General features: G+C 42.0%; 1 protein-coding gene across 1 annotated transcript; it reads left to right on the forward strand.

Annotated features, from left to right (window-relative positions):
* Positions 1 to 2,275: 2,275 nt before the first annotated feature.
* On the forward strand, positions 2,276 to 154,704 carry LOC126253449 (tuftelin-interacting protein 11). The gene is made up of 14 exons (XM_049954795.1): positions 2,276 to 2,423; positions 19,541 to 19,668; positions 47,247 to 47,520; positions 49,535 to 49,718; positions 56,874 to 56,967; positions 81,565 to 81,775; positions 82,284 to 82,473; positions 89,860 to 90,069; positions 112,074 to 112,315; positions 137,622 to 137,818; positions 138,093 to 138,314; positions 142,554 to 142,760; positions 142,865 to 143,013; positions 153,150 to 154,704. The coding sequence occupies exons 2-14, from the start codon at positions 19,560 to 19,562 to the stop codon at positions 153,396 to 153,398; spliced, it is 2,538 nt and encodes an 845-aa protein (XP_049810752.1). The 5' UTR covers positions 2,276 to 2,423; positions 19,541 to 19,559; the 3' UTR covers positions 153,399 to 154,704.
* The last annotated feature ends 133,654 nt before the right edge of the window (positions 154,705 to 288,358 follow it).

Raw genomic sequence — 288,358 nt, forward strand, 5'->3', positions numbered from 1 at the left:
CATTTGCACATTCATCCTTGTTGGTGCGTAACAGCTGCAAAAAAAAAAAAAAATGAAATCACTGTGCTGCCTCATCCTCCATGCTCTCCGGACCTGGTCCCTGCTGCGGTCTTTTTTTTTATTTCGAAAGTTGAAAACCCCATTGAAAGGACGAAGATTTGCAACGATAGACGAGACAGAAGAAAATTCGCAGACAGCGTTTTGGGCGATCCAGCGAGAGGCTAACAAGACTGCTTCTGGAATTGGAAACTGTGTTGGGATCGGTGTATCAGCTGTGGAGGAGAGTATTTCCAAGGAGATTTTCAGAATAAGTAAACGGTAAGCATGAAAAAATTTTGTGGACATAGTTCCCGATTTTTTTGAACAGACCTCGTACAATATGTCCACCGAACACCTTATCCTTATCCTCTTTTTGCAGTCCTGTGCCGCCAGCTACATCTGACCTAATCACCCCATTTCGTATTATACGTAGATCATATCTTTACCACCTACATTATTGCCACTGACCTCAACATCCAGAACTCTTGTACATCTGCTATTTTTGTCTCCTGCTACGTAGAAAAAGCCTATGAACATGTATGGCATTCTGGTCTTCTTTTCAAATTCCAGACATTCACTCTTACAATTAACTATGTCCACCTTATTGCATCCTCCTATCTAATCGCCCATCATTTGTCCCTATTAACAATATCAGGTTCCATACCTTCCATGCCCCTGCAGGAGTGCTCCAAGGCACCATTCTCTCTCCTCTCCTTTATCTCCCATACACTGCTGATATGCCCAAACGACCCCTACCAGTCCACCTCCTTCAGTATGCTGACGACAGCATTTTCCTTGCCCTCTGCCCTACACTGCAGAAATGCCAAAGAGCTCTCCAAATCCACCTCAATCAGTTTGCTTCCTGGTGTAACCACTGGCTCCTCAAGATTAGCCACTCCAAAATTCAGGCAATAATTATAGGATGAACCACCTGCACCTACTGCCTCCATGCGTTCTACCTTAACATTTACAACCATCCTACCCAGTTAACTAAACCACTAGAATATCTTGTACTACCCCTTAACCGGCACCTAATGTCGAAACCTCATCTATTAAACAACCAACTGAAAGCTCACAATAGACTAAAACCACTAAAACGTCTAACAGGCCAAACTTGAGGATTACATCCCAACACTATTCTCCACACCTACAAACCCTTATCTGACATGTCCTCTGCTATGCAAACATTGCAGCGATCTCCATCCCACCAAAGTTCTGTAAGTCCCTACAAAACTTCAAATGCCTTGCACTTCATCTCGCTTTCTGATCTGTTTACCTACTTCCACATGGATCTTCTAACATGTCATCAAATTGCCACCCTTCCTTACCCACATTGAACATCTCCACATCTCCTATACTACCTGGAAACTAGATTCCATTAACTGCATTGTCTCTCCTCTGTTCACGAATCCTAGTATGCTGGTACGCCTTCGTCCATATACCTACACACACACACTCCATATCCTATCCCAACACAACTTCAATCAGCTCTCTCTGCCAGACAATGAGATCTGCCCTGATACTGATCCCTCCTAGATACTTTGACTCTTCCCACCTATCTTTTCCACATTAGGGCTCCTCTTTCCTTTTCCCTCTCCATCCCTTTTCTTTTGTAACTACTACTCTACCCACACAACACACTACTTATCACCCTCAGTCTTTCCCACCGATTGCATTTCCCACAATCCACCTCAAGTCGTACCTGTCGTCTCCATAATTTTCCTATCTGATACATCTCTATCTTTTTATCCACTCCCATCAACCCTATATGGAACACAATCTCTCCACCAATAATATTTCTCACACAGTGAAGGCCCTTCAGATTTTAAGATAGACTAAGTGAAAGTGCATTGCTTTAATGTGCTTTTTAATCAGAAGAGTTTCAATTTACAAAAGTGTGTTTTTAACTTGTATAAATTTTCGTTTTTTAACTGTCCGTTTTTGATTTTAACTTACAATTAAAAAACAGACTCAAATTTTGTTTCTAATTACAAATTTTCTAATTCCCTTGGCTGAAGAGCCGAATATTATACCGCTGACAACCTCTCCCCACCTTCCCCACCCATGTGCATCGAAGGGGATGAAATGACAATAAAAGCGTGCTTTGGCTTGTTTAGTTAGATATGCTCTTACTCATTGATTACATTCGCAAGTGCGTAACAATCGAAATTATTGTATCGATTGAGACGATAGTTACGTATGAATCTCTGGTTGCAATTATTATGCGTATCAAGTCTTTGGTTTGTGTGACTCCGGTAGACAAGATTTTGTTAAAAAGTGAAAAATATATATGATCGTATAAGTTTTCATGAGTGAAAATAATTAAAACATGCTTTTAATGTGTATAATATGATGCGCATCATACATTGTAGCATGCTTTAGAGGTAAGGAGAAATATATTTTAGCAAAAAAGTGAAGTAGCGATTGCTTCCTTATTACCACCGTACTTTTGCAATGTAAGAATTACCTTCCTACAGTAAGTCAGTGTAACTGTCAGTAAAGACTGGTCCAACCATACAGTATTGTAAACTTGCAGAGATCTGTACTTTGACCGAAATTTATGATTAAAATTAACCACCACTTCTTAACTCCGGTTGTCCTTTTCTTACGCCAGAGGCCAATGTATCACCACAGATTTTATGTGACATTCACAATCGTTGATTCGTTAACTTTCAATCAAATTGTCACCATCCAGCCTACCAAGACCTTGGTGTACGCTACCGATCATTGTCACAACAACCAAAATTTTGTGGTGCATGGGGGATCCAATATCGTACTGTAGCCCATAACTCGTTTCCAAATAAAGAAACAATGCGTACTATATAATTATTTTGTGACATGTATTAGTAGTGTTGATAGAAAAAAAGTTCAGATGAAATTGATTTTTTATACCACCAACAAAGCCAAGTGAAAAGTAAGTGCATGAATTCTAAGATCTTTAAAAGAGGGTCTGCACTAAACCCACTTCTCAACTTCCAAATGCAAATGATGCGGAACTAAACTTCTTGTTTGCAATATTATGAAAAGGGGAATTGCTACTTGACAGATTCCATAGTCATGAGTGTGACGCTTGAACTATAGAAATGGACTGTATAATAATTTTAAAATGCCCCATATTAAAGATTCCTCTTTCAATATATATCATCTAAAAGGAAATTGATTACTTTACTAAGTCTGAATATAATTTTCTTTTTGTAATTGATGGAAACCTATTTTAAAAATCATATGTCACGGGTGTGACAAAATTCAGAGGTGCAATTTAGCACATTGACCATTACAGGGAAAAATCTGTGAATTTGTGATTATGTGTAAACAAATTAATAACTGTATAATACTGAAAACTTACTGCATTAGCCATGAAAGTATCAGAAAGAAACTTACATTATTTTCAAAGTAATAACATAATTTTTGCTGTTGTGGGTGTGACATAATTATGTCATGGATGTGACAAATTTCTCTCAATATTTAAGAGAATTAAAGGGTGATGATGTATTTATTACAAGTTTTGCAGTACAAAAAAATCGCATTGCTCAATGAAACTGGTATTGGTGTTAAATTAATAAAAAAGATGCAGTTCTTCAAAGAGACTAACAGGCAGCTCATCTTCAGCTGACACTCTCTCTTAGCTCAACATAATACACAATATGGAGATTGAAGCATTGTCATGCTGAAATAAATTAAGGAATGAATACCCAACTAGCTAACTAAAGAAATATACACAGAAATACAGTCTTAAATAGTTTCACGAAAGTAATAAAAAACTTTATTTCCTTTCATTTGAATCACAGGAGAATTCAAAATTTAACAACATTCTTTTGTAGAGAAACAGTTGAAATGTTGTTTTCATTAGCAGAAAAGAGTTTGTTTTCTTTCTCACATGGTTTTAAAAACATAACCTTGATTGCATTAGCCACACACACTGGTTGGCAAACAGCAACGAAATGCTGTCCATTTCCCCCTCTTGATGATTAAAAAGGTTCCAGCTTTAATTTTCTTAGTTTCATTTATGGTTGCCAGTACTTCATTTTCTGATGTTGCTTGGTTATCTTGAACATTAGACTCTTCGGAATCTGAATAAACACAAAATTTTTCTTGGATTTAGAGATATCCTGAAAGATTTCATATCTTGTCATTTCACTGCCAGATGTTTCCACAGCTAAAATATGGTGACCGTGATAGTTTCTATAATAATGGTTAGAATGCTCTTTAGGAATAGGAATGACATCTTCTCAAAGCCTTGACTGCCATTCCTTTATCTTGTCTACACCACTGCTTGAAACGAAGAGAATGTGAACTTCATTCAATTTACCACTAGCATAATCTGAAAATAACTTTGCATTATTCACCACCACTGTCCGACTTCTGATTCTTCTCCAAACAGTTCTCTTCACTGTTCCTCCTATCCCATCAACATCCCATTTGCCGTGTGAAGCAGCAAAGAAGTTCCACTCAATTTCAACTCCCAAACAGGATTTAGTGCAGCAGAGGTAGAACAATATAAATTTATTTTTAAACTGTGCAGTGCAGTTGTCAGGAAAAATATGAACTTCTTGTAAATTTCGATTCTGCTGTTTTCGATGTGCACCAAATTGCAAATTTGTCATGTGAAAAATAACCACTTGCAATTGCATAAGAAGAACAGTCTTTAGACTGTCCCATACATAGCACATAAATAATGTTATTTGTGTATAGCTCCAATGTGCAGCCTAAATTTCATCTTGTGACATTAAAGAAAAGTTCTTGGCTAAGTCAACTTGCATGGCAACATAGTTCTTTGTAAGCTCTTCCTTACAAGATTCAAAATATTTGGCTTGTTTTTCTCGTATCCAGAAATGCCTTTTAAATGTTGACATCTGGTCCTCTAACTCTTCAGTGGCTGCTTTCAATGTTGATGTATTTTCCACCAACTTTGGCACTCCATCATAGTCCTTCCACTGCTTCCAGGACAGAATTTTGTCTTTATTTTCATCAGTCAACCACAATGAGAGGTCACATTTGCACTTACTGCATTTTTGTGTCATGCAATCCTCATTTTCTACATCACAAGTAACTTTCTGAAGCAACTGGAACCACATGTGAACTGCTTTCAGGTAGAAATTTAAAATTTGCATGGTATTTGCATACACACACATTATGAGGTGTTTCTGAAACTGGTGGTACATGACTTGGCCTTAGTTTCATAAAATGTTGACTTTCCTAATGGATATAAGGGTTTGAATTCTTAAATTCCTCATAGGCCTCACCAACAGTCATAATCATATACCACTTCTGAACATGTTCTCGTTTTCTACTTCTACAGTCTTTAACAGATTTTACATCATGAATACCAGGAGTAGCTCGACTATCATCATCTTGACTCAAATACTCAACTACTTTATTTCTTGTTTCAGTTGACAAACTTCTTGAACCTTTTGGGGATATCTTAACATTTCTTTTAATGTCAGCAAGATCCAGCTCCTTAACCAGTTTCCTGACAACAGCAGTCCATTTCCTTGGATTGTTTGGAAGTGATTTTTTTGCCTTATGTACAGCTTTGCCTAATGTCGGGGAACATTTGTAAGATCCTAGTTCACTGGTATGGTTTGTTTCTGCCATATTTTTATGTTTCCTTTCTCTACACAACCTGTGTCTAGTTTTATCATTCTCTCTCTTAGTAGACTGTGTTGGTTCATCAGCAGTTGCTCTCTGTTCTTCATTCTTCTCATTTTGTCCTATGTGCACTGTCAGTGACTCAACAACACATAAAACCCCATCGAACATCATAACACGTGAACAATAGACCCAAAAAAAAAGACTACTTACCACAAAAAAGTTCTGCACTACACACTAGGTCACTCACTCCAATCACACACACACACACACAAACCAACCCTCATAATCTGCTTGCATACGCTGCATTTCACGATCTCCGCCATGGGCCCAAAAAGTTGCGGGAACTTAATGACGGACAACATGTCGTGCCCCATTTCAGCCCACAGATGTGCACTATTAAACTTAGAAGTCATATCCATACCTAACAAAAGAAGCCACAAATTGGCTTAAACGACTTACCACGCGACAAACAACAAGCCAATAACATCAAACGACACCACAATGACATAAACACAACAGAAACTTAATTCTTAACTCACTGAAACTAATTTCCATTCTTCTGTAACAGTCATGACTGACAAATGCACACTTCAAGCACCAGCACCCAAATGAACCCAATACACCACATAATACGCACACTATACACACACCACCAGAGGACATCACAAACTGCAACAAGATGACATCTGCAAACACAACACACTCATAAACTAAACTCCGCACCGCCATGACATCTCACAACACAACACCCTTACATCATGGTTCAAAGCTGACGGGTGGGGTCAGATGCTGCCGTTGACCCCAGTATTTTTGTAGTATGCAAGTAATGATGGGTACTGACTTGTTCTTGCCTTTCCCTCTTCCTCTTACATGAGATTTTAAATCTCTTTATCATAGCTTACTTGTTTTTTAATGCTTCCGGATAACTGTTCAGGAAGGCAGCTTTCAAATATTGACAGAAGTTTACTATGGAATAAACTGAATTGACATTAGCATCTCTTTCTATACATAGCTCACCCCCTACCACTTTTTTCAACATACTCCTGTTCCCAGTAAAAAGCCTTATTGCTTTGTATGAATCAGCCTCAGGGCTGTAAGGTGTTATATTGTGCATCATGATCAGAGACGCAATTAATAATCGAGTACACACTAATTGTTCCAGCCTAAGCTCTACATTATAAATGTTACCAATCAGTGTCTTACTGTCTCTCTGTGCACAAGTTGGCAAACTGTTTGCTGAAATTATGTTGGAACACCCAAATAATGATTCCAGTCCCTTTTTCCGTTTGTATCTTTTCCCGAGGGCATGCAGCTTTACTGTATGATTAAATGATGATGGTGTCCTCTTGGGTAAAATATTCCAGAGGTAAAATAGTCCCCCATTCGGATCTCTGGGCGGGGACTACCCAAGAGGACGTCATTATCAGGAGAAAGAAAACTGGCGTTCTACAGATCGGAGCGTGGAATGTCAGATCCCCTAATCGGGCAGGTAGGTTAGAAAATTTAAAAAGGGAAATGGATAGGTTAAAGTTAGATATAGTGGGAATTAGTGAAGTTTGGTGGCAGGACGAACAAGAATTCTGCTCAGGTGAATACAGGGTTATAAATACAAAATCAAATAGGGGTAATGCAGGAGTAGGTTTAATAATGAATAAAAAAATAGGTGTACGGGTAAGCTACTACAAACAGCATAGTGAACGCATTATTGTGGCCGAGATAGACATGAAGCCCACGCCTACTACAGTAGTACAAGTTTATATGCCAACTAGCTCTGCAGATGATGAAGAAATTGATGAAATGTATGATGAGATAAAAGAAATTATTCAGGTAGTGAAGGGAGACGATAATTTAATAGTCATGGGTGACTGGAATTCGTCAGTAGGAAAAGGGAGAGAAGGAAACATAGTAAGTGAATATGGATTGGGGGGAAGAAATGAAAGAGGAAGCCGCCTTGTAGAATTTTGCACAGAGCATAACATAATCATAGCTAACACTTGGTTCAAGAATCATAAAAGAAGGTTGTATACCTGGAAGAATCCTGGAGATACTAAAAGGTCTCAAATAGATTATATAATGGTAAGACAGAGATTTAGGAACCAGGTTTTAAATTGTAAGACATTTCCAGGGGCAGATGTGGACTCGGACCACAATCTATTAGTTATGAACTGTAGATTAAAACTGAAGAAACTGCAAAAAGGTGGGAATTTAAGGAGATGGGACCTGGATAAACTGAAAGAACCAGAGATTGTACAGTGTTTCAGGGAGAGCATAAGGGAACAATTGACAGGAATGGGGGAAAGAAATACAGTAGAAGAAGAATGGGTAGCTTTGAGGGATGAAGTAGTGAAGGCAGCAGAGGATCAAATAGGTAAAAAGACGAGGGCTAGTAGAAACCCTTGGGTAACAGTAGAAATATTGAATTTAATTGATGAAAGGAGAAAATATAAAAATGCAGTAAATGAAGCAGGCAAAAAGGGATACAAACGTCTCAAAAAGGAGATCAACAGGAAGTGCAAATGACTAAGCAGGGATGGCTAGAGGACAAATGTAAGGATGTAGAGGCTTATCTCACTAGGGGTAAGATTGATACTGCCTACAGGAAAATTAAAGAGACCTTTGGAGAAAGAAGAACCACTTGCATAAATATTAAGAGCTCAAATGGAAACCCAGTTCTAAGCAAAGAAGGGAAAGCAGAAAGGTGGAAGGAGTATATAGAGGGCCTGTACAAGGGCGATGTACTTGAGGACAATATTATGGAAATGGAAGAGGATGAAGATGAAATGGGAGATAAGATATTGCGTGAAGATTTTGACAGAGCAGTGAAATACCTGAGTCGAAAGAAGGCCCCCGGAATAGACAACATTCCATTAGAACTACTGACAACCTTGGGAGAGCCAGTCCTGACAAAACTGTACCATCTGGTGAGCAAGATGTATGAGACAGGCAAAATACCCTCAGACTTCAAGAAGAATATAATAATCCCAATCCCAAAGAAAGCAGGTGTTGACAGATGTGAAAATTACCGAACTATCTATCAGTTTAATAAGTCACAGCTGCGAAATACTAACGCGAATTCTTTACAGACGAATGGAAAAACTGATAGAAGCCGACATCGGGGAAGATCAGTTTGGATTCCGTAGAAATGTTGGAACACGTGAGGCAATACTGACCTTACGACTTAGAAGAAAGATTAAGGAAAGGCAAACCTACATTTCTAGCGTTTGTAGACTTAGAGAAAGCTTTTGACAATGTTGATTGGAATACTCTCTTTCAAATTCTGAAGGTGGCAGGGGTAAAATACAGAGATCGAAAGGCTATTTACAATTTGTACAGAAACCAGATGGCAGTTATAAGAGTCGAGGGATATGAAAGGGAAGCAGTGGTTGAGAAGGGAGTGAGACAGGGTTGTAGCCTATCCCCAATGTTATTCAATCTGTATATTGAGCAAGCAATAAAGGAAACAAAAGAAAAGTTTGGAGTAGGTATTAAAATCCATGGAGAAGAAGTAAAAACGTTGAGGTTCGCCGATGACATTGTAATTCTGCCAGAGACAGCAAAGGACTTGGAAGAGCAGTTGAATGGAATGGACAGTGTCTTGAAAGGAGGGTATAAGATGAACATCAACAAAAGCAAAACGAGGATAATGAAATGTAGTCGAATTAAGCCGGGTGATGCTGAGGGAATTAGATTAGGAAATGAGACACTTAAAGTAGTAAAGGAGTTTTGCTATTTGGGGAGCAAAATAACTGATGATGGTCGAAGTAGAGAGGATATAAAATGTAGACTGGCAATGGCAAGGAAATCGTTTCTGAAGAAGAGAAATTTGTTAACATCGAGTATTGTTTTAAGTGTCATGAAGTTGTTTCTCAAAGTATTTGTAATGAGTGTAGCTATGTATGGAGGTGAAACGTGGACGATAAATAGCTTAGACAAGAAGAGAATAGAAGCTTTCGAAAGGTGGTGCTACAGAAGAATGCTGAAGATTAGATGGGTTGATCACATAACTAATGAGGAGGTATTGAATAGAATTGGGGAGAGGAGGAGCTTGTTGCACAACTTGACTAGAAGAAGGGATCGGTTGGTAGGAAATATTCTGAGACATTGAGGGATCACCAATTTAGTATTGGAGGGCAGCGTGGGGGGTAAAAATCGTAGAGGGAGACCAAGAGATGAATACACTAAGCAGATTCAGAAGGATGTAGGTTGCAGTAGGTACTGGGAGATGATGAAGCTTGCACAGGATAGAGTAGCATGGAGAGCTGCATCAAACCAGTCTCAGGACTGAAGACCACAACAACAACAACATCTTTTAAGAAGTCTACATTGAAATCTTAGACTACTAACTGTTTCTTCTTGTCTGACATGTAGCTCGATAATGCATTTGTATTTCTCATAAGTAGCTGAAAGCTTCGCAAAGGTAATTTTACAATTACCAGAAAAGTATTCTGCAATAACAATTCACAAGCACATACTTCTACATTCTGATCCACCCAAGAACTATTTGGTTCAACATATTTCTGACTTTATGTCCAATTTTTACATATGTTTGGAAGTCGTCCTTTTTCCATGTCAACTGTACACAAAAATGATGCAAGTCTAAAATCCCTGGTATTCAACTTCTTCATCCATACTTTAATGTGATGTTCAGAGAAGCAAAGACCATGTATCACCTCAGATTTTCCCCATATGCTAGGCATATAAGAAGCCCATCTACCTTATTATTCAACTCTCTAAAGTTCTGATGAAACAAATTGATTTTATTTTTCTGGAAGCTGCTACAGATACTATATTCATATTTTGCTCTGATTTCTTTCAACATCTATGCTCCATAAGCTACCATATGGTGTGTGGTGGAGGGTACTTCATGTACCATTGCCCTTCCCTTTTTTGTGTTCTAGTCGCATATGGCTCGCAGGAATGGTGATTGCCAGTAAGCCTTCATGTGGTCTCGAAACTCTGTAAGTTTCTGTTGATTGTCTTTTTGTGTGATATATGTAGGAGAAAGCAAAATATTAGTTGAGTCTTCTAGGAACACATGCTCTCGGAATAATAAATGACCAAGTGGTATCTGCCACTGGAGTTGGCTGAGCATCTCCATGATGCTTTTGCACATAATAAGTGAACTGGTAATGAAATGTGCTTATCTTCCCTAATTCCTGTAGCACCCTGTCTTTTACGGATCCCATACTGAAAAGCAGTATTCAAGAATTGATGAAATGAGAGTTTTGTAAGTTACTTCCTTTGTTGAGGGGCAACATTTCCAAAGGATTCTTCCAATTTCAGTCTGGCATCTGCCTTACTCGCATTTTGTTTAATATTGTTGTTTCACTACAAATTGCTCCATACACATACTCCCAGGCATTTTGCTCCAAATGCTTACTCCTAATAGTTTATGGAGTAACTGCTTCCATTGATTGTTCTTCAATTTTGTACTCATACAGTGAAGGGTCTATCTGTGGATTCGCTATACTATCCGACTCTAACCTAAAAAGAAGTGCTCCTTCGACTCCAGTAATCGCAGGAATTTTCTCTTGTGTGCCTGTGGCTCCCCTTACATTTTCTGCAAGATTTTCAGCTAATTTGCCCTTCCCCTTCCTATTCAGGTGCAGGCGATGATTTGTGTATTCCAATTGTAGCAAGAGGCTCGCAAAGATATGTTTTATATGATTAAAGTGATACATAAATTGTGCAGCCATGTAAATGAGTTTTCCTCAACTTTTGTTTTCAAATTGATAAAGAAAATATTATGCAAAAGATGCAGTAAAATGTTGCTGAAACTGCAAAATGGTATTGACCTTGACTTCACTACTTCAGCGGGCTTTTTTATTTATTTTTAATTTTTTTCCCAAATACTGTGAAAATTAAAAAATTCTTTCTCCATTACATTCACAGAAGTTATTTTCCTCAGAGAACGTAGAAAGTGTCTTTTTGTTTCATTTGTCATTGGTAGTCAGAAAAGTTGAAGAAGACATTAATTTTTTGGAGATTAGTAAACAGAGTGACACCAGTGACATCGTGGAAATACAAAACTCAAGAAATGACAAATCAGTGATACCACTAAAAACCCAAAAATGTTTACAAAGCAATAAATGACAAAATAACATATCTCCACAGAGTAGTGATTTTTGGATATGGATGTTCTTGTTAGTAACATGAAATCACCAGATAATAGTTTAAATATAGAGGTTTTTGCCAGGGATGTAATTGTAACTAATATGCAGTGTGGTGAGAGGTGGCATAGTCACTTCAAGATAGTAGTGACCCACAGTTTAACAATACGTCTATTTAGCGAGGCATGGATTCTATATCAGAACAAGAGATTAGATGCCAAAGGGGGAATATTCATTGCAGTCAATAAGAATATTGTCTCTATCAAGGTCAAAAATGAGTCTGTGTAACATGTCTCTCGGAACACAAGTTAATTGTTGGATATCTTTACTGGCCACCTGATTCTGCTGTAAAGTTCTACAGTCATTCAAAGAAAACCTCTGTGAAATAGCACAGCAATATCCACATCATGCTATACAAGGTGGAGGCGACTTTAACCTACTGCGTGTAGTCTGGTACATCTATGAATTTGTTGGAAGTGGTACGTACAGGCAGTCTTCTGAAGTACTTTTGAACATGTTTTCCAAAAACTGTCTTGAGCCGCTACTTTGGCAGCCCATGTGCAGTGGAAATATTTTAGACCCCCCCATGAACCATGGACCTTGCCGTTGGTGGGGAGGCTTGCGTGCCTCAGCGATACAGATGGCCGTACCGTAGGTGCAACCACAACGGAGGGGTATCTGTTGAGAGGCCAGACAAACGTGTGGTTCCTGAAGAGGGGCAGCAGCCTTTTCAGTAGTTGCAGGGGCAACAGTCTGGATGATTGACTGATCTGGCCTTGTAACATTAACCAAAATGGCCTTGCTGTGCTGGTACTGCGAACGGCTGAAAGCAAGGGGAAACTACAGCCGTAATTTTTCCCGAGGACATGCAGCTTTACTGTATGACTAAATGATGATGGTGTCCTCTTGGGTAAAATATTCCGGAGGTAAAATAGTCCCCCATTCGGATCTCCGGGCGGGGACTACCCAACAGGACGTCGTAATCAGGAGAAAGAAAACTGGCATTCTATGGATCGGAGCGTGGAATGTCAGATCCCTTAAACGGGCAGGTAGGTTAGAAAATTTAAAAAGGGAAATGGATAGGTTAAAGTTAGATATAGTGGGAATTAGTGAAGTTCGGTGGCAGGAGGAACAAGACTTTTGGTCAGGTGATTACAGGGTTATAAATACAAAATCAAATAGGGGTAATGCAGGAGTAGGTTTAATAATGAATAAAAAAATAGGTGTGCGGGTTAGCTACTACAAACAGCATAGTGAACGCACTATTGTGGCCAAGATAGACACAAAGCCCATGCCTACTACAGTAGTACAAGTTTATATGCCAACTAGCTCTGCAGATGATGAAGAAATAGATGAAATGTATGACGAGATAAAAGAAATTATTCAGGTAGTGAAGGGAGACGAAAATTTAATAGTCATGGGTGACTGGAATTCGTCAGTAGGAAAAGGGAGAGAAGGAAACATAGTAGGTGAATATGGATTGGGGGGAAGAAATGAAAGAGGAAGCCGCCTTGTAGAATTTTGCACAGAGCATAACTTAATCATAGCTAACACTTGGTTCAAGAATCATAAAAGAAGGTTGTATACCTGGAAGAATCCTGGAGTTACTAAAAGGTATCAGGTAGATTATATAATGGTAAGACAGAGATTTAGGAACCAGGTTTTAAATTGTAGGACATTTCCAGGGACAGATGTGGATTCTGACCACAATCTATTGGTTATGAACTGTAGATTAAAACTGAAGAAACTGCAAAAGGGTGGTAATTTAAGGAGATGGGACCTGGATAAACTGAAAGAACCAGAGGTTGTAGAGAGTTTCAGGGAGAGAATAAGGGAACAATTGACAGGAATGGGGGAAAGAAATACAGTAGAAGAAGAATGGGTAGCTCTGAGGGATGAAGTAGTGAAGGCAGCAGAGGATCAAGTAGGTAAAAAGACGAGGGCTAATAGAAATCCTTGGGTAACAGAAGAAATATTGAATTTGATTGATCAAAGGAGAAAATATAAAAATGCAGTAAATGAAGCAGGCAAAAAGGAATACAAACGTCTCAAAAATGAGATCGACAGGAAGTGCAAAATGGCTAAGCAGGGATGGCTAGAGGACAAATGTAAGGATGTAGAGGCTTATCTCACTAGGGGTAAGATAGATACTGCCTACAGGAAAATTAAAGAGACCTTTGGAGAGAAGAGAACTACTTGTATGAATATCAAGAGCTCAGATGGCAACCCAGTTCTAAGCAAAGAAGGGAAGGCAGAAAGGTGGAAGGAGTATATAGAGGGTTTATACAAGGGCGATGTACTTGAGGATAATATTATGGAAATGGAAGAGGATGTAGATGAAGATGAAATGGGAGATAAGATACTGCGGGAAGAGTTTGACAGAGCACTGAAAGACCTGAGTCGAAACAAGGCTGCGGGAGTAGACAACATCGCATTAGAACTGCTGATGGCCTTGGGAGAGCCAGTCATGACAAAACTCTTCCATCTGGTGAGCAAGATGTATGAGACAGGCGAAATACCCACAGACTTCAAGAAGAATATAATAATTCCAATCCCAAAGAAAGCAGGTGTTGACAGATGTGAAAATTACTGAACTATCAGTTTAATAAGTCACAGCTGCAAAATACTAACGCGAGTTCTTTACAGACGAATGGAAAAACTGGTAGAAGCGGACCTCGGGGAAGATCAGTATGGATTCCGTAGAAATGTTAGAACATGTGAGGCAATACTAACCTTACGACTTATCTTAGAAGAAAGATTAAGAAAAGGCAAACCTACGTTTCTAGCATTTGTAGACTTAGAGAAAGCTTTTGACAATGTTGATTGGAATACTCTCTTTCAAATTCTGAAGGTGGCAGGGGTAAAATACAGGGAGCAAAAGGCTATTTACAATTTGTACAGAAACCAGATGGCAGTTATAAAGAGTCGAGGGGTATGAAAGGGAAGCAGTGGTTGGGAAAGGAGTGAGACAGGGTTGTAGCCTCTCCCCGATGTTATTCAATCTGTATATTGAGCAAGCAGTAAAGGAAACAAAAGAAAAATTCGGAGTAGGTATTAAAATTCATGGAGAAGAAGTAAAAACTTTGACGTTCGCTGATGACATTGTAATTCTGTCAGAGACAGCAAAGGACTTGGAAGAGCAGTTGAACGGAATGGACAGTGTCTTGAAAGGAGGATATAAGATGAACATCAACAAAAGCAAAACGAGGATAATGGAATGTAGTCAAATTAAATCGGGTGATGCTGAGGGAATTAGAATAGGAAATGAGACACTTAAAGTAGTAAAGGAGTTTTGCTATTTAGGGAGTAAAATAACTGATGATGGTCGAAGTAGAGAGGATATAAAATGTAGACTGGCAATGGCAAGGAAATCGTTTCTGAAGAAGAGAAATTTGTTAACATCGAGTATAGATTTAAGTGTCAGGAAGTCGTTTCTGAAAGTATTTGTATGGAGTGTAGCCATGTATGGAAGTGAAACATGGACGATAACCAGTTTGGACAGGAAGAGAATAGAAGCGTTCGAAATGTGGTGCTACAGAAGAATGCTGAAGTTAAGGTGGGTAGATCACGTAACTTATGAGGAGGTATTGAATAGGATTGGGGAGAAGAGAAGTTTGTGGCACAACTTGACTAGAAGAAGGGATCGGTTGGTAGGACATGTTTTGAGGCATCAAGGGATCACAAATTTAGCATTGTGTGGAGGGTAAAAATCGTAGAGGGAGACCAAGAGATGAATACACTAAGCAGATTCAGAAGGATGTAGGTTGCAGTAGGTACTGGGAGATGAAGAAGCTTGCACAGGATAGAGTAGCATGGGGAGCTGCATCAAACCAGTCTCAGGACTGAAGACCACAACAACAACAACAGCTACAAATAGGCCTGACCTTATTGACGGAGTCATTTTAGAGATAGGAATTAGTGATCATATCATCATAGTGACAATGATTACTAAAGTTAATAAATCTATCAAGAATGCTAGAAGACCGTTTATGCTAGAAAGAGCAGATATGCAGTTCATACCATCCCACTTAGATAATGAGTTGACATCTTTTAGGCTCAGTGTAATGAACGAAGAGAGATTATGGCAAATTTTAAATGGATTGTAAATACGCTCAGGAGAAGTATGTGCTGAGTATAAATGAATTAACGACAGAAAAGGTCCCCCTCCCCCTGTGGTTTAAAGCACCTGATGCCCCTCATCAAACTGTTAGCAAAGGTACAAGCATAAGGAATAGGTTCCCAGGTACGTGAGTAGTTTGAAGACTTCGTCAGTAATAGAGCCCACTACATTGTCCTTGATGGTGAGTATTCATCAGAGAAAGAGTATCATTAGAAATGCCTCATGGAAGAGTGATGGACTGCGTTTATTCTATGTATACGTAATTGATCGCCATAGACAGAGTGACCAGCAGCCTGCGGCTGTTTGCTGATGACTCTGTGGTATCGTCATTCACTGGCTGTATGAGGAGACAAGCTGACTTAGATAAAATATGTAATTGGTGTGGTGAATGGCAGCTTGCTCTAAATGTAGAAAAAATGTAAGTTAATGCAAATGAGTATGAAAAACAATTGCGTAGCATTTGACTACAGCGGTAGTAGTGTCCTGTTTGGCATAGTCATGTTGATTAAATATCTTTGTGTGACATTGGAAAGTAATACGAAATGGAATGTGCAAGTAAGGACGATGATAGGGAAGCCTAATAGTCGACTTCGATTTATAGAAAGAGTTTTAGATTTTAGGAAAATGTGGTTAATCTGTAAAGGCAAGAGCATATAGAACACTAATGTGACCATTTCTTGAGTACTGCTTGAGTGTCCGGGATCCTGAGCAGGTTGGATTAAAGAAAGACATCAAAAAAATAGAGGTGGGCTGCTTGTAGGTTCGATCAGCACACAAGTATTATGGAGACACATTGTGAACTTAAATGGGAGTCCCTGGAGGGAAGAAACTGTTCTTTTTGTGGAACATTATTGAGAAAATTTAGACAACAGGCATTGAAGTTGGCAGCAGAACAGTTCTGCTGCTTCTAACATATATTTTGCAGAAAGACCAAGAATTTAAGTCAAATTAGGGCTCATATATAGACAATAGTTCTTCCCTCATTCTGTTTTGTGAAGGAAAAAGGAAATGACTGGTAGTGATACAAGGTGCCTACTGCCAAGCACTATACCGTGGGTGGCAGATGGTGTATATAGGTGCATAAGGGTTATCCGGAAATTACGGTTGCAAGGCATGTAGCCTTAGCCTGGAATGTCTGTGGGGGAAGTTGGTACCACTGCTGTGTAGTGGGAATCCAGTGGAAGGATAGAGCATTCCCAACGATCAGTAGCTTGTTGGTTAGTGTTTGGTGACTGTTAGAAATGAGCGTTCTCATTCTGGCTCCTGCCAAGTGTGAAATGCACACTGTAATTTGCTACCTAAATGCTAAGGGCATGAACGTTGCTGCGATTCATCATAAAATTGTTTCAGTTTATGGAGAGGATGTATGTGACAAAATTGGTACGGAATTTCAATTCTGAAAGGACTGAAGTTCACGATGAAAGCAGAAGTGGAAGTTCATCTGTTGTGACTGATCATGTGGTGAAGAAAATTGAACATCTTCTCTCTGATGATCGCCATTCAACAATTGACAACCTGCTTGCAGTTTGTCCAAGCATTTCACGAACTATTGTTCATGAAATTGTAACTAATAAACTAAATTATCAGAAGTTGTGTGCATGATGGGTGCTCAAGATGCTTACCAAAGTACACAAAATGAACAGAATCAGTGCTAGTACTGCATTTCTTGACTGTTTTGAGACTGAACGCGAAACTTTTCTTGGAATATCATGGTGCCAGTATTTTGGGACAGAAAAGAGGTTGCGATCTTTGATTTTTTGGAAAGAGGTGAAACGGTAAATGCTGCAAGATATTGTGAGACCATGAAGATACTTCACAGAGCTATACAAAACAAACTACGTGGTATGCTGATAATGGGAGTCTGTCTCCTTCATGACAACACGGTTCCGCACACCACTCATGTAACACAGGAGTTGTAGACTTCTTTTGGTTAGGATGTTTTAAGCCACCCCTCTCACAACCCCAATCTTGCACCTAGTGACTATCACCTGTTCACTAAATAGAAGGAACATCTTCATGAAAATACTTTTCTGACAGTGACGAGATGAAAATCTAAGTGAAGAACTGGCTGAAAAAGGCTGTGGGAGATGTCTATGACACAGGAATCATAAAACTCATCCCATGGATGACAAAATGTATTGAGGTAAATGATGATTATGTGGAAAAACAATTCAAGACTTATACTACAGTGCATGTAAATTTTACTAAAATAAATTCATTTTTTCTATTTCAAAAAAATCTCGTAACCATACTTCCCAGATTAGCCTTGTGGAAAAAATGTATGATCGCAAGTAGAAGTACTTGTGATCATGGACTATTTGGTTTTTTACATAATACACAATGTGTTAAAAAAAGAAAAACAAATCAGTTCACATTTGTTGGGTTCACCAGATCACAAAATATCTCCCTCCCTCTCTCTCCTGTCCCTGTCACCTCCCACTTCCTCCTCCTCTCTGTACGTCTTTTGTGAAACACAATCTGTGCCACTGCCCCCCTAGTAACTAAATGACATGCTGTAAAGAACATGAATGACATACAAATAAAAACATCACAAACACCAATTATGTAAAATATGTCGTGAAACTTCAGGGAATACACTGATGGCTTGCATTGTTTGCTGGACACTATTTTTGCATAGAATTAATATGTAGTCATTATTGGTAGAACTGTTGGCAGAGGCATGAAGAGCAAGGTATTTTTGTTCACTAGAGACAGGAAAGACTAAATTTTTTTATTAGTCCAGGTGGTATGAACTTTGATGAGTCTAGATTAGAGCCAGTGGGAGGTCCTGTTGAGGAAAATCTGTGAACTGGTGCAGCGGGTCAGTATGACACATTTTGGTATCACTGTGTGCTGAAAGCATATATAAGGATTCCCTTACTTTTATATTATTTTTTGCAATGAAGATAATGGTGACTTATGCGTAGTGTAGCACGATGTGTGTTAGCTTGAAAAATGTCAGCTTGATTGTGAATTGCTGAAGCCAACAGATGCCACCCAGATTTGGAATGTTTTGATGATTTCCGTAAAATCTCTTAATGAATGCTGGGATTGTTCCTTTGAAATCACGAAGTTAAACCATGTACTTCATTTACCTTTGTTTGTTTCATGAATATGAAAAATTCATAACTTTGCTTCTGTTGATTGCATAACTTTGTGTACTTCTGCCAATAATTCTATCATTATGATATGGAAGGAATTTGTTAGTCAATGTGTATTTGTTTTGAGGCTTTTATTTATAGGTATGATAAAGCAGAGCCTACGTTGTTAAGACAAATTATGCAAAGTCTGTCCGAAGGAACATTGCACTGTTCTTAACAGCACAAGCACTGCAGTGTTGTATTTATCTGCCGATACCAGGCAGCGACCTGCAATTAAAATGTCATCCGCAGTACAGGAATTACATAATGCATGGATGAGTACTGGTTGTGATGCAGGAACAATGGCATATGGAAGTTTGGGTCTGTCCGTGAGTGTTGTGCAAGGATGGCCAAAGCGGTTAAGGTGACTGCTCATGTAAAGCAGGAAATCTGGATTTGAGTCATCGTCTGGCACAAATTTTCATTGTTGTCATTACCTTATGCAGCTGATGGGTGTTCGCATTCGCAACTGTGAAGTATGTTTCATGTACTTATTTATAGCTTGTGATTTTTTTTATTGTTATTCTGTTTAATTGCAGCTGTGGGTTATTACAAACAATGTCAGACGATGAGGTAGAGAAATTTGAGATAACTGATTATGACTTGGAGCATGAGTTCAATATTAATAGACCTACCAGGAGGCTAACAAAGCATCAGCAGATATATGGTAAGTAGCTCATGGCATAAGAGTAATAACTTTCCTATGATCATGATACTAAACTATATCAAGGAAACGGGGGTCATGAACCAACAGCTGTATGCCAATTTCATAAATGCATGATCTGAATCCTAAACATGCCATGATGGTACCTGAAAAAAGTGTACTGCCAATTCCTTCATGATCACCGTGATCACTATAACATAACACTAATCTTTGTATATCACTACTTTATTTCATTGTGTATGGCTTCTAAAATTCACCCACTATAACAAAGTATACACTTCATTATTATGGGACAGTTGCTGAGGTATGAATAAAATTAATTATTTAACATTCATTTGCAGTAATAGACTTTATGTGCAATTTGAACGTGCCTTGTGGGGTGATCCAAGATTTCCACCCTCAGCTGCCCCTTACTTTTGCTTTGTACGTGTGCATCCATGTAAATGACTTTAATATTGGAGTAACTGAATGTGGAAAATATGAGAGAAGTAACATAACAAAATTGCCAGACTTGTTACATTTAGAAGTTTCTTATTTGCTTCCAGTTTTATATTTGCAGTTGTATTTGTACTAATAAATAAGTAAATATTTTGTCACATGTTTAGAACATATCATTTTTGTCTTTTAAGTTACATTGTTCTATGGCACAACTTGACTAGGAGAAGGGATCGGTTGGTAGGACACGTTCTGAGGCATCAAGGGATCACCAATTTAGTAATGGAGGGTAAAAATCGTAGAGGGAGACCAAGAGATGAATACACTAAGCAGATTCAGAAGGATGTAGGCTGCAGTAGGTACTGGGAGATGAAGAAGCTTGCACAGGATAGAGTAGCATGGAGAGCTGCATCAAACCAGTCTCAGGACTGAAGACCACAACAGCGACAACATGTTTAATCTGGACTAAAAGAAGCACTGTATATTATTTTAAGCATTGTTACCAAGAGTGCCTTCAACAAGAGGCATTTTTCTGTACTGTGATTGTGGTCATCATAATATTAACTTTTTCTCCCATTACTGAAGTCTTACACTTACAACTTCCCATGCTACTTGTCATATATGAGGCATTCTGAGCAAAAGGGAATCAAGTCACAATAAAAAAGTTTTTAGGAAAGTAGACAAAGTTTTTGCTGAATAATTAGTTACAGGAAAAAGTTTACACCATTTTAAAATGTTTAAATGATAGAATATATTTTGTATAGTGAATTTTCATATATTATATTTTCATACATTATATTTTCATATATTATCTTTAAATGTTATTACATACTACCTTGAATAAGAAAATAAAATTATGCACTTTATTCTTTTGTGGACTGAATGTATTGTATTTACATCTACCTGTGTATTCTGATCTTTAGTTTTTATTTAGGAAACAAAGAAGAAAATGTTCCATGTGTCTGCTTGTATGAAATATTTCCAAATAAGAAGTTATGTTATTCAGATTCAAAGAAAAGTGTAATGACTTTTGTCTACTTGCTCTCAGGGACTCACCATTGATTTGTAGGGTACGGGCTTGGTGACCCCATGGTTCCTGAGCTGGGAACTGGTAAGCACCACCAATCCCGTCACCGTAAGCTCTGGGCATGCTTCAGTGACCACCATGCGGCGTGGCGGTTGAATGTTGTGTGTCTCAGGGAACGGGGATATTAGCTTGACCACCCAGATTGCGAGGATGGGATAAACATCTATTAAAAAAAAAAAAAAAAGAACCTCAGTCTCTAGGTGTGCTGCGCACTGATGGGATGCATGGCGATTGAGGTGGAACAGTCATTAGCGGGTAACCTCTGGGGAACCTACCGCAGCTTAGTTGTATAAGGCTTACTCCGGCAGGCAGGGCTCTGTCTGAGTGGACCCTTATTTCCCTAGTTGCTCGTGGGACTGAGAAGGAACCCTTGAAATCATCATCTCCTTCTCCCAGGGGGAAGGGTGTACTGCCTGCGATTATTCATACCCATTCATCCAAAAGAATGAAAGGTTAGTCCTCCTGATAATAAGAATACTTTGGACTGCAGTAACAGGGCCCATGGAGTTACGAATAACAATGTGCTCCTGGTGATAAAGAGGAAGGAGGGGACATTTGAAAAATTCTCCCCTTTTTATATCCATAAGGGTTTTGGAAGGCCTTGCTGGAACATTAAAATGTATAATATGATTCAGCAATGGCTCATTGTTGGCTGAAATTAACAGGTCAAAGCAGGTAGACCTTCTTAAGAAATCACAGAAACTGGGTGACTATGATATCATTGTTGAGATGCACACCTCACTCAACTCCAGTAAGGCCATTGTCACATGCCAAGATTTTATGGACATGGACGTAGCAGAAGTGAAGCAAGAATGGGCATCCCAGGGAATAGTCAATGTGTAGCAATGAACATGCAGGAATAATGAAGCAACTGAAAAGACTGCCACTTTCATTGTCACATTCAATTCTTTGAGACTGCCTGAACAACTTATAGCGGGCTTAATGTTCGGCTTTACGTTCCAAATCCTCTGCGGTGCTATAAATGCCAGCGTTTTGGCAATACAATCATCAGTTGTGGAGGTGAAGCGATCTGCAGGAACTGCGGAAAAGCCGTTCATGACGCTGGCACTGAATGCCCATCTCCGGTGATCTCCATCAACTGCTCTGGTAACCACCCAGTCTAGAGCCAAGACTGTCCTGTTTTTGCTGAAGAACGCAAGATACAGTAGATAAAAGTGTATCCACAACAAGCACCTGTACTTGCATATGTACATGTCAAGGGAAAAAGAATAAGGACAAAGCAATCCAGGCAGCTGCACCAGAAAAGAAAAACAACAATTCCGCAGCAAGCATCCAGAGTGTCTCTCAATGCCCCTTTCCCCTGCATTCTCGTAGGGACAAAGTGCAGGGAAAGGCTCATGATGTTCGGGTCAAAAGCTGTCCCAAGTGCCGTCAGACTTCATTCTGGCTGTTTTCAAACAGTGCAACAGCGTCCAAGGATGGGTCGACCATGTCACAAGAGTGTTCCATCATTCCACTGACCTCTCCATCCCACAGTCCTCAGGTCTTCTTAGGAGGTGACCAGTACATTGGTGGACATATGAGTTCTATTCCACAATCCGGAAAGGCGTACGGCTCTTCGACATTTTAAGTATGGGAAGCCATCTGAAGGATTTCCAGTAAACACAGCTGTTTACCGATAGCAGCAGTGCTGAAACAGGGGTGCCTCCAAACAACACTTAGAGACATTGCTCAGACGCTGGTTGAACATTTTGCACAGACTAAAGCCCATGCAAGCCAGGATCCGACATTTCATCGCTATCATGCAGCAATAGAGAGGGAAAAGTTGGACTTCAGGTCTAACAGTTCTGAGGTCTACATCTCCCCTTTCGCCATGTTGGAGCTCGAATTGGCACTGATTGAGATCCGTGACACCGCACCCGGTCATGACCAAATCCGGTACTGCATGCTTCGACATTTGCCAGCAGCATCAAAGGAAATACTCCTCAAATGTTTTAATCTGATATGGCAAACAGGCAACTTCAACAACATGTGGGGGGAGGCAATTCTGAACCCTCTCCTCAGACCAGGAAAGGACTGCACATGTCCCAGTAGTTATCAGAGTATCGCCTTAATGACCTGTGTAGGAAAGACCCTGGCGCGAATGGTTGACCATTGTCTGGTCTGGTTGTTAGAGAGCAGGCAACTCCTTAGCTGCTCCCAGTGTGGATTCCGAAGATTTCGGTCCACCATTGACAATCTGATCCCCCAAGAGGCGGCTATTTAGCAGGCTTTCCTCCGTAAGCATCACTGTATCGGCATATTCTTTGATATAAGTAAGGCATATGATACTACTTGGAGACACTGTATTCTCACACAACTGTAGCAGGGGCTTTCGTGGCCATTTCCCCATCTTCATAAGGTCTTTCCTGTCTCAACGGTTTTTTAGGGTCCAAGTTGGTGGCACGCTGTCTGATCTATTTGATCAGGAGAATGGTGTTTCTCACGGCAGTGTTTTAAGTGTTACCCTCTTTGCCATAGCCATCAACAGTATCACATCCATGGTAAGGAGTCCTGTACAGTTTTCCTTATTTGTAGATTATTTTGCTGTTGTCTGTTCCTCCTCCAGTGTTGCAGTCCGTTGCTCTTGGTCTAGTGGCTCGCATTGTTACCTTTGGATCACGGGGTTCTGGGTTTGATTCCCGGCCAGGTTGGGGATTTTCTCTGCCTGGGGACTGGGTGTTTGTGTTGTCCTCACATTCGTGAAAGTGGCTTGATTGGACTGTATAAAGATTGGGAATCTGTATGGTCGCTGATTACTGCGCAGTTGAGTGCCCCACAAACCAATCATCATCATCATCATCATCATCATCATCCAGTTTTGCAATGATGAGCCATCACTTGCGGCTTACAGTGCAGAGGTTAGAGGAGTGGGCTCCAAAGATGGGTTACCTGTTTTCTACAGATATGTATGTGTATGTTCATTTTAATCATTCTTGTCGTCTTTTTAATTTGCCTGCCCTGAAAATGGGGGACACCATCCTACATTTTAGAGACACATTGTGGTTTCTGGGCCTCATTTTTTTTTATTTTCAATTGTCGTGCTTACCACACCTGATAGACCTGGCAGCCAGAACCCTGAAGGCACTGAACTTCATCAAGTGCCTCAGTCACAGGTCTTGGGGAGTGCACAGGGCATGTCTCCTTCAATTTATTGGGCTTTTGTGCATTCGCGGCTGGAGTACGGTTGCAAGGTGTATAGGTCAGGGAGGCCCTCTTACTTGTGGACCATTGATGTTGTCCATCATAAGGGGATTTGGCTGACCACAGGTGCTTATCGGACCATCTGTACTGAGGAGGGGGAATCGCCACTTACCACCTGGCGCCAGCTCCTCATGGTGCGTCAGGCGTGTAAGCCCCTCGCAGCTTCAACTTCACCCTTACACCATACTGTTGCTCGTCCACCTCTGGAATGCGTTTTTTCCAACCGTCCTCAAGCCATGATGACATTTGAGATCCACATGCAGCGTGTGGTGGAGTCACTCGTTATGGAGCCAGTGCGAACCCAAATACAGGGTTTTAACTGTCTGCCACCCTTGTTACTGGAGAGACTCGGAGTGATTTCAGATTTGGTGTGGTACAGGAAAGATAACACTCCTGCTTCCGTTTTTAATGCAATATTCTCTGATTTTTTATCTGAGTATCACGACCATGTAGTTGATTTTACAGATGGGTGTAAGCAGGAGATATCTTTTGGTTGCTCTGTTGTTTACCCGGAGCGTGTCCTCAAGGTCAGACTGCCTCCAGAATTTACTATCTTTGATGCAGCATTATATGCGATTTTGCGACCACTGGAGCAGATGAGATGTTCTCCCGGTGTTAGATTACTCGTCTGCTCAAATTCTCTGAGCGCCCTGTACTCTCTCCAACATTTGTATCCAGCAGATACCTGTACAGTAACCCAGAATATCCAGGATGCCCTCTGACAACTACAACGACTGGGGAAGGAGGTATCTTTCTGTTGGGAACCGGGGAACATTGGAATTAGGGGGAATGGGAGGACAGATCGAGCAGCCAAGGAGGCGTATCGTGATCCTCTGGTATTTTGGTGTGCTATCCTCCTGCATGCTATCACCTCACTGTTGAGGTACAAAGTCAAGATGAGTGGCTGGCAATAACTGTTAACAAGCTCCACGTCATCAAGCGCACAACTTGGCTGTGGAGTACTTCCTTCCAGCCACATTGCCGGGGCGAGATCCTTCTTACTCATCTTCGCATAGGACACAGCCCTATGACACATGATTCTTACTTTGGCGGAGGATCCTACAGTGTGTGCTGCTTTCACCGCGTAGATCACAGTGAGCCACATTTTATTGGACTGCATTTTATTTGCCGACCAGCGGACTGCCGCGGATTTGCCATCTATTTTATGTAATGATCAAACGAATGTGGTTACAGTTTTAGTTTCGTGAACTGTCCAACGTTTTAACAGGATTTTAGGGAGATGTTCTTAATGTGTGAAAGGGTGGCTGGCTTGCCTTTGTTTTTTCTGAGTGCTTTTATTTCTTCTGTGTTTTTTTCCTCTCTGTTTTAATTTCTTGATTAGCTCTCGTCCCTCCTGTTTGGTTTTAGTGCATGTGAGAGTGCATGTGATACAGAGTGACTGTGTGGTCATTTTGAGTACATGTGTGTACAACACTTTTAGTTCATCTCCACATTTGTTTGTTTTCATAAGTGTAAGGGCACTGATCACCTCACTGTTGGGCGCCCATCAGATCCAAAAAGACACACACACACACACACACACACACACACACACACACACTCACTCACTTTCATTTGTCTACTTGTTCTTGCAAAGCTGAAGTGGCTCTCTTGTGGCAGTGTCACATTCTAGGCTCTTGAAGAAATGGTGATGTGCAGGCAGGATGTACAGCAATAAATCCTCCAGGTACTCTTTCTTTGCTTTTGTTACTCATCAATGATTGCTAACATTGAACAGCATCCTCTTTATACCAAAGTATGTTATGGATTGCTTGGGCTTTTTGCTTGTCACCTTCTTCATATTACCAGGCTGTATACGACCTGGGAGATCAGGGAAAAACCCGGGAATTTTTTCATCCGGGAGAAAACGGATAAACCTGGGAATTTTTCATTGTTTTTGTTTTCAGTTAAATTTTTGTAATTTTGACCGGCAAGAACCGATACTCTAACAAAGGATATTATTGTATACCGCTATTTCAGAATAATACTGCAACAATAAAACATGAACGAGAGAAAAAACAAAAATAAAACTTAAATTGCAATGGAAATGCGCCATATACAGCAACAAAACACAGTGCTCATACAAGTGTCTGCCAACAGCAAAATGTATCAAAGGCTTTAGGAAGACTATGCAATGTTCCGTAACAACACATTGCCTCCGATGAACGTGTCGTCATAACTGTTTACATTAGATTCGTTTTAGCAGTTACGGGCGGGATCGTGCGCATCCGCAGTTGAGTAGTACCTTTTCCCGCTTCTGGCTACAGAAATGTGGCTGTTGGCTGTGTAATAAGCAGTCGCAGCAAGCAGCTAGATGCTACCGGGAAAAATTTTACTGGAGCACCCAAGCTGCTAGATTCTTGCATGCGCAGCAGGCCCAGTTCTAGGAGGGGGGTGGGGGGCAAATTCATACTATTGAGGGAAAAAACCTTGTTTCACAAAGCGACTAGCATCCAGCGCACGTTAATCCATCAATTATTCATATGACTTTGAAACGCATCCCTGTCAGTGTTTGAACATTTTTGAACACATTCTAAGTTAATTTCTGAATCAATTGTAAGTTGATTTGTGAATGTGTGCATAGTGTACATGATGTCTCTGTCAGGGTAATCCTCGTCCCATGTAGAAACCAAGTTTCCTACAGACAAAAGGGGCTATACGAGCTGAGCAAAGTAAGGCCGAACGGATGAATGGCAACCGCTGTCTGATTGTGCGGTTGATTGGGTTTGCGAATGATGAGCGTTGTTATAATTACTAGCTAAATCCATATTCAGACTACAGGAGTGGAAATAAACGAATAACAGGTAAGATTCTCGGTGTATCCAAGAAAATGAAAGTTTGACAGAAAATTTTTGGGCAGATCGCTATACTAGTAAGGGCCAATTGTACAATCCCCGGCTAGCAGCCGCTTTAAATTCTATTCTGGAAGAAGCTCGGAATATGCGTTGTACAAACATGTAGCAATGCCTTACCGGAGAATAATCGCGGGATAACTAAACCGGTGATTCTGTCAGAATTAGTGGAGTTAACCTGCGAATAAGCTTTGACATTGGCAGGAACAGTTACAGAACTAGTGCTAACAAGACAGTTTGTTAGAACGAGGAAGGAGAAGAAACGGGGACATGATATAAATTATGGAACAATATGACGATTCCAAGTTTGTATAAAAATTTCGTACTACTACTTTTCGATCTCATACTTGAGAAACTGCAGCGTATGAATGAAGTGTGAAACTACTTCCTAATGTAAGGCTTTTTGCTTGTAGTAGGCCTGATAGGCATTTGATATTGGTACTTTGTGAATTATATTCTGTCGTTACAAAAAAGACCGTTTGTGCCAAAACAGTCTCGTTTATTTGGTGTGTATTACAATTGTTGCAGTATTAGAAAGGCCTATTTCATTTTATCTAGCAGAGAGTGACAAAATAGACGTAATCAGATCAGGAAACCACACCAGTCTTGGGTCCTATTTGCATTAACAGCTTTTTCAGTATTAGACAACGACATTTCGACTTTTCATGTAGCAAAATATTTCACGAACTTTGATGAGGTAATAGATTCTTTCGTAGAAAGGAAAGTACGCCATGTAAAGCTGTAGCAAGATTAAAGAGAAAAAAATTCTAGGAGCTAAGGATTGAAGAAGTTTGTATTGTCTTGCTTGTCTCATGTCTTTACTGGGTTTATGTATCCTAAATTTAACTTTGTCACACAGGGCAGCAAGTTGTTAGCTGATAGGGAATAAAGAGTGCAAATTTTCTGAAGAGGGACCAGATTTCAAACAGGCCAATTGTAAGCAGGAGAGGCACCACAGGACATTTTAATTTCCACTGTCCTGAATATGGTTTGATGGCATTCATTACAAAATATACAATTCCACAGAGCGAAGCACACTGATGTATGACAGAAGAATGCTGTGTGAGGAGGCGAGGCACTGCCCTTTGGCACATTTACGACCAAATAACATGTCTTACATTTCCTCGAACACACGTTTTATGCATCAGACTCTTCAGAAAGATGTGCGCTACCAAATGCACATATTTTTGAAAATTCGATTTTTTTTTTTTAAATTTTTGACGTCCTATCTCAAACACTCAAGGGAGTGGCGGGGTATTGCACCGGTTCGGAAATATTGTAGATCCGGGGCTGATGCGCAGAGCAGTCTTACAGTGGGGTAGTGGGTAGTCTCCACGTGACCCGTGTTTACATTTAGTGATTTTGATTTTTTCGTTTACTGCTCTCACGCCGAATGAAAACAAAACAGATTTCTGATTTCCACCTTTCTGACAGTCAAGCATTAATTGCCTTGCAGAACAATGAAGTTATTTTTGTCGGTTTGCTAAAGAAATTTTCTTTTTAATTCCACACACTGTTCGGTGCATTTCAAGTGCACGTTTTCAACTTCTAGCACATATGACATAATGCCATAATAAAGAACCAAACATGAGATAACACAGTACTGGTACTCCAAGAAAATTTACATCCCGAAAACTACATTGAAAAGCTTAATGTCAGGTCATGGCCTACTTAACTGGGAATATGGACATACAAATGTGCACTTTAAATGTGGACATTTTAGTATGGGTCTCGAAATTCCGATGCTCTTGGAGTATCCTGTGATGTCTTGTTTCTTCTATAACATAATGTACGATCTTTTAATGCTTTGCATGTACGAACATACGGGCTCCCTGTGACATCGTAGCTGCGCAAGCGCGGTGATGCCTGTCATCTGGCGCTCTCTGGTAACTGCGGAAACGACCCTATTTCTAACAGGTCACGGGAAAATATTCCGAATGGTGGTTTGAAAAGCGTTACCATCAAGGTACCATTCTGGCAGTTACAACGGAGCTATGTGTGATAATGTACGATGAATTTCTTAAATCACAGAGCGTTTGACTCTCATTTAAAAATCAACTCTGATGACGAGCCATTTAGATGAATTTCGAGCCCAGATCATCAGACATTTAAGTCGTTATTAAAAATTTTACGATCTCATTTGTGTGATATATCTTAAATTGTAATACGCGCATAAAAGACCAACATTGTATGTGAAAGCTTAGCTTCTCTTGCAGCATATTAATCTTACAGACCAATATTATATGTGAAAGCTCTGCGTTTCGTCTAGCAACACCCATTTAGTCCTGAATTATTTGTTTTTCAAAAATTGATTTATATCTTATCTACATTCATTCACAAGGTTGTAAGGAAGAAAGTGAAAACAATTTTGGGTATTTATTTTTATTTAGTATTTCCAAAAATGGGCGTCCTTCCAGAAGGACGTCAGGACAATAAGGGACCATGTTTTTAAAGTAGATGACATTGCACAATTAACTTGTTTTGGTTTTTATACTTTCAAATAAACATAAATAAATTTGAATTATGGGCTAAAACAGCTAATAAATACAAAAAACAAAGAAAATAACCTATACACATATTTTATGCACTAGTATGATAAGACAAAAAACAACAAACATGAAGTGGTTCGTCACATTTTACACACATAGTAGTAGTTTTTTTTGTGGCAACTTTGACATTTCAGCTGCTGCTTCTTTTTTGTTATCTCGTCCGTTGGTAATTCAGCAACATAATGTTCTCTTCCATCAAATCTAGAGTCTAGTTTCGCCCTCTTTCTAGGACATCCTCTGCTGGTAGTGACTCTTTTGTTACTTTCAAGAATTGCAGTGACAATTCGACGAGGAAATGTCAGATGATCTATGGGTTATTTGTTGTGCTTGTAAAGATCCCAGGCATTTTGCTCTGCAATGTCTATAAAATGTGCAGTGATTGGGAAATACCACTTTTTCCCTCTTATAGAGCATCTATACAGGGATTCATTTTGGTCAGTTCGATCTATGCCTCCAAAGTTAGATTGAAGCACGCTAATCCTTTTCTTTTGTTCCCTGGAAAATCTTGCTACAAAGCGTAGTGTTTGCACTCTGTCAAAGTTGGTGGCTACAGTAACAACATTGTTGTCATTCCAACGTACAATGGAAATCCCGGATGCTGAGTCAGAACAAATTTCATATGATTCTCTATTTTCTTTTATCATTTTATCTACAAATGATAGAGTACAATTTTTAACTCTGTTTCCTCTTATTGTTCCTGTTGCTTCCACGCCCCTCTCTTTTAGGTCATGTAGCGCAGTAGCATTGAGCTGACTTGCTGGTAATTTATCTACACTTGGATTTTCTTCAGCACCCGAATCTTCATCTGTTACGTCATCAGTTGAATTTAGAGGAGGGTGTAATGTTAACATTCACACCAGTATTAGGTATTTCCTCAGCTTTTGATTCTAACATGTCCAAAAGTTCCATAAGTGTACATCGTTTTCTGTGAGTACAAAATGACAACATATTACCCTGACTTCCTTCTGGCAGGACGGTTGAAAACATTATTGAATTACAACTGACAAAAACTTTCAATCGTAATATGAGCCCATAAATAATATAGGTTAATTCTTTAAGATATTATATGACAAGTTTCAGAATTATTGACACAATATGAAAGAAAATATACATACCCATCGATGACAAGGTCGGTCAGTTCATCCACGGCAAAATCGGCCCTATTTTCAGGACACAATTTCTCACTCACTATAAACGACATCGTCAAACTGACTGTCGCAGCGCGCAACTGATTGCCTACTTCATATAACAATGCGTCACAGTCCGTTGCAACAATGCGTTATTCGCAAAAATAAATAATTTCAACAGTGAGTTATGTCGTCCTTCCAGAAGGACGTCAGGGTTATCTGGGTTAATTTAAACCATTAACTTTTTCTGTTTGTGTGTTCGCGCTAATTAACAGTGATGTTGCTGTTGGCTGACTACATCACGTGTCCTAAGCTCTGAATACCCGCTGTCATCGGCTGGTGAGATCACGTGACATGAGCTATGACTGGCTTACAAAAGCGCATCGCTATCTTGATTTCAGTGCTCGGAAAGTAACACGCGGTGTTTGGTGGAATTCGAATTTATACTTTCGTAATACGAAAATATGCAGCGTATATGTTGCTGCACATCAAAGATCCTTCCAAAACGCGTTTTTTCCCTGTGTTTAGTTTTATAAAGTGCCGGGAAATTCTACTCCCGTGTATAAAACCACAATCATTCAAAGGACTTATAGAGTTCCAAGAGAAAATATACTGTCAGTTAACAGGGAAAAAGTATGTTTTCATCTGGGAGAAAGTGTATTTTTAACCAGGAAATCCGGGAAATCTTTTTCCTTGTCCACGTATACACCCTGTATTACACATCAGGTTTCAGAGTCTGCTTAAACATCACAGTAAAAGAAGATTCTGTTTCATAATATAACCATTTCTGTCGGCCAGTTGATGTCATAACCATCATTATTTTCCTGTTTGTTACTGAAACTCTGAATTTCTGGTGAATATGGGGTCTGAGAATTTAATTTCATTTACCTCAAATTTGGTTGATGCTTTCTTTGCTTTGCTTATCTAATGATGTCCCTCCAGTCATTTGGAGTGTAAATATATGAAATTTTCTTACTGGCTATTTCTACAAACAAAAATCACTATCACTAAGTAAGTAGGAATGCCCAGATACCAAGAATTTGTGATCATGCTCGAATCGTGACATAAGTTCATGAGAGACAATGACATTTTATGGTTGCTATAATATGGTACAAGAATCTGAATATAAGGTTATTTTACTGTGTGTCGAGGTATGTGCTTTAAGAGGATGCACTAATCATGAAGTAGCTCTTGAAATCCCCTTCCTATCTATAGCTTTTATTTTTCAGTGCGATTTCATGTTAGTCTTCACAGTGTTTTACATACAACTCGTACATTTTATCGCATCGTTACACTTGGTAGAGATATTTCCTTTCCGGATTCTTCCCTTGAATATAATGGATCTGGAAAGATGCTATATGTTCAAAATTTTAGTGTCATCAATTTTATTTGGTGCTCACTTCCTAAACTGGACATCCAATACACCAAAAAATTCATTTTCATTTATGCTTTTATATTGCCTTGCGACAGTACCTAATGGTTATTACTACTGCAGTTGCTCTTCTAAACAGCAACCAGTTGTGTGTTTGCTGTGGCTGCTTTAGGTACTTGGGCTATGCACGGCTCTGTTTACAAGGAATAGCTCGATGTAGTCATAGGGTCGAGTCACACGTCTGCTTTCATGCCTCGCGTATGGTCTTCAGTCCGAAGACTGGTTTGATAACAGCTCTCCATGTTACTCTATCCTGTGCAAGCCTCTTCATCTCCAAATAATTACTGCAACCTACAGCTTTCTGAATCTGTTTACTGTATTCATCTCTTGGTCTCCCTTTATGGTTTTCATCCCTCGCAGTTCCCTCATCTACTAAATTGGTGACCCATTAAGGTTTCAGAATGTGTCCTATCAACTGATCCCGTATTTTGATCAAGTTGTGCCACAAATCTCTTGTCACCTCAATTCTATTCAGTACTGCATCGTTAGTTATGTGATCAACCCATCTAATCTCCAACATTCTTCCATAGCACCACATTTCAAAAGCTTCTATTCTCTTCTTGTCTAAACTGTTTATCATCCATGTTTCACTTCCATACACGGCTCCACTCCAGACAAATACCTTATGTTAACATATTTCTCTTCTTCTCTTTTCTTGTTATTGCCAGTCTACATTTTGTATCCTCTCTACTCCGGCCATCATCAGTTATTTTGCTACCCAAATAGCAAAACTTATCTACTACTTGAAGTGTCTTGTTTCTTAATTTCATTCCCTTAGCATCACCTGATTCAGTCCGACTACATTCCATTATCTTTGTTTTGCTTTTGTTGATGTTCATCTTATATGCTGCTTTCAAAACACTGACCATTCTGTTCAACTGCTCTTCCAGGGACTTTGCTCTGTCAGACAGATTTATGTCATTTGCAAACCTCAACATTTTTATTTCTTCTTCCTGAACTTGAATTCCTACTCCAACTTTTTCTTTGTTTTCCTTTACTGCTTGTTCAATATACATTTTGAGTAACATTGGGGATAGGCTACAAAGTCTCACCCCCACTTCAACCACTGTCATGCTTTCATGCCCCTCAACTCTTATAAATTCCGTCTGGATTCTCTATAAGTTATAAACAGCTTTTCAATATCTATAAATGCTATAAATGTAGGTTTGCCTTCCCTTAACCTATCTGCAGTTAGATAAGTCATGAGGTCAGTATTGCTTCCCATTCTACATTTCTCGGGAATCCAAACTGATCTTCCCTGAGGTCTGCTTTTCTACTAGTTTTTTAATTCTTCTGTAAAGAATTTGTGTTAGTGTTTTACAACCAGGAGATTTATAAAACTGATATTTGGTGATTTTCACACCTGTGAAGCAACTGTTTTCTTTGAAATTAGAATTATTACATTATTCTCGGAGGGTATTTCACCTGTCTCATACATCCTGCACACCAGATGGAAGAGTTTTGTCATGGACGGCTCTCCCAAGGTTATCAGTAGTTCTGACGGAATATCGTCTACTCCCAAGGCCCTGTTTCAACTTAGGTCTTTCAGGGCTTTGTTAAATTTTTCTCACAGTATCATATTCCCACCTCATCTTCATCTACATCCACTTCCCTTTCTATATTGCTTTCAGGTACATCTCCCTTGTCATCTCAAGCTACCCATTCATCTTTTAGTGTGTTCCTTTCCAAGCATCTGTTGCCTGGTGCTCCCTCTGAAGCTCTCAACAACATTCTTTCAACTTATCCAGTTCCCACTCCCATTAGTACCTACCTTTTCCCAATTTTTTCAGCTTTAATCCACAGTTCACAACCAATTAATTGTGGTCAGAGTCCGCATTCCCCTGTGAATGTCTTACAATTTAAAATCTGGTTCCTTGAAACCTTCTGGTGTCACCAGGTGTCTTCCACAAATACAACCCTCTGTAATGTTCCTTAAAATAAGTGTTAGTGATGATTAAATTATGCTCTACCAGGCAGCTGCTTCTTTCACTCCTTTCCCCCAGTCCATATTCACCTACTGTTTTTCCTTCTCTTCCGTTTCCTACTAACAAATCCCAGTCCCCAGTCACAATTAAATTTTCATCTCCTACAACTATTTGAATAATTTATTTTGTCTCATCATAAATTTCCTCAGTCTCTTCATCATCTGTGCAGCTAGTTGGTAAGTAAACTTGTCCTGTTGTGGTGGGTGTGGGGTTTATGTCTATCTTGGCTATGATAATGCATTTACTATGCTGTACCAGCACAACAAGGCCATTTTGGTTGATGCTACAAGACCAGAACAGTCAATCATCCAGATTGTTGGCCTTGCAACTACTGAAAATGCTGCTGCCTCTCTTTAGTAACCACATTTGTCTGGCTTCTCAACATATAACCTTCTGTTGTGGTTGTACCTTTGGTGTGGCTATCTGTAATGCTGAGGCACGCAAGCCACCCCATCAACAGCAAGGCCCATGGTCCATGGGGGAGGGAGGGGGACAGAGAATTAATTTGAATAATTTTTATTCAAGAAAGGACATCTCAAATAAACAGAAAGTGGTCCTAGGATATTTATTTGAAATATAGGCAGAAAATACTGTTATCAAATGCAGTAAAGTCATATTAAGAGCATTACGAGAATGGTGGCAAAATCCCCAGACTAAATAGTAATCAAAGATACGCGAAAACTACATCCAGTTCGCAATCACAATACATTTAACATTCACCCACTCAAAACAGTTAAAGAGTTCAACTTGATGATATAAAAATTATCACATGTGATACAAGGAATATTAACTTGTACTTTGTCTATCCTCATTTCCATGATACAAGTGGAAAAATTTGAGAGTCCCACTCTCGAGCACATTCATGCCTCTCAAAATATAAAGTCCTTCAGAAGTTTAAGTATAGTAGTGGCCATTCAGCACCCAGTATCAGATACCTCCATGATCAAATACTACTCATTACCACATACAGGTCAGTTTCCCTCCAGAATTCACTTAAAAGTGCCCAGAACTGCTCCCTTGAGCTCTTCACTTAGAAAGCTCTAGTCTCCTCTTGACTCCCATAGTGTTCTGCTGTTGTCTGCTTTTCCGTTGGCTGAAGGCCATCCCCACCAAAAATACATTGTCGTTGTGTTCTACAGACATCATTTGACTCAACTTGACCGCTTACCAGATGAACCTATTACATTACAACAATATTTAAATAAAGAGGTCTTATAAATATTTGTTCACATTCAGACCATTCACAATAAATATAAATAAATGTTTGTCCAATAATAAATAAGCCAGTATTCTTGCAAAAGTGTGCTCACAATAAATAACAACAGATTATCACTAAACATTGTTTAAACAGTAATTTAGACCTGCTTGTCAGAAGCACCTTTTGGCACTCTTTTACAAAGGAGGTGTCAGCTAATACACGTAACTGACCACTTCTTAAATTACTGTGCTTTTGTATTGTCAGTTGTAATTAATATTTAAATGAAGTTACTGGCAAAATAGTAAACTGTTCATTAAGTAAATATGCAAGTATGACAAAATGTGTGATATTCATGCTGTATTCATTTGCTCTGTAGTTATGGAGGAGACAATGTTCTGACAAACATTTGCATTATGAAAAGTTTTTAAAAACATAGTAAATCAAGAAACAAGATAAACACAATACTTAGCTTTCAGAGAAGTCAGCTATAGAGCAATGCTATCATCCGAAATACTGTATGTTGAAATCACATGAAGTGTTTAAAAGTTATTAATTCAGAGGTTCATTGTGAAAATTTTTATTCACTATGAAATATTAACTTCTGTGGTTTTCAAGGTATTGAAATATTGTTGTGTCACTGGATGCACCTCATTTTATTTTAGATTGCAGATGTATTCAGACATGCTTTAATACTTAGCTGTTAATTATTATAGGTTCTTGAAGAGCTGTAAGAAGCTCTCTTTCACCTTGCCTGACACGCCACCTTTTCTTGTAGCATTGTCTCCTGCACAAATACCATGTAAGCAACAGCTGTCAAAATTTTGAGCTCTGGGATTTACACATTTCCGGCGACACTGCTCACTTTTGTAATTGGCCTTGGCTGTACCGGTCACCTAGCCGGACCTGCTGCAACCCATCCTGAGCTCTGGGCCCTCTAGTGTTCTGCCATACAACAATTTCACCTTCCTCATATCACTTTCAGGCAGCCAAATCGCTTGCCTATGTATGCGTAATGTTATAGCTTTTTCCCGCTAATTTGAAAGGTATTCAGAAAATATTTCTGATGCACCCTTACATATCTTATTTCAGTCCCAAGAAATATTTGAAAGTAACACTTTTAGGATATCTGGAACCACCTCTTTTCCAAGACCTCATAATCGGACATGGCTCAAAAAGCCTCTGAAGATACATATTGTGCTAGCTATAGTCACTAAGTTTCCAGGAGGAATGAAATATGTTTTCTGTATCTTCTTCAAGTTGTTCATGGTGTTGCATTTTGTTGCAGGGGTGTTTGCAGGAAGTCTTATAACTAGAACTCTTATAACTAGAACTCTTATGCCCTTCCTTGTAGTATACTCTTGCCCTCAGTTCCACTGCCATTGCCTAATACTTCTCTGCCACTTCCCAGAATGTTGCGACTTGTCTGCTCTCTGTTTCACCTTGATTGCAGACATTGTTGTCACCTGCTGCAGAAGTACCACTTTTCTCAGCAGCTGTCTCGTGTCCTGCATCAAAAGAAAAATGTGACAATATAACAAATAGTGACTCTGAAGCTATGATGTAATATTATGTATGTATCTTATATTTTAGGTATAAAATGATGTAAAATATAAAAATACTGTTATCCTGCATTTAACCTCTGCATGCAAGTCTGATTATTAATGTTCTAACCCTAGAACACTGTAATTTATTGCTTGAACAGTACACACACATGGAAGACAAGGCACAGCAAAGTTAGCAATTCATAAGTAGCCAGCAGAGCCTTATGCTGCGGCCCATATAATCGTCAGTTGTAACGGGTCACAACAGGCAGGCTGCGCGCACAACTGCTGTCATATTAGCAGGCCAGGTGGCCTCTAGTGGCCAAATCAAGCAAAACTTTACACGCGAACTATGAAGTGGTGCGCACACAAAATTGGTAGTTGTAGCACTCCTTTTCCTTTGCGAAGAATTGAGCACTATGCTCATGTCCATTTCTTCTGTAGTCGACATAGGTTGTTGGGTCATGTAACGAGTTGCCATTGGTGCTTAGGGTCGGAAGTGGTGCGAGTGGGGAAGGTGCGGTGCCCCACTCCCCTGTGAGAGGCCATATAGTATGACACGCAAAGCTTGTGCAGCGTTCATTTCCTCACCTGAGTCCAACCCCAGGGAAGGAGGTTGTGGCAAAGGTGGCGGAGCAGGTGGCACCAACTGCAGTGGAGGCAACAGCAGCAGCAGCAGCAGAGGTGTTGGCTGCAACAGTGCAGGAGCCAGGGTCACCCAGGGTCCGCTGACAGCTGAAGGGGGCATCCACAGCACAGAAGAAACTTATGGAAATGTTAGGAATGACGACGGAACCAGCCACAATGTAGGATGTGGTGACACAGTTGGAGGATTCTGGGGACAGCGGAGGTACACTCGGTGCGCAGCCGCCATGCGAAGTGAAAGCTGGTCAGTGCGTTGTGACATCCTCCCCTTATCCATGTGAATGACACAAGAGTCATCGGCCACAGGTACTCTTGATTACCACCGACACCCTTTTCAGCTGATGGCCAAACCTGTGAGCTCAAAGGGTGGCGGTGCCGGTGGATGGCCTGGCATTGACTGAGGCAGATGCAGCAGAATTGGGGGCTGACGACTGTGCCACAGGTTTGCCGAACTCTTACTGCCAATAGTGATGAACTTATACAAGCTGAGGAGCCAGTCAAGAGCTACTTCCGGTGACACATCTAAAACATATTTTTTCATCTGAGTATTAAATGTGTGCACTAGTTTTTCTGCTTCCCCATTCAATTGAGGGTGAAAAGGGGTAGCCGTGACATGGTGAACAACACACTTTTTTTTACAATTATCTTCTAATTCTTGAGATATGAACGGGGGCCCATTGTTGGTAACTAAAGCATACGAAGACCTTCCATTTGCCAAAATTTTTGACAAAGCATAAATTGTTGCCGTCACAGAAGTGGACAGGCAGCGCACCCGAAACGGAAACTTAGAACCATAAATTACAATGAGCCAGCAGAAATTCAGAAAAGGTCCTGCAAAATTTACATGAATTTGTTCGCAAGGCTGCTGTGGATCCAGCCACAGTGCTGAAGAAGCACGGAGAGCTGCCTGAGAGGTGGCACACTGTGAGCAGGCTGCAACAACTTGGGCTATTTCTCCATCAGCACCTGGCCAAAAATCGAGAGCTGACACTTTTGTACGTGACGCATCCCAATGGTCCACAAGTAATAAACGCATAACCTCACACTGAAGGGCAGATGAGACTACAACTCAGAGAGCAGTGCCCTCTGTACCTAACAGCAGCACTCCGTCCCAAACAGAAAGATGATTTTGTAATGCAAAACAATTTCTCAAAGAATCGGAAGCAAGGCTCAAAGGTTTGTTCGGCCAGCCATGTTTCACAAAAGAAATAACTTTACTTGGGACCAGGTTCTCATTCAAATGAGCACAAAATAGGCAAAGTTTGGAATTTTTTTGAGACAGTGAAAAGACATAAAAAGGATCTGCTTGGGGATTGTGATTGATTATTTTATTTTAGGAAAAAAAAATAATAAAATGGTGCTTGCAATTGAATAGCTGCCCAGAACAAGGTTGTAACCAACAAGAGTAACTTTTTTCAGGAAGAAGGAAAACATTATATTGCATAAACGTTTATACTTCGCAAGCCAAAATTACAATGAAACAAGTGTACTGACTTCATTATTTGACTAACAACCACTTGTAAAGGTCACATGTAAATAAAAAACGAAGTAATGGAAAAAATACCATCTTGACACAGAACAAGGTCGTAAACTTCTACAGAAGGACAAGGTTGTAACCAACAACAGTATATAAATGATTGTATTTAACCACAATATTCAACAAAATATTCATACAAAACATTGTTAATACTAAATTTCTATAGATCTGTCAATATTTTATGTGTAGTGCAGAGGAAATAATCTCACTGAAGTTGTTTATTGTAGTATGCATTCCTTTGTTGGCAACAGCTGAGAATAAAGAAGAGGAATTTCGGTTAGTGGTGCACTGTAAGGCTTAGAGTATGTATTGCGAACCCCTTGTGACACCTTTAAGATGGAATATGCATACCAGGGTTGTAATACATTTTGGTTGATTCTCATACGAACTGTTCCTGGATCATCTGCTGATATCTGCAGCCAATGTGATGATGTTATTTTGAGGCTCGGAATCCTGCTCAGCGGATGTTCCAAGTCACTCAAATCTTTGAAGTCCTCAGGCTGCATATCATATGCAAGTAAAGGTTTCATTGGCCTTAGTGAAGCAATAACCTCTATTGAATGTTTAGGAACATGCGCAGTATGACGTTTCTTTTGGCCCTCATCAGGACAAAGTCTCAGTCACACTCCAGAAAACTTTGACCTGATACCAAGAACTTTAGATTGACTGTTGTAAAATATCCCAGAGTTTTTAAGTATTGCCAAAGTGACAACATAAGGCAATTATTGTTTTGCCCTATGCATCTGTCAGACCAAATAATTCGTCTTTTCTTCTCCCCGAGCAAGGGGCTGATAGTTTGAGGTGATGCACTTTAATATACGAAGAACTTTTGGTTGATCCTTGCCTGCCCACACTTTCATGCCAAAAGCACATTGTTGCATCATTAGTTCCAGCATTGTGTGTGGCTTGATTATAACATGAATACTGCCGTAGATATAATTCTGAGGAGTGGGACAATACAGGACAGAAAAGCACTTGCTGTAAATCCATGTAAAGTACAATGTAGTTAGGACTTTGTTTGGCTTTGTTTTCATCTTCCTTCATTGCTTTACAAGCTACTTCAGCCACGGAATGATGTAATTTACTGTGAGCTTCAGTAGTTAATCTCTCTCATCTGCTTGTGCTGACATAATACCCAAGTACACCTGTCACAACATGAGCAGGAATCTGCTCTGGGGAGACCACATTGCAGATTGAAATCTGAGTGAAAAATCTCTCTGTATGGTGAAAAATCTCTCTGTATGTGTGTTGCATTTATATTCAGGATGTTGTTCTCTAAAATATCAAACATATTTTTTTAAATGTAGATCAGCAGACAAGCAACTCTTTTTCGGATTTGTGGCAATGATAATGAGTTTCTTGTTTTGACAACGATCATATGTGATTTCGCATAGCTTTTTTACATGGTCAGGTATAGCATAAGGCTGATTTTTGTCTTTGCTCCTCTTGTCACAGAATGACTCTGAACTTTTTATTATCTCTTGCAATTTCTGTATTTGATGAGAAGCTGTGTTATAAGCATGACGTAATGTCTTTTGACAAATCTGGTAAGTGCCACCTGACGGCACTGTTAAGAAATGAGAAAAACTGCAATGTCTATGTGCTCAAGTTTTACACAGTTTTGTACTAACAGTGCTGACTGTTGATCATAACTAAAAGTATAGAAGTCTTGTTGTGTCTTTTGTATACATTGGAATTTGTTTTCATTGGTAGGTTTACCTGCAGCTGAATGCCTGAAATCACAAAAAATGATTATCACATTTTGAAGCAGTGTTTGGATGACTATATAGTATTTTTATAAACTCACTGTAATTCGTAATTATTTATACAGTTGAAGACAATGATTAAAGTCTAATGCTGTCTGAATGTGTAAGTCAAGTGCTCTGTTATGTTAGGTTATTATGCATTGTGTTACATAACCTTTTCATTGTGCAACCATTGATTATGTTGTGATATGGTTTGAACAACTTTGTGATGTTTCACAATAAAAGCTAGACAGAATTTTGCTTCACTAGTCACAAGCTAGGCTACTTATTTAAGGTTATGGAATCATAATATTACAGTTAAAAATAGCCGTGTGTAAAGTTGGGTTACAACCTTATCTGGTGGAGATTTTGTCACTATTAACTTACCCTCGTTGATATATATTGTTTTTCAGCATCCCTGAGTTGCTTATGTTTCACATCATGCCACTCACTCACATATTGTTTGCACTTTTTGCCTCCATTCATGTGTTTTTTAGCACTGACTGTAAGAGGTACACTTGATGCGTCTGCCACCTTATTTACAGATACAACCTTGTTCCGTGCAACCCGAACTTGTTACCAATCTAACACAAACAGAAGATTGTGTAAAGCAGTTACGATATCCTTACCTTGTGACAAGTACTGTTAACAACCTTTTTCCATGTAAAAACCAACTTTTGTAAAAGTAAGGGTTACAAAATTGTTCTGGGCAGTTATTAAATTATGGTTTGATCAAGGACCTGCGAGTTTGAAGTATGCAGACTGTGTGTAGTGTAGCCACTCTGGAGTTATCTTAAATAAAAAATGGATAACATCAGTCGATAGTATATTAAATTTACGTTAGCTCATACATAGCCACAATGAAATAACCTTAAATTTAATGTTATAGTGATAACTTGAACTTTGATTTTGATTTTTGTGGGTTTTTGTCACTCTTTATGGTTTTACAAAAAATAGTTAATGTAAACAAATTTCATACATTACGGGTACAGGCTCCCAAGAAAAGTGTTTACTTTTCAGGGGTCAAAGGTAGAAGTTAATAGGTTGAACTGTTGTTATTTTATGCTGCACACAGTTTTGAAAAATCATTTCTCGAGAAATACCTGTTTAAAGTTTAGGGAAAACTTTGAAATGTATTATTAGTTCAATTTGCATAAAAACTACATGTTGTTATATATTTTTGATGTCACTGAATACAAATCTGAAGATAGATTTTCAAAATTCAAAATGGCTAATCCAATATAGCAGACCAAAAATTATATTTTGGCTAAAACGTGACCAAAAAGAGTGTTTCTGTTACTTATGTTTTGTCTGAAGTTCCATATGTCAACCCTTCCTCTAACTTGAATCATTTCTAAAGAGCAATTCCCTCATTTTGTGAGAAAAGATGATCCAGCTGAACTGGATATCCTGCATTTGGCAACCTGCACACATTGTTCGTCAGCTTTTGCAGCTAATATGTTTGTTTGCATACTGCAATATAAACCATTTTGTGAACATGCATCACAGTATGACAAGTTTTCTATCTGAGCCATGCGTCTCTGGCTGAGAGCCCCAGGGTGGCCGCGACACTGAATTGAACAATGCACTGTAGAAACTTCTTTGTCCCAAGATTCTAGGCACATATACGTTTCAAAACCGCAATTAAAAAAAATTGAATTTTCGACCATTTTGAATGAGAACCTGCCCTTAAAACAGGATCTGTTGCTACCGTGGCTGGAACTTTAGTGCTAGTAATAGGAAAACTGTCATCATTTAGAACTTCCACTTCTAAATAAAAACAAAGCAATTCCTCATTATTAAGTTCTGGATCCAGATCTGTTTTTGAATATATCATGCATTGCGATGCGATTTTGTAATCCTTGTTTACAGCAATGTTTGACCCTTTCTTCCGAATGTATTACTGCTGCTCTCTCATTGGCGGCATAATACAAACAGCTGACACACCTTCTTTGTGCCACTCGTACCTCATGGCAAGCGCTGACAACATTCCTGCACGAAACATGGAAGTACGCCACTGTCCCTGGTCTAGATTTTTTCCCTGCATCTTAAGGACTGCTTCACTTCGTGCTTAACAGTATTCCCAATCCTGTAACAGTTATTTACAGCATATGGACATGGTTTTTGTGTGTTCTAGAGGAGCTTCATAAATGGTTCTTAAAAGCGAATTAGTCCAAAATGACCAAAAATTTACTTGTTTGTCTTGTTCTCTGAATGCCCTGTACACTGTACAGCATCAGTTTATGTACTTATGCGTCACAAGTTGGTGAATGTATTATAAAATTATTCTAGGCTATTGTGGGTTACATCCACAAATTTAATTTCATTATTGCCAGTCTCACTTCCTCCTGGGCAAATGTAACCACATTCATGTGCTCCTTTAGCAATTCAGAATGAAGATGTTGATACTACTCTGTCTCTTCCATTGTTCTGTTCTCTGATGCAAAAAGGTGTTGACAGTTGGGAAAAACACACAAAAGGAATTGGAGCGAAGCTATTGTTGCAGGTCTTCTTCCTATTATATTTAAAACAAATTTAATTTTCTGTTCATTGTATTAGTAGTTGCTGTTAATAGTTTATTGATCCTGTTACTGCACAAAAGGTCTCTCGCTGCCATCTTCCTGCTCCCTCTCCTCTTCTCTAACCATCAACCTCACCCCCACACCCAGCAACACAGTTTGAGCACTTAACTTGTGGAGAACAGTTAGTTGTACACTAGGCAATCTCACTCTCACTCACTCACTAACTCTACTCTACTGGACCTAGTGTTAATTATTTCCTCTAAGTAGAATGATATCTCCCAGTCTGTTGTCATTGTGCTGTCGGATCGTCTCAGGGTTGATAATACAGTAGTGACTGAACATTGTTTTTTGCAAGTTTGTATGGATAACCCCAAACATCTGATTCCATTTGGTCCTTAATGTACACCTCCCATTTTTGTACTCTTCTTTCTTTATATTGATGTTTGATAGAAACTCAACCTTTTTTGTCCTTCTGTTTCCCTTAAAGATCTTGCGTTGTGTCTCCTTGCATGACATGCTCTGCATCTTAAGGACTGCTTCCCTACATTCTCAGCAGTGTTACCAGTCATGTAACAGTTATTTACAATATGTGGACATGAATATTTTATGCTCTGTAAGGTAGCTTCCTGAATGGTACTTAAAAATGGGATTAGTCCAAAATGGCCAAAAATGCACTTTTTGATTTCCTTGTTGTTGAAATGCCCCATATACTGTAATGACAGCACCAGTTTATGGTACTCATGTGTCACAAATTGGTGAGTGTATTATAAAAAATTCTAGGCTCTGCTAAAGTGTGGATTACATACAAAAATTAATATATGAATGACTTGTACAGGTAGAATATCATACCATAATTGTGTAGTTAATCATTTTTTATTTTAATTTTTTTTTTTTAGTGGAGTTAGACCACAGTAGGAACCACTTACAAATAACCAATAAAGTTCCACACAATGCTTATGCATAAAAAACAACTTGAACTACTATATTTAAATGGAAAAGGTGTAAAGTATTTGATGGCTACTTCATTTGTGAGAAGAGTTTTTTAATTGGAATTAGCAGAAGACCTGCAAAGGTACAGAGATGAGGTGCATGCGAGACATAAACTGTTTGTTTAGTTAGGATGAGTGTGACAGATATACTCAACAAATATCAGTAGGGGATGTTGGGTGCATTAGAAGAAAAGGTAATATTGTGTAAATATTTATTCTTAATATGCCAATCACCTACCTTCTGAGAGAGGACAAACATTAATACCTCGCATTTGCATAAAACCAGTCCGCGGCTAGTGATCTAGTGGTTAGTGTTGCTGTCTGCAGTTTGGGGGCTTCTATGTCAGATTTCCTGACAGGTCAGGTATTTTCTTTGCTCGTGGAGTGGGTATTTGTGTTGTCCTAACCATTTCAACTCATCTTCATCAATGTAAAAGACACCAAAGTGGTGTAAAATAGAAAGACTTACACCAGGTGGCTGACACAACCCCTGACAGTCTCTCCTCGCCAGAGTCCATATGACCATTTCATTTCAATGTATAAAATCAGAGAAATGTGAATCTGATTTGCAGTTGTGTTAGGGGAGGAGAGAATAAAGTTAACGACACTTTTCACCACATAGTATTAAGTGGTTTGCAAAGTAAAAGTGTAAATTTAGACAGAAATTGCTATATAGATTCATATAAATACAAGTATTACTTTCAAGCATGCATAACGGTTTCAATAAAGCAAATAAGATGAAATGGGAAGAGAGAACAATGTCAGTAGTTTATCTTGTTACAAAATTCATGAATTCCAACTAAACTTTGTCATGAAAAAGACTTGCCCCTCCCCCTTCCCCTATAATCAAGAAATGGAGCGAACAGTGGATGATGAAAGATAAAAAGAGAATGGTGGAGAAGGAAATGCACAAATTGATGCTTACGTATGTCTATTTGTTTCCTGTGCTGTACTATCACTTTCAATCACAGTTATTTTGTTGTGGTATCCTTTGAACTTTAAAAATAATTTGTAAATTTGTCATGATTACATGACACAAAAGATATTTCTTTTTTATGGCATTAAGAAGACTGAACAGTTGCCATTTATGTAGTCATTTTGATATAAAGTATTTCAATGTCATAATCATCTCACTGTTTCTGGAATTTGACTGGGGCAGCGAGAAACACAAGCCTCTACATTCCAGTTACTTCCCTTCCAATCCACATTTTCCTTCACTCTTTTTGAGTCATTTGTCACTTGCTCTTCTTTTTTGACTCTATCATTGAAACTTTACGGCTAATTTGCCCTTTGGTATCCTCTCCCATCTTGTTCTTCTCATATGACCACACTACCCCAATCTTGATCTTCCTGTTTTGTCTCATAGAGTCCCCTTTTCAAGTATGTCTTAATCTTCATTCCTCTAGCTAAAATTCCACATGGTGGTTGCTTTTCATTTTTCTGTTTATGTAGTTGTATTGCTTCAGTTCAAATCCTCAAGAACTTTAATTCACTCGTCTGTACTCTGTATTGATTTCCTTCAGTGTTCGTGTTTTGCGGCGTAGTTTACTTAAATGAGTCACTTGTAGATGATTCATTAGCCCATGCTCCATATATATTGTCATATTTGAGATATAACTTGCTTTGAAATGTGGGGTGGATATGGATGGCCAGAAAAGCACCACTTTATTGCCAAAAATAACAGGGTGTAATAGTAATCCTCTAATTCACTAATATCACTTGCCCGAGATTGACGTCTTTCTTTAATACAAATATACTACCATATTTGACAGAACTTCAAAATTAGACTGTGATGTGAAAATGAATACACTTCATATGCTGTAACCACTGTGTGGACACTTTTATTGTTCCCAGATGACTGGTTTCAACAGTTTTATGCTGCCATAATCTGATCTTATGGAACCTGTTATAAAATTGTCCTGTTACATTACAAGAAGTCAAAACATAAGACACTCCCCACGTATACAAGTCTTGATAAAAATCCAGTTGATAAAATGAACACAGGCGATAAAATGCGCACACGGTTGATAAAATCCTCATGTAGTCCATGCTGCAGAGTGCTGTGCGGCCATCAACGTGCGTGGACGATTCAAAGGTTTTAACATCTGTGTGGATTTTGTTGTCTGTGTGCATTTTTCATCTGTGTGCATTTTATCAACTGGACTTCTGTCAAGACCTGTATACGTAGGGAGTGTCTTTCATGCTTTGACTCCATATAATGTAACATCACAATTTTATAACAAGTTCCATAAGATCTGATGATGGCAGCATAAGATTGTTGAAACTCGTCGTCTTGGAACAACAAAAGTATCTATACTGCAATTGCAGTGTACAAAGTGTGCTCATTTTGAACCATACTGATTTCCCCAAAGCACATGTGTATCTTACACATTCTATGAGTCCTACTGAAGTTGAGCAAAGCATTATCCATGTTCAGCTTGTGTAAAAAATTACTCTCAGCACATAATTTGATACATTTTATCTTTACTGTTGGGTGGAATTTAAACAGTACCACACATCAGTAAATTGTCCTCTTCACTGAATATAGCGTAGCTGTTAAAGCGGTTACACCATGAGAAACATTTCCTGCCAGTATGGACAGAAATGTGAACAGTACAGACATAAATATGTAGTGAACTACATTGTAAACAATGTTGGGATCACAAACAATATCAAACTTATTTTTGGTGATCTTTACATTTCTTAGTCAGTTTATATTACTTGTGATTGCAGGTATCTGGGCTGATGAAAATGGTGATGAAGGTGGAGGAGGAACATCAACTAGAGCCAGCTTTAGGGGTGCAGTTGGTGGAAAAGGATATAGCTATACAGCCCCTGTAAGTTTCGTCTCTGGTGGCATACAGCAAGCAGGCAAGAAGAAGCCTGGTGAAAATGAGAAAGAGAAGGAAGAAGAAGAAGAAGAAGAAGATAGTGAGGATGGAGAGGAGACACGGGCAGGATTTGGCACTCGGAGACGGAGAGGTGCTGATATAGCTACTACATCAAGGTAATTTATATGTTAGGTTGTTTATAAAGTTTGTTACAGAAGCCATATATGTTAGACTTCTGTACTTCCTTTGACAAAACGCTCATTCAATCTTGGCTGTAATATCATTATTTGCATTGTTCTAACTTCTAGCCCCCCCTACTCAGAAGGAATCATCAGTTTGCTATGCTAACAGTGGGGAGGGAGGGGGGAGGTAACAATTGTAGAGGGAACCAAGGGATGTATTTATGCAGAGATGAAGAAACTCATGTAGTATGGAGTAGTGCGGATAGCTGCATCTAACCATTGTTGTAACTGAAGATCACAACAAACAGTAAGAAGTGACTTACATTGTTGTACTCTAGTCTTATCTCCGACATTTTTATACCTCCTTCTTCTGTTGATCAATTGAAGCTTTTCTCCTGTTACCTAAGGTTTCTTTGCAGTTTTTCATCTTTCTACTGAGTGGTTGTAACTAAAGTGCAGCTACTCACAGAGGTCCATTTTGAGCTGTAATTACCATCTTGCTTGGAACCTTGGTAGACATGCAAATGCGTCAATGCGGAACCAATTTACAATGGAAAAATGTTAGTTTTAATTTTTGCCACCAGGTGCAAATCTGGTACTGTGAATGCAGGAAAGGCGTACAGAAATATTTGCATATGTAGTGAATTACAAACAGGACATGGACAGAAAAGGTCAAACAAGTGAGAAAGGCATAGTGTTGATTTTATTATTAACTGTAGCTTAGCACAGTTTGTTCAGTATGAGCCCCGGAGAGGTCATGAAATATTGCAACAATTTCACACAGCAGTTCCAGTGGAATCTGAGCAATGTATTTCTGTATACTGGCTTTCAGATCAGTTAGAGAATGAATGTGTCCTGGTAAATGTGTTACTTTAACCAAAAGTCACATGTATTCAGATCAGGTGATCTTGCAGGCCATGCATCTGGAAAACATGTTCATGGAAGGTTGCTTTCACTGGGTGAGCAATTTGTTGCCTCAAAGTTGTTACTTCTCTGTGTTCACTGCATCCTGTAGTGAAAAATGTGCCTTGTCACTCCATATTTTCTGGCCACTTGTCAACAACTTAGACCTGGGCCATAAACTGAAGAGCAAATTCAGAACAGTGTTGTGGATCATGATGTTTCAGTTGATGCGTCATCTACATCTTTGACAGGTACCAGTGTAAAATAGACTGCACAATTTTCCGTACTGTTGACCGTGGGATGCATGAGCACAAGTACTACTCGGTTAGTGGCATGTGCTGCATGATCAGTTACAGCAACAGCTACCGTGCCAATAACTTCCACCAGGATAGGATGTTTTCCTCTTCCAGGTGCCACACGAAGCTCACCTGTGATTTGCCAGGTTTGCGCGTGGTGGCCACAATTGAAACTAATTTTTTCCAGCGTAAATCGGTTCCACATTAATGCATTATTTTATCTATCAGGTTTTGCTACCATACCATAACTATGACTACGCTGGACCTCGATGAGTAGGTGCACTTTAATTATAACCACCCGGTGTATATAGTTTTCCAGCCTCTAAGATTGCAATTTTCAGAGACGTCCATTCCTGTTAAACTGAACCACCTACAGTGGTATTCATTATTGCAGTATCAACAACCTTTGTGAACATGAAATGCACCTGATCATTCTTCAATACTTCAGTATCCCAATTCTTCACACATTGATTGTTCCGGCCAGTTCTCTTAAACTTCATCGTACTTTTCATCATTGCTTAAGTGTGATCTGAATCTGTATTTGTTCCTGGGTATGCCTTACAGCCCATTTTATGACTTCAGAATCCATGTCTCAAGAATGGTGTAATCCAACTGGAATCTGCGTCTCCAGGCCATTTCCAAATATGTGTCCTCTATTTGTGGTTTTTGAACAGTGTCTTCACTATTACTAGCTGATATTTGCTGCAGAACTCAACTAGTGAGCAGATTTTTCTTTATCGCTGTTACAGCTATTGTGATGTTTGTTATTTATGATGATAATGTCTAACAGTTGTTTTTATTTTTTCAAGTGAGGAAGATGAGGGAAGCGGATTAGAGTTCCGGCACCACAACAAAGTCAACTCATTTGTAGATGGAGATATTGCTGGTTTAAGAAGGAAGAAAGCATCAACTGTGTCTACTTCTCTGATACAAAAAGGTGTTGGCAGTTGGGAAAAACACACAAAAGGAATTGGAGCGAAGCTATTGTTGCAGGTCTTCTTCCTATTATATTTAAAACAAATTTAATTTTCTGTTCATTGTATTAGTAGTTGCTGTTAATAGTTATTGATCCTATTACTGCACAAAAGGTCTCTTGCTCCCATCTTCCTGCTCCCTCTCCTCTTCTCTAACCATCAACCTCACCCCCACACCCAGCAACACAGTTTGAGCACTTAACTTGTGGAGAACAGTTAGTTGTAAACTAGGCAATATCTCTCTCTCTCTCTCTCTCTCTCTCTCTCTCTCGCACACTCGCTCACTCATTAACTCTACTCTACTGGACCCATTGTTAATTATTTCCTCTAATTATTTCAGATACTTCTCTTCCATTACACTCACTAGCCGGTGTCCTGTGTCTCCACCTACTCTGTTATGCAATTGCCAAATTCGGTTCTTACTTCTCCACACTCTCCCATTACCATTGCCCAATTTTTTCACTTTGCCTTCTCACACAGCGTCTCTGAGCCTCCTGCCCCACAGGTCTCAAGGTTATTGCAGCCTTTTTCCCCCTTTTCTCCTGCATTCCCTTCCCCTTTCCCCATCCTCCCTGTCCTTGCTCCTTCCCCCCTCTTGATGTTCTTCCTTATGTTGATCTGGCTATCCTCCTGGTTCCTCAAATTTCTGACTGCTCCACCCCTTTTTTCCTGGCTTTTTGGTCCTCCTTTGGGGTTTGACTTCCCATTCTGAATTTTGTCTCCATAGTGTGAGCCAACTGGGAAGAGCATATTACTTAGTGTCTTTGATTTGACCTTACCACCTCTCCCATCTTTTACTCTTGCCCTTGTCCTTTTCATGCTATGTAGCCAGCATTGTAGCCAGTTGGTGCGGTGGGGTCATTATGTACCGGTTTGCTTAAGCCCCTGACAATACAGGGATCATACTTCTGATATGTGAGCTGCTACCTCCCCATGCATGCCTAGTAATGGTTGCTTGTTATTCTTGAGCATCAGAACTCCTGGCAATGGCCACTATGCCAGACAGACCTTGCTGTGGCTAGGTGTCAACCACTAGGAGAACCCCTAATTGGAGCGGGTGGTATCAGGGTGGACACTTTGCATATGAAACGCATTAAACTCCAAAAAACTGCCTGTTCTTCCACGACTCTCTCTTTAGTTGGGAATCGCTCCTTTCACACTACTTTTCTTATGACCCTGTGGTCTTCCCTTCCCTTCTGTAGCTACTCCCTAGGATTAGGACCAGGCTTGCTGACTTGCGGTGAAACCCATTCCCCAATCCCAGGTTTCCACCAGGACTGTTGGGGACACTTTCACTGCCACCAAGTCAATACTTTTTGTAGAAATAATTGAAAACAAGTTTGGCAAAGTGGACTCTCAGAGTAAGGTGCAGTCGAGTTCGCTGTTGATTAGAACTACTACTGCCACCCAGTCTTCAAACCTTCGTGCCAGTGACCATCTTGGTGACATTCCAGTGTCCATTACTCCTCACTAGTTTTTGAATGTGGTGCAGGGTGTCATTTTTTTTTTTTATACGGACCTCATCCTTCAAACTGATGAGGAACTCTGGGCCTATCTGGAACGGCAAGGTGTTCGTTTTGTTTGTCGTGTTCACCAAGACCATAAGGACAGTTGCTTCGATACAGGTGCCTTTAGTCCAGCATTTGAGGGGGACACCCTCTCAGAGGAAGACAAGGGGTAGTTTTAAAGAACGTTTCAAGTGACATGTATCGAAAGTGTGACTGTCGCAGAGCAAGATATCGATTTTATTTACAGCGATCAGAACAATTATGACATAAGACGAATGATGTGGATTTGAGTTGTAATATTGGCAACAACAAAAACAATACATAAAAATTGTGCATTGGCGACATTAAATGTAATTTCACTTACCTTACTTATCATCAGTATCTTCATTCAGGACAATTCCATATTTTGTGTGTGCAGGCAGTAGAAGTCCTTTTTTTACATAGCTGGGGTATGCTCTAGCAACATCTGTTAAGAAAACAGGTAAAGTCTCACAGGGAAGTTTTTTACCATGTATTGAAAAATATACAGTTAATTTTTGTCTCCTGGCCATTCTTCTCCTCTGATGGCTGATTTCAGGGATTTCCGTAATCACTAGATGTTTTATGTGTGCACAGATGGAGCATCAAAAGACACGCATTTGACAGAATGGTTTACAAACTCATGGTGAAATCCCTCTTCCTTCAAAGTGTTGTATGATTTCCATCCATATTTAATGACATTGGTGCTTGGTGCTGGGCAAGATGAAGTTCTTAGTAAGAGGCACTAAAGTTTGTTTAGTCTTGGAATACACTTTCACAATGAAAAATTTTCTTGATTCTCTTTCTATGCCTCCATATACCCAAATTTGTTCAGTTCCTTTGTTGAGAAGCTGTCCTTTCCCATATTTTCGAGTTGTTGTGTGTGACTCGTTTATTTCCACAATCTTGTTGACACCAGCTGTTGGACCACTGTAGTTAGTCACAATTACTTCTCGACAGTATCTGTAACAGTCACAAAACAGTATAAATGGACAGTCCACTTTCTGACTCTGTGTTTTACAGTATGTAATCTGTAACCCAGTAGGAAACTAAAATAATACTTTGCTGTAGTGTCAGTTTAAAATTATCAAACCATGTGTTTTTCCTTATACTTGTTCTTTTCCAACATTTGCTGTGATACAACTGTAACAGGACTCATGACCGCTACTTCTTGAACCTAGTTTGACGCAGTTCTCCCCTAGCAATCCACACAATTTCTAGTGTTGTGATTTGGGAGCAGATGGCCCTCACAACAGAATTCCAAATAATTTTCCATCATACTCAACCTAGGAATCAAATCATGCCACTTGAGCGTAACACTACTGGAAACTGTAGCTGCTTCGGTCATCTTGGTGAGACTACTAAAAAAATATTATTGTTACTACTTATTATGTGTCAGTGCTGTTGCTTGGAAGTGAGATTTTTTGCTGCAGGTTGTGTGTCATCACTGTAAACAGAATCGATATCTTACTCCAAGACAGTCGTGTGTTCAATATATATCACTTGCAAGCATTCTTGGAAATTACTGGTCAAGGTAATGGTTTACTGGTATTACTTGAAGCTGTATGTCCTGCCACACAAGAGGCATTTTAGGTGTTTGTGTTTCTGGCATATGTCTTCCCCCTGTGCACCCAATACACTACTCAGTGAATGTAGACGCCCACTCTGTCAGGGGAGCTCGTATACTCCTCCACCCATGTGCATTAATTGTCATGGCCATCACTCCACATTTGCTGGTTGGCCTGGGTTATATGAAGGGGAAGAAGATTCAGGAGTGTAAGTCCCTCGATCGTTTATTTTATTCTGAGGCTCATCAGAAATATGACCACCTTCACCCTGTCTCTGTGACATCTAACTTGGTCTCTGTTGCATCCTTTTTCCCATCCTCTCTGCTCCTCATCCCAGTCCTGAGCCCTCTGTTCTCTACCCTCTCTCGCAGTGCCCAAGCTATCCGCTCTGGGTGCTGTCCCCTATCTGGCCGAAGTGTACCCACTTAATAATAATAATAATAATAATAATGGTTTATTTGTCCATAATAACTTTTACAGTCGTGGACATAGTCAGTCAGTCAGTACATACATGAACAATAAAAATAGTTTAGTAGTAGAAATAAAGTACATACAAAATTAAAAATCCTTGATGGAGTACAAACATTTAGCAATTAACAGCTGCTTTAATTTTATTTTAAATATGTTTCCTTTTAACATTTTTATGGTATTTGGCAGTCTGTTGTAAAAAAATCTTCCACCAGAAAATGGATTATGATTGGTTGCTTTCTTATTTCTGAATTTTATGTGGTAATCCTCTTTCTTCCTTGTATTATAACTGTGGATATCACTATTTATTATACTGTGCTCCATATTTTCTTTCACAAACATTATAGTCCTTAGAACATATAATGAATACACTTCTTCGGCATCTCCTGGTGAGAGGCCCCCTCCCCCTTGCATCATCCTGATCAGAGGTCTGCTGCCACACGTTGCCAACAGGACCTACAGTCTCCCCAAGGTCACCCACTATCTTTTAGTTCCAGATCTAACTGAAGGCTGCTCTCTCTCTCTCTCTCTCTCTCTCTCTCTCTCTCTGGGCCCAGCCCTTCTCAACCTACAAAAAAAGGAGGAGGAGAAGGAGAAGAATAAAAGAAGAAGAATCAAATGTGCTGGGACAAGACCCCTTCGGTGCTCCCAGAGGTGCTGTTTCCCCCCTCGAAACCTGAGTTTGACCTCTTGTTTGTGGATGTCGATCCATCCTTGCCAGTGACTGATGGCTATCTGACAGTGTGACTAGCTTCAGCTCATTCCCCTCCCATTTGGATCCCTGTTCTGTGCTTATTCTGTGGAATTGTAACATATTCTACAGTGACCTTCTGGAGTTGCAGCCTGTTATTTCTTTAACTCCACAGCTTTTCATTTTCCAGGAATCTCATTTTACTGATGCCCCCTACTGACCCTTTGTGGATTCTATGCTCTCTGTTGAAACTGGGTCAATCCTTTGGGGGCTAGCGTTTGCACATTGGTCCATATGGACATTGTTAGAACTTGGATCCACCTTTGTACCACATTGGAAGCAGTTGCTGTCCGGGTCCACTTGGACTCTGGGGTCTTGATTTGCAATCTCTGTTTCCCTCCTGGCGGCCACCTTTACCTGCTGCCCTAATTGCCCCCCTTCAACAACTCCCCCCTCCCTTCCTTGTTTCTTCAGGATTTTAATGCCAATCACCCCTTGTGGAGCAGTGCTTTTTCATCTTGTCATGGTCTCCTCATAGACTATTTTCTTCTGGACCACAGCCTGTGCCTTCTTAATGATGTTTCCCCTACCCAGTTTAGTGCTGCTTATAGCTCTTACTGTGCCATTGATCTTCTGCTCACTTCCCCTCCTCTTCTCCCTTCAGTACAATGTTCGCTGTGCATAATGACTATTTACCATTGATTCTGCCATCCCCCCCCCCCCCCCCCCCCTGTGGCTTTCAGTCACACTGATTGCCTGTATATACACCCCAGGTTGTGTTTACCCCTATTTGTCAGGTTGTAGTGATGTTATCTCTTATGTGCCTGATACGATTATTCAGGCTGCTGGCACTGCCACCTCCTTCTCGACAGGCCCCTTTCGCTGCCGGCTAGTCCTGCAGTGGAACACAGCCATTGCCATTGCCATTCGTGATTGCCGTTGAGCCTTGTGACGCCTTAAGTGACACCTATTCTACGACAGTCTCATTAACTTGCCACAGTCTGTTATTTAATCAAACTGAGCGAGTGGCTGTGTTGGGAATGCTTTGTCTCTGCACCCTCGAAGGCTTGTGTACGGATGTGTTGTTTCTCGTGGAATACCTTGTGACCCATCTTGCATAGGCTTTGGCATCTGCCTTCTATCAGGCCGTCTTCCTCCTCTGGAAATAGCAGGCCGAAGATTCCTCCTTATGTTTTACTCCTTGTCAGGGTGAAATCCTCCAATGAATCTTATCTGGAATGAAATTTTTACTCTGCACCAGAGTGTGCACTGATATGAAACTTCCTGGTAGATTCAAACTGTGTGCCAGACCGAGGCTCAAACTCTGAAACTTTGCAAAGGTCCCCATTGTCTAATAAACTTCCTGCGATTAAGGGGACTCCGCCATGAGGTATTATTCTTCCACCCATCCTTTCCTGTCTTTGCGTCAGCCATATCAGAGCAACCCATGGTTTTTTTAATCTGTAATGACCCCCTCCCCCCTATGTAGTTACATGTTCCCCCTCACTGCCCTTGTTAGACTGCCCAGCGCCTTTTGCCCTACACAGCCCCTCAGTTAGCGTTGGCATTGTTGGGAGGCTTTTGGCCCTGCGTCCCTGCTGGCCCAGCTTTCCCCAACTTGCCCCTATAATTTGTCTGGTCTTTTGCACTGTTTTTTCCCCTTTTCTTGTATCTTCTTCCGTGTTGCCCCTGTTGTCATGATCGTGGTACGATGTGAGGATCAGAATGGGTTGGCAGCAGTGCTGGTGCCCCGTCACATGTAGTGCCTCTGGAGCACCCCCTGCTCTTGCCTCTCCATATCTCCCCACTCCCATTCTTTGCTCTATTCTTCCTGCTACCCCAGCATTCATTCTACCTCTTTGTATGTCCACTTTCCTTTCCCTTTACCTGGACTGTGCTGTTGTTTGTCCAATAGTTTCTGCTATCTTGAATTGTGGACGCCATGACCTTGCTGTCTGGTCCCCTCTTCCACAACCCCTCTCCCTCACTCAGCCACCTACCCAACCAACCTCTCAGCCTTCCCCCTCCTTTGCTCCAACACACACACACACACACACACACACACACACAGAGAGAGAGAGAGAGAGAGAGAGAGAGAGAGAGAGAGAGAGGAAGGGGGGGGAATGGGGGAGGGAGGTATGAATTGCGTGAAACACATATTTTAAATAAAAAAAAGGACACTAAATATGGATGACAATTTTAACATTTGCAACTACATTCTGGGGATGTTTAATGCTGGAAATGAAATGAAAATTACCAGGAAGCTCATCATGAAAGACAAAAGTACTTGTGAAATATGCATACAAGCTACTTATTATGATGTAAACGTAATAACCGAAGAAAAAGTAGCAAGTAACGGAGCCGAGCATTGTGTCGCAGTGGTAGGACATAGGATAGTGGTTCAAATAACCATTCAATTTTACATTTTTGTGGTTCCCATAAATTGCTTAAGGCCAATGTCAGAATGTAAGGCAAATGCCAGAACGATTCCTTTGAAAAAGAAACAGTCTGTATCCCCATCTGTACCCATTCCAAGCTTGTACTCTTGTCTCTAATGACCTTGTCAGCAGTGGAATGCTAAACCTTCCTTTCTTCTTTGTTTTGCAAATAATAGAATACCAGTTTAATAGTTTAAAATAAAACTGTTTTTGGACTTACTGAAAAACAAAGAAGTGAATTTCACTTGGTGGTAGCATTTACACACATATTATACCAAAATAAATAAAGTATTAATGTTTATGTTCTATTTTTAATAATTACTGGGATAAAATAACGAAGAATTTTTGTCGTTTGAGTAACAAAACAAATGATTTTCAACTACCAAAAGGTAAAAAGTGATTCCCAATATTATTATTGCACTTAACTGTTTTATGACATTATTTTTGAAATTAATATAATCTTTTGTCGCTGTGTTGTTTCAGATGGGTTTCCAGCCAGGAAAGGGCTTGGGAAAGGACCTCCAGGGTATCTCTGCACCTGTAGAAGCCCATTTACGCCGTGGAAGAGGCGCTATTGGTTAGTTTGATCATCAGTTTTGTTATTTGTTAAGCCATGTTTCAATGATTTCAACTAAACGGAGGTGGAGAAATATGTCTTACTGCATTTGACATGCATGTTAGGTATCTTGCATTTTACTGTTTGAGGTGTTGATGTACAGATTACCATGTCAGCAAAAATGGTATTGTAACTTGGTTTTTAGTTTGCCAGTAAACTGTCACTTGTTCATCAAAACATTTACCTAAAGATTCTCAAGGATCGCAAAAAAAGTGAAGGTTGGAACTTTTTTTGTTCTTGCCTTTGCAATGTTGTTGCTACATTTGATTTGTGCAGGCTGAAAGGCTCCTCTGTCTTCTGTATTATTTCATGGTAGTACTTGGTAAGCTCGTCATCAGTACCACAATTTTTTATGGGCAAGCCTCCTCTCATTTTGTTTTACATCCATTCTCTTTGCAGGTGTTTGAGATATCTATTGTGTTGCATTTTACTACATTTTCTGTGTCCTAGATTGCCTCTACAGATTGCTTCCAACTTCAAGACTGATTTAAAACTACATGCCAGCATGGGGTTTTAGAAGTGTTGTTTTCAGAATTGAGACTTTGAGGGCAGGACACACATCAAGTCTGGATAGCTTGCTCAGTAAATGTTGTCCACTAAAGGCAAGGTTGTTGATTAAAGTCAAGGATAGGCTCATAGTTTTAATCTGCCAGGAAGTTTCAAAACAATGCACTCTCTGTTAGAGTGTGAATAATTCATTCTACATTGCTACCAAGTTTTTGCACAAAATATTTAGAACTTGACAAAGTAAGTTGGACCGAGAATAGCATCTCATTCTCATTCTTGCTGCCGGATGGGTCAACCTATTTGTTCTGGAGGGACAGTGCTCTGTTCTTTAAGAATGAAACATCATTTGCCTGTTTTCGTGTGGTTGGTAGTAGACTTGCAACACTGCAGAAACATCAGCACATGCACTTAGTTGCTTTGCAATTTTTCTCAAACAATGTTAGAAAATGTTAAGTAAAAAATGTTGAGTTTTTTTCGCACCTTATAGCCCCATTGGCCAGCTTTGTGGTGAACTGCTTATCATTTTGTTAATGGTCATACTTCCTGTAATATTTCAAAATTAAGTAACTCTCCACACGAAATTAGAATATTTTGCAGTGAAAAATAGGAGTCACTGTGAGTTCATGTTTAGTGCATATGAGGTCAGAGGTTGATGCCTATAAAATGTAGCTAAAACTTTCAGAAATTAACCATATGGGAAAATAATTCTCCTATTTGTATGTTGTCGTATGCCAAAAACTCATTTCGTTATCTCAGAGCAGTTATGTTACCATGTTATGAGTATTTCGCTCTCACTGTACCGTTTGCCTGTGTGAATGGAAATGAGTGAGAGTGAGTGAGTTTCATGTCCATAAATCATTTGCATTCTTTTATCAAAATGATGTGTAACAAGACTAAGTTTACAGGATATGTGCACATGATTAGTGTTAACATTACTGAATACAGTATTTTTTAGTCCTGCTCATGCAGCCACACGAAAAAACAACACTGATAGCCCTAGTAATGGGTAATGAAGGTCATTTTTCCCTCTAGTGGTGTAGGTATGGTCCTCACTGTTCTCTGATTGTAATGAATTATTTATGACAAATTTTATTGTTGCTCTTCACCATATAGCAGAGATGCTGAGTTGCAGATAGACACAACAAAAAGACCGCAACAAAATAAGCTTTCAGCCAACGAGGCCTTTGTCAAAAATAGAACACACACACACACACACACACACACACACACACACAGTCTTCCCATCTGAAGCCAGACACTTGTAGTGTCCATCTACGACTCAGCATATCCGCTGTGTGGTGGGTAGCAACTATTGTTTTCATAATATTGTTACATTCCATCCTGGATTTTCCATTGTTTGAATTTCATTAGCAAATATATGTATTGTGATGGCACAGTTAAAATGCCTAGCTCCTTGAAGAGATATGTTCATGCAGGGTGTATATGACCCAGGACAACCGGGAGATCCGGGAAAAACCTGGGAATTTTTTCATCCAGGAGAAAACCAGGAAAAACCTGGGAATTTTCTAGAATTCCGGGAATTTTTCATTGTTTTAGTTTTCCGTTAAATTTTTGTAATTTTGACTGGTAAAAACAGATACTGTAACAAAGGATAGTACTGTATCCCGCTACTGCAGAACACCACTTTAACACTAGAACATAAACGAGAGAAAAAAACGAAAATAACTTAAATTGCAAAGGAAATGCGCCATATACAACAACGACACACTGTGCTCATGCAAGCGTGTGGCAACAGCAAAATGTGTCAAAGGCTTTAGGAAGACTATGCAATGTTTCGTAACAACAAATTGCCTCCGATGAGCGTGAAGTCACAACTGTTCACATTTAGATTTGTTTTAGTAGTTACGAGCGGGCTCATGCGAATGCCCAGTTGAGTCAGATTATCCCGCTTCTGGCTACAACAATGTGGCTGTTGGCTGTGCAAGCAGTCGCAGCAAGCAGCTGGATGCTACTGGGAAAAGGGGGCGCCAAATTCATATTCTTGAGGAAAAAAAACTTGTTTCACAAAGCGCCTAGCATCCAGCGCACGTTGGTCTATCGATCATTCATATGAATTTGAAACTCATTCCTGTTGGTTTTTGAATATTTTTGAATGCATTTGAAGTTGATTTCTGAATGAATCGTAAGTTGATTTTTGAATGTGTGCATCGTGTACGTGATGTCTCTATCAGGAGAATACTCGTCGCATCTAGAAATAAACTTTCCGCAGACAACAGGTGACGGGGCTATATGAACTGAGCGGAGTAAAGCTGAACGAATGAATACCAATTGCTGTCTGATTATGTGGTTGATTGGGTTTGCGAATGATCAGCGTTCTTATAATTACTAGCGAAATCCACAGATTCAGACTACCAGAATGGAAATTAGCGACTAACAGGAATAACAGGTGAGAAAGATTACGTATTATCTTCTCGGTGTATCCAAGAAAGTGAAATTTTGACAAATTTTTTCGCCAGATCGCTACACTAGTAAGGACCAGTTGAACAGTCCCCGGCTAGCAGCCGCTTAAGTTCTATCCTGGAAGCAGCGTGGAAAACGTGTTGTACGAAGACGTAATAACGCCTAACCGGAAAATAATCACGGGATAACTAAACCTGTGATTCTAATCGACGAACAAATTTTGACAGTGGCAAGAATAGCTACAGAATTGGTGATGACGAAATTGTTAGAACAAGGAAGGAGAAGAAACTGGGACATCACACAAATTATGGAAGAATAAGACAATTCCTAATTTATATAAAAATTTCTTCATACTACTTTTCGATCTCATGCTTGAGAAAGTGGTGCGTATGATTGAAATGTGAAACTATTTCCTACCATAAAGCTTTTTGCTTGTAGTAGGCCTAATAGGCATTTGATAGTGCTACTTCGTGAATTATATTCTGTTGTGTTATAAAAATGACCATTTGTGCCAAAACAGTCTCGTTTACTTTGCGCGTGTTACAAAATTGGTGCAATGTTAGAAAGGCCTATTTTGTTTTATTTAGCAGACAGTGACAAAATAGACGTAATCTGATCGAGAAACCGCACCAGTCTTGAGTATTATTTGTATTAACAGCTTTTTCAGTATTAGAAAATGACATTTCTATTTTTCATGTAGCAAAACATTTGACGAACTTTGATGAGGTGATAGACTATTTCGCAGAAAGAAAAACACGCCATGATTATAGAGGAAAACGATGCTAGGAGCTAAGGATTGGAGAAATGTGTACTTTTTTGCTTGTCTCTTGTCTTTATTGGTTTTATGTATCCTATATTTAATTTTATGTCACACAAAACAGCAAGTTATTAGCTAATAGGCAATGAAGAGTGCAAATTTTCTGAAGAGTTCTTGTTCTCCCGATTACTAATAATCCCATTCGCTAATAATTGCGAGATTTTTTTTTTAAAGAGGGGCAGGCTGTCAAACCGGTTGACTGGGAGCAGGAGAGGCACCACAGGACATTTTAATTTCCACTATCCTGAATATAGTTTGATGACATCCATTACAAAATAAACACGTTTGAATACCACAGAGCGAAATAAAGTGACATGCGATACAAGAATGCTGTCTGAATAGGTGTGGCACTGCACTTTGGCACACTTAAGACCAAACAACATGTATTACGTTGCCTGGAACACATATGTTGTATGTTTCAGAGTTTTCAGAAAGATGTCCGCTACAAGATGAGCATATTTTTGAAAATTCGATTTTTTTAATATTGACCCGATTAGCAAATATCGTAGATTCGGGGCTGATGCGCAGAGCAGTCTGAGTTATAGTGGGTAGTCTCCATGTGACCCGTGTTTACATTTAGTGATTTTGTTGTTCAGAAATGTGTGTGATATCTTATGGGACTTAACTGCTAAGGTCATCAGTCCCTAAGCTTACGCACTACTTAACCTAAGTTATCCTAAGGACAAACGCACACTCCCATGCCCGAGGGAGGATTCGAACCTCCGCCGGGACCAGCCGCACAGTCCATGACTGCAGCGCCTCAGACCGCTCGGCTAATCCCGCGCGGCGATTTTGCTGCTTCTCCTTCATTTAATCTCATGTCAAATGAAAACAAAACGGATATGTATGGCCGGGAGCTATCAAGTGAATTAAAATACATTCACATAATTACGGAAGGCTAAAATACGTTATTAGTTTCAGATTTTATTTCCACCTTTCTGACAGTCAAGCATTAAACGCCCTGCAGATCAATGAAGTTATTTTTGTCTGTTTGCTAAAGAAATTTGACTTTTATTAACCTTTTCTGCAGAGGCAGTCAATGTATTTGAAACGAAATGTTTAATTCCACAGTACTGGCTAGTTTCAACTGTTCGCTGCATTTCAGGTGCACGTTTACATCTTCTAGCATGTATGGCATTACACCATAATAAAGAACCACACATGATATAATACAGTATTGGTGCCCCAAGAAAATTTACATCCCAAAAACCACACTGAAAAGCTTAATATCAGTTCGAGGTCTACTTCATTGGGAATCTGGACATATGAATGTGCACTTTAAGTATACATTTTAAATGTGCATATTTTAGTACGGTTCACGAAATACCGGTGCTCTTGGAGTATCCTCTCATGTCTTGTTTCTTTGCGTACATATGGGCTTCCAGTGTCACGGTAGCTGCGCAAGCGCGGTGTCGCCTGTTACCTGCGCTCTCTGACAACTGCTGAAACGAACCTATTTCTAACAGGTCGCGGGAAAATATTGCGAATGGTGGTTTGAAAAGCATTACTTTCAAAGTAAATATCCTTTTACGTAAGTCGAACTATGTGCGAGAATGTACTTTGAATTTCTTGAATCATAGAGCGTTTGACTCTCATTTAAAAATCAACTCTTTGATGACGAGCCATTTAGAAGAATTTTGAACCCTGAAGATCAGACATTTATGTCATTATTAAAAATTTCATTGGCACATTTGTGTGATATATCTTAAACTGTTAACACGCGCACAAAAGATCAACATTATATATCCGCTGTCATCAGCTGGCGAGATCACGTGACACGAGCTATTACTGGCTTATAAAAGCGCATCATCGATTTAAATAATTCGGAAAGTAGCATGCGGTGTTTGGTGGAATTCCAATGTATACTTTCGTAATATGAAAATCCGCGGCATACATGTTGCTGCACATCAGAGATATTTCCAAAACGTGTCTTTTTTCACTGAGTTTAGTTTCCTAAAGTGCGGAAATTCAACGCCCATGTATAAAACCATAACCATTCAAAGTACTGATAAGTTTTGCAGGGAAAATATACTGTCACTTTACACAGAAAAGTGTGTTTTAACCCGGGAGAAAATGTGTTTTTAACCGGGAAATCCGGGAATTTTTTTTTTTTTCCTTGTCCATGTATACACCCTGTCATGACACCTGCAGGCCAACAACACAAGTTATTCTTACTGATTGCTTCTGTGCAGTCAGTACTTTCTTTCGAAGTGGTGAGTTACCCCAGAAATTTATTCTGTAAGACATTATTGAGTGGAAATACACAAAATATGTTAGGAGGTTGATTTTTTTTTTTTTTTTTTCCAAAACTAGCAATTATATGAAGAGCAAAAGTGGGTGAACTTAATTATTTGAGAGGCTTAGTAATATTCTTTTTCCAATTCAAGTTCTCATTGGTATGTACAACAAAAAATTTGTAGCACTCTTCCCTGTTTAATGACACCTGTTCATGCAGTACATCAATTATTGGTATGACTCTGTGTGTTGTACGAATTGAATGTAGTGTTTTTTCAAAACTTAGGTAGAGTCCTTTTCTGAGAACCCCTTAATAATTAGTTGAAAAATGATATTTACAGTCTCTTTTGTGGCATTCTCTCTAATGGGATTTATCATAACACTAGTGTCATCAGCAAAAAGTACCAATTTTGCTTGTTGAATGTTAAGTGGAAGGTCATTCACACACATAAGGAACAAGAGTGGGTCCAAAATTGTGCCCCGGAGGAACTTCCCGTACGATTTCTCCCCAGTCACTAAAATTTTCTATACCTGGCGCTAAAATTTTCTGCACCTCTAGCATTGTTCGAATTAATGAGCACCACTTTTTGTGTTATATTTGTTAAGTATGATTCAAACCAGTTGTGTGTAAACCCATTGATTCCATAAAACTTGAGTGTTTGTTAAGAGTGTAACATGATTTACACAATAAACTGCCATGGAAAGATCACAAAATTTCCAACTGGCAATGTTATATTTAAGCCTTGTAATACTTGATGAGTGACTCTGTTGTTGCTGTGGTCTTCAGTCCTGAGACTGGTTTGATGCAGCTCTCCATGCTACTCTATCCTGTGCAAGCTTCTCCATCTCCCAGTACCTACTGCAACCTACATCCTTCTGAATCTGCTTGGTGTATTCATCTCTTGGTCTCCCTCTACGATTTCTACCCGCCACGCTGCCCTCCAATACTAAATTGGTGATCCCTTGATGCCTCAGAACATGTCCTACCAACCGATCCCTTCTTCTGGTCAAGTTGTGCCACAAACTTCTCTTCTCCCCAATCCTATTCAATACTTCCTCAATAGTTATGTGATCTACCCATCTAATCTTCAGCATTCTTCTGTAGCACCACATTTCTAAAGCTTCTATTCTCTTCTTGTCTAAACTATTTATCGTCCATGTTTCACTTCCATACATGGCTACACTCCATACCAATACTTTCAGAAACGACTTCCTGACACTTAAATCAATACTCGATGTTAACAAATTTCTCTTCTTCAGAAACGCTTTCCTTGCCATTGCCAGTCTACATTTTATATCCTCTCTATTTCGGCAATCATCAGTTATTTTGCTCCCCAAATAGCAAAACTCCTTTACTACTTTAAGTGTCTCATTTCCTAATCTAATTCTCTCAGCATCACCCGACTTAATTCGACTACATTCCATTATCCTCATTTTGCTTTTGTTATGCAAGACGCCATCCATTCCGTTCAACCGCTCTTCCAAGTCCTTTTCTGTCTCTGACAGAATTACAATGTTATCGGCGAACCTCAAAGTTTTTATTTCTTCTCCATGGATTTTAATACCTACTCCGAATTTTTCTTTTGTTTCCTTCACTGCTTGCTCAATATACAGATTGAATAACATCGGGGAGAGGCTACAACCCTATCTCACTCCCTTCCCAACCACTGCTTCCCTTTCATGCCCCTCAACTCTTATAACTGCCATTTGGTTTCTATACAAATTGTAAATAGCCTTTCGCTCCCTATATTTTACGCCTGCCACTTTCAGAATTTGAAAGAGAGTATTCCAGTCAACATTGTCAAAAGCTTTCTCTAAGTCTACAAATGCTAGAAACGTAGGTTTGCCTTTCCTTAATCTAGCTTCTAAGATTTCATCTTCATCTACATCCTCTTCCATTTCCAAAATATTGTCCTCAAGTACATCGCCCTTGTATAGACCCTCTATATACTCCTTCCACCTTTCTGCTTTCCCTTCTTTGCTTAGAACTGGGTTTCCATCTGAGCTCTTGATATTCATACAAGTGGTTCTCGTCTCTCCAAAGGTCTCTCTAATTTTCCTGTAGGCAGTATCTGTCTTACCCCTAGTGATATATGCCTCTACATCCTTACATTTATCCTCTAGCCATCCCTGCTTAGCCATTTTGCACTTCCTGCCGATCTCATTTTTGAGACGTTTGTATTCCTTTTTGCCTGCTTCATTTACTACATTTTTATATTTTCTCCTTTCATCAATTAAATTCAATATTTCTTCTGTTACCCAAGGATTTCTACTAGCCCTAGTCTTTTTACCTATTTGATCCTCTGCTGCCTTCACTACTTCATCCCTCAAAGCTACCCATTCTTCTTCTACTGTATTTCTTTCCCCCATTCCTGTCAATTGTTCCCTTACGCTCTCCCTGAAACTCTGTACAACCTCTGGTTTAGTCAGATTATCCAGGTCCCATCTCCTTAAATTCCCACCTTTTTGCAGTTTCTTCAGTTTTAATCTACAGTTCATAACCAATAGATTGTGGTCAGAATCCACATATGCCCCTGGAAATGTCTTACAATTTAAAACCTGGTTCCTAAATCTCCGTCTTACCATTATATAATATATCTGATACCTTTTAGTATCTCCAGGGGTCTTCCATGTATACAACCTTCTTTTATGATTCTTGAACCAATTGTTAGCTATGATTAAGTTATGCTCTGCACAAAATTCTACCAGGCGGCTTCCTCTTTCATTTCTTACCCCCAATCCATATTCACCTACTACGTTTCCTTCTCCTCATTTTCCTACTACCGAATTCCAGTCACCCATGACTATTAAATTTTCGTCTCCCTTCACTATCTGAATAATTTCTTTTATTTCATCATACATTTCTTCAATTTCTTCGTCATCTGCAGAGCTAGTTGGCATATAAACTTGTATTACTGTAGTAGGTGTGGGCTTCGTGTCTATCTTGACGACAATAATGTGTTCACTATGCTGTTTGTTGTAGCTTACCCGCATTCCTATTTTTTTATTCATTATTAAACCTACTCCTGCATTACCACTATTTGACTTTGTATTTATAACCCTGTATTCGCCTGATCAAAAGTCTTGTTCCTCCTGCCACCGAACTTCACTAATTCCCACTATATCTAACTTTAACCTATCCATTTCCCTTTTTAAATTTTCTAACCTACCTGCCCGTTTAAGGGATCTGACATTCCACACTCCGATCCGTAGAACGCCAGTTTTCTTTCTCCTGATAACGACGTCCTCTTGAGTAGTCCCCGCCCGGAGATTCGAATGGGGGACTATTTTACCTCCGGAATATTTTACCCAAGAGGACGCCATCATCATTAACCATACAGTAAAGCTGCATGCCCTCGGGAAAAATTACGGCTGTAGTTTCCCCTTGCTTTCAACCGTTCGCAGTACCAGCACAGCAAGGCCGTTTTGGTTATTGTTACAAGGCCAGATCAGTCAATCATCCAGACTGTTGTCCCTGCAACTACTGAAAAGGCTGCAGCCCCTCTTCAGGAACCACACGTTTGTCTGGCCTCTCAACAGATACCCCTCCGTTGTGGTTGCACCTACGGTACGGCTATCTTTATCGCTGAGGCACGCAAGCCTCCCCACCAACGGCAAGGTCCATGGTTCATGGGGGGGTGACTCTATAAATAGCATTCTTTGGTGAGCAACCTTTTTGAAGTCCAAAGTGTGACATTCTAAGTAATTTGTTTCTACTTGAATGTGAGACTAATCTTGAGTACATTTTTTTTTTTTTTTTTTTTTTTGAATAATTTGGGAAAGGGTGTCAGTAAGGAAATTATGTGATAATCAAGCCTTCCTTGTCACCTTTCTTATGAAGAAGTTTAACTCTTGCATATTTTAAAATGTCTGGAATAATTGCATATGCCTGTGATGCATTACATACAAGGTGTATGAGAAGGAATGGTCAGTATTCCAGGATATGACAGAAATGATTGTGAAGATAAAAAAAATATAGTGAACTGGGTTGTAAAATATATACCTTAAGGGCTATGAGAATTTTTTCATATTTGATACTGTGAATCATACATCTTCTACTCATAGTTGTTCAAGGTATTCCTTTTAGAGCCCATGTTTAGTAGACTTTTTTGCTTCTAATGATTATTCCTGTCATATACCTGCATATTGACCATTCCTCCTGGGACATCCTGTATATTACTAAGGACACTACTTATTAAATTAGACTTTTCAGATTTCTGTTTGAAATTCCATCAGCACTACATGAGCTATTGTTTTTTAGATTTTTTTTTTATAATTCTGTCAGTTTCAGTGTAGGATGTGGGTGCTACTTCTAGTTGCTTTAAGATTTGTAGGATGATAATTTTGTGATTACATGACATTGTCAGTGTAAGGAGGAGGTGATCTTCTGTATTTTGAGAGTCTAGTGTCCTTTTAGAACACTTTGTTACCAAGATTACTTAATAACCACTTTCCCAAAATGACATCCTTCTGAGACATTTTTCAATTTTGGGAAAAGAGAGAAATCTCAAGGACTCAGATCAAGTGAATTGGGGGAAGGGTGCAGCTTGTACAACAACAGGAATGCATTTTAGGTTTCTGTGATGGAAGTGGCCATGTGACATGGGGCATAGGTTATGATGCAGCATCTACTTGTCTGCAATGTCCGATCTCACCAGATTCAACCTTTTGCTGAGTCTCTCAAAGACATGTTTTTAAAACACTTGGTTGATAGTTTATTGTAGGTATCCCAGTAGGTTCACAACTCTTTGGTGAGTACATACTTCGCTACCAAAGGGCCTCACCCTTTGCAGCATTACTTCCTTTCCTTGCTGCAGGCTTATACTTCCACTATCCCTTTCCCCCTCTGCCTCTCCATCAAATGGTTTTCTTGGTGCAGATCCTGCTTGTACTTGGCTTATGAATTGGGACTTGAGTTTCCACTTCTGATGTTTTCTACAACTTTCATTAAATACATGGTCTCCATTGTTGGGTTTGACCTGCCAGCAATTTTCAAAATTCTCAAGAATTGCGGATTGTGCAAAGAAGGTCGCCAGATGCGGTATGTGCGCTATCTTTGTGCCTTTTCATATTTGCACCCTTCCCTTTAATAAGGTAATACACCTAAAACCCAGCACAGTAGCCATCCTTTGGGGAAGGGGTTGTCAGGTAAGCCCCTGACTACACAGGCATCACACTGTTGGTGCCTGAGCTAAAAACTTCCCGTATATGCTAAAGAGATGTTACTATCGTGATTGGGGGACTGGGACTCCAAGCAATGGATATCTGGCCAGGTAGCTGTTGCTGAGCCTGTGTTGTGCCCATGGAGAAAGACCCCATTTGGAGGGGTGGTACCATGGCACATGAACCACAAATGCAGCAGATGAAGTTATCTCCCGCTGGTGACCATACAGCCGCAGCAGTCTCTATGGAAGAAAAGTCTTTGTTCAGTGTAAAGAGATATAACACTAAAATGTTTCCTTCTTTTGCTACACATTGGTAGGAACGTAGAGCGAAGTGGCTAGCAGAGGAATGCTTCCTGCAATACTTGGTTTGCACAAGGGCTTATGGTGATTCCTTCTTGGTCGCAAAGCCCTTATTGTGTGTGAAGAACTTAGAAGACAAGTTTGGGGAATTTTGGTATCCATCTCTAAAATGAAAATTATCAGTTTTTATCAAAACAGCATCCCCTGCTTAGTCATGGGCACTGCTCACTTGTATAAGTTGAGTGACGTACTGGAGGCTGTCACTCCCAATAATAGTCTAAATATGGTTCAGGGCATCATTTCTCACTGAGACCACCTCTTGCAATCTGATGAACTGCACTCCAACTTTGACCAACGGGTGTACACTTTATCTTCGTGTCCATAGAGGGCCGAAGGATGGTAGGGTTGCTAACAGTGTCTTCATCTTGGCTTTTGAGGACAATTCATTGCCTGAAAAGGTCAAGGTGTAAACTGATGCAGTGTGAAACCATATGTCACATCCCCCCCCCCCCCCTCCTGCCCCATGTGACATTTCAAATGTATGAAATTTGGGCATGTCTTTAAGTAGCAATGCTAGCCCCATCTACAGAGATTGTGGACAACTGTTGCGTGGGAATGCTCCTTGTGCCCCCCCCCCCCCCCATCTGTGTTAACTGTGGAAAGCACCATTCTCCCTGCTTGACAATTTGCGCCATTTTCTAGAAACAGAAGAAATACAAGAGTATAAGACTTTCAGCAAACTTACTTATCTAGAGGCCTAGAAGTAGTATGAACAGCCAGCATGTATAACAGTGTCATATGCAGCAACTGTGGCAAACCTCGCCATATATGCCAAGGAGTAGGTACTTGTCTTCTTGGGGCATCAGGACTCCCGGCAATGGCCATCGTGCCAAGTGGCTTTTGCTGTGGCTCTTGGGAAGAGCCCCTGATCGGAGTGGGTGGTATCAGGGCAGATGACCCGCAATGAAGCAGATGAAGTTGTCTGATACTGGTGGTTGAATGGCCCCAGCAGTCCCTAAGTGAGGTAAGGAACACTATAATGCTGAGAGATACAACCGCAAATCATTCCATTCCCGGGCTACATGAATGCGGGGCTCAAGGTTACGGACAGACGTATTCCCCTTGATACATAGTTTGTGCCAGGTCTGATGGGGAATTCTTTTTAACAACAAAGCCTCTGTTTTTCATTGAGCACTTAGAAGACAAATTCAGGAAAGTGGCATGAATATCCAAATTGAGGAACGGATCGGTTTTGATACAAACAGCATCTCCTGCCCAGTCCCATGCATTGCTCGCCTGTGGCAGGCTGGGTGATCTCCCGGTCTCAATCACAACCCCCGTCCCCCCCCAATAAAAAGTTAAATACAGGGTGATTCACAAAGATATTTGCATATTTTAATATGTCATTCTACAAGTAAAACTAAAGAAAAAAGTTCATATAAATATAGGCCCATAAATGTTTAGTTATGGGGCTAAGGCTAATAAAAGATTTTGCCTGAAATTTAGCAACTTCGCTAATATGAAGCCATTGCAAAACTGTACGAGGTTAAAGTAAAGTATGATTTCTTTTTTCTTTTGTTTTTATTGGTCTGGCGAATCTAATAAAACATGTCCGAGGTGTGTATCTGCAGTAGTTTTCCAGAACATCCAGAGAAGCAAAGGTGTAATTTTGTAAAATTTTTCATTCATTAACTACTTAGCCCAATTTGTTTTTTGAATTCCAGACAGTTGCAGAAAGTTTTCAAAAGGAGTTGTAGAGAATCTAATTTTGGAAAAATGTTGGTAATAATGTTAACTGAAACTGTATGAATGTGTCAGATTATCTGCTTTTATTAATACCACAGCACTCGAGAATTCATGTTAAACCAGAAAAAACAAAGCTCAGTGTTAAGGAAGCTGTACAGTGTACAGAAAATTTCACAATACATTCACAATAAAGTTCAAAAATGTCTCCACCGAGCTCAATGCATTTAGCTGCAGATGTATGAACAGATTTTGTTGCTAGTTTGTTTCCCGGGGTCGTTCATAATTTTGTCAATTGCATTCATATTGTGAGCAAGTAATGCCTCACGTGTATTGACTTTGTCCTCATAAACTATTTCTTTCATCCATCACTGTACTCAAAAATCCATTGGTGTTAAATCGGGTGATCTGGGTGGCCACAGATGTGTAGCACCATGACCAATCCATTTCTGTGGAAAATGTTCATTTAAATGTATAGTAACGGCGCCATCATGACATTTGTAATCGCGCAGCAAGTGGAACATCTTTCAGCAAGCAGGGCATTTCGTCTTGAAGAAATTGTAAGTATGTCCCAGCAGTTAGATGAATGGTCCTATAAAGTGTGTGTTGATTATATCACACCACACATTTATGCTAACTCGCTGCTGGAAATTGTGTTGCACTGTTGCATGTGGGTTTGCTTCAGACCATACATGCTTGTTATGTAAATTTTTTACACCATCTCAAATAAACCAGGCCTCATCAGTAAATACAATTTATTTGTGTAACTGCTGATTAGTATTTAACCAGTTTCACAACTCCAAGCGAAGGGTAGGATTTCCTGAATTTAAGTGATGCACTTTTTTTTACGGTAAGGCTACAGATTATTGTGCTTTAGTGTATGCCATACCTTAGATTGTGAAATGCCTAATTGTTGAGAGATACATCATGCACTGGTACCTGGACTACGTTGAACAGCATCCATAATACCCTCATCATCGTCTTCACATATTGAGCACTCGTACTCATTACAAACGCTAGGTATAGAACCTGTCTCCCGTAAGATTTGAAATACTCTGCTAATGATTCATGCATCCGGAATCCTCCGAGTTGGATAATGTACGCGATATTCATTAACTGTAGCTGTAGCATTACCATCAGATTTGCCATAAATAAACACCATATTGGCGTATTCCTTTGTCGTAAATTTGAAAGGCATCCCTATTTCATAAATAATTTACGAACTACAACAGTTACTATGTGGTTTCACTTATTTGCATTATTGTTATTATGTTCTTTCACTGAACAGTACAGGAAACTAACTCGTTACAAGGTTAGGAAATGGCTGAAACAACTCACTAACGGTTGCCAACAATGACATAAACGTTTCTACATTCTTAATGGAAAGTAAACGAATTTACATGGATAATAATCATTGCTTCTCTGGATGTCCTGGAAAACTATTGCAGATACACACTGAGACATGTTTTATTAGATTCATCAGACCAATTGCAACAAAATAAATGGAAATTGCTCTTTGCTTTAACCTCGTACACTTTTGTGATGGCTTCAGTTAGCGAAGTTGCTAAATGTCAGGCAAACTCTTTAGTTAGCCATAACGCTATAACTAAACATTTGCGGATCTATGTTTATATGAACTTTTTTCTTTAGTTTTACTTGTAGAATGACATATTAAAATATTTGCTTGTCTTCGTGAATCACCCTGTATAGTGCAGGGAAGGATATTCCATAGAGATCTCCTCCTCCAGTCCGATGACAAGTTGAGCGCCAGTCTACAGTGGCAAGATGTACACTTTGTCAGGCATCTGTATAGTCGGCCTAAGGACGACAGCACTGCTACCGGTGCCTTCATCTTGGCCTTTGAAGGTGATTTGCTGACTTAAAAGGTCAAGGTGGTGATAAACCGGTGTTATGTTAAACCTTCTGGTGACAATAACTGTGCCAGCTGTACCTCGAATAGTGGGCCCCCAGGCTCCCTTGTGGGTTGGGGTCACTCTTCCTCCCATTGCTCTCCAACATCTAAAGGCCTAGTTCTGAGGATGAGCTTGAGATTATAGTGTCCCATGAGGACATAGATATCCCAGGAGCTGAAGAACCAATGGACACACAGACCATAAGCCCTGAGCAAGGTGGCAGAAGATGATCTTGAGGCATAAACTGCCTCCTTGGTGACTCCATGCTTTCCCAGGCTACAGAAAGTGTTGTCCTCCAGTGAAATTGTGGTGGTTTTTTCCCGTAGCTGGCAGAGTTATGACAACTCTTTAAGTGTCACACCTGCTTTTTGCGTTGTTCTTCAGGAAACCTGGTTTCTAGCAATAAGGACCCCTACCGTTCGTGGCTATTGGGGGTATTACAAAAATTGTACTGACTGTAACAGGATGTCATGTGGTGTCTGTATCGATGTCCTTACCTGTGTATATAGCACACCTGTGCCCCTCCAAACACCTACAGAAGCTGTGGCTGTCAGGCTGAGGACATGCAGGGAATTAACATGTGCAAAATCTATATTCCTCCAGATGGTGAAGTACTGTGCCATGTATTGGCTGCACTAATTTCCCAACTCCACCTTTACTACATCTGGCTGATTTTAACATCCATACTCCTATGTGGGGTGGAACCGAGATTACTGGCCATGGTAAAGATATCGAGGCTCTACTAACTTGACTCGACGTTTGCCACTCATTTCAGTGTGGCATATGGCACATACTCAGCCATTGATCTCTCAGTATACAGTCCTGGCTTTCTACCATCTATCCACTGGAGAACTGACGACAACTTATGTGGTAATGACCCCTTTCTGCTCTTTCTGTCACTCCCCTGGCATCACTCACCAGGACGCTTGCCTAGATGGGCTCTTACCAAGACTGACTTGGACACTTTCACCTCTGCTAGCACTGTTGGATCTCTATCGCATGGCAACATTGATGAGGTGATCCAGATCATTACTACTACCATTGTGACTGCAGCTGAATCGGAAATCCCTTGTTTCTTTGATTGCCCCCCCATTAAGACAGTGCCTTGGTGGTCGCTGGAAATTGCAATGGCCATTAGAAATTATAGGTGGGCCCTGCAACATCAAAAGCACCTCCCATCCCCAGAGCACCTCATTGCCTTCAAATGGCTGCATGCCTGAGTCTGTCAACTAATCAAACAACGGAAGCTTGAGTGTTGGAAATGATACATCTCCACCATCAGTACACAAACCTCTCCTTCCCAGGTTTGGGCCAAGTTCAGGAGACTTTATGGATATGACCCCTGCAGGAATACCTGGAATTTCTGCACATGGAGCTGTAGATACTGACCCAGACGCAATTGCAGAGTATCTTGCCGAGCATTATGCTCGAACCTCTGCATCTGAGAGTTACCACCCCAGCTTTTGTATTATCCTAAAACAGCAGGAAGAAGAATGATCTTTTGCTACATGTCACCCTGAGCCATATAATGCTCCATTCAGTGAGTGGGAATTTCTCAGTGCCCTTGCCAATTGTCCTGACACGTCCCTTGGGCCAGAACGCATCCATCACCAAATGATTAAACATCTGTTAGCGGATTAACAGCAACACCACCTTGCTGTCTTCAGCCGCATGTGGAGTGATGGTTAGTTCCTGTTGCAGTGGCATAAAAGTGTCATCGTTCCAGTGCTAAACTGAGTAAGAACTGCCAAATATGGATAGCTACCATCCTATTAGCCTCAGAAACATTCTGTGCTAGCTGCTTGAACATATGGTGAGCCAGCGGTTCTGTTTGCTCTTTGAGTCCCAGGGCCTTTTGCCTCCATCCCAAGGCAGTTTTCACCAAGGTCGCTCCACCACTGGCAGCTTGGTATATGTGGAGTCTGGTGTCTGACTGGCCTTTTCCCACTGTCAACACCTTATAACCAATTTTTTTAATCTGATGAAAGCCTGTGACACCATGTGGTGCCACCACATTCTCGCTACATTACTCGAGTGGGACCTCTGGGGCCTGCTCTCGATTTTTATACAGAACTTCATGTCGCTCCGCACCTTCAGAGTTTGTCTCAGTGCTTCATACAGTTCCCCCCATATCCAAGAGAATGGGGTCCCACAGGACTCTGTACTGAGTGTCCCACTCTTTTTAATTGCCATTAATGGTATTGCAGCAGCAGTGGGGTCCTCAGTATCGCCCTTGTTATATGTTGATGACTTTTGTATTTCCTTTCGCTCATCTAGAGTTGATGTGAGTAAACATCGATGGCAGGAAGCTATATGAATGGCACAGTCATGGGCACTTACCCACGGCTTTCAATTTTCGGGCACCAAGACTTACATCATGCACTTCTGTCATCATCGTACTGTCTTCCTACATCCAGAACTTTACCTTGATGACCATCTGCTTAACGTAGAGGAGACTTATCACTTTTTAGGAGTGGTTTTCGCCATCTGCTTAATTTGGCTTTCCCGTCTTTGTCAGCTTAAGGACAAGTGCTGGAGGCATCTTAACATTCTTCGATGCCTGAGTCGCACTAACTTGGGTACAGATCGCTCTACACTGTTGTGGCTGTACAAAGCCCTTATACAGTCCTGTTTTGACTGTGGGAGCCTTGTGTATAGTTCAGCATTGCCCTCAGCATTGCGGGTGCTGGACTATATTCACCACTGTGGAGTTCGACATGTAGCGGGAGCCCTGCGAATGAGCTCAGTGAACAGCGTACTCATGGAAACTGGGGTTCCTCCATTGCGGATCAGGCAACAGCAACTGCTTGCAAATTATGACGTGTACATTCGCAGCTCGCCTCAACATCCAGATTACTGTCTCCTTTCCCCTAATACAGCGAATCATCTTCCACAGTGGCGGCCCAGGTCAGGGATTATGATTGCTGTCTGTGTCCGGTCCCTTCTCATTGAACTTGAGTCTTCCCCTCTACCACATTTCCTCTGGGTCCATCAGATACATCTCCATGATCCGTGCCTCGGCCTCAGCTCTGTCTATCGCAAGGCCCAAAACACAATTCCTCCTGTAGCCTTCCACCACCAATCCTTCTCTATTCTTGGTGAGTTCCAGGGCTCAGTAGTAGTCTACATCGATGCTCGATGATCACTTTGGCTTCGCTTACGCTCATGCTGGCTATACTGCACAGTGCTCCTTGCTGGATGGCTGCAGTGTTTTCACTGCAGAGTTGGTAGCCATCTCCTGCACTCTTGAGCGTATCCGCTCCTGCACAGGTGAGTCCCTCGTCATCTGTAGTTACTCCTTAAGCAGCCTCCAAGCTTTTGACCAGTATTTCCTACGCCATCCTGTAGTAAAGACTATCCAGGAGACTGTTTATGCCATCAAAAACTGTAGACATTCAGTGACCTTCATTTGGACCCCAGTACATATTGGAATTCCAGAAAATGAACTTGCTGACAGGCTGGCCAAACAGGCTACTGGTATACTGCCTCTGGAGATTGACACACTGAAACTTCATCTCTGATCGGCCTTATGCCATAAACTTTTCGGCATCTGGGATACCAAATGGCACAGTGTAAATGCGCTAAATAAATTACATGCTATAAAGGAGATAGTGTAGAGGTCATCCATGTGAGCCACTCCAGGGACTCTGTTGTTCTTTGCCGACTCACTGTTATCTTTTCCATCGTGAGGATCCATCCCAGTGTCGATGCAGTTCTTGATTGGCAGCAGCCCACATCATTTTGGACTACCCCAGTGTAGCCTCCACAAGGTGGTCTTTTACCCTTCCTGATTCACTCCCTAGGTGCTAGGTGACAGTGCCTCGGTGGTTGATCTACTTTTATGTTTTATTCGAGAGGTTTTTTTTAATCATTCAATCTAAGGGTGTGTGTGGCCTTCTCTCCCAGGCCTTCACCCTCTCTCCATTTTAACAATTCAGTCATTCTTTGCTGTTTGTTCGCCTTGGTGTTCATCTTTTCCTTATCTGTGAGTTGAGATTTTAGTGTGTTGCAGAGTGGCTGGCTTGTTCTTTTTGATTCTTGCAATCAGCCAGCCCAGGCCATCAGTTATACTGCCTTAATACCTTGTAACGCTTGTTTTCCCCCTTTTAAAATATGTTTTCCCCTTGGTTTGCTGCTTTTGTTTTACTCTTTCAGTGTGGTTCCCAGTTAGTTTTACACCTTTTTTACTTTCACAGATTCTTTTGAGGAATAATTTTAATCTGAGACCTGTTTGAATGAGGAAAAAGGAACTGATGACCCTGCAGTTTAGACCCTTTACTCTCCAAACAAACCAACCAACCAACCAGCTACAATGCTGTTGTCGCCATTTGTGATGGTACTCCCACCTGTTACATCTCCTACAACGAACCCTCAGGGCCGCTTGACTAAACCTGCCCCTCTGATGATTGGAGGCTCTCTCCTTGCTGCTCCCCCCACACTTACTTTGGGATCGTTGGCATTCCGCCCACCAGGGATATTGTTCCCCGCTTCCCAGCCAGAGACAAATCACCTTCCTCCAGCTTCTCTCGCCAGGAAGGGTCACTCGGGACACTTCCTTCCAAGGCTTCTTCTGGTCTACAACCAGACATCAGCCAGTGGCTGATAGAACCACAGGCTGCTCATGGCAGGGCTTCACTGTTGTCATCATTACCTGAAACTGATTCATAGAAGCCCTTTCAGTCATCCAAATCCTCTAAGAAGAGGAAAAAGTCCTCAAAGAAGAAGAAAATTTTTGTGGCTCCCACAGACCTTGCCTGTTTCACTCCTGTGGCCGAGGTGGAGATTCTGGCGGCCCCTGAGGCCCTGGATCACTTCACAGAATGGAATCCTTAACCTATGTGTGCTGATGCCTTAACTCCTCAGCCAGTGGTGGCAGGTGACCCTAGGGCATAATCTGTCTCCTTGGGTCCCTCGTGGTCTTATGGTACATCAACAACATTATTCTCCAGTGGAATCGTAGTGATGTTTTCCAACACCTGGCTGAGCTACGTCTTTTAAGCACTTCGCCTGCCATCTGCATTGCCCTTCAGGAGACTTGACTTCCAGCATCGCAGACCCCACCCCTTCGTGGATACCGTGGGTGTTTTTAAGAATTGTGCTTCCTCTGACAGGGTGTTCGGTGGTGTTTGCACACATGTTCTGTACACACTATATAGTGAACTTATGCCTCTTAATACACCTTTGGGGGCTGTGGCTGTTCAGGTAAGAGCAATTCAGGATATTCCAATCTGTAATGTTTACCCCCCCCCCCCCCTGCCCCTGCCTCCCCCCTCCCAATGGTGAAGTGCCTGTTGCTCCCACACACTTCAGTGTGGCACACAGAACTTTCTCGGCCATTGACCTTTTCATCTGCAGCCACAGTCTTCTTCCATCCATCCACTGGAGAGTCTATGATGATCTGTGTGTTAGTGACCACTTCCCAATCTTCCTGTCCATTCCTCAGTATCCCTTGGACGCTTGCCCAGACAGGCTCCCAACAGTGTTGACTGGGGTGCTTTTGCCTCTGCTGTCGTCCTTGGCTCCACGCCGTAAGGAGATATCGATGAGGCAGTCCAGAATACAACTGCAGGCATTCTTTTGGCAGCTGATTTAGCAATCCCATGTTCCTATGACCTGCCCCTACGGAAGACAATACCTTGGTGGTGGTCATCAGAAAACACAGAGGCCATTAGAGATCATAGGCAGACTCTTCAAACATAAGCGCACCTGTTGACGGACGACCTCTCCAAAGATCAGATGTCTCTACAGATACCAGACACCTGCAGTTGTACCTGGTATTACCTTGAATGACACTGTCTACACTGATCCAGATGCTGTAACCGAATATTTTGCTGTATGTTATGCTCGAGGATCAGTGTTTGACAATTATCAACCTACCTTTTGTGTCCTAAAACAGTGGGTGGAATGAACGCAATTATCTTTCACTACACACCACTTGGAGCCATATAATGTTCCATTTAGCAAATGGGAATTCATCAGTGTCCTAGCCCACTGCTGTGATACAGCCTCAGGGCCGGACTACATCCACAATCAAATGATCAAGCACCTATCGGTGGATTGTGAGTGACATATCCTTGCCCTCCTAAACTGTATCTGGAGAGACAATTAGTTCACATCTCAGTGGCAAGAAAGGATCGTCATCCCATTGCTGAAACTTGGTAAGTACCCTCTAGGGATGGACTCTTATCGCCCAGTTAGCCTCACCAATGTCCTCCATAAGTTGCTGCAATGTATGGTGAGCCGGCAGCTGCATTGGCTCCTCGAGTCTTGTGATCTTCTGGCTCAGCCTGAGGCTGGTTTCCAACAAGGCTGTTCCACTAGAGATAATCTTGTTTACCTGGAGTCTGCCATCTGAACAGCATTTGCGTGACCTCAACACCTTATAGCCATCTTCTTTGACCTGCAAAAGCATGGCAACACCACATCCTCACTGCCTTACATGAGAGGTGCCTCAGGGCTCCACTCCCGATTTTTATCCAGAACTTCTTGTTGCGCCACAGTTTCTGTGTTCGAGTTGGTGCTTCCCACTGTAACCCCCTCCCCCCATATCCAAGAGAATGGAGTCCTGCAGAGCTCTGTACTGAGTGTTCCTCCCTTTCTAGTAGCCATCAATGGTCTATCAGCAGCTGTAGAGTCCTCAGCGTCACCTTCCTTGTGTGCTGTTGACTTTTGCCTCTACTATTGCTCCTCTAGTGTAGGTATCGCTGAATGACGACTGCAAGATGCCATACAAAAGATGCAGTTATGGTCCCTCACCCATGGCTTTTGTCTTTCAGCCATCAAGACTTGTGTCATGCATTTCTGTCAATGTCGTACCGTTCATCCACAACCAGAACCTTACCTCATGACCAACAACTCAGTGTGGTAGAGAGCTGTTGCTTTTTAGGACTGGTCTTTGATGCTTTGTTGACATTTATTCCCCCATCTTCGCCAGCTTAAGCGAAAGTTCTGGCTGCAACTTAATACACATCGCTTCCTGAGTAACACCAGCTGAGATGCAAATCACACTACCATTCTGCAGCTTTCCAAAGCCCTGATACAGTCGTGTTTTGATTATGGGAGTCTGGCATATGTTTCGCCATCACTATCAGCATTGTGGGTACTGGATCCAATACACCACTGTAGGGTTTAACTTGTGCCTTTCGAACTAGCCCTGTGAACGGCTGGGGTATGCTACACACATTTGCAGCTCCCCTAAGCATCCAAACTACAGTCGTCTCTTTCCAAACACAGAAATCCATCTCCTACAGTGGCTCAGAGCAGGGATTACTGGATGCAATCAGCATCCAGTCCCTCCTCTCTGAACTCCAGTTGTTCCTCTACCACCTCTCCTCAGGTTCCACTCATGTACACCTCCTTGGTACATCCTTTGGGTACAGCTTCATCTTGACTTCTCACAAGGTCTGAAAGACTGTTCAGCCTGAGGCCCTCCGCCACCAATTTTTCTCCATCTTTGGTACATCCTGGGGTTCAGAAGTTAGTCTATACTGATGGCCTGATGGTTGCTGGTCACGTAGGCTTTAATGAGTATCCATGTGGGGCATACTAAACACTGCTCTTTACTGAATGGCTGTAGTGTTTTCAATGCGGAGGTGGTAGCCATCTCTTATGTTCGTGAGCATATCTGTTCCTGCACCAGTGAGTAATTTCTCATCTGCAGTGACTCCTTGAGCAGTTTGCAAGCTCTAAACCAATGTTATCTTTGCTATACCTTGGTGGTGGCTACCCAGGATTTCTCTGCATGCCCTTGAACAATGTGGATGCTCGGTGACCTTCGTCTGAACCCCAGACCATTGTTATCCCGGGGAATGAACTCACTGATAGCTTAGTCAAACTGGCTACCAGTAAGCCTACACTTTGAGATCAGTATTTCGCAAACAGACCTTCAGTCAGTATTAGGCTGTCAAGTTTTAGTAATCTGGAATGGGCACTGGTGCACTCTTGACTTCACCAAATAAACTATGGATGATAAAGGAGACTACGAATCTGTGGAGGTCCTCCACGCGGCTTCTCACAAGGGCTCTACTGTCCTTTGCCAGCTCTGGATCGGCTATACCTGGCTGCCTTGTGGTCATCTCCTTGGTCGTGAGGACCCACCCCATTTTTGTTGTGGTTACCATTTGACAGAGGTCCACATTTTGCCGGACTGTCGCAACCTTGCCAACCTGCGATGGACTCTCAATCTTCCTGACTCACTGCACATGGTATTAGGAGACAATGCTTCAGCAACTGACTTAGTTTTACATTTTATTCGTGAAATGGGCTTTTACCACTCTCTTTAAAGGAAGGCTGCATAACCTTATTGGCCCATTAAGGAGTTGGCTGAACACACTGTTGCCTCCTCTGCCCAGACTGGGCTGTGGATGAGTGGGTCAACCCTGGCCCTCATACGTTACATGCTCATTTAACATTCCCCCCCCCCCCCCTCCCCCGCCCCACCTTACATCCTCTCCTGTGGTGTGTTCGACTTATGTTTCTCTTTGCTTCTCGTGCCCTGTTTTCCCTTATCAAGCCATCATTGACCTTAGGCGGACCTTGGGTTTTCTTCTCCGGGGTTTACACGGTAGGCCATTTCTAATGTACAGTAGACCTGTCTGTTCAAGGAAACAGGGACTGATGACCTTGTAGTTTGGTCCCTTTATTTATCCAACCAACCAGCTCAAAACGAGCTTGAATCTCATAACTGAAATATGTGTGCTGATTATATATTTTAAGTATTTTAGTTTATTATTGGGTACCAGTTTGCTTTGTAATTTTCTACACTGATAATACTACGTCCCATGGTGTTTTTGTATAACAAATTTCGATAAATGGGCTTGAATCTTGTGCCTTAAATATCAGTGCAGCTTATGTCATGTTTACTTTATTATTGGGTACCAGTTTGCTTTGTAATTTTCTACACTGATAATACTACGTCCCATGGTGTTTTTGTATAACAAATTTCGATAAATGGGCTTGAATCTTGTGCCTTAAATATCAGTGCAGCTTATGTCATACGTATTTTAATGATCATTTACAGATTCACTAGCTGTAACTTACAAGTTCTGGTGGTGAGTAGGCTTCACCTGTTCTACACCTCTCCTACCATATGGTGGCCACATGCAGTGGAATCCTGTCACCACTACTGCTGTTCCCTTCCCTATCACACTAAACCTACTTTTGTTCTGACCAACTGAAACAGAAAAAAAGGCCCCATAAACGAGACACATTTTAGTTACTTATGCTCCTACCTGACCACAGTTAAAGGACGAGACATGTTTCTTTATTTGAAACAATCGTGTAACATTCTTTATGTTGTAAAATTAATGCACACATGTGCACGTGCACACACACACACACACACACACACACACACACTCGTTTTTTTTATTAAGTTTAGTTCGTCGTAATAGCAGCTCCAGTCCAGTCTGTCTGAAGCAAAGAGAGATTGTCTCAACATCTTTTTTTTTTTTAATAGGTGCGTATGGACCAGAGAAAGGGAAGAACCAACAGCAATCTATTGAGGTCGTTGATTCGGAAGAGGAAGAAGAAAGAGAGTTTGGGGAGAAGCTCTCACAGTGGAGGCGGAAGGATGCTGGGAGCAAGAAGCGTATCCGCTATGTCTACAAAAGTGTGGACGATGTATTGGAGCAGGGTAAGACCCAGCCCTCGATCAGGAAGGATTACAGGTCAGCACTTGTTATCGCTCGTAAGGAGAACTGTAAACTCACAGATAATTCTTGTTTGGGCCACAGCATGTGCATATTCTTCCGCATTGCTTGTGGTGATTAATGTGACGATTAGGCTGTAATAACAGAATTTACAGCACATTATATTTGCTAATGTTATGACACCAAGTTCATGTTCTCACCTGTTTTCTATCCTTGTATTTGGGATGGGCTTTTTTGTTTATTTGATTATTGGCTTTTTCAGTAAGAATGAAATTCTAAGAGGTGACAGAGTTTGTTATTTGTAACAATGTTGTTGCAATACTTGATTACTTTTCCTCCAGAAAACATTTTCACTCAATGAAATATATAACATTATTATGATTAGTTACAGAAAGAATTCAGTTTTTTACTTTATTTCTTTCTTTCAACATTTTTAATGGTAGTGCTACATAGTTCTGGTTATATTTTCTAGCAGTTTGTGTTCACTTCTGCAATTTGTACTTATAACAATATTTTTCTCTTACAGTCAATTCAGCAAGGTGAAAGTGATCGATATGACCGGACCACAGCAGAGGGTGCTAACAGGCTACCATGCAATTGCCGGCCAGCAGAGGCCATCAGAAGAACTGGAGGTACGAAAAGACAAGGCATTTACAAATTTTGCTTTGCCTGAGCTCCAACACAACCTCAATTTGCTGTTGGATATGTGTGAACAGGTAAGTTGAAGAACTTTCCTTCTTTGTTACTTGGTTTGCTCAAAAGGAAATATGAAAACTGAACTTATTATTTACCTTCTGACAGGCAAGACAACCAGCAAAGAAAGTATAATCTGAATACTATCTGATAGGCATATTACAGAGCCACAAGACAAGGGAGCCATAACTGGTAGAATCACATTTGAAATTCAAGTTGCAGATTGTGAGTCAGCTTTCTTACTGTTTCCCAAATCACTCTAGGTGTATTTGAGGAAATGTGATTAACAAAGACTAATCTATTTGCTTTGAAAACTTCCTCTATTGTGACTTTGTACAGGATGACTGATTTTATGTTGCTTGAGAGAATTGTAGTTCTAACAGAAAAATAAAAGAGAATGAAATTCGCAAAGTATATAAAGCATTTGTAAGCAGAAGTGATGACAGTAATTCATTGTGACATTTCTGGTTATTTTTCTCTTCTAAAGTGCTAATTGTTGCCTTTAATAATTTTCCATAATTATATCATATCTTTTCTCTATGATCATCCAATAATTCACTGTTGGTTCAAAATCCTAAATTCTCCAGCTGTCTTTCTCACTTTTTTGTGAATATCTTCAAGTTATAAAACAGTGGCTGACAGCTACTGGTCTAATCTGTTTCATAGCAGTTAAGTTTTTCTTGCTATTCATTAAAATAATGGTAAGTAGCTGAAAAAGTTTGAATTTCACACTGTCGCTTGCAAGTTCGTGCACATCAGCTGTAGTTCAGTTTTTTTGCAACATCCATTAAGAGCATCACTTTGAAAATCAGGGTAGAATACTTTCCTTTCATGGGTGGACTATTTAAAAAATGTGATTGTTGTCACAAACAGTATAACCCCACGTTTAGGTTCCCGGAATTAACGGTATCCCACCATTTAAAAAAATCTTGTATCATTCCAGTCAAGTTTCAAATATTCACAGTGTTAATTCACACCCATTAACATATTTACAATTTTCTAATGCATCACTGTTTTACAATTTTTCAGCAATTTATGCTTTATGGGCAGTTTCCTTGGAGAAAAAAACAGAAGTAATTGACAAAAAATGCACTGGCATGGCATTGGCCTTTAAGAAGTGTTTACAAATGTTACGTGATTGTTTCTTGACACCAGGGTGCTCTACTCAGCAGACCTAGATCAGTAAAGTCCGAACAATTCCTGCTTTGTCTCCGGCTACCACTCTGCTTGGCATGGTTGCTGATGGGAGTAGCTTGAACCTTCCATTAGTTATGTATTTTTTCATGCTTAGCATGACATGTTTCGAGAATTTATTCTCATTATCAAGTGTAAATATTTATGTAAGTATTTTTGTGATGTTTCACAAAGAAGCAGTGTGAGTGATGGTTTGTTTGTGTGTGTGGTTTTCTATGTAATGGAAGAGGCACAGTACACCTTGTGACCTCAAAAAGATGACTGCAGTGCAAGAGATGCAAGACAACACACACACACACACACACACACACACACACACACACACACAGACATCACACAACATACATAAATATTTGCACTTGGCAGTGAGAATAAATTCTCAAAATGTGTTGCGCTAAATTTGAAAATATATATAACTGGAGCAGTGTTTCATTATTTAAATAATGAATGACACAGTTGCAGGCTTTCCAGAAACATTGGTTATGGTAACTGAAACTAAATCAATCCTTTCTACATCCCAGACAATTACCAGTTTCAGTTCCATCAGCAACTAACCATAGTAAAAAAATTGGATAATTGTTTTTTGATAATAAACAAGTCCATGGCGAATATTTTGATGCCTATTACATGCATGTATCATATACAAACTATGAAAATACAAAGGGGGGGGGGGGAGATCCTGTATCTAAGTTTTGCCACTTAAAAAGTTATTTCCCACATTTTACTTTTTTCTTTTTTCCAAGTCCCATCAAAAATGCAAAAGCAGGTGTTTCTGGTAAGATTAAACAACTCATAGATTCTTACTCATTTAAGAAACATGAAATGGAATTGAAATAAACTATAAGATCTAGCATATTGAAAAACATGTAAATGTTGTGTGCTAATGGTTGGAAAACAGGAATTTATGACAATGTAAATTTTTTTTAAAATTGCGTAAACTGTAGTTAATGTACCATGTGAGATAGTTGATTAATGCTTCTGGCATCTGGTGACTTCAGGTATTCATTGTTTCATTGCTTTCAGCTTCTAGTTCTCTGTGGTGTTATCATTGAGACGCGAGCTATAATTTTCTGTAATTCCGTGATTGGTTGACATCCTCTCCCTGAAATTTTCAGTTTCTTCATCTGTCTGTTGCTTTTCTTAAATACATAATGTGATCTTCATTTCCATTGGTCCATTTCGTAAAACCTCTCACCCTTAAGTGCTTGCCTTTTCATTGTCCAGGTTCACTGTACCAGATTGTTGATGCATTTTCCAATTTCTGAAATCCAATTATTAATTCCATGCACCTTTATTTTATTCAAGAATCTGATACTTCACACTAATTGGAACATGGAAGCTCGTTTCTTCAGACCATCTCCCACCAACTTTCGTATTTCACAAGATTATACATGTATGACTATCAACATTAATATTATATTTATTTAATGCAACAAAATTTACAGTTAGTATACAACTTGAGCCTCCCTCAAGCAATTGCCTGCTCAAGTACTTTTAATGACTCTGGGAACATGACTTTTATAATACATCTAATAAATCAATTGTATTGTAAAGTTACTAAACAAAATCATACATAGCCGCTTTTCTTCCTTGGCTATTTTACAAGGCTACTACTCGCTTTTCCAGCGGTGGCTGCTCTTCTAATCTTCTTATGTGCTGATAACCACAGCATTGAGCATCCAAAAAAATTAAAATAAAAACAGAGTTTTCACAAAATATTGATTATTGTACTGGCATATTACTTGTTAGAATGATAGTAATCTTATGATTTGAAATTGTGAAGTTCTATTTGTATGCTAGTGCTAAACCAGACATGGCAGTAAAACCAGACATGGCAGTAATAATGTCTGTGTACAGGCATATTTGGATGCCGATGATTTTTATATGGTTGCTTTATTTTGTTTTTACATAGTACCATGTTCTCTCTCTCTCTCTCTCTTCTGATACTGCATCAAGTTCTTTGTATTACTTAGGGACCCACAGAGAAATATTCACAGAGCTATTGGCAGTGTGATACAATGAGTGTTGTGCAGTTAGTGGACCAAAAATTTCAAAGAAAATTGGTTATCTGTTTAGGGTGACTATCATTCTGGAAGATCATCAACTAGTCAAAACATTGCTGCTGTTGAGAAAGTGCATTTGTCATCATGGACTTTGAATGGTCATGCTGACTTCGGAATCAGCTCGTTGTCAATGGAAACATATGTGCCTAAGCAGGTTTCAGTAGAATGGACATAATTCTGTGTTGACACCATATTGGTGAAGACTGCTGATGGGACATCAATGTCATTTATAGGCATTCAACCTTTTTGTTGCCCCGACAGAAGCTCTCAATGTTCAGAAGACGACAAACTGTTCAGAGCTGCACTAATAAACCAGGTGATTCACAAGGAGTACTGCAGATAAACCATTCATTATGCAGATAAAACTGTAGGGTCTCATGGATTTAGCAACTGTACCCCATTTAATTCAGTACACCTGCCTGACTAGGTATGATGCTACACAGCTTGCTAGATCCCTGCTTTCATGATGTGGGACTTTGTTGTTCCTGGATGTTCTCAGTGAACAAAACAGCTGTATAAGTATCTAATTTTGAAAGCTGTAAGAAAATATTGCAGTGGTACTAACAACATAGCCTGGAAAAGCCTTGTAAGTTTTTATTCTGGTGTTAGCTATTCTCGAGGTGAGTGAGATGATACACAAAGTGTGTACGTAGAAGAAAATCAAGTATTTAATTAATTAAAGAAATAACTGTTAGAACTTCTAGTTTAACAAGTATATTTAGAAACGACACAACAACACATATATGTCACAGAGTAAGTTGACATGTGAACACGTTAGCGTTCAGATAAGCACTGAGTCTCAGTCTAGCGGCCGCTGCTCGGCTGGCCGCTTAGGTGGCGCCGCTGCTGCATGGCTGGCAGGCAGACAGCGCCGCACGTAGAGGACGTGCGTAATTGCGCGGCGGCACTTTAAATGATCGGCGAGTCACAACAATAACCTTCTTTTGCTAGACCAATGTCAAATACTTTCGAGGCAGGCATATTGAACTTAGGTACAGATGAGACACAGTTTTTACATGTTCCTTTCTCAATTAGAGGAAGGATTTTAGTTTGAGAGCAGAACTGAAGAAATGAGTCTACAACAAATGAGGAACTCTACAGTTTAATTCTTGCAAGGAGTGCGAATGGTGTGTACCTGTACTCATGTTGCACTTTAGTTTTGTCTTTTCGGAATTTTCATTACTCCTTCTTGTGTTGTTACCGTGTGCATTCATCTTCAAGTATTTTTGTGGCTCTTCCATTTTACAATTAATCATTGCTTTTAGATTGTACATATTTTAATCCTTTCTCCTTCCCATCATGCTTGTTTTATATTTTGTCACTTGATTCTGAGTTCCATTTCAGCACCTCTGTATTTGTCCTGTACTAATTACCGTGAAGACATAGGTCTTGGGCAAGCTGCCTATTACTGCACAATTGTATATATTCTGCGTGCAATATATACAGCAAAACCATGAACATTATGCAGTCTGTGACATTACAGCCTTTATCACTGCGATTTTTAACATGTAAAAGTCTCTTGACTGAATTATAATTTATTTCATAACTCGTGTTTTCTGTAATTATGAAAAATGTGTTCCCAAATGTGACTGAGCACTAATACAGTGCATAAGTTTTTGAATTTGGCTGCTAAATGTGAGGCAGGAACTGAAAGGTGTGTTTTAAAGACTTGATGATTATGAGGGGGGATGGTGATGATGCTGGTGCTTATGGTGTTGGAGATGCATTAACAAATTTCAGTGTGAGATAACCTTGTGTTTCCTTATTGCATACATCAAGCATAAATAAGTTTAATTAAAAAAGGAAAACATTATTCATTAAATAAGCAGTAGTAATACAGATGAAAGAAATAAACAAACATAGAGATTACTGCCTTTTATCCTATAAATACTATGTATAATTATGAGTCTAATTGCTTGCCAGTAGTGTTCTTCAGGAGACAAAATTCTTGTAGCTGCCGATACACACATGTATGAGTACCAATGGTCTTTGTCTCCTGTTATCCTAACAGAAGATAGGTACCTGCCCTGCCGTTCTGACTATCTCCAATCCTGCCCTCTTTCCTCCCAGGAAAAGAAACTAATAGTTCAGAAAGTTATGAGAGTTTTTTGGTACGTTCCTATGTTTCTGTCAGCACTACTAAAAAAGACATCACCTCCTGAAGAAAAGTACTCGGTAATCGTTCTTCTCATAATTTTACAGTTTTTCAAGTGAATTTACATTTTGTTAAGAATAGTTCATTTCATATGAATTTTTGAGCTTTGTGATTCAATAACAGTGAAGTAGTATTAGGGACCGGAAAAATTTGCATTTTGCCATAAATGCGAAATAGATGAAAATTCTGCCTCAGAAGGCGAAAATGAGAAATTACTTAATAGATGCTGTTCTATAGCGAATTGTATCCAGATGGGCTATTTATCAGAGATAATTTGAAATAGTTTTATTTTCTATGTACAATATTGAAAATTTAAGTAATTATTGGCGAAGCCCAATTTGGCAAGATAATGCAGAAAAAAAAAGTGTACGAACGCAATGATGTATCAGTGCACCATGCCAGTTGTGTATGGTTGAATGGTCTGTTTAAGATACATGTCACATAATGCTACGTAGTATTCAGCTGTGGGACCTAGCATTTTAAGAAAGAAACACGTACGTTTGTTTGTTAGATAAAGCTCAAAATATAATATAATGCAGACAGTTTTAATGTGGCAAATTAGGTGGCAGATGCTTTGAACTGTAGTTCATTAAATACTACTGCTAGAGGCTGGGCCTGAAATACGTCAACAGTACCATGCTAACGTCAACAGTCAGTTCCACGATAGCTGTCCATGAATGCTTTGTGTTGTTTATTGTTCATTATTTTCTTTTCTTCTTTTGAAATAAGTGAAGTGACTCATCCGGGTCCATCACAGATTAGGATTACGGCCTTTACAACACCTGAAGAGGTTGGTGATCCCTGTGACAATGTGTCAGTTCTGCTGTAGGTTGCTGCTCAGTGAAATGGAGGTGGTTTTTTTTTCCCTGCACAGCTCCTTCCCCTGTGGCGGTTAAAATTCTGTCTGTTTATGCCCATGGCCACCTGCGACAACAGCCTATAGCGCCTGCCTTCTGTGTTATAGCGTTTTTTTTTTGGGGGGGGGGGGACTGTGATATTTCTTGATGGTGCCAAAATTCTTCCCCTAACGTTAAAATCGAGTGCCATAAGTTCTGTTCAGCTTCTATGCTAAGTGCTTTGTCAGTTCTATCTGTAGCGTTGTTAATCATGGGTTGTAGGGCTATGAATGTTCACAAAAGGTCGAAATTAGTGGTCTGCAGATATTTCAATCTTCAAATTGGGCAGGAAAAGAACAAATAATGCCCAGAAACACCATATATTAGAGACATGTTTACTTAACTGGCGGGGAAAATGCTGCTGCTTTTCAACAGAACAATCATTTTTGAAAGCTTAAATACAGCCAAATGAAGAAAACAAAGGCCATTGTGGAGGGAAAAGGTGTTGAAGTTTCTGCAAAAGCAAACATTCCAGTCAGAAAGTTCCCAATCAGCACTTTTGCTAACAGTCAGTTTCAAAGAAATGATAATTTGTGTCTTAACATATGTAGTGCCACCTTTTAAATTTGTGTGTCTGATCATTTACAAAGAAAATAGATGCAAATTTCGACAAAAATAGATGCTAATTGAGCAAAAAATAGATGTGAATTGTGCCAGAAATAGATGCTATGTTTTCCGGTCCCTAAGTATTATAAGTGTGTAGTATAGAATAGAAGAGGATAACAATTCTCTGTTGTAGTCACATGAGAGTCCTCTGACCTGAGACTCATGGCTTTAAATGTGTTATTCCAATAGAGAAATCGTATGATTCTAATTCTGCAGTTTATATTGCGTGGATAATTTTCTTTATATTATGTGGATATCATTTTCTATGTTTATTTATGGCTTTTCTTTTGTTGTGTATCACTACTTTGTAAACTAAACAGAACTTTCTTCTGTAGTGTAGTTGGTATGATCTGCTCGATGACAAACTATAACTGAAGAGGAGGCTGATACACAAATTATTTTCCTACAGATAGCTTAACAAGACTTTGCTAATAAGCTTCCATAGTTTTATGAGCTCTAGAAACTGATAGTATATGTTTTTTTCCCAACATGCAGGACATAATCCAGAATGATCGTCGATTGCGTTACACAAAAGATCAACTGGTTGTTATGACTCAGGAGAAAGATAGACTTAAATCAAAAGTAAAAGATCAGGAGCAGCAAATAGAAAAACTACAAGCCCTCTTGACAATGATTGATGATGCTTTTAAGGATGGGAACAGTTTGACCCTTGATAAAGCAGCAGCATGCTTCAGAGAGGTGCAGGTTAGTATATTAGATTTAAGTTAACAACACTTTGGAAAGTTGAGAGTCTATTGTTTGTGCAGTGTCTCCAGCATGGATTAGTTTGTCACTATGTACATTTAGTGATCATATTAACACAAATTTTTCTTTTTATTCTTATGTATTTGTTTTTACGTGGGGTTCTATTTACACAGCAATATGTGATAGAAGCTGACAAAAACACCGAAGTTTATGCGATCTTCAGTTTCCAAATCAGAGATGTGGATACTGGTGCATTTGTGTTGCAATAAACTGTTGTAACTATCATTCTTAAAACAATTGCAATTTGTCATACTTTCCTTTATTGATGGGCTCCATAGTTTTAAACAGTGGACGTCATAAGACTTTGTGGCAATGGGGTTTAATGTTTAGCTTAGCCGCTGCCACCCTTAGTAATGTAATATAACCAATACTGTGTGTAGCATTCTAGAGCCATTACATGAGGATTAGGAAAGCTTCTGTGGCCAAGATACCAAGCAATCTTGGCTGCAGAAAATTTCCTGTATACCATGACAGATCACTCCCTGCAACATCTGCAACCTATACATTATGCAGAGGATTATCATGTAGGGTTTTTGTTTAAAATGGGTGATGAAATAAAGCTAGGTCCATCACTTATGGTACTCTTGATTCCCCACTTAAATGATACAGCAAAGCATTTCTTATATCTGTCTGTTATTTCTATAAAGAAGCCCAGAACAAAGCACAATCCATATGGTACAGTGCCAGCATTACATGAGTAGTTGGAGCTTGTTCCCCTTGCCCTTGCCCTTCCCCTCCCTGCCCCTCCCTGCCCCACACGAGGCCACTACTTACCCCATAGAGACTATTAAATCTAATGGTATAGAGCTACAGAAACATTTGCAGTCTGCGTCTCTCACTGGATTGTGCGCAGACATTTTTATATATTTTGGTTAATCTCTGCTATAGTTTGATTTCATGATGGGACGTACTGATTGTTCTGAAGAAAATTAATTTTTAATTTATGTGGTGTCTAACATTTTGTTTAACAGCTAGAAAAATTAATAGCTTTACAAACGGGCTCTGTAAGATGCCCTACAGAAAAGCTTGTGTAAACATCCAGCTGATGTCTTATTTTTTCAAGTGGCATACACAATCCATAGTGATATATGGGAGTGTACAAAGTTCATAAGTTTGTTCTCTGAAAGTTTGAGAACTCTTTATATAGTTCATGCATTTGCTACCAGAAGCCTTGTCAGTGTTCATCTGAGAATTTCAGGTGCTACTTGCAAACATTCTGGGTGACACAGCAGATGTCTAGATGGTAGACCATTTCATCCCAACATATCTTCATTTACCCACTCAGAATCCATAAAATATGCAGTTCCTCAAATTATTCAGTTGATGTTATGAAGAGGAGCACAGACAAACATTCATGATGGGCTCTAAAAAAAAGAAGTAATTGGGATTTAAATTTCGTGAGCCCATACAATTTGCATCTGCTCATCATGCAAAACACATTCTCTTTCGATGCCTCATGTTTCACAATTGCATCAGGGTTTTTTGCACCCTAGATCATACTGTTATGATGATTAACCTGAAATATTACCTCGTTCACAGGATATTACGCGTCAGCAACTTCACCATCTCATAGTAGTTTGTCAATTTCGTTGTGCAAGGTAGTGTGTTCCGACTTGTCTGCTGGTATTAGTTTATGGACAAGCTCAAATCAAATAATGGAAAATCGAGGATGGAATGTAACAATATTAGGGAAGGAAGTTGCTACTCACCATATAGTGGAGATGCTGAGTCGCAATACGCACAACAAAAAAATTCACACAATTATAGCTTTCGTCCATTAAGGCCTTTGTCAGCAATACACACACACACACACACACACACACACACACACACACACACACACATATATATATATATATATATATATATATATATATATATATATATATATAAAGAAACACGATGAGACTTACCAAACAAAAGCGCTGGCAGGTCGATAGACACACAAACAAACATATATATATATATATACAAAATTCAAGCTTTCGCAACAAACTGTTGCCTCATCAGGAAAGAGGGTGGAGAGGGAAAGACGAAAGGATGTGGGTTTTAGGGAGAAGGTAAGGAGTCATTCCAATCCCGGGAGCGGAAAGACTTACCTTGGGGGAAAAAAGGACGGGTATACACTCGCACACACACACATATACAGACACAAGCAGACATCTCACAAGCAGACATATTTAAATATGTCTGCTTGTGAGATGTCTGCTTGTGTCTGTATATGTGTGAATGGATATGCCACTTCCTTATACACAAATATCCCGCACGTCCAGGGCCTCGCTGCGATGGAGCACTTCCTTTCATGCCGATCACCTGCCACCCTACCTAAAACCTCTTTCCTCATTACCTTAGCCAGCTTCATCCTGACCCACAACTTCTTCACTTTTGAAGGCCAGACATACCAACAATTAAAGGGAACAGCCATGGGTACCAGGATGGCCCCTTCGTACGCCAACCTATTCATGGGTCTCTTAGAGGAAGCCTTCTTGGTTACCCAGGCCTGCCAACTCAAAGTTTGGTACAGATTTATTGATGACATCTTCATGATCTGGACTCACAGTGAAGAAGAACTCCAGAATTTCCTCTCCAACCTCAACTCCTTTGGTCCCATCAGATTCACCTGGTCCTACTCCAAATCCCGTGCCACTTTCCTTGATGTTGACCTTGTAACGGAACATATTAAAGGCTTTACTTTAATGAAGTATGTGATCCCTTCCAAATTCAACCAGTTTAACGAGTATTTATGATTATAGAAAAGTTATTGTGTATGTTAACAATGATTGCACAACATGTCTCCATAAACAGGCAACCCATTAAATTATACTGAATAACTGACCCACACAAAAGTTTATATCACTTGATCACTGATACAGCAAATGTCATCATGAAAAACACTAAGTTTATCTTAAATAATTAATATGAAGTACGAAAAATAGTGGCCAACTTAGGTATTTTGGATATCCTTAAATAAAAATCACCCAGTGAAACCTATTTGTTCACTAGGAGCGTTTTCACTCAGTATTCACGTAATCAATCCTATTTTAGACGAAAACCAATGTAATTCTTCATAATTCATGTTACTTACTTATTTATGCAAATTAGAGAAGTCAGTTGACAAACTTCTGAAAAACGGCCTTTTTGTAACAAAGAATTATTCTGTCAAGTCAACAAATCTGTCTGTCATTTTAATAACATGTTAAATTATGTCACTCGATGCAAATTAATAACTTTTCTGCACAAATTATGATAACAGATGTACATGTGACTTATGAACTATATCTCTTTTTAGTAGTTCTTTGACAATGTTATAAATACAAGCAGCGAGAAGGGTCAAAAAACAGTCGGAGGCAGTCAGGGGCAGTCGGAATGTCACTTTGGTGAAGTGTGTTTCTGTGTTATTGTTTGGGATGGAAAAACAATGCAAAGAACATGTAAAGGAAGTACTACTTTGTGTTGTGTTATGGTCTTTGGTGGACAGTGGAATTAATATGGCCACCAAAGTAATAAATATTTGATGTTTACATATGTGTTGGTTTCGCTCGTTCTTTATCATCAAAAGCACATGAAAAACACGGGACCTCATGTTTTTAACCCTAGACAACCAGATTTAGAGCCAGCATCAGCATCGAGACACAGCAGCGATCCAGCAAGCAGCAGCGATTACTACAATACAATACATTTTAATGGCGCCAACCTAACATCAAGTGCTAACAAGCTCTGTAAATTGGAGTGAAATAGTGCGATTACAGCAATTAGCAATATCTACGACCAGGCGGACCATTACAACCTCCACCTGTCCAATGGCCAGCTTCACACATCCGTCCACATCAAACCCACCAACAAGCAACAGTACCTCCATTACGACAGCTGCCACCCGTTCCACATCAAACGGTCCCTTCCCTACAGCCTAGGTCTTCGTGGCAAACGAATCTGCTCCAGTCCAGAATCCCTGAAGCATTACACCAACAACCTGACAACAGCTTTCGCATCCCGCAACTACCCTCCCGACAAGGTACAGAAGCAAATAACCAGAGCCACTTCCTCATCCTCTCAAACCCAGAACCTCCCACAGAAGAACCACAAAAGTGCCCCACTTGTGACAGGATACTTTCCGGGACTGGATCGGACTCTGAATGTGGCTCTCCAGCAGGGATACGACTTCCTCAAATCCTGCCCCAAAATGAGATCCATCCTTCATGAAATCTTCCCCATTCCACCAAGAGTGTCTTTCCGCCGTCCACCTAACCTTCGTAACCTCTTAGTTCATCCCATGAAATCCCCAAACCACCTTCCCTACCCTCTGGCTCCTACCCTTGTAACCGCCCCCGGTGTAAAACCTGTCCCATGCACCCTCCCACCACCACCTACTCCAGTCCTGTAACCCGGAAGGTGTACACGATCAAAGGCAGAGCCACGTGTGAAAGCACCCACGTGATCTACCAACTGACCTGCCTACACTGTGACGCATTCTATGTGGGAATGACCAGCAACAAACTGTCCATTCGCATGAATGGACACAGGCAGACAGTGTTTGTTGGTAATGAGGATCACCCTGTGGCTAAACGTGCCTTGGTGCACGGCCAGCACATCTTGGCACAGTGTTACACCGTCCGGGTTATCTGGATACTTCCCACTAACACCAACCTGTCAGAACTCCGGAGATGGGAACTTTCCCTTCAGTATATCCTCTCTTCCCGTTATCCACCAGGCCTCAATCTCCGCTAATTTCAAGTTGCCGCCACTCATACCTCACCTGTCATTCAACAACTCTTTGCCTCTGCACTTCTGCCTCGACTGACATCTCTGCCCAAACTCTTTGTCTTTAAATATGTCTGCTTGTGTCTGTATATGTGTGGATCAATATGTGTGTGTGTGCGAGTGTATACCCGTCCTTTTTTCCCCCTAAGGTAAGTCTTTCCGCTCCCGGGATTGGAATGACTCCTTACCCTCTCCCTTAAAACCCACATCCTTTCGTCTTTCCCTCTCCTTCCCTCTTTCCTGATGAGGCAACAGTTTGTTGCGAAAGCTTGAATTTTGTGTGTTTGTTTGTGTGTCTGTCGACCTGTCAGCACTTTCATTTGGTAAGTCACACCATCTTTGTTGTTATTGTTATAATAGAGGGAAACATTCCACGTAGGAAAAATATATCTAAAAACAAAGATGATGTGACTTACCAAATGAAAGTGCTGGCAGGTCGACAGACACACACACAAACGAACACAAACATACACACAAAATTCAAGCTTTCGCAACAAACTGTTGCCTCATCAGGAAAGAGGGAAGGAAAGGGAAAGACGAAAGGATGTGGGTTTTAAGGGAGAAGGTAAGGAGTCATTCCAATCCCGGGAGCGGAAAGACTTACCTTAGGGGGAAAAAGGACGGGTCTACACACACACACATATCCATCCACACATATACAGACACAAGCAGACACACACACACACACACACACACACACACACACACATATATATATATATATATATTCACGCAAACACAATTTGCACAAACCTCTGCTGTCTCAGACAACTGAAACCACACTGCGAGCAGTAGCACAGTGCATGGTGGGAGTGGCGACTGGGTGGGGGTAAGGAGGAGGCTGGGACGGGGAGGGGGAGGGATAGTATGGTGGGGTGGCGGACAGTGAAGTTCTGCAGTTTAGATGGAGGGCAGGAAAGAAGGTGGGGAGGGGGGAGTTAAGTAGCGGAAAGGAGAGAAATAAAAAGAAATTAAAAGACTGTGTGTGGTGGTGAAATGACGGCTTAGTGCTGGAATGGGAACAGGGAGGTGTCTGGATGGGTGAGGACAGAGACTAATAAAGGTTGAGGCCAGGAGGGTTACGGGAACGTAGGATGTATTGCAGGGAAAGTAAGCAATTCAGAAAAGCTGGTGTTGGTGGGAAGGATCCATATGGCACAAGCTGTGATGCTGTCATTGAGATGAGGGATATCATGTTTGGCAGCGTGTTTAGCAACAGGGCGGTCCACTTATTTTTTGGCCACAGTTTGTCGGTGGCCATTCGTGTGGACAGACAGCTTGTTAGTTGTCATGCCTACATAGAATACAGCACAATGGTTGCAACTTAGCTTGTAAATCACTACTGGTTTCACAGGTAGCCTCTTTTTGTTGTGCCTATTGCGACTCAGCATCTCTGCTTTATGGGCAAGCTGCTGTTTGTACAACTTGCAGGACAGGCCTATTTGTTGAATACACCTTACAGTATGTCGTGATACTGTTAATTTACTAGTGTTGTTGATATGGCGGTGATACAGGTTTGCTTGGGGGACACTCCAGCTTCACATCACTTACAAACAGTTCTCTCTTCCCTGCCACTCAGCTTGAACTGGCTTAAGTGACTGCAGATCTTTCAATGGGTTTGCAGGTCCTCAACCAGGATGCTCACTGGAGATGGAATTTTAGTGACCTCACATGTGCCTACATGTCGTGAGAGCACCTTCACCTATACCCGTTTTCTCCCTTTACTCTGGCCCCACACGTTCCTCATGTACACCTTGTCATTCACCACCATTGGTGCCACATTCGTGATCCGATTAGGAGTGCAGGCTTCCCTTTGGTGGCCAAGAATAGTGCATCCCCCCACTGTGTCCCACTTAACCCTCAGATCGCTGGGGTCAACACACACTAACATTAGGTCATTGAAGAACCAGAGGTTGCTCAGTGGGATGTTGATCTTGAACACAATCAACTTGGGAGGGGTCGTTTTGGCACTTCGTAGCAAGCTGTGTAAACTCAGAAAAATGGTTGAATAGATTCTGAATGTTTATCACCATCATGGTCCTCTTGTTTGGGATAAGCCACAGGAACCACATAAATGTACCTTCAACCATAAACACAAAATGATTACCATCTTTGGTGCACTGTTGCGGGCCAAGATAATCAATAAATAAATTGTTAATGGGTGGAACTCATGAGTGAACTGCAAGAGGGTCCTTCTGTTATTGATGGGTTTCCCTCACTTATGCTCCTCATACCTAACCACTAACTTCTGGAATTCAGCTTTCATGCTCTTCAGTGTTATGTGCTCATTAATTTTCATCTGCATCTTATGGACACCCAAGTGCTCGCCACACAATGATTGGTGAAAATATCTAAAAACAGCCAGACCAAGCCCCTGGGAAGGCAGATTATCACTTTTCCATTATGTCTAATGCATAATAGAGTGAGTATCCCTTCCTCCATCGAATACTTGTTCACTGGATGCCTCTCTGTAAATTCTTTTTATATGGCAGTTAATTCCTCAGCTTTTTCTTGCTCTTGCTCAAGATCACAGAAGAATGCAGGGATTTTGTTCAGTACAGCAGCGGCCACTTGGCAACAGGGCACCTTTGCAGCACCTGCAGGTAACAACGCCTCTGGCTCATCTTCTGCTCCCCCTCCCAACTTCCTGACAGAATATGTGGCTTAGTGCGTCAGCCATTTGCTTCTCTCACTCTTTGGTACGCACAATGTCAAAATGGAAGGCTGAGATTCACATTGCCCACCATGCTATTCTCCCCATTTTGCATGGGTGGACCAAGACCCAACTCCTATGATCCAGCTAATACACTGAATAGTGCAGTTGGGGAGACCGACTGCCTGATAACTTTGTCCTTTAATCATTCGTTCACACTCTTACATAGCTCTTCTTATTTATTTATTAAAAAAAGGGGGCGAGAGCCGACAGGGCGCCCGCCACACTTGATCATGGTCGTTCATCCTAATCTGATACTTTACCTTATTCATCACTGCTAACCTGTTGGTTAAGACATCTGGAAACTGATCTAGCAACCCAAGCAATTGCTTTGCTCTAGGTTCCGGCAAGTGCCCGACATCGAACCCTGACCCTTCATCTTGCATATGACACACATTAAATAAACTTTGATGCCTACAAAATGTAACCCTTGTGACAAGGCAAAATTTAAAATAGTACTCCTTGCAGGCTACTGAGAACACATCAAGAAATCACAACCCAGTAACATTTTCAGAGTCAGGTGCTCAACCGCTAAAAATCTTCATGGCCACGTGAACTTCGCAATTCTATGTTTGATGCAAACCTGCCCGATGACCTCTAAGGTGTTGCTCTAAATGGATCAGCAATCCTCCTCAACCTACTGTAGATGTGGCAGACTGGCAATATGTGTACTCATATTATACCATTCACGATCGACAAATGATACACTACTACCTGACTCAATCCATACACTGGTTCAGAAGATAAGGCAGCAAACACATTATGTTAACTCTGCACATTGTGTGACAGTCACGAGGTGCTAAGTAGGTATCCTGTCCCTATGCCAGCCTCTGGCATCAGCTGTTGTTGTGTTGCCTGAATTCCCTCTACCCTTCCCCCCCACGTCAGTTTCTCATCAACATGCTTAACATTCTCCACACTGATTATTATTTGTTGTAGGTCAGAAAATGAATAAACATTACCTACAATTGGTCTTGTGGTTGTATGCTCTCCAGAACAATCACTACTGCTTCACTTTTGCTATATCCATACAGAGGGCAACCATTGCCGTCCACACCAGGTCAACATAATCAGGCAATGTCTCATCAGCTGCCTGCAGCTTAAAAAAATACTCATTAGTTAGAAGGGGAGGTATCTTCTAACAAATCAACACTTTCTTCAACCACACCCAGTAAGGAAGTGCATGTGCTGCTCACGTCTCCGACTGTTTGTGCTGTGATGGTAATTGGCTCATCCAACGCACCCCACAGCCACTGGCACAACTCAACCAGGCTGTTCTCTTCCGCTTCCCCTCTGATTGCAGTTCATGCTACGAATTATATTTTTTTTTCTTGCTCCGATGATATAGGATGCTACAAACACACAGGAAGATGTTACAATGGAACTGATAAAAATCCTTTAACTACCTAACCCACTGACTAATGATAATTTCTCTTAATTGTCAGTGCCAAGGGATGTATTTGCACAGCAAAGGTATGGTAGAGAGATCCTTATGTTGTAAGCCACTGAATCTTTTTTTACAAATCTTATTTGCACAGCAGTAACTACAAGTTTTGCATACATTGGTTCTTGAGCAGGTACTTTGGTTCCTAATATAGTTAAGCACTACGCAGTTATGAAATCACTAATAATTTTAGAAACGCCACGGACTTCCGCCCAAGCAGGTATACACATGCAGTGGACTTCTGCCTGTTAAAAGAACTAAACGTCAGCAAGGTTTCTACCCACCTAATATTTAACCAAATAGACTTACAAAGCAATTGGGCCTCAGCCCACAAATATGATTTTAAGAAAGATTAACGGGCTTCTGTCCTTAGAGAAATTGAGAATTCGATCTATAATTTACATTACTTTATCGTGGGCCATAGGCCACTACAAACCGAACAAAAATATGTAAAAATACTAATGGGCTTTTGCACTTTATTGTGGGCCATTGGCCACTACAAACCGAACAAAAATAAGTAAAAGTACTAATGGGCTTTTGCCCAAAACAGTTAAGCACACAGTGGGTTTCTGCCCCTTAAAGCAACAAAGAAATTGATCTATAAGTTACTATAAGTTGTTGTTTTTGTTGTTTTAGTCTTCAGTCCAAAGACTGGTTTGATGCAGCTCTCCATGCTGCTCTATCCTGTGCAAGCCTCATCATCTCCGAGTAATTACTGCAAACTACATCCTTCTGAATCTGCTTAGTTTATTCATCTCTTGGTCTCCCTCTATGATTTTTACCATCGACGCTTCCCTCCAGTACTAAGTTGGTGAACCCTTGATGCCTCAGAATGTGTCCCAACAACTGATCCCTTCTTCTACTCAAGTTGTTTCACAAGTTCCTTTTCTCCCCAATTCTATTCAGTATCTCCTGATTAGTTATGTGATCAACACATATAATCTTCAGCATTCTTCTGTAGCACCACATTTTGAAAGCATCTAGTCTCTTCTTGTGACAAACTATTTCACTTCCATACATGGCTACACTCCATACAAATACTTTAAGAAAAGACTTCCTGACACTTAAATCTGTACTCAATGGTAAGAAATGTCTCTTCTTCAGAAACTCTTTCCATGCTTTCGCCAGTCTACATTTTATGTCCTCTCTACCTCGACTGTCATCGGTTATTTTGCTGCCCAAACAGCAAAACTCATCTACTACTTTAAGTGTCTCATTTCCTAATGTAATTCTCTCAGCATCACGTGATTTGATTTGACTACATTCCATTATCTCATTTCGATTTTGTTGATGTTCATCTGATATCCTACTTTCAAGACACTGTCCATTCCGTTAAGCTGTTCTTCCAAGTCCTTTGCTGTGTCTGATGGAATTACAATGCCATCCGCAAACCTCAAGGTTTTTATTTCTTCTCCCTGGATTTAAAAACTACTTCAATTTTTCCTTTGCTTTTCGTTAATGCTTGTCCATTTTACAGATTGAATAACATCGGGGATAGGTTACAACCCTGTCTCACTCCCTTCTCAACCACTGCTTCCCTTTCATGCCCCTTGTCTCTTATAATTGCCATCTTGTTTCTGTACAAATTGTAAATAGCCTTTTGCTCCCTGTATTTTATCCCTGCCAGGTTTAAAATTTGAAAGAGAGGATTCCAGTCAAATTGTCATAAGCTTTCTCCAACTCTGCAAATGCTATAAATGTAGGTTTGCCTTTCCTTAACCTGTCTTCTATGAGGGGTCATTGGGTCATTATTGCCTCGCATGCTCCTGCAGTTCTACGAAATCCAGACTGATCTTCTGCGACGTCAGCTTCTATCAATTTTTCCATTCGTCTGTAAATAATTCGTGTTAGGCCATTTCCTATGTAAATGTCAGAAGTGACCGATAGTGAGCGACGTCTGGATACATGACACTCCAGCAACAAGCAGCAGCATCGAGCAGAAAGCTTGAGTGTCCTGCATACGAGTGAACACAACCTGCTACAAGGTGGCTGCTTAGAACCAACCAGCTCTATAAAACGGTGCTCCTATACTGTAGAATACTTTATTTGTAGAGTAAGGCTACAAAACTAGCTTTACTTAGGAAAATAAAGGGAAAAGGAATGCTATGCATGAAATTTACAAAGAGAAGAATCTTCATGGAAAACTTCATAATTTATATCATCAACTCCGAAGATCACCAGACAAATTCTTTGAATAAATGTGAACGAGCAGAGGAGCATTCGACTCTCATCAATAAATGAAAGACGAATGTTTTTTACATGATCAAGAACTTTTAACAGCTGATAAATGCGGAAGAATGACAGACTAATGCAAAAGAATGAGTGTAGCACCTGTGAACTAACAATTGGGTCCTGGCTACTTCTTATATTTTAACTGACTCAGCTACAATTCTGTATACTGAATTTTACGCTAAGTATATTTTTAAGGTATAGCCAAAGTACTTGTTCTTTAAGTGTATACACACCTATCCCAGTATATTAAGCACATTAAATTCCTAATAAAATACAATGAACAACCGTGAAATTTTACTGATATTTAATTTTGCGAACATAATTCATCAGCAGTCAGCATTAAGGTCAAGTGTTTCAGTTAATCTAAATAGTCTTCAAAAGTAAAGCATACAAAAATTTTGAAAAGAAAGTCAAACATTTTGTGAAATAATTTGTCTAAAAGTATGAAATAAAAAATATTAGAGAAACATTTAATGTTCCTCATTTTCTGTTCAGGATTTTGAGCATCATTCAAAGGCACGTGGAATGTTTCTCTGATTTGTTTATTTCTTTTACACAAATTATTTCATAAAATATTTGACTGATTTCTTTCATTTTTTTATTTTCAAGTTTTATTCAGAAAGCATGACCTCATTGACAGACACCTCATTCACTTTCCTAACATCCTCTGTTCTCAAAAATCCTAACTGTACTTGATTCGAAGGAAGCCTTTTTGACTTTTAATTCCACACCGATGTGTCTTTTTATGTGCAAAGTAGCTAGGCCCTCAACAGATGAACTTTTTGACACTTCATTTACAAAGCTTTCCAGCTGCTTTTTGTGAAATATTTAAATTTTTCCTCAACTCAGTTATTAAGTTTTCCTTAAGTACCCTGATTACTTTCAAGCAATTAAATATCTCCATGCAAAATCAGACCTCATGCTGGTCACTTTGATATCTCATTTGCCTGTTTCTCTCTCCTTGTTTGGCTATGAAAATTCGGACAAAACCTCATGGTGTATTTATAGGGTGTCTTGTTTTTGCTCTGCTCACATGTCTGACAAAAAAATATCGAGTGTTAATCATACGATAAAATAGTCCTTTGTGTGTGCTGTCACTTTCAAAAAACGTCATTTCAATATCTTGAATCGTTTATGAGATATGACGATTTTTACGACCACTTCATTCTCAAAGTGCAGGAAAGGATTTGGACACACCGCGAGCAATCCGTTCGTGGATATAACCATCAATATCTCAAGAAAAAAAAAACAGATATCATTCCACTCTCAACTTAAAATACAATTTAGATATATTGGTTACATTTCATAAACAATAATGTATGGCATAAAATGAACTACACGGAAAGTCTATGTGATGTGATTTTATCTCTGCAAACCCTTAAAAATTTCGTGCAGCCATGTACTCAGTTTTGTGCAGCACAGTAACTATGACGAATAACGTAAGTAAATTCTGACCTTTATTGAGGAAAGATATCAAGCTGTAAGATGTGAAGAATCAATTTTTTTTACCATATAGTTTGCTTAAAATCAGATGATAAGTATTTCATAGATGTTGGCATGTCCGCTCCACTGCTTTGCTGAGAAGATGCGTGGCTGTCGCTCTCACTGTTGCGTGTGCTGCAGCAAGATTCAAACATGTTTAAATTCAAACATCATTAGTTGTAGCAGAGGACATGCAGTCCATGCACGTTGCACATATAGGACACTTCCGTAACCCTACCTGCGGTGGTGTTCCGTTGTCTGAAGCTGTCGCACGCTGTCGATTGCTTGTCGCTTACGTAGGGTGTGCAGGGTGTATACGACCCAGGACAACAGGGAGATCCGGGAAAAACCTGGGAATTTTTTCATCCAGGAGAAAACCAGGAAAAACCCGGGAATTGTTTAGAATTCTGGGAATTTTTCATTGTTTTAGTTTTCAGTTAAATTTTTGTGATTTTGTCTGGTAAGAACCAATACTCTAACAAAGGATATTATTGTATCCCGTTACTGCAGAATAATACTGCAGCAACAAAACATGAACGGGAGAAAAAATAAAAACGAAAATAAAACTTAAGTTGCAAAGGAAATGTGCCGTATACAACAACAAAACTGTGCTCATACAGGCACCTGCCAACAGTAAAGTATGTCAAAGGCTTTAGGAACACTATGCAATGCTTTATAACAACAAACTGCCTCCGATGAGCTGACGTGACAACTGTTTAGATTCATTTGAGCATTTGCGGGCGGGCTCTTGCGCATGCACAGTTGAGTCGCGTATGAGTAGTACCTTCTCCCACTTTTGGTTACGGAAGTGTGGCTGGACGCCACTACTTAATATTGCCCCTGTTAGGAAATATCGTAGATCCGGGGCTGATGTACAGAGCAGTCCGAGTTGTGGTGGGGAGGTGGGTCGTCTCCACGTGACCTGTGTTTACGTTCAGTGATTTTGTTGTTACCTCTTCGTTTATTGCTCTCACGTTAAATGATAACAAAATGGATTTTTGTGGCTGGGAGCATTCAAGTGAATTAAAATATGTTCGCATAATTACGGCAGACTAAAATATGTTACTAGTTTCAGATTTTATTTCCACCTTTGACAGTCAAGCATTAATCGCCTAACAGAACAATGAAGTTATTTTTGCCGGTTTGCTAAAGAGATTTGGCTTTTATTAATCCTTTCTACTGAGGCAGTCAATTTATTTGAAATGAAGTGTTTAATTTCACACTATTAGCTAGTTTCAACTGTTTGCTGCATTTCAAGTGCACGTATGGCATTATGCTATAATAAAGAACCAAGCATGAGTACTGGTACGCCAAGAAAATTTACATACGGATGTGCATTTTAAGCCGAATTATGCATTTTAGTATGGTTCGCGAAATCCCGATGCTCTTGAAGTATCCTTTGATGTCTTGTTTCTTTTATGACATAGTGTAAGATCTTTTAATGTTTTACACGTACAAACATATGGGCTTCCTGCGTCGTCATAGCTGCGCAAGCGCGGTGATGCCAGTTATCTGGCACTTTCTTGCAAGTACTGTAACGAACCCATTTCTAACAGGTCGCGGGAAAAGATTGCAAATGGTGGTTTGAAAAGAGTTACATTCAAAGCAGATTTCCTTTTACGCAAGATGAACTATGTGCGAGAATGTACGATGAATTTCTTAAATCACAAAGCGTTTGACTCTCATTTAAAAATCAACTCTTTGAGGACGACCAATTAGAAGAATTTCGAGCCCAGATGATGAGACTTTTGCGCCGTTATTAAATATTTTACTGGCACATTTGTGTGATGTATCTTAAAGTGTAACACGCGCAAAAAAGATCAACATTATAAGTGGAAGCGTAGCCTCTCTTCCAACTTATTAATCTTCGAGACCAATATTATATGTGAATGCTATGTATATTAATCTAAGCCGTTTCTTATTTGTGTATTTGCACTACTTAAGAGTGATCTTCCTATTGGCTGACTACATCACGTGTCCTATTGCTGTCATCAGCTGGCGAGATCACGTGAATGAGCTGTGACGCTTACAAAAGCGCATCGCATAATGGTTCAAATGGCTCTGAGCACTATGGGACTTAACTGCTGAAGTCATCAGTCCCCTAGAACTTAAAATTACTTAAACCTAACTAACCTAAGGACATCACACACATCCATGCCCAAGGCAGGATTCGAACCTGCGACTGTAGCGGTTGCGCATCACAATCTCGATTTCAATGCTTCATAAAGTGACATGCATTGTTTGGTGGAATTCAAATTTATACCTTTGCAATATGAAAATATGCAGCGTACATGTTGCTGCACATCAAAGGTCTTTCAAAACATGTTTTTCCCCCTGAGTTTCATTTTCTAAAGTGCTGGGAAATTCTAAGTCGGTATATAATACCATAAACATTCAAATGGTTGATGACTTTTACAGAGGCGAGGAAGAGTATACTGTCACGTAACACGGAAAAAGTGTATTTTCACCCGGGAGAAAGTGTATTTTTAACCAGGAAATCCGGGATTTGTTTTTCCTTGTCCACGTATACACCCTGGATGTGGCCTTAGTATTTTGCAACTGTGACTTGTTAAAAATATAGTTTGGTAATTTTCACACTTGTCAGCACCTGCTTTCTTTGGAATTGAAATTATTATATTCTTTTGGAGTCTGAGGGTATTTCTCTTGTCTCATACATCTCGCTCACCAGTTGGAAGAGTTTTGTAATAGCTGGCTCTCTCAAGGCTATCCGTATTTCTAATGGAACGTTGTCTACTTCCGGGGCCTTGTACCGAGTTAGATTTTTCAGTGCTCTGTCAAATTCTTCACGCAGTATATTTAAAAACAAAGATGATGTGACTTACCATACGAAAGCGCTGGCAGGTCGATAGAAACACAAACACACACATATATACACACAAAATTCTAGCTTTCGCAACCAACAGCTGCTTCGTCAGGAAAGAGGGAAGGAGAGGGAAAGACGAAAGGATGTGGGTTTTAAGGGAGAGGGTAAGGACTCATTCCAATCCTGGGAGCGGAAAGACTTACCTTAGGGGGGAAAAAAGGACGGGTGTACACTCGCGCACACACACACACATACACAGACGCAAGCAGACACATTCAAAGGCAAAGAGTTTGGGCAAAGATCTCTGCCCAAACTCTTTGCCCCTGAATATGTCCGCCTGCGTCTGTATATGTGTGTGTGTGTGTGTGTGTGTGTGTGTGTGTGAGCGCGCGCGCGCGCGCGCGCGCGCGCACACACACATGAGCGCACACACCCCTCCCCCACCCCCCTCAGCCCCCACCCCCAAGGCAAGACTCTGGGAGCGGGGGGGACTTGCCTTTGGGGGGGGGGGGGTGCGCGCGCGCGCGCGCGCACACACACACACACACACACACACACACACACACACACACACACACAGGCGGACGTATTCAGGGGCAAAGAGTTTGGGCAGAGAGTCACATCATCTTTGTTTTTAAATATTATTTTTCCCGTGTGGAATGTTACCCTCTATTATATTCATCTCTTCACGCAGTATCATATCTCCCATCTCATCTTCATCTACATCCACTTTCATTTCCATAATATTGCCCTCAAGTGCATCTCCCTTGTATAGACCCTCTATATACTCCTTCCACCTTCCTGCTTTCCCTTCTTTGCTTTGGACTGGTTTTACATCTGAGCTCTTGATTTTGATACAGGTGATCTCTTTTCTCCAGAGGTCTCTTAAATTTTCCTGTAGGCAGCATCTATCTTATCCCTAGTGATATAAGCTTCTACCATCCTTCATTTGTCCTCTAACTGTTTCCGCTTGGCCAGTTTGCACTTCCTGTCACTCTCATTTTTGAGACGATAGTATTCCTTTTCACCTGCTTCATTTATTGCATTGTTATATTGTCTCCTTTCATCAATGAAATTCAATATCTCCTGTGTTACCCATGGTTTTTTATTAACCCATCTTTTTACCTACTTCATCCTCCGCTGCTTCCACTATTTTTTCTCTCAAAGCTACCCATTCTTCTTCTACCACATTTCTTTCCCCTGTTCTTGTCAATTATTCCCAACATTCCTTCAGAAATTCTCTACAACCTCTGGTTCTTACAATTTATCCATGTCCCATCTCCATAAATTCCTACCTTTTTGCAGTTTCTTCAACTTTACAGTTCATAACCAAGAAATTGTGGCCAGAGTCCACATCTGGCCCTGTAAATGTCTTACAATTTAAAACCTGGTTCCTAAATTTCTGTCTTATCATTATACAATCAATCTGAAACCTTCCAATGTCTCCAGGTCTCTTCCAAGTATACAATCTTCTTTCATGGTTTTTAAACCAAGTGTTAGTGATGATTAAGTCATGCTCTATGCAAAATTCTACCAGGGGGCTTCCTCTTCTATTCCTTACCCCCAGTCCATGTTCACCTACTATTTTTCCTTCTCTTTCCTTTCCTTTTCCTACTATCGAATTCCAATCCCCCATGACTGTTAAATTTTCATCTCTCTTAACTATCTGAATAATTTCTTTTACCTCATTGTACATGTCTTCAATCTCTTCATCATTTGCGGGGCTAGTTGGCATATAAACATATATAATAGGTGTGGGCTTCGTGTCTATCTTGGCTACAATAATGCTGTTCGTAGAAGCTTATCAAATTCCTATTTTTTTTTATTCAATATTAAACCTACTCCTGCATTACCCTTATTTGATTTTGCATTTATGATCTTATATTCACTTGACCAGAAGTCCTGTTCCTCCTGCAACCAAACTTCACTATACTCTGGTCATCATAAAAATAAACCTGATGTAAACATTACGCCATGTATCCTTCCGCATTTTCTTGAATCTAATTGGGTTTCGTTTTATGTGGAGCGGAAGCCAAACTGTGATCAGTACAGTCAAGTATGATCATAATGTGTTTTATGCTGTGTTACACGCACATAGACTAAGCGACAATGCGGGACAACAGCTTTATCGGTGCATTAAACTTTGACAGCACTGGCCAGCCAGCAGTCCAACTAACTTGCAATGGTGTGAGTAGTTGCAGTTCAGACATAAAAAAAGATGAGGAAAAAAAATATATATAAACAGCTTTGAATGTTATTTAATTTTTAAAAAGACTGAAATAATAATCAGAAAAACTCCAGCACTGCCACGCACTTCTTAGGTGACGAGACAGAAAGCATAAAATGCCTTCATTCTTACCTTACATAGTATTCCAATTACAAACAAGAGTGAATGAAAATTCCTAACTTACACACAGGGTAATTCTTCTGAGCAAGCTGTGTGTGATGCAAAGGCGTACTGCAGGGATTTCACTGTACTGTTGAGTACTGAAGCCAATGAAGTTATTAATTACAGTTGGTCATCAGGTAATATCGTAGCTCCTTCATTATCCAAGTTCGAGAAATATGTTTCAGTTGTGGAACTGTCGTCTGCTATGTTGATAACGAGTCGGCCAACAACAGAATCCATGAAAACAACCGGGCACCGCATTGTCTCCTCGTCTTTTATGATGTGCTGCGCTGTATCCCTCCAGTGTTCGGCAGTGACATGTGAAAAAGCTGCATGCGTTAGTTCCAGAACATCTGGGAGCTTAATAGTCTTGATATTTCTTGTGACAAATTCCTTAACTTGGCTCCAGATCTGTTCTGTTGGATTCATATTGTAATGGTACACTGGCAAATGTAAAGTTGGAACATTTGTATGGTGTGCTCAATGATGTGGAAATGATTGTTTTCCATGTTTCTGTGATACTTACTACATCTGTGACATAAAACGACGGACCTAGTCCAAATAAAGAGTATTTGGTTTTTCATTTTTGCCTTAAAAATTAAGTAGTTGTGTTTTATTAATTTAGCTAACCTTTGTTAACAGTCCTTCATAAAAAATCGATAATTAAGAATTTATATTTAGAATGAAAACAGGAATTTCGTGTGCATAATGTAATTAAAAAGAAGAACGACAGGCATTATTCATAAAAATGATGATGAATTTTACAATTACGATGTAGGTATTTTTTCTAACTGAAAGAGAAAAAAAAAATGACTTTGGTGAGACTTGAACCCAGGAACCATGAGTTGCAGTGAATAATCAATCTGCTACGCTACTGGTAGAACTATACAGGGTATGTGAAGTTAAAATTCAACTGTATCTAATGCAGCCCTTGGAAAACTTTAAAGCCGATTAGCTCTGTAAATTTATGAAAAACATTAAGAACAGCCTATTTTTTGGCATTTTTAACAGTGTTCCACACGCGTTTCACTACGGAACAGTTAGTAGCCCCCGTCATTTGTATACTGTGAATTAACAGCACAACAGTCGGAGCACAACTGTACCGAGGCTGTGACTGTACACAATTTTTGAAATAAAAACTACATGTCTAAAGTATGATTAAGAAATACGTTGATGTCTGTTAATACATTTGAATATCTTAAAGTTTCATTTAACGTAACTTAGTTGTTATATATAGCATACATAGTAGGACCTACTTCCAAGAGTGTAAAACACCATTGTACGTGTGCTACGGCTTCTGACCAATCATTGTGTTTGTGGTTATTTACATCGGGTTTATTCTTATGATGAACAGAGTATAATTTCCACTATATCTAACTTTAACCTATATATTTCCCTTTTTAAATTTTCTAAGCATGATTAAGGGACTTGACATACCACACTCCGATCCATAGAATGCCAGTTTTTTTCTCCTGATAATGAAGTCCTCTTGAGTAGTCGCTGCAAGATCCAAATAGGGGACTATTTTACCTCCGAATTATTTTACCCAAGAGGATGCCATCATCATTTAACAATACAGTAAAGCTGCATGCCGTTGGGAAAAATTGGGGCTGTAGTTTCCCCTTGCTTTCAGCCGTCCGTAGTACCAGCACAGCGATGCTGTTCTGATTGATGTTACAAGGACAGTTCAATCAATCATCCAGACTGTTGCCTCTGCTGTTACTGAAAAGGCTGCGGCCCCTCTTCAGGAACCACACATTTGTGCACTCTCTCAATAGATTCCCTTCCATTGTGGTTGCACCTACAGTATGGCTATCTGTATCACTGAGGCATGCAAGCTTCCCCACCAACAGCAAGGTCCATGGTTCAGCAAACAGTTAAGGTTCTAAAACCTCTCGTTTCACTAAACATAATTTCCCAAAGAGCATCAAACCAGACTTTACAGCAGTTAACAAAACTCTGAACATTTACAGTAAAAAAAAAAAAAAGAATCTGCCTACCAGAGCTAATGAACTCATTGCATTCATTCTCAAAAAAATTGCAAGGTGATGAGCCTTGTCTTTTAAGGAAACCAGAAATAACAAGGCAATAACACTACCAATCAAGACAGCTGCTTGAAATCAGAATACAGCCAGTAACCTGTACCAACATGTGCTCATACATGACACAAAGTATGTTCCATAAACAGTTTATGGCTTAATGTTAAGTTGAACGCAGGCTGGACTAACACTTCCAACAAAAACAGCATTTTTTCCCCACTAGAATTCCAGCCCGAGGTACAGTAAGTTGAAATCACCAGCATCAATAAAACCTAATTTCACTGGTCTGTAGAAATATACTCCTAGGTGGAATCCAGTGAATGCTCACTGTTGTTTGAACAGCAGAATGAATACTCAGAGCACAGCCTTGGAACAGTGTGGTGTTTGCACCTCGTGCCACTATCATTAGGCCAACACAATCGCCAGCTGCTCTCCCTCTCTACGGCATATGCTGCAGTCAGCACTCGGCCAAGACTCCACTGGCCTGGTTGTACATGGATAATGCACATGATCCCAACACGAGTAAAACTGCAAGCCTATGCTCCGATCATGTCAGAAGCCTAACACCGTCTCCCGGTTTCGCGCTTGTGCCTTGCTTAACATCCTACCTTCAGCCGCAGTGTGTGCCTTCTTTCCCAGAGTGGGAAAGAATATTTTTGCACCAGAGCTTGACCATGGAGAAGGAGTGATAGGTACACACCAGTTGTTGATTCCTTCGGACTCCCGAAGTACACACTTTTCATGATTTCCAGTGTGTCACTCCAATTCTGCAGGCAACTAGGACTTTTCACAGGGCACAGAAATCATTTACGTCAGGACTGGTGCAACCAAGATGATTTACAGTTCCTATGTGATGGTAGCTTGTTAAATTGTGTTCAGAAGTGTGTGTGTAGCGTTATAACAGTGACTGTTGTGCAAATTCCCAGATTCAAAATGCTTTTTATTGTGAGGAGAATGGCATTTTGTAAACATTGATGGTTCATCTTTCTGGCTGTGTGTGGGAACTGCATAGACAGACATAAACCAATTTCTGAATCCATTCTGTCATTAGAAATATTTTGTGAAGATGTTGTTGGATAGCTGTTAGGAATGTTAAGAACTACATTACTCAGTGCACACCTGTACTAGTTATTTGATATTTGTCTGTTGATTTCGGTCCATTTCAGACCTTCCATATGTCATGTGTATCAAAAGAGAATGAGCTATACAGTGTATACAATGACTGCAGGTAGTGCCTCATGAGAGATATTTATACCTACATTTTACATGTGTTATGTGCAGACTGTTACATAATTATAAAAATATACTTGCAAAACTTACTCAATTGTGCATCCCATAATCCCATAATTGCAATGTCTACTCATCCTGAAATGTTGTATTAACAACATGTTTTATACCCAACATATCCCCTGCCTTATAGTGTAAACACTGAAGTGCTAGTTAGCAAAAGTTGCTGCTCTTGTTCAAATATATTGAAATTCGCTCACTGTCTAATTACAACATGGTATTGTTAAGCCATTACAAAAATGCCATTGTATTAGGTTAAGCTTTAATTACATTGACACACTCCGTGCAAAATACATGTACAATATGTGGACAAATAATCTTTCATGAGGTGCTAGCTGCAGTCATTTTACACTGAGATGACATTCGCAATTATGGATTGCTATAAAAACAGCGTGGCTCAGTATTTCTGCAGGGGACTTCCAATGACTTGTTGAGTCCATGCCATGTTGAGTTGTTGTGCTACGCCAGGCAAAAGAATGTTCAGTATGAGATTAGGAGGTATACCACAAATTTTATAACCTGAGTGTGTAGTTTGTTTTCTGTTGATATACATGACCTGCGGATGGTCTGAAATGAACCAAAATCTGTAGTCAAAAACAAAATGGCTAGTACATCTGCACATTCTATCACTGTGTACTATTGTGAATATTGTAGATAACCTCAATAACAAATTTACAAACTTTACTTTTATTTCACAAGTTTTACATAATCCTGTATGGTTGTATAGTTAGTCTTTTGTTGTTAATTGTGAAGAATTTTATTTATTGGTATTTCAGGACCGATATTATGAAGAATATCGTATGTATGAGTTGGAGAAGCTGGCATGTGGCTTGGTTGCACCCTTGATCCATGAGAAGCTGAAATCGTGGAAAGCTTTAGAAAATCCAGCAGAACCAATACGTCTTTTCCAAACCTGGAAGGATATATTGGAAGTTGGACATCCGCCTGGGACAGAAAATGGCCCTTATCAGCAGTTGGTTTGGGAAGCATGGATGCCAGTCATTAGAACTGTTATTAGGTAAACTAGATGAATTTATTAATATTACTGGTGGAGAAAGATCAACTTCTCCCAGATGTTGTTGTGCCTTCTGCTTGGTTTTACTGGTTTCATCCATTGAGGATAATGTACCAAGTATTTGAGTGCAGATATATCATGTGTTAAAATTTGTTTTGATTTTGATAATTTTTAGCATCATTTGAAATTTTGTTAACTTTAATCCTTACTGCTTTCTTTTCTATAGGTAAATATGTATTCTGGTTTCCAGAATTTATAAGATTTGCACCTTGTAGGACTAATGCAAACTGTGAAAATAATGACAACTTGCAGCATGGACCATAAAGGAATGTTCAGTGTTTGAAGAATGGTCAGATTATAGGTCTCCCAGGAAATCTTAAATGCATAGGAAATGTAGCAGCCACAGTCTGTGTCAGAATATGTTTGTTGTAAGACAACATTGTGTCCCCTCTTGTATGTATACAAGGATCTAGAGAGTTGGGACTCAATATGATGGTGGAACTCAGATAGAATATCCGAGGTAAAATGTATGGTGCTGCCAATAGACACACACAAATCTGCAAAAGATACACTGCTAGCTTTTGGAACTAATAGTTCCTTTGTTGAAGAGAGGAGAGGGATAGGTTTAGGGAAGGTTAAAAAGGAAGGGCAGGTCACTCTGACCATAGGATGAGAGTGCCCCACCTGTAATGAAGACGAGGCTAGGTGAAGGTACCTTTATGGTGTAGGGACTAAAGAGTTTTTTGTGTGATACTAGGAAATTCAAGAATTTCACATGATTCAATACGTTCTTGGTGCTGCCGAACTAATGTGTACAAATTTAATTAAACCAAGAGGAATGGTGCACGCCTAGCACAACCTCGAAATTGCTACCTGCAGGGTGTATATGGCCAGGACAACCGGGAAATCCAGGAAAAACCAGGGAATTTTTCCTCCGGGAGAAATAAGAGAAAAAACCCAGGATTTTTTTTTAGAATTCGGGTGATTTTTCATTGTGTTAGTTTTCAGTTAAAATTTTTGTGATTTTGACTGGTAAGAACTGATACTCTGACAAAGAATTTTACTTTAGCTCACTTCAGAATAATATTGCAACAGTAAAAAAGAAACAAGAGGCTAACACCAAAATACAGCTTTAGTTGCAAAGAAAATGTGGCACTTCCAATAACACACAGTGCACACACAAGTATCTGTGTGTCAAAGACTGTGGAATACTTCGTAACAACAAACGGCTTTCTATGTTTCCCGCGGACCTCACTTTGATGAGTGTGAGGTCACAACTATTTACATTTCAACCATGTTGTGGGAAAATGTTGCCAGTAGTGCTTTGAGGAGCGTTGCTTTCAAAGTAAATTTCCTTGTATGCAAGATGAGTTATGTTGGGAGTGAGAATGTGTGATGAATTTATTAAATCATGGAGCTTTAGACTCTCATTCAAAACTTAACAATGAGGACCAGTCACTTTAAAAAAATTGGGCCTAGACGACCAGCCATTTATACCATTATTGAAAATTTTACTGGCACAATTGTGTTTGATATATCTTAAAGGGTAAAATGATAAAAAGACCAAGTTTCAAGGCAAATTTTTCATATTTATTGTAATTTTTTCATAGATTACAAATTGTGCAATAACTATGGCAAAAAGTATAATCATTCTTTAAAAAAGTGTGAAGTGAGTTCTTGAGCAATTTCACACTTAATTAGCATTTCTATGGAAAAGTCGAAGTGCTCGATGAAACATGTATTCAGCCAGGTAACCAACAGGATGTTTGTTGCACAGCAGTGAAAATTTATGATAATACGTGTCGGAGGTATTCAGCTGCTGCAATTTAAGCTGTGTGTTCATGATCTTGTGTAACCACACCCTTAAAAAATTATTTTTAATGATCAATACTATATACAAAAGCTTAGCTTTTCTTGTAGCTGCACTGTGTGTATATTAACTTAAACCATTATCTTTTCTTATTAATGTGTCTGTGTTACTTAACAAGGATGTTGCTATTGACTGACTACATCACATGTCTTATGCTCTGAACATCCGCTGTCGTTGGCTGACGAGATCACACAACATGAACTCTGATTGGCTGACAAAAGAGCTTCACGATATCGATTTCAGTAGTTCAGCAGCTACTGTGCTATATTTGGTGGAATTCGTGTTTACACGTTTGTAATATGAAAATATGCACTGTAAATGTTTCCATACATCAAATGTCTTCCCAAAATGCATTATTTTTTCCTGGTTTCTTTTCTGAAAGTGATGGGAAGTTCTGTGAAAGTATAAAATCTTCACCATTCAAATGATTGATAAGTTTTACAGCTGTGAGGGAAAGTACATTGTAATTTAACACAGAAAAAAATGTGTGTTCACCAGGGGTCGACTGTATTTTCACTTGGGGAAAAAATGCAACTCTTGTTCGCATGACCACAGTCTCTGGCTGCCGAGGTCTTGAGCTGGGAAATCCAGGAAAAAGCTTGGACTTTTTTTTTCCTTGTCTGTGTATACACTCTGTACTTCTGAATTAAGTAATGAGATAACCTTACAGCAAAGCTCCTCAACAAGCAACAACATAAAAGTTCTGAATCATCATCTGGATATGCATTTAAACCATCGTTCAGTACTAACTTTTTCTGATGATTGACGATGACGACAGAGATGATATTGCCCCTCATCAGCTTCCCCCTTATTGCAAGGTCAGCAACTTGATGTCTAGGGCAGTCTCACCATTTATGTGGCTACTGTTCTGCACTGCAATCTAAGAGGATTCAGGCTCCACATGGAGGAATAGGAAGCCCTTCAGGGCTCTGCGTACAACAACATTATTTCAAAATTGATTTCATCTCAGTGTTAATGGTAAGATGGCTGAAAGCAGACTGTTGTTCGTGTGTAAGACATTTCATTCCTGATCGGTTCTCCTCGCTACCAACATACAGACTGCTGCTATATCAATATACATTTGTTATATATTCAAAATGTGCTCCATCTACTTGCTGCTGCAGCAGCCCTGTGATAATGAGATATATTAGTGAATGCTAATGAGCCTTTTATTCTTGGCAAAGTTAATGTATGTAACGCATTTTCACCTCTAACAGGGTTTTAATAGTTGATCATCTCCGTAATGAGTGAGTCCTATGTATTCATGGAACAGCACGTATTTTCTTTACTATAAGAATTATCTGCTTCATAAGCTCTTCTGCATTTCCACCAATGTATGCTCAGAGCTGCTGTTGGAAATATGTATGCTGTAAGCTCTCCAACAAAAGCATCATCTTGACCTTGAGATACTTGTGGCACAATCAGGAAGCATAATATAATCAGTGTAACTAAGGTCATTGGTTTCCAAGCTGTTTCCTAGATTCATACACAGTTTTATATATCACACCATAATGAGCAAGAGAACAGTGTCTGCAAGACTCATTTTTACATCTTGGCCCTGCTGTCATGACAAACAGCATCAAACCACTGATGGAAATGTCTTGCAACTCTTCTTGCTTAATAACAATATTATGAAAAGTATAGATTGGCACTCGCCTTATAGCAGAGATGCTGAGTCGCAGAGGGGGGGCGGGGGGTGGGGTTGGGGGAGGAATAAAATAAAAAAAAATAAAAGGAGAGAGAGAGAGAGAGAGAGAGAGAGAGAGAGAGAGAGACTGTCAAACAAGTAAGTTTTTGGCCAAAAAGGTCTCTATCAGAATTAGACTCCACACACACACACACACACACACACACACACACACACAGAGAGAGAGAGAGAGAGAGAGAGAGAGAGAGAGAGAAATACAACTCTTGTATACATGACCACAGCCTCTGGCTGCCGAGGTCTTCTCATATAAAGATTTTTTTCTTTTGCAGTTTTCTGCTGCTCTTTTGGTTTTTCAATAACTTCATAATTACATTTGATGTTTAGCAGATTAGAGAGGAAGCAGCAGTTGTAGAATTTAAATGTTCTTCAGATAAGCCCATCTGTGTTAAAGATTACTGTCAGTGTCTTGGCCTTAACTTAGCTAAATTGTGGAATGAGGATCCTCTCGCTAGTATTATTGCTTAAAAGATTTTTGGAGCTCATTTGATGATGGGTTTCTCAGGTGCACCAACCTCGTTCAGTGAACTTGATGCTCCATTTAACAATTCTGCCAATTGACTAAAAATTCCATAACATTTATTTGCTGTGTACCAGGTCAGTGTATCTTCTGAAGAAACCAGTCTTGTGGCCTTGTGCTGATGAGATAAATACTGTACCAGTTTCACAAGTTAGTTTGAGATTTGATCACTTGAGAGTCTTATGGGGAACCTACAGTGTGTTGTCAGGGTGGCTGCCTCATATATTTATTTAATAAATTATATCCAATCCAGTCACAGTTTTCCAAATTACATGTTTTGACTATTATTCGTTGTCCATATTAGTATATTTACAAGTATAAAGGCTTATCCTCGGCTGATGACACCTAGTACTAGTAATTTGGTATTGTAGGTATTAGGTCTGTAAGGAGCAGAAATATGTGAACACTGAGTAATTTTCACCAATTTATTCACAAATATAGGTTACAATAGCATGCATACTATACAAACTCACCTTCACTGTGTCTGTCACCCTAGCCTGAATAATTACAGACTACCAAGGCTAACCAGTGTGAACTGAGAAAGACCAATATTTGGTCCAATCCTCCACTGACAATACATCACACACACTTTGCCAGCATCACAGCTGTGGAGGCATTTTGTGGCGGGTGGTCACCTGCACTGATGCAAGTAGCTGGCAGCTGCACGCATGTGTGAGCACGAGTTGCTGCTTGCATGCCTTTAGCTCGTACAATCAATCACATGCAGAGAAGAGCTACCTAAGGTGTCACCTGGGCATCATAAATCTGTTGTGCTTGTTGCAGCATCTGAAGGAATTGCAGTATTTATGTAATTTTCAGACTCAGTAGTGGTTGGTACTGACAAGTGAGCTTTTAATGTACTAACTTAGTGGTGATGTGTGCTATAGAAACCAGACAAAGTAATATAAGAATTAAGAACATAATATTGCCACTAATTAGGTATTAACTTTACTGGAAGGCTCAAAAGACCTAGTCTCTTTCTACGGTCAACAAAGAGGTTATTTCGTGTGTTGGAAAGGAGAATGTATGACTTAGTGTGAATCAGAGTTAGCAGTTGACATTTTAATATTATTTTCACAGTATGAATTTCGAAATATGTAACTACATCTGTGTAGATTATTTTTGTAAGGGCATCTGACCACCTGGCCATTGTGTACCTTACCACATTAGAACCACCATCAGTCCTCATATTTTAGTCTCTTTAATTCTCAAGATTGTCTCTTGATTAATATTCCTTAACACTTTTGCTGCTTTGGGTGTCTAGACTTGTCCTGCTACCCGTCCGCCAGGTTATGTGGACATACATAAGTGCACTGCTTTGGTCTTTCTACCACGCTGTGGATGTCTGTATTCGTCTGAGCTGTTGACCACTCACTGCTGCAGACAAATTACATCCACATGTATATAAGTGAATAAAAAAATTTCGAGTATTTATCATACAACATGTGTGTGTCAGTATGCTATCATCTGCAGAAAACCTTGTTTGAATATCTTAAATTGTTTATGTGACATGGTGATTGTTATGCCCTTATGATTTGTGATGTGCAGAGAGGTGGATGGGTGCATTGCACATGACTATCCTTCAGATATAAAACCCAATAACTCGAGAATGAAATGAGATATCGTTCTGCTCTCTGTTTTAAATAAAATTTTGATATCTTATCTACATTTCATTTGCTGCAACATATGAGCTAAAATCAACTACACGCAAGGTTTACCAATGTGTTTTTACCTCTATAGACTCTTTAAAATTCCATAGAATGTTTTACTTAATTTTACACAGCACACTAAAGTTTTGATGGACAACGAAAAGAAATTCAGTTTTTTATCGAGAGAAGATATCAGACTCTAAGATGCGCAAAAATCCAATTTTTTCACCTAATAATTAATAAAATAATGATTCAGATGATTTTATATTGGGTGGAACGCTGTCTCTCAGCAGACACACCAGCATTTGGCGAGCAGTACAGCATAACAAAAGACACCTCAACACAGAATGCAGAGAGCACGTCTGTAACAGTGAAAGGGTTAATTATCCTGCATCATATGAGAGCAGAATTAATTTGAATATTATAAACAGATCATTAACAATGGTGTGTAAGTTGGAGACAATTCTTGACATCTGTATGAACAAAACTAACCTCTGCATTGCCTGCCTGTCATTTGAGATATTTGTGGTTTAAATATTTGTAATATACAACACTGTAAATGTAAAGAAATTATAGGATGTTAGTACTGCCGAGGCCATATTTAGGCAGGTGCAAAATGTGTAGCTGTACAGGGCAGCAAAATTTTTGGGGCAGAAAAATGTTGCCATTGGTTTTTTTTAAGTATAATTTTAATGTTCATTACATCAGCCTTCAGGCATTCGATAATTTATCGGCAAAGTGTTGACAAATAATTGTACCTGTCATTAAATTCGTATTTTACTACTAGTCTACCTAGTTTTTCATGTACAAGCACATTAAAGCTTTGTCAAACAGGAAGCACACAACCTGTGTGGGCATCCGCCGCACACTCTGTGTTGCGCGGATGCATGCTACAGCTTCCTCCTGGTCAAACAGTTGGTGGGTGCTCACACTAGCCCGCCCTTGCCTGTATTGTGCAGTTGGCAGTTTGTGATTTTCTACAAAATCTGTGGCAGGCAAATGTGCACAAGATGGCAGCAGAAATAGAAAGAATGATTGTGTTGGTGCTGGAAATTTATTTTGTACGATACGAGAATATGAGACTGTGATTATAAAAATGCGATGAAAAAGGCAGCAAGAAGGAAGAAAACTGACGCAAGTGTATTTCAGACTGTAGTGTACAGTACAGTTCAGTTGGAAATAATAATGGGTTTGCACAAACTAAGTGGTGTCATTGTAGGACAATTTAAGCTACAAATATACCATTTTGACAACAGTTTCCGCTGTATTGATTGTAAGTCTATAGGCCTCAAAAAGTCATCACCATTGAGTGAGTATACTGAAGGCATTTTTCACCACACACCAGCCCTTGCATATTTGTTTATTGAAAACTGCTTTTGAAGAATCTTACAGGGCTGCTGATTCGGGGAACCTTTCTTCACCTGTGAGCACAGGACAGATGGACATATTTGAGCCCGGGCATGATTTCGAAGGCTGATACATATTCCTTATCTGAACTCCCATAAAAATTCAGAAATTTAAAAACTTATGCTGCCACAGTGTCTGTCATAGTGATCCATATCGATAACCATGAAACTGTGATCAATAACTGCAAGCCAGACATTGAAAACAAGTTTTTATAACAAAAATAATTTGAGCCTCTATTTTTAGGACACTTCATTCTAACATGCTTCCCATCTACGTTCTCAGTGCAGTTAGGGAATTGTCACCGTTCCATCAGTACCATCTCAATTTTCTTCCAGAATTTCTCTGCTGGTTGAGATAAATACAGTGGATGTGAAATGTCGTAGAGGTCTTGACACCCACATATCTGACTTAGCTGGAGGGAGTTGCCTTTCCCATGTGGAATTAAAAAGCAATGGTCTGGTGTGAATCACCAGTGTCCAAGTATCTGGAACCAAATGTACTGTTTGTTAGTAGTAAATGTGGCGGATGGAATGAAATAATTTGCTTATGGTGTGACAGACAGGTGAGGCTGTTTGAGCAAAACAGGAGAATCTACAAGACTGCTACAGCAAATACTTAAAATTCGTAAAGGGAGGCACCAGTTGAGCCAAGAAGTATCAGAATTGTCCATGAGCAGGTCATATGGAGTTTCTTCCTGATACACAGTTGCCACATCATAAATATCAAATGTGTTGAAGAGTCAGAGAAAACCGAGAAATATTTTCCTGATGATTGGGATTGAGAGGAAGAAGCATAAATAAATAAAAATGTGGCTGCAATCACAAGAAACACCACCACTTGTATCCCCTGCAATTCTTTTATCACCCAGCTCAGTGGTGTCACAATGTAGTGCTGGTCACTGTTGCAATTTTTGAATGGGGAATCTTCCAGTGACTTTTCTCGCACCAGAGAAATGTATGAGAAGGCAAAAGTTTGTTTCAGTGTAGACAATTGTTGATTGACCTGTAGTTCGCACTTGTTTGTATACAGTGCTGACAATATTTTTCAGTGTATATTTTATTCATATAGTTCAATGTTTTATGATAATAACTATTTTTGAAAATATACAGGTACAGTAAGTAATAAAATAAACTAAATGGTTTCTACAATAAATACCAATACAATACAATAATACAACAGTACAACAACAACAATAATAATACAATAATACAACAATATAATAATACAATAAATATCTATCATAAATAATATTCTACTAAGCAGTGACAGAAGAATCAATTACATCACAAATAAAGTGCTTACCTGAAAGAAATTGACAAGTCTTTCCTGTGAACCTGTGGCTTTCTCATGTTCATTTGATTTTTTTAGATTTTTGGTTAAATGAGTTTGTGTAATATTCCCAGTTGTTGGCGAGACATTCAAAAATAACGGAAGAAACGGTGTTCGCAAGACCCAAGCTCCTCGCAAAGACAGTGAAATTCCCTGTCATCTTGTGGTTTAGTGTTAATTTTATGTTTCTACTTTTTTTTGTTCCCTCTAAGCGAGTTTGAATAAAGGCAACAGTTGATTGTCATGAGAACTGCTACTCATGTTTTTTGGACAGCAGCTGATTCGCTCACAACGAGCGTAGTTCAACAACTGGATAGCTGCATCCTGTCTGCCCTCTGTTTGACTACAGCTGATTGCATTGGCAACAGAGCGTTCTGAGTGCACCAGCAGGGCACTCTCTGCTGGACACAGCCTTACTGTCCATGTAATCACATAGCCTACAAGATCTTGTGTGTGGTGTGTTGTTCAATTCTTCATTCATTGATAGTTACATTGCTGTCATACACAACACAGCATTTCATGTGGTTCTCTATTTAAAATTAAAGTACGTAATTCTGGCTCATGACTATCCAGTCTTTGGACTATTTGACCTACAGGTACTTAATTAACATCGTAATAGTACTTCTCTGTAATAAAATGAGGATTAATTTGTTGTGCACACCAGTACTGAACTTTTTCAAAGATTTAGCAAGCAGGCACTGGCTGCAATTGCGTGGCTTTTCAAAATGTTTTGTACATCTTTTTTGCTTCTAATACATGTGGAGTCACAGTTACAATATTGAACAAATTATAGGAATCACTCATCAGAAAGTGATATTAGAAGTGCTCACAAACAACAATGAACACATCTAGAGAACAGCTGTCCTGGCAACCCTGTGTTGTTTCTTCAGTTGCATATCAGACAGCCTACTACTGGTTTTTTGTTGTCCTAGCTTCTAGGGGTCTAACACTTTGTGGAGACAAAGAAATGTTTGACTGTGCAAAAAATGGAAATATCATAATTTGTCTGGAAATAATTGCAAGGTGTGATTCTTTTTTTGGCTGACCATATAACAAGGTTTGGTGACTCACGAAAAAGATTTACTTCATCCTTCTCACTAGCAACTTATGAAGGTTAAATATGTCTTTTGGGGAGGTCAGTGACCCAAAACATATGTAATGAAGTTATTTATTCTAAATATTTTTCAATAGTAGATTCTGCACCATATATCGCATAAGGACCAGTGAAGTATAATAATTAGATACATAAACGAAGATGGGCTCTCAGTTGAAAGAGTCCTGTGTTTTATAATAAATGCAGGTTGCAGAGCAGTTTTACAGATTTTGCTTCTATGTCTGTAGCTAGTCCTGCCATCAGGTGCTGAGTATTCTCTGGGTTGCACAGTATTTTATTAGATGAGAACCAGTTTAACGTTAAGGTGTGGGTGTACTGTGATTTCTGGTGTAACCTTAACATATCTCGACCTGAGGTGATTAAAGTTGTGTTGCCTGCATATCAGATAACTGACTGAAGTGCAGCATAATGTGGTAAATCGTTAAATGCAACACTGAAGAAGAATGGTCCAAGGACAGAGCCCTGAGGCACCCCATAAGTGACTTTCTTCAAGGAAGAATGCCTATTTTTAATTGACACAAATTGCCTCCTGTTACTTAGATAAGAATTAATAGTTTCTAGTGCTGTATTATTTGTTCTATAATACTATAGTTTGTCTAATAAGGTGTCATAGGGGATACAGCCAAAAGCATTACTCAAATCCCATACCTCTAGAGAGACTGTATTCTTATTTTCAAATGCAGTTAATGTCTGATCAACAATTTCAAAGACAAATTTAAACATGGCTGTTTCTCAGCAACCATATATTAATTTCAATGTAAGAATTATACAGCCAACCGGTTGCAAATAATTTTTTGGTACACTGACCTAGGTTACAACACCTCTAAGGATGTCTTCATCAGTGTGAAATTTTGATAAAACAATAAAACTACATTGCAAAAAAGCAATCGTCAGAATTAAGAGCAGGTATGCTAAAGTCGAAAAATAAAATAAAACTTTTCCAGTCTTTGGCAGAGCTCCTTCTGTGTAATTTTCATAGGCAACTAGTTTGGCAAGTTTAACTTAAATTTTATATTTTTTTATATTTCTTTTATGTAAGCTTTATGAAAAATTTCGTACAGCTCTGTGCCACATTTGTAATTAATTTTATACATATTGTAAAGTGAAATTTTTGTGATACTAGCAACATTATCATCAGTGTATCATTTAAGCTTTTCACCTTTTCTGTTTGGTTTAGAACTGTTTCTTTTCAGTGGTGAACAAGAGCACCATAAATCAATATACACTGTGTGATCAAAAGTATCAGGACACCCCTGAAAACATACGTTTTTCATATTAGTTGCATTGTGCTGCCACCTACTGCCAGGTTCTCCGTATCAGCGACCTCAGTAGTCATTAGACATCGCGAGAGAGCAGGATGGGGGGCTCCGTGGAACTCATGGACTTCAAACGTGGTCAGGTGATTGGGTGTCACTTGTGTCATATGTCTGTACGCGAGATTTCCACTCTCCTAAACATCCCTAGGGCCACTGTTTCTGATGAGTTAGTGAAGTGGAAACTTGAAGTGATGTGTACAGCACAAAAGCTTACACTCCGACCTCGTCTGTTGACTGACAGAGACCGCCGACTGTTGAAGAGTGTCGTAATGTGTAACAGACAGACAACTATCCAGACCATCACACATGAATTCCAAACTGCATCAGGATCCACTGCAAGTACTATGACAGTTAGGTAAGAGGTGAGAAAACTTGGCTTTCATGGTCGAGCGGCTGCTCATAAGCCACACATCATGCTGGTAAATGCCAAACAATGACTCACTTGGTGTAAGGAGCGTAAACATTGGACAATTGAACAGTGAAAAAAACGTTGTGTGGAGTGACAAATCATGGTACACAATGTGGCAATCTCATGGCATTGTGTGGGAATGCGAATGTCCGGTGAACGTCATCTGCCAGCGTGTGTAGTGCCAACAGTAAAATTTGGGGCCAGTGGTGTTATGGTGTTGTGTTTTTCATGGAGGGGGCTTGCACCCCTTGTTGTTTTACATGGCACTATCACAGCACAGACCTACTTTGATGTTTTAAGCACCTTCTTGCTTCCCACTGTTGAATAGCGATTTGGGGATGGCGATAGCATCTTTCAACACGATCGGGCACCTGTTCATAAAGCACGGCCTTTAGCAGAGTGGTTACATGACAATAACAACCCTGTAATGAACTAGCATGCACAGAGTCCTGACCTGATTCCTATAGAACACCTTTGGGATGTTTTGGAAAGCCAGCTTCATGCCAGGCCTCTCACCAACTGACATCGATTCCTCTCATCAGTGCAGCATTCTGTGAAGAATGGGCTGCCATTCCCGAAGAAACCTTCCAGCACCTGATTGAAGGTATGCCTGCACAAGTGGAAGCTGCCGTCAAGGCTAAGTGTGGGCCAACACCATATTGAATTCCAGCATTACTGATCGAGGGCGCCACGAACTTGTAAGGCGTTTTCAGCCAGGTGTCCAGATACTTTTGAGCCCATAGTGTGTGTCTTAAAGAAGTTAATAGAGAGAGTTTCAACAGTTGGTTTGTCTACAAGTCCCAGTTTGCATTTCTCAGGCAATCTGTGAATAACATCTGACCTAAACACGTCATGCCTGGCTTCGTATTTGCAGTCACACAGTTATTATCTGACTGTGCATAATGGTACGTGAGGAATGGTGGATCATGATCTGCAAAACATTCATCTGCTATTCTAACAGCGTATAAGTTTCGTGAGCTATAATTTTGTCCGAAAGAGGCATTCCCACTTGTTGGGCTATTATTAATACAATATAAACTTAATGACCTGAATAGGTTTAAAAATGTTTTAGGGCTGGACTCATCTGAGTCAGACAACCCTATAAGTTGAAATTGCCATATACTGCATTTGTTTTGAGTTTTAAAATTTTTCTCATCATTTGTCAATTTCCACCCCCCCCCCCCCGCCCCTTACAAAAAAAAAGCTACATCGACATTTGGAGATCTGTATACAAACTTTCAATTATTGTACTCTGCTTGATCAGTCTTATACAACTCAATTCTCCATTTAATGCAGAGGAGTATGAGCATAAATTTATTTTAGAAAATGGTGTGTATTGTCAGGTAGACATTGCAACCCCTACCCACATTTTTCTTCCCATTTCTGCACATTATAGCTGCCAGAATGCACTCGTTAGGTATGAAGAAATCTACTAGATTTTCTATAAGCCAGTGATCTGAGACACACAATGCATTACATTTTATCCAGTAATGTGTTCCTAATACTGTGAATGTTTACTTGCAGGAGGATAAGTAATTAGCATTTTTTTTCTTTCTAAGCAATCAGGACCCAGTATTTTTTACAGGAAGCATTTGTACTGTGTGATGACTCGTACTGTGAACAAAGAAGAATATACGGGTATTTGTCTATTGTAGTTCTCTGTTGACACATGAACTTGAAGTTAAATTGCATCTATGGGGTATTGTAACAACAACTGAACTTTTTGATTGCTTATGTTCTTAGAACATTTTTATATTTTTAATACAGGTGACTGGTTCATTATATGCCACATAATTTGAACCACTTAAATACATAACATAGTTTCTTGCGACATTACTTTTGTTTGGCTGATATCTTCTAGGAGAGCACTCGTTTTTGCTCCCAGTTTTGGGGTTCCAGTAGCTGCAGTGTTGCTATTTATGTCATTTACTACACTAGTTAATTTCTTGCCGTGACTGTCCGCAAAAAACACCACATTGTATTTATTACCTCTTAGATTTTTGTTTGAATTGCCATGTCTTTAGCCAGCAATTTAGTTTCCTATTGTTTATAAAAGTGTTCGTTGTCGTCATTATTAATACTACAGTCAGTGTCTGTGCTGCTTTTGTGACAGTATGTTTATCTTGGCTTTTTGTTGCTGGTGATACCCATTTTTCTTGTTGGAGTTGTTATTTGAAGCACTAGAACCCTTGTTCAGAGTAAGGAGTTTGTTATTATCAGCGTTTTTAGTCACATCATGAGCACAGTACATCGGTTGTGTGTTGCTCACTTTCTGTTGATAGTTTTTTTTTTTTTTTTACTACTTTGAATTTCTTCATGTGGTCCTCTTATTCGAAATGTGTTGTAGCTAATTCCTCTTTTAGTGCATTAATATCTTCTTCCTGTGATGCCAAAAGAACTTTAAGAATGCATACAATGAAGCATTCAGCACATAGTTTTTCTGTTAATATTTTGTGTGTCTTCAAGAGTTCTCCATGTTCAGAACGTATTGCTGCTAGATCTTCTTTTACTATATTTCCTTTTCATTTATTGTTAGGGAATCCTTTAAATTGATTTCTACTAAAAGTTTGGCACATGTACAACACTGCCACTGATCTTCATCGTTTATGAATTTGTGATTTATTTTTACGCACTTATCATGATACCAACACTTTCATTCTGTAGATAAAATACATCTTACTATCATTATGGAGCACATATAACATACAGAACAATCGCATAATAACTAACTAAATATTAGTTATCTGCATGGATACTATCAGAAAGCTGTGCTGCATATAGTTACAAAAGGTCCTACTTCAAGAGAGGACAGAAATGTCAGTCCATACCACGTTATTAGTAGAACTGTTTTCCTCATACTCTAATCGTTGAACTACTCAAGAATTTCTTGTCAAAATTCGTGTCACTGTCTTTGAAGACTCCATCCTCCGTGGGTGCTGATGACCATGATATAGAGTGCCCCACAAACCATCATCATCATCATCATCATCATCATCATCATCATCATCCATCCATCCTCCACCTGACAATGTATGCTATGAGCACGTGGAACTATATAATTTTTTGTGCCTTGATACTTTTATAAGAAAATTTAATGTCTAGCAGCAAATTTAATTAATTCATGTGCTAAACTTACCACCACCACCACCACCACCACCACCACCGCCACCACGATCATCGTCATTGTTATCAATCTGCTTCAAGTTTCAGGTGCTATAAGTATTTTTATTGTACTAGTTGAAATTGATGGAAAACAAAATAAATTGTGGTATGATGTAGAATTGTTTGTATGAGGATATGTAGCCACTATCTTATAGAAGAAGAAATGAGCAGTGGATAGGTGCGCATACATGATGATATTGATGGCTGTGTGTTCCCATAGGAGACAATTGCAACACATTCAGGTTTTCAGTAGTTTACCCGAACAATTAAAAGTGAATCCACGAATAGCTCCTTAAAAAAAAACCTTGGCCAATGTTCTCTCCATCTTTCTCTCCTTTTCCAAGCTTCTGGTGTATCTCTAATGATCGTATGTGTGGAATATTAAAACCTAATTTTCCTTCCTTCCTTCATTCATTCATTCACTCAGATTTGTTCTTCTTTGTCAAACCACACTAACCTCATGTATACATGTACAAGAATGAGCCATCAGCTTTCCCTCCTCCTAACTTGCCTTTCCTCCTAACCCCCTTTGCTCATAACCCCCTTTGCTCCTAACTCCCCTTGCTCGTGACCTCCCCTCCCTTTTGACCTCCCCTCCCTTTTGACCTCCCCTCCCTTTTGACCTCCCCTCCCTTTTGACCTCCCCTCCCTTTTGACCTCCCCTCCCTTTTGACCTCCCCTCCCCTTTGACCTCCCCTCCCCTTTGACCTCCCCTCCCCTTTGACCTCCCCTCCCTTTTGACCTCCCCTCCCTTTTGACCTTCCCTCCCTCCCTCCTGACCTCCCCTCCCTCCCTCCTGACCTCCCCTCCCTCCCTCCTGACCTCCCCTCCCTCCCTCCTGACCTCCCCTCCCTCCCTCCCTCCTGACCTCCCCTCCCTCCCTCCCTCCTGACCTCCCCTCCCTCCCTCCCTCCTGACCTCCCCTCCCTCCCTCCCTCCCTCCCTCCCTCCCTCCTGACCTCCCCTCCCTCCCTCCTGACCTCCCCTCCCTCCCTCCTGACCTCCCCTCCCTCCCTCCTGACCTCCCCTCCCTCCCTCCTGACCTCCCCTCCCTCCCTCCTGACCTCCCCTCCCTCCCTCCCTCCTGACCTCCCCTCCCTCCCTCCTGACCTCCCCTCCCTCCCTCCTGACCTCCCCTCCCACCCTCCTGACCTCCCCTCCCTCCCTCCTGACCTCCCCTCCCTCCCTCCTGACCTCCCCTCCCTCCCTCCTGACCTCCCCTCCCTCCCTCCTGACCTCCCCTCCCTCCCTCCTGACCTCACCTCCCTCCCTCCTGACCTCCCCTCCCTCCCTCCTGACCTCACCTCCCTCCCTCCTGACCTCCCCTCCCTCCCTCCTGACCTCACCTCCCTCCCTCCTGACCTCCCCTCCCTCCCTCCTGACCTCCCCTCCCTCCCTCCTGACCTCCCCTCCCTCCCTCCTGACCTCCCCTCCCTCCTGACCTCCCCTCCCTCCTGACCTCCCCTCCCTCCTGACCTCCCCTCCCTCCTGACCTCCCCTCCCTCCCCTCCCTCCTGACCTCCCCTCCCTCCTGACCTCCCCTCCCTCCCTCCTGACCTCCCCTCCCTCCCTCCTGACTGCACCTCCCTCCCCTCCCTCCCTCCTGACCTCCCCTCCCCCCTCCCTCCTGACCTCCCCTCCCCCCCTCCCTCCTGACCTCCCCTCCCTCCTGACCTCCCCTCCCTCCCCTCCCTCCCCTCCCTCCTGACCTCCCCTCCCTCCCCTCCCTCCTGACCTCCCCTCCCTCCCCTCCCTCCTGACCTCCCCTCCCTCCACTCCCTCCTGACCTCACCTCCCTCCCTCCTGACCTCAACTCCCTCCCTCCTGACCTCACCTCCCTCCCTCCTGACCTCACCTCCCTCCCTCCTGACCTCACCTCCCTCCTTGACCTACCCTCCCTCCTTGACCTCCCCTCCCTCCTTGACCTACCCTCCCTCCTTGACCTCCCCTCCCTCCCGCCCTTCCCTCCCTCCTGACCTCCCCTCCCTCCCGCCCTTCCCTCCCTCCTGACCTCCCCTCCCTCCCGCCCTTCCCTCCCTCCCTCCCGGCCTTCCTTCCCTCGCTCGCTCGCTCCCTCCCGGCCTTCCTTCCCTCACTCGCTCCCTCCCGGCCTTCCTTCCTTCCCTCCCTCCCTCCCGGCCTTCCTTCCCTCCCTCCCTCCCTCCCGGCCTTCCTTCCTTCCCTCCCTCCCTCCTTCCATCCCTCCCTCCCGGCCTTCCTTCCTTCCCTCCCTCCCTCCTGGCCTTCCTTCCTTCCCTCCCTCCCGGCCTTCCTTCCTTCCCTCCCTCCCTCCCGGCCTTCCTTCCCTCCCTCCCTCCCTCCCGGCCTTCCTTCCCTCCCTCCCTCCCTCCCGGCCTTCCTTCCCTCCCTCCCTCCCTCCCTTCCTTCCTTCCCTCCCTCCCTCCCTCCCGGCCTTCCTTCCCTCCCTCCCTCCCTTCTCTCCCTCCCACTTGATCTTCCTTCCTGACTTTCCTCCCTTCCCTCCCTCCTGGCCTTCCTTCGCTCCCTCCTGGCCTTCCTTCCCTCCCTCCCTCCCTCCTGACTTCCCTCCCTCCCTCCTGACTTCCCTCCCTCCCTCCTGACTTCCCTCCCTCTCTCCTGACTTCCCTCCCTCTCTCCTGACTTCCCTCCCTCCCTCCTGACTTCCCTCCCTTCCGACCCTTCCTTCCTTCCTTCCTTCCCTCCTGACCTTCCTTCCTTCCTACCCTCCCTCCTTCCCTCCCTTTCTTCCTTCCCTCCCTCCTGGCCTTCCTGCCCTCCCTCCTGTCCCTTCCTTCCCTCCCTTCTGGCCTTCCTACCCTCCCTCCTGACCCTTCCTTCCTTCCTTCCTTCCCTCCTACCCTCCCTCCTGACCCTTCCTTCCTTCCCTCCCTCCCTCCTAACCCCTCGTTGCTACTAATTCTCCCTTTCCTCCTAATCCTTCCCCTCCTCGCAACAATTTTCCTTTTACCTCCTCCTTCCTCCTGACCTCCCTCCCCCCTCGTCCTCCTGACCTCCTCCCCCTCGTCCCTCCTGACCTCCTCCCCCTCGTCCTCCTGACCTCCTCCCCCTCGTCCTCCTGACCTCCTCCCCCTCGTCTCCTGACCTCCTCCCCCTCGTCCTCTGACCTCCTCCCCTCGTCTCCTGACCTCCTCCCCCTCGTCCTCCTGACCTCCTCCCCCTCGTCCTCCTGACCTCCTCCCCCTCGTCCTTCCTGACCTCCTCCCCCTCGTCCTCCTGACCTCCTCCCCCTCGTCCTCCTGACCTCCTCCCCCTCGTCCTCCTGACCTCCTCCCCTCGTCCTCCTGACCTCCTCCCCCTCGTCCTCCTGACCTCCTCCCCCTCGTCCTCCTGACCTCCTCCCCCTCGTCCTCCTGACCTCCTCCCCCTCGTCCTCCTGACCTCCTCCCCCTCGTCCTCCTGACCTCCTCCCCCTCGTCCTCCTGACCTCCTCCCCCTCGTCCTCCTGACCTCCTCCCCCTCGTCCTCCTGACCTCCTCCCCCTCGTCCTCCTGACTCGCCCTCCTCCTCGACCTCTCCTCGTCCTCCTGACCTCCTCCCCCTCGTCCTCCTGACCTCCTCCCCCTCGTCCTCCTGACCTCCTCCCCCCTCGTCCTCCTGACCTCCTCCCCCTCGTCCTCCTGACCTCCTCCCCCTCGTCCTCCTGACCTCCTCCCCCTCGTCCTCCTGACCTCCTCCCCCTCGTCCTCCTGACCTCCTCCCCCTCGTCCTCCTGACCTCCTCCCCCTCGTCCTCCTGACCTCCTCCCCCTCGTCCTCCTGACCTCCTCCCCCCTCGTCCTCCTGACCTCCTCCCCCTCGTCCTCCTGACCTCCTCCCCCTCGTCCTCCTGACCTCCTCCCCCTCGTCCTCCTGACCTCCTCCCCCTCGTCCTCCTGACCTCCTCCCCCTCGTCCTCCTGACCTCCTCCCCCTCGTCCTCCTGACCTCCTCCCCCTCGTCCTCCTGACCTCCTCCCCCTCGTCCTCCTGACCTCCTCCCCCTCGTCCTCTCCTGACCTCCTCCCCCTCGTCCTCCTGACCTCCTCCCCCTCGTCCTCCTGACCTCCTCCCCCTCGTCCTCCTGACCTCCTCCCCCTCGTCCTCCTGACCTCCTCCCCCTCGTCCTCCTGACCTCCTCCCCCTCGTCCTCCTGACCTCTCCCCCCTCGTCCTCCTGACCTCTCCCCCTCGTCCTCCTGACCTCCTCCCCCTCGTCCTCCTGACCTCCTCCCCTCGTCCTCCTGACCTCTCCCCCTCGTCCTCCTGACCTCCCCCCTCGTCGCTCCTGACCTCTCCCCCTCGTCCTCCTGACCTCCCCCCTCGTCCTCCTGACCTCCCCCCTCGTCCTCCTGACCTCCCCCCTCGTCCTCCTGACCTCTCCCCCTCGTCCTCCTGACCTCCCCCCTCGTCCTCCTGACCTCCCCCCTCGTCCTCCTGACCTCCCCCCTCGTCCTCCTGACCTCCCCCCTCGTCCTCCTGACCTCCCCCCTCGTCCTCCTGACCTCCCCCCCTCGTCCTCCTGACCTCCCCCCCTCGTCCTCCTGACCTCCCCCCCTCGTCCTCCTGACCTCCCCCCCTCGTCCTCCTGACCTCCCCCCTCGTCCTGACCTCCCCCCCTCGTCCTCCTGACCTCCCCCCCTCGTCCTCCTGACCTCCCCCCCTCGTCCTCCTGACCTCCCCCCCCTCGTCCTCCTGACCTCCCCCTCCTCGTCCTCCTGACCTCCCCCCCTCGTCCTCCTGACCTCCCCCCCTCGTCCTCCTGACCTCCCCCCCTCGTCCTCCTGACCTCCCCCCCTCGTCCTCCTGACCTCCCCCCTCGTCCTCCCGACCTCCCCCCCCGTCCTCCCGACCTCCCCCCCCGTCCTCCCGACCTCCCCCCCGTCCTCCCGACCTCCCCCCCCGTCCTCTCCGACCTCCCCCCCGTCCTCCCGACCACTCCCCCCGTCCTCCCGACCTCCCCCCCGTCCTCCCGACCTCCCCCTCCGTCCCTCCCGACCTCCCCCCCTCGTCCTCCCGACCTCCCCCCTCGTCCTCCCGACCTCCCCCCTCGTCCTCCCGACCTCCCCCCTCGTCCTCCCGACCTCCCCCCTCGTCCTCTCGACCTCCCCCCTCGTCCTCCCGACCTCCCCCTCGTCTCCCGACCTCCCCCCTCGTCCTCCCGACCTCCCCCCCTCGTCCTCACCGACCTCCCCCCTCGTCCCTCCCGACCTCCCCCCCTCGTCCTCCCGACCTCCCCCCCTCGTCCTCCCGACCTCCCCCCTCGTCCTCCCGACCTCCCCCCCTCGTCCTCCCGACCTCCCCCCTCGTCCTCCCGACCTCCCCCCCTCGTCCTCCCGACCTCCCCCCCCCCTCGTCCTCCCGACCTCCCCCCTCGTCCTCCCGACCTCCCCCCCTCGTCCTCCCGACCTCCCCCCTCGTCCTCCCGACCTCCCCCCCTCGTCCTCCTGACCTCCCCCCCTCGTCCTCCTGACCTCCCCCCCTCGTCCTCCTGACCTCCCCCTCGTCCTCCCCCCTCGTCCTCCTGACCTCCCCCCTCGTCCTCCTGACCTCCCCCCCTCGTCCTCCTGACCTCCCCCCTTCGTCCTCCTGACCTCCCCCTTCGTCCTCCTGACCTCCCCCCTCGTCCTCCTGACCCCCCCCCCTCCTTGTCTTCCTGACCCTCCCACTCCCCTAGTCCTGACCCTGTTATCTCATCCTTAATGCTACCTTCCCCATAACACTGGCTAAATTCTGGCTCTTTTCCAGCTTGAAACCCTGTCCCCAACCTTTATCGTTCCTTCCCTGCCAACTCCCCTCTCCTAATTGTCATACCCATCCCTCAGATGTTGACTCATCATGCCTTACACCTTCCTTTCTCCTTCCTCCCAGTCACCTTCCTTCCCCTTGTGCACCTTCTCCCTCCCTCAGCTAATGCTGCAGTAATTGTTTGTCTGTCCACTGCCCTTTTCTTTTTCATTTCAGTTAGGACATTACATTATCACATCAATGAATTGTTTGTTTGCTAAAGAAGGTGTATTTTCAGTGTGCGTGGTAGGTTTTGACTGCAGAGTCTTATCTTGAATGATGAGAAGCAACTCATGTTTCAAAGCAAATTTTTGTTTGTCACAGAATGCTCAGTGACCAGGCTTTGTATTTTTGCTATTGATGGCAGCTAAATGCATTATTTTTGGGTCCTCTGTGTTACAGATAAAATGATTTCTAATTCAATTTCCTGTATGACATGTCTGTGTCAACATTGGAAAAACTTATTTAGAAATTATTAATATTATTTGAAAGGCACATTTGGAAAAGGTAAGCGACCTCCAGCACCACATCTGTAAAATATTTCTTTCAAACTTATCTGCAAAGCTGTTCAGTGCTAGTTATTCACTTTTGCTATGTAGGGTGTTGTTAACTACTGTTAATTTGAAAATCTGTATTTATGGTAATTACTACAATCTCATCATATAAAATTACTATTATTTGTAAGAAGACAACATTGACTGCCTAAAGTTAATGCCAAAAAGGATTTTTTGAAAGAGCATGGCCAGTTCTTTCCCTAACTCGAATAGGGCTCTGTTTCTAACCATTTTGTCTTTAACCAGATTTTAAACACTAGTCTTAGTTCCTTTTGCAATGGCCAGTTTATTATATCGTAGTTTGCACCTTGAAGAAAGTGGCAGGAAAGTACTGTACTTGAATATTACTTTGATTCAAAAATTTTGAAGTAATTGACCTGAAAATACCACTAATTCAGAGGTAATGTAGTGGAGGTAGCAAGGAAGTGAATATAATAGTAAAGATCAATTGCTCCCATTATTCATTATTCAACTTATACTCCTGAAAATACATGCCTCATCCATTGAATTTAACACAGGCTGGCAAAATATTTCTTCCACGTGTTAACAGCAGTGTCTGTCTTGACACATGGCTGAGATTTATACACTCTTCACTTAATATTGGAACGAGTTATATGCATGTCATTTATTACAACTAACTTCCATTTGGTACATCCATGTGTCACTCATAATACATTTGTTAAAATTTTAGAGAGATTGACCAGGACTTACCTTCAGTAGGTGCAATTTTTAGTAGTGTTAACAGAAATACTTTGAAGTTGAAAGTAGTGGTCCTAGCTTTTGGACTGTTAGACTGTGTGTTATTCTTCTTCTTCTCCTTTTTTTTTTTTTTTAAAAAAAAAGACAGATTTGCTGGGGAAAAAGGGAAAAACAAGGGGTTCATTCAGACTGAGTGGAGTGTGATGCACCTTGTTACTGAAAAGAGACATAAAAGATGAAGGACAGAGTATATGTAGTCAAGAGAGCTCATTGGCAAAGACTCTATCATAGATGCTAGAAGAAACAGGGTGAGAAATAAATGTTGATTAAAAGAGGAACGAAACGGAAAAGCGAAAATAATAATGAGTGATTCTTCAGGCTTTGTTGGCTGATTTACAAGTTTCTTTTTTTTGCAGCTAAGTTGTCATTTACTCTTTCCACAATATTTTAACAACTTCCCTGTGGTCAATACAGCAAGATAAGATCCCCAACAGTTACAGTGCAGCTGCTTCACATGACAACTCTGACCAGTCATTTAACAAAGTTCTGTTTATGTTTCTATGGCAAAGTCTTGGGCAGCTAGTCAGTCTTACAGCAGCAGTTTGAAGTCTTTGGAGGAAACCTGGCAGCAGTGCTACTGTCATGGATCTTCTTTTGCCATATGAAGCTTTGTCAGAAGTTTAAGTGCAGATTTCATTACTCTCTGGACTCCAACCAAACTGTGAATACAACATGCCATGTGGTATCCTAGCAGTTGTTGCCAAAATCGTAAAGCAATCAAAAGAAATTCCAAACCAACTAAAAGACTATGCCAAAATGTGAAAAAGTTTAAGTTACTTATTAAGTTTGGTTAGAGTCTGTGTAGCAGGAAACGAAGTGTGCACTTGAGACATCATGAAGGTATCAAGGGAAATTGTTGAAGTATAGTGTAAAGAGAAAATGACAGCTTAAAACCCATAAACTTGTGATGCAACAGTAATGCAGCTGAGGAATAGGAAGAAACACAAAAATAGAGTGGAAGAGCTGGGGATAACTCTCTCTCGCTCTCTCTCTCTCTCTCTCTCTCTCTCTCTCTCTGTGTGTGTGTGTGTGTGTGTGTGTGTGTGTGTGTGTGTTATTGGAAAGGATAGGAGGATAGGAGAAAATAAATGATTAAAGAATGAGTGGATAATGAAATTTTACCTCGTAGGACAAGGGAGTGGATTTTGCTGGCATAACTAAAGTACAGGAGATTGAGATTATGAGATGGTGTGTTGGAGAAAAAGTTCTTACTTTTGCAATTTTGGGAAATTAATGCTGGGTGGGAGGAACGAATGGCCCTTGGGTGTAGCAGCCACTAAGGTTTTATCTGGAACATTTGTGATGTTAAAGGAGAAGAACACCTGAGAAAGATTAGTGATATATACACTCCTGGAAATTGAAATAAGAACACCGTGAATTCATTGTCCCAGGAAGGGGAAACTTTATTGACACATTCCTGGGGTCAGATACATCACATGATCACACTGACAGAACCACAGGCACATAGACACAGGCAACAGAGCATGCACAATGTCGGCATTAGTACAGTGTATATCCACCTTTCGCAGCAATGCAGGCTGCTATTCTCCCATGGAGACGATCGTAGAGATGCTGGATGTAGTCCTGTGGAACGGCTTGCCATGCCATTTCCACCTGGCGCCTCAGTTGGACCAGCGTTCGTGCTGGACGTGCAGACCGCGTGAGACGACGCTTCATCCAGTCCCAAACATGCTCAATGGGGGACAGATCCGGAGATCTTGCTGGCCAGGGTAGTTGACTTACACCTTCTAGAGCACGTTGGGTGGCACGGGATACATGCGGACGTGCATTGTCCTGTTGGAACAGCAGGTGCCCTTGCCGGTCTAGGAATGGTAGAACGATGGGTTCGATGACGGTTTGGATGTACCGTGCACTATTCAGTGTCCCCTCGACGATCACCAGTGGTGTACGGCCAGTGTAGGAGATCGCTCCCCACACCATGATGCCGGGTGTTGGCCCTGTGTGCCTCGGTCGTATGCAGTCCTGATTGTGGCGCTCACCTGCACGGCGCCAAACACGCATACGACCATCATTGGCACCAAGGCAGAAGCGACTCTCATCGCTGAAGACGACACGTCTCCATTCGTCCCTCCATTCACGCCTGTCGCGACACCACTGGAGGCGGGCTGCACGATGTTGGGGCGTGAGCGGAAGATGGCCTAACGGTGTGCGGGACCGTAGCCCAGCTTCATGGAGACGGTTGCGAATGGTCCTCGCCGGTACCCCAGGAGCAGCAGTGTCCCTAATTTGCTGGGAAGTGGCGGTGCGGTCCCCTACGGCACTGCGTAGGATCCTACGGTCTTGGCGTGCATCCGTGCGTCGCTGCGGTCCGGTCCCAGGTCGACGGGCACGTGCACCTTCCGCCGACCACTGGCGACAACATCGATGTACTGTGGAGACCTCACGCCCCACGTGTTGAGCAATTCGGCGGTACGTCCACCCGGCCTCCTGCATGCCCACTATACGCCCTCGCTCAAAGTCCGTCAACTGCACATACGGTTCACGTCCACGCTGTCGCGGCATGCTACCAGTGTTAAAGACTGTGATGGAGCTCCGTATGCCACGGCAAACTGGCTGACACTGACGGCGGTGGTGCACAAATGCTGCGCAGCTAGCGCCATTCGACGGCCAACACCGCGGTTCCTGGTGTGTCAGCTGTGCCGTGCGTGTGATCATTGCTTGTACAGCCGTCTCGCCCTGTCCGGGGCAAGTATGGTGGGTCTGACACACCGGTGTCAATGTGTTCTTTTTTCCATTTCCAGGAGTGTATGTTGGGAATTGGTGTTGTTGGGAAATACATTTACAATTGGACATGTAGGATTTAGGAAAGTGGGCATTTGTTATGTGAGAGGGGAGTCAGTAATTGGAGGTACTATAGTTTCTTCATTGGTTTGATGTATTCTGAGAATAGAATGGAAGCCTCTTTGAGATGGAGGTTAACATCCAATGAGGTATTATGACCAGATAAATTAAAGTTTCCCCCTCTCCCTCTCTCTCTTACTTCTCACTATGTTTTTCCTTCCTCTCTGAACTGAAGCTGACACAGTGTTTATCAGTGTGCTATCATTGACATCATACTCAATCTATAGCTTGCTGTTTGCCTTCACCTATACCTATCCTGGTAGCAGGTGGACTACTTCCCAGTCTTTGTGAGCAGCAGCAGCCCCCCCCCCCCCCTCCTTATTCTCATGCCTTGCCCCTTCCACCTCTTTTTCCAGCTTTCCTCTATCAATCCTTTTCTTCCTCCCTGAAGTTCCAGTAGCTAGACTCTACTTTGTTTTTGTTGGGGTTTCTAAAAATTGCACCTCCTGAAGGTAACTTTATTTTTACTTCAGCTAATTTTTTTTTAGCTGATATTAGATTACAATTTTATGATGCTAAATGTTGTTAAATGGTGACCTGTTAAATAAATAGATCAACTTTCATTCCTGAGGCACTGGATTAACATGTAACGTGCTGCAGCAAGCAGTTTGATGCCGGTTGTGTCTCAGCTAAATCTAGGTCACCTTACAAAGAGAATTTTCAGAACTGTACGTCCCAGGCAGTTTTTCCCCAAGTGCTGTTCATATGTAGTCAGTGAGTGGTGGACATAGATTAATGAATATTTTTTTTTTGAAGCTATTGTTATTCAGTATAATAAAATTCTACCACATTAGTGTTAATTGTTGATCTTTAAATTTGTTAACTTTTTCAATGCTTCAGTAAGCAGATTATGTATTTCTTATTCTTTCATTGTGAATACTTTGTTGACAGCACATGGAATTGTCGAGACTGTGAACCTGTCATCAATCTCCTGGAACTCTGGCTGCCACTGTTGCCAACTTGGGTCTTGGAAAATATCAGAGAGCAGCTAGTTTTGCCTCGTATTCAACGGGAAGTGGAAGAATGGAATCCTGTTACTGATACTGTCCCTATACATGCATGGATACATCCATGGCTGCCATTGCTTGGTATGTAAGTTCACATTGATATAACTGGATCACGATACAGGTACACTTACTGTACTTTTCAGTTTTACTGCTAAATCACCTTCTCTTCAAATAGTACAGTAATTTTATTTCTTTAATTTGTTCATGAAAAATGAGTCTCTCACTTTTAATGCAGTTTTGAAAAGGGTTTGAATTCTCTTTCCTGTTTAAAGAAATTTGTGTATAGTGATGCTTAAATATTCACTCATCATTTTATTGTGTTAGAGATATTATATTCCTTTTATTTTCGCTGCAGGGCATCGTATGGATTCTACTGTGTTCCCTGTCATTCGTAGTAAGCTGAGCAAAGCATTAGTAAATTGGCATCCTTCAGATCATTCTGCAAGGTTGATGCTGCAGTCCTGGAATGCTGTTTTTCCTCGTGGTGATATGGAAGCTTTCCTAGTGCATAATATACTGCCAAAATTGCAGTTAGCATTACAAGAAATGACTATCAATCCACAACAGCAGCAGTACGGTGAGTTGATTTTATAGAGTTTCCTTTTATAAAAATATTAAAATAGCAGTAACATGAAGATACTTAATGCAAGTCTGTCCTGTTTTAATCATGGCAGCATGATTTTAACATGTAGCATTGGTCTATCAGATTAGGAGACCTAGCAGTGCATAGCTGCCTAATCTTTCATTTGCCGCACTATGTTATGTGGAGAACTCTGAGTCATGGCACCAAGTTTAACCTTCTTCTTTTTATTCTCATCCATGATAGTGATATTATCTACATAGGTTGAAGGGTATAGTATTAAAGGACTTCCAGTAAGTGCTGGACCGTAGAGTAATGTGATTGAATGTTAGACTTCACAATGACAACATTTGCTGGGATACCCTAAATTGTGAATATTTTCTTTTGTTTTAAAAAAGGAATTAAATAACCTCTATTAGACATCACACTTCAAAATGTTGAAAATGAGCTCGCATTAGGTTGGTGCATACGTTCATAGTGTTTTTGTTTTGCAATGTTAGTATTCCAATCAGTGTGTTTGTTTATCAATTGTCATTTTTTTATTGGTAGTTCATTGTTGCTATTTGAGTTTACGTATTGTCAATTAGAGATAGTGAGTGGAGCTGTGGACACTAGAAAATGGAGTGCCAAGTGAAGAAATCAGAACATTTCCAACATCTTTTTTCTGTTTGAGTTCGTTAGTGGGGTGACAGCAGTGGAGGCAGCCAGAAACATGTGCACCATTTATGAGGATTATGCCATTCTGCAACGCATGGCAAGAAAATGATTTTCTCAATTTAAGGAGGAAGACCTTCGTGGTTTGATGACGATTGTTTAAGTGCATTAATCCACAATTATCCATGTCAGTGCACTCGAGAGCTGTTAGATTTGATGAACTGTGACCATTGCACCATCATGCGAAATTTGCATGCATTGGGTAAGGTTCAAAAATCCGGTGCGTGCTCTAAGCCAAAATAACAAGAATCAGCAGTTGGACATATATGCAGCTGTGCTTGCTCGTTATCAGTTGGCTAGTGAACTACACTGACGATTCCTATCCTGCATCGACACTGGTGACGAGAAATTGTGTCTTTATGCTAAAATAAGGACTGCTGACAAAGGCCTTAATGGCCGAAAGCTATAATTGTGTGAATCTTTTTATTTTGCCTATCGCGACTCGGCATCTCTGCTATATAGTTAGTGGCAACTTTTCTTCTCTGGTATTGTTATTGACCATATCCGCTGTAAGATTTGCTCTTTGCACCCTTCTACCACCAATCTTTACTAATGTTTAAGTGGAGAACATATTCTATCAAAGTGAGAGCCACTTGTATACCTGCTATTACGTAAACACTGTTCGGCCTTTTATGTCTCCATGATTACCACCATGTTATCAGTTAGGATGAATGGGCATAGTTGGAGGGTATGTACTAGCAACACACAGTATCCTGTTGCAGAGCATGCTCAACAGTTTGACAGTCATCCTCGGTGCCTGTTTCACTACGTTCGCCCTCTGGATTCTTACCCCAGACAACAGTTTCTCTGAACTCTGAAGTTGGGAGCTGGCGTTATAACATGTCCTTAGTTCTTGTCACCCAAATAGCCTTAATTCACGTTTATTTATTCAGTCTCAGCATTTCTTCACAGTAACTATTCCTTTCTTCACTCCCGTTTAATTTTCTATATCTTTCATTTTCTGACCTGCCCATTTTTCCACTTTCACCCCACCCTCCCCCACTCCCCTCCAACCTCTTATCACATAAAATGCTCTTAGCTTTCCAGTCTTATCAACTCGTCCACGATGTTTTGGCGGAAATCTCTGTCTTGGGTATTACCCTACCTTCCATGTTTAAGACCCCACGTTTTCAAATCTCGTCCGGTGCAGTCCCCAACAATCACTCTTTCCTTCTCATCACATCTAGTAGATATCCCCCAACCTGGGATTCAGCATGATTTTTCCGAACTCTCCCTGTGTCCTGAACCTCAGCAGTTCTTTTCCTTCACCCACCTTTTTCCCTTCTACCAGGAGGAGGAGCCACGCTCCGAAAGCTTGCATATTTAGTGAGTGGATTATTTTTGTCTATGCAGTTCCATTATATTTTCAAAAAAATGATTACTTTTGAGGATAATAAGCGGATAGACTTAGAGAAGGGCAGCCAACTATCTGAGCTTCTGTATATGCTTCTTTTTATGTGTTCTCCATTCTGTTTGGTGTGATCGTGCTTTTAATGGCTTGGTTTATTTGTTCAATATTTTGATTCTTTGATGCACGTGTAACTATAGTTATCTTGCAGCTGATAGGGCATGGAATATTGAATGATGTGACAAAATGATTGAGAGAATTTGTATTTTGGAGAAGCATGACTCAAATCTGAAGTCTTGCAATTCTGATTAAAGTTGTTTGGGATAACCTAAATCATACAATTTGTCAACCTCTTCCTATTGTCTAACTGGATGAATCCTTTATTTCTTATTGTTGGTGGCAGTTGGTGGCAGTACATTGAGACTAGAAATGACAGTTGCAAAAGAAAACCAGGTGGTCTGTCTACACCTGACCAGACCATTAACGATAAAATGAAAATAGGTTGCCTGCACAAATAACTACGCTTTGCCATTGAAGCAGCAGTGAGGAATCATATTGGCAAAGAGATATTTAAGGAAGAAATGTAGAAATTAGATAGTTGTGTGGATGATTCGAAAAGAATCTCTCACACATCTGAATGACAGAAAAGTTGAGCAGTAAACAATGTGTTGGAGGGAAGTAGCCTTAACTAACAAAATGTGTCAGCTTAAGTTTCTGTTATGTAAGAAGCTTAGCTTGATGTTTATTAGAAGATAATACTTTCCAGTTGTAGACCTTACATGCAGTTACTGATCTGTTCTCCCTTCATTCCTTTCAGTTTCATTCAGTTCACTTCAAGTAAATTTTTGTGTCACTGATTCTGCTCTTTCGTGCCAATGACTGCAACTCTTCACGGCTCCATGATCCAAAGTGGCATTTGCCATTCTTAAGATTGCCATCTCTTGTGATTTCCTTTTAATTCATATTCTTCCAACTACTTTAGAATTTTATTCTCTGGCATTCACTTGTTCGTATTTGGTGATCTTAGAATGACAAAATTTTGTCTGTTGGTAGTATTTCATTGCCGGTTACCCTGCTGCACATTCATGCTATACATTATTTTACTTGTAATTTAGGGGAAGTTTTCACTTAATAGTGTAATTGTCGTTTTTCTGACATGCCTTTCTCTCATTTGCTGGATGAAGGAACATCTGCTTCTGATGACTAATTCTTGTCACCATCTTAACAGTTTCAGAAATCATTACTTCTCACATTCATTAGTTAATGGATGTGAGTGCAGCAGTATTCTTCATCCACAGCAAAAAACAAACACATTATTATTTGTAAGTGTTGTTTCTTTCCTATCCTAATATATACTTTATATATGAGGGTTGCCCAGAAAGTAATGCACCGCATTTTTTTTCTCAGACAAAAACAATGCTCCGAATGCGAAACATGAAGTACGTATTATTTGAAGTCTCCTGAGTGAGTACGCCAAGTTTCCGTCACTTCCAACAGATAGAGTGGCTGCAGGACAGTTTCAAAATAGCATCTATAGGCGATGTATGTTACAAGGAACATGCCATCATTGAATCTCTCACTGCAGAGAAAGGAAACTGTGAGGAGTATTCACAAATGCTTGTGCAAGTCTATGGAGCATCTGCTGTTGACACAAGTACAGTTAGTCACTGGGCACGGAGGGTGAAGTCGTCAAAAGGCAGTTCGGTGGAGCGTCACGATTTTCAGAGGTCAGGGAGACCATCCACGGTTATCACAACTGACAGCCCTGACCTAGCTGCCTTGGACTTCCTCTTGTTTGGGCCATTAAAGGATGCTGTTCGTGGAAGACTTTTGAGGATGATGGTGAGGTGATTCACACAGTGAAGCACTGGCTCCACCACCAGACAAGGATTGGTACCAACTGGGCATACACTCTCTTGTTACGTACACTCCATAGTTTCACGCTGGAAGAAGGCTATAGAACAGGATGGAGGTTACGTGGAAAAACAGGGTGTGTACCTAAGACACCATTCTTTTGTGCATGTAATTCTCATTATATTCAATAAAGAAGAAAAAAAATGTGGTGCATTACCTTCTGGGCAACCCTCGTATGCCACGCACGTGTTATGTGCTCTTTGACGGTTCTGTTACTAATCTCATTTAACTTTATTATGTATTTTTGAATTGTTTCTCAGATCAGTGGAAATGGGTCATGGACTGGCAAGATCTAATACCAACACACACGATGGCCACCCTGCTGGAGCGATTTTTCTTTCCAAAGTGGCTGCAGATACTGACATTGTGGTTGAGCCATAATCCAAATTATGAAGAAGTGACGAACTGGTACACTGACTGGAAAGGCATGTTATCTGAGAATTTACTTATACAGCCTGGAATTCAGGGTAAGTCCCAGATGCTAGCATTGTGAATCAATGCTTTACTTAGTTTTTACCTATTCAGCAGGATTTGCCAGTAAGGAAGTATGTTTCTTTCCATATCCCTGTAGAACAGTTTAGGAGAGCACTGGAGATGATGAACAGAGCAGTATCAATGCAGTCGCAACCATCATCCCAGCCAGGTGCTGTAGAATCTGTCTCGTACCTCACCAACATCGAACAGACCCCTGCTGCTCAGCGTGGGAAGGAACGGATGGAGGTTTGTGTCATATAATTGATACATTTATTAATATTTTACATACCAGAGCTATAATATTTATCTATCTGTGGAACCTGGTGTATTTTAGAAAAGAATAATGTTTCTCATAAAAAGTAAGAGGAATATTGCATAGTGTTGTTTTCTCTCCCTTATCTTACTTATTTATTTAAAACCTCTCCCCTTAGTTTCTCCCTCATTATGTTTCCAAATCCTTAGTATGTAGGGCTGTTGAGCTGACGATTACCTGAGCATTGTAATTGAAAAATGTAATGTATTCCCTGTTAGTAACTTGGGAGTGCCATGATAGTTGCAGCTTGGTGTCAGTCATTATACTATCATTAAAATAATGCAGTAAATTTCAAACACACAAAGAGAGAACATTCTGTTAACATAAAATAGAGCCTAAAATAAATTATTACCACTTTTTTTCTTTGGAATAGTGTAGGCTTTAGTCCTCCCTTTGGATCTCTAGGAAGGAAGTGCCAAGGGAGGGGGCAAACATGAGGAAACAATTGAATAACCAATGAAAGGCTAATATTCTATGTTTGGGAGTGTGGTATGTTAGAAGTTTGAAAAAGAAGGAATTTTGATCAGATGAGTATAAGGTAATATAAACAGCAACATAAAATGGTGTAATGCGGGCAAAATTTGCCATGAATAGTAAGGGCAAAGAGTGTGTTACTGTGAACAGTTCAGTGATAGGATTCTTCTCATCAGAATCGACAGCGAAGCAGTGCCCCAAGATGACCTGTAGTGGAGTAAGCAATGGAAGAAAGATAGGAGAGTATGGACTCAGGAATAGAAATGGGAGAGGAGAAAGACTAATTGAGTTCCACAGTAAATTTCAACTTGTAATAGTGAATTCACTGTTCAAGTATCACAAGAGGAGAAGTTACACTTGGAAAAAGGACTGGAGACATGGAAAGATACCAACTGGATTCAGTGTGTAAAGTAGTGGGATGCTGAAGTAGTGAGGACTGATGAGGAGCTTTTGAAGTTTGTTAAGACTGTAGATAATGCGACAGTGAATACTATAGTAGGCAGTTCAATCGAAGAGGAATAGATGTCTAAAAATCGTAATCTTAGAATAGAAAGTGGACAGACAAATATAGGAACAGGGAAGGTAAGAAGCAATGCAAGGCAAAACATTAAGTACACAGAAGAAACACTTCAATTACTCAATGAAAGAAGGTGGTCACAGATGTTCAGGAAAAGAAAGGAATATGGCAATATAAGTCAATTAGGAATGAAATAAACAGGAAGTGCAGGAAAACCAAAGAAAAATAGATTCAGGAAAAATGCTTAAATCTTGAAGAAGGAAACAAAAACATAGTCATTGGAAGAATTGTTTAAGTATATAGAAAAGTCAAAGCAGCCATCATAAAGAAAATTAAAAACAAAGGTGTCTACATCAACAGTACAAGAGGAATTCCATTGTTAAACACAGAGGAAGAATGCAAATAGGTGGAAAGAGTGTATTAATGGACTCTATAAAGGGAAGAACTGCTGACATGGTAGAAAAAGAAATGGGAGCCAATATGAAAGACAAAATTGATGATATGTAGCAGAAATGATATTAGCAATAAGTTTATCATGAAATTTGGGGTCCACGATTTCATGAAATGAAGGAATTCTGCTCCCTTAGAAACAAATTAACATTTGACAGGCAAAGAAAGAAGGAAGTAAAAAGCATACCAGCACAGGCGAAAATGGCATTTTGGGGTAGTGAATCATGGGCACTGAAAAAACCGAAGCAGAAGAGAATCATCATTTGAGATGATGTGCTACAGAAGAATGTTGAAAATCAGATAGACTGATATGGAATGAGGAGGTTCCACAGAATTGAATTGGCATGGAGGAAAATGTGTGGAAAACATTGGCAAGAAGGGAAGACAGGTTAATAGGACATCAGAGAATAACTTCCATGATGTTGGAGGGAGCTGCATACGGGAAAAACTGCAGTGGAAGACAGAGATGGAATATATCCAGTGAATAATTGAGGATGGTGGGTGCAAACTGTACTCTTGAATTGAAGAGATTGGTGCAGGAGAGGATTTTGGATTGTGCCGTATCAGACCGATCAGAAAAGTTATTGCCGTGCCCAAGAGAAACAGAGGCTTTAATATGATTGCCAGTATCTCATAAATTAAAGCAATCTTATTAAGTGCTAGCTGACATCTATTTTGTGTTGACCTATAGTACATATAACCTACCATTTCATACGTGAGTTGTGGTGTTGGTAGCTCACTATGCTAGTTCATCCAGCACAAACCTCTTCAAATCTGTATAACTGCTCTAACCACCATCAATTCTGATGTGTAATGTAGTGTGGCCTTGGATCACCCTCTACAATTTCTGTCCCTCTTACCTCCTCCACACTTAATTGAGCCACAATTTTTTTTTCTTCCCTGATCGAGTCAGTATCTCTTCAGTAGTAATGCATTCTTCTGTCGCCTGTATTAAAAGCATCCACATTTCAGTTCTGCACAAGGATCTACTCCAGACAAATAATTTCAGAGGGGGCAAAAAAAAAAGTTGATGATGATGATGAAATAATGACAACACAATACCCTGTCCTTGAGCGGAGAAACTCTTTGACCCAGCTGGGAATTGAACCTCCGCATGACATTCAGCTGTGCTGACTGCTCAGCTTTGGAAGTGGACACATCCAGAGAAGACTTAGTAACACTTAAATTTATATTTTATGTTAATAAACATAGCTTTTTCAGAAATACATTTCTTGCTCTTGTCAGGGTGCATTTTGTGTCTTCTGTTGTTTGGCCATTGTTAGTTATTTTGCTGCCCAAATAGCAAATCTGTACTATTTTTGATGTCTCATTTCCTAATATAATTCTTTCAGCATCACCTGATTTAATTCAACTATATCCCATTATCCTTGTTTTACTTTTGTTAATGTTGAGTCTTCTAATCTTTTCGAGACTTAATCCATTAAATAATGATAACCCCCAGCAAATGAAATGTGCTTCTTTGCAAAATTAAAATGCAATATCTATATGGTCTAATGTTATTTGATCTTAGTCTGTTATAGCTATTAGCCTATGGTGACGGTAATCACAATGAAACTGGAGTTTTATCTACCAGTAAAATACTCTCCTCTGTCACAAATAATGTTAGTATTCATTTTAGTTTCTCAAAACAAGACGTGTTAATCTTGATGGAGGTACTGTGATCATTACTTGAAGTGTCCAAATTCAGTCTCAGTATCCTATTTGTTTGTTTCCATGTGACTGGTTTTGGGCCAGATGCCCATCTTCAGATCATTTATTATAGTTACAGAGCAACCTTTTGAATGTGGAACTCAGTGTGTACTGTCGTAACAGTGACTCGTGACAGAGATCTCTCAGTTCCACATTCGACAGGGTACACTGTAACTGTAACAGATCGTTTTAAGATGGGCATCTGGCCTAAAACTGGTCGTATGGAAACTGGGAAAGTGATCTGAAAACTGAATTTGGACCATATTTTAGTTTAATTTGTAATAGCATATAGTAACAGACTGAATATTAAACACTGTACCTCAGACCAAACATATACAAGTAGGTTAACATGTAATATTGGAAAACTGCATCCAGTTTTTGTTCTTTAAATGCCAAACAAAAAGACATTGTATAATTGAAGCAAAATGTAAACAGTTTTTCTTCCTTACATGAGTCCATTCAGTTTATTGCAGTTAACTTTCTGAAAACATGCTTGCCTGGAGGAGTATTGCATCATTATTGACAACACAGGCATTGCAGTATCACAAATAATTGCTGTTTCACTTCTTACACATAGTAAATTAAAAAGAACCCTTTCAGATGACTTCATCAGAATATCAGCCAATTTTTTCTTTGCTACAGTTTTGGTGGTTGAATGATTTGTCCACTTGTCACGAAGAAATCAGCCTCACTGTTAATTCTCAAATTATCTTCATTATTATAATCACTCATCTTCATTTTGTTTTGTTTTTATGCCAAGGGGTCAATGCCAAGGGGCCTATGAAATGAATAATTAATCTAATCTATCATGGATACCTGTTGTTATATCAAAGTTACATTGTAAAGTACTCGTAAAAGCAGTAGTTTCTTCCTAGTCACATCCAACAGTTAGCCCACCACCAACAGATATTGCTACATAGTCTATTCTCATTGTGTTTGCAGTAAAACAGCCAAGGATCTGCTTTCTTCATCCCTTCCATCAGCTGCAAGCTTTTGACGTAGAACCCAGTGATTCTGCGCTACTTCAGCATTTAGAGGACATTTAACTACCACCCACTTTTGAAGAAATTGACATAATGGCCTGGGATATAAAATCTGCAGTCACTGGTTTTAAAACATATTATCCACTTGCATGAATATCAAGAGCTCAGATGGAAACCCAGTTCTAAGCAAAGAAGGGAAAGCAGAAAGGTGGAAGGAGTATATAGAGGGTCTATACAGGGGTGATGTTCTTGAGGACAATATTATGGGAATGGAAGAGGATGTAGATGAAGATGAAATGGGAGATACGATTCTGCGTGAAGAGTTCGACAGAGCACTGAAAGACCTAGGTCAAAACAAGGCCCCGGGAGTAGACAACATTCCATTAGAACTACTGATAGCCTTGGGAGCGCTAGTCCTGACAAAACTCTACCATCTGGTGAGCAAGATGTAGGAGACAGGTGAAATTCCCTCGGACTTCAAGAAGAATATAATAATTCCAATACCAAAGAAAGCAGGTGTTGACAGATGTGAAAATTACCGAACTATCAGTTTAACAAGTCACAGCTGCAAAATACTAACGCGAATTCTTTACAGACGAATGGAAAAACTGGTAGAAGCTGACCTTGGAGAAGATCAGTTTGGATTCCGTAGAAATGTTGGAACACGTGAGGCAATACTGACCCTACGACTTATCTTAGAAGAAAGATTAAGGAAAGGCAAACCTACATTTCTAGCATTTATAGACTTAGAGAAAGCTTTTGACAATGTTGACTGGAATACTCTCTTTCAAATTCTGAAGGTGGCAGGGGTAAAATACAGGGAGCGAAAGGCTATTTACAATTGTTACAGAAAGCAGATGGCAGTTATAAGAGTCGAGGGACATGAAAGGGAAGCAGTGGTTGGGAAGGGAGTGAGACAGGGTTGTAGCCTCTCCTCGATGCTATTCAATCTGTATATTGAGCAAGCAGTAAAGGAAACAAAAGAAAAGTTCGGAGTAGGCATTAACATCCATGGAAAAGAAATAAAAACTTTGAGGTTCGCCGATGACATTGTAATTCTGTCAGAGACAGCAAAGGACTTGGAAGAGCAGTTGAACGGAATGGACAGTGTCTTGAAAGGAGGATATAAGATGAACATCAACAAAAGCAAAACGAGGATAATGGAATGTAGTCGAATTAAGTCGGGTGATGCTGAGGGAATTAGATTAGGAAATGAGATACTTAAAGTAGTAAAGGAGTTTTGCTATTTAGGGAGCAAAATAACTGATGATGGTCAAAGTAGAGAGGATATAAAATGTAGACTGGCAATGGCAAGGAAAGCGTTTCTGAAGAAGAGAAATTTGTTAACATCGAGTATTGATTTAAGTGTCAGGAAGTCGTTTCTGAAAGTATTTGTATGGAGTGTAGCCATGTATGCAAGTGAAACATGGACGATAAATAGTTTAGACAAGAAAAGAATAGAAGCTTTCGAAATGTGGTTCTACAGAAGAATGCTGAAGATTAGATGGGTAGATCACATAACTAATGAGGAGGTATTGAATAGAATTGGGGAGAAGAGGAGTTTGTGGCACAACTTGACTAGAAGAAGGGATCGGTTGGTAGGACATGTTCTGAGGCATCAAGGGATCACCAATTTAGTACTGGAGGGCAGGGTGAAGGGTAAAAATCATAGAGGGAGACCAAGAGATGAATACACTAAGCAGATTCAGAAGGATGTAGGCTGCAGTAGGTACTGGGAGATGAAGAAGCTGTAGCATGGAGAGCTGCATCAAACCAGTCTCAGGACTGAAGACCACAACAACAACATCTATCTTGATTGCATTAATTTAAAAAAAAAGTGATTGTCTTCATTTCAACATAAGCCATCCTCAGACCTGCAGGCAAACCTGTATACTGATCTGAGGATGGTTCATGTTGAACTGTAAATGGTCATTTTAAAAAGATAAAACCATGACTATGGATAGTAAATCTGTTTTAAAACCCACGCATTGTGGCTCTTAAGGGATTCCATTTCTTCATTAATAGCTTGCATCCATTTTCTGTTCTCAGTTGACTCCAAAGCTTCAGAAAAATAGTTCAGATCGTTATGTTTGTGTGTATCAACTTTTGTTACAGGAATTCACCACTTTTCATCCAGGCTAGTTTTCTTCATTCTGTTCTGTTTCCCAGTTTATCATCTTCAGAAAATTCAGAAGCTTCAAGTTTCAGGAATTTTGTGGCTTCTTTGTTACAGTCACTTGCTACTTGACTTCCTTCAGAATCAAGTGCGCCACGTTGTCCTTCATTATGACTTCTCCCAGAAGCAGAGTGCCTATGACATTTGCCTTCTTCTGCTTTGGGTACCAAGTCTGACTGTTTCAGATCTGGGAATTCTTGCCAACAAATTCAACATGATCACTACAGAAGCTACAAACTGCTTCTGGTTTAAATTTTACAATATTATTTAAGACTAGTTTCCTTTTGGAAGTAATTCAGACTCTTTAAATTTATCTTTGTCATTGACATACCTAACAAGGTGTCCAAAAGCAGCCTGTCATCAAACTTTGAATGGAAATATTTGTTTATAAGAACATAAGCAACCTGTGCCAAAAATTTCTGAAGTGATCAAGATTTCCTTTTAGTTGATTGTACCACAACTCATTAGGGGTTTCCTTTGGAAGTGATAACCTTCCAGCTTCTGTTCAGAGTGCTTTCAGTAGTTCACTTGTCTTCAGCAGCAAATGTTCAGCTTCAGTGATTGTCCAACTCTAATGTTCAGTTGTACCATTTTTCTCAGGGACATAGGGTGGCAGAATCAATAATACTCTTCCCTTATCTATGAGAAATTCCTTGACATCTTTGTTATTAAATTATTTAGCTCCATCACATCTTACTTGCTTAACTCAATGTTCACTGGTTTGTGCTTCGTTTAAAAACTGTTTAAACACATCATATGCTTCACATTAGTGTTTCAGAAAGAAAATTCAGTGGTCAAATGTTATTGTGTAGCTGTGCCAGCTGGCTGCTCTAGCAGAGAACTAACGAGCACTCGTATCAGCCACATATAAAACATTTTCCATTGTAGCACTGTATAATTCAGAGCATCATCTAATTTCAATATTAACTGGTCCTTGACCAAATGCACACATATTAGTACCTGTTTTCCCTATAAAATCACTTCATGCACATAAAATTCATTGCATTGTTTATCTGGAGTTATATGCTTTGAGGCACCACTGTCACAATACCATTTATTTGGAGCAGTGTATGTTCCAGTAGATCCATGCACAATGTGTGGAGTAATTAGTAGCTACATGCCTGAAGTAAATACATTTCCTTTACCTTCTCTGTTTGCTACGAGTTAGTGTTGTCATGACTGTTCCATGGAAACTCTGCTTGACAGTGCCCTAGTTGTTTGCATTTACTATGCAGAAATTTTAGCTTTGCTTGATCTTTTGATGACTATTATTTCGTTCTTTTCATGTGTTTGAAACCACAAATTCAGTTGATTCCATTGTATTTTATTCACACAGGTCAGTAGCATAAAGTTTTTTAATGAGTACTTTCAACCTGTGATTTACTGAGGTATTGTGCCCCATAGATCTTCAAAATTATTGTATTATTTTCCAGAGTAGATAAGATTTGACTGTGTAACATTCTTTCAGACAGCGTATTCTCTCCATGTTTTGTTAACTCGTCATTTACATCTACAAACAACTTCAGCAGCTTAGCTGCATGTGTACCAACACCTTCTGTTTCAATGCATTTTACCTGGAAAAAGTTCCAGTTAACATTTTTAAGCAGTGTGCTGCTATGTTCAAATTGCACACGTAGTTTGTCCCATATTTCTTTAGCTTTATTGCATGTCAACACAAGTTCAGCAGTTGGTTTACTTAGCACACTTGCTATCATATTTGGTACTTTTGTCATCCCTTTGCCATTCTGTGTACGCTAAATGTCTTGAAGAGTTCATGTGAACAAAGCATCATAGAGACATGCATTTACATTTTTCCCAATCATCAGGCCCTTTAAGTTATCTATATTGACATTATACTCACCTATGGTAGCCATGTTCGTACAGGAGGTTCCCTTTACTGTATGACTTGTCAGAGCAAAAAATTTCATCTGTCAACACAAACTGAATTGAGTCAATCTTCTTCTGAAACTGTGTTTCTTCTTCTGAAACTCCATTTTGTTCAATTAGACATTGGCTGAGCCCATACCATGCTGCAAAAATTATTATTAAGTTTGGTTAGTACAGTTTCGTTAATGAACAGTTTACTCCCATTAGACTCTTCCTGCTTTCTGTTATTGAAATGCCATCCCACTCTCCAGCCATAGGGGAGCAAGTGACATAATGCAGTAGCTACAGGCAATGGATTTACAATATAGGAAGTGGGACTCAGATCACCATTTTGCTGCATTGATTTGTGTATCCTTAAATTTTGTAGGGCAGATTCCAGTATGGTTTCTGTGTAAGGATGTAACCAGTTTCCTTCCTTGTTCTTTGTATCTAATGACCTCATCATGAACAGGCATCAAATCCTTATATATATTCATTACATTATGTTAATACTTGTTCCATAGACCATGAATATGCCCTTTTGTAATGGTGTGGAACTTGACAGTTTAACGTAAGTTTTCATTACACAATTATTTTTTTACGGTACTACTTCATATCTAAAAATTTATCTAATGACTAGAAGAAGTTGTCATTCAGAAATAGTTTTAATTTGTTTTTAAATGTTTGTTGGCTATCTGTCAGACTTTTAATGCATTTGGCAAATGACCAAAGATTTTTGTGGCAACATAATTCACCCCTTTCTGTGCCAAAGTCAGATGTAATGCAGAATAGTGAAGCTCATCCTTTCTTTTAGTGTTGTTGTGATGCACTTCATTATTATTTTTCAATGGGGATGGGTTATTAATAACAAATTTAATAAGCAAATACATGTATTGCTGAGCTACTGTGAATATCCTAAGTTCCGTAAATAAATGTCTGCAAGGTCAGCATGGTGGGGTCCAGCTATTATTCTGATTACATGCTTTTGTGCAATGAATACTGTTTCTTTTAATGACGAATTACCCCAATATATGATGCCATATGAAAGCAATGAATGAAAATAGGCGCAGTAGGCTCATTTACTGATATTAAATAATGGAAATTCCATGTAGGAATATGAACATGAACAATGTAGGAAAAGACAGATTGCTACTTACTGTAAAGAAGACAAGTCAAGTTCCAGACAGACACAGTTAAAAGACACTTACATATAGCTTTCAGCCACAGCCTTCATCAGCTAAAGAGACTTACACATGCAAGCAAGCAGACCTCTCTCTCTCTCTCTCTCTCTCTCTCTCTCTCTCTCTCTCTTTCACACGCACACACGTCTGCCAGCTCCAGCGTCTTGGTCTGCACTGTCTCTCTTTTACTGATGAAGACTGTGGTTGAAAGCTATGTGTAAGTGTCTTTTAATTGTGCCTGTCTGCAGCTTGACATGTCTATTTTACAGTAAGTAGCAATCTGTATTTTCCTTACATTGTTATTGTTTATTACAAAAATTTGCAATAACCCGTTCCTTGAATCATGGAAAGGTCAGTACCAGGATGTTTCCTTTGAAAAAGTGTTGGCCATTGTCCTTCTCCTTGCTTGTGCATTTTGATCATGTGGCCTTTCTGAAATGGCCTTATTGTGTACAGGGCACAAAGCTCTAATTTTCTCCAATTTGTTGTAGTGACATGACATAACTAGCTGCCTCAAATGCGCCTTTTTGAGCCTTTGCTATAAAAACAAAAAAAATCTGAGCAATAAATGGTAGTATTAAATGTGTTGCTCATATTCTTCGTAAATTGAATGGGGTGTATAATTTGCTAGGTTTTTTGTCAGTAAGAGCAATTTGGAAACAAGGTTTTAATTACATGGTAATATTTATCAGTCACTAATGTTTTGTTACAGATGCTGGCAGAAGCTGTTCGAACTGCAAGTCAGATACCACAAGGATTTAAGGACCTCATTCAGAAGCGTTGTGAGGAACGTGGTATTGTTTTTGTGCCACTTGCTAATAGGTACCGTGAAGGCAAACAAATTTATCGCTGTGGAAAAGTTCAAGTGTACCTGGATCGCAATGTTGTTTTTGTCAGTTATAATGGTGGAAGCACATGGGCTCCAACATCACTTTTTAGTGTGTTGGAAATGGCTGCTTAAAATTTTTGCAAGTGTTCTTTGTTGTGCAAAGGGGCCGGTGTTCAGCAGCATTTAAAAAGAAATTATATGCTGTTTTATAGTGTTGTGTCAAATGAGAAGAGAAATAAGTATGTGCATAACTGTGTGACAATGGTGTGATGAAAGTGGAGACACTGCCTGTGATCAAATTAAGACCTCACTTTTTGATCGTGAAAAAAATTCAGATTATGTACATATCGAATCGAATTGCTAATTTTGTTTATTTTTGTACTTGTATTGTGAAGTTTAGGCTAAATGTCTCAAAGTGATATACTGTGTATTCCAAAATTTTAATGAAATATGTTGTAATATTATTGAGAATATACCATTCCCTTAAAATTTTAAAAAGATTACATGTGACTTTATAACGACCATGTAACCTTATAAAGTATTTTGGGCAGTAAAATTTACATGGCTGCAATCAGTATTCCCCACCTCTTGCTCACTGATATGCTGCAGCTTATTGTTTGAATAACTGCTGTCAGTATCTTGCTAATAATGCAGAAGACCAAAAGTGCTACAATAAATGTGTTGTAAATGCTTGTTGGAGGATAATTTAAGAAAAAAAAAGGGCAAATGAGCCACTTGACAAATAGGGAGTCAAATTGAGCACTCTATATACAATAACTTTATTTATTTGTGTAGTTATTCAGAAAAATGCTGAATTGTTTTAACACACTATTGAAAATAATGTTTTGGCATCTAAAAATTGCATTGTACGATGTCTTCAGCTGTACTGGCTGTATCCTACCTTTCATTAGACTTAAAATTTGCTGATATTAACTAATACTGACTTATAAATATGCTCATAAACATATGAGTTATCTTGCAATATGGATATTGGTATTTATTAATAGTTATTAACCAAACCCAGACTGTGCACTGTGTGCATTGATATTTATACATAAGAACATATTTGCATGTAACAGAATCCTTGGCAGTATTTGAATATTATAGCATTTATATAATTTTGGTAGTATCTCATGTTTTGTGATTGAGTGTACAAAATGTACTGACTAGAGCTTAGTGTCAGTCTCATTTTACTATCCAAGGGAAATAGTGAAACATATTCCTTAAGACAGTATTTCAGTTTTGACCACAAAGTTGTTTTGTAGGCGGGAAATTAATGAATAAAAACTTTTTGCTTTATAGGTGATGATCACTCATAAAATTTCAAGCTTTTTGGAAACAGTTTCTGTCAACAGTGTCCAGTGTATATAATTTTCAACTGCTCACGCAAATTATTTCTTATGCCTGTTCAAAGCTATGCTGTTTACAATAGATTATGAAAGCTTGAGGTAATTACGAGGTGATGCGTCAATTTGAAGAGATTTTAAAGCCCAAGTATTTCAATAAAAATACTTGTTGTGGTAAAGATGTTATAATGTTTTGTTTTAATTCATTTGAGATTTAGCAATTTCTGTCTACTTGTTATAGTGTTTGAATATCAACAGTATTATGAAAGAAAAGATTGCGGCTCACCATAAAGATGACATGTCGAGTTGCGGACAGGCACAGTGGAAAGACTGTTACAGATGAGCTTCAGGCAAAGTCTTCTTCACAAAAGAAAAATACACACACATTCACACAAGCAAGGACACATCATATACATGACTGCTATCTCCAGCTGCCCCCACACCAGAATCTGATTCTGATCAGAGTGGCTGGAGATAGTGGTCACATGTACCCTTTGTGTGTGTGTGTGTGTGTGTGTGTGTGTGTGTGTGTGTGTGTGGTGAATAGCAATCTGTCCTTTTCATAATATTGCCAATATTCCAACCTAGACTTTCCATTGTTTTATTGTGTTTGATTACTTACAAAAGACCACAACATAATTTCTGTTACTTCTGAAAGAGATTATTTTCAACCCATGTATAAATATTCAGATGTGTAAAGATAAGTATACATTCCCTTTTGAATTCTAGATTACTAGGCCACAATATTAAAATGGTAGGAATGAACTTTATCCTTCCTCTGGAATGTGGAATGCAGCCCCCCCCCCCCCCACCCACCCATCCACCCACCACACCTTCCCCACTCTTCATGGGTTCCACCTCTTGATGAAGTTATGAAGTTCATGTTTTGTCAACCAATGATGAACTCTTTTTGTAGGGAAATTTTTGAGCCACTTAAAAGATATGTTCACTAATGTGGGGGTTTTGAGTACCAGTGAATCAAATTATCCTCTTTCCCTAGTGCGTTTGATATTTATATTGTATTTATTACAATATTAGAGCACCATCTACTTTGTGTGTGTCAGGGTGTATACGACCCGGGAGATCCGGGAAAAACCAGGGAATTTTTTCGTCCAAGAGAAAACCGGAAAAAACCCGGGAATTTTTTAGAATTTCGAGAATTTCTCATTGTTTTAGTTACCAGCTAAATTTGTGTGATTTTGACTGATAAGAAACAATATTCTAGCGAAGGATATTACTGTATCCCACTTCTGCAGAATAATACCGTAGCAACAAAACATGAACGAGAGAAAAAAAACCCGAAAATAAGTCGCAAATGAAATGCGCCATATACAACAACAAAACACAGTTCTCATACAAGCATCTGCGAACCAAAGTGTGTCAAAGGCTTTAGGAAGAAAATGCAGTGCTTCCTAACAGCAAATTGCCACCTATGAGCAGGACATGACAACTGTTCACATTAGATTCATTTGAGCAGTTGCGGGTGGGCTCTTGCGCATGTGCGCTTGAGTCGCGTATGAGTAGTTCCGTCTCCCACTTCTGGCTCCAGATGTATGGCTGGGCGCCACTATCTAAATTGCTCAGGTTTGGAATGAGTGATCATGATGTTGTCATTATGACTATGGTTACAAAAGTTAAAAAGTTGGTCAAGAAGGCTAGGAGAGTATTCTTACTAGAAAGAGCAGATAAGCAGTTGTTAGCATCCCAATTAGTAAATGAATCGACTTCATTTACTTCCAGTATGATGGACGTGGAAGAATTATGGGCAAATTTTAAACAAATTGTAAATCAAGCATTGGACAAGTATGTGCCGGAAAAGTGGGTTATGGATGGAATAGACCCACCGTGGTTTAACAGCGCAATTCGGAGAATGCTCAGGAAACAAAGGCAGATGCACTCGCGGTACAAGAAAGATTGGGAGAATGAGGACAGGCAAAAGTTAGTAGACATTCGTGCTGCTGTAAAAAGAGCGATGCACAAAGCATTCAACCACTACCACCGTCATACCTTAGCAAAAGATCTTGCTGAAAACCCAAGGAAATTCTGGTCTTACGTAAAATCGGTAAGTGGGTCGAAGGCTTCCATCCAGTCACTCACTGATCAGTCTGGCCTGGCAATGGAAGACAGCAAAACAAAATCTGAAATTTTAAATTTAGCATTTGAGAAATCTTTCACACAGGAGGATCGTACAAACATACTGCCATTTGAGTCTCGTACAGATTCCCGTATGGAGGGCATAGTGATAGACATCCCTGGGGGTGTGAAGGAGCTGAATGGGTTGAAAATAAATAAATCGCCAGGTCCTGATGGGATTCCAATTCGGTTTTACAGAGAGTACTCTACTGCATTGGCTCCTTACTTAGCTTGCATTTATTGTGAATCTCTTGCCCAACGTAAAGTCCCGAGTGACTGGAAAAATGCGCAGGTGACGCCTGTATATAAGAAGGGTAGAAGGATGGATCCTCAAAATTACAGACCAATATCCTTAACATCGGTTTGTTGCAGGATTCTCGAACATATTCTCAGTTCGAATATAATGAGTTTCCTTGAGAGAGAGAAGTTGCTGACCGTGCATCAGCATGGCTTTAGAAAGCATTGCTCCTGTGAAACGCAACTCGCCCTTTTTTCACATGATATCTTGCGAACCATGGATGAAGGGTATCAGACGGATGCCATATTCCTTGACTTCCGGAAAGCATTTGACTTGGTGCCCCATTGCAGACTCCTAACTAAGGTACGAGCATATGGGATTGGTTCCCAAGTATGTGAGTGGCTCGAAGACTTCTTAAGTAATAGAACTCTGTACGTTGTCCTCGATGGTGAGTGTTCATCGGAGGTGAAGGTATCATCTGGAGTGCCCCAGGGAATTGTGGTAGGTCTGCTGTTGTTTTCCATCTACATAAATGATCTTTTGGATAGGGTGAATAGCAATGTGCAGCTGTTTGCTGATGATGCTGTGGTGTATGGGAAGGTGTCGTCGTCGAGTGACTGTAGGAGGATACAAGATGACTTGGACAGGATTTGTGATTGGTGTAAAGAATCACAGCTAACTCTAAATATAGATAAATGTAAATTAATGCAGATGAATAGGAAAAAGAATCCTTTAATGTTTGAATACTCCATTAGTAGTGACACAGTCACGTCAATTAAATATTTGGGCGTAACATCGCAGAGTGATATGAAGTGGGACAAGCATGTAATGGCAGTTGTGGGGAAGGCGGACAAGCATGTAATGGCAGTTGTGGGGAAGGCGGATAGTAGTCATCGGTTCATTGGTAGAATTTTGGGAAGATGTGGTTCATCTGTAGAGGAGACCGCTTATAAAACACTAATACAACCTATTCTTGAGTACTGCTCGAGTGTTTGGGATCCCTATCAGGTCGGATTGAGGGAGGACATAGAAGCAGTTCAGAGGCCGGCTGCTAGATTTGTTACTGGTAGGTTTGATCATCACGCGAGTGTTATGGAAATGCTTCAGGAACTCAGATGGGAGTCTCTAGAGGAAAGGAGGCGTTCTTTTCGTGAATAGCTACTGAGGGAATTTAGAGAACCAGCATTTGAGGCTGACCGCAGTACAATTTTACTGCCGCCAACTTACATTTCACGGAAAGACCACAAAGATAAGGTAAGAGAAATTAGGGCTGGTACAGAGGCATATAGGCAGTCATTTTTCCCTCGTTCTGTTTGGGCGTGGAACAGGGAGAGAAGATGCTAGTTGTTGTACGAGGTACCCTCCACCACGCACCGTATGGTGGATTGTGGAGTATGTATGTAGATGTAGATATTGTAGATACGGGGCTGATGCACAGAGCAGTCTGAGTTGTAGTGGGGATGTGGGTAGTCTCCACGTGACCTGTGTTTACGTTTAGTGATTTTGCTATTTCCTCTTCGTTTATTGCTCTCACATTGAATGAAAACAAAACGAATTTCTGTGGCCGAGAGCTACCAAATGAATTAAAATACTTTCACATAGTTACAGACGGCTAAAATATGTTGTTAGTTCCAGGTTTCATTTCCACCTTTCTGACAGTCGAGCATCAATCGCCTTGCAGAACAATGAAGTTATTTTCGTCGGTTTGCTAAAGAGATTTGGCTTTTATTAATCTTTTGCGCTGAGGCAGTCAGTTTATTTGAAACGAAGTGTTAATTTCACACTGTTGGCTAGTTTCAACTGTTCGCTGCATTTCAAGTGCACGTTTTCCATCTTCTATCTCGTATGGCATTATGCCATAATAAAGAACCAAACATGAGATAATACAGTACTGGTGCCAACCGGAGTGGCCGAGCAGTTCTAGGTGCTACAGTCTGGAACAGCGTGACCGCTACGGTCGCAGGTTCGAATCCTGCCTCAGGCATGGATGTGTGTGTTGTCCTTATGTTAGTTAGGTTTAAGTAGTTCTAAGTTCTAAGGGACTGATGACCTCAGAAGTTAAGTCCCATAGTGCTCAGAGCCATTTGAACCATACAGTACCGGTACTCCAGAAAATTAACATCCAAATCTGGACATAACGATTGTGCACTTTATGCCGAATTATGCATTTCAGTATGGTTCACGAAATTCTGATGCTCTTGAAGTATCTATTGATGTCTTGTTTGTTTTATGACATAATGCAAGAACTTTTAATGTTTTACACTTAAGACCATGTGGGCTTCCTGCGTCATCGTAGCTGCGCAGGTGCAGTGACGCCTATTATGTGGCACTCTCTGGCAACTGCTGAAACGAACCAATTTCTAACAGGTCACGGGAAAATATTGCGAATGGTGGTTTGAAAAGTGTTACTTTCAAAGTAAATTTTCCTTTTACGCAAGATAAACTATGTGCGAGAATGTACGATGAATTTCTTAAATCACAGTGTGTTTGACTCTCATTTAAAAATCAACTCTTTGAGGACGACCATCTAGAAGAATTTCGAGCCCAGAAGATCAGACATTTACATCATTATTAAAAATTTTACTGGCTCATTTGTGTGATGTATCTTAAAGTGTAACACGCGCAAAAAGATCAGCATTATATGTGGAAGCTTAGCTTCTCTTGCAGCTTATTAATCTTCGAGACCAATATTATTTTGTGAAAGCTTTGTTTTTCTTGTAGCAACACTATGTATATTAATTTAAACCATTAACTTTTCTTTTTTGTGTGTTCGGCCTACTGAGGATTGATCTTTGGTATTGGTTGACTACGTCACGTGTCCTATGCTGTCATCAGCTGGCGGGATCACGTGACATGAGCTATGACTGGCTTACAAAAGTGCGTTGTAATCTCGATTACATTGCTTCGGAAAGTAACTTGCGGTGTTTGGTGGAATTCGACTTTATATCTCTGTAACACAAAAAAATGCAGCATGTATGTTGCTGCACATCAAAGATCTTTCCAAAACGTTTTTTTTTCCCCCTGAGTTTCGTTTTCTAAAGTGCCGGCAAATTCTACGTCTGGGTAGAAATCCATAAACTTTCTATGGACTGATAAGTTTTACAGTGCTGAGGAAAGGTATACTGTCATTTAAGACGGAAAAAGTGTATTTTCACCCGGGAGAAAGTGTATTTTGAACCGGGAAATTCGGGAAAAATCCGGGAATTTTTTTTCTTTGTCCATGTGTACACACTGGTGTGTGCAAAGCAGAATATAATGTTGGTCCACTCTTTTAAAATTAGACATGACATACTTCAGTACTAGTCATATTAATAATAATAAATAATAATAATAATAATAAAGTATTGCAGTCCTTGCCTCATTTTACAGACCGTACACCCACTCGTATGACATAAAACAGTGTTTTCTACTGACTTTTCGTGATCCAAACCATAGCGGTATTCTTTGAAGTAGCTCCTAAGTTTTTTTCATGAGGCTGAATGTACTCTGTTTCAGTAATAAATTGCCAAATAGGCAAGTGTCAGGAGGATTTGCACTATGTGATCTGTTGTTTTTCTGACTTATTTCTAACTTTCAGAATTCCTAGGTGTCTGCCCAGGTTACATCATAAGTTCTTCACAATAATGTGACAGACAGACTTGATGCCTTCTTCAGTTGGTTCTTGATAACTGCTGCTCTGTTTGGATTGGCATCCTATATATTGGGTGCTTATAATTAAACCGCAGCTACTCATAGAGGTGCAGTATGGATGGAATTATCATATGGCACAGTGAAACTTGGTATTTATGTTAATCCGTTACTGTGAAACTGATTTACACTGGAAAGTAATTAGTTACAATTTTGTCTAGCAGATACAAATCTGGCACCGTAAATATAAGAAAGACATATAGAAATGTTTCCATATATAATGGATTAGGAACAGGATGCAGGCAGAAAAAAAAGAGGTATGAGCACCGGAGAAGTTGATGAGATATTGGATCCGTAAAATGATATAAGCAACCGTTGCTCTCAGTAGTTTCTGTGGAATCTGAACACCGTATTTCTGTATACTGGGCTTCAGATCAGGCAGAGATTGAATGTTTCCCTGGTGGACAGGTTCTTTTGGATGTCCTGAGCCAAAAGTCACGTGGGTTCAGGTCGTGATCTTGCAGGGTGTGCAATTCAAAAATTTCTGGAGATAACAAGTTCATACAACATTGCATTAAGCAGATCATGTACTGGATAAGTGACATGAGGTGTTGCCTCATATTGCATGAAAACAGGTATGCAAGCAGGTCTCGATAACGTCCAGATCACGATACGTCTGACAGGCCCTCTGAGTCTCTTCTCTTCAACGGAGAATGGACTGAGAATAAAGATGCTTGTGAATCCCCTCCACACAATGCACCTTGTAGTGTAAAATGTGCCTCATCACTCGACAGAATATTTCCTGCCCACATGTCATCGACTTAGATCTGTGTCACAAACCGACGAGCAAATTCGCAATGTTGCTACATATCATGAGGTTTCAGTTGCTACTCCACATATGTTTTATTTGAGTAGCAGTGTAGTAAAACCACAAAAAAATTTCTGTACTGTTTACTGTGGGATGGACAACTCTCATAACACTGCATTAGCATTAGCACTAACAGAGGCATGTGCTGTGTATTCATTTACAGCAACAGCGACTTTATCAATAATTTCCACGGTGCCTTTCTCTTTCATGTGCCACACCAAGCTCACTCGTCCTTTCAAATTTTGTTATAATTATCTTTAAACCATTTACTGACATTGGGTTTCTCCTCAGACCTTTCAGTCAGCAGTACTCTCTCAGTGCAGCAATTTAATTGCCACCATTCATATAAAACTGTCTTTAACAGCGCGTGGTCTCTCTTCTCGATAGTCATACTGTTCACTCATGTTGTCTCTTGCCAATGACAGTGTGGATATCCCCATCATACAAACAATATACAGCACCAGATTTGCTCCCAATGACCGCAATTGGAACTATTTTTCTTTCCACTGTTAATCAGTTCCACATTAATGTATTAGCATTTCTATCGAATTCACTGCCGTATGTCATATGATGATTACAGCCCATGCTGGACCTCTTTGAGAAGCTACGCTTCAAGTATAAGCACCCAATACTTTGGCTGTTATCTCCTTCATCACTCAGCTCCACATTGACCCAAGAAGAAGCAGTCATCAGGAACTACATGAATATGCCAAAAAGTCAGTCTGCTGGAATATCATGGACACATTGTGATCTGACCCAAGCAGACACCTGAGAATTCTACAAACACACAAGCTGTTGTGAATGTTTGATGATAAGTCTGTGACTGTTACTTGTAATAAGGAAGTAATTATCATCAGCTCTTGATGGTAAATTATGACACTATTTGGTAATATTTTAATGTGCTTGAAAAAGTGATGTGGGCATATGAAGTATTTGTGCACAAAATACAAATACAGTAACTGGGGGAGGGACAGCACTCAAAAGGGGAGGAGGAAGAGAAATGAAACTTTTTGGGTGTTATTTCAGAATTGCAAATTTACCAAGAACTTGGCAGTATGAGGTTACTTTTACAGAATGACATTGCACCCCTTCTGGCCTGGATGCCTGTTCTAATTCAGCTGGGAAAGGTCTTATAATGCCATTGTAACCTCTGCTGAGGCAAATTATCCTGCAACTGTGTAACTAGTCCTTGATATGCTCGGTACTGGTAATGGCACTGGAACAGAGTTGACAGCCAAGTTGGTCCCACAAGTGTTCTATCTGGGACAGATACAGGGGTCTTGCTGGCCATGGGCATATCTCTACATCATGCAGACAGTTTGTAGACACATACCATGTGTGGACGAACATTATCTTGTTGAAAAGTGGCACAACAACACTGTAGCATGAGAGGTAATGTGAGGATGCAATGTACCATTGTGCCATCAGAGATCCCTCAGTTATTACCAACCATGACCTGAAGTCATGGGCGGGCGGTCGCAGAGGGTGGGCTCACTGGTAGTTGGGAGCTCCAACGTCAGGCACATAATGGGGCCCCTTAGGGATATGGCAGCAAGAGAGGGGAAGAAAACCAATGTGCACTTTGTGTGCATACCAGGGGGAGTCATTCCAGATGTGGAAAGGGTCCTTCCGGATGCCATGAAGGGTACAGGGTGCACCCATCTGCAGGTGGTCGGCACCAATGATGTGTGTCACTATGGATCAGAGGAAATCCTCTCTGGCTTCCGGCGGCTATCTGATTTGGTGAAGACTGCCAGTCTTGCTAGCGGGATGAAAGCAGAGCTCACCATCTGGAGCATCGTCGACAGGACTGACTGCGGACCTTTGGTACAGAGCCGAGTGGAGGGTCTGAATCAGAGGCTGAGACGGTTCTGCGACCGTGTGGGCTGCAGATTCCTCGACTTGCGCCATAGGGTGGTGGGGTTTCGGGTTCCGCTGGAAAGGTCAGGAGTCCACTAAACGCAGCAAGCGGCTACACGAGTAGCAGGGGTTGTGTGGCGTGGACTGGGCAGTTTTTTAGATTAGATGGTCTCGGGCAAGTACAGAAAGGGCAACAGCCTCAAAGGGTGCGGGGTAAAGTCAGGACATGTGGGGACCAAGCAGCAATCGGTATTGTAATTGTAAACTGTCGAAGCTGCATTGGTAAAGTACCGGAACTTCAAGCACTGATAGAAAGCACCGAAGTTGAAATTGTTATAGGTACAGAAAGCTGGCTGAAGCCAGAGATAAATTCTGCCGAAATTTTTACAAAGGCACAGACGGTGTTTAGAAAGGATAGATTGCATGCAACCGGTGGTGGCGTGTTTGTCGCTATTAGTAGTAGTTTATCCTGTAGTGAAGTAGAAGTGGATAGTTCCTGTGAATTATTATGGGTGGAGGTTACACTCAACAACCGAGCTAGGTTAATAATTGGCTCCTTTTACCAACCTACCGACTCAGCAGCATTAGTGGCAGAACAACTGAGAGAAAATCTGGAATACTTTTCACATAAATTTTCTCAGCATGTTACAGTCGTAGGTGGAGATTTCAATTTACCAGATATAGACTGGGACGCTCACAAGGGAACCTCCCCATCGCACCCCCCTCAGATTTAGTTATAAGTTGGCACAGTGGATAGGCCTTGAAAAACTGAACACAGATCAATCAAGAAAACGGGAAGAAGTTATGTGGAACCGTGAAAAAAATTTGTAAAATATACAAACTGAGTAGTCCATACGCAAGATAGGCAACATCAAGGAGAACGCTAGCTCAGCAGCGCCGTAGTCCCGTGGTTAGCGTGAGTAGCTGCAGACCGAGAGGTCCTTGGTTCAAGTCTTCCCTCGACTGAAAATTTTACTGCTTTATTTTCGCAAAGTTATGATCTGTCCGTTCGTTCATTGACGTTTCTGTTCACTGCAATAAGTTTAGTGCCTGTGTTTTGCGACTGCACCGCAAAACCGTGCGATTAGTAGACGAAAGGACGTGCCTCTCCAATGGGAACCGAATCGCAAGGTCATAGGTCAACCGATTCCTACACGGGAAAACACGTCTGATAAATGCTACACGACACTGGTGACGGCATGTGCGTCACATGACAGGAATATGTTGTCGACCCACCTAACTTGTACACTTAGCGAATGGGTAAAAAGATTCTTCTACCTTGCCCGATTTAGGTTTTCTTGTTGATGTGATAATCACTCCCAAAATAGTTATGACAACGTAAGAGTTTGTCACATAAACTGAAAATAAAAAATTAAAATTTTCACTCAGAGGAAGACTTGAACCTAGGACCTCTCGTTCCATAGCTGCTCTCGCTAACCACGGGACCACGGAGCAGCTTGCCTTCCAGCGTCCCTGATGTTGCCTATCTTCGCATGGACTACTGAGTTTGTATATTTTACTGATTTTTTTCATAGTTCCACACAACTTCTTCCTGTTTTCTCGATTGATCTGTGTTCAGTTTTTCAAGGTCTATCCACTGTGCTAACTTATAACTAAATCTGAGGGGGGTGCGATGGGGAGGTTCCCTTGTCAGATGTTTAGGACAGATGGTAGGGACAGAGCATCGAGTGACATTATACTGAGTGCACTATCCGAAAATTACCTCGAGCAATTAAACAGAGAACCGACTCGTGGAGATAACATCTTGGACCTACTGATAACAAACAGACCCGAACTTTTCGACTCTGTAAGTGCAGAACAGGGAATCAGTGATCATAAGGCCGTTGCAGCATCCCTGAATATGGAAGTTAATAGGAATATAAAAAAAGGGAGGAAGGTTTATCTGTTTAGCAAGAGTAATAGAAGACAGATTTCAGACTACCTAACAGATCAAAACGAAAATTTCTGTTCCGACACTGACAATGTTGAGTGTTTATGGAAAAAGTTCAAGGCAATCGTAAAATGCGTTTTAGACAGGTACGTGCCGGGTAAAACTGTGAGGGACGGGAAAAATCCACTGTGGTTCAACAACAAAGTTAGGAAACTACTGTGAAAGCAAAGAGAGCTTCACTGCAAGTTTAAACGCAGCCAAAACCTCTCAGACAAACAGAAGCTAAACGATGTCAAAGTTAGCGTAGGGAGGGCTATGCGTGAAGCGTTCAGTGAATTCGAAAGTAAAATTCTATGTACCGACTTGACAGAAAATCCGTGGAAGTTCTGGTCTAAAGTTAAATCAGTAAGTAGCTCGAAACAGCATATCCAGACACTCCGGGATGATGATGGCATTGAAACAGAGGATGACACATGTAAAGCTGAAATACTAAACACCTTTTCCCAAAGCTGTTTCACAGAGGAAGACCGCACTGCAGTTCCTTCTCTAAATCCTCGCACAAACGAAGAAATGGCTGACATCGAAATAAGTGTCCAAGGGATAGAAAAGCAACTGGAATCACTCAGCAGAGGAAAGTCCACTGGACCTGATGGGATACCAATTCAATTCTACACAGAGTACCCGAAAGAACTTGCCCCCCTTCTAACAGCCGTGTACCGCAAGTATCTAGAGGAACGGAAGGTTCCAAATGATTGGAAAAGAGCACAGGTAGTCCCAGTCTTCAAGAAGGGTCATCGAGCAGATGCGCAAAACTATAGACCTTTATCTCTGACGTCGATCTGTTGTAGAATTTTAGAACATGTTTTTTGCTCACGTATCATGTCGTTTCTGGAAAGCCAGGATCTAATCTGTAGGAATCAACATGGATTCCGGAAACAGCGATCGTGTGAGACACAACTCGCTTTATTTGTTCATGAGACCCAGAAAATATTAGATACAGGCTCCCAGGTAGATGCTATTTTTCTTGACTTCCGGAAGGCGTTCGATACAGTTCCGCACTGTCGCCTGATAAACAAAGTAAGAGCCTACGGAATATCAGACCAGCTGTGTGGCTGGATTGAAGAGTTTTTAGCAAACAGAACACAGCATGTTGTTCTCAATAAGGAGACGTCTACAGACATTAAAGTAACCTCTGGCGTGCCACAGGGGAGTGTTATGGGACAATTGCTTTTCACAATATATATAAATGACCTGGTAGATAGTGTCGGAAGTTCCATGCGGTTTTTCGCGGATGATGCTGTAGTATACAGAGAAGTTGCAGCATTAGAAAATTGTAGCGAAATGCAGGAAGATCTGCAGCGGATAGGCACTTGGTGCAGGGAGTGGCAACTGACCCTTAACATAGGCAAATGTAATGTATTGCGAATACATAGAAAGAAGGATCCTTTATTGTATGATTATATGATAGCGGAACAAACACTGGTAGCAGTTACTTCTGTAAAATATCTGGCAGTATGCGTGCGGAAAGATTTGAAGTGGAATGATCATATAAAATTAATTGTTGGTAAGGCGGGTACCAGGTTGAGATTCATTGGGAGAGTCCTTAGAAAATGTAGTCCATCAACAAAGGAGGTGGCTTACAAAACACTCGTTCGACCTATACTTGAGTATTGCTCATCAGTGTGGGATCCGTACCAGATGGGGTTGACGGAGGAGATAGAGAAGATCCAAAGAAGAGCGGCAATTTTGTCACAGGGTTATTTGGTAAGCGTGATAGCGTTACGGAGATGTTTAGCAAACTCAAGTGACAGACTCTGCAAGAGGGGCGCTCTGCATCACGGTGTAGCTTGCTCGCCAGGTTTCGAGAGGGTGCGTTTCTCGATGAGGTATCGAATATATTGCTTCCCCTTACTTATACCTCCCGAGGAGATCACGAATATAAAATTAGAGAGATTCGAGCGCGCACGGAGGCTTTCAGACAGTCGTTCTTCCCGCGAACCATACGCGACTGGAACAGAAAAGGGAGGTATTGACAGTGGCACGTAAAGTGCCCTCCGCCACACACTGTTGGGTGGCTTGCGGAGTATAAATGTAGATGTAGATGTAGATGTCATTCTCTATGACTGCTCACATTGTAATGCCAGGAGTAACACCGCTGTGCCTCTCGAAAAAATTGGAAGAAAGGAACTTTCTCCAGGTGGGTGGGGTATTTACTGACAATGGTCATCTGGGGCAGTGCAGAACTGCGATGCGTTGCTGAACGCAATGTGATCTGATTCGTCAGAAGTCTATGTTCCCCATTTGAGGCACCTACCAAATGCAGTCATTTGTATTGTGTTAATGGCCTGTGATGATAATTCCATGGTCCAACTGCTGTTAGTCTCCGACCAATGGTGCAGAATGTGCTTGGATAGCAGGTGCAGGTGCAGGTGTAAAGAACTTACAATATAATTTTTGCGCAGTATGATCCTCAGGGAGTCACACCTAGTGATACGTGGCTGGCGACCATGGGGCCCCGATCTGAGTCCTGGCATTGCTTCCACTTACTTATGCCAGGCTCCTGACTTTTATCTTTCCTATCTGGCCACCCTCGGCCAGCTCTTGTTCTTTTCCGACCCTGACGCTATTAGGTTTCGAGGGCTAGGGGTCTTTCATTTTCCAACCTATACTTCTCATGCAGCGTCTGACTCGGAGCGGGCGGCTGCGAAAGGCGTCTGTATCCCATGTTAGGAGCGGCCTCCAGAACTGCGGAAGGTAACGGAATACCACCGCAGATTATCTTCCCTGCATAATGCAGTCTCCATTTTATGCAAAAAAAATGGCTTCCTCTCATGTTAAATCAGTGTCCGGAGGTAAAATAGTCCCCCATTCGGATCTCCGGAGAGGACAACTTGAAAGGAGCAAAAAATCAAAACGAGAATTGGTACCTGGAATGTCAGAACTCTGCTACAAGCAGGAAAACTAGAAAACCTTAAAAGAGAGATGGAAAAGAATCATATGGACCTCGTAGGAGTTGCTGAGGTAAGATGGAATGGACATGGAGAGTTGCAGTCAGATGAATATGTATTCTACTACTCAGGAGGAGAAGTAAAAGGAATTAATGGAGTAGGAATGATTATGACAAAGGAATTGGCTAAATGTGTGGAATATGTAGACTATGCAAATGACCGGGTTATTGGTGTAAGGCTGAAAGGAGCACAAAAAGATTTACTGATTGTCCAGGTGTATATGCCAACTTCAGAACATGATGACCAAATTGTAAAAGAAACGTACAATGTAATAGAGAGAATAATGGACGAAAATAACAAATGCTGCAAAATAGTAATGGGAGACTGGAACGCCATTGTGGGAGAAGGGAAAGAGGGAAACAGTAGGCAGTCATGGTCTTGGAAAGAGAAATGACTGAGGTGAATGGTTAATTGACTTCTGCAGGGAAAGGGCAGCTGATAGCGGCAAACACATGGTTCAAGAACCATAAGAGGAGGCTCTACACTTGGAAATCACCAGGGGATAAATATAGAAACCAAATCGATTTTATACTGGTACAAGAAAGATACAGGAATGGAATCAAGAAGGTGCACAAATTACCAGGTGCAGATATTACTATACAACAGAGTAAAGACTATGACATGGGAACAAAACAGAGCAGGAAGTGCTACTATGGAAATTTTGAGTAAAGACGAAGAGGTAGTGTACAAAGATCGTGACGATGTCCTCCAGAGATGGGAAGAACATTTAAAAGAGCTATATGACACAAATAGCAAGTCAGAAACTCTGGAACTTGAATCACACAACAGTGTAAGTGATGAAGAGAAAGGACTGACCATCATAATGGAAGAAGTAAAGTCTGCCATTGCTGCAATGAAAAATGGCAAAGCAGTAGGTACAGATACAATACCGGGAGAAATACTAAAATGTTTGAACCACAATGGAATAAGAGAAATATTGAGGTTATGTAATAAAATATATGACAGTGGTGAATGGCCTGAGGACTTTTTGACAACAGTAATGATTCCATTACCGAAAAAACAAGGAACCAAGAAATGCAGCGAGCACAGGACAGTCAGCCTCATTTCACATGCAGCCAAAGTGATGTTAAGAATAATTAATAAAAGACTTGAAAAAGTAATAGAGGAGAATCTCGGCGAGGAGCAGTTTGGCTTTAGATGGAATACGGGCACCAGAGATGCAATAGGGCTCCTACGAATCTTGGGAGAAAGGTTTATTGAAAAAGGAAGAGACATATATATGTGCTTCATCGATTTAGAAAAGGCATTTGACAATGTGGTTTGGGACAAGCTGGCGACTATTATAAGGGAAAAGAGAGTGGACTGGAAAACCAGAAGACTTATAAACTCATTGTACCTTAATCAAAAAGTTTCAGTTAAAGTGAGAGGAGAAAGTACAAACTGGATCAGACTAGGGAAAGGAGTAAGACAAGGATGCTGTTTATCACCTACTCTTTTCAACCTGTACTTGGAAAATATGATTGACCAATGCTCATTAGATGACAAAGGAGTAGAAATTGGAGGAAGAAGAGTAGGGTGCTTGAGATTTGCTGATGACATGGTCCTTCTAGCCACAGGGGAAAAAGAATTACAGGATTTGGTGGACACCATTGCAACTAACAGAAAAAAATATGGAATGAAAATTAACACAAATAAAACGAAAGTATTGGCAATAGGAGGAAACAAGGAAATAAAAATTGTGCTGAATGGAGAAACACTAGAACAGGTGCAAAATTTTAAGTATCTTGGAAGCAGGATAGACACCGACTGGAAGTGCACCACAGAAATTAAAACAAGGATAGCAATGGCAAAAGAGGCGTTTTATAAGAAAAGTAGAATCTTCTGCAGCGGTCTGGACAGAGAACTCAGAAAGAGACTCACAAAATGCCTTGTATGGAGTGTTCTTCTATATGGCGCTGAAACATGGACTATGAGGAAAAAAGACATAGAAAGGCTGGAGGCTTCTGAGATCTGGACATGGCGGAAGATGGAAAGAATAAGTTGGATGGACAGAGTAAAAAATGAAGAGGTACTGAGAAGAGTGGGAGAGAAAAGGCAGTTACTAGATGTAATAAAGAGAAGAAAAAGAAATTGGATTGGGCATATATTAAGAAAGAATGACGGACTGATAAAAACAGTTTTAGAAGGTTATGTAGAAGGGAAAAGGAAGCGAGGAAGGAAGAGATTCCAGATACTGGATGACATGATGGACGGTACAACATACAGCAGCCTTAAGAAGGAAGCAATGGATCGCAGAAAATGGAGAGGCAAAGGACCTGCTAATATAGCAGATAACTGATGATGATGATGATGATGATGATCCTTGTGGTCAGACGTAGTTGACCAGAACATTGATGACAGATGTAGCCAGCTGAATTGAGACCCAAAGACTCTGTCAGATACTGATAACACTATCTCCCATGAGTACATGGCATCTCCATGTCCTTCACAGTGATCACTGAATGTTAGATGCTGTTCATGCCCATTGTATATCTTACCGGGCCCAGTAACATCACAAAACACGAACAATACTGATGCACTGTGGTGGCCTTTCTACTTTGTCAGAAAGAATTGTAGTTTAAATCAGCCAGTGACATGTACATTGGCATCAAGCTGCAGTTTCTGGGTGATTTACTTTTTCTTGTCAGACTGTGTATGTATTTTCATAATGGAAATATTAACAAAAACAGATACAAAAATTTATCTCTCTGCTTCCATGTGACACTAAAATGATTCACATCATTCAACAGAACCTCCTTTAATTTTTGAAGTTCAGAGTTCAGCTTGCTGGTTGTTACATTCTAAGAATCTATAACCATTTCCACGGAAGAAATATTGTGACTGATAATTGAGCTTTTTGATGTATACACAATTCCATTTGTGAGAACTGATGGAATATGCACTCTTTTAACACTGCCTAAATTGACCATAAGCTGGAACAGGACTGATGCCATTTTTACACAAATGTAGCAGTGTTTAGGTCTCAAGCTGAAACTGCAGAAATTGGAATGAATCCTCTTCATTTCTTAGTTACGGAAGTTTTAAACATACCGGACTCTCTTAAAGTTTCTTCACATTCCACAGAAAGGTATTAATCTTTCACAAATGTATCATAAAATTATGTTTGCACTGTCCTACTTTTCCTTTGAATTTTTGCTCTTATCATTTACATAAAATAGCTTTAAATTTTAGTTTGTGGGGCATTCACAACTGTTCTGCAAAATGTTCATGCTAAACAATTCCGCTGCAGTGGTAAAATGCTTTTATTGACCAAAGTCTTATATGACAGAAGTTGCTATACACTGCCATGGTTTTGGTTTTATAGCCCCATCACCAGGCATATTTGAAATCTAAAGTAAAACAATAATTGTAACCTACTCCTTTAAACAATTAAAAAATTTTAAATAGCCTAACTAGCAGTACTAGGACACAATGTCCACGCCCAAAAACAACTAGCAGGCAAACTAGCACAGATGGATTGTCATAATACCTCCACAATTGTGGCTTCAAAGAACGTGGACTTTCAAATGGGAAAATGTCTCGTCCCAAAATTTCTACCGGGAGTGAATGCAGACTACGAAAATAAAGCCGCCATAGGACATTGTGTGGAAGTCATACACTAGCCCAAAGCTCAAGTAAATAACGACCCTATGCTGCAAAAAGCAAATAAACTATAAACCTGATTTGGTGATCAACTATAAACCTGAGACAACGGTGGTAACATTCGAGTTCTGCACTAATAAATTGCACCTTGTGGGACCTGCGTGTCTAGGCGCTCAGTCCGGAACTGTGCGACTGCTACGGTCGCAGGTTCGAATCCTGCCTCGGGCATGGATGTGCGTGATGTCCTTAGGTTAGTTAGGTTTAAGTAGTTCTAAGTTCCAGGGGACTGATGACCACAGCAGTTGAGTCCCATAGTGCTCAGAGCCATTTGAACCATTTTTTTTTGGACCTGCGTGGCTACAGCAAGAGGACTGAGCAGTAACATTGCAGTTTGTATACATGGTAAACACCATGAAGGGACCACATAACATTGCATGGAAAGGGAGTGAAATACAAGTATGTACGAACGCCGATAAAAGAATAAGTAGAAATTTAGCTAAAAGCCAAAAGTAATGCCAGTTCAGTACGAGAGATGTTCACCTTATCAAGCAAATAGGAAAAAGCAGCAAGGACACAGATTAAGGGGTGGTGGAAGGGTTAAGAAATAGGAGAGGAGAGAGAGCATAGGGTCTGTTTCAGTTTAACTTCCAACTAACGTCTTAAGGCGGCTTTATTTTTGTAGACTGGTTGAATTGCTGCTGGCAGTTTTGGAGGCTGCCATATGGTTGGAACATTGTGTGCCACAGGGAATGGGGATCTTGGCTTAACCATTCAGATAATGAGGATGGTATAAACATCTGTTGTCCAGGGAAGTGGACCTCTGTCTGGGTGGACGCTTACTTCCCGGGCAGGGACTTCCATGAAGCCTAACTCTGTCTTATACCCTCAGTGGGTCAGGTGGTCCATTGGGCAGTATTTAAACACCCACACCCCAATGAAACATTGAATGGATAATCCACCTGAGATATCTGTATAAGTGAGTGAAAGCAGTTATAGTCATAGACTACATTAAGTGGTAAATAGTGTCATTATTGCCGTGAAACATGTAGACAGTGTATTTGAAAAACTTTGGTCCTTTACACATCTACAAAGTTCTAGGGGGCCTCGCGGGGCAACTTAAATATGTCAAGATGCTGCACAGTGGTACACACTGGAGTTGTCTTGTGACAGCCAGAGCGAGAGCACCAGCAGCAGCGAGTACTGTTTGTATAAAGCGTTTATTTTGCATTTTGTTTACGACCTTCCACTAAGGAAGGGATTCTATTTGTGTTTATCTGCTCTGCATAGAAACTAACAGTTCTTGATCGTTAGGAGAGAAATTTATTTTGTACTTATTTGCTGCGCTTAGCTTTTAAATAGTTTTTCTGGGAAAACCTAACGTAGTTTTCGTGTCTCGTATTTCAGTGAGTGTTTCTTGATTATCAGAGTAGCTCATCAGAAGATTATCTTGGGAATTTGTCACCGTATAGAGTAGGGTAAACATAGTCATGTGTAGGGACTGTGGTTGTTGTGAGCGGACGCAAGGAGAATTGGCCACTCTTCGGGGCAGGTGGAGGCTTTGTCTGTTAGGCTCATCGAGCTCGAGGTGCAGGCGTCGGCTCGTAGTGGCGTTGGGGCAACTGTGGTGAGACCTATGCCTACTTCGGTGGCCTTGGAATCACATGGAACCCCTGATGTCGCTGCGTCTTCCGGCAGTGAGCATCTTACCGGTCAGCCATCACTCCAGGGTGAATGGCGGACAGTGGTGGGCTCGCGCGTGCCTGGCCGAAAGGCGAAGGTGGGATCTGGCCGCGTGGCAGCTGCCTTACCCCTTTCCAACAGGTACGGGGTGCTTCCTAGTGGTGATGACATCGTTTCCGAGCCACCACAGGATGCCTCGCCTGTTGGGCCAGTGGCCGATTCTCCGGCAAGGTCCCGACAGTCACAGAGGGCGGGCCTATTAGTTATAGGGAGCTCCAACGTTAGGCAGGTTATGGAGCCCCTCAGGAAAATAGCGGGTAGGTCGGGGAAGAATGCCAGTGTGCACTCGGTGTGCTTGCCGGGGGGTCTCGTCCGTAATGTGGAGGAGGCCCTTCCGGCAGCTATTGAACGCACTGGGTGTGACCGGCTGCAGATAGTATCACATGTCGGAACGAATGACGCCTGCCGCTTGGGTTCTGAGGCCATCCTTGGTTCCTTCCGGCGGCTGGCCGATTTGGTGAAGACAACCAGCATCGCACGCGGAGTGCAAGCTGAGCTTAATATCTGCAGCATAGTGCCCAGAGTCGATCGCGGTCCTCTGGTTTGGAGCCGTGTGGAGGGTCTAAACCAGAGGCTCAGACGACTCTGCGACTATAATGGTTGCAAATTCATCGACCTCCGTTATTGGGTGGAGAACTGTAGGGCCCCCCTAGACAGGTCAGGCGTGCACTACACACCGGAAGCAGCTACTAGGGTAGCAGAGTACGTGTGGCGTGCACACGGGGGTTTTTTAGGTTAGAGGGACCCCCCCTTGGGCGAAACGATAAAATACCTGACGGCTTACCAGAGAGAACATCAGCATCGTTGATAAAGAACGTCCGTCCTCAGAGACCAAAAACAGGAAAAGTTAACGTAATATTGGTAAACTGCAGGAGTATCCAGGGCAAGGTTCCTGAATTAGTATCGCTTATTGAAGGAAATAGTGCGCATATAGTATTAGGAACGGAAAGTTGGTTAAAACCGGAAGTGAACAGTAACGAAATCCTAGACACAGAATGGAATATATACCGCAAGGATAGGATAAACGCCAATGGTGGAGGAGTATTTATAGCAGTAAAGAATTCAATAATATCCAGTGAATTTATTAGCGAATGCGAATGTGAAATAATCTGGGTTAAGTTAAGTATCAAAGGTGGGTCAGATATGATAGTCGGATGCTTCTATAGACCACCTGCATCAGCAACCGTAGTAGAGCGCCTCAGAGAGAACCTGCAGAACGTCGTGAAGAAGTTTCGTGATCATACTATTGTAATAGGGGGAGACTTCAATCTACCAGGTATAGAATGGGATAGTCACACAATCAGAACTGGAGCCAGGGACAGAGACTCTTGTGACATTATCCTGACTGCCTTGTCCGAGAATTACTTCGAGCAGATAGTTAGAGAACCAACTCGTGAAGCTAACGTTTTAGACCTCATAGCAACAAATAGACCGGAACTTTTCGACTCCGTGAATGTAGAAGAGGGTATCAGTGATCATAAGTCAGTGGTTGCATCAATGACTACAAGTGTAATAAGAAATGCCAAGAAAGGAAGGAAAATATATTTGCTTAACAAGAGTGATAGGGCACAAATCGCAGAATATCTGAGTGACCACCATCAAACGTTCATTTCTGAGGAAGAGGATGTGGAACAAAAATGGAAAAAATTCAGAAACATCGTCCAGTACGCCTTAGATAAGTTCGTACCGACTAAGGTCCAAAGCGAGGGGAAAGATCCACCGCGGTATAACAATCATGTACGAAAGGTACTACGGAAACAAAGAAAGCTTCATCATAGGTTTAAGAGTAGTCGAATCATAGCTGATAAGGAAAAGCTGAACGAAGCGAAAAAGAGCGTAAAGAGAGCAATGAGAGAAGCATTCAACGAATTCGAACATAAAACATTGGCAAACAATCTAAACAAGAACCCTAAAAAGTTTTGGTCATATGTAAAATCGGTAAGCGGATCTAAATCCCCTATTCAGTCACTCGATGACCACGATGGCACCGAAACAGAGGACGACCGAGGAAAGGCAGAAATACTGAATTCAGTGTTCCGAAACTGTTTCACTGCGGAAAATCGTAACACGGTCCCTGACTTAAGCCGTCGCACGGACGCCAAAATGGAAAATATTGAAATAAACGATATCGGAATTGAAAAACAACTGCTATCACTTAGTAGCGGAAAAGCATCCGGACCAGACGAGATACCCGTAAGATTCTACAGTGATTATGCTAAAGAACTTGCACCCTTTCTATCAGCAATTTATCGTAGATCTCTGGAAGAACGTAAAGTACCTAGCGACTGGAAGAAAGCGCAGGTCGTTCCCATTTTCAAGAAGGGTCATAAATCAGATGCGAATAATTATAGGCCTATTTCGCTTACGTCAATCTGTTGTAGAATAATGGAACATGTTTTATGTTCTCGTATTATGACGTTCTTAGATAATACAAATCTCCTTCATCATAACCAACATGGATTCCGCAAACAGAGATCATGTGAAACTCAGCTCGCCCTATTTGTCCAAGAAATTCACAGTGCCGTAGACACTGGCGAGCAGATTGATGCCGTATTCCTGGACTTCAGGAAGGCATTTGATACGGTTCCGCACTTACGTTTAGTGAAAAAAATACGAGCTTACGGAATATCGGACCAGGTTTGTGATTGGATTCAGGATTTCCTAGGAGAAAGAACACAACATGTCATTCTTAACGGTTCAAAATCTGCAGATGTAGAGGTAATTTCGGGAGTACCGCAAGGAAGCGTGATAGGACCTTTATTGTTTACAATATACATAAATGACTTAGTTGACAACATCGGTAGCTCCGTGAGGCTATTTGCAGATGACACGGTTGTCTACAAGAAAGTAGCAACATCAGAAGACTCGTACGTACTCCAGGAAGACCTGCAGAGGATTAATGAATGGTGCGACAGCTGGCAGCTTTCCCTAAACGTAGATAAATGTAATATAATGCGCATACATAGGGGCAGAAATCCATTCCAGTACGATTATGCCATAGGTGGTAAATCATTGGAAGCGGTAACGACCGTAAAATACTTAGGAGTTACTATCCGGAGCGATCTGAAGTGGAATGATCACATAAAACAAATAGTGGGAAAAGCAGGCGCCAGGTTGAGATTCATAGGAAGAATTCTAAGAAAATGTGACTCATCGACGAAAGAAGTAGCTTACAAAACGCTTGTTCGTCCGATTCTTGAGTATTGCTCATCAGTATGGGACCCTTACCAGGTTGGATTAATAGAAGAGATAGACATGATCCAGCGAAAAGCAGCGCGATTCGTCATGGGGACATTTAGTCAGCGCGAGAGCGTTACGGAGATGCTGAACAAGCTCCAGTGGCGGACACTTCAAGAAAGGCGTTACGCAATACGGAGAGGTTTATTATCGAAATTACGAGAGAGCACATTCCGGGAAGAGATGGGCAACATATTACTACCGCCCACATATATCTCGCGTAATGATCACAACGAAAAGATCCGAGAAATTAGAGCAAATACGGAGACTTACAAGCAGTCGTTCTTCCCACGCACAATTCGTGAATGGAACAGGGAAGGGGGGATCAGATAGTGGTACAATAAGTACCCTCCGCCACGCACCGTAAGGTGGCTCGCGGAGTATAGATGCAGATGTAGATGTAGATACTCTGAAAGCTACTCAAATAAACAAGTTATTAAATGCCGAACTATCTGGAGAATATGTTGTCAACAGTGATCTGTACACCAGACTACATTGTCATAAAGGAGTTGTAACATCTTGGAACATTACGGATATAGATATCAGAACTCCAACAAAAAGGGAAAACAAATGTCACTGAAATCCAGAATTTCATGAAAAAGACCGTCTCTCTCCTCCCATATAGCAATCTCCCCACCACAGAGGAATGATACAGAGTAAAACTTCACTATAAAGATGGCTTCCATACTTCAGTAGAACTTTACTGGGTTCTGGATACATGAGGAGGAATTGTCTATTAGCTTATGGTAGACCTATGTGTATCTGTTTCAGGAGACATATTTTAAAATCTCTGGTGCCTCTGAGCCATATGCTTACATTCTCCTTTGAAAGGACAGCCTTAGTGGAGAGAGAACTAAAGAATGACTGCCAATTTTTGTAAACAGCTCCTACCACTCCTCGCTTCTTTCCCTCACATCCAGCCTACAAGTTGTTGCTGTATCAGTGCATGTATGTCATAAAGGTTGCCAATACTCTGTGTTTGATGAAGTAGCTCTCTGTGACCACCTTACTCAGCTCACTCACCCATTCATCCACTGTGGCTTTTTAACGCATACAGTGTGCTTCAAGATTCTGCAACCACCTTCCCCAGGAGTAGAGAGCCTTCGAGTGTCCCCATATTATATATATATATATATATATATATATATATATATATATATATATATATATATATATATATGTGTGTGTGTGTGTGTGTGTGTGTGTGTGTGTGTGTGTGTTATATACGGAACGCAGCACACACTTCAGCACTGCAACTAGGTTGTTCAGTGCTATTGATCTATTGCAGTCAGGTACACGGCACCATGATGGCTGCTCAGTAGGGTGGACTGGATGCTCTACAGACTACTTGCTGTTTTAGAGCACCATGGTAATGTCCAGTAACTGGAGCATGACATATCAATATGATCCACCATGCTGCTGAAGTGTCTGTTCCATATTCTTTGGCCCAGCTGAAAAGACAACCTGTCCCTTGGGGGCGCGATAAATACTGGATCGGGACCAGGTGGGCAGCTCTTTGTACATTCAAATGATGGCCAACTGCAGAGATCCTTGCAGATGGCTAACGCGGATAAAATAATGCTGCATTATTCGAGACAGCAAAAAGAGATCGTGGCAACAGTTCGTGATTTTCATAAACCTTTCCATGTGGGAGATAATCAGGAGGATCTTTGGGAGAGGAGGGAGGTGCCCAGTGGCTGCTGTAACATGGAATGGCTATCTCTAGAGTCTGTTTTGCCTCAGTTACCACTGCTGCCAGTCACAGTCACTGGGACTTCAGTTCCACCTCTGATGAAGAAAACTACTGCCCCTTTTTCCTGTGGCAAATGGATTCTGTATTATCTGCAGCTTACGACATGTCATCAGAGTCCATTACAGTATGTCATGGCACCTCACATGGTAAGGCGAAGAAATCCTACTTGCCCATTTTTAACTTCTTTTGGGTGTCAGGACACTTTCCCAACTCATGCAGTGAGGTAATTTTAATGCTACTTTTAAAGCCTGGGAAAGACTGTATACCAGAGCACGTCAAAACGCTGCTCAGTCTCGCTCCCTTCTCACTGAGTACGCGGCTCGTTATCGCTGGCACAGGTGCGTGAGGTGGGGATGACTGACGTCACGGTACGAAACTGAACTGAGACGAGGATTGTCGAATAGGACAAGTGCCGGCCCGAGACTGCGAGAGCGCGAGCTGGCCGAGAGACTCGCATTATCGTAATGTAACTGTAGGCAGTAAACCGTCACGGGACTAAACTCACAGCAGCATGAATGGTTGCGGAACCGGGACCAGTGCAATGACTACCATCACAAAAGATGTTGTGTTGAAGAAACTTGCTGATGGGACGTACATTCTGATAAATAAAGTGGGAGTAAGGAGTGACAGTTCCAGTTGGGAAAAATTTAAGGTAAGCCCTTCAGTTATTACTAAATAATTACAGAATATAGCTTCCGAATTCGATACGTGATAGTATTTGATTAATAGAATCGCTTCGTTTGTGTAGCATGTTTAATGAATTGATACGTTTGTTGTGTCCGTAAACGAAAAGAAAAATTGTCTTCGTGAAACGTACATGAAGGTGTTTGTTATGACTGTTTCAGGTGGTTGTTGAAAGAGATACACATCTTCCGTTGGTTACGTTCAGTGCCAAAATGGAAATTGTGGAGCATTGCTTGCTTACAAAGGAAGCACAACGCGAATGAACAGACATAAATGTAAGGATAATCGACACTTGTCAAGCGTTGCATCTCTATTAGGGACAAATGTGTTTTAATGTGTGCAACAGACCTCCGACCATTTAATATGGTACGTGGTGAAGGGTTCATAAGCTTAGCTCAAGAACTGATAAATACTTGAGCAAAAAATGGACAAATCACCGCCCAAGACGTGCTACCTTCCCCAAGGACTGTAGCACGACATATTAAGGAATTAGCTGATCAAGTCAGGAGTGAACTTATTCCAGTAGTGAAAGACGCAACTGGTAAAAACCAGTGCTCAATGACGTGATGAGTCGACGGACAAATGGAAACTAAAATACAGTGTACTCTTATCTACGAGGTTTCCTGATGTTGCAAAGACTGGTGAACATTATCATTACGGAAATATATGAACAAACGGCAGAGTTCCAGATAACGTCCTCGGAACTACGACAGGTTACTTTAGTTACAGATCAGGGAGCTAACATCAAGAAAGCACTAGAAGCACACAGACGACTCCCATGTCTGATGCACTGTATTAATGCAGCACTAAGGCACACATTGAATGAAGGTTTCTTAGTCGATGAGATTCCTGCAGTTTATGACTCCATCATGACTGTACGTAAACTAGTAGGCTTTGTGAAGCGATCTGGCTTAGCCGTGAGATTAGATAAAACCTTACACCACGATGCAGAAACCATGTGGAACAGTGTGTACATGATGTTACACTCATCCCATTCACAGAAAGACCAAATAGAGACCGTTTTGCGTGATTCAAACAAACACGAGATGACGACGTCGTATCAGAATGCGACTGTGGAAAGCGTTATTCAATTTCTGAAGGTTTTCAAAGAGGCCACGGACGATTTGGAAGGAGGCAATGAGCCAACACTACCATTGTAGTGCCGTGGATTTTGAAAACTGATAGGTCTCTGCTAAACTGGAAATGACGATGTGACAATGTGTAAGCTAAAGAAAAGGACAGAACTGTTTATAAAACAGAAAGTTCTACATGAACTACATGACATTAATTACGTGGTAACGTTCTTGCATCCCTGTTTCAAGGAACTATTAGTTTTTCCCGAAGAAAGAAGAGAAACAATTCATCAAGATGTGCGAAAAATGTTAAATAACGTTGTTGATACGAACGTAACGAAAGATGTCATGCCTTCTCCCACAAAAAAAAAAAAAAAAAAAAAAAAAAAAAAAAAAATTCAAAATTGACGAACATTCACCTCAAAATCGAAAGATGAGGTTGAGAAATACACTCCTGGAAATTGAAATAAGAACACCGTGAATTCATTGTCCCAGGAAGGGGAAACTTTATTGACACATTCCTGGGGTCAGATACATCACATGATCACACTGACAGAACCACAGGCACATAGACACAGGCAACAGAGCATGCAAAATGTCGGCACTAGTACAGTGTATATCCACCTTTCGCAGCAATGCAGGCTGCTATTCTCCCATGGAGACGATCGTAGAGATGCTGGATGTAGTCCTGTGGAACGGCTTGCCATGCCATTTCCACCTGGCGCCTCAGTTGGACCAGCGTTCGTGCTGGACGTGCAGACCGCGTGAGACGACGCTTCATCCAGTCCCAAACATGCTCAATGGGGGACAGATCCGGAGATCTTGCTGGCCAGGGTAGTTGACTTACACCTTCTAGAGCACGTTGGGTGGCACGGGATACATGCGGACGTGCATTGTCCTGTTGGAACAGCAAGTTCCCTTGCCGGTCTAGGAATGGTAGAACGATGGGTTCGATGACGGTTTGGATGTACCGTGCACTATTCAGTGTCCCCTCGACGATCACCAGTGGTGTACGGCCAGTGTAGGAGATCGCTCCCCACACCATGATGCCGGGTGTTGGCCCTGTGTGCCTCGGTCGTATGCAGTCCTGATTGTGGCGCTCACCTGCACGGCGCCAAACACGCATACGACCATCATTGGCACCAAGGCAGAAGCGACTCTCATCGCTGAAGACGACACGTCTCCATTCGTCCCTCCATTCACGCCTGTCGCGACACCACTGGAGGCGGGCTGCACGATGTTGGGGCGTGAGCGGAAGACGGCCTAACGGTGTGCGGGACCGTAGCCCAGCTTCATGGAGACGGTTGCGAATGGTCCTCGCCGATACCCCAGGAGCAACAGTGTCCCTAATTTGCTGGGAAGTGGCGGTGCGGTCCCCTACGGCACTGCGTAGGATCCTACGGTCTTGGCGTGCATCCGTGCGTCGCTGCGGTCCGGTCCCAGGTCGACGGGCACGTGCACCTTCCGCCGACCACTGGCGACAACATCGATGTACTGTGGAGACCTCACGCCCCACGTGTTGAGCAATTCGGCGGTACGTCCACCCGGCCTCCCGCATGCCCACTATACGCCCTCGCTCAAAGTCCGTCAACTGCACATACGGTTCACGTCCACGCTGTCGCGGCATGCTACCAGTGTTAAAGACTGCGATGGAGCTCCGTATGCTACGGCAAACTGGCTGACACTGACGGCGGCGGTGCACAAATGCTGCGCAGCTAGCGCCATTCGACGGCCAACACCGCGGTTCCTGGTGTGTCCGCTGTGCCGTGCGTGTGATCATTGCTTGTACAGCCCTCTCGCAGTGTCCGGAGCAAGTATGGTGGGTCTGACACACCGGTGTCAATGTGTTCTTTTTTCCATTTCCAGGAGTGTATATGAACATGGAGAGTCCAAACGATGAGTTCACAAATCTTCTTTCATGGTGGAAAACAAATTCGTGTGCCCTGTCGAAACCCAGCAAAGAGGTTTTCTGTATACCTGCCAGTAGTGCCTCGAGTGAAAGAAATTTTAGTAAGGCAGGGTTGGTACTGACTCAGAAAAGAAGTTGTCTAGATTCCTATCGCGATAATGATATTCTCATCATCCATAACAATAAGAGAACCAAATAAGCTAAATTTGAATCACAGAAGCAAAGGCAACTGACAACTGGTTTTCTGAGGTGTGTACGTAATCAGATATAATATTGAGAAGTGATAAGTAACGACTTCTCAATTATGCAGTGAATATTACATACTTCATACTAAGTAATGTAAATTGTTGTATAACTATGGTACTAACAGGAGAACAGACTGAACTGCAGTGCAATATCTTCAGAAATGGGACTGCTGAATTAAGGTTTCATATTAATTTGCGAAACTATATTCTACATTATTCGTTTTGAATACGTACACTTTCTTTTAATAAAATGAATTTATTATTGTGTACTACGGTCGTTTACATCGCTTGAGTAGAAGAAAATTGGTTGTGTATAAGACGCTACTTCTTCCCTAAATAACAGATTTATTCCAACGTACTGTTTAGCAGGTGGATCACATCCTAAGCTGCTGCTTTAAATCGTTTTTCTTTTGGGTGCTACTGTACGACTGCCGGTATAACAGTCTTTGGTTGGTCAGTTAGTTAACTGTTCGGTAGATCATTTGAATGATTGTTTTATGGAAATGATGTGGAAAGAGCGTATTTTTTTCTCTGGCTACCACCTTTTCAATAGACATTCTTCAATGGAACAGGAGGAGTCGTCCAGGAGAAGTGATTTTTAAGTTCGATTTAAAACTCACTTTGCTATCTGCCAGACATTTTAATTTTTAAGTGCGATTTGAACTTACTTTGCTACCTGCCAGACATTTTATGTTATTAGGCAAATAATCAGAGATATTTGTTGCTGCATATTGAACTCCTTTCTGAGCCACTGACAGCTTTAACAATGGGTAAGATCTTTTTTCCCTCTCGTGTTCTCCCTATGGACAAGACTGTTCTTCTCAAACTGTGATGGGCTGTTTATGACGAATGTCATTAGCAAACATATGTATTTTGACGAGGCAGTTAAAATGCCAACCTCTTTGAAGATTATTGTGCCAACATGATTTCCGTGACTGAACATCGCATATTATTTTTACTGCTCTCTACTGTGCAATCAGTATTTTCTTTCTAAGTGATGAGTTACCTCAGAACATCATTCCATAACGCATTTGTCTTTGTTGAGTTCAAGCATCATAATCTCAAGGTTCTTTCAGCTTTGGCAACAGGTGGATCCGGCTTTTTGTAGTTTTTCTTATGCCTGTTGCTGGGATTTGTATATTTTCAATCAGAAAACACAGCATATAAAAATAAAATTGCAAGGCAGTGATGGTTAACAGAAGGGTATCAAACGATAACAAACGGTAACTACGTGCATTGATTAATACATTAAGCATCTATGACCTGAAAAGTGGAGCACCTCAGAAGATGGTCGTTTCCTTCGAGCGTTCCAAGTATGAAACTACGGAGCCTGCGAAAGACTGTTCATGAGTACAAAGCACCTGCCTTCTCGAACAGTCTACCTGTACAGCGTTGTTGCAAAAGTGAAATATCTTTTATAGAACTAGGGCCTACAACAAAATAAAAATAAAACACAAAAGTTCCACAATTGCCTTTGATAGCAAAATCTACAAAATTAACTCTGAAACAGATATGTTAACAACCTTGCCCGTAGTTGACGGCAATCTTTAATGCTGACGGAGGTTGTAATAAATACAATGAACCGTATTAAGTCGTCGAAGAGTGAAGAAACAGTGGGATAATAGCTAAATAAAGAAGAAGAAATACACACAAGCATAAAGGCAGTAAACTTCAGAACTATTTCCGCGAAAGGAAATCTTGCGTGTGCGCAGTTACACACGAAATAGGAAACATTTGTAAAATGAGGCGTCACTTTAAAAACAGCCGTAAGTACTAAACGCACACACACAAAATTCAACATTAATATCTATGGTAGGCAGGAAAGTGGGTGGCTGGTTTTCCTTGCTACTGCAAGAAATGACTTCGTGTTAATGCTTAATTTAGACCCCACGAAAAGCGTGTATCTTCATGTAGAAAATAATTTACAGTCGTCATTTCTTGCTTCATCATAAGGTTTCACGATTTCCCTTGTCGCTGTTACGTGATAGTTTCTGAGTAACCTGAATGCCACCACTGATAGCATTTTTACAGGAAACTTTGGAAGCTTTACTTTTATAATTTCGTGGACTGGATTTGTTCTAATGTCTCAGTTTTGATTCGTGCGACCGAAATGTGTCTTAAATCTCCCAAAATGTATTCATACATACGAGCACAACTGTGACATGTCACACGTGCATGTTCCTTACTAGTATACTTGTAACTCGGATAGCCGCACACAGTACGATCCGCGTTCGGAACGGCCCCATGCGACCGGCGGCGCTGCATGTGGCCAGCCGAGTGTGTTGGGTCGCCTCGTTATCGAGACCGCGCTCTCGGAACACGATAATCTCGCAGGCAGCATTCTCGCTGCTCAGTCTCGCTTACGAGAACGAGCGGGAATTCGGCGACAGTTGACGGCCTCTACTGTATACACCCAGGTAGTTATCGTAGTGTTGACTTCACTAACAGTGTGGGTAAGAGCTTGCAGCAGATGGCAAACTGACGCCTTATCTGGATCTGGCACTCCAGACAACTCCAGTGTGAGTTCAGGAGATACTGCTTCACCTTTGATAACCTGACCCTCCTGGAAGTGACTATATAACAGGGTTTCGGGTTTACTGAGCCGGCATCACTTCATGGGTACATTTTTTTTACTTTGAGAAGGCTTACAATATTACTTGGAGGCACAGTAGCCTAAGGCAGCCCCATTAATGGGGTTTTCCAGGATATCTTCCAATCTTTATCACAGTCTTTCCTGTCACTGCATTATTGTAGACATTGAGTAAGTGACGTAAGTGACATCCTCTCTGATTGCTTTGAGCAAAAGAATTGTATTCCTCAAGGCAGTGTTTCATATGCGACTGTCTTTGGCATAACTGTTAATAATATAACATCGGCAGTTAGATGTCCTATCCAGTGTTCTTTGTTTTTAGACAACTTCTCTGTGTTTTGTTCCTCCTAGAGTCTTGCAGCAGCTCTTCAGTGGCAACTGTCTATTCGATGGTTGGAAGAATAGACAGAGAAGAGGGTTTTTGATTTCTCAACCAAGAAGTGTATATGCATTCTTTTTAACCGTTCACATTCTGTTTCAGATTTTCTGGAGTTGGAGATGGGGGTGGGGGACACGGATTTAAATTTTAAACACACCCTGAGGTTTATGGACCTCACATTTGACTCTAAACATACATACATGAAAGGTATTAACAGTTGCGAATACGAAGAGCCATCTGCTATACAAGGGAACGACGGCAATGTAAATTTGTGCTGGACTGGGACTCATCCTTGGATTTCCCACTCTCACAAGCGGTCACCTTAACTGCTTTGGCTTTGATGATCCATAGTCAGACCCAAACTTCCAATCCTCATCATTCCTGCATCATAACCTTTACTTGTACACACATAATGTAATTCCAGTACAGGGGAGGCCATTTTAATTGTAAGTCACTGCCTGTTATTGACAGATAAAATGATGTTGTAGTGCCTATGTTGTTAAGAATAATAATATTCATTCGGATGTGCATGCTTGTTCAAAGGACTGAATCACAGCGACTGCAGCCATTATGAAATACATGAAATGTATTCCAGTTGCAAATACGAACTACCATCAGCTCTATAAGGAAATGACAATTAAAATTTGTGCCGACCGGATTACGTGCTTTATGTGAGTTACCTTTACTGCTTTGGCTATGCGGCTATTCATGTATGAACCATGGCAAAAGCCAAACTTCCATATGTCATTGTTCTTTTGTCACAACATGTAATATTATGTAATTTCCATATGGTGGATAACTACAATATTACAGTGCCTGTGTTGTTAAGAAGAAAGATGCAATGTTCTATTGGATGCAGGAATGGTGACATGTGGAAGTTTGGGTCTGGCCATGAGTCGTGCATGGATAGCCAAAGCGATTAAGGTATCGACTTGCATAAAGCGGGAAATACGAGTTTGAGTCCTTGACTGGCACAAATTTTCATCATCATTCCCTTATACACTTGATTGTTGTTCGTGTCCACAACAGCAAATATATTTCATTTATTTCATAATGGCTGTAGTCGCTGCATTTCCTGTTCCTTCGGACTTGCATGCATTTCTGAAGAAACATTGCATCATCCTTCTTAACCACACAGGCACTGCAATACCATACTAAACTTAAATGGTTGCCACATCACAGAGACCTGTAAAGACAATCCGTAAAAGTACTCATTTCTTCAAAATGTCTTAGCCATGATTCATGGGTAACACACTGAACTTGTCTGCTCCAGTTTTACAGGGCATTTGTGTGATCTTGACATGATTGTGGGTGCACTGTGTACGTATCTGCTCAACCCTCACATTTAAAACTGTTAGATGTGGTGTACTATGCAGGAATTTGGTTGACTCTTGGTGCTCTAGAACCAGCCCCATACAGAGTTTTTGCACTGAGGCTAGTGAGCTGCCACTTTAATATCAGTTGACAAATCCTCATGGAGCATACCATACCATGCTGTTGCTTGGCCACCAATGGAAAGGCTTTTTCATAATTGATGTGAGCAACTAGGCACTATGGGGTATGCTCAAAGGAGTGCCTTTTAGATATGGGTGTAGTTGGATTTAAAATTTTTGACCAATGTAGGAATATATCTCCATCTTGGTTCCTGCAGAGATCCAGAATTATTTTAGATTTTTTGCTGAAACTGGTATGAATTTTGTAGTCTCTCCTCGGTAGCTCCGATCTGGATCATATCAAACCTGAAAATCTACATAAGTGTGGAAAGGTGTTCATTCAAAAATGTACATGACGTTAGTGTTAGATTTCATTAACAAAACTCTTTATTCCTTAAACAGCTTGAATAATAGTAATGGTGACCAGTTCATGTACTACAAAAAATAGTTGGCGCAAGTCTTCAGACCAGTACTCACAATTACAGTGGCAAAGTTAATTGTTCTATTGTGGCACAAAATAAATAGTTCACTGTTGCATGAAGTTGATGCAGTACACAATTAACATTGTCGTACAGTAGTCCATTACAGATTATATTTTTCAGTAGTTCATTTAAGTGAGTTTATCACATGACTTACTAAGTTCATCATTATCTCACTCCACTGACAGTTGCCATATACCATACATGTTCACAACACAGTTCAAGTACACTATTCTTAGATCACAGAATCCACTTGAAAGCAATTAAATATCAAAGTTCTTGTGCTTCGTGGTTGGCAGTATGCATATTTTTGCGTACAGAAGAAACATATTTGTGCTGTGAGCCAACACTGAGAGCACACTCGAATATAGGTGTCACTCATTAGCTCTCCAACTGTGGACTGCCAATTTTGGGCGACATCGACTACTTTCAGACAGTTATAAGAACAAAATGTTGTTTTGAAAACTACATAATACTATGAAAAATGGTTTGGTTGGAAATTGCTGTTTTGAAGAACTACAAGAACTAATGTGATTTTGGCTTATAGAAATTATTGCTCATCAGAAATTTAGAAACATTTTTGGAACTATAATCCTTACACAATGAAAATCCCCTTGTTTACATCTATGAGGACCATATTGCAAATTAGAGAAAATTTTGTGAAATTATCAAATAATGAAGTAATTCCTCAGTACTGTATGTAACTTTATTCAGAAAAATTCAGGCAGTAAAAAAACTGTAATCAAAGTCTGGAACCTCACAGTATTTACAACAGAATTTACAATGAAAAGTATCAGCCTCTCTCAACTTCAAATTCAACTAATTTCAGGAAAACAAAATGTGTCACTTGAAAGTTGGAATATTATGCTATTGAATGATGTAAGTCCTTACACTGAAATATGTCTGCTAGCTCTCTCTAAGTTTGCAGAATTGTATGGAATGAATATTTTGACATAATGATATTTTCTAATTAACAGTCTCCATGTCAATTAACCAAATAATTGAGTAATGATCAGAAGAATGTACTGAGTAATGAAGCTAAGTTAAATTAGGCTTATGTATGGATATTCAGTTTTTATGTCCTGGCAACACACTACATCACAACATAATATGTCTGTGGCTTTATTGGAGGTATAAGGCATTTGGAAAAAATAACAATTTTTGGGGAAGAGAACATAGCAGGTGGCTATGCTGTCTCATAACCCCCCCTCCCCCCTCCTTACTTCCATCACTGCTACTGAATAAGCAGATAGTCATTGGAAATAGCTACCTGGGTAATTCAATGTTCAAACAGAAAGTAACTAAACAGAAAACATAGCATATTACAAATAAAATTTTCATGAAAAAATCACATATTCCGATTATTGGGTCCCTGTCCAGGGCATAAATAGAAATTACAAGGAAATACGAAATTTCTAACTTATATTACAATACATGACTTCTTGTTGCAAACAAAGATACATTTACAGGTTGAGTAATTACGTCCATAAGAAAAAAGAAAGGCTTTTATTGCTCTTTCACCAAAAACATATAGAAAAACATTTCATACTGATTAAACAGTGCACTGTTTTCCTTATAACTCATACTTTCAACTCAAACAGTTGGTTTTATGCCTCCCATCTCCTGCTCACTATACAGCTCCAGCTGATGAGTCCTATAGTGTCATTAGGTATTGTTCTGCTCATGGAAGAAAAACAAACAAAAGACCTCCTTTAGTATTATAGTTACTACAGCTATTACTATTGCTTTACTTGCAACAGAAAACCTCATCATATAACTTGATAACTGTTGCTTATATTACTAATGTTTAACTGTATATTTCAAATGACCAAGGCACATATTTTACATATTACTAAGAGCAGAAAATCATTATCATAATATCATTAACAATTAACTAGTTAATTTAAATTTAAAAGGGTGGAAGCTGTTTCCAAATCATCTTGTTACTGCACTCAAATCAGATTACTACACTCGCTAAACTCGAAAATTAAATTCTCATGAAACTCCTAAAATGTTACTTACCATTCACTGTTGTCAGAATATTCATATTACATCTGAGTTAATCTTATCAGTTAATTAGCAAAAATATTCTTTTAGCATATCATTACCATAAGCCATCAGTATCAAAATTGCTAAGACCATTACTTGACCACTGCTGGCTGACCGCACGTATGTGAGCAGAAGCACCAATTCCCTCAACGGCAAGTGAACTGGTAGCAAACTAGTGGAAGAAATGAGCATTATGATAAGTCGCAAGGAGAACACTAACTAAAACAATCTGCTGGTTAAAATCAAGACCGTTGTTGCTGAACATAGATAAAATTGTATTTCATGTCTTTGATCTCTATTAATAATAATAATATCAGATGGATTGTTCAGGAGCAATCATTTGTGACTCATTATCTATCATCATATGTCCCTAATTAAGGCAGTGTTCTGCCACTGCGGATTTCTATTGCTGGATCAAATGAGTGTGACAATGGTGCACCACACACCAGTCCTGAATAGCATGGGTTGTTTAGCCAGTGTCATCCCGCAGTGACACAGAGTTTTATATACCCAGGTTTCTTCAGTCCTGAATCATCCTTTACTGATCCAAGAAGGGCTCTAATCTTAGCTGGTGGCATAAATACACTTTTAACGTTGTATCATCTTAAAATTCTTGAGATGTTCATGGTGTACTTGCAGCAAAAGGTAAGAACAGGTTTACAAGTGTCCTCTAATAGTTCACCTGGCAGTCTGAACTGAAGAGCATGACATATTTGTTGGTCAGGATAACCATTATGCTAAAAAACAACTCGAAGATAGTCCAATTTCTGTATTAAATTTTCTGTGTCAGAAATGGTAGAACCTCTCTTCACCAAAGTCCGCTAGACCCCCATACATTGGTTTGGTGGATGACAGCTGGGTGCATAAAGATAACAGTCAATATGAGTGGGTTTACACTATGCCCCAAAGTCCATCATTTCTGTGGGGAAAAAAAGGAAGTTTGCCATCCTTTTCAGCCTCCATCACAAATTTGATACTAGGATGGAAACAAAATGTCTAAGCATCAATTGCATGAGGTCAAACAGTAAAAGTATTGTCAACATATCTCCAAAACAGGTGGGTTTAAGAAACAAAGTCCTGAGTGCCATGTTTCAAAGTCTTCCATAAACAGATTGGTGACTATGGGAGAATAAGGTCTCCCCTTTGCCTTTCAATCAGTTTGCTTAAAATATGTAATATTGAATAAGAAATATGTCAATGCCAGCACATGACAACATAACTGGCTGTTTCATTGTCAAGTTTCTCACCAATTAACAACAAGGTCTCGTCAAGAGGAGCTATGGTAAAAAGTGATACGTCATCAAAACTAACTAGCAAGACTGAAAGACAAAGGCATAATGACTACAACTGCTGAATAAAATCCACTGAGTTATAAATGTGATGTTCATATTTTCAAATGGAGGGCTGAGAACAGAAGCTAAATATTTGTCAAATTGTAGGTAGGAGTACGCAAATTGCTCACCTTTGAATGAAGAGGAATTCAATGTTTGTGAACATCGGGTGAACCATATAATTCCAGGGGCAGTTCCAGGGCAAAGTTTTTTTAACCACTTCATCAAGAAAGGAACCCTTCTTAAGAAGTGAGAGAGTCTTCCAGTTTATTTGTTCTGTAGGATTATTCTGTAGTCTTTGAAATGCTACTTCCTCCAGTAAGATCCAAATAATCTTTGTTTGAGGGAAGAACTGTGGCACTGTCTCTGTCTGCTGGAACAGGTACTAAATCTTGATCATCTGTCTCACGAACTGGATGACTACACTTTCAAGAGATGAAGTATGGCTATGTCAGAGTGATGCTGGATGCAGCTTGTGGGAGATCTCCTGCCTGATTTTCTCTGTCCAGTCCCCAGGAAAGCAGGACATGGCTTGCAAATATGCACAAATGAAATCAATAATGGAGACATTCTCCGATCTGGTAGCAAAATTTAAGCCTTCCTCTAAGTCTGATAAGGTAGCGTCCACAGTTCCTTATTAGTGAGGTTACTCACAATCCATTGATGGGTGTCATCTTCAAATATGATAGTATGAGTTGATAACACTTAGATGATTGTTTAGTGACAGTGCTCCTCCACGCCTAGTCCAAAAATTCCCAAGAAGAACTATGCACTCATTTCCAAGATGCAGCAAACAGCCACGATGAGCTTTTCAAATGCAAATAATACAAATCTTTGGATATAAAATCCAGTTGTCTACAAGTAAAACAAATGTATTCACATACTAGAGCAACTGACATGCTTTTTAATCTTATTAGCTGTATTCAGTGGATTTTGTATGGTAATTGAAGTCGTCGTGTCTTGGTCCTTCAGACTTGCTTGCTAGCTTTTACGTTGTGTCACTTTTAACGCAGGTTCATCTTGAAGAGTCCCTTTTGTTAATTGCTAAAAAACTTGACATTGAAACAGCCAAGTTATGTCATTGTGTGCTGTTATCGACATATTTCTTATTTAATGATATATATTTTGAGCAAGGCGCTGGAGTGGCAATGGGGAGCCCTCTTTTCCCCATAGTTGCTAACTTTTTTATGGAAGACTTTGAAGACGTAGTGCTCAGGACTTCATTTCATAAACCCACCTGTTTTTAGAGATATGATACTTTTATGGTTTGGTCTTGTGAAAAAGATGCTTTGAACAATTTCTTAGATCATTTTAGCCCTGACGACGACCATGGAGGTAGTGGTCGAAAGCTTGGAGTTTTATCCTGATTTGACGCGGCATGTACACCGAGAGATTTTTACTCAAGAAATACGTCGCGAAAGACTTCGTAGCCATGTCAAGAATTGATCATTTGGGCTGAGGAAATCTGGATTATACAAAATTCCATGTCATTGTGGGATGGCTTATATAAGCCATACTATCCATATTGTTCAGGACCAATGTATGGAACACCATCATCACACTCACTTGTTCCAGCCAGAGAAATCTGTAGTGGAAGAACACTGCCAGATAGAGGGTCGTAAATATTAAATAATGAGATGCAAATGATCACTCCCACTTCCCACTATTGGGAATGTGTTCTAAGGGAATCTACTGAAATTCGATTATCTGATAAAATTATTAATAGGGATAAGGGTTTCTCTTTAAATAAGACATGAATCCAGTTTTACTTTGTATTAAAGAAGAAGCATCTTCATTTCAACAGCAGATTATTTAGTTAGTGTCTGCTTAGCAATATATCATTCTGCTTATTTCTTCCACCAGTGTGCTGCCAGTTGACTTGTGCTTGAGGGCAGTGGTGCTTCTGCTCGTGCACATGGGATGGGCTGTCTGTGGCGTATAAAGGAGCCATCGATTCTGTTGGGAACTTAGTTCCGGCAAGATTGTGCATCAACACACTCACCTGAAGATGGTGGCCAGCTGGTCCATTGAAATATTGTGTCAAGATTACTGCATTATCCGGTTGCATGCCCGAGAAGAGTATTATTCCTAAATTTGGTATAATTGCTCATTACATTGACACAAAAATAGCTAATAAGATTAAGAAAAGTGCATTTTACCCTAGTATGGGTAGGGATTTGTTTTACTCAAAGACAACTGAACTTTATATCCAAAGATTTATATTATTTAGAGATTTTGTTTCTGCTGTCGGCAGCACCTTGGGAACATGTGGATAGTTCCCAGCATTTTTGGGCTTGGTGCAGAGGAGAGCTGTCAGTGAACAGTTATCTAAGTTTCATCAACTTTGTCAACGTACAATATCTGATTAGGATATCCAGCTACAATTGTGAATTGTTGACATTATTCATCCAGGGATAATACTACTTTGATGTCACTCAATTGAGGGTTTTCATATGCTACCACTGGGTAGAGCTCCTCATTTGATATCATACTGACACACTTACAGACACTGGTGTTCAAACAGTAGTTGTGATTGAACAGCATTGTTTCTACACCAGATGGCTGCTTTTGGAATGACCTCACCTCTCCTGCAAGGAAATGGAATTACTAGTTAAGCATGGTGTTTTTGTGTTTTCTTCCCATTCATTGCCATCAGTGTTATTACTTACACTACCTCACAGGAGGCACCTTTGCTGGTTCTCCCACAACTGGGTGAACCTTTTTTGATCCCTATAAATATATATACTGTTAGTGCCCTCTATTGCCAGTTCATCGAGGTTGTTATTACCTTTGGTAATAAACACACAGTTACCCATGCCTGTGCATAACTGGTTAAAACATTTAGGAGAGCAATGTAGCTGATTTGTGTGTGTGCTGCAGTCACAGCTTTGGTTGTTGTGATGAAGTATGCTGGGTACTGCATGTAACGCAACTGATGAGCGTCTCTGTGTCAGAGGCAGTGCATTCACACAGCATGCTTCACTTGGCACTGTAGGTTGAAAGTCATTGTTACAGCATCACAAGCATGGTCTGTCAGTGAACACACCCTCTTTATAAACTGTAAATATGTGGTTTAAAACTGAATAATTTTTTGTAGTATATGTTTATTTACAGTTTTTCTCCTTGTTGCTGACTGTTGCTGCTGCTGTGAACATCTCCACTTCCTTGTCTAGTAGTAGTTCTGCTAGTGCTGTAAGAGTAACAACAACAAAATCTTATAATGTCATACACACATGATAATAATATTAATATTTGTAGGTGGTTGAATACTTACTGCAATTGCTGACACTTCCTACATGGTGGGAAACTGGATAGACGTTTTGAAAATTGTATACAATTCCAACATGTGCAGTGCAGTGTGTTGGTGGACCCAATCAGGTATGCATCTTCTTGACATCCTGTTCCATTGTCAATATTAGTTGAACAATATTCCTTCTGTCTAAAGTCATGTGGTCCACCGCTATCATGCTTTTATGTTCTTTATACAGAAAGCTGTGAGTGTATTTCCCTGATAGATATGTACAAAAAATAGACATGCCAAGTTCTTCTTTGCTCAGCACAAGCGTGCTGTCAATTGAACACGAGATCTTCATGTACATACAGAGAGTGATGAAATGATGTCACTTATGTCAGCATTGCATGCAATTGGTTGAACAGGTGTGCTCTGGGCAGGGGGTGCACATGCAGGTGTGATCTTAATGATAAGGATGTCAGGATTCGCCATAATGGCCTTGATGGACTTGGCCAGATGTGAATTCTGGAGATGGTCTTGATGATAAGTAAGCACTGCTGCTGAGTCAACAAAATATAACAGTGCTGATTCTTACGTCAGGGTTTCCAGAATGGCTGTGGTGCACATTGCTTGAGACAATGATGATAGAATTCCAGGAACAGCCTTGAAGATAAAAAGCACTGATATTGACATCAGGAAAATATAATAAGCATAACTGCCTGAGAACTGGAGTGACCTCTAGGTCATGGTCAAGGTTAACTCGTGTGTCCACTGATACAGCTTATATTCACACTCCATACGAATCTAAAGAAATATTATTAATTATCATATAATTTATTTCAAACTTCATATACAGTCTTGTATTGATAACAAAAGTACACTGTTAAAATTTCTTGCCATTATCAAACATCAGTTTATAGAAATTGCTGAGCTAGGATATTTTTTAGCTTCAACCATGTTAACTTGCCAATGTAAAATAAATTATTTCAGAATTATTATTTGTTTAAATTTTGTTGTGTGATTGTTTTGAAAGAGTGAGAGAATGTATGGAGAGCATATATAATGTGTAAAGTTTATTTTATTGGAAATAATGTAAAAAAAGTATGCATGACAAAATTTTTACAATCTTGAGATATATGTTAAGTGTATCCCATTTGAACACTTTTGTATAAAAACAGGCGGAATAAGTGTTAAGAGCCAAATAACTTAATATTTTATTTCTGGGGATGATTTTGACTTTGTTAATTTGTTTTTGTTTAAATTTAGTGTTGTAAGTTTAAATCTTTTGCCTTTACTTCCTGTAATTACATTGAAGAGTCAAAGAAACTGGTAGACATGGCTAATGTTGTGTAGGACCAACACGAGCATGCAGAAGTGCTGCAACATGACATGGCATGGGCTCAACTAACATCTGAAGTAGTGCTGGAGGGAACTGACACCATGAATCCTACAGGGCTTTCCATAAATCCGTAAGAGTACGATGGGGTGGAGATCTCTTCTGAACAGCACGTTGCAAGGCATCCCACATATGATCAGTAATGTTCACTACTGTGGAGTCCGGTGGCCAACAGAAACTTTTAAACTCTGAAGAGTGTCCCTGGAACCACTCTGTAGCAATTCTGGACATGTTGGGTGTTGCATTGTCTGCTGGAATTGCCCAAGTCAGTTGGAATGCACAATGGACATGAATGGATGCAGGTGATCAGGCAGGGTGCTTACCTATGTGTCATCTGTCAGAGTCATATCTAGACATAAAAGGGGTCCCATATCTTTCAAGCTGCACATGCCCCACACCATTGCAGAACCTCTACCAGCTTGAACAACCCCCCTGCTGACATGCAGGGTCCATGGATTCATGAGGTTGCCTCCATACAAGTACATGTCCATCTGACGATACAATTTGAAACTAAACGCGTCTGACTAGGCAACATGTTTCCATTCATCAACAGTCCAAATGACCAGCCCAGGGTACACGAGTGGGCCTTCAACTCCAAAAGCCCATATTGATGATGTTTCATTGAATGGTTTGTCTGCTGACATGGCCCAGCATTGAAATCTGCAGCAATTTGCAGAAGGGTTGCACTTCTGTCATGATTCTCTTCGGCTGTCATTGATCCCATTCTTGCGGGATCTTTTTCCGGCCACATGGATGTTGGAGATTTGATGTTTTACTGGATTCCTGATATTCGAGTCTCGGTCCAGCACACAGTTTTAATTTGCCAGGAAGTTTCATATCAGTGCACACTCCCTGCAGAGTGAAAATCTCATTCAGGCCTGACATTGTCGACAGTGTCTGTATAAAGACAGAGACTCGGATCGGCTATTATGATGTCATTATAGTGATGATGGCTACTAAACTTAATAATGTCATCAAGAATTCTAGGAGAGTGTTTAAGTGGCAAAGAGCAGATAACCATCTGTTAGCTTCCTACTTAGACAATGAAAGGACATCACTTAGTTCTGATAAGGTGGCCATAGTGGAACTATGGGCAAAGTTTAAGCTGACTGTGCAAGGTGTGCCGTAAGTCACAATTGGATATATTTAATGTTATTGTATTGAAATAAGGAGAAACATGAAAAGCAAACAGGAACATGAAAAGACACCCTAGCACTTGCAGGAACTGTACTGAATGGAAAAAAATACATGCAGGAATGGAATAATACAAAAACAAATGTTCTTACCTTGTGGATTTTGCTGGTAAATGAAGCAGTAATGCATTTAAGCATTCCATGACTTTATTGTCATTATCATATTTCTTGGGTCTTACACTGTGTGGTGCATTTGTCACAGACCCAGCTGCAAAGGCCTTTCTTTCCAGTTTCTGAAGATTCGCCTCCACTTGGGGCTTCTTTCCTGAAGCAATTAAAAAAGTTTTCCCTAATTTTGTGATACGCCTCACCTGTCATACACTCATCTGTATCTGCATTGTTGAATCCTGCCTAGTCATCGAATATGGGGTGTCTAGGAAAACTGCTTTCTCAGATTGCTGGACAACAATTCAAGCAAATCGTATTAATGAGTTTTATTACAAAAAGTCGGGCGCAGCACTTATGTTCTCTTTGCATTGAGGCCACTGCTGTCGCATTGTCATCCTGGAGAGGGGTCGGTCAGTGTGCAATTGGCTGACGTCTTCTTCACAGCCCTCTCTGCTCTCTCATTCCTGACTGGCGTGCCAGAACTTGACATTACACCATAATATAAATCTACATCTATACTTTGTAAACCACCATGGCTTGCATGGTAAAGGGTATGCCATTATTGTCTCAGTTCTTAGGGTTTCTTCTTGTTCCATTCACGTATGGAGTGTTCAAGTAACAATTTGTTTGAGAGCCTCTGATTATTCTAATGTTGTCCTCATGATCCCTATATGAGGGATATGTAGGGAGTTGTAGTATATTCCTAGAGTCATCATTTAAAGCCAGTTCTTGAAACTTTGTTAGTGGAGTTTTTGGGATAGTTTACTTCTATCTTCAAGAGTCTGCCAGTTCAGTTTCTTCAGTATCTCTGTGACACATTCCCAGAGGTCATACAAATCTGTCACCATTCGTGCTGCCTCTCACTGTATACATTCAATATCCCCTGTCTGTCTTATTTGGTATTGGTCCCCACACACTTGAGCATATTCTAGAACTGGTTTCATGAGTGATTTGTAAACAATCTCCTTTGCAGACCGATTGCACTTCCCCAGTATTCTACCAATAAACCGAAATCTACTACTTGCTTTACCCACAATTGAGCCTATGTTATCATTCCATTTCATATTCCTACAAAGTGTTACGCCCAGGTATTTGATATTGTAGTAACAGGATACTGTGTTTTTTTTGTTTTGTGAAGTCCACAATTTTACATTTTTGAACATATAAAGCAAGTTGCCAATCAATGCACCACTGTGAAATCTTATCAAGATGTGATTGAATATTTATGCAGCTTCTTTCAGACAGGACTTCATTATAAATAACAGCATCATTTGCAAGAAGCCAGAGGTTCTTATTAATATGATTTGCAAGGTCATTAATATACTCATACAACATGAACAGCAAGGGTCTCAACACACTTCCCTGGGACACATCCAAAGTTATCTCTACATCTGACAATAACTCACCATTCAAGATAACATGTTGTGTCCTTCTTACCAAAAAGTCCTCAATCCAGACACAAATTTCACGTGATATCCCATACGACCATACTCTTGACAATAAGCATAGATGTGGCTACCTTGATCCAAAGCTTTCAGTATTTCAAGTGAGAAAAATGCGAATTGGATTTCACATGATTGATGCTTTTGGAATCCATGCTGGTTGGCATGGAGGAGGTCATTCTGTTTGGGATACCTCATTGTGTTTGAGCTCAGAATATGTTCTAAGATTCTATGATAGATTATAGCCAGAAGTGGGCTAATTCAGCCATAAATTCTGTATAGAATCTGATAGGGGTTCAACTGGGCCCTGGAGTTCTGTTCAATTTTAACAGTTTCAGCCTGTTTCTCAGCACCATTTACGCTGATGCTTATTTTGCTCATCTTTCAAGAGGTACGAGAATTAAATTGGGGCACTTCTCCTGGGTTTTCATTTGTAAAGGAACACTGGAAAATGGAGTCAACCATTTTAGCTTTTGTTTTGCAACCCTCAATTCAATTCCTATCTCATTTGCTAGGGACTGGACACTAAATTTGGTGTCACTAACAGCCTTTAAATACAACCAGTATTTCTTAGGGTTTTGTGATCATGTAACAATATTCTGCTACAGTAGTCACTGAAGGTCTCATACATTACTCTCTTGACAGCCAAAAGCGTTTCATTTGGCATCTCCCTGTCTATAGCTCTATGCTTTGTTTTATCACTATTATACGGTAATCTCTGGTTCTTTAGTAGTTTCTTTACAGTGACTGCATACCATGGAGGGTCCCTCCCATTATGAATTGTTCTACTGGATACATATCTATCCAGTGCATGTGTTGTGATCAGGGATAAATACAACATGGCCAGTAAACTGAACACAACTTTATTCCATGGAAGCATTGAAGATTTGAACACAATACTTACATAATGCTCAGAAGGGCAAATTATGTACGCAAAGAGCTGTAGCAATACACATTGAGAACTGAGGCCAAGCATAACCAGCCTTAAATAGACTGGGGCCCATGGTGGGTTCTGACGGTGGTCTCTCTTACTCTCTCTCTCTCTCTGACACAGACACACAAGTCTGAGGCACCTTCTGCGGACAACATAGCACTGTTGCATGCACATTATTTTGAAAGTATGTGCTCGTGTCACTGCACTCCACCTCTGTTAGGCAGATTCTAGAGATGCCCATACTGTCCTCCTAGTCCATTGGGATCTGGCTAAGGTGGCAAGGTGCAATGGGAGTGTATGATCTGAAGTGCTTCAGGCACAGACACATTCTGTGCTCACCTTCCCGTGTGAAACCATACAGCAACACCAGGGCTGCAGCTCTCAGAAGCAATAGAGGAACTTCTGGTTTGTCCACCAAGGATGGGTGCCCTCGCCTGCCCGGGAGTGGAGAACCAGCAGCAGCAGTTGATGTGACGCTTGATGGGACAGGCTCGGAGAAGATGGTGTGGGTCAGTAGTTGCCAGCCATCCACACAAAGGCAAAGCTGATCATGATGCCTCGAGCAGAGGCTATCTTCCATGTGGATGTCACAGTTACATAGATACAAAAATTTTGGACAAGGCTGTGATGGTGGCAGTTGCGGATGTGGGAATACAATGAATGACATTTGGGAAACAAGAATAGGTGTAAATGACTAACAGCCATTAAGCATTGAGAAAGGGGCCAGCGAAATTCACATGTGTATGGTCCCATGCATGCAATGTCCATGGAGATGCTTGGTGCATTGTGGACTGTGAACAGGAGGCAACCAGGTGGGTAATGTCAACATCCAAGCCAGGCCAAAACACATGTTGATGGGCTAACACTTTTGTGCATGATACACCCCAATGATTTGCATGTAATAAATGGAGAACCTCTGAATCAAGGACTGAGGGGACACTACCCAAGGTGCAGTGTGATCTGTGTCTAAAAGCGGAACACCATCCACAACAGAGAATTGATGCCACATGATGTAATAATTACAGAAAGAGTCAGACGGACAAAAAGCTGGTAAATCTAGCCAACCGTGTACGAATGTTGTGACCTTCTATAAACAGAATCTGAAGCTACGGCTTCTTGATCCGTGTGATACTTACAGGAAAACCATCAACTGTCTGCTGTGGGATGACATCTATGTGGAAACAAAGCAATTCCTCCTGATCGAATCCTGGGTCCGGACCTGCCAGCAAGTGGGACAAAGCATCAGCATTTGCGTGTTGATTCGTATGGTGGTAATGAATCTCATAGTTGTAAAGCAAAAGGAAAAGAGCCCAACACTGAATGAAATGTGGCACATTATCTGGTAGTGATGCAGAAGGACTGAATGAGAAAACCAACGGTTTACAATCAGTGACCAAGAGGAAATTGGTACCATAGACGAAAATGTGGAATTTTGTCATAACGTATACAAAGGCCAAAGTTTCCTTTTCTGAGAGAACCCCGTTTGTGCAGGAATCAGCTTTTTCGAGGAATAAGCAATAGGCCGCTTGGAGCCACTGGGATATCTTAGAGCCAGTACCTTCCCTAACCTGTACTATGAAGCATCCACTGTGGTTCCCCAGCCAAAAATTTCTGGCAGTAGGTGACTTTGGTCAGAAAATACTGAAGTTCTTTGACTGATGTAGGTCTTAGAAGTGACACAACAGCAGAAACATGTTGATGCAGGAATTTGAGACCCTGCGAGGAACTTCAAACCCAAGATAAACGACAGAAAACTGAAAAAATTGACATTTTTCTAAATTACACATCAACCTGCCTGCTTGGACAGAAAAATATGGAGACTTTGTAAATCGTTCTTAGTGGAGGCACCAGAAACTACAATGTCACTCAAATAGTTTGCACAATGCAGCACAGACACCATAAATTTTCCAAAAACTGCTGAAAATTAGTGCGAGTGTTGGTGACTCCAAAAGACAACCACAAGAACTGATCCCCCCGTGGGGCTCGTCACTCTTTGGCGGGTTTGTGTTTGGCTACCACGGGGCCCCAGCCTTTATAGCACTTTTTCCCTTCTGCGTGTCTATCCTCTTGCTATTCTTTTTACCCTCGCTTGGGAGACATGTATGGGGTATTATTGGAAATGTTCTGCATCCTGTTACTGACCTGTGAACCGTCTCAACTTTCTTTTTGGTTCCTTTTTCCTTTCTTTTTTTCCCTTCTTCTCTTGTTCCTCTGGTTCGGCGTTTGAGGATCCTCTTTTTTCTTCTTCCTCCCTGTGCGCTCCTGAAGGCCGTCCCACGAGTCTGATGCGTAAAAGGTGACTGGGTAATGTGTATTTCCCAGCCCCGGGCTGACAGGTAGGGTTTGCACGTATCCCTGGTACAGGCCAGGCCTAGGGAGAGGTTATTGCCTAAGCTGTAATCTTCCACGATTGCCCATTGGTCCCTCCGTTAGGTGTTCGGAAGGTGTGACCTGAGGTCTGAACAATCACCTAAGGCGGGTGTGTCCCCTTGTGTAGGGCCTCCCAGTTAGTAGGAGGACGCCATCAGAGACGCTGGCAATCACAGGGGATTTCCTCATGATGAGTCACTCATCCTCTCCATTGACGTCGACGAAACGTAAACGTAATGAGGTTACTGATTCAAAGACTCTTCCCGCTGCACCGCAGTTCCTTGTAGTATCACATACTGAAGACAGTCAGTCCTTCACCACGGTCAATCCGTTTATTATTCTGAGGTGTTGATGCAATTGCTGGCCCTGTGGAATCCTGCTCTCGTTTACGGAATGGCATCTTGCTTTTGAAGACAGCTTCTGATGATCAAGCACAGCTACTACTTGCTGCCTTGCTTCTTCACAGCTACCCTGTTCGTGTCGAGGCACATAAAACTTTGAATTCTTCCCGTGGTGTAATTTACACCAGGCTGCTTGACGGTCTAACTGAGGCTGAAATACAGTCTTATCTCTCTGATCAGGGTGTCATTGCCGTTCATCGAGTAATGAAAAAGATCGATTCCTCCTTGGTGCCCACCTGCACTCTTTTCCTCACCTTCGATAGGGTGGTGCCGTCCAAGCTTAAAGCAGACTATGAAATCATCACAGTCCAGCCGTACATTCGGAATCTGATGCACTGTTGCCAGCGTCATTGGTACAATCACACTAGAATGTCTTGTCGACACCCAGCCAAATGCATAACCTGTGGCAGGGATCCACACAAGGGTGAATGTCCACCACCTTCTCCCTGCTGTATCAACTGCAATGGCGGCCACGCCACCTCCTCCCAGGATTGTCCCATGTATTTAAATGAGCGGGCTGTTCAAGAGATTCAGGTAAAGGAAAAAGTGCCTTACCCAGTAGCTCGCAAGTTACTGGGTAGTCGCAAACCCTGTGTTTTCCCGTCTGGCACTTATAGTTCAGTTCTTCTTACCCCTCGCTCCATGAAGGACATGGCTACACAGACATGCGACCACAAATTTGGCTCTGAGGTTGTGAAGTCCCCCAGCGTCAAGGTAGAATCGCCACTCCCCGTCCCACTGTGCAACAAACTGTCAAACTCTCGCCTAAAGGGGCGGAGCTACCTACTACACAACTGGCAGGTGGGAAAGGCCCGAGAAGACTTCCTCTGTCCCTCCAGCCAAACACCACCCGAGTCTTTCTCTACCCAGAAGGGCTCGAAGGGGTCCGTTGAAGACAAACGGTCCTCCCCTTCACCAACTCGAAGATCCTGCTCGATGGTGTTGCCACGTGGTCACTTAGCCCAACCGGCCTCTGTCTCGCCGGTGTGCACCACCAACCGTTTTTCGTCGTTGGACTCCACCGACCGACCACAAAAGCATGCTGATGCTTGTGTGGACCCCATGGAACAGGATCCTTCTGCTTCTGTGCCCTGTAGTAGCGACTCTCCACCGGCTGTACCTCAGCAGTCACTGAGTTGACACCACTACATCTCTTCCTCCTCATGATTGTCCTCCAATGGAACGTTTGCGGCCTTCGGTCCCACAAAGAGGATTGGTGGCTGTTTCTAGCATCGCAGTATCCCCTTGTACTTTGCCTTCAGGAAACGAAATTGCGCCCTCAAGACCGCTTTGTGCTTCCACATTACTTACTGATTCGTTTTGACCTTCCCCCTGAGGTCAGCATCCCATCTCATGGGGGCGTCATGCTACTTATACGGGATAACCTTCATACTCAACCCATCTCCCTGACAACCTGTCTTCAAGCTGTTGCCATTCGCCTCTTCCTTCCCCACCTGACTTTCTCCCTCTGTACCATTTATGCACCTCCGTCCTTCGATGTCACCAGGGCCAACTTCCATCAGCTTATTGAGCAGCTACCTCCACCGTTTTTGCTATTTGGTGACTTTAATGTGCATCATCCCCTTTGGGGTTCTCTCAGGACCTGCAGAGAGGTGCCCTCTTGGCTGACATTCTTAACCAACTCAACCTCTTCTGCCTTAACACTGGTGCACCAACTTTCGTTTCTGACTCCTCGCACACCCATTCCCATTTGGACCTATCCTTTTGCACTGCCCAGCTTGCCCAACGTCTTGAGTGGTCCATTCTTTCTGATGCCTACTCGAGCAACCATTTTCTGTTTGCTCTCCATCTGCTGACTCTTACCCAATCCACCCAATCCGCATGCATGCCCAAATGGTAGCTTACTAAGGCTGGCTGGCAGATTTACTCCTCCCTGGCGACCTTCGCAGAACAAGATTTCCTCAGTTGTGATGACCAGGTGGGCTATCTCACAAACATTATCCTTACTGCTGCAGAACATTCCATTCCTCGCACTTCCTCTTTACCATGTTGTGTCCCAGTCCCTTGGTGGACTGATGTGTGCCGCGACGCAATTCGTGCACAGAGACGTGCTCTCTGCGTTTTTAACCGCCACTCTATGCTGGAAAGCTGCATTCATTATAAACAGATGCATGCAATGTGTCGTCGAGATCTTCGGGATAGCAAAAGGGCTAGTTGGATTTCGTTCACTAGTTCTTTTAACAGTTCCACACCTTCCTCTGTTGTGTGGGCTAACCTGCGATGTCTCCCTGGAACCAAATCCAGTCCTCCATTTCCGGCCTGACAGTAGGTGCCACTGTCATCGTGGATACTGTTGTCATCTCCAACACCTTGGGCCGCCATTTTGCGGCAGTTTCGAACTCTTCCCACCATGACCCTGCCTTTATCCATAGGAAACGAGTGGAGGAGGCTCGTGCAATACCCTTCTCTGAATCGTGAGTGCTACAATGCCACCTTCACTATAAGGGAGGTAGATCATACTCTCAGTTCATCCCGGTCCTCTGCCCCAGGGACAGGTGATAACCACATTCAGATGTTGGAGCACCTCTCTCTTGCGGGCAAGCACTTTCTGCTTAACACGTAAAACTGCATCTGGGCTGAGGGCACATTTCCTGGACGCTGTGCTGAAGCCAGTCATACCCATACTTATGCCTGGTAAGGACAAAAAACTTCCTTCTAGCTACTGCCCCATCTCTCTTACCAGCTGCATTTGAAGGTGATAGAATGTATGCCTGACTAGTGTGGTGGCTCGAACCTCGCCATTTCCTCACGAATGCACAGTGTGGATTTAGAGCACGGCGTTCTGTACTTGACCATCTTGTTACTTTGTCCACCCATGTCATGAATGGTTTTCTGCGGAAATCCCAGACTGTGGCCGTGTTTTTCGATTTGGAGAAGCCTACAACACCTGCTGGAGAACTGGTATCCTCCGTACTCTTTAAATGTTGGGCTTCTGTGGGCACCTGCCCTGTTTTCTTCGGGCGTTTTCAAGGTGCATGTGGGTTCTGCTTTGTCGGACACCTTTACTCAGGCAAATGGTGTGCCTCAGGGTTCCGTCCTGAGGGTCATCCTCTTTGCTATCACCATTAACCCTATCATGATCTGTCTCCCACCAGGCGTCTCCGGCTCCATTTTTGTCGATGATTTTGCCATCTATTGCAGTTCTCCACGGACCTGTCTCACTGAGCGGCGTCTTCAGCGCTGTCTTGATTCTCATCACTCCTGGAGCATCGCCAATGGCTTTCGCTTTTTCACTGACAAAACCGTCTGTATGAATTTCTGGCAGCGCAAATGGTTTTTCGCATCATCTCTACATGTTGGGCCAGTTGCCCTTCCGTTCGTTGACACTACGAAATTCCTGGGGCTCATGCTCGATAGGAAACTGTCTTGGTCCTCCCATGTCTCGTACCTGAGAGCCCACTGTACACAGTCCCTCAATGTCCTACATGTTCTTGGTGGTACTTCTTGGGGTGCCAATCGAACCCTCCTCCGTTTGTATTGGTCCCTTGTCCGTACGAAACTCGCACACCCATCCCTTTTACGCCGTCTCGACACTATCCATCATCGTGGCATCTGTTTGGCGACAGGCGCCTTTTACACCAGCCCAGTTGAGAGTCTGTATGCTGAAGCTGCTGAACTACTGCTGCCCTACTGCTGTGACTTTCTCCTCAGCAGGTATGCATGCCGTTTGTCTGCCATACGTGGCCACCCTTCCTATGCCTCATTCTTTGATGATTCCTTCGATTGTCAGTATGGGGCTCGTCCCTCTTCTCTGTTACCTTCTGGAGTCCGCTTTCGCTACTTGCTACGGTTGCTTAACTTCACGCTACCTGCAACTTTGAACCCTTCACCACCTTGGCTTCGTGAAGCCGCTCATGCTAACCTTGGCCTTCATTTGCTTCCTAAGGACACTACTCCAGCCTTGGTCCATCGCCTTCAGTTTCACGACCTTCGCGTGGAATTTAGCGATAGTACCTTTGTATACACTGATGGCTCTCGGACTGACCGTGGGGTTGGGTGTGCATCCGTCATTGGCACCCATATCTTTCGATATCAGCTTCCGGTCCACTCCTCAGTATTTACAGCCGAGCTTTTCGCCTTGTATCAGGCTGCGGAGTATATCCGGTGATACAGCCTTCCCAATTGTGTCCTCTGCTCCGACTCACTCAGCGCCCTCCAGAGTCTGTGCGCTGTACACTGCTCATCCCTTAGTGCAGTGGGTACAGGAAAACTGCCACTTACTCACTCTTGGTGGAGCCAATGTCATGTTTCCCGCCGAGAGGAGATTATTTTAACTCGGCTGCGTGTTGGGCACTGCCTTTTTAGCCATCATCATTTGCTCAGTGGCGCTGCCCCACCACTTTGTACGCATTGCGCTCAAATTTTAACTGTCTGCTACTACCTGCTGGAATGCCACTTTTTTTTACCAATTTACGTTCTATCTTGGGTTTGCCATCTGATTTATCAGCTGTTTTGGCAAATGACGCGCGGGCTGTCGCCTGTGTTTTACTTTTTATCCGCCGGAGCAATATGGTGAGCGCCATTTAATTTTTAGTTTTTGATCTCCATTTTTGTATGGTGTTTTTTTAGTCCTTTTCCCACATTCCTTGTTTAGATGTCTCCTATTCTTTCCATTGGGACTGACATAATGCATCTAACTCTGTATACGGCACTTGTCCAGACACTAAATCACTTCATCTGAAATTGTGAAACCAAACAACTTATAGCATCCAACCCAAAAAGATTCTCCGAATGTGCATTATCTACCACAAGAAATGGAAATGACCAGACTCCTGACATGTAGGTTACTGGAGCAAAGAACTGACCGAGAATAGGAGTACTCTGTTTATTGCAATTTACTAACTTTTGTGACACAGGGAGGAGGGGGGGGGGGGGGGGAGAGATCCCAACTCCATACAAGTTTGTGAGTTAAACAAGGAATGAAAAGCTCATTTGGTGCAGAAGGAATAGCTAATGCAATGTGCAATGCACAATAGCTAAAACCTCAGGGATGGATGGATTTTCACACTGGAGTGCATGCTCTCGCACCCAACGATCTGAAACTAAGTGAATGATAGCATCTCTCACCATCTGATCAGCATATGACTCCTTATGCACATCAGACACAAAATGATGATGACGACTTAACCCATGGAGTTCAGCCGCTTGTGCTCAGTAGAATTAATGTGGTTGATTCCTACAGCAGTAAAAGAGCAGGGGGGGGGGGGGGGGGAGAGATCCCAACTCCATACAAGTTTGTGAGTTAAACAAGGTTACCGCAGCTCCTGCACTGACTTGCATGTGCAGAACATCAATGAAAAGCTCATTTGGTGCAGAAGGAATAGCTAATGCAATGTGCAATGCACAATAGCTAAAACCTTAGGGATGGATGGATTTTCACACTGGAGTGCATGCTCTCGCACCCAACGATCTGAAACTAAGTGAATGATAGCATCTCTCACCATCTGATCAGCATATGACTCCTTATGCACATCAGACACAAAATGATGATGACGACTTAACCCATGGAGTTCAGCCGCTTGTGCTCAGTAGAATTAATGTGGTTGATTCCTACAGCAGTAAAACTCAACCCAGGATGCAATAACATGGATGCGCTTACCGCAGTATTTTGAAAGAAGTTCACGCATTTGGTCAAATGTTAAAGAAGATACATCTTGCAACTGGGTGAGTTGACATAGGACTTGATACATTCTTAGCAATATCCATGAAACGAATAAGGCACGGCATAAAATAGCGTCAGTAATCTCACGAGCTTGAAAGTGTTGGTGCAGACTTTTTTCATATGCGTCCCGTCCCTCAACAGACTCATCGTATGTACAAAAGCGAGGAAGATAAACCATGAGGTCTACAGAGGGCAAAACAGCAGGTGATATGGACTGAGCAGCATGCCAACTAGACTAAACAGAGGAAGTACCTGAGTTTGCTTGTCCAGAGCCTGTGATTGGTGGTGTAGCACTGTATCGAATGGTTCTTGCTGTTCGACTAACTGATGCAAAATGTCCTCTGTAGTACCATCAGCCATTGTGAGAATAAATGGAGGACCAACCAGAGTAGAAATCTGCATGGGGAACAGGACCACACTCGTCACCAATCATGCTGTAATTAGGTATAAGTCAACACAACCAGAAGACTGAACACAACATTAATTCACAGGAGCATTAACAAGTTGAACACAGTATTTAAGAAACATTTAGCAGGAACCTATTATGTACGCAAAGAGCTATAGTAATATGCATAGAGAACTGAGGCCAAGCATAACTTGGCTAGCCTTAATTTATTTATTATTTATTATTTATCTTATGGCTTTACGAGTGCAAGTGCGGTATTGACATCGTAAATTTACATAACATGACATATAAATACAAATATACATATACACACATACATAATAACATAAACAGAACAAACACCTGTCATTATTAAATCTGAGCAAAGTTGAAATATAATCACAGCTACAATTCGTCAAAAAGTTATGTCCAAATGTGACAGCCATTTAATGGCAGCAGGGCTGGCCTCCACGAAGCCTCTCCACTCACCACAGAATCTTCGCAGTGGGCGATCTTGCATTAGGTGTTGTAATGTTTGTTCATCAGTTTCACACTCACACATTGGGTTATCATTGGCGCCCCATGTGTATAGCATGGATTTAGTGCTCGCGTGTCCAGATCTCACACGGTTAAGCTGGCACCAGATTTTACGAGGAAACTGCATTCCTGGGAGTTGTTGGCTGGGGTCCTCTATATTGTGTCGGTTAATGTCACTATTGGTCCTCTTGGTTTTCCAGGATTTGTGGCAGTTATAGGTATTTCCTTGGGAAAGTGTTCTGTCTTCCCATATTGGCGCTCTTGATTTAAGCCGATATCGACAGCGGTCATCTAGTACTTGCCTTATCTGCATGATTTATTTTTTGCCATTCCTGAATTGTTGCCTGCTGTCTACGGATTTCAGGCGCAGTGATGTTTGAGAGGACATGACGCCATTCTAGAGGTGTTGACTTTAGTGTCCTTGTTATTGTCCTCGTGGCTTCATTGATCTGGGCGTCAATCTTCTTTACATGGGCGCTTCTACTCCACACAGGGGCACAGTACTCTGCCACGGAATAGACGTGTGATATTGCTGCAACACATAGTGTATTTGCATCCGCTCCTCATGTGGTACCTGCTAATCTCTGGATGATGTTATTTCGGGTTTTCAATTTCTGGCTAGTTAGTTCCAGGTGTTTCTTGAAGATAAGTGACCTGTCAAGAGTTATGCCTAAATATTTGGGAAATTTGTTATGTTTAATTCGTTTTCCGCAGAAAGTAATATTTAGTTCTCTGTCTGCTAGTCTGTTATTTAAATGGAAGGCGCAGGTCTCTGTTTTATTTGGGTTTGGGCACAGTCTCCATTTTTTGTAGTACTGGTTTAGTACTTCTAGGTCAGCAGTTAGAGTTCTTTCACCATCTTCTAGCCATTTGCTTTGAGTAGCTATAGCCACGTCATCAGCGTAGCAAAACTTACTTGACTCAGTGCCTATCATGTCACTGATGTAAACATTAAAAAGCAGTGGAGCCAATACAGATCCTTGGGGGAGTCCGTTTTCTATTCTTTTTGACTTGCTGCTTTGTGACCCCAGGTTTACTTTGAAGTATCGGACTTTCAGCATTTTTTCCAGCAGGTGTGTCAATTTCAAGCATGGAATCATGGTGGGCTCTGATGGTGGTATATATATACAGGGTGGTCCATTGATCGTGACCGGGCCAAATATATCACGAAATAATCGTCAAACGAAAAAACTACAAAGAACGAAACTTGTCTAGCTTGAAGGGGGAAACCAGATGGCGTTATGGTTGGCTCGCTAGATGGCGCTGCCATAGGTCAAACGGATATCAACTGCGTTTTTTAAATAGGAACCCCCAATTTTTATTACATATTCGTGTAGTACGTAAAGAAATATGAATGATTCAGTGGGACCACTTTCTTTGCTTTGTGATAGATGGTGCTGTAATAGTCACAAACATATGGCTCACAGTTTTAGACGAAGAGTTGGTAACAGGCAGGTTTTTTAAATTAAAATACAGAACATAGGTACGTTTGAACATTTTATTTCGGTTGTTCCAATGTGATACTTGTACCTTTGTGAACTTATCATTTCTGAGAACGCATGCTGTTACAGCGTGATTACCTGTAAATACCACATTAATGCAATATATGCTCAAAATGATGTCCGTCAACCTCAGTGCATTTGGCAATTCGTGTAACGACATTCCTCTCAACAGCGAGTAGTTTCCCTTCCGTAATGTTCGCACATGAATTGACAATGCGCTGACGCATGTTGTCAGGCGTTGTCGGTGGATCACGGTAGCAAATATTCTTCAACTTTCCCCACAGAAAGAAATCCGGGGACGTCAGATCCGGTGAACGTGCGGGCCATGGTATGGTGCTTCGACGACCAATCCACCTGTCATGAAATGTGCTATTCAATACCGCTTCAACCGCACGCGAGCTATGTGCCGGACATCCATCATGTTGAAAGTACATCGCCATTCTGTCATGCAGTGAAACATCTTGTAGTAACATCGGTAGAACATTACGTAGGAAATCAGCATACATTGCACATTTAGATTGCCATCGATAAAATGGGGGCCAATTATCCTTCCTCCCATAATGCCGCACCATACATTAACCCGCCAAGGTCGTTGATGTTCCACTTGTCGTAGCCATCGTAGATTTTCCGTTGCCCAATAGTGCATATTATGCCGGTTTACGTTACCGCTGTTGGTGAATGACGCTTCGTCGCTAAATAGAACGCGTGCAAAAAATCTGTCATCGTCCCGTAATTTCTCTTGTGCCCAGTGGCAGAACTGTACACGACGTCCAAAGTCGTCGCTATGCAATTCCTGGTGCATAGAAATATGGCACGGGTGCAATCGATGTTGATGTAGCGTTCCCAACACCGACGTTTTTTAGATTCCCGATTCTCGCGCAATTTGTCTGCTACTGACGTGCGGATTAGCCGTGACAGCAGCTAAAACACCTACTTGGGCATCATCATTTGTTGCAGGTCTTGGCTGCAGAGTCGTCAGTTATTCATTTAAATATGAGCTATAGTTCCTCTACATGCTCCTGTCCTGTACTGAAAGATTCAAGTTGCTCACTGAGACATGACACTACTGATTTTTTTTTTTATTTCCTGAACGTATGTATCTTTTTGCTTGTTTGAGATGTCCTTTCTATGTGGACATCCTCAAAGGGGTCGGACCTATTTGTTGCCATGAGATCCAATATACAGAGTGTATGCCCGCATCTCGTGGTCGTGCGGTAGCGTTCTCGCTTCCCACGTCCGGGTTCTCGGGTTCGATTCCCGGCGGGGTCAGGGATTTTCTCTGCCTCGTGATGGCTGGGTGTTGTGTGCTGTCCTTAGGTTAGTTAGGTTTAAGTAGTTCTAAGTTCTAGGGGACTGATGACCATAGATGTTAAGTCCCATAGTGCTCAGAGCCATTTGAACCATACAGAGTGTGTTGAAAAGAATCATCTGATTAAAAGATATCATAACTCTTATGTTATTCGAGATATGTGAGTGAACAACGTACTGTTGGGAAGAGCAAACTCTTGAATTTTACACAGTTCTCGCTAGGTAGCAGCAATCTGTGCCCACTTCAGTTCTAGTAAAAGTGGTGACGGGATAACAGAAAGCATTTTGTGTTCTATGCTTTGTGCAGTGCGGATCAGTAATAACTGTTCAGTGTGACTTTTGTACTAAGTATTGCATGGATCCATCTAATTCTTCTACAGCACAGAGCATTAGACAATAACAGGAACGATTACAAGAAACAGGTTGTTTGTGTGAAGACAAATAGCTGGGTTGTCCCCGAATGTCTGACACTGATGTTGAACGCTTTTGCCATAGTTTCACTAGGACTCCGCAGAAATCCGTTCGCCATGCGGCTCAACATGCCTCCGATGTCCGTCCAGTATGTGTTGCTTTGACATTTACACGTGAGACCATACTATATTCAGCCACTTAAGCTCTTCATGAAGGTGACGAACAACAATGTCGGGACTTACGTAATTTCTTTCTTGGCAAGATGGAGTATTACAGTTTTTCCAACACTTAGTGTTTAGTAACGAGGCAACATTCCATTTAAATGGAAAGGTGAACCATCATAATGTGAGAATATGGGTTACAGAACAACCATATGAAGTTGTACTACATGAAAGGGACTCTCCAAAATTTAATGTGTTTTGTGCAGTTTCGCGGGAAAAGGTGTATGGTGTATTTTTCTTTGCCGAGAACACTGTTACAGGAAGCACATATCTTGATATGCTTGAAAACTTTCTTTTCCCACAGTTGGAGACTGATTGGAACGACTTCAGTTATCAACAGGATGGGGCACAACCACAATGGTATCTGGAAGCGCGAGAATTTTTAGATTGAAGGATTACTGAATGATGGATTGGTCGCAATGGACCAATGATTCGGTCTTACATACTGGCCTCCAAGATCAGCAGACCTGACTGTATATGTTTTTTTTTTCTTGCGAGGGTTTATAAAGACTCTGTTTATGTGCCTCTGTTCCCAACAACAATGAATGAACTGAGATATTGCACAACAGCAACTGTGGAAGCTGTAACTCAAGACATGCTTGCTGGAGTGTGGGAACAATTTGAATAGCACATTGACATACGTTGTGCATAATGGGTCATTTGAACACCTATGCAAAAGTTATGAAAAAAAAAACTTTTTGAGTTTCTCGTTCATCAAAAAATAAAATTAATTGTATATATTTATTAGTTTCAGAAATATAGATGTGTCAAATTGGATGATTCTTTTTCATACACTCTGTATTTCCACCATGAGTGGGGAGCTGAACTATCTGTTCTAGGTAGTCTTCAGAGAATGCATTTAGTAAAGATTTACAGGATGTATTATCATGCCCACCACCAATAAAACTGAAATTTTTCTAGTTGATTATTGGATGATTAAAGTCTCCACTGATGATTACATTATTATTGGGGAATTTACATACAAGTAATTTTATGCCCACCGCTGATACTGTCTTGCCCAAACAATCACACATTCAGCTTCAATTTCTATCTCAGTGGATTTGAGTTTCTCGTCTGTTGTAAAAAATTACACCATTTCCATTTCCCTGTCCTTTTGGATATATGCTAAAAGTTTCCCCAAAACTCTCAATTTCATGTTTCAACCAGCTTTCTGTACGTAGTATTATGTGAGCTTCACTGCTTTTCAGGAGCATTTCCGATCTGGCACTTGGTTGCAAATTCTTCGGCAGTTAACCATTAGGATTTTAATACTCTCATCTGTGGGAAATATTTCTTTTGATCTTACACTGATACTTCCGCGTTTCCTACAGCTACTGTTATCTGGATTGGACCGAGAGTCGCCTCATCTAAAAAAAACCTCGTTTGCACTCCACACACAGTCAGCTACCTGAGTAGCAGCCTGTGATGTGTAGTGCACACCAGACCTGTTTAGTGGGACCTCACAGCTCTCAACCCTATGGTGCAAGTCTAGGAGGTTGCAGCCTAGCTTGTCACAGAACTTTCAAAGTCTCTGGTTCAGTCCTTCCATTCGACTCAGAACCAAAGGGCCATGATGAACTCTGGGGACAATGCTGCTAATTGTGAGATTTCTTGAAACACCACGCACAAGGCTGGTCTTCTCAGCCTTCTCTGTCAGTCAGTGGAATGACTGAAGTATGACCTCAGAGCCGAGATGACAGGCATCATTTGTTCCAACTAGCCGGCCGAAGTGGCCGTGCGGTTAAAGGCGCTGCAGTCTGGAACCGCAAGACCGCTACGGTCGCAGGTTCGAATCCTGCCTCGGGCATGGATGTTTGTGATGTCCTTAGGTTAGTTAGGTTTAACTAGTTCTAAGTTCTAGGGGACTAATGACCTCAGCAGTTGAGTCCCATAGTGCTCAGAGCCATTTGTTCCAACTTGCGACACAGTCTGCAGCTGGTTGCACCATGTTCCCTCAATGGCTGCTGCAATAGCCTCTTCAGTACTTTGAATAAGGCCCCCAGGCATACACAATGAGTGCGTCTGGTGTCCTTTCCTGTCCCTTGCTGCCATTTCCCTAAGGGATACCATCATTCGCCGTACATTTCAACTGACAATGCCCCTACCCTTTTGCGTTTTCCTCCTCTTGACACTGGACAAGACAGGTTTCCCCAAAATAGGTAAAGGGAGCCCCACTGGCTCAGTTTCAGCACCTCAAACTTGCTGGTTAGGGGGTTGGTACAACACCCTCATTGCTCCCTGGATCCTGTCTACCGTGTACAGGACGCCTAGCTCTACCATTGAAGCCCCACTCGCGGTCAAGTGGACGAGTAGTGACAGATCCCGTACTTTCTGCAGAGGAGGCAGGATCCACAGGAGAGTACAGTACTTGAGATACCTTTGATACCGGTACCACAGGTACATGACTCTCGGGAGTATTTCTAACATGACTCGCAGCAGCTGACAACCGTATCGCAGTAGTCAGTGCGAATTTCAGCTGCTTACAAATGTCAATCAACTCATTCCACGTTCAAGAATAGCATTCACTGTGAGGCTGCATTTCAGCTGGTGCGATGTATTACAGGACACTGAACAAATAACTTTAAATTGAACCTTCCGATTATCTTTCAGTCTCTTGAGCCACAAAGTTGTTAATTCCCTATAAGAATTGAAGCAAATACACAAGACGAGATTTCTATTAAGGCACTAGAAAAACCGGTGGTAAAACGTACTAATTTCCTAAAACTTCTTGAGATTAATTAAAGTTATTAGCAGACTCAAAAATGGAGTTAATTTACGATAAACGTATATCATATATACTGTACTCCTCTTTATGGGTAAACTAGATGTGCCACTATACCTCATTTGGAATATCTGCTTCACTAACTAACTCACAAACGTCGATATGCTAAAAATTAGATTACGCAAAGGACAAAGATAGCTTCCGAAAATTCTCAAAACTGCACGTTTATTTGCGCTGGTAAACAATGAAATTCAGGGGCGACCTGTTCTTTGGCAGTAGCTGTGATCCACAAACGCTGATTTGCTACGAAATAAGTTACCGATCCAAAACACCCGTACAGGTAACTTGGGAAAATATAGTTTTGCAAGCGTCCGAAAATTCCCAAAAACAACCCGTTTCTCACGTATTATACAATGAAATCAGAGAACGATTGTTTTGAACGAGAATAGGACTACTGTCGTCAAAAGTCATAAGAGAGCACAAATAAGTTGAAGCCTACAAGTGATACAACAGTAAGAGTTCATCACGATACTCGCGAATGTTCGAAATTTCATAATATATCCCAACACAAATGGGTATTGATACAACAATGAAAGATTATGCAGAAGCAATACGAATAGTAAAATATGCGAATCTAGAATTTCAAATCGGCGCATGGATCTTGGACATGCAGTCTCATACAAATGAAAATTCCGAAGTCGGCTTTTATATATAAATAAACGTGCAAATTTACGGATTTTTCACTTAGCTCTTTCTGTGCCAACTTCTGCACTGGCGTGCGGAATAACATTGCAGCGTGAGTTTATCTCGATCAAAATTACTAAAATGTGCAACACCAGCAAAGCACGTCTTCTGTCTGTTGCAGCCACACTGTACTATTATAACACAAATGTCTTCAGCTGCATTATCTTGATAGGAAACAGCACGATCACATGTTGTAGCATTCGTCAGAATGTGGCTCAAATGGCTCTGAGCTCTATTGGACTAAACATCTGAGGTCATCAGTCGCCTAGAACTTAGAACTACTTAAACCTAACTAACCTAAGGACATCACACACATCCATGCCCGAGGCAAGATTCGAACCTGCGACCGTAGCGGTCGCGCGGTTCCAGACTGTAGCGCCTAGAACCGCACGGTCACTACGGCCGGCCATTCGTCAGAACCAGACGCAATACAATACGATAACACGCCGTATTTTCGTGGAGTGACGCCTGCATTGTTGTAATTTGACGCATAGAAAAATTTCACCTGCACTGTCGTTATCTGAGTGGCCTCTACCAGACAGACGTACTATGTGCAGGGAACATTACTTTCGACCTAGACTACATTTCCGGATCCATGTAACCATGAAACTGTATGTCGCTTTCCGATCGTTCCTTCTAGCCTAGCATGTAAAGTGTGCCCTGAAGAAGTATGCGCTGGGTAAGAGGATTAAGGACAGTAAATACCAGGTTTAATAACAAAATTCGGAAAATGCCGAGAAAACAAAGACTGTCACGCTCTTGGTCAAAAAAGGACATAGAAATGTCGGCAGGCAAAATTTAGGAGAAATACCACTTCCACTGACTCGTCATACCTTAGCGAAAGATGTTACCAAGAATGAGCGAAAATTCTGCTCCTATGTAACATCAGTAAATGGGTTGAGAGCTTCTATCGTCACTCGTCTACCAGTCTGGTGTGGCAACAGAGGATAAAAAATCATTCACGCAGGAGGATCGCACGGCCTCCCGTCTGGACATAGAAACAGGCGTCTCTGGCTTTCAGAAGCAACTGAATGAGCTGAAAATATATAAATTGCGAATTCGGTTTACAAAGAGTACTTTCGTCATTGGCTCCCTTACATTAACCCCGTCTTACCTGAAATATGTCATGCACACTAACTCAAGGCATTTCCCCAGACTGAAATTTGCGTGATAAAAGAGATGTCAATAACTACTGACCTGTTTCAATGCCGACATAATTTTCCAAAATTTTTGAGGTGATGCATTCTAGTATAGTATCTCACCTTAGCAACAATAATGTCGTCAGCAAATAGCAGTTTGAGTTCCAGAAGAGCTGCTCTACTGAGAATGCCATTTACATGTTCACTCATCAGCTTTTGCAAGCATTGAATAATAAAAAGCAGCGGTTGGTATTTTTCGAGACCTCTCTAAGGCGTTTGACTGTGCGAATCACAGTATTCTCCGAGATAAATTAGAGTTCTGTGGGATTAATGGTATAGCTAACCAGTGGATAACGTCAGATGTAACCAAAATAATGCAGAAACTTGTACTGAGCAATTCAACAAATATAGAGGGGAGAAATTACTTATCGGATTCATCAATGCTCAATTTCAGGTTCACTGTTGTTCCACGTACATGTGAACGACATCCCATGTGATATACAACGAGCAGAATTAGTTATTTTTCCAGATGACATTAGTATTGTAATCAATCCAGACATACATATAGAAATAGATGAAATGGTAAACAAAGTTATTAAAAGTATCATTGACTGCTTTTCAGCAATCATAATGTTCAAATGTGTGTGAATTCCTAGCGGACCATTCTGCTGAGGTCATCGGTCCCTAGACTTACACACTCCTTAAACTAACGTAAACTAACTTATGTTAAGAACAACACACACACACACCCGTGCCCGAGGAAGGACCCGAACCCCCGGCGGGGGGGGGGGGGGGGGGGGGGGTGCCGGGGTGGGTCCGCGCAATCCGTGACATGGCGCCTCAAACCACAAGGCCACTTCGCGCGGCTTTCAGCAATCATCTCAGTCTCAGTTTTAAAAGAACACAACATATTCAGTTCTGGACATCTAGGGGTTTTACACAAATGATAAGAGTAACACATGGTGAGAAAATAATACATAGGGTGGAAACTTCAAAATTCTGCGGTGTCCATATCCAGGACAATTTTAATTGGAAAATGTACATTCTGGAACTCTTAAACTAACTTCATTCAGTCACATTTGCACTTAGAATCACTGCAAAACTTGTGTAGAGACAAATCCGTTAGTTGACATATTTTGCATGTTTTCATTCAATAATGTTATATGAAATAATGTTCTGGATTAACATTTAAGAAAGAAAGTCTCCGTTGTTCAAAAACTTGCTGTAAGAACAATATGTGGTGCCTACCCACGGTAACCTTGTAGACGTTTGTTTAGGGAGTTAGGTATTCTGACTACTGTTTCACAGTATATTTATTCCATCATGAAGTGTCTTGTAAATAATCCACTACAGTTCAAGAGGAATAATGATGTGCATAATTACAATACCGGAAGGAAAAATGACATTCATTACTCAACCTTAAGATTGTCTTTTGCACAAATAGAGGTGCACATTACTGCAACAAAAATTTTTGATAATTTTCCCAGTGATATGAAATGTCTGACAGACAGAAAAGTACAATTTGAAAACAAAGTTTCTCCTCGACAACTCTTATTCCGTAAAAAAATTTCTATCACTGTAGGGTGTAAACGGTGGTGGGTAGGAAGTACGAACTCTCTCTCTCTCTCTCTCTCACACACACACACACAAACACACACACACACACACATATGTTCAGCATGGAACTATATGTGCAAATTAATTTGCGATGAGAATGTAAAATGATTCGTTCCACATCATTACGATTTATCGTGCAAAATGATCCAAGGAACCTGAAATTAAGTATCAAGGATCTCTCGCCCAGTGCACCGTCACAAGCGCCTGGAAAAAAGTGCAGATGACTCGCCGTTGGAGCCGAAATATCGCATGCGCGGGAAGGTGAGTTGGACAGATTCTGGCAGCTCACTCACGCGGTGGGTGCAAGTGACGTCACATGGTGCAAGGGGCCGGCGCCATGTTTGGTAATGCTGCTCTCGTCTCCCCACAACCATCCGTCCGGTGTCGAAAAACCTGCCTCCGTGCCGTTATCTCGATTGAAATTTTTATTGTTTAATCTGATCCTGCCGTCTTTTTCAGTAGCTTCTTGTGTCCGTTCTCCAGGCAATGTTCACCAACAGCCAACTTCTGTTGTTCCTTTTGCTTTACAGGCTGGGTGTGCTCAGCACAACATTCAGAGACAGTGCGAATCTAAAACTTCCTGGCAGATTAAAACTGTGTGCCGGACCGAGACTCGAACTCGGGACCTTTGCCTATCGCGGGCAAGTGCTCTACCAACTGAGCTACCCAAGTACGACTCACGCCCCGTCCTCACAACTTTACTTCTGCCAGTACCTCGTCTCCTACCTTCCAAACTTAACAGAAGCTCTCCTGCGAAACTTGCAGAACTAGCACTCCTGCAAGAAAGGATATTGCGGAGACATGGCTTAGCCACAGCCTGAGGGATGTTTCCAGAATGAGATTTTCACTCTGCAGCGGAGTGTACGCTGATATGAAACTTCCTGGCAGATTAAAACTGTGTGCCGGACCGAGACTCGAACTCGTGACCTTTGCCTTTCACGGGCAAGTGCTCTACCAACTGAGCTACCCAAGTACGACTCACGCCCCGTCCTCACAACTTTACTTCTGCCAGTACCTCGTCTCCTACCTTCCATACTTAACAGAAGCTCTCCTGCGAAACTTGCAGAACTAGCACTCCTGCAAGAAAGGATATTGCGGAGACATGGTTTAGCCACAGCCTGGGGGATGTTTCCAGAATGAGATTTTCACTCTGCAGCGGAGTGTGCGCTGATATGAAACTTCCTGGCAGATTAAAACTGTGTGCCGGGCCGAGACTCGAACTCAGGACCTTTGCCTTTCGCGGGCAAGTGCTCTACCAACTGAGTTACCCAAGCACGACTCACCCCCCGTCCTCACAATGAAACGTCCCCTTTGAACAATTTATACCCGACTGTCCTTAACCTGACACACAATATTTTTTAGCGCAACGCAATCTGACTTTCACAAAATCCCTACAAAAGAATGGCCCTGACTAACATTAAACTATACCTTTCACAAATCACTAAATCACTTACCTCACAATAATCTTCGTTTCTCCCACTACTGCGATACAGCAAGCGCCACTACTGCCAGCTAAATAAAAGATTCAAACTATGGAAGGCACTAACTACTGATAGGGATAGTTAGCAAATGAAAGATATTAATAGAGAACAAACAATGTATTTACCTTGATATCACCATATATAAATATAGCAGTTCATGACAAATTTCAAAACTCCGCCATCTCTCTCCCCACATCCACCACTGCTGGCGGATCACCTCCAACTGCGCAACGCTACGCTCTGTTCACAGCCAGCTGCCTAACACTACAATGGCGAGTATTACAACAATGCAAAGCAGCCACAGGCTGCACACAGCACAGCCAGTGATTTTCATACAGAGGTGGCGTTACCAATAAAAAAACCTAAACAGCCTACTTACATAGCCCCCATGCTCCCCACAAATAATTTTACAAATTTTTTTGGGCACTGGCCAATACATATTTGTTAAAATTTTTCATAATCGTAATTACAATAACAAAGAAATCAAATGCACACACTTATTGATACAATGTTGGTCAAAAGGTAAAATTTTCTCACAGTCCATAAAGACAGTCCTGATCATTCATCACATTGCAGTGTTTTTCTCAAAGTCTGAGCAGTAAAAGAAAATGCACACGGAAGTAGTGGATTTCCATGCAGTCTTGAAGAAGTAGTGTTGTCCTTCCAACGGAAAGACAGTGCTGACTCTTGACATGCTGACAGGTAATGGGCCACAACAGAGCAAACCCACAGCGGAGTCAATCGAAGTTTTGAAGAATATCGTTTGGTAGGTCATCACAGAGCAGACCCACTGCAGTCCTGGTAGAGATTACGGTATTGGTGGGCCACCAGAGGTGCAGACCCACTGCAGTCCTTGTAGAGATGGCCAGCAGCCATCTGTTGTGACTGTGCAGGTGCACAATCACCATTGAAGACTCTTGCGGATAATATAGCAAGTCCATAACCACCACTTGTGCACTCACAAAGTTTTTGGAATTGTCCTTAGAACCAGCAATGCTGTTAACCAGTCCCTTGCTGAATTATTAACACACGTGCAAACACTAACAGTCCCTACTTCTCACATATTGTCCATATGCTATGACCAACAGAAACGTGTGCAGTGAAATGTAACTTACAAGTTAATAATATGATGAACTGGTGTCAATTACAATTTTATAACATAAGAATACAATTACAAAGGTGCAAAATACATCATTAAAGAACATAACAATACAGATAACATTTGTAGTACAGGCTTTACAAAAGAATAGAAATAAACATATACATCAGTGTCACAGGAATTATGACATAAGTACATACATGAAGATCAGAATAAATTTTGAAACATCAACTTCACACATGAGCATTAAAACAAAACAGAATAAATAATGTCTAAACATCTTTACAAAGAAAATAACATATTATTAATGCAAATTATATTTGAGGATAACAGTATTCCTCATCATAGTGAATGCAGCTTAGTATTAGAAGAGAAAAAAAATTCTATGAAACACTACACAGAGACAGGAAGAAAAGAAATACACAAGGGTACACAAACACATAGCATAATAACACAGGGGGAAAGGACAGGGTTTGTTTTCAATATAACATTTGGTACTGCAGTATTTTGCGAACAAAACCTTTTTTGTTCTTGGAGATCTCCCTTCATTCATCATTATTCCCAAAAAGTTCTATCTGTACCTCTTTTCTGTATTCTAACCGTATTTCTTTCAAAATAAATATGGCTCATTGTACAATACTCATTTGGCCCAAATCTTTTTCATATAACTTTGAATGCATTCTTTCCATATTCTCCATAGTTAGGTTCTTATATAGTCTACCCCCTCTTAAGCTAACTTAAATCTACTGAGCTCAGATGCTAAACTAAGGGATGAGGCAATGCAGCAGAACAAATCAAGTAACACAAACATCAATGACAAAAATTTCAAGCTGGCAAAGCAAGCTACAGTAAATCTAAATTACCAAGCAATTCAACATTACAACTAATATGAGGCAATGCGCAGCAAACAAGAAAAATAAATCTGGCTTAGCAGAGTAACACAAATTAAAATTCAGTAGCACTATGCCTGGCAAACAGCATAACTTATACCTAAACATGACAAAGTTCAAGCAGAAAAAGTATTACACTAAAAATGGCCAAGTCTAATACCTATGTCACATCTTAACACTAGAGTGATGCATCACGAGAACTTACACTAGCAGATAAGTTACCAAATCGTAAAGAAATTGTTTATGCAATTCCTGTGAAGGGAAATGTCTTTTTATGCTCCCTCATTTTTTTGGAAATATATCACAAAACTATTATTTACTGGATCTGGAGACAGAAAATATTTATATTAGTACATCTATAAAATTTTATTTTAACCAGTGCAGCTAGAAACTAGATATTAAACAAAATGAGTAAATAAATACATAAAGCAAGCCATATGGCATTTCTCTCAATTCTCGTAGATAGACACTTGTCCTAATCAGGTGTGCAGATGTAAGAATGTTTCCAAGCTATTATTAGTGTGTCGTATCTACGATGCTTTCTACAAACGAATGTCAATAGCGAGGATAATGGCCTCCCTTTTTTTTTTACCTGTGCTTCCGGAAAGGCACACCCTAATGGCTTTTTCTCCAGGCGTCGGACACAGCTGTGTGCCTGCAACGCATTACGTGCTGGTGGTCACTTAACTTTCGTACGGAAATATTTACGACAGCAGTTTCCGCTACAGTGGCAGTCTCATATAAAAATATCTCACAGGTCAAGAATTAGCGTTGCAAATCTGTAGAAACAAAATCCTATAAATATAACAGTGTCCAAGAAATTTTCGCCGTCATTGTGATACATTCACGCATTTACACACATTTCATAACTCTTAAAGTACGATTCTTGGTTTCCAACAACCTTTTCCACAAAGCAGAGTCCCTAATTCATCACTCCTTACCTTATTACACATATACATATTCGTCGACACTTCTTCAATATTTCCTCATAACAGACATGTAGCATAATCAAATTCCTCATATAGCATCAAATTGTTCATCATAAACATACCTCAACAGCATAATACACATCGTCGTCGTAAAAATAACATCATAACACCTCAGTCAAATCTCAAAAACGTCGTAGCTTCCTCCAATAATTTCAAAACCTAAAAAAATTCTCTGCTCATGTCAAAAGTGTCATCTACCTCAAACGTACTTTAAAATCATGCTCCCTTACCAAATACATCATTAAAAGCTCTCATAGTATCACAATGGTTCCGAAAAAATATGAACAGTTCACAAAGTACTGACAAAATGCAATTTCATACGTGTGAAGTTATTCAACTGTGTAATTACGTAAACATCTGTCACTAATGTAGTAAAAAAAATGTTTATCTCTCAGTTACATGATCAGATAGCTGTGTAATTTGTGTGTTAGAGAAATATGGTACCGATGTGTAAAGTTGTATAAGCAAATACCATATTAGCTAGGGTTCCTTGTGGTTGCCACACACATGGTACACAAAGTAAGCGTGTACCCCCCTGAGGATTAATGTAATTATACCCTCAGGTGTTACAGATTACAGCAATGGAATGAAATGTATCACGGAAAACCCTTGTATCATTGCACTTCAATTCCAGGTTCGAATCCTGGCAGGGTCGCCATATGAAACGTCCCCTTTGAACAACCTGACACACAATATTTTTTAGCGCAACGCAATCTGACTTTCACAAAATCCCTACAAAAGAATGGCCCTGACTAACATTAAACTATACCTTTCACAAATCACTAAATCACTTACCTCACAATAATCTTCGTTTCTCCCACTACTGCGATACAGCAAGCGCCACTACTGCCAGCTAAATAAAAGATTCAAACTATGGAAGGCACTAACTACTGATAGGGATAGTTAGCAAATGAAAGATATTAATAGAGAACAAACAATGTATTTACCTTGATATCATCATATATAAATATAGCAGTTCATGACAAATTTCAAAACTCCGCCATCTCTCTCCCCACATCCACCACTGCTGGCGGATCACCTCCAACTGCGCAACGCTACGCTCTGTTCACAGCCAGCTGCCTAACACTACAATGGCGAGTATTACAACAATGCAAAGCAGCCACAGGCTGCACACAGCACAGCCAGTGATTTTCATACAGAGGTGGCGTTACCAATAAAAAAACCTAAACAGCCTACTTACAACAACTTTACTTCTGCCAGTACCTCGTCTCCTACCTTCCAAACTTAACAGAAGCTCTCCTCTCGCAGGACAGAAAGTCAACAGACCCACCGACAAGATAACCTCCGCTTCACCCGACCAGCACACAACAGGGAGTTCAATGGAACGACGCCGCGCGGGATTAGCCGAGCGGTCAAAAGCGCTGCAGTCATGGACAATGCGGGTGGTCCCGGCGGAGGTTCGAATCCTCCCTCGGGCATGGGTGTTTGTGTGTTTGTCCTTAGGATAATTTAGGTTAAGTAGTGTGTAAGCTTAGGGATTGATTACCTTAGCAGTTAAGTCCCATAAGATTTCACACACATTTGAATGGAACAACATAGAAGGTACTGGCGTCCACAACCAATTATACATTGAGCTGTCAAACTATACACTGTGCTGGACAGCTTCAACACAATGAGGAAAATACACTGCCTGAATTTACGTCAATGGCCAGGGCAGGTAACTGGAACGGTAACGGCCACAAGGTAAAAGATTCCGCTGGTGCACTTCAGTTCAAATAACCAAGTACAGTTAAACTCCACAGGAGGGTGGCTAAAATTTGCCAACTTGGAAACACACGTTGTTGCTTGTGGGAATATCCCAACAGCCAATGACGAACTCCAAACGACCCAGTGTGAACAGTCGTGACTTGCTGGTAGATTAAGTCAAAACTCTACTTTCATGTCCAGGATCGGTGAGCCACGAACCTCGTAGCAATGGGAACAGCACCACACACTCTGACACCGCAAAGAGGCCGCCAGCAGTCCCAGCCAAACCATGCGCCATGGCGATTTCCTCGCTGCTCCACGCAGCATAATAGCGATAACCGTGTTCGACTAAACACAGTATAGCAACCAAGGTTTAATCCAACACACAGCATGAGCCAGCCATGGCTCACACACATCACCAGTGACTTACCTTACATCCTTACATTTACGTCTGCCCCTACAGCGCCAACTTTCCACGACTCCTTTAACTACATTTTTCAGCAACGAATCCTTCGTAAAATCTACTCATCGATTCTCTCTCTTCAATTCATTATGTTCTTCGTTAGACATTTTTTCTTGTTGTCTCGTTCCTGAACATCTTCATCCTTACTTGAGCAATATACATGATCAATAGTCTCCTGTAACGCCACATTTCAAAGGTTTCTAATCTTTTTATTTCTGTCTTCCTCATTTCCCACACTTCACACGTCTACACTTTTTTATGAATCTCTTTCTGGTCTCAACACATTATATTTTTGATTGTCAGCAGCAGTTTCTTTTGAAAATAAGCTATTCTGTGTTGCAATCTTTGCTACTGTTTCTTTATTTCATGTTCTACCTCGATCTGTTGCACTCCTGAAATATCAAAATTTGTCCACCCCTTCAAGAGTGCCTTGTCAGAGAATAATTTTTATTTGTCTAGCATGTCGACTTGCAGCGTACACTGTTACATTAGTTTCAGGTTTTTTTGTATGCCCCCTGAATTCCTCTTTGTTTTCGGCGACCTCAGCTTTGTCATCAGCAAACAGGTGGCTTCCGTCAACTCCCCCTCCTGGATGATGCCCTCTCTCCCTCCATTTATCCCTCCTATCAACCCTGATCCTCACTTCCCCCTCTGTTCCTCTGTCCTTTTCCTGGGCTCCCCCCCCCCCCCCCCCCCATATGCCGTTGGTTGTGGTGTGTCATCTTCGTGCCGATTTTTTAGTGCAGTGTTTCCAGTGATTGTTAAGTGTTGTGCGTCTTTTCCGAAGTGTTGCGAACGGTAATCATACTGTCGCTGGGTGTGATTTTTATATCTCTTGCGAACAGAAACCAGACTGTCGCCGTGTTTTTTAATCGTCTCTCTACTATTTTACCTGTCTTCTTCCTATGTATTTTATTAGCATCGCTCACCCTTTGTTTTATGTTTTAACTTTCACAATTTTCCGCCATTTTACAATTTAAGTCACCGTTTTATCGCCTGCTTTTATTTATCTTCTTATGTTTTAAAAATTCTGTAGGCTGAAGAGCAGTGTACTAAGCTGCTGCCACTCCATCCCCTTCGGGGGGAATCGAAATTCAATAACGGAGAAAAAAAGTATACATTTTACGAGTATGAATGGCGTAAAACGCTCGCCAGCAATCCAATTCACTATGCAATCGTAATAATAAATATTTCACAGAGTCAACGGAGACTATGACGTCTTTTAAGAAATATTATATGACTGTGAATCCCAACCATGAGAAGTTAATCAAATGAATGCCTAGCCAGGCATATGGGATATTACTGCACTACCAACGCACCAAGATTAAACTACTGAAGACAAGAGTGTATAAAATTTAATAAGAAATGTAAAGCAAACGATGTGCCTCCTAATTATATCAATGTCAAAATAAAACGACATCTACAGCAGCAAAGTGAGCTAAAAAGGTATGTGAAAAAGTGTGACTTAAAGAATAGATTAGAGACAGCTTTAAATGAAAGAAGTGGCTTGGTGTAAAGTTATATTTAGCCCATCTGCAGTTAGCAAAAGTTATCTCCCCACTACAATTTTACCATATGATGCTACTAGTGAACGATTACACTCATTATGTCAGTAAACAGATCAGGACAACGCATTCTAAGAAAATACTAAATTTAGTTACAAAACAACATGTGGAAAACCGTCTACGGTCTACAAAAAATTTTCATAGTAATTTTAAATTCTTTACAAGAGTTGAAAATTTAACAGGTATCGTTTTTACTGGGAAAGAGTTAGGTGTTTTAAACAAAGGATCGAAGTTTAATGTTAAAAATAAGCTCCAAGGACGTGCTATCAAGAATCTCATAGCAAATACTAAAGTAGCACTAGATATGGCAAAACTCCCAGTAGATGAACAAGGAAGACTTATTCAAGGCAAGTAGTTTGCTCTTAATATCAATTAGCGCTCTCTTAAAGTAAGAGTGTACAACATTACATGTAAACCTCAGCTGATGTGATATGCATACTGCTTGCTTTTATGTATTTGTCAGGAGAAACGTTAGAGAGAAGCGAGTGCTGGGATGTGAATCGAAGTCTTCCTAGCGTCAAAACTGTGGAACACCTGGTTCTTGTAGGTAAAGTATCGACACAATTCTTCAGGTGGTCTTAACTCACTGTACGAGTCAAGGTAGTGGATGGTATTTCGTTTCTTTCTTAACAGTTGCAATCCAGAGGGCGTCATATTCTCCCATAACATCTAAATTGACAATCCCATATTTCTTGAATTTCCACATCATCTTTGGTATTGTATTGTGCATAAACATTCCACTAGAATACTAGAATACCTCCCCCCCTCCCCCCCCCCCCTCGCCACACACACACACACACACACACACGCACGCACACACACACACACACACACACACACACACACACACACCTCTGATGTGCTTCTTGGAACTCAAGTCACACTACTGCACATGGTTTGAGATTTGTGTCTTCTGTCTTTATACCAAATCGGTAGTCACTCAGCAGTTTTTCTTCGAGACTCAGTTATTTGTGTGGGAATGCCTAGCCATTTTATACGACCATTGAAATTAAATTTCAACCACACACGGTTTTTTTGTAAAATTAATTTCCATAGTCAGTTTGAAGGCTGTCAGGAGACCGATTTGTCCCCTTCTGCAGCAATTCCGCAAACACCTGTGTAACTTCCTTCCCTGCCTTCGCCTTTGCAGGCAGTGCCTAGCCGAATTGGGAATGCATACCTATGATTATTAAAATAAATTTTAAGCCTTTATTTGAGTGTGAAAATTGATTTATGTCTATGAGATAAGCTTGCCATAAATCGCTTAACCTCATATTATGAAATGTCTGTGTGGCAATATTTTGTGTGCAGGTTTGTGATGCTCATGCACGATTTCCTCCACAGTTACTCGATGATACATCTTCCTTGATTGTCTGAAATGATTGATAAGATCTCATTTGCTTGAGCAGTACCTGCTGCAGCTGATGCTCTGAGTAGTCATAATCGTTCTATGATTTCATTCAGGTCATCATAGCATACACTCCAGGTGCAGAGTTTTCATTCTTTTTGCTGAATGTCAATACCTTTGCTTGCGTCATATGTGTACCTTTTGAAGCATGTCCAATACTATTCCTGTATTTCTTACTTTATAGCCTTTTACTTATCCTTGTGGGTTGTTGCCTCTCCTATGTGTGTTAGTCACATATAATATTTCAGCGTATGTTTGCTTCCCTTTCGAAACATACTTGTCAGTAGTTGAAGTTTTGAAGAATATTAGTTCTAATGAACCAGGTGTTCTCTCAAATTTCGCATTCCACACCTATATTTTATCCTTGGTTAACTGTGTAGGATGGGTACCTAGCATACACGACTCATCTTGCTGACACCATATATAGTGTCTACTCCTTATCACTATGTTAATTAATGTAAATGGTAGTAGTGTTTCCTTCTTCTTCTTCTACTCTTCCATTCCCATCCATGGTATGTGAGAGCCTTTTGAAACATTCTGTTAATTGGCTTAAATGTTTCTGAGAGAGATTGCACTCGTTACAGCTGTCTAAGTTTTAGCAACTGTAATTTCCATCGAATAGCTGTCCATGCTTCACAATTTGTCACTGACATGCTGTTGTACACTAAACCAGTTTTTTGATGACACACAACTTTTGTAAGGAGCGATCAAAAAGCTTCTGTTTGAGTGCATTGCTGCAGCATATATGCGACCCAGCACGACTTTGTTGTGGCTCTTTAAGCACCGACATGTAGGCAACGGGTTAGTGTTGCCTTCGAATGGAAACTTTTTACTTCCTTTTTTATACACTCTGGTATTATAGGGATTGATGGGATGCAACTTTCTTATCAATTACCTGAAAAAGCGATTAGTTTACCTGTAATGTATGTATTTCTGAATAACAAATATATGAATTGCAGGTTATTGACTTGCGCAAATGAGTGCATGTTATAAGATAAAGCTGCTGAGATATGAGCTAGATCCTAGGACATTGCTTTAAGCATTTGTGCCTGCTATTCCCAAATATAAACTAAATATGTTATGTTTTACCATCAATCTCGATAATTTTAGACTGGAAATGTCCCAAAATGGCATTTTATGCTTTTTTCTCTTTGAAGTCTCGGTCATGAACTTATGTTTCACAGTAGACCGAATGGGTGAGAGAACTTTCATCCTCTTTCCTGTAAGAAGACAAAATATAACTTAGCATTAACGATTTTCGAACTTCTGTAAGGACATAATTCTCACGCAGAAGTGACAGAGGCCATTTGGGACATTCTTAGGCAAGAAATTTTACTTTTCACATGTTACTCAACACCTATGATTTCGTTTTTCACAGTATCAAAGTAATGCCTGCTTCTTGGAAAAAGACGTCCAAGCTTAATATAAGACTTAAATCGAGAAATCCGTTTTCTAGATGTAGTGGTTCTGAGCGCAGACAGTGTGGCGCGTTAGGTATTTGCTTGGTATGTGGAAGGTCTTGTGTTCGATACTCACCAGGGAATAAAATTTTTCATCACACCGAAAACCTTCCTTCACCTCTGGCAATACCAAGTGAAGAATGCTCAGTCTGGAGTTATTCAGAATTCTCGTGAAATGTGATGCATTCCCACTACCGAGTGGAATGAAATCGGATTAAGGTAGACCATGACAGAGGCGAATTTTGCGATCACTTAAAATTCACAATGTTGCTTACTGGCGAAACGTAGTTTTTGCGTCGTTACTGAAAAATAAGAAATAAAAACACCATTACATGTTTACATACGATGGCTACAAGACATTCGTTTTGTGCAACACAGTTCTCTTTCGCAGATGTTTCTCTTTTTCCTAACGAGATTTTTCAAAATTATGGAACAAGACTGTAAATCACAAGTATAATTTCGTCAAAATGTCTGCAATACTCATTCTTATTAAAATTTTATATCCGTTTGTTTTTTTATCAAGAGAAACATAGTGAGAAATATGTAGAAACGCAAGAAAAATGTAAAGAAGACAGTATTGGAGCCGTCGATTGCTGACCAGAGGTATCAACTTTAATAAATAAGCTTATCTTTTAGGACAGCTCGTTTTTCTGAGTTTACATTTCATGTGTTAACATTAAGCCCCATTAAGTTATTGTACGCTTATCATTAATTATTTTACTACGGTATCGACTTTGGGTCTACTGGTTGCAGATCGACCCACAATGACAAGCAGCTTATTATATTAACAACGTTTCTATAGAGAGAACTTACGTTAGTGGTAAGACAGCTAGTATATATTTATTAAATTTACATCAGTATTTTAGTTGCAATGTGAACCTTTATTAAAAATAAAAAAAAATCAGTCTTCACCGATGTTTTACATGCAATGTTAAAAAATTGTCACAAGTGCTTTGTATTTTATGCATTTTTTTATCGATTAGGGGCAGACAACACCGCAGCTGTTTTCGTAATTACACTGTAGAAAATACTGCAACCGGCCACAGGTTTTTTAGCAATGATTTTATTGTACCGTTACTACTTTCGTATGGGAGCCCATTGTCAGTAGATAGGTGAGTTTTACATTTGTGTTCTAAAATGTAACAAAGTTTTTGTGATTACGTAGTTTACTAAAGGCTTTACATTTATATCCTAAAATATAACAACAGTTTTAGTGATCACATAATTTACGGAAGGTTTTATATAGTGTATATGCACTATACGTTGTACTTACTTAATGAGAAGCTCTCCTTTACATATTGTAAGACAGAGGTTTGATTCTCTTTTCCGATCCACTCTGATACATGAGCTAAACTGAATAAAAGATGGCGGATACATCTGTTTATATCGGCTGCTGATTTGATGTGCCAAAGACCATGACATGTGTACAGATATGCCATGCTTCTGGTGCTACAGAAAATGTAGTTCTACATAGTAGAAATTATTTAAGAGTTACACATTTAATTATGTAGAGTTGTGAGCTGCTGGTAACGGCTAATGAAGAAAATTCTCAAGGTCAATTAATTATTATTTCTGTCATTTCAAATTAGAAGAGTTGTATGAAATTTTGGAGCATGAGCGTAGCCAGTGGAGGTGCAAAACCCTCCTGAAATGTTGACGAAGCTAAAAAAATGAGAAGTGATTTTAAAATCAATTGCAATGTAGTCTATATTTCAAAATTACTCCATTTTCAAAGCGCTGCTATTGTCAGCATGAAGTAGTGCGCGAAGGGATTATGGGAGTGATGATCCAGCGTTGGCAATGATATTGGCACCAATGAGTGGACTGAGTTTGATAGGAGTGTGATCTGCTAGCCCTGGAAAGTCCAGGTAGCGCTGTCCCTGCGTAAGGGCTATCGTAATCGTCGCAGTTACTGACGCAACGAGGAGGCGTTTGTCCACACGACAGCACCTTAGAACTACCGTCGGCGCCGCGTTTCCTGCAAACTGCCTCTATAGTTGTTATTACGGTGGTGAGTAATTTCTGAATGTTTATTTCGAGTAATGTTATATAGGAGAAAGGAACAGCTAGTGCGCGCAGTATGATAGTCTCTCTGCTTTTTTTTTACGTTTGCTTTTTACATGTATGATCACAAGACGTCACGTAGCCGCCACACGTTGAAACCCGCGCCATTGCGCGGCATACACGGTGGAGCGATCTGGTGGCGGCGTTGCGCCGCGTGCATCGCGACACAGGCGCCACCGAGTGAACCTTCGCAGAGCTAGCCGTACGAAGGGTGTGGTTTCGGAGGGCGAACAGGTATCTACCAGGGCCAGAGCTCAGTGGTGGAAGCGACCGTTGGATTTAGCTGCACGCCCTGTCTGTCGTGGCGGACTGCAACAAGGAAGAGGGCGTTGGCAAGATACGTGCGACACGGCGAGATGGGCGCAGTTTGCTTCAGGGCTGTTACCGAAGCAGAACTTGGAGACAGCGGAACTGCCTGTGTGTGTTACTAGACAGGGCTGTTCTCTTGTGTTGGAGGTCCGCAATGTCATTAAGTGGTTGCGCTGCTGTGTTTACTGAGTGAATTCAGCCTGATACGCACACATTATAAAACCAGTACTTGCCTCCCAACTGTGATTCATACAGTATCTCTCAATTCTGGATTCCCCAAGTTTTTCAGATGCGAACTCTTTTGGCCACTGGATTTGCTGTCATTTGATTTTTCGTTATGTTCTAAGCAATCAACCCTCTCCTTATTTAACTGTCACGTTGCAGGTAATGCTTATTTGGATTGTATTTTTATTATAAAAATTCTCTTAAAGATTTGAACTAGAATTTGCTCCTTGCGTAATGATTTTGTGTGTAACCATTAATATGTATGTATTTTAAATATTTTTTTAAAATTACGAAGCAGCATTGATACTTCACTGATTTTCACCGTAGTGGAATTTCATACTGTTACGTGAGCATGTTGGTGTTGAGTAAATTCTTCTTGTTAAGCAGCTACAAAGCTGATTTGTTTGTCCGTACTGTAACAGTTTTGGTCTGGGAAAAGCAATTGTCTTTTAAATTTCCAAACTGTGCTTTTTTTTGAGAAAATAAATATTCAGAACTTGTTTGAATAAAATAAAAATTATTTTAGCAAGGAGCACGAACCACCACAGCTCAACCCAGTCCTACAATTCCCTCTAGCGGCAATATATAGTTGTACTCCGCAAACTACAACGTGTTATGTGAGTTAGGGTACTTCAGTATTAGTATCATCTGTTTCCCCACGGTTCCATTCAGGAACGGTAACCGAAATAAACCGTTCAGACGTTCAAATGTGTGTGAAATCTTATGGGGCTTAACTGCTAAGGTCATCAGTCCCTAAGCTTACACACTACTTAACCTAAATTATCCTAAGGACAAACACACACACCCATGCCCGAGGGAGGACTCGAACCCCCTCCGTGACCAGCCGGAAATAAACTGCTTTCTAGCCGTGCGGTCTATGGCGTCTTGTCACAGTTCGCGCGGCTGTCCCCGTCGGAGGTTCGAGTCCTCCCTCGGGTATGAGTGTGTGTTGTCCATAGCGTAAGTTTGTTTAAGTTAGATTAAGTAGTGTGTAAGCTTAGGGACCGATGACCTCAGCAGTTTGATCCCATAAGATCTTACCACAAATTTCCAAAAACTGCTTTCATCACTCAGTATTTCCTCCGATTTCCCCTCCCTCATTATAATGAACCTTACTTGATACATTTGTTGGAGTATCAGATATCCTTCCATTATTTCTGCTCAGAACCCCTTTGTTCCTATTCAGTGCACTTACTGCTCGTTCAACTGCTAATTTTTAACATTAAAAATTCCTTTACTCAAAATCCAGCACTCCTTCACAACCACCGAGCGAGGTGGCGCAGCGGCTAGCACACTGGGCTCGCATTCGCGTGGACGACTGTTCAATCCCGCGTCCGGTCATCCAGATTTAGATTTTCATTTCCCTAGATCACTTCAGGCAAATGCCGGGATGGTTTCTTTGAAATGTCAAGGGTCATTTCCTTCCCAATCCTTCCCTAATCCGAGCTTGTGCTCCGTCTCTAATGACCTCGTTGTCGACGGGACGTTAAACACCAATCTCCTCCCACTACTTCATAACTACAATCCATTCCGGACGCGTCCTGACTGTGCAATTAATGAATCTTCTGGCATAATGTTCATTACATCACAAAACATAACTCTTTTTTCTTTATGCTGTCTTGTGACAGCCAGAGCGAGAGCACCAGCAGCAGCGAGTACTGTTTGTATAAAGCGTTTATTTTGCATTTTGTTTACGACCTTCCACTAAGGAAGGGATTCTATTAGTGTTTATCTGCTCTGCATAGTAACTAACAGTTCTTGATAAAACTTTACGTAGTTTTCGTGTTAGATTTCTTAGTGTTTTCTTGATCGTTTAGAACAGAAAGCGCCCTAAAACCGTCTTTTGTTTGTTTCGCGGCCGTTAGCCACTAGTCACTTGAATCAGCAGTTGTCTTGTGACAGCCAGAGCGAGAGCACCAGCAGCAGCGAGTACTGTTTGTATAAAGCGTTTATTTTGCATTTTGTTTACGACCTTCCACTAAGGAAGGGATTCTATTAGTGTTTATCTGCTCTGCATAGTAACTAACAGTTCTTGATAAAACTTTACGTAGTTTTCGTGTTAGATTTCTTAGTGTTTTCTTGATCGTTTAGAACAGAAAGCGCCCTAAAACCGTCTTTTGTTTGTTTCGCGGCCGTTAGCCACTAGTCACTTGAATCAGCAGTTGTCTTGTGACAGCCAGAGCGAGAGGACCAGCAGCAGCGAGTACTGTTTGTATAAAGCGTTTATTTTGCATTTTGTCTACGACCTTCCACTAAGGAAGGGATTCTATTTGTGTTTATCTGCTCTGCATAGAAACTAACAGTTCTTGATCGTTAGGAGAGAAATTTATTTTGTACTTATTTGCTGCGCTTAGCTTTTAAATAGTTTTTCTGGGAAAACCTAGCGTAGTTTTCGCGTCTCGTATTTCAGTGAGTGTTTCTTGATTATCAGAGTAGCTCATCAGAAGATTATCTTGGGAATTTGTCACCGTATAGAGTAGGGTAAACATAGTCATGTGTAGGGACTGTGGTTGTTGTGAGCGGACGCAAGGAGAATTGGCCACTCTTCGGGGGCAGGTGGAGGCTTTGTCTGTTAGGCTCATCGAGCTCGAGGCGCAGGCGTCGGCTCGTAGTGGCGTTGGGGCAACTGTGGTGAGACCTATGCCTACTTCGGTGGCCTTGGAATCACATGGAACCCCTGATGTCGCTGCGTCTTCCGGCAGTGAGCATCTTACCGGTCAGCCATCACTCCAGGGTGAATGGCGGACAGTGGTGGGCTCGCGCGTGCCTGGCCGAAAGGCGAAGGTGGGATCTGGCCGCGTGGCAGCTGCCTTACCCCTTTCCAACAGGTACGGGGTGCTTCCTAGTGGTGATGACATCGTTTCCGAGCCACCACAGGATGCCTCGCCTGTTGGGCCAGTGGCCGATTCTCCGGCAAGGTCCCGACAGTCACAGAGGGCGGGCCTATTAGTTATAGGGAGCTCCAACGTTAGGCGGGTTATGGAGCCCCTCAGGAAAATAGCGGGTAGGTCGGGGAAGAATGCCAGTGTGCACTCGGTGTGCTTGCCGGGGGGTCTCGTCCGTAATGTGGAGGAGGCCCTTCCGGCAGCTATTGAACGCACTGGGTGTGACCGGCTGCAGATAGTAGCACATGTCGGAACGAATGACGCCTGCCGCTTGGGTTCTGAGGCCATCCTTGGTTCCTTCCGGCGGCTGGCTGATTTGGTGAAGACAACCAGCATCGCACGCGGAGTGCAAGCTGAGCTTAATATCTGCAGCATAGTGCCCAGAGTCGATCGCGGTCCTCTGGTTTGGAGCCGTGTGGAGGGTCTAAACCAGAGGCTCAGACGACTCTGCGACTATAATGGTTGCAAATTCATCGACCTCCGTTATTGGGTGGAGAACTGTAGGGCCCCCCTAGACAGGTCAGGCGTGCACTACACACCGGAAGCAGCTACTAGGGTAGCAGAGTACGTGTGGCGTGCACACGGGGGTTTTTTAGGTTAGAGGGACCCCCCCTTGGGCGAAACGATAAAATACCTGACGGCTTACCAGAGAGAACATCAGCATCGTTGATAAAGAACGTCCGTCCTCAGAGACCAAAAACAGGAAAAGTTAACGTAATATTGGTAAACTGCAGGAGTATCCAGGGCAAGGTTCCTGAATTAGTATCGCTTATTGAAGGAAATAGTGCGCATATAGTATTAGGAACGGAAAGTTGGTTAAAACCGGAAGTGAACAGTAACGAAATCCTAGACACAGAATGGAATATATACCGCAAGGATAGGATAAACCCCAATGGTGGAGGAGTATTTATAGCAGTAAAGAATTCAATAATATCCAGTGAAGTTATTAGCGAATGCGAATGTGAAATAATCTGGGTTAAGTTAAGTATCAAAGGTGGGTCAGATATGATAGTCGGATGCTTCTATAGACCACCTGCATCAGCAACCGTAGTAGTTGAGCGCCTCAGAGAGAACCTGCAGAACGTCGTGAAGAAGTTTCGTGATCATACTATTGTAATAGGGGGAGACTTCAATCTACCAGGTATAGAATGGGATAGTCACACAATCAGAACTGGAGCCAGGGACAGAGACTCTTGTGACATTATCCTGACTGCCTTGTCCGAGAATTACTTCGAGCAGATAGTTAGAGAACCAACTCGTGAAGCTAACGTTTTAGACCTCATAGCAACAAATAGACCGGAACTTTTCGACTCCGTGAATGTAGAAGAGGGTATCAGTGATCATAAGTCAGTGGTTGCATCAATGACTACAAGTGTAATAAGAAATGCCAAGAAAGGAAGGAAAATATATTTGCTTAACAAGAGTGATAGGGCACAAATCGCAGAATATCTGAGTGACCACCATCAAACGTTCATTTCTGAGGAAGAGGATGTGGAACAAAAATGGAAAAAATTCAGAAACATCGTCCAGTACGCCTTAGATAAGTTCGTACCGACTAAGGTCCAAAGCGAGGGGAAAGATCCACCGTGGTATAACAATCATGTACGAAAGGTACTACGGAAACAAAGAAAGCTTCATCATAGGTTTAAGAGTAGTCGAATCATAGCTGATAAGGAAAAGCTGAACGAAGCGAAAAAGAGCGTAAAGAGAGCAATGAGAGAAGCATTCAACGAATTCGAACATAAAACATTGGCAAACAATCTAAACAAGAACCCTAAAAAGTTTTGGTCATATGTAAAATCGGTAAGCGGATCTAAATCCCCTATTCAGTCACTCGTTGACCACGATGGCACCGAAACAGAGGACGACCGAAGAAAGGCAGAAATACTGAATTCAGTGTTCCGAAACTGTTTCACTGCGGAAAATCGTAACACGGTCCCTGACTTCAGCCGTCGCACGGACGCCAAAATGGAAAATATTGAAATAAACGATATCGGAATTGAAAAACAACTGCTATCACTTAGTAGCGGAAAAGCATCCGGACCAGACGAGATACCCGTAAGATTCTACAGTGATTATGCTAAAGAACTTGCCCCCTTTCTATCAGCAATTTATCGTAGATCTCTGGAAGAACGTAAAGTACCTAGCGACTGGAAGAAAGCGCAGGTCGTTCCCATTTTCAAGAAGGGTCATAAATCAGATGCGAATAATTATAGGCCTATTTCGCTTACGTCAATCTGTTGTAGAATAATGGAACATGTTTTATGTTCTCGTATTATGACGTTCTTAGATAATACAAATCTCCTTCATCATAACCAACATGGATTCCGCAAACAGAGATCATGTGAAACTCAGCTCGCCCTATTTGTCCAAGAAATTCACAGTGCCGTAGACACTGGCGAGCAGATTGATGCCGTATTCCTGGACTTCAGGAAGGCATTTGATACGGTTCCGCACTTACGTTTAGTGAAAAAAATACGAGCTTACGGAATATCGGACCAGGTTTGTGATTGGATTCAGGATTTCCTAGAAGAAAGAACACAACATGTCATTCTTAACGGTTCAAAATCTGCAGATGTAGAGGTAATTTCGGGAGTACCGCAAGGAAGCGTGATAGGACCTTTATTGTTTACAATATACATAAATGACTTAGTTGACAACATCGGTAGCTCCGTGAGGCTATTTGCAGATGACACGGTTGTCTACAAGAAAGTAGCAACATCAGAAGACTCGTACGTACTCCAGGAAGACCTGCAGAGGATTAATGAATGGTGCGACAGCTGGCAGCTTTCCCTAAACGTAGATAAATGTAATATAATGCGCATACATAGGGGCAGAAATCCATTCCAGTACGATTATGCCATAGGTGGTAAATCATTGGAAGCGGTAACGACCGTAAAATACTTAGGAGTTACTATCCGGAGCGATCTGAAGTGGAATGATCACATAAAACAAATAGTGGGAAAAGCAGGCGCCAGGTTGAGATTCATAGGAAGAATTCTAAGAAAATGTGACTCATCGACGAGGGAAGTAGCTTACAAAACGCTTGTTCGTCCGATTCTTGAGTATTGCTCATCAGTATGGGACCCTTACCAGGTTGGATTAATAGAAGAGATAGACATGATCCAGCGAAAAGCAGCGCGATTCGTCATGGGGACATTTAGTCAGCGCGAGAGCGTTACGGAGATGCTGAACAAGCTCCAGTGGCGGACACTTCAAGAAAGGCGTTACGCAATACGGAGAGGTATATTATCGAAATTACGAGAGAGCACATTCCGGGAAGAGATGGGCAACATATTACTACCGCCCACATATATCTCGCGTAATGATCACAACGAAAAGATCCGAGAAATTAGAGCAAATACGGAGACTTACAAGCAGTCGTTCTTCCCACGCACAATTCGTGAATGGAACAGGGAAGGGGGGATCAGATAGTGGTACAATAAGTACCCTCCGCCACACACCGTAAGGTGGCTCGCGGAGTATAGATGTAGATGTAGATGCTAACGTATGTTTGAGCGTAGCAGTAATGCAGCCACTTCCCATTTTCACCCTCAGTTTCCTTCTAAACTGGTTCACATACTGTCAGAAGTCATACGTTGGCAGTAGCTGCAAGCAGCAGAAAACCTTGCGAATACCATCGACAAGTTGCGAACAGAATTTAGAGTCACAGGGATAAAGATAAATCGAACATACCACAACAGCGGCAGTCTGTTTCGGCGATAATCTACAGTAAAATGATGAATTATACTAAGGATATATCCTTGGATTCGGCGACAGTACTTCATTAATTAAAAAAGTATGTATATTTACCGTAATTTGGTCCTCAAAATGTTCACGGAGTTCAATGGCAGACTTAATGGGTCGTTTCTCAGATCCCTCATGTACATTTACATCTAAATTCTGCGAATCATCGCAAAGTGGATGACAGATGAAACTTTATATGTACCGTATATTTTGATTTCTTCATAATCCATTCACGAATGGAACATGGAAACGAATAGAACGTAGGAAGAACAACTGATTATAAGCGTCTGTGTGATCGCTTATTTTCCTAATTTTATCTTCGTAACCTTCACGAGATCGAGACATAGGTGGCTGAAGAATGTATGACTTTTCTGCCGTAAGATCTGCCTTTTGGAATATTTTAAGTAGATTTTCGCGAGATAGGCGACGACTTTCTTCCAGTGTTCCCAGCTCAGGATTTTCTGCATAACCGTTACACTCTCTTCTCAGTCAACCAAACTTGTGGCCATTCGCGCTGCCCTTCCTTGAACGCGCTCTATGCCTCCCGCCATTGCGGCGTGATATGGGTCCCACACACTTGCATAGTATTCAAGTACGGGCCGCATAAGCATTTTGTCACGAATTTCTTTCACAGACGTGCCACAGTTTTCAAGTATGCTACCAACGAAAAGAGATCTACCGTTTGCCTTTCCCACAACTGCTCCCAAGCGATCATTCCATTTCGCACCTCTACACAGTTATTTCCAAGTATTTGTATGACAAGACTGATTCCAGCTGCGAGCATTTATCTTGTAACCAGAGAGTAACACGATTTTTTATTTCGTGAAGTGCACGACTTTACATTTGTCTACATTTAGAATTAGTTGCCAGTCCACGCACCATTCAGATATTTTGTAAAGGTCTAACTGATTACTACTATAATTCTTGTCGGATAGAATTTCCTCGCAAACAGCCGCGTCATCTCTCACATTTCCGTCAATCTTATCCCTTGAGTTATTAATGAACAACATGACGAGTAACTGAGCAATTACATTCCCGTGGGGCACAAGGGATATTAGATCTACTTCTACATCTGAAGAAGACTCTCCATCCAGGATAATGCGCTGCGTGCTGCCTGTCAAGAAATCCTCAATCTCGTCACAAATCTGTCTAGATTACGATCGCATATTATGTCGCAGGCGTTTATGTGCCACTGAATCAGATGCCTTTCGGAAGTCTAGAGACCCTGATTCCATCTGATTGCTTCTGTCGTGTAGGATATCAGGTGCGAAAAGCGCAAGTTGGATTTCGCCAGATCGATACTTCCGGAATCCATATTGTCTTTCATTGAGAAGTTGACAGTGAGGAAGTCATGGGACAGCGATATGCACATAAACAGATGACAGTAGTACACCAATACAAAAGGGCAGTGCGCTGGCAGAGCTGATGTTTGTACCCAGCTGATTCATGCGAAAAGGTTTCGGAGAAGATTATAGTTGGCATAAAAAGACTTTGTACACAGAATAGTAGTTTCAGAAATCATTTTATTTTGAGTCATCAGTATTCTGACTGGTTTGATGCGGCTCGCCACGAATTCCTCTCCTGTGCCTACATTTTCGTCTCAAAGTAGCGTTTGCAACCTACATCCTCAATTATTTTCTCGATGTATTCCAATCTCTGTTTTCCTGTATAGCTTTTACCCTCTGCAGCGCCCTTTAGTACCACGGAAGTTACTCCCTGATGTCTTAACAGATATTCTATCATCTTGTCCCTTCTTCTTGTCAGCGTTTTCCAAATATTCCTTTCCTCTCCGATACTGCAGAGAACCTTCCGATTCCTTACCTTATCCGTCCACCTAATTTTCAATATTATTCTGTAGCACCAAATCTCAGCCGGCCGCGGTGGTCTCGCGGTTCTAGGCGCGCAGTCCGGAACCGTGGGACTGCTACGGTCGCAGGTTCGAATCCTGCCTCGGGCATGGATGTGTGTGATGTCCTTAGGTTAGTTAGGTTTAAGTAGTTCTAAGTTCTAGGGGAGTGATGACCTCAGAAGTTAAGTCCCATAGTGCTCAGAGCCATTTGAGCCATTTCATTACTGTCCTCTTTCTTCGATTTACTCTCAGTCCATATGCTACATTCATCGGACTGTTCAGTCCATCCAAAAGATCCAGTACATCCATTTCACTTTTACTGACAATAGCTATGTCATAATCGAATCTTAACATTATATTCTTCTACCTTGAATTTTAATCCCACTCTTGAACATTTCTCTTGTTTCCATCATTACTTTCTCGACGTATAGATTGAACAGCAGGGCTAAAGACAACCGTGCACTTCGTTCTTGGTTTCCATTCTTATTTTTCCCTCTTGGTTCTTGTACACGTTGTGTATTACCCATCTTTTCCTATAGCTTACCCCTATTTTTCTCAGGATTTCGAACATCTTGCACCATTTTACATTGTCGTACGCTTTCTTCGGGTCGAAACATCTCATAAACGTGCCTTGGTTTTTCTTCAGTTCTGCTTCTACTATCATCTGCAACATTAGAATTGCCTCTCTCTTCCTTTACCTTTCCTAAAGCCAGTTTGACAGGTATTGGCATCTTTCTTTCCATTTGGTGAGTCGGGTAGCCGCAGCTGATCCTTGTAAGGGCTGTGAAGTTGTTAGGAAATTCTTCCTGGACTTCAGTCTTGGCTTGGCAGGTTGATGCCAGAAGAGTGGATGTGAGGGCACTGTATTTGATTTATGCCTCTCGATGTTAGCGATGACCTCTCTTTTGATGTCACATGGAGCCATCCCAGGTTGCAGTAATGCGTCGTTGCATATCATCGGGTGTAGTTGATATGTCCTTGTAGACAGTCCTTCAGCTTTCCCCATAGAAAAAAAGTCTACAGATAATCCGGGGAAAGGGTCGGCCAAAGTATAGCTCCTCTGCGTCCAATACAGCGACTTGGAAACAATTCGTGAAGGCATGCAGTAGTACTTCGAGCACTTTTTAGCTGGACAGTCATCGTGTTAGTACCACAGGTTCCTTCTAGTCGGCAGAGGAACGTCTTCTAGCATCCGTGGAAGATGGTCTTTTAGGAAGCTGCGATACTTATGGCGTTCAGTGTGCCGTGCATGAAACACAGGCCTATGAGCTGATGGTTCACTATCCAACACCAGACGTTTACACTCCATGGACGCTGACGTTCCACCTGACGATGCCATCGGGGATTGTCAACAGACCGATACTGCACGTTTCGGCTGTTTACCTGACCTTGATTGGTAAACGTGGCTTCGTCACTAAACAAGATACATGATCCATCTAGAGTATCATATCTTAATACCCATGGTCAGAAGTTATCACGATTCTCATGATCTTTCCCATGCAGCTCTTGACGGAGAGAGATGCGACAGGGATGGAACCTTTGTCGACGGAGAATGGGTAGGCAACTTGCCTCACTCATGCCACTTCCTCGTGCGATTGCGTGGGAGCTAACGTGTGGATCAACTGCAACAGCAGCAACAACATTCAAATGATTCAAATGGCTCTGAGCACTATGGGACTTAACATCTATGGTCATCAGTCCCCTAGAACTTAGAACTACTTTAACCTAACTAACCTAAGGACATCACACAACACCCAGTCATCACGAGGCAGAGAAAATCCCTGGCCCCGCCGGGAATCGAATCCGGGAACCCCGGCGTGGGAAGCGAGAACGCTACCGCATGACCAGCAACAACATTAATTTTCCCCTCTTCTGTCGTCACTTTTCTTCTGTTTATTTGTCTAGGTGTTACACTACCACTTTCACACAACTCTCTGCAGCGACTGATAAATAATTGCCTGATGGTTTACGTTTACCACGATATCTTGCTGCTTGCACCGTACAAGAAATAACTCCGTTCTTCCTACACTCTCCAAATGCCAGGAGCAAGTCGCCTTTTTCTGCATTGGTAAATCCCATCGTCCACTCGTGGCCTACTGCTTGGACTGTCACACACTAACTCATTAGTAAGTCGCAATGCACTCAAGGAACTCACAAACACACTGTAAGCAAACATAACAATCGTACCTAGCAACTATGCACATTGAATGGCACAAACAGATGTCGATATGGAAATTTTTCAAAATACGGTATCTCGTAAACGACTCGCACTAGAATCCTGCAACAAACACCACTGATATTTTAATTTACCATAATTTTAGTTTGTTAATGTCAGGAGGTACTGTTCCATTTAAAAAGTGTATGCTTGCACAAAAATACCCTTTATAATAATTATTAAATTCCGTTTATTGGCTAACAGTACGAGCCCCTGACTACAAATCCGTCAATAGCACTTTATATTTCCGCAGTATTTGAGGAGGAAGTTTTAAATGGTTGACCCTATATACGTGCCCTTTTGTGTTCTATTATAGGTGCACCTTCCTATGAAGTTCATTTGTCGAACAGCCCTCCTGAAATCTAATCCTGGCTTCGCCTATATTTTCGTGGTGTATTCGGTTTCTTAATTCTAGTTCATCGTTGACGATGCAGTCAGGTTTACTGTGGATGTGGCAAATTCATTTGTGCTCCTTTTTTCGCAGAGACGAAGGGCATCTATGTGTTTTCTCCGTATCGTACGTTAAAACTCTTACCAGTTTGGTTAGTTGGACACTGAAGATAAATTACAAGAACTAAAAAGAATCAGCTGCAGCTGTGACACTACCAGTGAACTTCCCAATAGAGTTAAAAACAAATACAGTAACAAAGTAGGAGTTTTAACGTAACATACCGAGAACACTTGGATGCTCTCGGGCTCAAGAACCTAAATAATTCAACTTTCTCTGCTGACTTAGTCCAACACGAAAACACAGAGACAGGTATCGAAGGAAACTTAGGCAGCCAAATCGTCCACTTTACGCAGTGTTTGGTGGCCTGGCCTTCTTACTTCAGGCATAATCATGTCTGCACTGTGTGGCTTTTGAGGGTATTTGTTGATTTTTCATCAGTGGTCCATACCCGTGGCTCCCAGTGCCTATGTACGCTGCCTGCACCCAGTGCCCATTGGATTTTTTTATGTTTCGTCTTGTAACCATCCAATTTAGATGTTCCGGCAATTCGAACGCCATCTGAGCGTTGGCAGACCGTGTATTTTTAGCGATGCAAGGGTAAATTAGTTATATGTATACACCTGAAGATGTGATTAAATCATCGCGTAACTTGTTGTGTATGATCCTGTAATAAAGTAACTATTAACAGTTAATGCAGCTGCCAAAGCTTTTTTAGATTTTAATAGTTTTTTTTAAAGAAATAAGATATTTCTGTTATTCCTGAAATGGGATGGCCTCTCCATAGTGCCGACCAGAAGCGAATGGACTACATTTGGTATTAGAACGTCGGCTTCACTCCAGACCCCGGTGTCCAACATCACTGCCTTCTCTGGTTTCGTCTGTTGAGGGAGAATGGGCTACCATACCTCCATAGACATTCAGACACAATGAAAGTGTCTCCAGGAGAGTTTAAGACGCCATAAAGGCGAAGTGTGTATACGCCCCATATTAATGTCGTGTAACAGTTGTCCGTATACTTTCGATCGGATGCTATTGATCTGAAGTTGGTCAGTGACGGCTGAAACTGGTTATTTATTATTAAAACTGCGCGCAATTGTGTAGGAAAATAAAATGTTTTCAAAACAGCTTAATCGGAAGGCACCGTCAGAGGAGAAGTTAGCGTCTGACGTACCTCAGGGTGGCGCGATACGGCCGCTGCTGTTAGCGAGTTATTAAACCAAACACAAGGAGGATAAACTCTGCAGTTCTCGCAGACGATAAGGTTGTGTACACGGATGTGAAATAGATATGGTTCAAATGGCTCTTAGCACTATGGGACTCAACATATGAGGTCATCAGTCCCCTAGAACTTAGAACTACTTAAACCTAACTAACCTAAGGACGTCACACACATCCATGCCCGAGGCAGGATTCGAACCTGCGACCGTACCGGTCGCGCGGTTCCAGACTGTAGCGCCTAGAACCGCTCGGCTCTTCTATTAACGGTTTCGTTTAGTCTCCTTCGTCGGATATAATGGTCGCCTAGTAAAGCGAGTTCCTGGAAACCGAAAGGTTACGGAATAGAAAATCAGTTCAACAGAGGAAAGGCCAGTGGATCTGATGGGATACCAATTCGATGCTATGCAGAGTACGACAAATGGTTTGCCACTCTCGTAGCAGCTTTGCACCCTAGGTCTCTGAACGACAGAAGGGTTGCCAATGATCAGAAAAAACACAGGTAATTCCCATTTAAAAAAGGGTTATCGAACAGTCGCACAAAACTGTAGGCCTATATGTCTACCTCGGTATGTTGTAGAATTTTGGAAAGTGCTCGTATATTATGACATTTCTGGAGACCTCTGTAGGATCCAACATGGGTTCCAAAAACAAAGATCCTGTGAAACCCAGCTAGCTGCGTTTGTCCGCGAAACCCAGAAAGCAGTAGACACAGCGCTCAGATAGATTCCGTGCTCCTTGACTTCCGGAAGGCGTTGGATACAGTGGTGGTGGTGGTTAGTGTTTAACGTCCCGTCGACAACGAGGTCATTAGAGACGGAGCGCAAGCTCGTGTTAGGGAAGGATTGGGAAGGAAATCGGCCGTGCCCTTTCAAAGGAACCATCCCGGCATTTGCCTGAAACGATTTAGGGAAATCACCGTTGGATACAGTTGTGCACTGCTGCCTCGAGGCATAGCGCCTCACATCGTGCCTATTTAGATGGGGCATTACAACAGTGATCAGTCGTGCAGTATGAATCACGCGCAGGACAGGTGGTGTCAGATGCCACTATGTACATAAAAAAATGGTTCAAATGGTTCTGAGCACTATGGGACTTAACATCTGTGGTCATCAGTCCCCTAGAACTTAGAACTACTTAAACCTAACTAACCTAAGGACATCACACACATCCATGCTCGAGGCAGGATTCGAACCTGCGACCGTAGCAGTCGCGCGGTTCCGGACTGCGCGCCTAGAACCGCTAGACCACCGCGGCCGGCCACTATGTACATAGTTTCCATGCTATCTGGTAAAGGTCACTAGCTGACGGACAGTCAAAATACTGTCGTTTTTATTTGCAGTTCTGTTTGTTTCATTTTCTAATTGTTTATTAATTACTACTATAACTGTGCTTAATTATGAGAGTGAATGAAGATGTGAATGTGAAATAATGTGTTATGCTAAGTTTTTATACTATACCTTGCAAAAAATGGCTCTGAGCACTATGGGACTTAACAGCTGTGGTCATCAGTCCCCTAGAACTTAGAACTACTTAAACCTAACTAACCTAAGGACATCACACACATCCATGCCCGAGGCAGGATTCGAACCTGCGACCGTAGCAGTCGCGCGGCTCCGGACTGCGCGCCTAGAACCGCGAGACCACCACGGCCGGCTATACCTTGCAGTAACTGGCCACATGAGGAATGTTCGGGAATGATGTGTGTGTTAGTCATTCATACCGGGGAATTTGTTATAGACTATTTCGACAGTTTATACTACTGGGGAAAAGAGATTATGAGTTCGTTATAGTAGTTTCGTTAAGAGGAAGTTAATTTTATATATGTGGGGTTTCAAAATTTATTTATTGTAATTTACTGTTCTGATTCAGTGACAAATTTTTATTGGTTCTGAGCCGGCTTGATGCTGTTTTCCGATTGGTTGTGATGTTTTTCTGCCAATCAGAAATTAGCACATTCGTGCGTTTTGGGAAACAGAAACTTCTTTTGTTAGAGAGATGAGAGGAGTCGAGGCTTGGATCTCATAGTGATCAGACCTGCTGATATGAGCTCTGATGATTATTATTAGTTGACTCAGTTCCGCACTGTCGCTTGCTCCAAAAAAGTGCGCGCTTACGCTCTATCCGATGACATATGCTGTTGGATAGAAAGTTTTCTAACAGACAGAGAACAGTATGTCGTCCTGAATGGGGTGACCTCAACAGAAACAAGCGTGACTTCAGGTGTGCCACAGGGCAGTGTAATAGGTCCGCCGCTTTTTACGATTTACATAATCGATCTGGTTGATGTTATTGAAAGCGGCCGATGATGGTGTGGTCTACGAGAAAGTAGTATCACACGAAAGTTGTGAACAAATCAATGAGGATTTGCAGAAAATAAATGCGTGGTGTAATGACTGGCAGTTATCTCTCAATATTACTAACTGTAACCCACTGCGTATAACAAGGCGAAAATCCCCATTAATATACGAGTATAAAATAAATGCCTAGTATTTGGAAGCGGTAACATCCGTCAAGTATCTGGGTGTGACTATTAGAAATGATCTCAAATGGAATGATAAGATTACACAAGTAACGGGCAAGGCTAACTCTAGATTGCGGTTTATTGGTAGAATCCTGAAGCGATGCAGTCTTTCAACAAAGGAAATTGCTTACAATACGTTAGTTCGTCCAGTCTTAAGAGTGTTGTTAGTCTGTATGGGACCCTTCAAAGGGTCCTTTAGTCCCCTTTCATCATCATTTTATTTGCTTTCCATTGATACATAAGTCTCTGGCATGCGTGAGTGAATGAATAGGGGTGTGTTTCATTTTGCTATACAGTGGTTTAGTCAGCAGCAGAGTATCAGCGATAGTCGTACAGAATGGCGAACCCTTGTAGTTTTCGGGTAGGCAAAGAGGTTTGCTCCCCTTGTGTGAAAGTTACCGGTGTTAGGTTTGTGGCGGAAGCCTCATCTGGGTTTTCCTGGCCACGGGGTCGCGTGGGAGACGTTGGAGTGTGTGAGACGGTCAGTCTGCTTCCAGCTCGCCAAGGATCTGCAGCCGAAGTCTCTTCGAAGAAGGGTGAGTTGACTTAACCGCGTGGCGCGTTGTCTCATAGCAAGAGGGGAGCTTTTAGCTTTTGGTCTCGCGTTGCATCTTATAAAGATTGATTTGCTGGGTCGCAGGAAGGAATGCAAGGCTTTTTCAGACTTTCAGTTTGATTCCTAATGCAGACCTTGATCCGTAAGAAGAACGTAGCACAAAGGTGTTGTATACACTCCTGGAAATTGAAATAAGAACACCGTGAATTCATTGTCCCAGGAAGGGGAAACTTTATTGACACATTCCTGGGGTCAGATACATCACATGATCACACTGACAGAACCACAGGCACATAGACACAGGCAACAGAGCATGCACAATGTCGGCACTAGTACAGTGTATATCCACCTTTCGCAGCAATGCAGGCTGCTATTCTCCCATGGAGACGATCGTAGAGGTGCTGGATGTAGTCCTGTGGAACGGCTTGCCATGCCATTTCCACCTGGCGCCTCAGTTGGACCAGCGTTCGTGCTGGACGTGCAGACCGCGTGAGACGACGCTTCATCCAGTCCCAAACATGCTCAATGGGGGACAGATCCGGAGATCTTGCTGGCCAGGGTAGTTGACTTACACCTTCTAGAGCACGTTGGGTGGCACGGGATACATGCGGACGTGTATTGTCCTGTTGGAACAGCAAGTTCCCTTGCCGGTCTAGGAATGGTAGAACGATGGGTTCGATGACGGTTTGGATGTACCGTGCACTATTCAGTGTCCCCTCGACGATCACCAGTGGTGTACGGCCAGTGTAGGACATCGCTCCCCACACCATGATGCCGGGTGTTGGCCCTGTGTGCCTCGGTCGTATGCAGTCCTGATTGTGGCGCTCACCTGCACGGCGCCAAACACGCATACGACCATCATTGGCACCAAGGCAGAAGCGACTCTCATCGCTGAAGACGACACGTCTCCATTCGTCCCTCCATTCACGCCTGTCGCGACACCACTGGAGGCGGGCTGCACGATGTTGGGGCGTGAGCGGAAGACGGCCTAACGGTGTGCGGGACCGTAGCCCAGCTTCATGGAGACGGTTGCGAATGGTCCTCGCCGATACCCCAGGAGCAACAGTGTCCCTAATTTGCTGGGAAGTGGCGGTGCGGTCCCCTACGGCACTGCGTAGGATCCTACGGTCTTGGCGTGCATCCGTGCGTCGCTGCGGTCCGGTCCCAGGTCGACGGGCACGTGCACCTTCCGCCGACCACTGGCGACAACATCGATGTACTGTGGAGACCTCACGCCCCACGTGTTGAGCAATTCGGCGGTACGTCCACCCGGCCTCCCGCATGCCCACTATACGCCCTCGCTCAAAGTCCGTCAACTGCACATACGGTTCACGTCCACGCTGTCGCGGCGTGCTACCAGTGTTAAAGACTGCGATGGAGCTCCGTATGCCACGGAAAACTGGCTGACACTGACGGCGGCGGTGCACAAATACTGCGCAGCTAGCGCCATTCGACGGCCAACACCGCGGTTCCTGGTGTGTCCGCTGTGCCGTGCGTGTGATCATTGCTTGTACAGCCCTCTCGCAGTGTCCGGAGCAAGTATGGTGGGTCTGACACACAGGTGTCAATGTGTTCTTTTTTCCATTTCCAGGAGTGTATGTTGAAGCGCCCTCGGGTCAGTGTGAACGTTTGTGTGACTGCAACTGCGTGTGTATGCATTCAAATCTTTCCTGAATCTCGGTAATTTTTGCTTCTTTGTGAATTTTCTTTGTTTCATTACTTTATGTTCGGTGGAAACCATCCACATGGGTTAACATTAGAGTTTGTTGACCCTCTCCAATTATCCGTTGCCTATTCAAATGTGTCCTCTGTAAAATGTTAATTGTTCGCTACTGCGTGGTTTGATGTTACTAAAATCTCCCACGGCAGGTAGAAAGTGTGTCTCTATGAGCCACTTAGGCACACGAGTCTGTTGTGAAACGTATAGCGTTTCACAAGCAATTGTACTTTGTTACCAAGCCACAGCAGTTGTATAGATGCCTTACATAAATGTTTTAAGGAATAAATAATTTTACCTCCAATATTATCCAGTGTACCGATGTTACGTCTCTATTACCTACGTCATTTACATTGTAGTTTCCTTGTTAGCCCATCCATAGCGTTTCCATACGCACAGGTCCAATAATTAGTATTCCCTTTTCATCCCTTTCGACCCGAGACTACACGATGGTACTGGTTCGGTTTTTAATTTTGTATACCGACCTGTTGCTTGTGCTTTGCTTCCAACCGGCCTGAAACTATCGTGCAACTTTCGCGCTACACATTTCACTTCTTTTTGTTCCGATTCCGTGCTAAAAGAGCGCAGCAGCAACGTTGAAAGTGAGTGTAAACAGAAGCGTCATGTGTTCTTCAGGTTAGTAGCTGATTTCTCTGTGTCTTTTAACGTATAACCGCTTGTGTTTGTTTGATATTGTATATACAACAGACTGGCAATGAAAAACGTCAGTAATCTCATACTTCTTAACAATAAATTGGCGTCAAAGTTGTACCAGCACGATTGTACCAGTTAGGTTTTATCTTGTGTAGCATCTGTTTTTACTGGGCAGGTTGTTACGTCACTATTTAGTTGGTTTTACTTCTGATTTCCATACAACAATACAAAACGACTTGATACCTATCATCTGTTTATAAGTGCAGGTTTAACAGTGGATCAGATTCTGTATCTGTTAGAGGATTCCGAACTAAGTGGCGTCTCTTCATATGAAGATGAAGAATTCACTCCTTCTCCTACAAATGTCAAACAAACTGACGACGAAAGTGAAGATGATTCTATCTCTAATGAAACGTTTGAAGTACAGAACACTTCAGATTGTCGTAAAAGAAAATCCAGACCTTTGCTTTAACGCGAAATGGATTTCACAGACAAGTGTCATCGACCACAAATAGATCATACTCCTATGCAGGTCAGTAGAAAACATGTCACATGAATTAGGCATTATATTTATTACTTACAATACACGTTAGGTTTTTTCTTCTTTCTTACAGAATCCTTCGCTCGTTCAGAGCCCTGCTCAGTATTTTTCTGAATATTTCACTGAATGTTTCTTCGAAAATGCTGCCAAGTTCACAAACATTTATAGTGTGATTATAGTGTGACTAAGAGTGGCAAGTCATTAGATGCAACAGCTAGAGAAATTAAGCTTTTTTTTAATCAACTTAATTATGGGGTGCATAAGGTATCCTAGGTTACCTATGTATTGGCAGAAATGCATTTCTCTGGGTGCAGTTAGTGACAGTATGTCTCGACACCGTTTTCTTGCCCTGCGACACAACATACATTTTGTAGATACTGGTTCAAAAATGGCTCTGAGCACTATGGGACTCAACTGCTGTGGTCATTAGTTCCCTAGAACTTAGAACTACTTAAACCTAACTAACCTAAGGACATCACACACATCCATGCCCGAGGCAGGATTCGAACCTGCGACCGTAGCAGTCGCACGGTTCCGGACTGCGCGCCTAGAACCGCGAGACCACCACGGCCGGCTTTGTAGATACTGTAGCACCACCTCAAGATGCCCAAACGAACAGACTGTGAAAGATTCAACCACTCATTGATGCTGTGAGAGAGAGATGGCACACTTTACCCCGTACATTCAATTATTACAGCATCCATGAACAAATGATACCCTTCACAAGGCACTGTAAATTAAAACAATATGTCAAAGGCAAACGTAGGCCTTTAGGGGTTAAGAACTTTGTTTTGGCTTCAGCTTTAGGTATAGTTATAGATTTTGAGGTATATAAGGGTGCCAGCACGAAGTTTGGTGACAAATCCTTAGGCTTACGACCATCAGTGATTTTGCGGCTTTCCCAAACTCTACCTGAGGGAAGTTTTATTTATTTCCACGGACAATAATGACAAACAGGATAAAAAATGTTAAACTGAAGGAAAAATGAATAGAGGAGAATGTCATCAGTACGTTAGATCAGATGAGGCAGTTATTATAACTGAGTGGCAGAATAATCAAAACGTTGTTGTGGCATCCACTTCTGCTGGCACAGAGCCAAAGTGCAAAGTGCAAAGGTGGAGTAAGAAGGAATATAAATATTTAGAAATAGACTGTCCTTCTGTCGCTAAGAATTACAATATTAATATTCGTGGAGTAGATATTAATGACCAACAAACTGAAAGCTATCGGACATGGTTCAGAACAAAAAAATTGACCCTTATGTGCTTACTTCACTTTATAGACCTGACTGTAGTAAATTGTTGGTTTATGTATAGACAGCACTGCAGGGAACAGAAACTTCCAAAGAAGAGCGTAATGGATTTGCTGAAATTCAGGATGTCTTTGGCCGAGGTTCTATTGTCATGTCCTGATAGGAAAAGGACAGAAGAATGTGAGGTACAATTAGCGAGTGAAGTAGTTCCACCTAAAAAGGTAAAAATTTACAAACCCCATCCAAAAGCAGGGCTGGACAAGAGGTGTGATGGCTATAACCACTGGCCAACAGTGGATGACATTTATTCCCCAAGGACTTACCAGTGTGACTACTGCAACAGCACGACAAAACCTAAATGTGTCAAATGCAAGCAGTATTTATGTCTATCCAAGGAAAAAAACTGTTTCAAGTCATTTCACAAAAAATAATATTTGATTTTTTGACATAATGTTTAATTATTAAAACATTTTTGCTGTGATTGTAATATTTTTGATAAATTTCATAATTTGTGATACCTTTTTTCTATGATTGTAATATTTTCGACGTGTTTTGTAATTAAATATGAAGATAAAACATGGTTATGTTGAGTAAACTTCAAAATTTTCCCTAAAGTAACAGCATGAGATCATATGAATTTTCTACTGAATTAAAACCTCACTCGCACAATCATGCTAGTGCTTTTTTATATAACTATACACGACAAATTTTTTTCAGTATTTATTTCTGTAATCAAGGACTTCAGGACACTATAATAATGCTACTTGCAGTTCTTGCACACTGAAAAATATTTTCAGGGTGGAAAGGGTTATTTAAAACAAATGGTTTAGAATAGATCTTGTTTTCAGGGATGTTGCGTGTAAGGGATCCGTGATCCTACGAACGTAGATCTTAGTATCCAATACCCAGGTCGATAGCAGACTGGAGTCTATTGTCGAGCGCTGCAGGAGGCAGTGAGATTAGTGTCGAGCGGAAGCAGTACTGGGAAGACTAGCAAAAAGAAAAGATGGCGGTCGAGCTGAGTACAGTGTCAAAGGCGGATGTGCCAAGTGAGGAGTAAGTTGTAAATTCACCGGAGTGTGACGAATGAGCACGTCCCCTTATCGTCGTGGGGTTGACCCTCACCATTACCGATTCGCAAGTGATATAAAACTAAAAGTGACAAGTGCCAGATTACGTGTTTCGCGTCAACTACGTCGGCCCGCAACAACCATGGATTGCAGTGAGGATTGTTGTGAATGTTAACCATCATCATTGCGTGTGACAAAGTACTTAAAATCAGCAACCAATAAAAGATATAACTGTAATTAAACGTGTAAGGCGAAGGTAGCAACTGCCTCAGAATTTGTGTGTTAATAGCAAGTACGCATCAGTTTTTATATCGCAACCTTTATGGTTTTTAGTAATAGACACTTTCTATCATTAACTATTCCGTCTCAGAACAGCTGCACTCTGTTGAAATACCCCCAAAACCACAGCAGAAAAACCGATGGCCTTTCATCCATTAATCATATAGTCATACATTCATATTAATTATCTGTTTGGCGGCTTCGGTAAATTACACAAAACCCAATAAAGGACATAACGGGGGTTTTACATGCTGCAAGCTGCTCTTATGCACAGTGTTCACGCACTCCTTATTTTAATATTTGATTCACGTGAACAATGCCTGGATCACATTAATAATTACATCCTATTCTTTATGAATGACTTTATAATGAATGCTCTTTTATGAGTTTTTTTATGAATAAATTAAGTAATTTTCCGACTCAGCCCAATCTCTTATTTGTCGTGTTGCTAGAGTTGGTGGCGACTCAACCTTTTACGTTGACTTCAGTTTCAGATAGCATTTTCTTTTTCAAAGTGCGATTCACGCACCTACTATGCTACCTTACCAGTTGGGCCTGATTCAAGAGATTGAGAAGGTCCAAAGAAGAGCGGCAGTATTCGTGACTGGTACATTTAGCCATCGCGAGAGCGTTACAAATCTAATAGAAAGTTTGAAGTAGGACACACTTACAGATAGACGACGCGCTAAACGGAAGGGGCTACTCACTAAATTCCGAAATCCGATCTTCGCCTAGGATGTAGAGCAAATATTATTACCACCAACTTTCAAATCGCGCAATGATCATCATTCAAAGATAAGGGAAATTAGAGCTCGTACTGAGGCGTTCAGACAGTCGTTTTCCCCTCGCGCGATCCGCGAGTGGTGGCCGAGCGGTTCTAGGCGCTACAGTCTGGAACCGCGCGACCGCTACGGTCGCAGGTTCGAATCCTGCATCGGGCATGGATGTGTGTGATGTCCTTAGGTTAGTTAGGTTTAAGTAGTTCTAAGTTCTAGGGGACTGATGACCTCAGAAGTTGAGTCCCATAGTGCTCAGAGCCATGTTTGATCTGCGAGTGGAACAGAGGGGGGGGGGGGGGGGTATATGACATTGATGCGAATTGTGCCCTCCGCCACACACCGCTTGGTGTCTAGCGGAATATATATTGTAGCATTACACGAGTATGTCCAATATAGTCGGATCTACTTTGCGTCACGTGAGTGTAGGGGAGTCGGAACAAGTAGTGACCCATGACGTCATATCAACTTGAGGATTTTTTTATAATGTCATGCATTTCTAAATTTTATTGATTATTTGCAGAGTAAAGAATTTAATTATGTACAACATTTAGTAGGTAATGTGTTTTAATAAGATAGATATAAATGTGTTCTGACATAGCAAATCACCTTGTTGCATTATGCATGATATGTTTTCTCTTTGTAAGAACAAAAACTTCCGTATGTTTTCTCTTTGTAAGAACAAAAACTTCCGTGTTGCTCGAGTGCACAATCAAGTAGTCGTCGAGTGCGGATCTGCTGTAACTTTCATGAATGGGCATAGAATTGTTAATTTACAACCTGGGGTTGATTTAAAAATTATTCTAGGGAACCACGGCCCGACGTTGGTGCAAACAAATCGTGCGCAGTTTCTCAAATATCGGCGCGGAGTTTGAAATACGCGGCTGGATATCGGGCGTCATCGTCGCGTGTAGGATTCAGTAACATTAACCGCAATTTAAGAACATTAGCTTGATAATAACTATCAAAGACTTATATGAGCGGCATAGTAATCATCTTGATGCTTAAAGCAAGCGAGAAGCGATTTACTGTCGGGATACGACAAATATTAATCATTGCATAGTCAGGTTGTTGATACGTTGCTTGCCGGCCGATGTGGTCTAGCGGTTCTAGGCGCTCAGTCCGGAGCCGCGCGACTGCTACGGTCGCAGGTTCGAATCCTGCCTCGGGCATGGATGTGTGTGATGTCCTTAGGTTAGTTAGGTTTAAGTAGTTCTAAGTTCTAGGGGACTTATGACCTCAGCAGTTGAGTCCCATAGTGCTCAGAGCCATTTGATACGTTGCTTAGCCACTCATAAACGGACAGTGATAGAATTATTGAATGGATCTTTTAAGTATCAATGATCGCTACATACACATCAGAAACTAGTTACTCTAACTGTGAGTGACTTCTGGATTGGATGAGGTTTTTTTTTATTTCAGCTAATTGGTATTAATAAACTTCTTTCGAGGTTGTAACTACATCAATGGTGTCGCACTTATTTAGTTTAGTAGAACGATAGATAGTACTAGATACGCTACAATTTATAGTTTTAAAAGAAAAGAGAGCTTGAAATGGTTCAAATGACTCTGAGCGCTATGGGACTTAACTTCTGAGGTCATCAGTCCCCTAGAACTGTGAACTACTGAAACCTAACTAACCTAAGGACATCACACACATCTATGCCCGCGGCAGAATTCGAACCTGCGACAGTAGCGGTTGCGCGGTTCCAGATTGTAGCACCTAGAACCGCTCGGCCACTGCGGCCGGCCGAAAAGAGAGCACATACCTGTTTTTCTTTTGAGACATGTTTGTACTTCAGTCATCAGTCTTCTCAAACCAGAGGCACGACTGATGCTCCCTCACAGCACTACGATATCGTGAACCACCACACACATGTGGCCCCTTCTCACTCCATTTCTGCATTGAAAACCCTGAGATATAGCCGCGGTACGAAGAAGGAAGAAAGAAGAGGAAAGATCAGCGAAAGAAACGGAGCAAAGAGAGAAGGGGAGGTCATAATATGTAGATGTAGATTAGTATGTGATATTTCGGTACCAAAATGGTTGAGAAGTGCCGTAAACCATGGAAGAGAGTTCGATTTAACGCATGGTGTGAATTTCAGAAAGTTTTGGTGACATTTTGAATAACTAAATACCGCGTGGCGTGTTGCTTACTGACGCACGTGAACGTTTTGGTTGTGTGAAACCGATTATGGCAACATTTTACCAAGCTATTTTAAGAGAAACAATCCGTGTGTGAACTTTCTGGGAAGTATCATTAATAATTCTCATAAACTGACTACGGTTACGAATGATGTGTGTGTATGAACGTTTCAGAGTCTGTACAGCTTAGAATAAGACTTGGTAGTATTGTGTATTGAACTGGGGACCTAAAAACTATGGAGAAGCTTCGTCCCGCCGTAGCCCTCAGTGGTTCACAACTCCACAACAGGCCACAGCTGTCCACCTACCCCAACGCCGCCCCACACCGAACCCAGGGTTATTGTGCTGTTCGGCTCCTAGTGGACGCGGAATTTTCAGTGTGCCTTCAACCTAGCTTTCACTTCCCAATAACGTGAAGACCTGCGGTTCGGACTCCGTGTTAAACTGTGCGTCCACTTTCTCTTGTTCAATAACTGAGTTAGGTTAGGGACGTGCAAATCGTTCGAAGTGAAAGACTTGCACCAGGCCATTGAGTCGCACAGATGTATTATTTAGTCTCCTTGAATGTCACAGAAATGCTCGATAAGCTGCAGTGGGAAACGTTACGAGACAGACCTGCATTGCGGAAAGCCTTACTCAAAATTTTTGGAGACCCTACCTTCCAAAATGAGTCAAGAGACCTGCTGCTTTCCCCATCATAGAATTCTTGTAATCACCGCGGCGCTAAAATTAGAGAAATCATGGCCTATAAGCAGGGGTACGACAATATTTCTTCTCACATACTATTTGCGTATGGAAAAGCAACAGCTGGGGGAGGGGGAATGAGACTAGTATGAACTATAGCCTCCGCTACACAGCTTATGGTGGAGTATTATACGTAGAGGCTTGCCGATAGTTGTCTCCCCATCCACAATTTGCAACTGGAAGTGGGAAGGAGGTGAATCATAGTGGTGTTAAAAGTGCTAAACACAGAATAGAGGCTTGTGTGGCATATAGGGTGTTACAAACAGTACGGCCAAACTTTCAGGAAAAATTCCTCACACACAAAGAAAGAAAATATGTTATGTGGACATGTGTCCGGAAACGCTTACTTTCCATGTTAGAGCTCATTTTATTACTTCTCTTCGAATCACATTAATCATGGAATGGGAACACACAGCAACAGAACGTACCAGCGTGACTTCAAACACTTTGTTACAGGAAATGTTCAAAATGTCCTCCGTTAGCGAGGATACATGCATCCACCCTCCGTCGCATGGAATCCCTGATGCGCTGATGCACCCTTAGAGAATGGCGTATTGTATCACAGCCGTCCATAATACGAGCACGAAGAGTCTCTACATTTGGTACCGGGGTTGCGTAGACAAGAGCTTTCAAATGCCCCCATAAATGAAAGCCAAGAGGGTTGAGGTCAGGAGAGCGTGGAGGCCATGGAATTGGTCCGCCTCTACCAATCCATCGGTCACCGAATCTGTTGTTGAGAAGCGTACGAACACTTTGACTGAAATGTGCAGGAGCTCCATCGTGCATGAACCACATGTTGTGTCGTACTTGTACAGGCACATGCTCTAGCAGCACAGGTAGAGTATCCCGTATGAAATGATGATAACGTGCTTCATTGAGCGTAGGTGGAAGAACATGGGGCCCAATCAAGACATCACCAACAATGCCTGCCCAAACGTTCACAGAAAATCTGTGTTGATGACGTGATTGCACAATTGCGTGCGGATTCTCGTCAGCCCACACATGTTGATTGTGAAAATTTACAATTTGATCACGTTGGAGTGAAGCCTCATCCGTAAAGAGAACATTTGCACTGAAATGAGGATTGGCACATTGTCGGATGAATCATTCGCAGAAGTGTACCTGTGGAGGCCAATCAGCTGCTGATAGTGCCTGCACACGCTGTACATGGTACGGAAACAACTGGTTCTCCCGTAGCACTCTCCATACAGTGACGTGGTCAACGTTACCTTGTACAGCAGCAACTTCTCTGACGCTGACATTAGGGTTATCGTCAACTGCTAGAAGAATTGCCTCGTCCATTGCAGGTGTCCTCGTCGTTCTAGGTCTTCCCCAGTCGCGAGTCATAGGCTGGACGTTCCGTGCTCCCTAAGACGCCGATCAATTGCTTCGAACGTCTTCCTGTCGGGACACCTTCGTTCTGGAAATCTGTCTCGATAAAAACGTACCGCGCCACGGCTATTGCCCCGTGCTAATCCATACATCAAATGAGCATCTGCCAACTCCGCATTTGTAAACATTGCACTCACTGCAAAACCACGTTCGTGATGAACACTAACCTGTTGATGCTAGTACTTGTGGGGCGGCGGGTGGAAATTTTTACTGTTGTTGTATAAATGTTTGTTTGAATGTAGAAACACTGCATTTCCTATTATTTAGAATGTTATTTACTTGTCTTTCGCCGTTCTCAACACTGGCTCTCTAACTACAATATTGGCAACCAGAAAGTGATTAGCAAAACGTGAAGCCTGTAATTAGAATTACTAGTGCCCACTTTATCTGAGAATACACTTATAGTTACAGCTTATAGCTCTGAGGAATTAGGAGATTGTCTGGGATTTATAATCAAAAACGGTCTTGAAAAAAAAAAAAAAAAAAAAAAAAAAAAAAAGTTCTGTATTCTGAAAGTCACAGATGAAAACAAAAGAATCCACACAATCTAACTAACAGAGCAGTTCAGAGTCTACTGCGCTGATGCCACTATAACTGTCCAAGTTAAATATTTAAATGAATGCTCACCATAATTTGATGATTAGTTTCATCAAACGTCACGCTAAATAATTGGTAGAATGTCTGTCCCGCGGCGGCACGTGAAAATACGACATACGCAAACTGAAGATAGATAATGAAAATCATCCCAGAATTAACACTTCACTCGAAAATGATTTCCTGGTTACGCGTATCCTGAGTAACTTAATACGGCATCCGAGGCTGTTTGTAGCAATGATACCGACGCGACGCGACTCCCGACACATATGGCGTGCTGTTCAGCATCTGGAGAGAACTGGGGCCTTGCTTCCTCGCACAGCGTTCTTATATATAAAGGCGCGGTGCGGACGGCTAAGGGAACGCGTGATCAAATCGGCTCTCCCGACTAGCCGCTGGGCTAGTAATGCACCACATTAAGTTACCGAATAAATCATAGCTTCTTTTGCTGATGGCCGATGAAGTTCTTAATTTAAATGTGCATTCAGCACACAGGAAAGTAATCATAATAAAAGTTTGACGTGGCTAAGTTAAATATTTTGGGCGAGAGAATTAATTTAATTACACTGCATGCAGTAGACGAGTTCTGAACTGGCCCTTTGGAGATACGCTATCACTATAGTTTTATAGGTATTCAAGTGAAACTTCTCACATCCTTATGGTGATAGCGGATCTCCATTCTACTTAAATATAAACATCCTAGCCTTATTTATTAGCCTACTTAATCTATCTTGCTTCCTTAAGTTTTAAGACGAAAACCAGAAAATCATGAATTTCCACTAAAATCTTAATTTGTGAGATCCAGAAGACTGTTTTTATTAAATAATTATGAAAAATGAATCTAATTATACATTTTTAACTCTCTAGCTCTTTTCTGTTGCGCCAACGATTTTTACAGAAAAACGTCCAAATTTCGAAAATGGCTAAAGTCATCGAACTGATATTCAACACATATTAATTTAGTACTACTCCTGACATGCTAGAAACATTTCAGGTTATTTATTTGATTTTTAAAGTATTGCGCAACATTTATGACGTCAGAGCTAGTTGCAGCGGACTGGCTGGCACACAATGGAAAGACTGATGTGAATTTACTACAGCGTGAGTAGGCTGCTTCCCTACACACTGTAGAGCAATGAGTCGCATGTCAACGCAAGTACCGAAGTCAACAATACCTTCCTTCAATTGGGCCAACTGGCGGTGAATCGAGGAAGTACAGTACATACTGAAGAAGCTAAAATGAGCTCTAACATGGAAATTAAGCATTTCCGGACACATGTCCACATAGCATCTTTTCTATATTTGTATGTGAGGAATGTTTCCTCAAAGTTTGCCGTACCTTTTTGTAACACCCTGTAGATGTCGATCAAGTTTTCTTGCTGGCACCTTTAAAACGCGGTGTTTAAAGTTGCAATCTTGGCCCTGCGCTGCGTTTCACAGACAAGAGGAAATGTATATACGTTGCCTGACAAAACAAGTGAAGTACTCAGAATACATGGTCGTATGTCAGTGTAACTTCGTAGATGTACACATAATCGGCGGTCATATAACTGACTAGGGCTGCAATTGTCTGTGACATGTAGATTCAAATGGCTATGGGACTTAACATCTGAGGTGATCAGTCCCCTGGAAGTTAGAACTACTTAAATCTAACTAAGCTAAGGACATCACACACATCCATGCCCGAGGCAGGATTCGAACCTGCGACAGTCGCAGCAGCGCGGTTCCTGACTGGAGTGCCTAGAACAGCTGTGACCGGCTGTGACAGGTAGAACGGCCACCAGAATGTATTAGTGCTGTTCGTGTTTAGTGTTGTCGCCAGGCCTGGAAGGGTATATAAGGAACGTGAACAGCGGCAGATGCGCAGTGATCACTCCGAAGGACACAGAGTGTGCTGCGTATTCATGTGAGACAGCGTTATCGGCACCAGATAGAGTTTGAAATTGGTTGTGGGTTTGCATTTGGACAATTTCTAGATTTGTGGGGTATTCAGATAGCCCAGTGTCCCGACGTTGAACGTGAGGGCCGGCACATTCGTTGTAAACGTTCTGATCGGCCTCTTCCGACCACCCCTACCATGAAGCACACCGTAACCCCTTCCCATCTGCGCCTGCTATCCGAGGGCAAGTAGTGGGCTACCTGCAACGTTCTGTGTCTTCCCCAACCATTGGGCGGACGGTAGTAGCGGCCATACTAGAAATTACCGACCAATGCAAAGGCCACTGTTAGCAATACAACACAAACGGCTGCGTCTGGAATGGTGACTTGATGGGAAACATGGACTGCCGATGAACAGCATCGCATTGTGTTCAGCAGTGAATCGTGGTCATCTTTGGCGAGTATGTCGGCGTTCTGAGGAGATGCCCCAATGTTCCAATGTTTTGGACAGGCACATGCTGTAGAAAGCCGTCGGGAATGACTTCTGGTCGCGCTTGATTGTGATTGAAGAGAACTAGGACAGTGCAAGAGTATGTCACGGACGTTTTGCGTCCTCTAATATTATCCCCGACGTGACAGTTTGGAGATGCCATATTTCAACAGGAAAATGCTCGCCCACACACGGTACACTAAAAGTTAATTGTAGGGTGGCCAGAAAGTAACACCCCATAAATTTTTTTCTCAGCTGACAACAATGTTGCGAGTGCGAAACGTTATGTATGAATAGTTTGAAATTTCCTGAGTACACACACAAAATTTCCGTTTCCTCTGACAGATAACGTAGCGACAGCAGTGTTTCAAAATAGCATCTTTAAATGATGTACGTTACAAGCAGCGTGTTTTCACACATGTCCACCTGTCTCTAAAAACTGCCTGCGTGGTATTGGGGTACTCCTGTGGCCAGCCGGATCGCTAGATCTGTCTCCGATAGAACATGTATGGTACCAGCCTCAGACGTTAACTCTTTCCCCGTGCCAACATCCAGGATATCAAGGACCAGTTACAACAACTGGGGGTCAGCTTGCCTCCGGGAGGATAGAACGCCCTTCCCAACTGACGAGTGCACGCATCCAGGCCAGAGGGTGCGCAATGTCATACTGATCAGTGCGGTGATACTTCCAAGTTCTTTGTAAACGCTTCCCACGCCCGGGTTCCCGGGTTCGATTCCCGGCAGGGTCAGGGATTTTCTCTGCCTCGTGATGGCTGGGTGTCGTGTGCTGTCCTTAGGTTAGTTAGGTTTAAGTAGTTCTAAGTTCTAGGGGACTGATGACCATAGATGTTAAGTCCCATAGTGCTCAGAGCCATTTGAACCATTTTTTTTTTTTTTTGTAAACGTGAATTCGATTTTGGTATCGCCGAAATAACATAACTTACCTTCTCAACCAGTGAATTTTCATTTAGTTTCCTCATATCCTTCTGCATACGTCACTCTTCTGTCTGCGTACTTCACTTTTTGTGCCAGGCAGTATAGTTTTCGTGCTTGACATAGTGGTCTTATGGACCCATCGAACCAGGTGTGTGTTTGAAAATAAGCGAAGAGAGATCTGCCCCTATACCCATGCTCTACTAGTGATGTTAGAGTGGAGGATTCGGGTACATAGTGTGCACTGCCTCCCATTCCTGCGTCCCCCGTTTCAACCCTTTCTTCTGTCTCAATCATCACTCGTTTGCGGGGGGAAGAATCACAGTCAGGCAACTTCTGTATAAGCTCGTATTTTTCTGTTATGCTAATTTCGTGTGACATTATGTCGTTATTTGGCTTTTCTTCGAACATACTAGTTCCACCAATACGTACCCTGATGAGCGAAAATTTGATGACCACTGCCTAACGCGAGACTGACCTTGCCCTGTGTCATTGTGAACACGTGATGCGATAACGAAAGTATGTGAACGGAGCGGTGATGTACGAGGAATCGGTCTGTGGACGATATAGACTGTAAATGAGGAAATGCTCTGGCACATACGACTTTGACAAAGGCCTGATTGTCATGTCCCAGCTGTGCCGTGCTGCGGCTCATGTTGGTGCTGTTTGTAAGTTTATGCCCTCTTTTAGAGCCAGACCATATCCTTTAGTTGGCATGGTTGTAGTTGTTTGGTCTTCTTCTCGTCTTGACTGGCGCCACTCGTTTCGCAAGCATTGCCTGTCCGCTAGTGGCAGCAGCGGCGGATATCGATATGTAGTGACTGTTGCCCTAACTTTGGGGCGACGTTGTTGTCTTTCCGGGTAGCGTGAATGTGGCATTTCGGTTGGGGAGTTGAGGAGAAGCCAGGTCCGCGCAGTGTGAGAACACGCCGGGACCACTGGCGGCGCTCATGGACTGCCGGATGGAAGGGCTGTGCTCACGAGGGTGCACGACCTCGTCGTAAGCCAGATCCTGCAGGCTTAAGATGAGTGCATTTCGGTTGGGGAGTTGAGGAGAAGCCAGGTCCGCGCAGTGTGAAAACACGCCGGGACAACTGGCGGCGCTCATGGACTGCCGGATGGAAGGGCTGTGCTCACGAGGGTGCTCGACCTCGTCGTAAACCAGATCCTGCAGGCTTAAGATGAGTGCATTTCGGTTGGGGAGTTGAGGAGAAGCCAGGTCCGCGCAGTGTGAAAACACGCCGGGACAACTGGCGGCGCTCATGGACTGCCGGATGGAAGGGCTGTGCTCACGAGGGTGCTCGACCTCGTCGTAAACCAGATCCTGCAGGCTTAAGATGAGTGCATTTCGGTAGGGGAGTTGAGGAGAAGCCAGGTCCGCGCAGTGTGAGAACACGCCGGGACCACTGGCGGCGCTCATGGACTGCCGGATGGAAGGGCTGTGCTCACGAGGGTGCTTGACCTCGTCGTAAACCAGATCCTGCAGGCTTAAGATGAGTGCATTTCGGTAGGGGAGTTGAGGAGAAGCCAGGTCCGCGCTGTGTGAGAACACGCCGGGACCACTGGCGGCGCTCATGGACTGCCGGATGGAAGGGCTGTGCTCACGAGGGTGCACGACCTCGTCGTAAGCCAGTTCCTGCAGGCTTAAGATGAGTGCATTTCGGTTGGGGAGTTGAGGAGAAGCCAGGTCCGCGCAGTGTGAGAACACGCCGGGACCACTGGCGGCGCTCATGGATTGCCGGATGGTAGGGCTGTGCTCACGAGGGTGCACGACCTCGTCGTAATCCAGATCCTGCAGGCTTAAGATGAGTGCATTTCGGTTGGGGAGTTGAGGAGAAGCCAGGTCCGCGCAGTGTGAAAACACGCCGGGACAACTGGCGGCGCTCATGGACTGCCGGATGGAAGGGCTGTGCTCACGAGGGTGCTCGACCTCGTCGTAAACCAGATCCTGCAGGCTTAAGATGAGTGCATTTCGGTAGGGGAGTTGAGGAGAAGCCAGGTCCGCGCTGTGTGAGAACACGCCGGGACCACTGGCGGCGCTCATGGACTGCCGGATGGAAGGGCTGTGCTCACGAGGGTGCACGACCTCGTCGTAAGCCAGTTCCTGCAGGCTTAAGATGAGTGCATTTTGGTTGGGGAGTTGAGGAGAAGCCAGGTCCGCGCAGTGTGAGAACACGCCGGGACCACTGGCGGCGCTCATGGACTGCCGGATGGAAGGGCTGTGCTCACGAGGGTGCACGACCTCGTCGTAAGCCAGTTCCTGCAGGCTTAAGATGAGTGCATTTCGGTTGGGGAGTTGAGGAGAAGCCAGGTCCGCGCAGTGTGAGAACACGCCGGGACCACTGGCGGCGCTCATGGACTGCCGGATGGAAGGGCTGTGCTCACGAGGGTGCACGACCTCGTCGTAATCCAGATCCTGCAGGCTTAAGATGAGTGCATTTCGGTTGGGGAGTTGAGGAGAAGCCAGGTCCGCGCAGTGTGAGAACATGCCGGGACTACTGGCGGCGCTCATGGACTGCCGGATGGAAGGGCTGTGCTCACGAGGGTGCTCGACCTCGTCGTAAGCCGGATACTGCAGGCTTAAGATGAGTGCATTTCGGTTGGGGAGTTGAGGAGAAGCCAGGTCCGCGCAGTGTGAGAACACGCCGGGACCACTGGCGGCGCTCATGGACTGCCGGATGGAAGGGCTGTGCTCACGAGGGTGCACGACCTCGTCGTAATCCAGATCCTGCAGGCTTAAGATGAGTGCATTTCGGTTGGGGAGTTGAGGAGAAGCCAGGTCCGCGCAGTGTGAGAACATGCCGGGACTACTGGCGGCGCTCATGGACTGCCGGATGGAAGGGCTGTGCTCACGAGGGTGCTCGACCTCGTCGTAAGCCGGATACTGCAGGCTTAAGATGAGTGCATTTCGGTTGGGGAGTTGAGGAGAAGCCAGGTCCGCGCAGTGTGAGAACACGCCGGGACCACTGGCGGCGCTCATGGATTGCCGGATGGAAGGGCTGTGCTCACGAGGGTGCACGACCTCGTCGTAAGCCAGATCCTGCAGGCTTAAGATGAGTGCATTTCAACTCAGACAGAGAAACCTTCACCATTGTGACATCGCACGGTTCTCCAGTGACTTGGCTTCATGTTACTGCTCGTAGTGTCGGTGAGGGGAAGAGTAGCGAGTGGAGTGCTTGGGGAAGGCGGATGTGATTAGCTATCCTCCACTTCTTATTACTATTTACTGTGTTCAGCTTGCTACAAAAGTTAAATTCAACCAGCCGCACTTTTCCTGCCTGGTGGCGGTTATGTCCCAGTTACCTGTCCTGGGGGTTAGTGTACGTAACGGCAGTGTACGTTTCCTCGCCGCTGCTGTCCGGTAAGGCGTGTAGTTTTGACAGCTTTCTTGATTGTAGGCCGGTTGGTGATTTTTTCTACTCTGGTGGTAGTGGTTCCTTTCTCGTTCTGGGCGCTCTAAACAGAGTATCCTGGAGACGTAGTGCAGTCCGCCAGTTCCGGCTTTCGCGTGTTGTTCCATTCTTGCATTTGGTTTCTGGGACGCCAGGTAGCTTCAGCAATATTATCATTAGTCATTCGTTAGACTGCCACTAGTCTCAGTTACCGTCTTGTGAAGTGAGTGCAACTCTTGGCTGCCTATCTCATCGCTCGCGAAAGTGTTTGTCGCCGGACCTTCTCAGACGTCGATTTCTGGAGCACCGTCTGTGACTGGTCCTTGTGTTTTATTATTGTATTATTTATTACCATACCTCGTAATGCCTTCATTAAAGGTTATGTATGTCTAGTTAATAGTTCCAGTCGCCTTCTGGAATAAATGTAGCAGTGTAATAGTTGTGTTACAAGGTTATCATCATGTTATTTCACCCATTTGGTGGTCAGTTGCTTTTTTTTTACATTAACCTTTGCTTGTATTTGCTGTTTTACAGCAGATTTCTAAATTTTTTAAAATAATTGCCGTTCCTGCCGTGTAAGGCCTTCAGCCGTGACCGTGGTCATTTGATTTAAAAAAAAATCGGTATTTATATTTTGGTAGAAAGCCTTAAAACCTTATTTACTGCCACTTCTGGCGTCTGATACCTTCTCTTATGTTTGTGGCCACTTACTTTTTCACATTTCAATACCTGTAAGTTGTAATTGCAACGAGTTCTTAAACATTCTTAATTTATTGCCATTCGTGGCGTGTAAGGCCTTCAGCCGTGGTCACAGTGGCTTCTTATTTTTTAAACATTATCTGTGTCTGTATTTTATGGTGATTTCCTAAATTGTGACGCACTGAAAACACTATTATTTATACAGTTGTTTATTCCTTCATTTATAACGTGTGGTATTTTTTTTATTTGTTGTTGAGTCTGGAATAACTGGTTTAAAAATAAATGTGTGTAACTGTAAAAGGCAACCAATAGTAACTGATAAGGGCTCCGTCCATAATCGTAACCGAATCCTGCCTTCCATTGACTACCAGGTGTCACCGGCACTTGGGAACGAGTACGTCGGAAATGGCACAGCTGGTCGGTCATTGGTGTGCTGCCGTCGTGGGCATCTGTGGAAAGTGGTAGAGTACGGTGAACCTTCGAGTAGGCGACGAGGTGTTGGACGTCCACGCTCCATCACAGAACATGGATGTCGAATGACAGCTTGCTTTGTAAAGCAGGATAGGTGGCCATATGTGGCAGATCTGACGACAGAATACAATGCAGGTGCAGGCACGAGTGTTTTGGAGCACACATTGTTCAACATGAGGCTCCAAAGCAGATGGCAGCTGTATATACACTCCTGGAAATGGAAAAAAGAACGCATTGACACCGGTGTGTCAGACCCACCATACTTGCTCCGGACACTGCGAGAGGGCTGTACAAGCAATGATCACACGCACGGCACAGCGGACACACCAGGAACCGCGGTGTTCGCCGTCGAATGGCGCTAGCTGCGCAGCATTTGTGCAACGCCGCCGTCAGTGTCAGCCAGTTTGCCGTGGCATACGGAGCTCCATCGCAGTCTTTAACACTGGTAGCATGCCGCGACAGCGTGGACGTGAACCGTATGTGCAGTTGACGGACTTTGAGCGAGGGCGTATAGTGGGCATGCGGGAGGCCGGGTGGACGTACCGCCGAATTGCTCAACACGTGGGGCGTGAGGTCTCCACAGTACATCGATGTTGTCGCCAGTGGTCGGCGGAAGGTGCACGTGCCCGTCGACCTGGGACCGGACCGCAGCGACGCACGGATGCACGCCAAGACCGTAGGATCCTACGCAGTGCCGTAGGGGACCGCACCGCCACTTCCCAGCAAATTAGGGACACTGTTGCTCCTGGGGTATCGGCGAGGACCATTCGCAACCGTCTCCATGAAGCTGGGCTACGGTCCCGCACACCGTTAGGCCGTCTTCCGCTCACGCCCCAACATCGTGCAGCCCGCCTCCAGTGGTGTCGCGACAGGCGTGAATGGAGGGACGAATGGAGACGTGTCGTCTTCAGCGATGAGAGTCGCTTCTGCCTTGGTGCCAATGATGGTCGTATGCGTGTTTGGCGCCGTGCAGGTGAGCGCCACTGTCAGGACTGCATACGACCGAGGCACACAGGGCCAACACCCGGCATCATGGTGGGAGGAGCGATCTCCTACACTGGCCGTACACCACTGGTGATCGTCGAGGGGACACTGAATAGTGCACGGTACATCCAAACCGTCATCGAACCCATCGTTCTACCATTCGTAGACCGGCAAGGGAACTTGCTGTTCCAACAGGACAATGCACGTCCGCATCTATCCCGTGCCACCCAACGTGCTCTAGAAGGTGTAAGTCAACTACCCTGGCCAGCAAGATCTCCGGATCTGTCCCCCATTGAGCATGTTTGGGACTGGATGAAGCGTCGTCTCACGCGGTCTGCACGTCCAGCACGAACGCTGGTCCAACTGAGGCGCCAGGTGGAAATGGCATGGCAAGCCATTCCACAGGACTACATCCAGCATCTCTACGATCGTCTCCATGGGAGAATAGCAGCCTGCATTGCTGCGAAAGGTGGATATACACTGTACTAGTGCCGACATTGTGCATGCTCTGTTGCCTGTGTCTATGTGCCTGTGGTTCTGTCAGTGTGATCATGTGATGTATCTGACCCCAGGAATGTGTCAATAAAGTTTCCCCTTCCTGGGACAATGAATTCACGGAGTTCTTATTTCAATTTCCAGGAGTGTATATTCCCATGTTGATCCAAGGTTATCATTCACATGTAGAATGTGAAGTTTGAGCATCAAACACAAGTAACTTTATTTTCACGGAGCATCTATACCAGAGAGAGATTACATGAAACCTCACTGACAGTTCACGCGTATAATGCATGGCAGAAGCCACGTTTCAGCTGTTCTCCACACTCCTCCTCCCTCCATCGATCGTAGTCTATTTCCAGAGGTATGACCAGCTGGGCATGTTTAGTGATGTGTCTCTCACCAGCGGTCACAAGAATGGCCATGCGCAGGACTCCGTCTCTGCCTTCTTTCAGTTCCTGCACGTTTACCCTCTTCCACAGGTGCCGTGGACGAACGTCTTCTTGTAGGAGTACGACTTCATGAATTTGGCTTCTCAGCTCTTCTCCTTTTAGGCGTTTACCTTGGTAAGAGTTACGCAAGAACATGAGGTATACCTTACTCCGGCGCTTCTACAAATCTTGACTGAAATCAGACTGAAATTGAACTCTGTCGTCTAGTTTGCTGCGGTCACCGGCTCAAGACCCCTATGCGGATGTGTGCTGAAGTGAGTACTTTCGGAAACGCGCCTTGAGTTCAGGGACTCTTCAGTATTTATGAGGACGGTGTACAGCCCTTCTTCGTCTGTAGTCGAGCCTCCGAGCACTTCCCCGGGGACATCTTCTCGTTGAACTCCCATTCTTTCCCAGAATTCTCCCCACCAAGCCGCTCGCGGAGTTAACAAATTTCGAAGTTATGCCTTGTTGAGCGAAGTACTGGTGAGTCTTATCAACAGATATTGTCGATCACAGTTCCATTATTTCTTTGTTGGCTGTATGGAACATTTGAGCATTGTCGTTGTAGATAGTGTGTGGAATGCTGCGTCGATCAATAAACCTTTGTATGCCAATAAGAACCGGTCTAGCTCTAATCACATCGCTGCGAAATAGGGCAACATAGCATTTAGCGCTCGTGTTTCCTACTTTGGCGTATAGCGGTCCTGCAAAATCAACAGCATTTACTTGGAAGGCTCTGTGCGTCGTTACCCGGTCGGCTGATATTTCTTGATCGATGACACCGAACGCTATTTTGCAAGGGGAAGCAGCAGCAATAATAACCTTCTTCATCGTGCGGCGAACGTGTAATATCCAAAAGGAGGTGCGAAGCTCAGAAACTACAATTCTTATTCCCAGATGATGCAAGGAAATGTGTATGCAAGATTAAAAGCTTTGAGAAATGACGGTTTGCGTCTAAAATAAATGGCTGACGTTCTTCTGGGGTTAACTTGGCATATTATAATCGACCACTGAGACGTAACATATCTTCGTCCAAAAACTAGTTGATATCTCGTATTTTTGATTACATTGGTACTGGTGCGTTTTTTTTTTAGAGCATGGATTATTTGACAAAAAAAAAAAAAAAAACGATGATGTTGTGTACTGTTAATCCAACTGAGTCGAGGTGATACAGTTTTTCCGCTGTACATTCTTCGTGCAAGTTCACTTTGTCAATAAGTCTTCTTTAAAATCTAAAAACGTGAACCGTGACTCGTAGTAGCTTCTGGCGAGAACTAACTCTTTCAACATCTATTAGTGGTTGGGGCGTTTCCGCAAGGAGGACCTGTCGTCCCGTCTAAATGTTCTTAGTTTCTGGTAAAGTGGCTGGTGCAATACAGTCATTTGGTCAGAGACTGCATTGTTGCTGTAGCGAAGGTGGACAGTGTCACCATATGTCCATTATTTGTGGGTCTGAGTTACGGTTCCTTTAGATTTTTTTGCCGGCCGCGGTGGCCGAGCGGTTCTAGGTGCTTCAGTCCGGAGCCGCGCGACTGCAACGGTCGCAGGTTCGAATCCTGCCTCGGGCATGGATGTGTGTGATGTCCTTAGGTTAGTTAGGTTTAAGTAGTTCTAAGTTCTAGGGGACTGATGACCTCCGATGTTAAGTCCCATAGTGCTCAGAGCCATTTGAACCATTTTTAGATTTTTAAGGTGATTACATGCATTAGTCAACTCTGCATTTCATAAATGATATAAACTGCTAGATAAAAATTATGACTGCCCATACCTGCACTAGACAAATGACCCGCAGAAATGTCTTTACCTGTACACTGGTATAGTGATGTGTACTTTCGCATTTATCGAATGAATTTTTATGCACGCCAGCATTGGCGATTCAAAGCTTTATTACTGATACACGCCTTAGCATCACCCTATGCATGACTGTCCACGGAAACCTGTTGCAAACAAACGTTTCCGAGTACTAGGACTACCTTTTATCCATGCAAATGTGACCAAGGAGTCCGTCCAAGAGATGCCATGGTCATATCTTTGTTGGTTGTCTTGCGTTGGCGACATAGAGGTCTCGTTTCTATCAATGCTGCCAGCAGTTCCAGTGGTGGCAACGACCTACATTAATTGAACATAGGACCTACTATTAACGATTGGCCTAATATACAAGACTGCACCATATGCTCTCTCTGTAGCATCACAAAAGAAATGGATGAATGTGGTCCCAGAGTCTTGTATCCGACTTTTTACATAAATGTGTAGTAATTTTGGAAGAGCTGAGATTCAGATTTGCCATCGCACGGCGAGATACTGAGGCAGAAGTTCATTCCATCTAGTCCAAGTATCCAAGTATCTTGTAATAAAAAGCCCAGAGGGTCTTAAAAACTAGCGGTTGCTTGTAGTAAGTCCCTTCTGGTGGCCACGGTCTGAGATACCTTGTCGATAACTTGCTGTTGGCTCTTACAAAGCGTATCGTCTATTATATTCCGCTGAATTCCCAACGCGTGCAAAGTTCTTGTGAAGTCTCGCCTTTCCGATTTCCATATTTCCACGAGCTGCCGACAATTTGTTGCACACTTCGACATCAGCAATTTAATTTGACTCATGAGTTCGGTCAGTTCGTAATTAAAAGCTATAGATCCATTCTCGTCTGCAGTGCCCCCTGCAAAGTCGTCCATGTAAGTATTGTGGTCTAACAAGGAACTTGCGGTAGGAAACAGCGATGAGTTCATGGTTGTGAATTTTCTCAGAGCCGCCGAAAGTAAGAACAGGCCACATTTAAGCCGAAACGGAAGTCTTTCAAATCGACTGCCGTTTTCTTCGTTTACGCTGTGCCTATTGTCACTGTTGTAGAAGAATCTAGTTAGGTCTCTGTCGTCCGGATGGAGCACTAACTGTAAAAGAGCTTGAGTAATTAATACCTGCGACAACTGAAAAACTTAGCGCTCGAAAGCGCATAAGTGCTGTGGTTACTTCAGGAAGCAGGTTAGGACCGGTTTCTAAGAGGTCATTAAGTGAAGAAAGCCCTTTTCGTGTGAAGATGCATCGAATACGATTACTCATTTCGTGCTTCCATGTTTCTCCCACCTTACTGTTTGGTGAAGCAGATAAAAGACATCGGTTGGATTCTGGGATGGAGCGAGTTCGACGTGTTCGTTTTGGATGTAGTTTGACATATGATGGTTCAAATGGCTCTGAGCACTGTGGGACTTAACTGCTAAGGTCATCAGTCCCATAGAACTCATAACTACTTAAACCGACCTAACCTAAGGACATCACACACATCCATGCCCTAGGCAGGATTCGAACCTGCAACCGCAGCGGTCGCGCGGTTCCAGACTGTAGCGCCTTTAACCGCTTGGCCACACCGGCCGGTTTTGACATATGAGTCTCATACGCTGCACACAGGGCGTCATTTCTCTCCGAACGTCTCTGCAACGCAAGGGAACGTCTTTTGGCATTGCAGAGTTTATCTGGAAGAATGCCTACTCTTCACTGGTCCTAGACAGAAAAGGAAGAGTGACAGTCCTTGAGAAGTTCTGAATCTCTCGCACTAATCGCACTATCTTGATCGTCGCATATCTCTTTTGCCTCTAAATCCCAAAAACTCCTGACGGTATTGGCAAATACTTGATTGCAGGGCAGACTGACGAGATTAACGATGGTTCGCTAGGGATCCATCCGAATTTGTAAAACTGTAAAGCTAGTAATTGAGAGACATGTACCGGTGCTGTGTCCTTAACAATTCTCCAGTAACGATCTACTCCGATTAGTAAGTCGATGGGAAGATCATCGTATTCTTCTGCTGGGTCGGCCAGTTGAAAATTAGTAATGTGTTTCGTTTTGACTTCTTGACGTACCGGCAGATGTCTTGGAAAGCAATTAAGACTCTGAAATGCAGTTATCTTAATATGAGGACGGCTCCACGGGCTTCTCAGTGCCAGTTGGACCAGATGTCAAGTGTGTCTTGTAGCTGATGAAGACTCGAATGCAGCGATTTGCAGTGGATGATTGGCAATGACTTCAGTTTTGCCAAGAGGAATGCCGCCTTATGCAAGACACGTTTTCTTGTTTTGTTTCACCCAGACAGGTTTCAGCACATTTTGTGCTATTTTCAATGTTTTTTTTTATTTTCTAACTGTAAAATTGTTGTTACATATTAACATTTAGCAAAGCTTTTGAAACATAATATTTACAATTGTGAATGAATAATTGTTGTAAAATGTTATACATCATTTGTTCATAGTTCACAGTTGAGATATTTATTAACGACCTGATGCACTATGTTTCGTTTATAACATTATGTCAAAGTTCTGTTGATAGCTAATAGGCAAAAATAGTGGGTGTATGTATTAGTTTACATAAGTTACATGTACTATTGGACATTTATTTTGGTGTCTATTCTGCTACACAATCTACAACTTCTCATCTGCAAACAGTAAAACGTAATTTTTATTTTCTGTTTATTATGCATTTACAAACGGAAATGAGTATAAACCATGTTTTTCGTGTGATATTGTGGTGCTTTATCATATGTTGTTGACTAAGTGAATAGGCAGATTTCGTGACCTATGGTCACTTCACACTGCACTTTCTCCGATTTTTCAAACCATAGGCAGAGTTTTCGCCGGCATTACGTGTTGCTGTGGCTGTGTGGTATTCATTTATTTCATAGCGCGTTTGACTAGGTGAGACGCGCGAGTTTGAAGTGTATTTGGCCTCTGTGGTGTTTAGTTTGTTTGAGTGTATGTGTGTAGTTTTGGTGTGGGTGTTATTTGTATAGTTCTATTGTGGTGAAGAGGGTTTTCTTGCACAGTAATGTGTGTTCATTGAGTACTTTCCTTCCTTGGGCTATTGGTTTTTGGATGTGATAGTTTTTTTCTATAGTTAATTTTTGGTATAAGCTACTACTAGTTTTAAGGATGTGTAAGTCAGTTTTGCCAATTAGCTATAAATAGAACTTTGTCATAATGTTATAAGCAACACATAGTGGATCAGGTTGTTAATAAATATCTCAACTGTGAACTATGAACAAATGATGTATAATATTTTACAACAATTATTCATTCACAACTGTAAACACTATGTACCAAAAGTTTCGCTAAATGTTAATATGTAACAACAATTTTACAGTTAGAAAATAAAAAATAACCCACCGAAGATAGCACAAAATATGCTGAAACATGTCGGGGTGAAACAGAACAAAAAAAAAGTGTCTTGCATAAGGCGGAATTCCTCTTCCTATTTCGTAGCAAGCATGGACATAACAAGAAGAACTGCAACACCACAAGACGACTTCAGTTTTAAGTTATCGATCAGCGATCTATTGATAAAACTTGAATCTGCCGCCATCTAGAACATAGCGTGTCAGGGCCCTATTACATACACGAGAGCTGTCTGAAGGTAGGGGTATCCTAGATGCTCGGTGTTCACAGTGCCGACGGCACTATGTTCGGCAAGAGCAACTGATGGAGTGGAATGTTCCGAGTTTGTACAGACTGCCGTTTGTTGCAAAGGAGACAAACCGCTTTTACTTTCTTCCTACAGTCTAAGCCAAAGAAAGCACCTGTTATTGTATCTCAAAATCTTGAGGCGATCGTCAACATTGTTTACTGTCTCGCAATCTTGTCCCCAGTGACCTTGCTGCTCACAAAACACATCGTAGGGTTGTGCCTTACGTACTGTATGTCCTGACTTAGAGCGAACATCGCGGGCTACCGTAGTCGGTACAGTGCTAGTTGATTTATAAGTTTCTCCTCGAATGCCCTATGTTGTCAGCACGTCGTCCACCTATTAGTTTCAAAACGTTCCATTCTGACAATGGTACTCTTTTGGTGTGAATTATACAGCGCCGGTATATGTTCTCTGGGAAAGCGCGAAGTAATTTAGAAATTAACAGTCGACCATAAGATTCTGTGTTCTCACCCAGCGCCTGTAAAATGTTAGGTTTAGAGCTCCTGGGGAGTCGGGTGATACAAGTGGGACGGCTTGCAGATTAGCAAGATGTGCCCGAATAATTCTGCCTTTGTCACCAGAACACGTACCCAAAATCTCTTTAGTGTGCTCGTAGGAAGCTGCAGTTACAGCAATTTCTTGTACAACACTCTTGGGTTCCTCCTCCAGATGGCCCCAAAGAAACATGTGTATATTGATAATTGGCATGTTTGGATCTGCGTCAATGAGAGATTCAGACTGTTTCCAGAAGCGAGAACAATGCTCGGTGTTATTGGAGAAAGGCTCTAGCTTAGTCTGTGGTAGTCTAACACTGTTACACGACTGCACAGAAAACCCCGAAGACGTCCCGACGGCCGTGACGTCTGAAATTCTTCCCTCAGTATCGTGTTTTGCCTTCAGGTACGCTCGTTTCGCCAAGTGTGTGCCATCTTCGCGCGCTGAAACATCGGCTTTGTACTCTGCGTCGTACAGTAAGTCTTCAATATTATTTTAGAAACTAAAGGACATAAAATTGGCTTCAAGTCCCCTGTAGATGATGTTCCATCTCATTTATGGGCGTGGAGCCGTTAAACGAATTTATTTGGCTGACGAAACGAGTTGAAACGCTGCGTTCCTCGCCTCTATTTTAGCTTTACTGTTTCAGTGTTCGTGGCCATGATCCGTGACAGTACTCTGCAAGAATCCGAATTGGCCTTCTCCCTAGGGTTCAACTACGTTTGTTACGCAATCAACTACCTTCCTACGTTATACTCAACTAGTATTTCAGTTACTAGAATGCGAGCAGTAATGTAGTGTGTTTTTAGTAATGAATGGAGATTAACAGAATGCCCCATGCGTTAATAACTTGGGTGGAGGAGCGCGTTACGTGCTAAGAGATCCCGCCGTGAAGACGACCCGTAGTCGCTCGGAATCGGTGTACGCTCGTTCTACGTGTCATCCACGTCCTCATGATTCTGAAAGTTCCTGTCAGTGTCGCCACCTCCATGGTTTCGGTACCAAAAATGTCGGGGAACAATTAGAATCTGAATTTTGAAAGTCAAACAGAAGTAACTTTGAAACTTCCTGGCAGATTAAAACTGTGTGCCGGACCGAGACTCGAACTCGGAACCTTTGCCTTTCGCGGGAAAGTGCTCTACCAACTGAGCTACCCAAGTACGACTCACGACCTGTCCTCACAGCTTGAAGTTTGGAAGGTAGGAGACGAGGTACTGGTAAAATTGAAGCTGTGAAGACGGGTCGTGAGTCGTGATTGGCTAGCTCATTTGGTAGAGCACTTGCCCGCGGAAGGCAAAGGTCCCGAGTTCGAGTGTCGGTCCGGCGCACAGTTTTAATCTACCCGGAAGTGTCATATCAGCGAACACTCCGCTGTAGAGTGAAAATCCCATTCTAGAAGTAACTTTATTTACACGTCACATGCCACTGACAATTCACAGATATAATGCAACGCGGAAGCGTGGTTTCATCGATTCTCCATATCACTAATTACTATTGCAGTGGCACGAGATTGTCGAGACTTGACCGTGGATTATTGGATGCATGCTGTGTCGTCGGACGAATCTCATCTTTTTCAACACCCGATCCGTGATCGCGTTTGAGTGCGACGTGAACCGCACTGTGGAAGCAGGTACGTGGACGCAGTATTATGCTGTGGGGGACATTCATGGGGCCTGTAAAACCGAAGGCACCATGACGGCTGTGGACCGCTTGCATCCCTTCAAGTTTGAAGTCTTGCTCAAAATGGCTTCTTCCAGCAGGATAACTCTCCCTGTCACGAGACAAAAGTAGAGATGACTCTGCCAAAACTACGTTTCCGGAGTTTTGGTACAATACATAAATGGCGTAGTAAATGATAGGATTACCGGTAGTATTGTTAGCGTTGGTAGGGAAAGAAAATAAATGAATGTGTAAAAGGGAAACTAGGAGCTGACGACTTCTCTTTGTTTTTTTTTTTTTGGTTTGTTTGGTTGTTTGTTTCGCAAATAATTATAAGAGTAGTCCATTCCACGTTAACACTTTGTATGTTTTATATACCTACATGATATTAATTCCATTTTATAAGTAATGAAAATTAGTAAGTCGCGTAACTTCTGCGCTTTTATGTAAGTAAAGCAATTACTTTTGATGCAAATACAGTTTACATGCAGAAACATAAAAAATATATGATTATTGTTCTTATTTTTGTACTTAGTGGAACGTTATTCACCATGATCAAAGGCAAGACTTTCCTGGTGTTACTGATAATGCGAAAGTTGTTTATAAATAACAGAAACAAGTTTTATATAAGTTTGTCGAAGCACTGAAGCAATGTCTGATATATTTTTATTTAGAGGTTTTTCTTCATTTTACCTTATTTTTAAGGAAATTGCGTTTGCTACAGCTACATGACGAATCAGTATTGTTTTATTTGTTTTTACTACAGCATCCTTCTGTGTCACTTTACAAATCAACAATTTTCGAATGAAACCTGCATTAAACGTCGACAATTCAATTTTGCAATAAACACCGTTAGTTTTAAATAACAGAGAAAACGATAACTATGTTGAACAAAAATTTCCACAGGTTACACGGCCCTTTATATATCCCCAGTCTCTTTCTAAACAGTTCACCACTTCCGGTTTCTAGCGGACTTTGGTTAGACATTAATCGCATGCGTAAAGCGATCGTTACTAGATAACACCCGGTGGGTATGCAACCACCTAACGTACAGGAAACGCGGGTACTAGAGATCAGAAATGAGCTCCGTATACTCGCCTTAAACTCACCTACCAGTCCTGTGACATCATCTCCGTACCTGCCGTCTCGGTGGCCGTAGACTCGATTTGCGAGTGTTTGTTGCAGCCCACTCGTCACCTGAGTTTGCTGTCGGGTACAAGTGCACTCGAGTCACACAGAAAGGAGAGCGAGTTCGCAACTGTAACCGTGGACTCGCGGCATTCCCGCTACATAAGCAATCGGTTTGAAAGAAATTTCTGACATGAAACTGTAAATTATTATTCATTTATTTCATACAATCATGATTTCGGCTTTATAGTCATTCTCAAGCGCAAGATGAAATGTCACGAAATGTCCGATCTGCCGAAATGACGGAAGCAAGTCATATATCAATACAAGTACTCAGCGGTTCGCAGTGAATATTGTACTGTTTATACATACATTGAACATAAATAAAAGATTTTCAAAGATTGCCGAAAATTTAATTTAATATGCAATATATATTCAGAGAATCTCTAACAATTACATTGAGATATACATATTTTCGTGGTGTTACCCAGTCAGTAACAACAGTACCAGAAAATACACTCCTGGAAATTGAAATAAGAACACCGTGAATTCATTGTCCCAGGAAGGGGAAACTTTATTGACACATTCCTGGGGTCAGATACATCACATGATCACACTGACAGAACCACAGGCACATAGACACAGGCACCAGAGCATGCACAATGTCGGCACTAGTACAGTGTATATCCACCTTTCGCAGCAATGCAGACTGCTATTCTCCCATGGAGACGATCGTAGAGATGCTGGATGTAGTCCTGTGGAACGGCTTGCCACGCCATTTCCACCTGCCGCCTCAGTTGGACCAGCGTTCGTGCTGGACGCGCAGACCGCGTGAGACAACGCTTCATCCAGTCCCAAACATGCTCAATGGGGGACAGATCCGGAGATCTTGCTGGCCAGGGTAGTTGACTTACACCTTCTAGAGCACGTTGGGTGGCACGGGATACATGCGGACGTGCATTGTCCTGTTGGAACAGCAAGTTCCCTTGCCGGACTAGGAATGGTAGAACGATGGGTTCGATGACGGTTTGGATGTACCGTGCACTATTCAGTGTCCCCTCGACGATCACCAGTGGTGTACGGCCAGTGTAGGAGATCGCTCCCCACACCATGATGCCGGGTGTTGGCCCTGTGTGCCTCGGTCGTATGCAGTCCTGATTGTGGCGCTCACCTGCACGGCGCCAAACACGCATACGACCATCATTGGCACGAAGGCAGAAGCGACTCTCATCGCTGAAGACGACACGTCTCCATTCGTCCCTCCATTCACGCCTGTCGCGACACCACTGGAGGCGGGCTGCACGATGTTGGGGCGTGAGCGGAAGACGGCCTAACGGTGTGCGGGACCGTAGCCCAGCTTCATGGAGACGGTTGCGAATGGTCCTCGCCGATACCCCAGGAGCAACAGTGTCCCTAATTTGCTGGGAAGTGGCGGTGCGGTCCCCTACGGCACTGCGTAGGATCCTACGGTCTTGGCGTGCATCCGTGCGTCGCTGCGGTCCGGTCCCAGGTCGACGGGCACGTGCACCTTCCGCCGACCACTGGCGACAACATCGATGTACTGTGGAGACCTCACGCCCCACGTGTTGAGCAATTCGGCGGTACGTCCACCCGGCCTCCCGCATGCCCACTATACGCCCTCGCTCAAAGTCCGTCAACTGCACATACGGTTCACGTCCACGCTGTCGCGGCATGCTACCAGTGTTAAAGACTGCGATGGAGCTCCGTATGCCACGGCAAACTGGCTGACACTGACGGCGGCGGTGCACAAATGCTGCGTAGCTAGCGCCATTCGACGGCCAACACCGCGGTTCCTGGTGTGTCCGCTGTGCCGTGCGTGTGATCATTGCTTGTACAGCCCTCTCGCAGTGTCCGGAGCAAGTATGGTGGGTCTGACACACCGGTGTCAATGTGTTCTTTTTTCCATTTCCAGGAGTGTATGACGTGGTGATTAACTGCAATTTCTAAATAGTAGTAGTAGTATAGTATTCTTCCTTATGGCAGGTCTTGTCATGGGGTAAGCATCTTCCATTTTTGTCTGTCCATAGACAGTCTGTTCATTTCTGAATATTTGTCTCCTTTGATATTATCCAGCATTTGATATCTTCTTTTTACTCTTCCCCTTTTTCCTTCCACCATTCCTTCTATTCCTCCCTTCAATAAACAGTCCCTCCTCAACAAATGTCCAATCCAGTGCCGTTTTATCTTTCTGATGACTTTCAGCATGTTTCTTTCTTCTCCAACTATTCTTAATATTTCTTCATTCCTTACTCGGTCTTCCCATTTCACTTTTTCCATTCTTCTCCATCTCCACATCTCGCTCATCTGGAGCGTTTCACTATATGGTGCGGAGACCTGGACCTTGGGGAAGGAAGATGAAAGAAGATTGGAGGCACTAGAGATGTGGAATTTCTAAATGGTGATTAGTTATTAAAATTAATTACAGAAACAAATGATAAACTACACAACTCGCTCATAAACAGAAGTTGCCATGAGAAAAATGAATGCAGGAATACCGTGCTTTTTTGTCGCAGGGATGAAACAGTAACGTTGCTTTGTGCCCAGTTTTCGTTCGACGCAGCACATATTTGTTTTCATGGTGGAGGTGGTATAAACAAGAACACAACCATTTTGTTTGCAGTGGACGAAATCTGTATGATTCTCTTCTGAAGCGTGGACTACGGCGTGAAACTTAGTCTGGATATCAGTACTCCTCTAATGGAACACGTCCGCCATTAGATACTTGGCATTAGCTAATTTTCTTCTTACACTCTCCACAGTCACACAAAACACAACTTTGTTAAAGACCATCTGATCCCGTCAATCGGATATTTCGCCTTGCCTGAGCTACTGCACAGCAGCAAGGTCGTGTATTCATATTACATACTAACGATAAATCACGACTAACCTTACACTCTGGCAAGCTTCAGAGAGAACGAGTCTACGAGTATGAAGCGACCGCAGCGTCACAGTTCTCAGAGTCGTCATACTCGCGTAACTACAGTGGAACGAAGGGAACCCGTTAGCTCAGAGGTGACACAGGCGCCTTGATTTGTGGATTATGCAACCCGCAATATTCAGTCTCATACTCGCTCCGTTTCTGATCTCTAGCGGGTACGACCTTAACTGAGCAAAACTACTAGGGGAATTACCATAGTCTACGCTTACTTATGACGGTCTGCAGTAGCCTGTGGTGGTTTCACAACTCAAGACCAAAACCGTGATAAGTGGATTGAGGAACTGAATGAACTCACGTTGATGCCCACCAGATGTCATCGTGATAGAACGCATCTGGGATGCTACCGGGCGCCAACTCCCAGCCCACAATCTACCGGTCCGTAATTTACGGGAAATGCGTGACTTGTGCTTAGATATCAGCTGCCAACCAAGGACTTATCGAACCTTGCCACGTAGAATCGCTGCTGTACTGCGTCATTTGACGGAAAAAAAATCGCAACACTACGAGGGAGTTGTGCGACGTAAACGAAAATTGGTAGGTGTATTTCTACATCTGAAAATGATGTCTATTCAAATTTGTCGACAGTCGCATAAGAGTTGTGCAACGGCCTTTCAGCAGTGGAAACACCGGTTCCCGTAAGATCACCGAAGCGCTGTCGGGCGTGGCCGGCACTTGGATGGGTGACCGTCCGGCCCGCCATGCGCTGTTGCCATTTTTCTGGGTGCACTCAGCCTCGTGATGCCAACTGAGGAGCTACTCGACCGAATAGTCACAGCCCCGGTCAAAGAAAACCATCATAACGACCGGGAGAGCGGTGTGATGACCACACGCCTCTCCTATCAGCATCCTCAGCTGAGGATGACACGATGGTCCGATGGTCCCGATGGGCCACTGAAGACGGAGTGCATAAGAGTGGTGCTAGCAGCGCCACTATGACGATCCCAACCAGTTCTGCTATAAATACACACTGTAACGGTCGTGAGAGTTACGTTTGAAATTGGACGTTGTGAGTTGATGTTAGTCGAGAACGCCTTTATGGCTACAAAGATGCCATTATCAGCACCTCACTGAGCTTGAACGAGGTAGTGTATGGGGCTCGAGAAGTTGGATATTCCTTCTACGATATTGCAGATAGGTTTGGTAGGAATGTAGCTACTGTACTTGACTGCTGGCAGCGATGGTCACTAGAATGTACGGTCGCAAAAAGTCAGTGCTTCGAACGGTGACCGATAGGGTAGATCACCGCGATTGGAGTATGCCTCTGGGGCATCGTACTGGATCTGCAGCAGCAATTCGAGCAGCAATTGGCACGGTTACAAATCGGTTACTTCAAGGTCAACCCCGAGCAAGACGCCCTGTAGCGTGCATTCCACTGACACCAAACGACCGCTACTTGTGACTTCAGTGGTGTGAAGCGAGAGCTCATTGGAGGGCAGGGTGGAGGTCTGTTGTGTTTTCTGATGAAAGCTACTTCTGCAGAAGAAGGCCAGTCAAGGGCCTGCCCCCAACCTCTCTGCACGCTAGACACACTGAACCTTCACCTGCAATTAATGGTCCGGTATGTAATTTCGTATGACACCAGGAGCACTCTCGTGGCTGTTCCGCGCACCCTGACTGCAAGTTTGTACCTCCATCGGTGATTCGGCTTGCTGTGCCGCCATTCATGAACAGCATTCCAGGGTCTGTTTCCCAACAGGAAAAGCGCTCGCCCACGTACTGCTGTTCTAACGCTATATGCTCTACAGACTGTCGATATGTTGCCTTGACCTGCTCGGTCATCAGACCTGTCTCCAATGGAGCACTTATGGGACATTACGGGAGAACAATTGCAGCGTCATCCACAAACAGCAATAATCGTCCCTGTTTTGACAGACCAAGTGCAACATGCTTGGAATCCCATCCCAGAAACTGACACCTGGCACCTGTACATCATAATGCATGCATGTTTACATGCTTATATTCAACATTCTGGTGGTTACGCCAGTTGTTACCGTATCAGCGTCCGCCCCTGGTAGCTGAGTGGTCAGCGCGACATAATATCAATCCTAAGCGCCCGGTTAGACAAACAACAAAAGGAAAATGTGAAAGGAAAATTTACTACTTGGAAAAATTGAAACAACAGACGAAATTCATAAATTTTATACTTCACTGTTATCTCTGTACATAGTTACAAGAAATAAAGTTTTATGATATTGTTAAAAAAAAGTTTCGATTCCCTGCTGGGTCGGAGATTTTCTCCGCTCAGGGACTGGGTGTTGTGTTGTTCTCATCATCATCATTTCGTCCCCATCGACGCGGAAGTCGCCGAAGTGGCGTCAAATCGAAAGACTTGCACCTGGCGAACGGTCTCTCCGATGGGAGGCCCTAGTCACACGACATTTATTTTATTTAACGTATCAGCATTTCACATTAGCAATGGCTTATCTCGAGCTTACATTAACCTGCGATCTTGTAATGTTAATCACTGACATATGTTACCGAAAAAATTTATTCCTGAAATTTCATTACTCGACGTTAGTTATTTTTTTTGTGTTGCCATCTTTGCGTCAGTATATTAAGTAAGTGGTCATAACGTTTTTGCCTAACAGTGTATTTTTAAATAATGGCAACGACGCTAGAATTAGATAATGACTTTAACTACAGGCTCTCTTCCTGCAAACCATCCGCGCACAGTGGATTGACGAGTGCAGAGGTAGACATGTTTCATAAGCCTGGTTTCTGGTCCTGGTGGCTTATTGCGAAATTGAAGCACTTCGTACTAGTTAGTTTCACGCCTCACCCAAAGTTTTTTCGAGGGTTCGGGAGCTGCCCTCTCGGGTGATGTTCTCGGAACGCCACCGACTGAGGACGATAGCAGCGGGAGTCTCGGGCGCGGCTGTCCGTCGCAGAAGAAAGTGGCGGGGTGCTTGCAGCAAGAGCACAATGTGGCCGCGAGGGAACCGCCCGGTCTCACAATCGCGTCTATTGAGGGCGCCGTGAGGGGCCGGGTGCTCGAGAAGGGTCGCGCTGCAAAGGAGGACCCTTTGGCCGCGCGGGGCGCACTGGGGATTAGAAAAGGCGGCTGAGGCTGCGGGGGCGGCAGATGGCGGCGGATAAACAGCGCCGTGACGACGCATAGCGATGAGGCGGGCTTTGTGCGTGCCGCATTCCACCGCAGGCCGCGGCCCGCCGGCACCATTCAGTGACGCGGCGAGAGAGGCCTCCCAGGTTTATGGGCGCCCCTCACACACACACACACACACACACACACACACACACACACACACACACACATGCGTGCACACACGCCGACCGTTTGGAGCCTCCGTCTACGTAAAATTACGCTATGCCTAGTTCGTATTTACGATACTGCAGTCCCTGTATTGTTGTTAAGATCTACGCAGTAACTACAGCCGTTATGAAATACATGAAATGTATTCGCAGTTGCGAATACGAACAACGATCAGCTCTATAAGAGAATAGTGACATTAGGACTCGATCCCGAATTTCCAACTTTACGACAGCGGTCGCCTTAGTGGCTTTGGCTGTCTGTATACGACTCACGGCCAGACCAAAACTTCGGTATGTCATTGTTCCTGCGTTGACTGGAGTAGAATTGTCTTCAGTGATGAGTCCTGATTGAAATGCAGCTCTGATGACTGACGAAGATGTGTTTGGAGACGCTCTGGACAGTGAGGCGATACCAGCCTGACTCACACAGCCCGACGGCCAGGAGTTATGGTGTGGGGTGCCATTTCGTTTCGTAGCAGGACTCTTTGGCTGTCATCTCCTGCACCCTTACAGCACAGCGGTACGTTGACGATATTCTACGCCCCGCTTTTTTGCCCTTCGTGGCAAGCCATTCTGGGCTTTCGTTTCAGCAAGATAATGCCAGCCCAAACACGGCAAGAGATTCTACTGTTTGTCTTCGTGCTTACCAAATCCTAACTCGGCCAGCAATGTCACCGGATCTCGTCCCAGCTGAGAACGTTTCGAGGATTATGGGCACGGCGCTTCAACCATCTCGGGATTTTGACTATCTAACGCTCCTGGTGGACATAATCTGGCACGATATCCTTCAGGAAGACATTCAACAACTCTGTCACTCAATGCCAAGCCGAAAAACTGCTTGCATAAGGGCCAGAGGTAGGCCAATGCGCTATTGACTAGCTCAACTTGCGAGGCTTTTTCTCTTTAATAAATCAACCAATTTTTCTATAGTATTAATCATTTGTTCGACTATATATGTGCGGCACATCAGTCGATTTCCGTCTCATTCGTACAATTCCTTCATGGTGCGTCGTTTTTTTTTTTTTTTGACTTAGAGTGTGCTTGCTAACGCTTACATTCATATTCGATGTTAACAAATTTTCTTTTTCTCGTTATTACCAGTCTGATTTCACACTGTCTCTATTTCGGTAACGTCAGTCATTTTTCTACCGAATAGTTAAACTCGTGGAATACTTTCAGTGTCTCATTTCCTAATCTAATTCCATCAGCATCACATGATTTAATTTGAGTACATTCCATTATCTTCGTTTTACTTTTGTTGATCTTCGTTTGTAACCCCTTTTTAAGACATCTGTTCCACTTATCTGCTTATCCAAGTCGTTTGCCGCCTCTGAAGGAAATACAATGTCATCGGGAAATCTGGCAATTATTATTTCTGCTCACTAAACTTCCTTTCACAAAATTATCCTTCACTCCATTATTGCTTGCCCCGTGTACATCTACATACACATCTACATCTAGGTGATTACTGTGCTATTCACAATAAAGTACCTGGCAGAGGGTTCAATGAACCATCTCCACGTTGACTCTCTACCGTTCCACTCTCGAACGGCGAGCGGGAAAAACGAGCACTTAAATTTTTCTGTGCGATCACTGATTTCTCTTGTTTTATCATGATGATAATTTCTCCCTATGTAGGTGGATGCCAACAGAATTTTTTCGCAATCGGAGGAGAAAACTGGCGATTGAAATTTCATGAGAAGATCCCGTCGCAACGAAAATCGCCTTTGTTTTACTGATTGCCACTATAATTCAGGTATCATGTCTGTGGCACTATCTCCCCTACTTCGCGATAATATAAAACGAGCTGCCCTTCTTTGTACTTTTTCGATGTCATCCGTCAGTCCCATCTGATGAGGATCCCACACCGCACAGCAATACTCCAGAATAGGGCGGACAAACGTGGTGTAAGGAGTCTCTTTAGTAGACCTGTTGTACCTTCTAAGTGTTCTGCCAATGAATTGCAGTCTTTGGTTGGCTCTACCCTCAACATTATCTATGTCATCGTTCCAATTTAGGGTATTTCTAATCGTAATCCTTAAGTATTTAGTTGAATTTACAGCCTTCAGATTTATGTGACTTATCGCGTAATCGAAATTTAGAGGATTTCTTTTAGTACTCATGTGAATAACTTTTCACTTTTCTTTATTCAGGGCCAATTGCCACTTTTTGCACCATACAGATATCTTATTTTGCAATTCGTTTTGGTCATCTGATGACTTTATAAGACGGTAAATGACAGCATCATCTGCAAACAATCTGAGACGGCTACTCAGATTGTCTCCTATGTCATTAATATAGATCAGGAACAATAGAGGGCCTATAACACTTCCTTGAGGAACGCTGGATATTATTTCTGTTTTACTAGATGACTTTCCGTCTATTACTACGAACTGTTACCTTTCTGACAGATTAAACAATAGCGAGGGAAGGCTAGTGCATTACTTGCATGTACTTCTACTCTTATAACAGCTGTCTGGCTTCTGCACAAGTTGCACATAATTTTTTTTTTGCTCTGTCAGGTTTATTCCTGCTGCCTTCAAAATTTCAAAGCGTGTATTCCAATTAAATTCGTTCCGTTTAGGAAAAGGGTAAATTTTTGGCTTCATCGAGAGAGAAATATCGCTGATGTCTTGCCTCTTGCAGCGTAGTCGAATGCTTAGCGTCGCTGTCTTAGACGTGTAAGGACATACACTCCTGGAAATTGAAATAAGAACACCGTGAATTCATTGTCCCAGGAAGGGGAAACTTTATTGACACATTCCTGGGGTCAGATACATCACATGATCACACTGACAGAACCACAGGCACATAGACACAGGCACCAGAGCATGCACAATGTCGGCACTAGTACAGTGTATATCCACCTTTCGCAGCAATGCAGGCTGCTATTCTCCCATGGAGACGATCGTAGAGATGCTGGATGTAGTCCTGTGGAACGGCTTGCCATGCCATTTCCACCTGGCGCCTCAGTTGGACCAGCGTTCGTGCTGGACGTGCAGACCGCGTGAGACAACGCTTCATCCAGTCCCAAACATGCTCAATGGGGGACAGATCCGGAGATCTTGCTGGCCAGGGTAGTTGACTTACACCTTCTAGAGCACGTTGGGTGGCACGGGATACATGCGGACGTGCATTGTCCTGTTGGAACAGCAAGTTCCCTTGCCGGTCTAGGAATGGTAGAACGATGGGTTCGATGACGGTTTGGATGTACCGTGCACTATTCAGTGTCCCCTCGACGATCACCAGTGGTGTACGGCCAGTGTAGGAGATCGCTCCCCACACCATGATGCTGGGTGTTGGCCCTGTGTGCCTCGGTCGTATGCAGTCCTGATTGTGGCGCTCACCTGCACGGCGCCAAACACGCATACGACCATCATTGGCACCAAGGCAGAAGCGACTCTCATCGCTGAAGACGACACGTCTCCATTCGTCCCTCCATTCACGCCTGTCGCGACACCACTGGAGGCGGGCTGCACGATGTTGGGGCGTGAGCGGAAGACGGCCTAACGGTGTGCGGGACCGTAGCCCAGCTTCATGGAGACGGTTGCGAATGGTCCTCGCCGATACCCCAGGAGCAACAGTGTCCCTAATTTGCTGGGAAGTGGCGGTGCGGTCCCCTACGGCACTGCGTAGGATCCTACGGTCTTGGCGTGCATCCGTGCGCCGCTGTGGTCCGGTCCCAGGTCGACGGGCACGTGCACCTTCCGCCGACCACTGGCGACAACATCGATGTACTGTGGAGACCTCACGCCCCACGTGTTGAGCAATTCGGCGGTACGTCCACCCGGCCTCTCGCATGCCCACTATACGCCCTCGCTCAAAGTCCGTCAACTGCACATACGGTTCACGTCCACGCTGTCGCGGCATGCTACCAGTGTTAAAGACTGCGATGGAGCTCCGTATGCCACGGCAAACTGGCTGACACTGACGGCGGCGGTGCACAAATGCTGCGCAGCTAGCGCCATTCGACGGCCAACACCGCGGTTCCTGGTGTGTCCGCTGTGCCGTGCGTGTGATCATTGCTTGTACAGCCCTCTCGCAGTGTCCGGAGCAAGTATGGTGGGTCTGACACACCGGTGTCAATGTGTTCTTTTTTCCATTTCCAGGAGTATAGGTTCTATTACCGCTACCTCTTCGAATTTTTCTTAGGTAAGGAATTCGGGAATGAAGTCCATCCAGTCCAGCGGGTGTAGCGGGAAATCCAGGTTCGAGTTCCGTCCGGCACTAATTTTCACTATCGTTATTCTCTTATACAGCTGATGGTTGTTTGTATTTGTAACTATGAATGCATTTCATGTATTTCGTAGCGGCTGTGGTCACCTCAGTGCCTGTTTCTTCGGTCATGCTTGCATGTCTGAAGGGACATTGTATTGTTCTTCTTAACAACACACGTACTGCAATATTGTATTAATGCGTGAGTGGCATTTACGTTTACGATATGACTTTCCTGGATGAAAATAAAGCTTCTCTCAAAGAATCAGCACATATTCAGGAACAACCAGTCGTGTGAAACACAGCTGCCTTTATTCACATACGATATCTTCATACAGGCAGATTTCGTCTTGTAGTTTCCAGCAGTTTCATGAATCAAAAGTATTGTCTCAGAAAAGATAAGAATTTAAAGTTCCTACTTGCAGAACATTTGACGTCAGACCAATCGTTCGTAAAATCATGTTGTGGCCACATAGCGCAGGCAACCTATTTCACGTGAGGGCACTACAGGTAGCATAACCAACCGTGCGCAGGCGTACTCGTTTTACACTTCACCGCAGTTCGGTATAATAAGTGTATCTACTAATAAAGTGTAGTTTAAAAGGAGCATAAAGAATTTGTTGGTGGCTAACTCCTTCTACTCCATAAAAGAATTTTTTTTAATGAACCTGCTGCTTGAAATTTTTACATTCTTCCACGGTGTTAATTCACAATCCGTTAAGAGGCGTAGTGAAATATTTTAGGTCACATTCGTTGCTATACTGTTTCCACTGAAATTAGATTAGATGCTTGTTTATTCCCTAACCAATAAAATGGCTGCTATGTAAAACTTAACTGCGGTACACTTCAGTGTAGTAAAGCCTCGCGAACTTTTTTCGGTTTCACAATGCTTGGCTACAATAGCCTAGAAATTATCTTTAATATTTATTCATTTAAATCTTTAAAAACCTTACCACAGTTGAGGTACAGATGCAAAAACGTGTAAACTTGCTGTCTCTCCGCAACTACGAGGACCGCCTCACTTAAGATTAGTGGGAGTTTCATTAACAGGTAACTTA

The sequence above is a fragment of the Schistocerca nitens genome, chromosome 4 (assembly GCF_023898315.1).
Source record: "Schistocerca nitens isolate TAMUIC-IGC-003100 chromosome 4, iqSchNite1.1, whole genome shotgun sequence".
NCBI lineage: Eukaryota > Metazoa > Arthropoda > Insecta > Orthoptera > Acrididae > Schistocerca > Schistocerca nitens.

Bases quoted from the DNA above. Each gene is read 5' to 3' on its own strand.
- LOC126253449 (XM_049954795.1), top strand. From the start codon at position 19,560: ATGTCAGACGATGAGGTAGAGAAATTTGAGATAACTGATTATGACTTG. The intron at 112,316-137,621 runs GTAAACTAGATG...CTTTGTTGACAG, and splicing joins GTCATTAGAACTGTTATTAG to CACATGGAATTGTCGAGACT. The intron at 137,819-138,092 runs GTATGTAAGTTC...TTTTCGCTGCAG, and splicing joins TCCATGGCTGCCATTGCTTG to GGCATCGTATGGATTCTACT.